Raw genomic sequence first — 288,358 nt, forward strand, 5'->3', positions numbered from 1 at the left:
AAGGATGTCGATCGCCTCCACTCTTGGAGCATCAAAACCGGCTTCTGCTTTTCTCCCAGTAAGATCGTTTGTGTCAATTTTTGGCGTCGTATGGAGTTTCTTCCGCCTTCCCTACATCTAGGCACTGTCGACCTTCCATTCGCGGACGTCGCTAAATTCTTGGGACTTAAGTTTGACAGAAAACTGTGCTGGTCTTCCCACGTTTCCTTTCCTTCGGCTCGATGTCTGTGATCCGTCAACACTCTCCGTGTTCTGAATGGTACCGCCTGGGGACAGTGGCCTTTCTCCTCCTATATCGTGCCTTAGTGCACTCGAAATTGGACTATGGAAGCATAGTTTACTCCTCTGCTCGACTGTCTATTCTTTGGCGTCTCTACTCTGTACCCACCTTGGATTGCGTTTAGCATCTGAAGCTTTTTACACCAGCCCTGTGGAAAGACTTTATGCTGAGACTGCTGAACCTGCACTGTCCAATCGGTGAGCTGTCCTTCTGAGTCCTTATGCTAGCCATGTCTTCCATGCCTACTAATCTAGCCTATGACTTTTTTTTCCGACCCCTCCTTGGATTTAGGGTATGCAGGCCGCCCTTCATCTCTACTACTCTACTACCACCGGCAGTCTGCTTCCATCAATTTCTACTTTCTTTTTTTTCACTTTCCTAAAACTTTGATAACTGGGGTACAGCACCGCCTTGGCCCTGCCCCAGGACCTGCCTGCTCCATGACCTTTGTCAGCTCCGCAAGGATGGTACCCCCTTCTCTCGTTTATCGTCGGGCATTTGCTGTTCCATGTGCACAAATGAAGGATGCCACATTTATTTACACTGACGGCTCAAAAACATCATTTGGTGTTGGGAGTACCTTTATTGTTGGCAACACCCCTAATAGATTTTGGCTTCCCAACCAGTGTTCGGTTTTTACTGCGGAGTTTTACGCTGTTCTCCAGGCTGTCCAATACATCCATCGCCATCAGTGGATACAGTATATTACATGCTCAGATTCGCTCAGCTCTCTCCTCAGTCTCTAAGCTCTTTCCCCTGTCCACCCTCTGGTCCCCCGGATTCAGGACTGCCTCCACTTGCTCCACTTGGGGGGGGTGGGGGTGGGGGGGCGGCGGGCGGCGTGCGGCGTGCGGCATTCCTCAGGATCCCAGGACACCTTTGTATCCGTGGAATCGAGGCGGCCGATATAGCGGCCAAGGCTCCAGTCTCTCTTACTCAGCCTGCTGTTCGCATGGTTCCCTTCGCCGATCTACAGAGTGTTTTATGTCGCCGTGTTGCTCTTTTATGGCACGCACATTGGTCTACATTCCCCAATAATAAATGTCGGAATGTGAAAGCTCTTGCCTGTGCTTGGACCTCTTCCTCCCGAACGCGTCGTCGGGAGGAGGTAATCGTAACTAGACTCCGGATAGGGCATGGTCTTTTTAGCCATCGACATCTTTTAAGTGGTGATCCTCCCCCACTTTGTCCCCACTGCTCTCAACTGCGGACGGTGAGACCTTTTACTTCAGTGTCGCTACTTTACTCCGCTCCGCCCCCGTTTACAGCTGTCGCCTGATATATCTTCCATTTTAGCAGATGACACGCGCTCAGCCGATTGCGTCCTCGAGTTTGTGTCAGTGAGATGACGTCGGTCATTTGAAGCTCTTCCTGGGGAAAACAACCCTTCCCTTCTATAGTGGTTTTCTAAGCTTTCCTTCTGTTTTTTAGTTTCCCCAATTTTGAGTTTTGCTCCCATTGCTGCTGATTTCCAATTTGGTTTTTTACCCTTCCCTAAGCCACACAATGGACGCTAATAACCGTAGCAGTTTTGCGCCCTAAAACTATAACAAAGTTACAATAAATCAGTGCCCTGTGACGCTAAATGACGATTGGTTCATGAAGAAAAGAGAATTTCTTGTAAGAAAGCAAGCTAACAAGTTTCTACCTGGCACGACTTCAGCCTGCCATGGCATCACGCGACCGCGCGCAGCCACGGTGTAATCCTAAACCGTTCAACCTGAGTTGACAGAGGAAGAGTGTCTGTATGTGCATGTTACAAATGGTTGCCTGATGTTTGACTGGAACCAAGGTGTCAATATGTAGCAAGAAGCATTCCAACAGACCAACCTACACAGTATGGGTTCATGAATGTGTTGTGAAGGATGCAGTACACTGAAAGAATTTATTCACTGCAGGTTGAATACGACCTGTTCGGAACATTCGTTTCCCTATTTAAGGTGACACTCGTTTGTTCTTCAAATCCATGGAAGCAAGTAAAATTTAGATCCAGTCTTATATGCAAAGCAGAAAAACAAATCTCCAACATTGTGATGGAAACTGGAAACCGGACAGATCTAGGATTTGCCAATCCGATGTTTCGATTAGAAAACTGCACCAGCGCATGATCTTGCCTTCCTGCTTCTATCCCAGGCCCTAAACACCGACAGTGTCGCTACTACAGACTTCGCTACTTCCAGTAAGTGAGATTGACTTTGTTTTATGCCATATAGTATGACATTGTTCCTGCTGCAATAGATTTCATCCATACTACAGAATAAACACTTTTGTCTCTTTCTCAGTCCCATTCCTTGTCTTCGAAAACCGTAAAAACTGTGTTTACACATTGTAACTAGTGTTAAAGGAAAATAATTCAATAACATCCAATAAGGTCAACACTTTCATTTTAGATAGCACAAGTTCACAATCTTACATTAACGTCGTCTCTCCCCCCACCCCCCCACCCCACACCCCCTTCCCCTGTCACTCCCCTCCCTTCTGGGGGCTAGTGTTTCTTTGTGAATTTGCCTGCCTGGGGCCTCAAGCCATTGTAGGCTGTGCTTACTTCCCAGCTTTCATTTCCTCAACAATCAGCCCTCCCCCCATCCTGGATCCTTAAACCCTCTCAGCTTTTATTTATATTGACTTGGCTATCAACCTGGTTCCCCAAATTCCCTGCGATTTTGTTCCTCTTGCCTACTCTTCCATTTTTTGGATTTTTTGGGCCCTCTTGGGTTTGATCCCCAGGAGCCACTTCTCCATAGAGATTTTTACATCAAAGCACTCTGTATGTTTCAAAATGTCTTTTGGAAAATGTAGTTCACATACCTGAAAATCATTTCACAAACAATGATTGAAGTTAAAGACTCATTCAAATGTATTACATCTCATGAGTTAGAAACTGCATACTATTGTTTTTCATAGAACTCCCTTGATAAGGCTGACTTACTTAACCACAAAACAGCTAATTACTCTACAAGGTTTATTCTGAAAAGTATTCATTGCCAGAATGCAGATGGAAAATGGAAATGAGCGTTTGGCGTCATTGGCCGGGAGGCCCCTCGCGGGGCAGGTCCGGCCGCCATATCGCAGGTCTTATTACAGTCGGCGCCACATTGGGCGACCTGCACGCCGGATGGGGATGAAATGATGATGAACACAACACAACACCCAGTCCCTGAGCGGAGAAAATCTCCGACCCAGCCGGGAATCGAACCCGGGCCCAGAGGACGGCAATCAGTCACGCTGACCACTCAGCTACTGGGGCGGACAGAATGCAGATCATATTCAATACAAACATAGAACACACTGTTGGTTTTAGGCAACTGTGAAATACATTCTGGACTGAGCAGTCAAAATGCATTTACCAAGGCTAACATAAAAATCAATACTGGTACCTGGTTACAATATCATACAGGTCTCCTAAAGGTACAAATAAATCGTAAAAACCTAAGAGAACCTGTCACACTATGCAGTACTATCTGTGCAGCCCTATAACATTGAGTACGCACAGCACAGCGCCACAAAAGAAGGTGCTGACCCACGCGCCTGTGGGGAAAGAGTGGGCAGTGACACACCTCCACAGAGACAGAGTTCAGCACCCCCAGTTGATGCTGAGATTATTAAAGTATGTTATCTGGATGAAAAGACTAATAAGACTCGACAAGTTGCTGCTGATACTTGTGAAGTTAACAAGAGATAAACCTTTTTGAAAGACAAGTGTAACCCCACAGGGGTAGACATTCTCATAGGATACTACAAATTCAGGAATGCCATACAGAATTTAAAAAAAAAAAAAAAAAACTGACAAAGACCAGATACAGCTGGTAATGATATGAAACATTTTCATGTGAAGTCTGTCAATAAGTGCTATTATTTACACTGTCATCCTTCAAACTCTGGACTGTAACCTTAAGTGCAGACCATTGTGTTCCACTTGTGATTTTTGCGTTCAGTTTTTCTTTCTGTTGACCAGGCAATTTAATCAACTTCGATATATGCAAGCATATTCATGCTGTCTCAATGATACAAGCACTACATTCCACTAAAACAACTAAACAGATGGAAACTACTCCAGTGGAAGAGGCATCTGACATTTTCTCGTCAATGAAAAAATGAAATGACAAAGTTGAAATTGCTTCTCAAGGAACATGGTTCAAAGCTAAATTGAAAGTCGTCCTAAGCCACATAGATACATTGGATATGGAAACAGTAGATACCGGTACTGTGGAAAAAGAAATTGACCACTTATCAACCCTGGCTGCAGTAGGGAAGATCGATGTTATGCCACAAAGGAAAAAAGTGAAAGTGCAATGAAAACATAAGCATAATACATGTCCAAAGAGCATTTTTGGAAAACCAACCCTTGCTGAGAAGTCGAACATTGCAGGTACATTGAAGCGACCTGACTGTGAAGTGTTGACGGTGCATGTTGGTTTTGATCACACATAGTGTAAGAATTAATTTTATCTTCCCTTGATTTGTGTTTTTCAGGGTTTATAGGCCTACTGGAGAAGCTTGCCATGTAAAAAATAAAGAAAGAAAATTGATGCATCTATGATCTGCAAAGTCAAGCATTGTTGATAAAGAAATTAATTCAGTGTTTGTTTTGATTCTTTTAACCGGTTGACTATAGTTGACAAAATTTAATTGAAATATCCAGTTGATAATTTCAACATAAATTGGATTATGTGCATAGCTGTTTCTAATGGCTTTGCTGCTTTTGACAGGTAAAGTAGGAGTATTCACCACTCCTCCAGTATGCATGTTTACTAGTCACTTGTGGCAAAAAAAAAACTAACAAAAAGCAAAATTTGTTTGGTAGACACAACTGGAATTTGCCTTTTCAGTTATAATTTTACTTTTTCAGATTGTGGTATTCCCTGAGGAGTTTATTTTGCTGGCTTTCTTGATCTTCATTTTCTATATTTAATGAGTTGACTTACCTATGCTTAGCAACGGATGTTGCACTGCCAGGTCAGGCGTACAGCGTTAAGCATGCTACCCTACTCTGGCTGCCAGCAGCCACACCAAGCTCAGCATGTGGTTCTGCTGTTGCTGGTGGCAGCAGCATGATAGTCATTGTGTTAACCAGGCTCTTAGAAACCTTGAGCATGAAGTAGATGAATCTATAATAGTCTTGGCTAAAAAGATGCAGCTAGAATACTACTTACTGATTGAGGGATTGTCCTTTACATAGTCAAGTATCCTGTGTTAAAATATGTATCTAAAACTGAATTCATGGACAATTTTCTAGTCATTTAATCATTTTGGTTTTGCAAGACACTGAAATAAAAATACTGCATACCCAAGAATCTTCTGGAAATGGTAAGGAATATCAGATAGAAATAAATATTTTTGTTCACTAAGATTAAAGTGTAAAAACGTAATATCTAGTTGTTACCATGCTGCCTACCATGAGGCCACTGCCAGCCACAGCAGAGCCATCTGCTGTGGCCTCCAACAACTTTGTGCCAGTCAATGGGTTAATACACGAGAGGGCAGTGCAAGACTTGGTCCATAGTTATCTTTGGTTGAAGCACTTAAAATTAAATTTCTTGGGGTATGCTGGAACTGTGCTGTTGGTATATTCCCCAGCATGATTTAAAAGGTTTGCATTGAAATGGCACTGAAATAGATACTTAAAAACTGACTAGGAATATATTTCATGAAATCCTCCAAAATCAAACCTGGCAAATTCACTGACACACAAGTATACCCATCTGAATGGCACACCAGGTTATACAAGCATTAGCTGTATGTATAGAATAGGTAATTTACTTAGAAAACTTTTCATACAAATTTTATTAGAAAGCATACCACAGTTAAGGAAAAGATGCAGTGCATAGATGAGATAAACCTGGGTAGGCAAGAACTGGTATGCCTCACAAGGGGAGGCCATGACATTGGGATGATGGATTTACTTCAAACATTGCACACCTTTAGTAGGCCATTAAAACAACATAATGTGCAAGTAGTAAGGTGCACTGCTCTGGCAATTTTGAAAAAGTCACAAGAGAAGTTTCATACTTCTATTATGTAACTGATTTATCTGTGTGTAGGTGCCAGAAATTAGAGTTCATGGTGGTCAAGTGGTTAGAATTCAAGTTTCATTCAGACAAATGTGTATGAGGTGATGGTTCCACTCCTGCTCAACCCTTCATTTTTGTAGTACAAGTGTCAATTTTCTGATATTCAAAAAATTTGCAACTACACTATTCATTCTTGCCACATAGCAACATCTCAACACTAGGCAGGTTAACTGCCAAATGGGGACTTTCTCTGTGTCTGCAGCTCAAAGCGTCGAGGTGCAAAGTAGTTCTGGGTACCTTACCAATGGCATGTATAAGGGATTTCACAAATTGTGACAGGCGTACATTTTCGGGAAAATTCTGTGTGTTTCTTTATTTACTTGTTGACAGTTATAATTCTGTTTGTTCTAATAACTAAATTCAGTTAAAAATAGTAAGTAGTCAAATAACATGAAATTCACCAAAACTTCATGAAATTACATGTAATTTTTTAAAAATTACATTACTTCTCAAACATCATATAAATTAAATTATATGACCAGTGATGAGAAAAATATAGATAATTTGTTTCAATGGAAGTCGAACTCTTACTTTATACACCAATGTCTTAAGAAGCTTGAACGCTAACCACTCGACCACCATCAACTCCAATATCCAGCTCCTTTGCACAGATAAATCCATTACATAATAGATGCATAAAACTTCTCTTGTGATTTTGTTGGAACTGCCAGAGTAGTGCACCTTACCACTTACACATTATGTTGCTTTTAATACCTTACTAAATGTGTAAAGTTTGAAGTAAATGCACGATCCCAATGTCGTGGCCTTCCATTGTCAGATATATGGACAATGAACTGTAGTATCATATTGACATATTTGATGCAGTTTCTTGTGATCCCAACATGTCTGAGATGCAAAGTTCCGGGAGAAGACAGATTACAGTGAACCTGTAATGTGTATGGTGTACTTTTTGTTGCACTATTGGGATCATAAGGTCATCCGGATTTCAAAATTAAGGTTCCTGGAAATGAAACTCATAGCAGCTTTAATATTTCAAGGTGAACATACTTCAAAAAGAAGACGAATTAGGACTTTCAGATAAATTGCAAAAATTTTCTTGTTCACACGTTCACTGCACTTGACACTGTTAGTGGCTCGTGTTGACCCCTATAAGTGTCGGCTAAAGTGAACATGAAGATTTTAAAGCAACAAAGTAGTTGTTGACACTCTGATGTTAATGGATAACAGTAGGAACCATAGCAAAGAAGTAACGCAAATGGCTTAAAACAGGAATTAAACAAATCTACATAGCTTTGAACAGTCATTACACACACTTCTTAGTAACTGCTTATTGGTGTGCTATAACTAATAGAGCAACCTTTTGTTTCCCTGTCCTTGATCTGGGATACATGTTGCATCTTACTCACTTTGCTAGATCAGCTCTAGGTTTACAAGATCCACATTTCAGAATTCTCATAATTGATGATCTTACCGCCTGTGGAAAGTGTGGGTTATAGCTGTCCAGATATGGTTTGATCAACTGCCATATTTGGGACTTGAAGCAAAAATGTGACTGTTCAATTTTCTGTCAGTGGTAATTATATCCCTAATGAATTTACCACAGAAATATTCTTGATGGTATAGAACAGTGAGAGACTATCTTTTGGAACACCTGCCGGCAGAGAAAATTGTGCACCTTGCATTCAGTGCATCAATTTCTTAGTAGGTATTATCACAGTACTCTCTTATCTCAGGCTTGTTTGTTCCCATGCTCAATGCAACAGCATTAAGCCTTGAAGACACTAAACTAACAGCCTTCTTAGGTTTTGGGAGGAAAGATATAATCAAGTAATATCGTCAAAAACAAACAAGTTTTGCATTTAGCAGTCAGGAACTCTTTGGAATCTCTGTTTTTTTACATGTGGCCTTTTTGTGTCCTCTTGCCAGTTTGACAAGTACATCTGCTTTGCTTAATGAGGATATTTATGGCTCTAAACAAAGAAAAGAAAAACAGATAGTGGCAATGCAGCCTGCAAACTTAGTCAAAACACAGGTTGGAGTTAAATCTGCAAATATGATCTACCAGTCCAAAAAAACCATTTCAAAATTATCCACCAAAACTAGGAAATAAGCACAATGATTTTGACATCATAGTATGTGTTAATACACCAGATGTTTCAATGTAATAACTGAAACACTGGTATCCCAAAGAAGACTCTTACTGTGCACTCATTAACAAAAAATCTCTGCTCATCTTTCAGTAGGGAGATCAAGCCTTGTGGTGGTGTTTCAGTATTTGCAAAAAGTGGTAATGATAGATGTAAGTTCTTTAAGTGTTGAAGGTGTCGCTGAAATTTCTGTGATAAACAATAGAGGGAAAAGGAAACACATAATTGTGGGTAATGGATTTTAACCCCATAAGACAGATTATGAAATTGAGTTGTGGATTGGAATTGATATTGCCATCAAAGAGAACTATAAAATTCTTGGGAATAACAATACTGGGATTTGCACGTTCGCTCTCTGGCAAACAAACTGGCTTAAAATATATTTGCAGTAAATATGCAGAGCAAATACTGAAACAATACCCATGAACTACAGTCTGCTTATCATGTGTCGATGTATTCTACTCTAAACTATGGAATAGAAGTATGGGGTGCCACAACACAAGCAAACCTCCATAATCTTTAAAGTTACAGAGGAAGGCTGTAGGAATAACTTGTGGTGCAAAACCAAGAGATTCATGCTGTGATCTATTCCCTAAAGTTGGGATATTAATTGTTATAAATATGTACACTGATCAGCTGGAACATTATGACCACCTACCTAATGACCAGTATGTCCACCTTTGGCATGGATAACATCAGCAACACATCACGGCATGGAAGCAGTGATGCCTTGGTAGGTCGCTGGAGGGAGTTGGCACCACACCTGCACACTCAAGTCACCTAATTCTCGTAAATTTCGGGGAAAGGGGCAATGAGCTCCGACACCACATTCAATCACATCCCAGATGCATTCCATCAGGAGATATGGCTAGTTATGGGGCCTGCACATCAATGTTCCTTGAACCATTCCATCACATTCCTGGTCTTCTGGCAGGTCATATTATATTGTTGAAAACTGCCAGTGCCATCAGGAAATATGACATCATGAAGGGGTGTACATGTGCAATCAGTGTATGATACTCCTTGTCTATCATGGGCCTTGCTTGAGCTACACTGGACCCATGGATGCCCAGGACATTGGCCAGAACATAATGGAGCTACCACCAGCTTGCCTGCATCCTGCAGTACAGGTATAAAGGAGTTGTTCCTCTGGAAGACGACTGATTTGCACCCTCCCATTGGCATGATGGAGGTATTGGCATTCATCAGACCGTGCAACGCTCTGCCAATGTCCAGTGCCGATGGCCATATGCCCACTTCAGTCTCAGTTGCCAATGTTGTGGTGTCAACATTGGCATGTTCACAGGTTGTTGGCTGCAGAGGCCCATTGCTAGGAATGTTCAGAGCACTGTGGGTTTGCTGCTGGGCAGAATACAAGAGTGTGCAAAGTCTGATGTTTATTCTGCCACAGTTTGCTGCCAGTCCTGTTTTACCAGTCTGCCCAGCCTACAATGTCATTACATCTGTAATGAGGGGTGACTGTCCAAACCCACAATGTCTGGACTTGGTTTCACATCCAAATAAAAGAGCATCATTAATACATGTGGTATGAGCAATGAATGATGGGATGGGATTGGAAGGGAAGCAAAGGAGGCCAAGAGGGACATGGTGCAAGGAATATAAAATAATCTCAGCTTATGTATATGAAAGCCAGCAATCCCTAGCATTGGCCAACTTAAAATATGGAAGAACTGTAAGCCTATCAGATGTTGCAGAAACACATAATAAGATGAAAGTGAAATTTCTTCACAGTGCATAAACATGTTATTACATTATTGCAGCTGTATATACAGGGTGTTACAAAAAGGTACAGTCAAACTTTCAGGAAACATTCCTCACACACAAATAAAGAAAACATGTTATGTGGACATGTGTCCGGAAACGCTTAATTTCCATGTTAGAGCTCATTTTAGTTTCGTCAGTATGTACTGTACTTCCTCGATTTCATACAGGACACTCTACCTCTGCTGCTAGAACACGTGGCTTTACAAGTACAACACATGTGGTTCATGCACAATGGAGCTCCTCCACATTTCAGTCGAAGTGTTCGTACGCTTCTCAACAACAGATTCGGTGACCGATGGATTGGTAGAGGCGGACCAATTCCATGGCCTCCACGCTCTCCTGACCTCAACCCTCTTGACTTTCATTTATGGGGGCATTTGAAAGCTCTTGTCTACGCAACCCCAGAACCAAATGTAGAGACTCTTCGTGCTCGTATTGTGGATGGCTGTGATACAATACGCCATTCTCCAGGGCTGCATCAGGGATTCCGTGCGACGGAGGGTGGATGCATGTATCCTCACTAACGGAGGACATTTTGAACATTTCCTGTAACAAAGTGTTTGAAGTCACACTGGTACATTCTGTTGCTGTGTGTTTCCATTCCATGATTAATGTGATTTGAAGAGAAGTAATAAAATGAGCTCTAACATGGAAAGTAAGCGTTTCCGGACACATGTCCACATAACATATTTTCTTTCTTTGTGTGCGAGGAATGTTTCCTGAAAGTTTGGTCATACCTTTTTGTAACACCCTGTATATGAGCATGTAATGCATTCAATATAATGTTGTTTACAATCCATGAATAAGTCAGGATAGGAAAAAAGGTGGGTGCATATGCATCGAAATGGGAGGATTGTGGGGGAGCAAGGGCACTTGGAAAAATTTATCTTATTGACTTACAATGCCACTGCACTAACAAAGTCACAATACAATAAAATATCTCAATTTACAAACATAAAAAAAGCAATGAAGAGCAGCAATAATGTTCGCCAGGCCCTAGAAGAGATCATGTATTTCAATATTAAACATACGAAAATGACATGCTTTTTCATATCTAATAATAAATCATCTGTTCGAACAGTTAAACACAAATCGCTTACCCTGGATAAAAACCTCTTGAGTTTATTTTTACAATGAGTACTTGGAGGATATACAAATGAGGGGAGGGGAACAAGGAACAAAAAGATGCAGTTGATTGTGTATGATTAAACAACTTAAGTGGCGGCAGTGGAGTTCGGGCGACTTGGAATACACCAGGATGTCATCACGGTACGCGAAGCAAAATGGCAAGCCTCGCAAGACGCCGTCCAGGAACCGCTGCCAAGTCTGGGCAGCATTCCGAAGACCGAAAGTCATAAACAGGCTTTCGAAAAGCCCAAAGGGCGTTACGATGGCTGTTTTTTCGATGTCTTCGGGCACCACCGGAATTTGGGTGTACGCCTTTGCGCAGTCAATCTTGCCGAACACCGCGCAGCCCGCCAAGGCGTAGCTGAAGTCTTGAAGGTGTGGGACTGGGTATCGGTTCGGCACCGTTCGCGAATTAAGGGCGCGATAGTCCCCACACGGGCGCCACGAATTGTCTTTTTTGGGCGCTAAATGCAACGCCGATGACCATGGGCTGCTCGATGGTCGCACGATGCCATGCCGCAGCATGGCCTCGAACTCTGCCTTTGCTGCTGCGAGTCTGTCTGCTGCGAGTCTGTCTGGCGCGAGTCGACGTGGGCAACACGATGTGGGGGGTCCGGGTGTGGTTATTATGTGGTGCACCGTCGAATGTTTGATGTCTCTCGGTGCACCGGCTGGGCGGCTGAGGTCGGGGAATTGTTCAAGAATGTCAGCGTACGGTCCGGGGCACTTCACGGGTTTAACGCTGTAGTATGCAGCCTGCCGGCGCTGTCCCGCTATCTTTAAATTCGTTGTGGCGTCGATGAGCTGGCCGTATGCGATGTCAGCTAGCAGCCCGTAGTGGCCGAGAAAGTCTGCGCCCAGGATCAGCTCATTGACGTCGGCCACGGTAAAAGTCCATGAGAACGTGCGCCGTAGGCCTAGATCTATATTGCGGCTGTGTGTGCCGTAAGTTTTAATAGTGGAATTGTTCGCCGCTGTAAGACAGAGTGCCTCGGCCCGCCTGCGGTCTCGTAACATAGAACGGGGGAATATCGAGAGATCCGAACCCGTGTCGACGAGGTACCTCACGCCTGCCCCCCCCCCGTTCCGCAACAAACAGACGCTTTGATATCATATTGCAGCCGGGTGCGCCTAGGTCCAGTCGCAGCTGGCGTTTGGGTGCGAGCAAGGAGCGCAGCACCTGGTTGCTTCGTTGCCGAAGCGGGCGTGGTACCAGCAGTAGCCGCTTTGTGCATGCTGTGACGTCGGCGGGGTACCGTTGGAGCGGCTGTTGCTGCGTTGCCGGCTACGCGAGTCGCGCCACCTGTCGCCCGGTCTGCTGCCACTGCAGCGCGTGCTGCCCTCTTGCTGCGAGCGCGCCAACCGGTCGACTTGCGTCGAGAGAGCTGCCACCTGTGCGGTCAAGTTTTGCACTAGCTGGTGCAGTTTGGCATCCGATGCGGGTGCGGGAGGCACTTGCCGCCACGGAGGTGGGGGGACGGAGTCGTAAGCTGCCGCAGCCGCGGTGCTAGGCGCCATTGTCAGTGCGTCGTGCACCCTGTCGGCCAAGTTAGCGACAGCGTCCAGCTGCATCTCCGTCTGTGCAGCTATCACTGCCTGCACCTGAGCTGGGAGGCTGCGCACCCAGATAGTGCATAACAGCAAATCTGGCACCATATTGGACTGCGCGAGGCTCCGCAAGTGGCGCAGGAACTGCGAGGGCCTCCGATCGCCGCATTCCTCTTGCCGCAGCAGTTGGTATACTCGCTGTTCCTCTGACGACAAAATCCGCCGGATCAGCTCTTCCTTGAGCCGTTTGTAGCTTGACTGTGTCAGCGGGGCGGTGATTATATCCCGCACTTCGGCCGCATAGTTCTGGTCCAGCTGGCTCACTATGCGCCCAAATTTCGCCAGGTCGCAGGTCACGTAGTTGCTCATAAATACCGCCTCAACCTGGCTGAAGCACATTACAGGGTCGCGCGGCCAAAAGCGAGGCAGCCTGATCAATGCCCGTCCAGCGCTTGTCGGCGTTCCGGCGTCAGTGTGACGGGGATCTGCACGCCAACATTGTCCTGAGCTGTCTGTGGCCGCGCGGCGTCCGCGCGTGTAGTCCGTACCTGTAGCTCACTCTCTAGCCTCATGTTGCGTGCGAGCAGTTCTTTGACGGTCTTTTGCAACTCCTCTAGTGTCGTCATCTTAGTTCAGAGTCGAATCCTCATACAAGAGGAAAGTACACAGTGAAAATAATACGACAAGGGAAACACACGAAAAAAAATAACACTAAGCAGTCCGCGATCAAAACATACGCGCACAAAAACAATACAAAAACAATACAAAAAAACTAGTTAAAAAAAAATTTTTACTACAGAGCACTGTTCCTCGCGGGCGTATATGCACAAGCCTACTCGCGGTTCCACGTCTCTCGTACTGACGAACGTTCGTCACCATGTGTTTTTTTACACTCAGATCACGTCGGGGTCACCAGTGAAGCGGGAACGTGTTGTATCTCCACTTACAGTCGCTCATGTGCAGTGAACCGGCTTTATCGCCGCGCCCACGCACTATGCTCAAGGGAGAGGCTTTGTGGCAATAAACAACTAGAGCGGTTTCGGGACAGGACACATTTATTTTTCCTACCGTTACAATAAATGACGAATAACATTCTTCGCTAATGTCCGTCTATACAGGTGCGTTGCACTGGCGGCACGGCTCGATCACCGATCCCGGAGGGTGTACACTCCAGTGACGAGCCGTGGCGCGACCGAGTGGACCCAGCAGGACAAAAGGCCGCGTCACAGAATGTTCTGCTCCTGGCGCGACCGGAGGCGCCGTAACGTCCGCGAAGGAGCGGAACACACTATAACGGCGACTGCGCTTAAGACCGCGCGTACGCATTTACGGCGGAGTCACGTTGACTCGACGCACGTGGTCCGCGGCGGAAGAACTGGGAGACGTGTTTCTCGTCGCGTCGACTAGCTCGCACTGGCCGCCTGCTTTGTTCCCGTGCAGTCCGGTGTGCGATGCACCGTTGCCGAAATTCTGCGTAACGGTACAGCTGCCCCTACTTGTGTCGGCAGTGCCGTAGTTCAGCCCTTCGTGGGTTGGATGGTGCTGCCGCCACAATGTCATCGTGGACCCTATTGCTATCTTCAATACCTCTAGCCGCCATTTTGTGGTGATTTGGAGCTGCTCCCACTATCATGCTGACTTCCTCCATCGAAAACAAGCAGAGAAAGCTCAGGTGATACCCTTGATTGTGAGTGCTACAGTGCTGCCTTTACTATGAGGGAGCTAGGTCATGCTCTCACTTCATCCTGATCCTCCACCCCAGGGCCAGACACTATTCACGTTCAGATGTTGCAGCACATTTCTCTTGCAGGCAAGCACTTTCTGCTTAATATGTACAACCGCATCTGGGCAGAGGGCACAGATTTCGAGCGCGCCTTTCTGTAGTTGATCATCTTATCACTTGGTCCACCCATGTCCTGACTGGTTTTCTGCAGAAACCCCAGACTTTGGCCGTGTTTTTTGGTTTGGAGTGAGCCTATAGCACCTGCTGGAGGATTGGTATTCTCCATACTCTCTACACTTGGGGCATCCATGGCTTTCTTCTCTGTTTCCTTCAGGAACTTTTAAATGACCGAGTTTTCAAGGGACATGTGGGGTCTGCATTGTTGGACCGCTTCATCCAGGAAAATGGTGTGCCTCAGGGTTTCATCCTGAGCATCATCCTCTTTGCTATCACCATTAACCCTATAATGGCATGTCTCCCACCGTGCATCTCTGGCTCCCTTTTTTTTTTTTTTTTTTAAGATTTTGTCATCTATTGCAGTTCTCCATGGACTTGTCTCATTGAATGGCGTCTTCAGCTTTCTCCTGATTGCCTTTACTCATGGAGCATCAATAATGACTTTCATTTTTGAACTTAAAAAACTGTTTGTATGAATTTCTGGCGGCGCAGTTGCTTTCTTCCATTGTCTTTACACCTTGGGGTCCATTGCTCTTCTGTTCATTGACACTACGAAATTCCTGGGGCTCATGCTTGTTAGGAAACTTTGTTGGTCCTTCCACACGTCTTACCTGGCAGCCCACTGTACATGGTCCCTTAATGTCCTACATGTCCTCAATGGTACTTCCTGGGAAGCAGATCGTACCACCCTACTCCATTTGTACCGGTTCCTCGTCCGTTCGAAACTAGACTATGGGTGTTTCGTTTATGTATCTGTACGTCTGTCCCTCTTATGCTGTCTCAATACTATCCACCATTGTGGCATCCGTTTGGTCACTGGCACCTTTTACACTAGCCCGGTTGAGAGTCTGTATGCAGAAGCTGCCGAACTACCGCTGTCCTACCTCTGTGACTTTCTCCTCAGCAGATATGTGTGCTGTTTGTCTGCCATGCGTGACCACCCATCCTATGCCTCCTTCTTGGATGACTCTTTTGATTGCCAGTATGGGGCGCGTCCCTCTTCTCAGTTATCTCCTGGAGTTCACTTTCAGTTCTTGCTCTGGCAGCTTAACTTCACACTACCTGCAACTTTCCTGGTGGATGTGAACCCTTCACCACCTTGACTTTGTGTGGCGGCTTGCATTCACCTTGGCCTTCATTCACTTCCTAATGAGACTACTCCAGCTTCGCTCTATCACCTTCTGTTTCATGACTTCTGCATGGAATCTGGCAACAGCACCTTTGTGTACATTGATGGCTCTCAGACTGACCGTGTGGTCGGGTGTGCCTTACCACTGCCACCATTTTTTGGTGTTGGCTTCTGGAATACTGTTCAGTATTTACAGCAGAGCTCTTCAACCTCTATCAGGCCATGCAGTACATCTGGTGACACAGGCTTTTCAATTGTGTCATTTGCTCAGACACTCTCAGTGCCTTTCAAAACCTCTGAGGGCTGTCACCGTCCATCCCTTAGTGAAACGGGTCCAGGATAGCTGTCACCTGCTCGCTCTTGATGGAGCCACTGTGATGTTTATGCGGGTTCCTGGTCATGTCAGTCTTACAGGAAATGTGGCCGCTGACACTGCTGATGAGGCTGCAGTCTTTGTACCTCAGCCTGCTAGTTCTTATATTCCCTCTGATGATCTCTGTGTTGCCACCTGTCAACAGGTGGTGTCACTTTGGCATCACCCTGGCACTCCCTTCATGGGCACCAGCTCCAGGTTATTAAGCCTCTCACAGTGGCTTGTACGAACTTCTCTCACTGCGAGGAGATCATTTTAACTAGGTCGTGTATTTGGCACTGTCTCTTTATCCATAGCCGTTTGTTCAGTGGTGCTCCCCCACCACTTTGTGCACATTGCATCCAACTTTTGACTGTCCACCACTTCCTGATGGAATGGCCTTATCTCTAACCGTTTATGTTCCTGTTTGTGTTTGCCATCTGAATTATCATCCATTCTAGTAAACAATGCGTGGGATGTCAACCGTGTTTTATTTTTTATCTGTTGTAGCAATATGGTGAAGGCCATTTAATTTTTAGTGCTGGACCTCCATTTCGCCTGGGCATATTTTGTAGACCTTTCTCCACATTCCTGTTTTCAGCTATTTCCTCTTTCATCAACTGGGATTGACATGTAGTCATTTTTAACTCCTCTCTTTGTCTTCATGTTCTACAGTTTTGACATGGGCGTGTATGACCCTAGTTGTTTTTGTGCCCTAAAACAAAAAAAGCCCTTACATGTCTGTTCCACTTCATATTGATTTGCAACATTATGCCAAGATATTTAAAGAGTGTGACAGTAAAGCTGTATTTCAAACATTACACAACTGTTTCTCCAACTCACCTACATTCCACACATTTTTCTATATTAGAGCTAGCTGCCAGTCATCACACCAGCTAGAAACATTATCCAAGTCATCTTGTATCCAGTCAACAAAGACTCAACAAACAACTGCAGATGGCTGCTCACCATGTCTTCCTGATCATTTATCCCATGACACTTCCCTGGTTCACTCCTGACAATACCCCTGACTCTGATGAACACTCACCATTGTGGACAATGTACTGGGTTCTATTACTTAAGAAGTCTCCGAACCACTCGCATATATGGGTACCTACTCTGTGTGAAATTCACCATCTGATATGAGTGATGGTGCTGCAAGCCGTGCTGCACAGCAGCAAAAAATGTAACCTATGGATGCAGAGAGTCACCTTAGGATCCAACATCTCCATGATATCATCATCTACACCCACACCTAAATCAATGCTCCAAAAGCCACTGCACAGTGCCTGACAGAGAGTACCGTATTTACTCGAATCTAAGCCGCACTCGAATCTAAGCCGCACCTGAAAAATGAGAACGAAATAAAGGAAAAAAAAAAATTTCCCGAATCTAAGCCGCACGTGAAATTTGAGATTCTAAATTCGAGGGGAGAGAAAAGTTTTAGGCCGTACCTCCAAATGGAAACAAAGGTGGTCCATTGTAACACGAGACACAATTTAGGTCGAATAAATCACGATACAGCTACAGTAGTTTAGTTCGAGTCGTAAGCTTAGCACTTAAGCTTTACCAGGTAGCCATTGCTATACGTCAGGTGCTCCATCCGTATTTATACAGGTACCGTTCCTTTTTCACGTGCTTCGTCTGGTTTGAATCGATTGCTTATTTTGCTTTGACCTGATAAGTACCGTTCTCTTTGTTATAGGAGTTTGCGTCACTCTAAGCTGAAAATGCATTACTGTACTGTGTCGTGCATTGTTTGTCGCATTCTGATAGTGCGTGTTTACGGCCTGTCGCCCCTCGCGGCATGGTTCGCTTTTGTGCGCGCTACCGCCGCTTACAATAAAATAAAAGAGAGGAATTGTCTCTCACCGAAACAACAGCAAGAGACTGCTATTTGTTGTTACTTACACTGCTGCTTTCTTTGATAATGATCAACAAGAACCAAATAATAGACGCCGTATGATTGAATTTGTTTCGAACGAGACTTTAGCGAAAATTTTTCTCCGTTTGAAAATATTTGCAGACGCCTCGTTAGTACATCACATTCTGCACAGATGTTAGTCATCCTAGATTCGTGTTTCATTTATGACTGTATCAATATTCAGCATAAGAATAATACGAATATAAACATTACATAATATGTATATTCTTCCACGTTTGCTGTTGTCTCACTCTAGTTTCGTAGCTTATTACGCAGACAGGATTTAAATGAGATAGCAGCAAACACGAAAGAATACGCGGCATAATGTTTACATTCTTCTACCTTCTCTTTTAATTTATTTACTGACAGATAGGTTTTGACGCCAGTATTTATCTTTGTGCCTGCAAAGCATGCCTGTCTAGTGCTACAAGCTACATATATTAGATGGCAGAAGTTAGTTGTGGCGGCACCTACCAACATTTTTCAGAACTTCTGCATACTTTGCACTCGATTCTAAGCCGCACGCGGTTTTTTGGATTACAAAAACCGGAAAAAAAGTGCGGCTTAGATTCGAGTAAATACGGTACTCTGTACCACTACTTGTCATTTCCTTTCCTGTTCCACTTGCAAGTAGAGTGAGGGGAAAATGAGTGTCCATTTGCCTCCATATGAGCCCTAATCTCTTGTATCTTATCTTCAAGGTCCTTACTCGCAACATATGTTGGCGGCAGTAGAATCGTTCAACAGTCAGCTTCAAATGCTGGTTCTATAAATTTTCTCAATGGTGTAATTTAACCAATCAGGTGCCATCCGCTGGGCATGAAAATATCTCACCAGTTTCGTGACTGTCAGACATAGCCCTTGTTGATAGTGATGGAGGCTGTTATCAGAAGCTTGGGATTTTATACAAATTTGACATGGCAAGTTAACGGAACTTTTTATCAATGTGAATAAAATTATTGTGTAAAACTGATAGCTGAGCATCTTACAGAAATCTCTTTAGGGTCCTTGGGAATCTTACACGTCAATATGTTTACTCCCTAATAGTATTTGTTGTTAATAATAGGTGTAATTTTACTATGTTCACTGTAATGAACTTGAAAAATACTGGAAGTAAGAATAATGTCCATGTAGATGATGCATCCCTGCCTAGGGTTCAAAATGGAATTTTGCATTCTGATACAAAAGTCTTTGACAGGTTGCTGGTACACATCAGGCAGAAAAATGGAAATCCCAGAAAAAAGGAAAATATTATATTATTAGCCTCTCCTTCTATAATTAATTATAATTAAGCATTATGTTTGGACTGAAGGATGCATCTGTTGGTTAACACTAAGGTTCACATTAAACAGAATTTTAACATTACTGTCATATGTAATGCTGACAGTGCTCTCTGTGAAATTATGAAATGCTTTGGATGAAGTATGTGAGAAAAACAGCAGTTGAATAAAAAGCTATTTCTAGCTTTCAGAACTATTAGTTCCTTCCCCTGAGAAGATGGATATGTTTTGGAAGATTTGGAATGAGAGGAAGGTCATTTAGACCACTTGTGTGACCAATTCATGAGTACTGCTCAAGTGTTTGAAATCCCCTCCAGGTCAGACTATACAAACACATTGAAGCAATTCAGAGGCACACAAAGGGGCGGGGGGGGAGACAATGTATATTTTGCATAAGGACCATGAAGATATGAGAAATTAGGAATCTTATGGAGGCATATAGATAACCTTCTTCCTCTCACTATATTTGTGAGTCAAAGAGGAAAGGAAATAATTCATAGTGGTACAAGGTACTCTCTGCCAAGCAACATTTGGTTGGGGGTGGAGATCTCTTCTGAATGCACATTGCAAGGAATCCCATGTTCATGTCTGGAGAGTTTGGTGGCCAGCAGAAGTGTTTAAACCCACTCTGTAGCAATTCTGGATGTGCAGGGTATCACATTGTCTTGCTGGAATTGCCCAAGTCCGTTGGAATGCACAATGGACATGAATGGATGCAGGTGATCAGACAGGATGCTTATGTATGTGTCACCTGTCAGTCATATCTAGACGTATCAGGGGTCGGTCCCATATCACTCCAACTGACATACCCCACACCATTGCAGAGTCTCCACCAGCTTGAACACTACCCCGGTGACAGGCAGGGTCCATGGATTCATGAGGTTGTCTCCATACCAGTACACATCCATCCACTCAATACAATTTGAAATGAGGCTCATCTGACTGGGCAACATGTCTGCCCATAATAAACTGTCCAATGTCAGTGTTGACGGGCCTAGGCAAGGCGTAAAGCTTTGTGTCGTTTAGTCATTAAGGGTACATGAGTGGACCTTCAGCTCCAAAAACCCATATCGATGAGGTTTCTTTGAATGGTCTGCACATTGACACTTGTTGATGGCCCAGCATTGAAATCTGCAGCAATTTGCAGAAGGGTTGCACTTCTGTCATTTTGAACAATTCTCTTCAGTCGTCGTTGATCCCATTCATGCACGACCTTTTTATGGCTGCAGCGGTGTCAGTTGGAGATTTGATCTTTTACTGGATTCCTGATATTCATGGTACACTCAGTGAATGGTCACATGGGAAAATCCCAACTTCATTGCTACCTCGGAGGTGCTGTGTCCCATCATTCATGGGCCGACTGTAACACCACTTTCAAACTCGCCCAAATCTTGATAACCTCATAAATTGTTTTAATTTGTTTTTAAATGCTGGTTTGCTATCTGTCAGACATTTACTGTAATTTGATAATGACAAAAGATTTCTGTGGCTGTGCCAAAGTCAGATGTAACCGGGGATTGTGAAGATCATCCTTTCTTCTAGTGTTTTAGCTATGCACTTTGCTATTATTTTTAAGTTGGGATGGGTCATTAATAACAAATTTCATAACTGAATATACATATTTAATAGGCACTGTGAATATCCTGAGTTCCTTAAATAAATGTCTGCAACTGATCTTGGTTGGGCTCCAGCTACTATCCTGATTACATGCTTTTATGCAATGAATACTTTTTCTTGTAATGATGAATTACATGCCATATACCAGGATTAATCCCGAATCTGCTATAGGTGAACATTCTTGGGTGTTTCATTGAAAGAATTTTATTTGAATTTGTATATGGTGTATTATACTTCAGGCTAAAATGCATAAAAAAAAATTAAGTTGTGGCAATCAATACAGCTAAAATTATTCTTCTTGTAGAAATAGTTGAAATTACTAAATATCTGGCAAACTTAAAATTCATATTATTATAAATTTATTTCTGGATTCATTTATAAAATAATGTTATAACTTGGTGATCATTCTTCTTTTGTCAAGAAAGTCACTTTGTAAACTCTTTGGAATAATGTGAGTACCGCAGAATGTAGGTAGTAGTGGACATGCCTCTGATGCAAGTGCACACGTTTTTTTTTTTTTTTTTACAACAATGCCACTGATGGTTGTATGAAAATGGAGATTGTGAAGTCAGTGTGATATAGAAGAATGGGATAAAATAAAAGAAAATTATAGCAACAGATAGTACTTCATCAGTTATTTAGTCATCTGGAACCCAGTGAGTCAAAATTTCAGCTGCATGAATGTATCCCTAGACGCAAGAATTGGGGCAAACAACAAGAAGAGAAAATGAAGATAAGTAAAAAGTTTTTCTTTTGTATATCTTACGTTTCTTGAAGCTTTCGAAAATAATGAAGAGACTAAAAGAAATTTAATAGAGATGTGTGGGAGAGTGAGATTACACAGTGAATGAAAATAGGCATAGTAGGCTAGTTTACAGATATGTTCACCACCAAAATTTACAATAACCTTAATTGCATAAGTACCTGAACCTAACCATTTCAGCAGATCATCAATGTTTTTCTTCCAGCTCAATTTCTAGTCAACACACACATCCAGAAATTTTGAATATTCAACCTCAGCAACAGACTTCTGTTCAAAGTCTATATTTACTGTACAGAATTTTATACATTGTGTTTTCTCAAAATTTAGTGAGTCTATTTGTGGGGAACCACTAAATAATTTTCTGAAAGACATTTCCTCAACTAATACTTGTTTGTTGGGTGTGATTACTATACTTGTATCATCAGCAACAAGGACTAGCTTTCCATCTTCATGAATATAGAGCAGAAAGTCATTAATATACACTGGTGACCAAAATTAAAGCAACAAATGGAAATTTTGCAAGGTTGTGTTTATTTTGCCACAAAATAGAATAAACAGGTGATAGTAAAGTAGAAATAGTGTAAAGAATATAGAGCATAAACAACTGCAACATGCATAACAGTAGAAACACATGCTCTCCCAGGCATGCTCTATAGGTTTCAGATTGGGAGAGCGAGAAGGGCATGCCATGTGTGCAATATCTTCTTTTTACAAGAAAACATCAACCAGCCGTGCTGTATGTGGTTGAGCATTATCGTTCATTGATACAAAATCTAGGCTCAAAACAACTCTCAACAACAAGCATGAGGTCCCAAGATCTCATTACGATACCTGACAGCAGTTACACCTTGGCTATTCACCTGTAAAATTTCATGGAGGGGTGTTTGAATGGTCAATATAATCTCTGCCCAAACCATTAGAGATCCCCTCAATATCAGTCCATTTCAACAATATTTGGATACTGAAATCGTGTTCTATGTTTTCTCAAGATGTGAATCTGTCAAGAATCACTCTCTGGCCAAATCAGGACTCATTCATGAAAAGAACATTGGCACACTGTTTTACCGTCCATGTGACATGTTGACTATTCCACTCTAGATGTTTCCTTCTGTGAAGACACATCAGTGATACACACACAGCAAATCTCTGACAATAAAGGCCACTCTACTGAAGACTTCTGTATACTGTTTGCCTTGATAAAAGATGTCCATTAGATTTTGAGATATCAGATGCCAGTTGCCATGCAGTACTACGGCTGTACCGTCATGCCCTTACAGCCAAATAACGATCCTCTTTTTCTGATGTCACACTTAGTGGCCCTGCCCTGGTCTTTGGGATACAGTTTGTCACTATGAACAGTTACCACATCCAAGAAGCAACAGAATGATTTACATTAAGCCATTGGGCCACATCAGTTTGCAACTCCCCAGCTTCAATTCTTCCTATGGCCCTCTATCACAAAGAGTGTGGTACGGATCTTCTCTGTGCCATACTGCACCATCTGTGACTGTATACACAATGATTGTGGATGTCAACTGGCAAACACTGCCCCGTTGGCAGATGCCATCATTGGTTTGGTTGTACATTGACCAGAATACCATCTTTCATACAGAACACAATTGTACAGACACATGTCAATAGTTTGTTTGATTATATCATGACTTAGGCAAAGCGTGGACAAATATCAGTTTTTTCTTTAATTTTGGACAACAGTGTACATTAAGAACAATAAGGGACTGTGGGACACCATTCTTGATACCTCCCCAGTTAGAGGACTCTGCTAATTTTTGCAGACTATCTGTACCGTTAATTTCAACCTCCTGTATTTTTCCAGTTAAATATGAGTTAAACCATTTGTGCACTGTCCCACTCATACCACAATACTTAAGCTTATCTAGAAGAAATTCATATTCCCACAGTGAAAAGCCTTTGAGAGATCACAAAATATCCCAATGGGCGATGTTCAGTTATTCAGAGCATTTAATATTTGATCAGTGAAAGCATGTACAGCATTTTCTGTCGAAAAACCTTTCTGAAAACTAAATTGACATTTTGTTTAGTACTTCATTTTTACAAATATGTGAAGCTAATCTTGAATACATTACTTCTTCAAGAATTTTGGATAAAGCTGTCAGAAGCAAGATTAGGCAGTAGTTGTTAGCATCAGACCTATCCCCCTTTTTGCAGACTGTCTGTACTGTTAATTTCAACCTCCTGTATTTTTCCAGTTAAATATGAATTAAACCATTTGTGCACTGTCCCACTCATACCACAATACTTAAGCTTATCTAGAAGAAATTCACATTCCCACAGTGAAAAGCCTTTGAGAGATCACAAAATATCCCAACGGGTGATGTTCAGTTATTCAGAGCATTTTATATTTGATCAGTGAAAGCATGTACAGCATTTTCTGTCGAAAAACCTTTCTGAAAACTAAATTGACATTTTGTTTAGTACTTCATTTTTACAAATATGTGAAGCTAATCTTGAATACATTACTTCTTCAAGAATTTTGGATAAAGCTGTCAGAAGCAAGATTAGGCAGTAGTTGTTAGCATCAGACCTATCCCCCTTTTTGATGCAATGGTTTAACAATAGCATATTCCAGTCTATGTGGAAAAATGCCCTGTTTCAGTGAGATACTACATATGTGGCTGAAAATCCTACTTATCTGTTGGGAATAAGCTGTTGGTATTCTGTTGGGAATGCCATCAACTCCTTGTGAGCTTTTACTTTTGATTGAATTTATTACTTTCCTGATATCAGTACGAGAGATGGTTTGAATTTCAATTTTGTCAAATTTCAATTTTGTCAAATTGCATAGGTATTGCCTCTTCCATATACAACCTTGCATTTTATAAAGAATATCTGGGTCCTATTTTCTCTACAGCACTTAAAAATGATTATTAAAAACAAGTTCTGCTTCTGACTTCACTTTTCATTGAGTTTGACAGAAAAACATTCTTCCTGTGCTCTCAGTTGCCCTTTTTCCCTTTTAACAATATTCCTGATTGTTTTAATTTTATTAGCAGATGTGCTAATCTCAAACATAATGCACATACTTCTGGATTTTTAATAACTTCTCTTGATACAGTGCAGTAGCTTTGACAGTTTATGGATCATTACTCCTCCTAGCTATAAGATACATTTCCCTTTTTTTTTTTTACAAGATATTTTTATCCCTTTAGTAAGCCATGGCTTTTTAGATGTTTTATTACAATTATGTTTCACTGTTTTCACATATACTAAGAAAGGTATCATGAGCAAGGCTAAATCGTGCATTACTTTATGGGGCTATGTCATATACTGTAATTAGCTGTGCATCATGATCAGACAGACCACTCTTAACAGGAAAAGTTTTTATTTGATTAAATTTATCTTGGTACATACAAGCATTATTTATCAGTGTGCTACTTTCCTGTAACACCAAAGCAGGAAGTGAACAACTGACCAAACTGAAAGAACCAAGCAATACTTTAACATCAAGCTTTCTATCAGACTCTTTCAGAAAATATACATTGAAATACCCACAAACAATAATTTGCTTCCCTCTGTCTGTCACATAAGACAACAAAGAATCCAATCATTCAAAAATAGCTGAAAATTTGCCAATGGGGACCCATACAAAGCTACAATTATAAAAGTACCATTATTTCAATTAATCTCACATGTATGTTGCTCTACACAAATTGTTTTAGTTTCTAAATTTTTCACACTATGATAAATTTTAACATATATGGCAACTCCTCCTCTCCTCCTCTCTTCATAGTGTCTCTACTTATGTGTGCTGAAAGCTTATATCCACCTACATTTACGTTTTGCATATCTTGGACGTGAATGTTTATTTCCCCGACCTAATATACATTCCATCCCAAAGATATTTGCTCCATTTCGCAGTCAGCCAATGACGACTGAGGTTACACTCAGAAAATGAAAACATTGTGATACAAGTGGCATATTTTGTAGATTATTTTGGTTCATGTGGTTTAAATGTGGATCAAATGTGTAGTGTTGTGCAGTGTTTGGGGGAAGATTTTTATCCAGTCATAGCTTACGGAAACACATGCGCATTTGCCATGGCAACAGCAAGGCAGAGAAAAAACAATGTCAGATTTGTGACAGATGTCAAAATACATGAAAACACACAGGTGTACAAAAGGACAGATAAGAAAAGTATTCAATATAACATGATATACTGTAGTGTTGTGCGTGTGTCTACAACAGCAATGTATTAATTTCTTTCAGAATATGCTTACCATGTGGCCCATTCCTTTGTTAATGCTGTTTTGGCTCCTTTGCTTCATGAAGATGCTTACCACATATCCACGTCAGACTATCACATAAATCCATATTTTACTTAGATCACATTCAGACTCATGAACAGATTGCCACATATCAGCCTAACTTAGATTACAGGGTGGGTGCACTACAGATAATTTGTCACCTCAGTCAGTGTTCTGTGGGATATTTTTGGGCACTATGATCACACACTAGCCAAATTTTCTAGAATAAAAGAAAGGTAAGGACAGTATTTATAGATAATAGTAATTAACTGTTTGTTCCTTGCATGTGGCTCATTTCATTGCTTACAATCTTTGGTGTTGTAAATTTTTTCCCCTTCTGTGAGTCAGTGTGATATTGACAGTGCACCTGCCCCCCCCCCTCCCCCCACAAGAAAAGGGGGGGGGGAGGGACCCACACACTTGATTCAGGAATAGTGTTAAGTTGAGGAATGAAACTCATGTTCTCATTATGGTGTAAAGTTTTTGCCTAGTTAGGAGATTCAATTACATTGATTTTAGTTCAGTATTAAATGTGTTTTTTAATAAAGGCAATTTTACAGAATTGTTAAGCGACCATCATAATTGATATTCATATATTTAGAGTTTCAAGCAGAACTCTGTAAATTACAAAAGGCAGTACAGGTCTCTTGCCATCACCATGATGGCAATGCATGCTCAGCAATGTGCCCCCATGTTGCCCACAAGTTTGGCACATAGTCTTCCAGTAGGGCTTTCCATTTACCAGCACAGTTGACAATTACAGGATGGTTGTTGGTGCATGTGGATGTACTGGCAGTATATCTCCCCAACACACCCTCCCATGCTAGATGGGAATTAAGGCAGGGGAATAGACAGGCCAGCCCATTTTCCAAATATCTTCTCTTTCCCAGATGCCTTGCACCTGCACTGTTCAATGCAGCCATGAATTGTCATCTATAAAAATTGAGTCAGGGCCAAATGCAGTCTTGAAAAGACAAACATCTGGGAGGAGTAGTTTCCCAATGATACTGACCTGTAAATGTACCGTTCAAAGATTTGGAGGCAGCACACACATGCAATATTATGGCTCTCCACACCATAACATCTAGACAACCAAAATGATCTTGTTTGACAATGTTCCTGGGTGCATTATGTGTGGCCTCATGGTGGGATCACTAATGCACCCCTACAACATTGCCTGATATTATCATTTTGGTGATCTAGTTGTCAGGATTTAGGGAGGCACAATTTTGCAAGGGCATACTGCCTTCAAATCTTTGAACACAGGACACTCATCAGTCAACATCAATGTGACACTATTCTCCTTCCCAATGTTTGGCATTCAACCATGACTTCATTTTTATGGATGATTATGCGTGACCACATTGAACAGCACAGGTAGAGCAGCTCTTGGAACGCAAGGATATTTGGGGACTGGACTGATCTGCTCGTTTTCCAGACTTAAGTCCCAATGAGGATGTTGGAACACACATTGCAGCATGGCTATATGCACTAATGGCTCTCCAGCTGATGTCAGCCACACTGGTGGAGGAATGGGACACCACAAGAACTCCTTACCAACTTCATGACCAACACGGGAGTATGTTGCCATCCTTAGTGATCTCACACTCCATTAATAAACACGTCCTGCCATTTGTAATATCCAGGGGACCATCATAAATCATGATGACTTAAAGGTAATTATTGTCTTTAAATGAAAGCGTCATTTCTGTTTGTCATAATGTATTTCTTTCAGTTACCTTCTGTACTATATTCAAGTATTAATTTCTATGTATAGTTTCACTGAACAATGTTACTTGGCAGTGACACATCATGCAAAAGTTACTTTTGTCCTTATATTTTTCAAGCCATTGTATTATGGATATACAGGCCTGTGAATGCTTCTGGGACCCTGTTGTTGTTTACTGTGGTATGAAACTAACACATGTTGTACAATCTGTTGCATGTACAACATGATCACCATCGTGAGATACTGAAGAATGTAGAGAGCCATGTGTCTATTGCCATCTCCATGCTGTCAGCAATGTATTGCTCTCTGACCCACTGCTGTTATCAACCTGCTGTAGTTGTCAATCTGAAGATGTCCTCGAGACATTGTATTATTAATCAAGTGCAAGGGAGACACCATATGTCTTCTTGTTGCCAGTTTTCTAAAGATGACATTTTCCCAACAACCTGTGGACAGATGCCTGTGTGAAGCAGTGTCAAAGTTTGTCTCTCTGTCTAACAGAAGCCAACTCAAAAGAAATTCCTGGCATTCTCCAAGAAAAACAGCTTGCATCAAAATTTGTATTAATTTGAAATATGTAGTATATCTATTATGTACTGTATAGCCCAGTGCTGAGATGCTACTATTTGAAACACAGTTACCAAGTCACTTCAGTATGAACGCTTAATTACTGCTATGAAAAAAGAACTGTAAATTATTTTTTGTAGTAATTGCCCCCAGCATCCAATTATTGGTGATTAGGCTTGTTAGAAATATCGTTAATATTAAAAAGATCATGTTTTACATTATAATAATGCAATTGGTACAAGTAAGGCTGTGTCTCACGTAGATATAATGTACTAATTGTAGTTATGAAAAATTGAAATGAAAAAATATGTGTTGATCCTTTTGGACAGTCTACATTCCATCAGTGTTCTTGTCAAAATTGTGTATTGTAATATAATTGTTTATATAATTTTTGGTAAAATAAATGTGATATCTTGTAAAGAGGGTGTAAATCAATTTTTGTTGTTTGATAAAGAAGTTTTCAAGCTGCTGGTCAACTGTTCTGCTCATACTAAATAAACATTCCACACTTCTTACTTCATTCTGACATAGAGAAATAATTATCCTACAGATAACATTGAGAATAATGTTCCACTGATAACATGTATCCAATGAAAACATTTTGCAACAAAGAATGGCTCATTTGTAATAGAACAGCGAATGGTGCTTATCAGTCATTATATGCTTTCAGTATATTGAAATATAAATCTAATAAAGCCATCAAGCCCTAATAAAGCATTAGTGATACCTTATGATTGTTGCTAAAAGTATTAGGTTTCACTATAGAATGAGTTTGTGAAAGATGCATACACGCACTTGAAAAGTCCAACTACTGTTCTTAATGGTATTGAGTACACAATACGTTTTACATATTCCTACAGTAAAACGTTATAGGTGAGTTCAGGAAAAATGCATGTGAGGAGTTGGGGTCTACTTCTGTTTACTCACCACCTGAAAGCAATACAATATTTGAAAAAGGACTGTAACTTATTGGTGCAACTAACCCAGTAACCCTCCTCACTGGTGACTCCGAGTTGTAACGTCTTCCGTTTTTGCCGTTTTTGCCGTTTTGTCGTTTTACTGTTTCTGCAACCTCCGCGTCAGTTATTTTCATGTGTATTACATCAACACAGCATTCGAACAATGACTTTGGCCCAGTGCCTAACACCGGATTTTGTGATCGACATGCATCATGTTGCAGGCGATGTACACCAGCCAGGCTGCAACACGATGCCTCTCACTCAATGATTCCGGCAATTTCGCTGGACGTTTTCGAGCCTGCAACAATATGTGAGGTTAGGAGTGCGCATGACTCCAGCTATCAAACACCTTTGTTCCCACCACATGTACCCTCCCTCATTGACTGTGTGGTTACCTCTTACTGATCTCCGTGCAGTTCGGGACCAATGCTGATTTCTGCAAATGCTTCGTTGGACAACCTACTACCACCAGGACAATGATTTACCAGACCACAATTGATGCAGCACCACGCGGATACCTGCCATGTGGCCGGAACTGCTTCATTCACAGGTCTACCTCCTCAGCATCCGACCATGCCCGCGTCTGCCTCAGTTCAGCATCAGTACATGCCTTCCTACTTCGATACCTCGGCCTGCAACAGGAACAATAACTTGTTATCTGTGCCTGACCTCCACCTCCATCCCACTGCTATGACTCAGTGTTTTGTGCCATGACATTCACCTTGTCCGCACACCGTTTTGAGTGGAGTGACTATGAAAAGTGAACATTCACACATTCTGTCCCATGTTTGACATCATTTCCCACACAGTGCTTCTGGACAGCCCGCACCTCCGCAGCCTCGCTCAGCTACTGTTCTCGGCATATCTCGGTGCCTCATCTGCGTCAGTCTTCCGCGACTCATCAATCTGAACACACCCACAACGTGTTGAGCTTCTGCAACCGCAATCAACACATTACGGTGTCTCACCCGCATCGGCCTTCCGCATCATGACGGATCGTGCTCAACCACGACGTGTCACATTCACACTGCCACCCAAACAGCCGTCGTTGCCACATCCCCTGGAGGCACATTCTCTTGGAATACTACAGCTCGATTCAGGCAGTGCCCCAATGAACTCAACTCAACCTGTTCTTCCAAACATTCTACAATGCTTACTGATGCTGCCGCCGTTTAATCCCGACAGAGCAACAACCTGGTTCAAAATTGTGGTCGAAGTGATCGACCATTACAAACTCGATGAGTCAACCAGGTTTCTGTGCCTCATCATCCACCAGCCGACCAGGAGGACTTGATTGCTAACCTGGTCGACACCCCGGACACATCTACCTGGTACACTCTAGCCAAAAAGACAGTTCTACGCTGGCTTGCACTCTCAACTGAGGCAGCAATATGTCAAGTGCTCCACGTCGAGCAACTAGGCAATGACAAACCTTCCCAGCTCTGGAGATGGTTACGTGCCCTGGTCAGCACCGATCTACTCTCTGACACAGCTCTCCTCACCATCTGGTCAGATAAACTATCTCCTCACATCCGCTTTGATCTGGGTCAAATGTCTCCTGAACCTGTCAAGCAAAGAATGACAATTGCTGACAAGCTACACGATGCATCAGTGCTCTATTTCGCCAGCCACTGCCTACCTGACAAGTCTCAGGTTCAGGCTCATCGCCCTGCGTCCGGACGCAGCTGGGGCCATACTGTGCCGACCGTTCCACTCGCTCCAAGAAGCAGTAAACAAGCAACTGGGACGTCACCGGCTCTGCCCATGGGCATGCCCCCTTCTGCAACTGAACCTGCTGCGGCCACCGCCACTGGCAACGAACCTTCCGCAGGAAATGCAACTGCACTACCCATACTGTTACTTCCACACACGGTTTGGTGAGGCAGCACGGAACTGCAGACCACCCTGCTTCTTACCAAACGCCAATCGCAGGTAGGTCCGGGTGCCGCCTCCTGCGCACAACATGACAGGCACCCTCCAGTGCTCCATTCTGTCTGGGAATGACCAGATAATTGCGGACGACTTTACGTTAAAGACATTTCTTTGGGATACCTTTTCCTAGTGGACACAGGCACCAATGTTTCGCTGCTGCCTACGTCCTTAGCGTCTTCGATTATCCGCCCTCATCATACTTCACTGCAAGCCGTGAATTCAACTAAACTGCAATGCTCAGGTTCAACTTCCCACATCATGTCACTCTCCGCAAACTGAAAACTCGAGTGGACTTTTTTAGTGTGCGAAATTGACGAACCTATACTAGGCATTGACTTCTTGCGACACCACAAACTTTCACTGGACCTAATGCGAAACACCGTCTTTCAGCATCTGTCCAAGACTCACTTCCCCTGTGCTCCATCGAGCAACCCCCTCCCCTGTGACACATCGGTCCGGGCTCATCTCATCTCATCCGTACATGCTCGTCTCTATCGACGACGTTACAAGAAACCACACACAAGTGCCTTGTCGAGCTTGAACACGTCGCTCACCTACACAAGGAAAACTTCGAGCTCTCCCTCGGGCTCCACAAAACACAGCTCCAGCTCTCTCATGCAGGAAAGGAATTACCGACACTACAGCAAGGACAAAGCAAGGTCAGTGAGTGCGCCGAATCTGCTTGCAATCCCAGCAATCGAGCCCCCATGTATTTACCTTCCACTACCCCTCGCAACTGTGCTATCAAGACTGCCATAACATGTACTGACAGTTCTGCAGAGCCAAACCCTCCTAAAACGGCAGCATTTGACACACAGCTGGACACAAGTGCGCATGCGTGAAAAGCATCACATGTTCCCGATCTGATGGCTCCTACCTCGCCCCTCGCAGACAGCACCTCAAACTATGCAACTTACGCTCCTGCGCGCCGCCGTGCGACCGCCACTGACAACACAAACAGTACACTCGCACCAAGCGTTTCGCCCGCAACCGTGCTGCCACAGGCCGCGCCCTCAGACAATGGACCCACTAACGGCTCACGAGCCCTACCGAGCTCATCCGACCATGGTGCCACTGCTTAGGGCCGGCGGTCATCTTGTCGCATTGACTCCTGGAACACTTTGCAGCCAGCTCCCGTCGGATCCGCTGAGTGGCTCCGAACATCACGACCACATCTCGCCTGCTCCGCCCGCCACACATTGTAAACAAACCGCCTCCCGTGCCGCCAGCAACATTTCCGTCGTCACCAACGGCACGGTTCACAAGCTTCGCCTCACGCCAGGTCCCCCGATCTCCAGTAAAGCATGTTGACTTTGTCCCGAGCGCCTCTTCTAGCTTAAAAATCAGATTTATGAACTACTAAGCTCCGGCGTCATTGAACCCTCTGCAAGTAGCTGGTCTACACCCATACATATGACACCCAAGGAAGACGGGTCCTGGAGCATGTGCAGAGACTACCCTCAAAAATCTTCTTGCTGAGGCCTGCACCATCGCGGCTCCTCATCCCAAAGCGCAGCTTTTCAGCACCACAGACACGAGCGATACTGCCAATGGCGCTGTCCTTAGCCAGACAATCAATGGCCAAACTTCGCCTCTGCAGTTCTTATCGCACAAGCTCACCAATTCACAATGGAAATATTCTGCATTTGACAGGGAGTTGCTCGCGGACTACGAAGCGATTAAGCATTTTAAGGCTGTCGTTGAGGGACGCCCTTTCTATGTTTTAACGGACCACCAGCTGACCCGACTCCTCACCGCTTCAGATACATGGACTTTGTATCTCAGTTCACCACCGGTGTCAGACACATAGAGTGTGCTGACAATATAGTTGCTGATTTTCTTTCATGAGTCGATGACGTCCATTCGCTGTTAGACCTCTCTGAACTGCCTAACCTCCAACCCGCACCACCTTCCCTGGCATTTCTGGTGAGATCTGGTGCGATGACAGTATGGGCACGTTATGCCCCCTCATCCCAACCATGCTCTGTCGAGCTGTCTTCAACGCATTGCATAATTTAGCCCACCCCGGTGTTCACGCGTCCGCCCACCTCGTAGCGGAGTGCTTTGTGTGGAGAAATGTCAACAAGGACCGCCAGCAGTGGGCACGCTCCTGCCTCGCTTGCCAACGCTGAAAAGTACACAAACACATTTCACCCCCCCCCTCCCCCCCTTGGCGCCTTTTCAATCCCTCCTGGGCGTTTCCAGCATATTCACATTGACATTGTCGGCCCTCTCTCCCCCTCTAACGGCTTTCGTTATGTTCTCTCGTCTATCAACCGAACAACTCGCTGGATTGAGGCTGTCCCCCTCCCCAATATTACGGCAGAAACTGTTGCTTCAGCTTTCATCGAGTCATGGTTATCGCATTTCGGATGTCCAGATATCATCACGACTGACCAGGGCAGACAATTTGAGTCAGCCCTGTTCAACGGGATTTGTAACATTTGCGGCATCCAGTGCATCCGTACCACAGCATATCACATGCAAAGTAACGGTCTAGTCAAGCACTGGCACTGCACTTTCAAGTCGACTCTTTGATGCCACGACGCTCTATGGAGGAGGCCCTTCCCCTTGTGCTACTTGGCATTTGTGTGATCTATAAGGAAGACCTCAAAGGCACAATAGCCGAGTTCGTATACAGTCAGAACGTTTTTCTCCCTGGTGAACTTGTGAGCCCCTCCGCTTCTCTCCCTCAGGCTGACTTACCTTCCTTCGTGGACCACGTCAGACGCCACTTCAACAACTTCCATATCCCTCTGCCCACCAGCCATTCCCGCCCTAAGGTTCACATCCCTAAATCTCTGGACAATTATGAGTACGCCATGCTCTGAGATGACACTGTCCGTGCTCCCCTCCAACCTCCATATACCGGCCCCTACCGAGTTCTCCAGCGCTCAGCCAACACCTATGACATCCAGATGAAAGATTCAGCTGTTATGTTACAGTCTCTCTCAACAGACTTAAGCCTGCTCATGTCGAGCCTTCTTCTACCCCCCTTCAGGCCACGACCACGCCACTCACTGTCGTGGCTCACGACGCTCCGACCACTCCCTCCACGACAGACTTACACACTCGATCGAGTGACTTCCAGCTCCAATCGTCGAGCTCTCCTCTGACCTCGCCCTCTACTCCGGTCTCACACACTCCATCGAGTGACTACATGCTCCCCACGTTGAGCTTACCTACGATCACATCCTCGCCACTGGGCACTTCGCCGGCCCTTTGACCTCCCCACTGTCGCCTGCCTCACCCTGTCGAGGTTAATCACGCCCCCTCCTCCCCCCCCCCCCCCCCCCCCGTCTTGAACGAGCCCTTGCTCGAGGTGTTTGTGCCTGTCCCCCTGGACATAATCCATGACATCTCAATAATACTGCACGATTATACACTGTTCGTCGTGTGTTTCCCTTCATCCCGTGCTCATGACACAACCTCTGCCATTCCCTACCACCTGGTGAAATTTGTTCCCCTCCCGCCCGACGTCGATCTGGACATGCTTCGTGTGTTCGCCACGCCCACCGGAGACATCGTCGTCGTCGCTCCGTTCCACCCACAAACCGCCAACCGCCAGCCTACCTGTTGACGCATGACCGGTACGCCCAGTACGACGCCTGGTTCGCTTCAACGACTTCCAGGTTCGGTGGCCAAACCTTCCTTCATGACATCTACCCACACAGCTCCCCGACGATGCTGTTGAGCTGACCATGGTCCAGCTCCTGCGGACCACCCCTGCCGATGCCATAGTCACCCTCCCCCCCCCCCCCCTGGCCTCTCAGGATTACTTCGTACTACAGTGGGGGGGGGGGGGGGCTATGTGGAGCCGAAGAAATCGACACCAACATTGTTATGAACCGAGCGAGGTGGCGCAGTGATTAGACACTGGACTCGCATTCGGGAGGACGACGGTTCAATCCCGCGTCCGGCCATCCTGATTTAGGTTTTCCGTGATTTCCCTAAATAGCTCCAGGCAAATGCCGGGATGGTTCCTTTCAAAGGGCACGGCCGACTTCCTTCCCTTTCCTTCCCTAATCCGATGTGACCGATGACCTCGCTGTCTGGTCTCCTTCCCCGAAACAACCAACCAACCATTGTTATGCATTTGTCTTTGGACTCTAAGCATTATCTTTGGCTTTTCCGCCATGTTGAAGTCAGTTCTTTGTGATCCTTATATGTGTTAAGGTTAATAAATGAACTATTGCTAAATGGGTGTGATTATTGGTGCAACCAACCTGGTAACCCTCCTCAAGATGAATACAACTCTGTACAATCTTGTAAAAGAAACTAGATATGGAAGAAATTTTCCAATGCCTTATTCTCCTGGAACAATAATTCACCTTGCTATCACTCTCACTCTGTGTGTGCGTGGTTTATTTTTTAATTATTTTATTATTATTATTATTTTATTCTTGCTGTGCATATGGAGGCACCAAGCAGTATATCAATATTCCACTGTTCAGTCCTGAATATATAGAAAATCACTTTTCTGACTTTTGTGATTACGATAAATGTGTAAATAATTCCTTTAGTGGGCTACATGAGTTGTATCCCTTTGTTCATCTAATGCCCTTCTGTAGCTTCCATATGGCAGGTTCACTCCTGAGAACAAAATACTTACATTTGCATACTTTGCATCTCTGGAGTCACTCTTCACATTATCATGTGAAGGCCTTCTTGCACATGTTTTCATAGATTGATCTTTGACATGAAGTGAGGACATCTATGCAATTACTAAGGGTCATTCACATACTTTGCAATTTCAGATTTATTTTGTGAGCAATAGCATACAATGTTTGTCTTATTCTAGAATAGACTGACAAGCTTTTCTTGTGCTAAGATAATTTTGTGAAACTGGACATTATTCTGAAACTTCCTGGCAGATTAAAACTGTGTGCCCGACCGAGACTCGAACTCGGGACCTTTGCCTTTCGCCGGCAAGTGCTCTACCAACTGAGCTACCGAAGCACGACTCACGCCCGGTACTCACAGCTTTACTTCTGCCAGTACCTCATCTCCTACCTTCCAAACTTTACAGAAGCTCTCCTGCAAACCTTGCAGAACTAGCACTCCTGAAAGAAAGGATATTGCGGAGACATGGCTTAGCCTCAGCCTGGGGGATGTTTCCAGAATGAGCAATATCCTTTCTTTCAGGAGTGCTAGTTCTGCAAGGTTCACAGGAGAGCTTCTGTAAAGTTTGGAAGCTAGGAGACGAGGTACTGGCAGAAGTAAAGCTGTGAGTACCGGGCGTGAGTCGTGCTTCGGTAGCCCAGTTGGTAGAGCACTTGCCCGCGAAAGGCAAAGGTCCTGAGTTCGAGTCTCGGTCGGGCACACAGTTTTAATCTGCCAGGAAGTTTCATATCAGCGCACACTCCGCTGCAAAGTGAAAATCTCATTCTGGAAACATCCCCCAGGCTGTGGCTAAGCCATGTCTCCGCAATATCCTTTCTTTCAGGAGTGCTAGTTCTGCAAGGTTCGCAGGAGAGCTTCTGTAAAGTTTGGAAGCTAGGAGATGAGGTACTGGCAGAAGTAAAGCTGTGAGTACCGGGCGTGAGTCGTGCTTCGGTAGCTCAGTTGGTAGAGCACTTGCCCGCGAAAGGCAAAGGTCCCGAGTTCGAGTCTCGGTCGGGCACACAGTTTTAATCTGCCAGGAAGTTTCATATCAGCGCACACTCCGCTGCAGAGTGAAAATCTCATTCTGGACATTATTCTGACACATCTGTCCATTCTGACAATTCACTTCTGGCACTTTTCATGTACAGTGCCTGCATTACTCATCAGTTTGTTATTTGCATCTTAAGGGATTTCACTTAGCCGAATACTGCTACAAAATTTGAAAAAATACTTATTTGTAATTGTTTCCCAGTATAAGGGAAAAACTTACAATGCCTTCTTAGACATTTGTGATGTGAAGGGTACAGTAATTTCTAGCCAAAAATTTATAGCCTATATGCTTTTTCAGATGGAAGATAACATCTGAGAATCTCAACATCGATTTCTTTGCCAACCATGTGTAGGGCAAAAATCATGACATCAAGTTTACATGAGAAAACATTACAATATTTCTTTTGCAATTAGACCCACATAATGAGGACAGATTATGTCTGCATAAGTTACCACCAGCTAATATTCCCACAACACATAAATAATACAAAACTGCACATTGCAATCTATAAAAACTTCCATTTAAGTGGCAGCATACTTTCAAAAGAACAATATGACCATACTAAACATCAACTATGGCAGGACTTCATTCTTTATTGTCTAAAGCAGTATGCATGACATTTTGTAGCACATAGGTTCTAGATGAGATTTACACATGCACACCTCGATTGATCACAAAGCTATCTGTTTTGTGTGCCAAGAGCAGGGACAGGATCAGAGGCTGCAAGAAGGCAGCTTAAAAGTTGGCAGGATCTTCAGCCACTAAAAAACTGTGTCATCAATTTCTGACTTTCGTATACTGTGTCACCTGTGATTAGCTAGCTTTCCATTTCAATTGACAAAATGACTGAACATTACATGATATTTTTAGTGGAGCCACATGGGATCAACCAAAAGTAACGGCAAAGGACTGATAGCCTATGATTCCCTGAAATCTTGCACATGCATACATCTTCTGATGCACATAAATCTTCATCAGATTAGATTCCATGGGGATTTTTGTTCTGCATATGAATCTACCATCAAGTGGTGCTTCACTTTCAACAGAAAATACTTTGACCTCAAGTATTTGAAAGCAGTCATCATCCCTGTGTCTCCTCTACTGGCACTTCCAGCTAAGACGTCCTTATTCGTCCACCCACATATGATGGTTGTTAGTTCTGAGCCTGTTATCTGAATGTGCACCAGTTACTAACTACAAGAACCTGACAACAAAAACTGAAGACAGGCAATTACTCATCTGTGGGTAACTGAATTTGTAGTGCACAGGTAAACACAAAAAAGATCTGACGTCTTAAGTTTTTGAGCTATAGATATTTTGTAGTATGTAGGTTCTAGATGAGATTTACAGATGCACATCTACATTGAAACATTAAGCTATCAGTTTTGTGTGCCAAGAGCAAGAACAGGATCACAGGCTGCAAGAAGGCACCACAGAAACATTGACCGAAGTTGTCTGTGCCACAAGTACTGTACAGTTAATTTTTCTTTTCCTTTGCTTATATCAAACCTCAAAGTAGATGATTCATTAAAAACTGTAATCCACACACTTCAGAAGATTCAGTCTGTTCTAAACAAGATAACATGTCATAGCACAAATAAAGTTATCTGAAGCAGAAAGGCACAGACCGTGGAACAGTGGTTACAGACCCACTGACCATATACTTTGTGACCTTAATTAATACAGTCACTGCTTAGTGACTGCCACCTTTGCTTAATTACAACTTGCAGCGGGGCAGGGTTATGGTCTCTGTGCAGGCTGCAAATTAAAATTCACCTGCCTCAGAATGGCGTCTGCTCGATGTCCCTTCACTCGGCAACGTAGATACTTACAAGATGATGTAAAAGCACCGCTGATGAAAAACACCATCTAATATCTACAATTACTGAGGCCATGCAACTCTAGTAATGAAAGAAAGATCTGCAGAAAAACTGTCATTCAATTTTATCGCACAGTAAGAAAATGGATTAGCTTCTGGAAAATAATGTCCAAAGTTTCCACACAATATATATATATATATATTTTTTTTTTTTTTTTTTTTTTTTTTTTTTTTTTTTTTTTTTTTTTTTTTTTAGCCAAAGAGATGGTACTATTCACTCCACATTTAAACTATTGGCTATTTTTTTCCAGTTCACAATTCATACACACATTTTGTACACACAGTAGCCAGAAATCTGTCCAGACCCAACCCAAATTAAACAACGTTTTCACAGTCATTAATTTCACTACTAATTTGAATTATTACATTCGGCCCTTCTTGTGGATTTCTAAAAAAGAAATTGCTCACCAAAAATGCTCTGTGGTTGAATACTGAAACATGCCACATGGATACTATGAAGGCCAAATTTTCACACGCGAATATCTTTCCAACAAAACAATTACAAAACTTCGAAACTTCACAAAACTGTCCATAAATGTAACTGCTATTACAGCCACGCAATCTGGATGCGAGAAGCCAAATATTTCTTCATTTTACACATTATTTTGACTTGTACTAATAACATGACTGTCCATGTTCAAAGGTAGTGAGCAACTCCCCTTCTTGCAGCCTCACTGCCAGTATAACTATCAGGTAAAGAGTGGGAACTGTCTCAATTCTGATTGGCTGATTATACTCGCTGCCAATCAGAATGCTCACTCATGATCATACTCGTGCCAAAACTGGCCTGCACCAATCCCTATACACATATGCATTTGTGTCAATCTGACATGAAAATATTAAAGTAATGTTTAATAAACAAAAACAAAAAGACAATAATTCTGGAAATATTCTTTAGATACAGATTTTACTCCAGCTGACTTTCTGGCTGCTCTGTTACAATAGCAATCACACCTAGACATATGTCATCAGCAAAGTGGGTAAATTCCCTAGGATCAATTTCCCATGACAGGCTCATGTAACTCTTGCAGGTTACTTAAGACGGTATACCATGCAACATTTAAATCTGATGAATGTCCTGCATACACACTCTCATTTACTTTCATTTATTCCCACAACAATATTAGACACAAATATTAATTTTGTCTGATTTTTATATTACGAAAACCAAAAATAATTAAAGTTATAATGTGAAAATCACAATTAATTAATTCTGCGTACCAAGAGTTCTGTTTATGTTTTCAATTATACCAAAAGATAAACTATTATATTTCCTAACTGAATTTAGTTACCTAAGTGTCGGTTGTTGACTTTTTAGCAACTTTTTTGATCTCCGAAACTATGATGGTTACGATGTTGAAATTTTTATACAATCTTCTCCTAATTAACAAAAGGTAGTGTACCAATTTTAAAAATAATTGAATAATATTTAATATAATTTATTTAGGTTCTTATAGGTGATGAATGTATGCATCCAGTAAGAGACCTTGAATATCTTTCCCATGGCAGGCAGTGACAGATGCTCGTGTGTCTCTCGACTAGATCCAGCCCCTGAAGCTACATGCAGCAAGCTATCATAAAACAAAAGTTTGCTCGGAACAACTTACGACGCTACAAACTCCAGGACAGGTTTAGGCCTACAGCCGCAAAACTCACTAATCTAAACTCTTACAGTACTCAACTGTTAGCCCTTAAGACACTTCTTCTTTTGCACACTATAGCCAAGGTTCGAGGTTCTGTTGTTGATTAGATTTATAAAACAGCCAGAGGAATGCACAAGACTGAAGTGCAACAACTGGACATACCAATGATAGCTACTGCTACTGAGAAGTCCCACAAGTTTAGCAAGGAAACATGAGTAACTCCATTATTGCCCACAGTGCTACGTCAAATCTTTACTACGTTATGTGGAAGAATCCATCACATCTTTGTTTCATAAAAATATTGAAATTTATGATGAAAAGTGTTTTGATCAGTTTTCAGATTTAAAAAAGAAATCATGGCTACATATGATGGAAAATCTGGACCAAGCCAAAAGAAATGGTGCAAGTATGTTGAGTTGTCTAGTAAGGAAGAACAGTTTAGTGAATTAATTAAAATTGTGCATTTTCTTTTCTTTGGCATGCCAGCCCATAACACTTGCATTGTGAGTCTGCTCTAAATACAACCACAGTGGACAAAGGAGAGAAATAGGCTGACAATTCAATGTGTACAATTTTATTTGTGTCAACAAAAAGAACTTTAAACAAGATTCAGTCCAGTGAAAAATTCACAAGGGATATGGGATCTAAAGTAAAACAGATATGCATAATGTGTAGGCTGTAACAGTTTTATTTTGTTTACTTCATCTAAAAAAAACCATACCTGTGCTATGCTACAGATAAGAGGTATGGTAGTCCTACTTTTTAAAAAACAATCTTTTTAGAATGGCTATACATGATATAACACCAGCAATCTTTGCCTTATTCTACCCTTTTGTTGAGATCCAGAATAGAACTGTCCTAAAAGCATGGTGATCAATCCTGTTGCAGGTGCCCTCATTTTGGAGTTTCAGGCTATGGTAACCCTATCAGAGTTAAATAAAAGTACTCAAGTGTTGCAGATGCCATGCCTCCAATGAAGACTGCAGCTTTCTACTGGAGCAATGTTAGCTGCTTATTTATTTGTTTCAGAGATTTGTATATCTCCTTTCAGTAATGAATAGGCAGCACACATGTTCAAATAATAATTTAATATTTATGCTTTCACTTATTTTCTCTTTTTTTAGTTGTACTTTTCTCTTTTATTTTTTTAAAATTTTTTATATATTTTTTCTTCTAATCACTTCTTGTAAGGAAAGAATAAAAAAGATCATATGTGTTCATGAACAATGGTTAATTGAAGGTCACTTGGATTTGTATGTACCACCTGGCTTTGATTTAGTCACATCCTACTGTAGAAAAACACAACAGCATGGTGAAGCTTCGTTATATATAAGTAATTACCTAGATCTGCAATATAGTGACCTTAACATTGCTGTTTACTGTATAGAAAAAGTGCTTGAAGCAGCTGTAATGCTACTTGCAACACTAAAGTTCATAATAGTATACCATACTCTGACAGTGAATTTTTTTACACAGATCTTAGGAAAAGTGGTCTTTCACTTTGAAAAATTAAGTTAATACTGAATATTACTTTTTGGAGATACAAACACTGATACAAGGCTAAAGAAAGCAAAACAGTTTTATCTACAAAATATGTTACATTCGTATGATCTATATTGCATCACTAACAATCCAACATGGCAGTATACCCTGCCTTGAAAAATATCTGTACGAGTTAGGATTGTTCAATACTTCCTTCCATTTGGACAATGGAGTTATATGGTTACAATTAAAAATTAATAAGCCTATATCTGACTGCCTCAAAGCAGTACATATTAGGCTACTGTATGGTCAAAATATTGACGGCTACAGGATACAGTTACAGATTATCTGAGTGGTCAGCACAGCTGAATGCTGTGCATAGGGGCCTGGGTTTGATTTCCGGCTGTGTAGAAGGTTTTATCTGCTCAGGGACTGGGTGTTGTGTCATCATCATCATCATCATCGTCATCATCATCATCATCCCCATCGGCATGCAAGTCACCAAAGTGGCATCAAATAAAAAGACTTGTACCAGGCGACCGGTCTACTCGATATGAGGACCTAGCCCCACGACATTTCATTTCCTGGCTTACTATGTTGAATATGAACATTGTGATGCTGACAAAACTAGTTACATTGAGTTAAAGAGTAAATACAGATCAGAATGCAAGTTAGCAAAGTGGAAAGCAAACAATTACAATAGTATGTCCCACAACTGTAAAGCTGCTTGGAATGTTGTAAAAACTGAACTGGGGAGAAGCAAGAATTATAAAAATGATGGCCATAATGTTAATGTCACACCATATGAATTCAATGATTATTTTGTGAATGCTTGTGACGTAAGTTCCTCTACTGCAGCTGAGTCATGTCTAAAAATGAGTGGTCACACACACACACACACACACACACACACACACACACACACACACACACACACACACACACACACACACAAACCCTCATGTCCAAGTAATTACCGACCAGTTTTTTACTACCCATTCTATTGGATCTAGCAGAGCACTGCATGCAACTCCAAATCCATAAGCATCTATCTGCCAACGACATTCTTAGTGAATCTAAATATGGATTCAGGACCTGGCTAAACTGTGAAAGCAGAGGAAAATATAATTTCTTTCACTTTGTCTGCATTCAGATCCAAACTTTGTCAGTGCCACACTGTAGACCTGAGTAAAGCTTTTCACTGTCAGCCACACATTTCTATTAAGGGAGGTGTAACTGAAAATAAACATTTATTTAAAAAATCATTACAGATATATTTATTAATGTACAAATCTAAAATTTTACATGTGTAAAGCAAAAGAGCTGTGTTTTTAACAGAGAAATATAATAAAATATGCAGGATTAATATTTTGCCAAAAATTTGAATTTTTAATTTTATTGTATTTTTTTATAAAAAGCCGTAACTCAAATTCTAATCACACAATCTGAAAATTTTATTGTAGTGTCCTGAGAAGATAAGACCACTGAACTACAGTTATTAATTTATGGTACACATTGTATCATTAACAGAGTTTTTAATTTTGCACATCCAAAATAAACTTTTTTTTTCTACATACAATCATCTAAAAATCAGAATGTAATTGCAGTATCTCATATATTTTGTTCCAGGGAGACAGCAACACATTGCGAACAGTTCCTGAAAATTTTGTAGCATTAGCACGTATACCTTTTAAGAAAAGGCTTCTAATAATGTAAAAAATTTAAAAAACAGAAAATGAGGTTCACAGATTTTCTTCTCATACTTCTAAATGTAATAAGCTTACCTCAATTTTAATCCATAGTGATACTCCTCATCCTCAAGGTCTCTCCTCTCCTCTTCAAATCTGCCTGGCCTGTATTTGCAGTTAAGACACTCATCTGTTAGCATTCTTGACCATTCTCTCGTCGACGGTGTAAAATGCTTCTGTTGTAAACAAACCATGACCTATATCAACTCTCTTCAGCACTTCAACTCTACCATTATTTCCATTATTGTAACAAAACTGCACCATAGACAGCTATTTTGAGTCCACAGAAGTTCCTTTCTTGACCATCTAATCCTAATTAATTACTGAGGCTTTCATTTGCATTTTGTGTCTTTCCATAAAGACACTTCCTTAATAAATCAGGGTTTGCAAGAAACCTTAATGTGAGCTTAATTCCACTCATAACAGGTTCTGGTAATGAGTTTTTATGTAATACGTCTCATTTCTGTTGTTGAACTTACACAGATTGTGCATTGGTGTTTGGTCAGTGGATAGTTTGTGGAAAAAAATTGCTCACACAGCACGCTTCACTCCCTCTAAATTGTGTGTTTTTCCTGATAGCTCTCCCATGAAATAACTGAAGAGAATCGATTTCTTTCAGAGTAAGCCTGCCTTTTCCTCCTTAGTGGTTTTCCATCCTCAAGTACTTCGCCTTTCTTCCCTTTCAACAAGCAACAAAGCCTACCACCAAGCCTCTTTTTGGATGTGGCCAACACATCCCAACTTTTCTATTGTTGTATTGCACAGATTTTTATCTGTTACAGTGCTGAAAGAAGAGTTCCCATCACCAAGGTATTTAGTATATCTAACACCTTACTGGTCCTCAGATCTAAAGAACCTTCTCACACCTGCAGCAGCCTCCATGCCCCCATTTGAACCACTATAATTCTTAGAGCATGCTATTGCATACTTTTCTTGCCAGTTTCTCACTGTCTTCATTGTTCGACATTTTTCTTGTTGTACACTGGTGGCAGTAAGTTTATGAGTTGGTTGTGTTTCCAGATGTCGTCTAGTTGTGTTTGATGGTGCCCTCTGGCAGTGTGTGTGTATGTGCTGAGTATAATGTGTTGTATTGGGTTCTTTAGAGCTTTGACGAGTGAAGTCATTGGCAGTGTTTGTAGTTTGGACATAAAGACTGGAAGTTTTTTCAGTGAGTTATCAATTTTTTTGTTTATGTGTATGCTGTTTACTTTAGGTGTTATTGGTGTGCTGTTTGTGGTGCGATAAGACGTTTAATTTAATGTGTGGCTTTTGTTGTTATGAATGGATATGACGACCAAATATAACAATGCTGTGTAGCAGTCACAGATGGCGGAGGATGTGTTGTCCTTTATTAAATTTCTCCAGTTATTTGGACTGCTTGCTGAGGTTGTGAAGTGAAGTATTTACCACGAGAACATAAGGTTGACCAGAGTTCTGTCATCTCGGACCAGGGACGGGTACATGTGGCGGTGTCAACATGATAACGTCTAGTGCTCCAGTAGACATGGTAACTGGTTTGAGAAATCAAGGTTGACCATGAGAGAGATTATTTTGCTGACATACCATTTCTGTTAGAGGACCATGATTAGTTTTTGTGTGCATGAGACTGGAGTGAGTGAAAGAATGGTGTTAGATTGGTTTCCTTTTTGTAGGGAAGTGTGTTCTGAATATGTCAAGTATAGCAGGAAGTTGGTTGGATCAGGGGTGGCGGTTGAGATCAATGAGTTACAGTTTGGAAGGAGGAAGTATGGCAGGGATGGTTGTTGGGTTGGTTTGTGAATATGGGGAGCTGTTATGTTGGTTGGTTGGTTGGTTTGGGGAAGGAGACCAGACAGCGAGGTCATCGGTCTCATCGGATTAGGGAAGGACGGGGAAGGAAGTCAGCCGTGCCCTTTGAAAGGAACCATCCCGGCATTTGCCTAGAGCGATGTAGGGAAATCACGGAAAACCTAAATCAGGATGGCCGGATGCGGGATTGAACCGTCGTCCTCCCGAATGCGAGTCCAGTGTAGCTGTTATGTCAGGGGGTGGACTGTGTTTTCAGGGTTTTGGAGGGCTGAACTAAGAGGGAATTGGTGGTGTTGATTGAAGAATATATTGAGGAGGGAAGTACTGTGGTTTCAGATGCTTTTGGTCTTATAGGGGTTTGGGGAAGAGGCGTTTTGACCATTTAGTTCTGCATATTAGTATAGAGTTTAAAAATTCTGAAACTGGTTCATGTATTAAAATGATAGGAGGTTTTGTAAGGGGGCAGGGGAGGGTAGGTTAAATCAGTCATATGGAGTGGGAAGAGACATTCTTATTACTTGAAATCTCATTTAGATGAGTATTGCTGGTGGAAGAGTGTCACTGGGGATTATTGTATTTTCTGTGTTTTTTTGAGGTCTGTGGGTAAGGTGTACATGCCAATGGTGTTAGTTGAGGGAGTTAGGTATGTGCAGGTGGGGAGGGGACAGGTTGTGGATAATGGTTGTGGATTTAGGTGGGTGGGTTTTGGGTGGGCACGGTAGGGATTGTTTTATGATTATGTTGTAGAGGACCTATCTTGTCGCAGTTGTTGTGGATTTGTATGGTGTGACTAAGTTTTGTTTATTTTGTGGTTTTTATTTGTTGGCGGTTTTTTGTTTTGTGGAGGGTGGGGTGACATGGATGGTTTGTGACTAATTTGTAGGTGGTATGTTGTGGGTGGTTTGGGAGATTTTTTTGTTTGAGTCTTTCCTGTTTTTTGTGTGTGTGCGCGTGTGTGTGTGTGTGTGCGCGTGTGTGTGTGTGTGTGTGGAGGGGGGGGGGGGGGGTTTGGGGTGGCCAATCCAGTTCGCAGCTCTGGAATTTGTTGGTGGTAAGAAATTTTTTTGGGTCTATTCTTTTCGAATTTTCATGTTTTGTTTGTTTATAGTATATTGATGGTGTTTAATTTATGTACGGAGGTTTGATTTTTGGGTGTTTGGGGTGTTGTGGTTTTGGTTTTATCTTTTGTAGTTGTACGTGTTGGTTATTGGTATGGATAGTTGCGGTTAGGCTATGTAGGTGAGGGGAAAGGTAAGATTCTATTTTTCATAGTCAGTGGTGTTGGTGTTTTGGTATCGACACATATGGTTGACCTATACAGGTCAAGGGAAATGCCCAATTCCAAATTTTGTAGCTGAAGGTGTAGTTAGTGTTTTGATATCATTAGCTGTGGTTGATCTATGTAGGTCAAGGGAAGTGTTCGATTCCAATTTTTGCACCATAGGATGGTGGGGTTTCGGGATCCGCTGGATAGGTCAGGAATCCACTACACGCAGCAGGCAGCTACATGGGTAGCAGGGGTTGTGTGGTGTGGACTGGGCGGTTTTTTAGGTTAGATGGCCTCGGGCAAGTACAGAAAGGGCAACAGCCTCAAAGGGTGCGTGGCAAAGTCAGGCAATCGGTATTGTAATTGTAAACTGTCGAAGCTGCATTGGTAAAGTACCGGAACTTCAAGCGCTGATAGAAAGCACCGAAGCTGAAATCGTTATAGGTACAGAAAGCTGGCTGAAGCCAGAGATAAATTCTGCCGAAATTTTTACAAAGGCACAGATCTGTGATAGGGACAGAGCATCGAGTGACATTATACTGAGTGCACTATCCGAAAATTACCTCGAGCAATTAAACAGAGAACCGACTCGTGGAGATAACATCTTGGACCTACTGATAACAAACAGACCCGAACTTTTCGACTCTGTATGTACAGAACAGGGAATCCGTGATCATAAGGCCGCTGCAGCATCCCTGAATATGGAAGTAAATAGGAATATAAAAAAAAGGGACGAAGGTTTATCTGTTTAGCAAGAGTAAAAGAAGGCAGATTTCAGACTACCTAACAGATCAAAACGAAAATTTCTGTTTGTGTTGAGTGTTTATGGAAAAAGTTCAAGGCAACCGTAAAATGCGTTTTAGACAGGTACGTGCCGAGTAAAACTGTGAGGGACGGGAAAAACCCACCGTAGTTCAACAACAAAGTTAGGAAACAACTACGAAAGCAAAGAGAGCTTCACCGCAAGTTTAAACGCAGCCAAAACCTCTCAGACAAACAGAAGCTAAACGATGTCAAAGTTAGCGTTCACTGAATTCGAAAGTAAAATTCTACATACCGACTTGACAGAAAATCCTAGGAAGTTCTGGTCTTACGTTAAATCAGTAAGTGGCTCGAAACAGCATGTCCAGACACTCTGGGATGATGATGGCATTGAAACAGAGGATGACACGCCTAAAGCTGAAATATTAAACACCTTTTTCCAAAGCTGTTTCACAGAAGAAGACCGCACTGCAGTTCCTTCTCTAAATCCTCGCGAAAACGAAAAAATGGCTGACATCGAAATAAGTGTCCAAGGAATAGAAAAGCAGCTGGGATCACTCAACAGAGGAAAGTCCACTGGACCTGACGGGATGCGAATTCGATTCTACACAGAGTACGCGGAAGAACTTGCCCTCCCTTGTAACAGCCGTGTACCGCAAGTCTCTAGAGGAACGGAAGGTTCCAAATGATTGGAAAAGAGCACAGGTAGTCTCAGTCTTCAAGAAGGGTCGTCGAGCAGATGCGCAAAACTATAGACCTATATCTCTGACGTCGTTGTAGAGTTTTAGAACATGTTTTTTGCTCGCGTATCATTAAACCCAGAATCTAATCTGTAGGAATCAACATGGATTCCGGAAGCAGCGATCGTGTGAGACCCAACTCGCTTTATCGTTCATGAGATCCAGAAAATATTAGATACAGGCTCCCAGGTATATGCTATTTTCCTTGACTTCCGAAAGGCGTTCGATACAGTTCTACACTGTCGCCTGATAAACAAAGTAAGAGCCTACAGAATATCAGACCAGCTGTGTGGCTGGATTGAAGAGTTTTTAGCAAACAGAACACAGCATGTTGTTCTCAATGGAGAGACGTCTACAGACGTTTAAGTAACATCTGGCGTGCCAGAGGGGAGTGTTATGGGACCATTGATTTCACAATATATATAAATGACCTAGTAGATAGTGTCGGAAGTTCCATGCGGCTTTTCGCGGATGATGCTGTAGTATACAGAGAAGTTGCAGCATTAGAAAATTGTAGCGAAATGCAGGAAGATCTGAAGCAGATAGGCGCTTGGTGCAGGGAGTGGCAACTGACCCTTAACATACACAAATGTAACGTATTGCGAATACATAGAAAGTAGGATCCTCTATTGTATGATTATATGATAGCGGAACAAACACTGGTAGCAGTTACTTCTGTAAAATATCTGGGAGTATGGATGCGGAACGATTTGAGGTGGAATTATCATATAAAATTAATTGTTGGTAAGGCGGGTACCAGGTTGAGATTCATTGGGAGAGTCCTTAGAAAATGTAGTCCATCAACAAAGGAGGTGTCTTACAAAACACTCGTTCAGACTATACTTGAGTATTGCTCATCAGTAGGGATCTGTACCAGGTCGGGTTGATGGAGGAGATAGAGAAGATCCAAAGAAGAGCGGCGCGTTTCGTCACAGGGTTATTTGGTAAGCGTGATAGCGTTATGGAGATGTTTAGCAAACTCCAGTGGCAGACTCTGCAAGAGAGGCGCTCTGCATCGCGGTGTAACTTGCTGTCCAGGTTTCGAGAGGGTGCGTTTCTGGATGAGGTATTAAATATATTGATTCCCCCTACTTATACCTCCCGAGGAGATCACGAATGTAAAATTAGAGAGGTTCAAGCACACACTGAGGCTTTCCAGCAGTCATTCTTCCCGTGAACCATATGCGACTGGAACTGGGAAGGGAGGTAAGCACAGTGGCACGTAAAGTGCCCTCCGCCACACACAGTTGGGTGGCTTGCGGAGTACAAATGTAGATGTTTTTGTGTTGTTTTCTGGTATCAACAGTTGCGATTGAGCCATAGGTCAAGGGAAGTGCCCGATTCCTATGGATTTTGTTGGTGTAGTGACCTGTAACTTGTTTTTGTTCATCATTTTGTATGTTTTGGGATCGTGTTGTGTTTTTTTTAATTGTTATATTTAACCTGTCCACGCCTGTGGTTGTTCTCTTAGTTTCATTTTATTTTTGGAGTGAGATGTTATTGTCTTATTTATATGTATTTTCGTCTTTGTTGCCATGTGTATGTAATGACGTTATAGGTGCCATTTTGGAGGCGCTGAGAATAGCTATTTCCACCATATTGATGACATCATGGGTCAAAGCAGTCGGGTGGAATCGGACACTTCTGTAATGCCAAGGTTTCAGTACAAGTTAAGCAAAAACCACATGCTACACTGCAAACAACCACTCTGTGTCCAAGGCTTTAACGACTTCCACAATACAAATCCAAATTATGTCTGCATACACAAAATATAACATTCTATGGCCAATCTTGGTTTTGTGGGGGTATCAATATTTATTTCGTATTTCACTGGAACACAGTGTTTACGCTGCCACAGACTTCATATTCACAGATTCAATGAATTCCATTTTACAATATTAACGAACATGAAATACTAAATTTCAAGGTGAATCATGGCTTGTAGGGATAAAAGAAGGTAACATAAGGTTTCACAGTTTGCTAAACTGGAACGATTTGTGGCTTTTGCAACTCCCAACCGTTTCACGGCGATTATTTCTTCCATTTCTCCAATCATTTACTGCCACTCAAACAAATGTTTTGTAAATGTCAGAAGTTAATTTCCCATCGATACGCGCCAAACGGATTCATTGGCTAATGGTAACTTGGTTCTCGTTGGTTGACTGGACTTTCGAGACTTAACTTTGGAATGGAACATATTTTTTGTCGAGGAAATAAGCGCTCATTATTCAGACAGGCATAGTTTCTAAATACACTTCTGGAAATGGAAAAAAGAACACATTGACACCGGTGTGTCAGACCCACCATACTTGCTCCGGACACTGCGAGAGGGCTGCACAAGCAATGATCACACGCACGGCACAGCGGACACACCAGTAACCGCGGTGTTGGCCATCGAATGGCGCTAGCTGCGCAGCATTTGTGCACCGCCGCCGTCAGTGTCAGCCAGTTTGCCGTGGCATACGGAGCTCCATCGCAGTCTTTAACACTGGTAGCATGCCGCGACAGCGTGGACGTCAACCGTATGTGCAGTTGACGGACTTTGAGCGAGGGCGTATAGTGGGCATGTGGGAGGCCGGGTGGACGTACCGCCGAATTGCTCAACACGTGGGGCGTGAGGTCTCCACAGTACATCGATGTTGTCGCCAGTGGTCGGCGGAAGGTGCACGCGCCCGTCGACCTGGGACCGGACCGCAGCGACGCACGGATGCACGCCAAGACCGTAGGATCCTACGCAGTGCCGTAGGGGACCGCACCGCCACTTCCCAGCAAATTAGGGACACTGTTGCTCCTGGGGTATCGGCGAGGACCATTCGCAACCGTCTCCATGAAGCTGGGCTACGGTCCCGCACACCGTTAGGCCGTCTTCCGCTCACGCCCCAACATCGTGCAGCCCGCCTCCAGTGGTGTCGCGACAGGCGTGAATGGAGGGACGAATGGAGACGTGTCGTCTTCAGCGATGAGAGTCGCTTCTGCCTTGGTGCCAATGATGGTCGTATGCGTGTTTGACGCCGTGCAGGTGAGCGCCACAATCAGGACTGCATACGACCGAGGCACACAGGGCCAACACCCGGCATCATGGTGTGGGGAGCGATCTCCTACACTGGCCGTACACCACTGGTGATCGTCGAGGGGACACTGAATAGTGCACGGTACATCCAAACCGTCATCGAACCCATCGTTCTACCATTCCTAGACCGGCAAGGGAACTTGCTGTTCCAACAGGACAATGCACGTCCACATGTATCCCGTGCCACCCAACGTGCTCTAGAAGGTGTAAGTCAACTATCCTGGCCAGCAAGATCTCCGGATCTGTCCCCCATTGAGCATGTTTGGGACTGGATGAAGTGTCGTCTCACGCGGTCTGCACGTCCAGCACGAACGCTGGTCCAACTGAGGCGCCAGGTGGAAATGGCATGGCAAGCCGTTCCACAGGACATCTCTACGATCGTCTCCATGAGAGAATAGCAGCCTGCATTGCTGCGAAAGGTGGATATACACTGTACTAGTTCCGACATTGTGCATGCTCTGTTGCCTGTGCCCATGTGCCTGTGGTTCTGTCAGTGTGATCATGTGATGTATCTGACCCCTGGAATGTGTCAATTAAGTTTCTCCTTCCTGGGACAATGAATTCACGGTGTTCTTATTTCAATTTCCAGGAGTGTATTATAAGCACACAAGAAACTCATCTACTTTCGTTTTTTAATCCTTTGATAATTTGATGTAATACACTAAAAATAAAATATATTGATTGAAACTATCCTAGAACTTCGTGATTTATTTCAAATGTTTTGTTCCATATTTAACTGTACCTGATACACAGTGATAATGCATAACAGATTTACAATTTCGAGATCTGAGTACTGCCTAGATCTGTTACTAATTCCTTATTCAGCTCTGTTTATCAGACTGCCACATACAAATGAACTGGATTTTCAGAAACTACCTATAGGAAGATGTGATTGGCATATTTGTTTACAGAACGACGATGTTCCAAATTTAAGCGTATTATCAAGAGCACTTATTTGGGCTAGAGTACTACTTTGGATCCCCCTCCCCAGACACATTGATTGGAGTAACAAGCTTATCTGTAGCGTAGTCTCACATCTACATTAGGCTGAAAGGTGATAGTTTAGATGAACTCAGCGAATGTAAAATAAATGTTCTGGTAACAGACAGACTTTTAGCATAGCCTAATATTTACGTTTTCACCATATTTAAATGCACTTTGCTCATTAATGCATGCCCGAAAAGATATATCAGACAATGAACAAGCATCCGACTTGTGTTTTGATGGATATTATGTACATATATCGTACAAATAGTAAAAATGGAAGGGGCGTTTCACTACGTAATATTTACCCATATTTGGTCCATTTTTCCTCCTTTGCTACTGCTGCTATGGATGCAAAGAGAAATTCGTACTTAAGAAATTTAAACGTCTGTGTGGTAGTTATATTAGTAAGGAGTACTTTATATTCTGAAAAACATAGAGACACAGTGTGCTGAATGCGTAATGTTATGTGCTATGCTATAAATTACTTTGTCATTTAACTAGTAAGTCGTCACCAGGCGGTGCTGTCAGGCTTTCAACCTTTCTAATGACGTCTTGAAGCAATTCTTTGGGGGTCGAGGAGACGCACGGCAGCATGGCCCCCACAATTGTCCTAACACAATTTGTTGACTGTCACATAACTAGCCAATTCCACTGCAAGCATTCCAACAGGACACATTTGTTTGACTGTGTCTGTTGTTAAAGTTTTTCGTAACCATTCTGGGATGTACCATCTCAGACTGAAGAGCCATCATATAACCAAGCGTTTTAATGACAATTAGAGGCAGATGACATCATACAAGACACTAGTCTCTCACTCCTTCTCTGGAAATAATTATTATGACACACTAACTATTCGTGAGAAACCTCTTCACCAAGCAAATTCTTTTATCGCTGAGCACAGCCTGGGCCCCTACTACTTGCCACCGGTTGGAGTTTTGCAGTTGCTGTACCAACTGGCTCGTACAATTAGAGCTGCCTAACTGGTGCCACCTGTAGTCAGCAGAAATTCACCCAGCTCACTGCTACATATGACAGTCATGCAATGGCATCATGACTCACATCTCCTTTGCCGCTTCGACACAGGTCAACCAAGATATTTTTGTATTTTCAAGAGAGCATAGAGCAAATTTTTGTAAGCCACCATAACTCTGATATGATACAAATACATTTGAAATTGAAGTAATATAAACACTACCCTCTCTTACTCTCTAAGGCCCCATTAATAGCATCCACCATCCAAATTACACTCCTGGAAATTGAAATAAGAACACCGTGAATTCATTGTCCCAGGAAGGGGAAACTTTATTGACACATTCCTGGGGTCAGATACATCACATGATCACACTGACAGAACCACAGGCACATAAACACAGGCAACAGAGCATGCACAATGTCGGCACTAGTACAGTGTATATCCACCTTTCGCAGCAATGCAGGCTGCTATTCTCTCATGGAGACGATCGTAGAGATGCTGGATGTAGTCCTGTGGAACGGCTTGCCATGCCATTTCCACCTGGCGCCTCAGTTGGACCAGCGTTCGTGCTGGACGTGCAGACCGCGTGAGACGACGCTTCATCCAGTCCCAAACATGCTCAATGGGGGACAGATCTGGAGATCTTGCTGGCCGGGGTAGTTGACTTACACCTTCTAGAGCACGTTGGGTGGCACGGGATACATGCGGACGTGCATTGTCCTGTTGGAACAGCAAGTTCCCTTGCCGGTCTAGGAATGGTAGAACGATGGGTTCGATGACGGTTTGGATGTACCGTGCACTATTCAGTGTCCCCTCGACGATCACCAGTGGTGTACGGCCAGTGTAGGAGATCGCTCCCCACACCATGATGCCGGGTGTTGGCCCTGTGTGCCTCGGTCGTATGCAGTCCTGATTGTGGCGCTCACCTGCACGGCGCCAAACACGCATACGACCATCATTGGCACCAAGGCAGAAGCGACTCTCATCGCTGAAGACGACACGTCTCCATTCGTCCCTCCATTCACGCCTGTCGCGACACCATTGGAGGCGGGCTGCACGATGTTGGGGCGTGAGCGGAAGACGGCCTAACGGTGTGCGGGACCGTAGCCCAGCATCATGGAGACGGTTGCGAATGGTCCTCGCCGATACCCCAGGAGCAACAGTGTCCCTAATTTGCTGGGAAGTGGCGGTGCGGTCCCCTACGGCACTGCGTAGGATCCTACGGTCTTGGCGTGCATCCGTGCGTCGCTGCGGTCCGGTCCCAAGTCGACGGGCACGTGCACCTTCCGCCGACCACTGGCGACAACATCGATGTACTGTGGAGACCTCACGCCCCACGTGTTGACCAATTCGGCGGTACGTCCACCCGGCCTCCCGCATGCCCACTATACGCCCTCGCTCAAAGTCCGTCAACTGCACATACGGTTCACGTCCACGCTGTCGCGGCATGCTACCAGTGTTAAAGACTGCGATGGAGCTCCGTGTGCCACGGCAAACTGGCTGACACTGACGGCGGCGGTGCACAAATGCTGCGCAGCTAGCGCCATTCGACGGCCAACACCGCGGTTCCTGGTGTGTCCGCTGTGCCGTGCGTGTGATCATTGCTTGTACAGCCCTCTCGCAGTGTCCGGAGCAAGTATGGTGGGTCTGACACACCGGTGTCAATGTGTTCTTTTTTCCATTTCCAGGAGTGTATATATACTTTGTAAAAGTACATATACTTTATAAAAGTTAATTCACCACTCCTGCAGAATGGGTAACATTTGTGCTGGAGTGCCACCCATTTGAAGGAAATTAGGGACCTAGTTTTTCAAAATCTTTATTGCTTGGCATGGCTGAATAGGAAGTTCGCTGCTGTGAGAAACTTCCAGCAGCCAATTCACCAGACCAGAATGTGATGCTTGGCTCAGCTGACTTCCCACAGTAAAGATAGCTTGCCAAGGGGCGCCTTGCTGCAGCACTGGTCGTAAACCACGACCAATGAGGGCGCTGGACAGGGTCACATGGACGCTCGGATGTAACTGAGGGTCATGGCAAAAATGCAGCTCTCGCTCGGCCCCTGGCTACTAATCTGCCAACAGGTCCTGTACTCCCAAGATTTGCTCGCAACTTTTTCTGTGAATGCTTCCCTCAGGTGTATGACACCTTCACAGTGCTCCATATGTATTCCCCTTTACTGAAATAAACCAGTTATCATTTCAATTTAGGTGCAATTGTTTCAATTACAAACAACTATTCTTGATGCCCACACCTATGCTTGTTGAGCCAGTCCATTGACACTAGAAACCTTGCACATAGAAGAAATATTACTTTCTTGTTCGAAAATTTTCGCCACATATTACCTGATTTTGTCATTCTGTTTTGTTTATCTTTGCCCATTGTTTGCCTTCATCTGATGATTGATTTCAGACATTTGTCAGCTGGACTCCTGATATGACATACAGGGGAGTTTTCTGATGGAATCCTACTAAGACCAATTTGATGCCAGAGGCACCGTGTGTTATGTCCATCAGGAATACTTTCATGACAGTAATGTGCCAAAATACGCTGGTGCCTCAGTAATTAATGTCTGGAATGGATTGTATGTGACGAATAAACCATATGTGGCAATATGAATCCCTAGCTCCGATTTGTTTGCCTCTTAAAGGCAATTCACACTGGCAATCACGATGAAACATTCCAAAGTGCGTTTCAGAAGCAGAGATTCAGACAGGCTGTCAACGTAACGACACTTCACGCCAGGACAAAGTTTCTTAGGAAGAAAGTTTTGACAGCGCCATCGCTTCCAAAAATTAGAAGTTAATGTATTTTAACCATCCTCACGCACGTTTTAGTAGTGGATTTTGTGCTTCTGTTTCTTCTTTGTCTCTTATTGTTGTGTTTTATTTTAGTCGCAAATTGAGAATGTTCCATGACGACTTGTACATTTTTGCTATTGAAGGTTCTTCCTCAAAGGAGGCCAGATATTTGAAAGCGAAAAGTTATTTAGGTTTTACAATCACATACTAGTGCTGCTTCCCTCATTGTGTACAAATAATAATATAAGTTGATGAACCAGTTTGCATCAACTAACATTTTAAGTGAAATAATCTGCTCTAATGAAGGAAAAAAGTACATTTGTGTATGCCGTTATCAGTTACATAATAATAGTCCTCATAATGTATAAGGTAAAGAGGAGGACCTACTTATTCCTCTATAAATATTGTTTCACATGTTTGCATGTATATTTTTTCGCTAACAAATAAATGTCATGTGTTTTAATGGTGTTTCACTTTTCAGCACATTCCCACACAAAACTGATCAAGAACACACATTGTGAACTTTGCTTTGGCCATGAATTAACTGTATTGTTAGTTCTTCAGTTCCGGTACTATACTCCAACTTTTTGTATCACAGATGATAGCTCATGACCTCAATTTCACTGTTCGATACTGGGCGAAGCAAACTGACGTGATGTAACAACGTGAATGTACCTTTACTTGACATTGCCGTGATCTGACATGACGATTCAGCCTGTCTAGATGCCTTCTCTAAGCGTAGTTGTGTGCTTTTTCTTTGTTACTATAAACCTATGTGAAGTAAGTACTTCAAATTAGAATTTATAGTTATTAAAGGAGCACAAACCACTGTGAAAGTGGAATACAAGTGAGAGTGGCCACATATGTTAAGAAGAAATACAAATATAAAAGTATTGACACCCAGAGGTTTTACAGTAACTGCCATTTTGAAACTTGTGCTGAAGAAGAAGACATTCGTGGGATTCATAGTAATAGTAATTATATACTTATCTCCAGTTAGTAATTTTAAGTTATTTAGGCAACAAGTAGATGTATTGTTAAAGTTGTTAAACTTTAAACAGTGTGAGGTAATATTCAGTGACTATTTTAACTTAAATGTTTAAGGTAAACTTGTTCAATAGCTATACTTAAGTTCATTTCAATTACATACAATTTACAACAAGAGTTATGGAAATCCAGACTGATGTTATTGATAACATTTTTACAAACACATTGACGTTTCTAAACCATTGTGTATATGCTACCAGTTAAACTGAAAGACTAACTGCTGAAAAAGGAATTGAGGACTTAAGGAGTTATTTATGCAATTCAGAATGAAAAGATGGACACAAAACACTTACATTGTTCGTTCGCTGGTGCAATGCAACAGCAACATGATCACAACGCGAAATTTGGGCTACAGTTGGATGAGAGATGCATTGCATGTCCTTCGTCCACTGATGCAACACTTTTCCGGCGTGCGACCATCTTAAAAGTGCTGATTTTTATCAGTCCTCTCCACAATTGCATGCTAGGTAGTTCGTAATGTTCTTATTGTGGATTGGTACTTGAGGAACCTTCAAAGAAAGTGGAAATTCTCGATTCATCCATTCAGTCGCGATAATCAGACACATTAACCTTTTGTATTGGTATGAGAACTCTAATAGGACGAAGTAAAAGTAATTTACAGGATGTCGAATACGCTGTTTGAGGAGCTGTCTGATTAGATTAGATTAGATTAGATTTACTTTCATTCCAATTGATCCGTAGTGAGGAGGTCCTCCAGGATGTGGAACATGTCAGAAAAACAACAATACATGACAAATATTTAAACTAAAACAAATAAGCTAATGTACCATTCCACAGGTCCCAAGTGGAATGATCGTCATTTTTTAATGAACACTACGAGTCATTTTACAAATACTATTGCACTGAATTTAAAATAAAAAAGTTTTTTATTTATTTATAAGGTAAGAAACATGTAATACAACTACTGTAATACTTATTTACAATGAACACATTACTGCACTGAAATGGTGCAGAAGTTAGATTATACTTATACACACACACACACACACACACACACACACACACACACAAATTTTCAGTGAACACATTACTGCACTGAAATTGTGCAGAAGATATGTTGTACTTATATACAAATCAGTTGGTTTTCCTCAGAAATTCATCAATGGAGTAGAAGGAGTTGGCCACCAATAAATCCTTTAGGCTTCTCTTAAACTGAATTTCATTGGTTGTTAAGCTTTTTATGGCTGCTGGCAAGTTATTGAAAATGTGTGTTCCTGAATAATGCACACCTTTTTGTACAAGACTAAGTGACTTTAAATCCTTGTGAAGATTATTCTTATTTCTAGTATTGATTCCATGAATTGAGCTATTGGTTTGAAAAAGTGATATATTTTTAATGACAAATTTCATTAAGGAATAAATATATTGGGAAGCTGTAGTTAGTATCCCTAGTTCCCTAAACAGGCTTCTGCAGGATGTTCTTGAGTTCACACCACATATAATTCTTACTGCACGTTTTTGTGCCCGGAAAACTTTAGCTTGGCTTGATGAATTACCCCAGAAAATAATCCCATATGACATTATGGAATGAAAGTAAGCATAGTATGCCAGCTTTTTCATTTTTATATCCCCTATGTCTGACAAAATTCGCATTGCAAACAGAGATTTGTTAAGACGCTTCAGCAGTTCTGTGGTGTGCTCCTCCCAGTTGAATTTATTATCAAGCTGTAATCCCAAGAATTTAACACCGTCCACTTCTTCTATCTTCTTGTCATCATATGTTAGACATATACTCTTGGGACACCCCTTACAAGTTCTGAACTGCATGTAGTGTGTTTTTTCAAAGTTTAGTGACAAAGAATTGGCTAGGAACCAGTGATTAATGTCTACAAATATTTTATTGGCTGATCTTTCTAAGACTACACTTGATTTGCTATTTATTGCAATGTTTGTATCGTCAGCAAACAAAACAAACTTGGCATCTGGTAATGTTACTGATGAAAGGTCATTGATATACACAAGAAAAAGTAAGGGCCCCAAAATGGAACCTTGTGGGACCCCACATGTAATTAGTTCCCAGTTGGATGATGCCTGATAGCTTGATACATGTCTCTTTCCTAATAACACCCTTTGTTTCCTGCCAGAGATATAAGATTTGAACCATTTTGCAGCATTTCCTGTTACACTATAATATTCTAGTTTACTTAAAAGGATATTGTGATTTACACAGTCAAATGCCTTTGACAGATCACAAAATATACCAGTTGCCTGCAATTTTTTGTCTAATGAATTAAGTACATTTTCACTGTAAGTGTAGATAGCCTTCTCAATATCAGAACCTTTTAGAAATCCAAACTGTGACTTTGACAGTATGTTATTTGAGATAAGATGGTTATAAAGACGACTGTACATTACTTTTTCGAAAATTTTTGAGAATGCTGGCAACAGTGAAATTGGACGGAAATTTGACGCTATTTCTTTATCTCCCTTCTTAAACAGTGGCTTAACTTCAGCATATTTCAGCCATTCGGGAAATATTCCACTGATAAACGACTGGTTACACAGATAGCTTAATATGTTACTTAGCTCAGAATCACATTCTTTAATTAACTTTGTTGATATTTCATCATACCCACTAGATGTTTTTGATTTTAAAGATTTTATGATGGACATTATTTCTGTTGGGGTAGTGAGGGTCAAATTCATATTATGGAAGTTACTTGAAATGTCTGGTCTAAGGTAATCCATAGCAGCATCTACCGAACCTGACAACCCCATCTTTTCAGTAACAGTTATAAAATGTTTGTTAAAAAGTTCTGCAACACTATACACATCTGTCACCAATGCATCATTTACTCTTAATGCTATTTGTTCCTCTTCATGTCTGGTTCTACCGGTCTCCTCCTTCACTATATCCCATATTGTCTTTATTTTGTTATCTGATATGACTATCTTTTCCTTGTAATATATTTGCTTTGACATCCGTATTACAGTCTTTAATATTTTGCAGTATTTCTTATAATGTGCTATAGCATCAACATTGGAAATGTTTCGGATTGACAGATACAGTTTTCTTTTTGTTTTACAAGATACCCCTATTCCTCGAGTAATCCATGGCTTCTTTGTAGACTTTGCTCTAACCTTGGTAAGTTTTGGGGGAAAGCAGTGTTCAAATAAGGTAAGCACTTTATTAGCAAAAATGTTATATTTTTCATTCATGCCATGAGCACTGTAAACATCAGTCCAGTGAATGTCTCTGAGGAGTGTCCTAAAATAATCAATTTTTGGCTTACTGATTACCCTCTTGAGCTCAGATTCAACAAATTTTATATCTTGTTCAGTATTAACATTTAACAGAAGGAACTGCATGTCATGGTCTGAGAGGCCATTGACTATTGGTTTTGTAATATAATTTTGTTCATTTGACTTTTCTATAAAGATATTATCAATGGCTGTTTGTGAGCAAGTGGCTATCCTAGTGGGGAACTTTACTGTGGGAATTAAGTTGAATGATAATGTTACTAACTCAAATAAGTTCTTATTCGGAGAGTCTTTAAGGAAATCTACATTGAAATCACCAGCAACCACTATTTCTTTGTTTTTGGTTATTAAATGGGCCAGTACAGCTTCAAGGTGGTTTACAAACAGATTAAAGTTACCTGCAGGTGCTCGATATACACTTAATATTATGAAAGATTTTTTGTGAAATTCTAATTCTGTTGCACATGCTTCCATATGCTGTTCTAGGCAAAATTTATGAATGTCTATGTTCTTAAATTTATGACAGTTCCTGATGAATGTGGCAACTCCTCCTTTCTCCATTTCTGATCTACAATAGTGAGATGCTAACCTAAACCCTGTAACACTTAAAAGTTCTATACCAGTGGTCACATGATGTTCAGAGAGGCAGATTATGTCAGCTGGGTTTGAAGACTCTAATTCATCTATGCAGATAGTTAATTCATTAATTTTATTTCTCAGTCCTCGAATATTTTGATGCAATAAAGATAGCTGACATTTCACATTGACTGACTTAAAATTGGATGGAGTTAAAATATCTGCTGACAGTTGAAAATTCTTAACCAATGGCTGTTTATGTTGATGTAATAAGCTGGAATTATGTTTTTTGATTTCTTTCTCAAACTGAAGGTTTGTCTCAGTTCTAACCTCTCTTAAAATTTGTTTTCTTTCTGTCCTCCCTACCCTAAAAAAGGGTCTTTTCTGAATCCTATAACCACTGGTATTTTACCACTCATGACAGTGCCTCCCCCCTTTAACTTTCCTGCTATTTCCCCAGCCAATTTACCCTTCCCCTTCCTGTTGAGGTGAAGGCCATGCCTAGTATAATCCCACCTACTGACAGAATCAACATGAACCACACCAATGTGTGACCCCGCACCCGACATGAGCAGCCGTTCCAGCTCCAAATTAACTCTCTTGACAGAAGAGTTCAAATGAGGTCGGTCATGGCGCCCAAGAACAGATACAAACTCAACACTGGTATGCCTCGATGCTGATGCAATCTTCGCCAGGTCACACTCTATGCTGTACCCAGGATCTCTGTCAATACTGTTACCTGCCCCACCCACTATAACCACGGTGTCTTCCTTAGTGAAATCTTTGCAAAGTGATCCTAAATCCTCTGTCACCTGCTCCAGACCAGCACTAGGTTTAAAAAAATTGGTGACCTGGTATTCTGATCCTAGTTCATCCTGCAAGAGTTGGCCAACACCTCTTCCATGGGAACTACCTAACAACAACACTTTCTTTCTCTTTACTGATTTCCCTACATTCTTACTTTTCAATTTGCTGCTGAAAGTTTGTTGTGCCCTGTCTACACCTGTAACTGCTTGAGGCTCACCAGCTTCTAACTGAAGCAACAGGTCAAATCTATTTTCCACATTCACCATAAAGCTGTCAGACAAAGTTCTAGGCCTGTTCCTCCTGTTGCCTGTTGCCACTTCCCACCTCTCTTTACCCTTCTCCCTCCTTAACCTGTCAAGATCTCCCCTGGCCTTGTCTAACTCAGCCTGAAGGGCAGCAATTTTCCCCTCCTGTTCCAGTATCTTCCTATCTCTACTACAAATCCTACAAAACCACTGATGAGTCTCATTTACTTCCCCTATTCCCACGCCACTACAGTCACCCACATGGAAAAAACTACAGCACCCATCACACCAAATCTTTATGTATTCAGTTAAAGAAAGTACACAAACTGGAGGACAACTGCCTCAGTTGAAAAAAAGACTGCCACATACTTTGAGGTAAGATGCATTTTATTAATCATTATGATGTATAAAAGAAATTTATAGTGAAGCAAATCCATATACTTATAACTCTAAATTCAATAAAAAAGGTGTTGTTCTACTGTACTTAAAAAATAACATAAAGAAATGAAAGATACCAATGTGAGTTGTTAGAATTAAACAGTTTGGCTGCCAGCATCAAATTTCCAGCAATTGACTGATGGTTGCTCGGACTCCTGAGATGTACATGGTTCATGGAATGTGTCACCCAGAATTGAGGTTACACGTTTGTGAGTTTTATGCTAAAAAGGTGTTTCATATGGTCATCTGTGGGCATGGAGAAGATGATTGTGATGAGATGGGGTCTAGAATATCATCTATTAATGGTAATACTTCGCTTCTGAACCGAAGAACTTGTTCATCTGTCATCTTTTTCCACATCTGTCAGTGGACTCAGTAAAATGTGTTTTCTCTGTCATTCTCTTGTGACATTACTCTACTGATTACATTAGATTAGATTAGATTAGATTTATTTCATTGCAATTGATCTGTAGTGAGGAGGTCCTCCAGGATGTGGAACATGTCAGAAAAACAATAATACATGACAAATATTTACAACTGAAAAAAATAAGCTAATGTCCCAAGTGGAATGATCGTCATTTTTTTTAAAATGAACACTATATGAAAGAATCATTTTACAATCTCTACTGCACTGAATTTAAAATAAAAATGTTTTTATTTATTTATAAGGTAATAAACATCTAATAACAAGTATAGTACTGACTTACAATGAATGCATTACTGCACTGAAATGGTGCAGAAGTTAGATCGATATATATATATATATATATATATATATATATATATATATATATATATATATATATATATATAAATCAGTTGGTTCTACTGAGAAATTCATCAATGGAGTAGAAGGAGTTGGCCACCAATAAATCTTTTAGGCTTCTCTTAAACTGAATTTCATTGGCTGTTAAGCTTTTTATGGTTGCTAGCAAGTTATTGAAGTGTGTTCCTGGATAGTGGACACCTTTTTGTACAAGAGTAAGTGACTTTCAATCCTTGTGAAGATTATTCTTATTTCTAGTATTGATTCTATGAATTGGGCTGTTGGTTTGAAAAAGTGATTTTTAATGACAAATTTCATTAAGGAATAAATATACTGGTAAACAGTAGTTAGTATCCCTAGTTCGGTAAACAGGCTTCTGTAGGATGTTCTTGCATTCACACCACATATAACTCTTACTGCACGTTTTTGTGCCCAGAAAACTTTAGCTTGACTTAATAAATTACCCCAAAAAATAATCCCATGTGACATTATGGAATGAAAGTAAGCATAGTATGCCAACTTTTTCATTTTTACATCCCCTACATCTGACACAATTCCCATTGCAAATAGAGATTTGTTAAGACGCTTCAGCAGTTCTGTGGTGTGCTCCTCCCAGCTGAATTTATTATCAAGCTGTAATCCCAAGAATTTAACACTGTCCACTTCTTCTATTTGCTTGTCATTGTATGTTAGTCATATACTCGTAGGACACCCCTTAAAAGTTCCGAACTGCGTGTAGTGCGTTTTTTGAAAGTTAAGTGACAAAGAATTGCCTAGGAACCAGGGATTAATGTCCATAAATATTTTTTAGCTGATCTTTCCAAGACTACACTTGATTTGCTATTTATTGCAATGTTTGTAACATCGGCAAACAAAACAAACTTGGCATCTGGTAATGTTACTGATGAAAGATCAGTGATATACACAAGAAAAAGTAAGGGCCCTAAAATGGAACCTTGCGGAACCCCACATGTAATTTAGTTCCCAGCTGGATGATGCTTGAAACCTTAATACATCTCTCTTTCCTAAGAGCACCCTTTGTTTCCTGCGTGAGATACAAGATCTGGGTCATTTTACAGCATTTCCTGTTACACCATAATATTCTAATTTACTTAAAAGGATATTGTAATTTACATAGTCAAATGCCTTTGACAAATTACAAAATATACCAGTTGCCTGCAATTTTTTGTCTAATGAATTAAGTACATTTTCACTGTAAGTGTAAATAGCCTTCTCAATATCAGAATCCTTTAGAAATCTGAACTGTGACTTTGGCAGTATGTTATTTGAGATAAGATGGTTATAAAGCAGATTGTACATTACTTTTTCTAAAATTTTTGAGAATGCTGGCAGAAGTGAAATTGAACGGAAATTTGATGCTGTTTCTTAATCTCCCTTCTTAAACAGTGGCTTAACTTCAGCATATTTCAACCATTCTGGAAATATTCCACTGATAAACGACTGGTTACACAGATAGCTCAATATGTTACTTAACTCAGAATCACACTCTTTAATTAACTTTGTTGATATTTCATCATACCCACTAAATGTTTTTGATTTTAAAGATTTTATAATGGACATTACTTCTGCTGGGGTAGTTGGAAGTTGCTTCCAATGTCTGGTCTGAGGTATTCCATAGCAGCATCTACAGAACCTGACAACCCCATATTTTCAGTAACAGTTATAACATGTTTGTTAAAAGTTCTGCAACACTATACACATCTGTCACCAACGTATCATTTACTCTTAATGCTATTTGTCCCTCTTCATGTCTGGTTCTATCAATCTCCTCTTTCACTATATACCATATTGTCTTTATTTTGTTATCTGATATGACTATTTTTTCCTTGTAATATATTTACTTTGATGTCCGTATTGCGGTCTTTAATATTTTGCAGTATTTCTTGTAATGTGCTGTGGCATCAATATCAGAACTGTTTCGGATTGACAGATACAGTTTTCTTTTTGTTTTATAAGATACCTCTATTCCTTGAGTAATCCATGGCTTCCTTGTAGACTTTGTTCTAACCTTGGTTAGTTTTCGGGCAAAACAGTGTTCAAATAAGGTAAGCACTTTATTATCAAACGTGTTATATTTTTCATTCATGCTATGAGTGCTCTATATATCACTCCAGTGAATGTCTCTGAGGAGTGTCCTAAAATAATCAATTTTTACTTATTGATTACCCTCTTGAGCTCAGGTTTAACAGATTTTATATCCTGTTCAGTAATAACATTTAACAGAAGGAACTGCATGTCATGGTCTGAGAGGCCATTGACTATTGGTTTTGTAATATAATTTTTTTCATTGGACTTTTCTATAAAGATATTACCAATGGCTGTTTCTGAGCAATTGGCTGCCCTAGTGGGAAACTTTACAGTGGGAATTAAGTTGAATGATAGTGTTACTAACTCAAATAAGTTCTTATTGGGAGAGTCTTTAAGGAAATCTACATTGAAGTCACCAGCAACCACTATTTCTTTGCTTTTGGTTGTTAAATGGGCCAGTACAACGTCAAGGTGGTTTATGAACAGATTAAAGTTACCTGCATGTGCTCGATATACGCTTAATATTATGAAGGATTTTTTGTGAAATTCTGCTTCTGTTGCACATGCTTCCATATGCTGTTCTAGGCAAAATTTATGAATGTCTAAGTTCTTAAATTTATGACAGTTCCTGATGAGTGTGGCAACTCCTCCTTTCTCCATTTCTGCTCTACAAAAAATGAGACGCTAACCTAAACCCTGTAAGTTCTATAGCAGTGCTCACATGATGTTCAGAGAGGCAGATTATATCAGCTGGGTTTGTGGACTGTAATTCATCTATGCAGATAATTAACTCCTTAATTTTATTTCTCAGTCCTCCAATATTTTGATACAATATAGATAGCTGACATTTCACATTGACTGAGTTAAAATTGGGCCTATTAAAACTTAGTCATCTACAGATATTAATGACTCGCCTTTTACTTTCTTCACAGTGTGTTTGGTCTTCATTTCAAGAAATCCATATGTGGGCTTGGACTTAATGCTGAGTTGCGATGGCTGGGATCGAGTTGTAGTATCTGGCAAAGCATGTTCATCTGATAACTCATCATCAGTTTCTTCTTCATAATCACTGACACATGCTCTTGTGAGAGCATTGCTTTCCTGCTCAGGTATTGGAGGCAAATTTCCTGCAATATTTGCTAGTGAAGGTTTGAAGATTGGAACTATAATCTGAAGCTCCTTTTGCAAGTAATATGGATTCTTTCGTTTGCTTCCACTAAGACTTGATATCAGACTCCTTTAAAATACTATTCTCATATTTTTCCATCTTTCCTTACAGAAGGCAACTACAATACAAAGAAAACTACGTTACCAAAAAATTTCCTTCCTCCATTTTGTTAGTACCTACATTCACCAAAGCTGTGTTAAATTTCAGATGTCTATCACAAATGGTATTCGAGAAAAATGTGCATAATTTTTTTCAATAAATTTAATTTAATATAATATGATTATTTTAAATAATAAGTCAGGACCCTGTAAATATTTAGCTATATTCCTTTAAGTATAGTCTTTTCGGTGGCAAAATTTAAGTTGTTTACATTTCATAATAGGGAAAGAAAAAATAATAAATTTTAGTAGTGTAATTTTGCCTACACCTCCCTTTATAACAGATACTTGGAAAGTGGAGAGCAGTCGCTAATCATTTTATTTCCCTCATGGGAATTGTACCATCAGAAGAAAAGTGAAAGAATACTGCAAAGCTATTTGGAAAATGCTGCGGAAGAAATACATGCCAACCCCAGGAAAAAAACATTGGAAATAAATACCATAGCGCTTTCAATCTCTTTGGAACCTATCAAAATGCAAAGACACAATATATTGAAACCATACACTGCTGGAACAAAAAAAAAAAAAACATTAATAGACCTGGAAAGACGACGTTGATTTTGATCGTACTGATAATGGTTTGAACTTCATCTGTCAAAAAATAGCATAGTGACATGCTCACAGCCAAAGGGATCATTGTGATGCAAGCATGTGAAGCAAGCACGGATCCATGCACTGAGACGCACTCGTGCTTTCTGCGCTCAGATGAGCAAGTTTGAAAGGGGTCAAATTGTGGCCTTCCGAGTGGCAGGATAGTCCTTTCGGAGAACTGCTGCACAAATTTGGTGTACTGTGTCAGTCGTGTAACAATGCTGGTGTCAGTGGTCATGTGATCGCTCTCACAACCATAGACAAGGTTCTGGATATCCACGCAGCACAGATGCCCACCAGGATTGTCGTATTGTACAGGCAGCAGTGGCAGATCATGCAACTACCACAGAGCAGATAAGATGACTTGTGAGGCCCAGATTTATCAACACTAACTGTTGTGAACCAATTATTAGAAGTGGGACTAAGGACATGCACACTTCTAGATATCTTCCACTCACGCCACAGCATCCATGTGCACGGCTCAACTGGTGCCGTCAGAGGAACACTTGAAAGTAGGAATGGTGTGCGTGGTCTTCAGTGATGAAAGCAGATTCTGCTAGGATTCAAGTGATGGTCCTTTGCTAGTACAGTATAGATCTGGTGAGTGCTGTCTCATTGAGCGCATTTACTTTACCTTGGCAGTGGAAGTATTGTGTGAACAATAAGTAAATCAAAATAAAGATAAATATCATTTTTGCAAGCAGATAATAGATTAGTTGTTGCTCTAATAAAAATAGTTCACAGTAAATTTTAAAAAAAATCAGATGATACTAAACAATACTGCACCTAGGGGCAATGAACACTACTGCACATTTTCAAAAATTTCATATGTATAGTGATACTACTGAAACAAAAAACAATTTACTTATGACTTGCATCAACGTCTCTTCCCACATCTTCCCATTCCATTTCCACGGCCATTTTCTTCGAATACTCTGAGAAACCATGATTATGTAGATGTGGATGCCTCTCCACTGCTTCTGCCAGCTTGGCCCAAACTGCTTTGTCCCAGTCTGACATGACTAATGACTATGAAAGAACACCCACTTTCGGGATAGTCACATCAGAGTCGCGACACTGCCAGAGCAGTTGCAGCGGAAGAAGTTGCGTGGGAGACACATGCAGGTTCTGTTGCACATGCCTCTCAGTTGCGAGAGTGGACAAGGTACAATACAGTACAACAGGTCAGACTCACAAACGGCTGCCATCCGACACCTGACATTTTGTAGCAGTTGCATTGCACCAGTGGACGAATGGGCTTAGTGTCAATGAAAAAATGTAATTTATTCTGCAACAGAGCCTACAGTTCCCAAGACAGGCGACTCAGAAAATTTACCAAATTTCAATTCCATTTTTAAATAAAAGTTTTACAAGTTTTAGTGGATGTACAGAGATCAACTGACATTGCTCTAAAACACAGCAGTTCAATTTCCATAGCAGATTTTCATGACTCAGTGATACTTGAAACACTGGTTGCAGTTGCATAGTAAATCGCTCTTGTATGGTGAGCTCCAAGCAAGTAATCAACTGCAGGCAAAAGCACCAGTGACGCATTGCTCGAGTGTGGGGTCATTTTGTGACCATCCAGATTGCTATTTTAAAGAGTCTCAGTTAACGTTTCATTTGATAAAAGGAAGAAGAAGAAGAAGAAGAAGAAGATGATGATGATGATGATGATGATGATGATGGAGATGATGATGATGATGAAGAAGAAGTGACACGATGTCATCAGATGTGTTGAGCACTTTTTCCCATTTTTTCTGCTTCCAAAAATATTTAAAGCTTTGTTTTTAATTTCTTATAATAATTTTAAACTAGTTGTGAAAATGAATTGTTAAGAACATTTCAATAGTTATATTCCATGGATACAACAAGTATTGTTCTCTGGGATGTGGAAAGAATCCGTAAATGTGCATTTAATTTAAGTGAAATACAGTGAAATGACATTACCTTACTGTATTATAATGCTCCAAATTTAATAGTTTCTGTGAAGAAATTTTTCAGTGGGGTGGAAGGAGTTTCCCAATATAACATTCTTGAATTCAGTCTTAAATTCCATTACATTATCTGTATGCTTTTAGTATCCTATGGCATGTTGTTGTATACATGTACACCCATTTACCTGACTCCTTTCTGTACTAATGTTAATCTCTTGAGGTCTTTGTAGAGGTTGTCTTTAATCCTAGTGCAATATTCATTATTTTCGTACTGTACTGTCAAAAGTAAAATATTGATAATGCACAAGGACATTGATGAAAATATATATTGTGAAATAGTTGTCAAAATACCAGTTTTTTTAAGGAGATCTCTGCAGGGTGTTTTTCATTTGTCATCAGATACTTGTCTTATAACAGGATTTATGAATTAAAGCTTTGATCTAATTGTAATACCCCAAATTTAACGGTTTTTGTTCTTTGTATTTCATTTTTTGTGGAAACTTCTTTTTAATACTCATGGAGTCATGAGAGAAGTGCTAAACTATATATACTGATACTTTCAAAATTCAATGGTACTGTTTTGCCTTGAACCATCTACTGACATATAAAAATACTTCATTAGCTATCTTTTTAACAAAAGGAGTGCTAATATTTTTTCATTCATGCTCTTGTATCGTACGCAAGAAGAACAAAATTTGCATCTTCTGAAACTGCAAGTGGAAGATCATTTATGTATACTAGTAACAATGGAGAACCTAAAATCTAACCTTGCAGTACACATTTCTGTTTCCTTCAAGTTCTCAATGCCTATAGATATGTGACTGACATGGTCCTGATGCAAGTTTCTTTCTATCATTTGGGTAAAATAAAAACCATGAATCTGTTGTGCCTACTTCTCCATAAAATTGCAGATTTTGCATTGTGATATATATATATATATATATATATATATATATATATATATATATATATATATATATATTCTTTAACTCAGTCTTAAATTCCATTACATTAGCTGTATGCATTTAGAATCCTCTGGCATGTTGTTGATGGTTCACACAATCAAAAGCTCTCATCAAGTAACAGAATAGTCCTGATGGTAGTAATTCGTGGTTTATTGAGCCTATTAAATAATCTTTCAAGATAAATACAGCCTGTTCGTTACACTGTCCTTTTTTGAAATCGAAACTGTTTCATGTAATAAGTGTATAGAAAAGTTCTTGTACATTATCTTCTTGAATTTTTTTGAAAATATTGGTAGTAATGAAATGGATCAGTAATTGTTTACTAACAATTTGTCTCCTTCTTTGTGAAGTGGCTTGACAACAGCACGTTTAGGTGTCTCTGGAAAAATACTACTATGAAAAGATTCATTGCACAAGTAACTCAGTATGTGACTAAGTTCAGCTGAGCAACACTTCATTATTTTACTACTGATTTCATCATAACTGCTTGAAAATTTGTTTTTATGACAACTGATGACACTGAAAATCCTGTTGGAGATGTTGGATGTCATTGCATTTTGTCAAACATCTTTTGGAAAGCTTTTCTTAGGATCTTTAGAGCATCTGCAAAAAGAAGTGTTCAAACACAAATTATTATTAGTAGTGACAGAAAAAAGTTATTAAAAGTTTTTATAATTTTAAGACTATTTTTGATCATTTCATCATCTAGCTTTAAAGAAATATCATTTTCTTGATTTGTTTCCCCTGTACAATATTTTACTGTGTTCCAAATAGTTACCTTGTTGCTGTAGGAGCTCATTTTTCTTGAAAGTACATATATGATCGTGCTGTAATGACTTGACCTAGAATTTTGCTATGGAACCTCTAATGTGGTTTAACCCTGTCATCATCTGTGTCCCTTGATGCCAAGTAGACTCTATTCTAGTTATACACAGTATTGCTATCCTATATTTGCAATTGTGGGTGTTGGTGCGTTTGATGCGCCGGTTAATTTCTTGGGAAACCATTTTTCAAAGTAACTTACGACTATGTTAGAGAATACATTATATTTTCATTTTCACAAGAGGTTTTATGCACATCTTTCCAGGTGTTATTTCGCAAAATTTCTTGCATACTTCAGTTTCTTTTTCATTTGATACCGTTGTAATTTTCCAATAATTTTTATGTATGTCATGCACACTGAAGCTGAACATCAACATTTGATAGTGAGAGCAGCAGAACATCCATCTAGCTGAAGTTACAGGAGCGCTTACACGGTAGTGGGAGACTGTGAATGAGGCCGACAAGTTAAACGGCCTATCTGATTGTCATGTTAGTTTTCATGACAGAGATCGAGGAGGGTGTCTCCAATAGAGCAATTGATTGGTTGGTGTCACTAGTAGGCTATGCCAGTTCGTCGGTGGACGGTTACATATGCAAGTTTTCGTTGCCTGGAAAAAAGCGGCTTGGTGTCAATTGAAATGTCTATCGTGGATTTGAAGATCTTTGACAACGTGTGCGGTTTTCAAATTTAGTCTGCGAAATTGTTGCCGGTTTGAAGGGTTGTATGTTGGCGTGATTGAAGAAATATTCTACAACTTTGGGAAAAATGGCTTGGCAATTCGTAGGTGAAGCAGCGGTAAGAGTGCTTAACATTTTTAATGTACAGATTTTAGTGAGCACTTACTGAGTTCTGTTTCATGTATTAACAGCGATTATTGAGGATTGTTGTCCAGTCAAAGCAAGTTTTTATTTTTTTGCAATATTATGTATAAAATGACAGTGCTTAATGGTTTGGAGAACTCTTACCTAATACCTCCAGTAGGTTTGTTTGCGAGTAGATATTGTATTATTTTATTGAATTTACCTCTTACCCCTGTCTGTAATGCATGGCGTGCTAGCTACTTTAGGATTTCCGGTGGCAGCAAGTGTTGTGAAGTAAGACAGTTAATAACCTTGGCCATTGTTTAACTGCAGTCTAGGCGTCAATATTGTGTGTTAAAAGGATGTGTGAGTGTGTGTCTTGGCAGCGCTTCTTTAAGCAGCCCAAGTATAGGACACTGTCGTTCAAACTCGGTTTGCAGGCAGCGACGGACAACACTATAAATGCTGAAAAAAATCTGGACCCGATCACAGGGACACTGACAAGGAATAGTATTTGTAGTGATTCACAAACATTAGTGCTTGCTGTGGGAAATCTTACATGTAGTCACTTATAACGGCCTATCTTAGTGTGTACAAAAATGATACATTTGATTATTCTTGCGACGTTTCCGTGATACATAGTTTTGCCAAAGCAGTGTGCATCTGTATCCCAAATTGTAGTAAGACACGATTGGGGGTATCCGCCACATTTCATAACTTATTTAATGCATGGTTCATGCCATATGATGGTCTTAGTTGATCATAGTAGGCCGTAGCAATTTGAGAGTTGGCACATCTAAGCTTGGTGTTGGTCGGCACAGCCAGTGTTCTGGAGTTTTTGATTTTTGTTCTGTTGTCTGGTATACCTCCATGGTTTTTCATATCTGTAATTGAAACTTCTTCAAATAATTTTGTTTGAATTTTAATTTAGGTACATTTCTAAATAGTATATTCATTTTGTTTTGAACTTTAGAAGCTGCAACTTGGGGCACTACAAAAAGTTAGGATCATAATGGGCAATGAATCGTGTGATCTGGATTCAGCCGCTTCTGCCCTTGCGTATGCCTACCTCCAAAACTGTATGGCAAACAGAAATCCTAATATTGGTACGGTAATACCAATCCTAAATATTCCTCAGGAAGATTTTATCCTGAAGACAGAAGTTTGTTATTATCTTAAAAAGTGTGGTGTTCCACTCGGAAACCTGTTTTTCAGGTAAGTTGGAAAACTTATGTTCATAATTATTTTATGCTATATACAACACAAAGATATTGAATATTGTTACAAATCCTGTAAATTGTGGACCAACTACGAAGTGTGAGGTTACCGAGAGCTGCAGGTTTCAGATTGATTTAGTGATCATAGTTGGCCTTACATTTGGGAAATTGTTAGAAAAAGGAAAAGTACTGAATATTGATACCACCAGTCTGCTGTGACCCATAAAGTCGTTGAAGTTCCAAACATCAGCTACTAATTGAAATCCAGTGTGCATGAAATACTCGCGAATTGTAGTTATGCCAGTGACATCACAGCCAAACTCCCACTGTTCAAACTAATGTAGACTTTGGTTTATTTTACATATCAGTGTCACCACAACCTACATTTCTAAAAATATAGAAGCAAAAGAAACACTTCCACTGTTTGAACACTGTTCATGTATAATGTAACAGGTCAAATCTGATATCCTTATTGGGAGGTTCAGCCCACTCAGTGGGAAAGACTGGCTCTGTTAACTGAATGAGTGTTACACTTTAACCCTCTAAAAACTGCCATAAAACTCTAGGTGCACAGTAGAAAACTGGTTTGAGGAAAAATATTGATATGATACTTCAGGATCATCACATACATGCAGTGTTGGGCAGAACCCTGGGTTCAACAGATAATGAGAACGTGCAGAAATAACTGAAGAATTTGGTGTCACATTCAGTGAAACTTAGACAAGTGGGGAAGAAAAAGTTGAGCATAAATGAAATGATTACCCAGCAAAGCAAACTGAAGAGATGGCTATGATGATAACACAGCCGTACTCTTTTAGAAGGAGAGGTGGGAGATAGTAACAGCATGAACTACGGTATTCTTAAGAGTGGAGAGCTATCAAGCGGTTTTTTTTACTCTGAAAGCTAGCAAGCTTTATTTCTTTTTGTGTGTCCCACGTTGACGACTAAACACTTCTGCTTTTCACCTGAGTGGTTTCCTTTACTCCTAAAGAATGTATGCAGGACTAATATGTCACTGCAAGACATTGGTTGTACTCTCTGGTAGACCCTTAGAGCATAGCATGCTACTGACATTATTTTTTGCCGGTATCTGTGCAAGTTTATTCCGTGTTGGTTGAAGATCAAGTCGTCCCTAAAATCTTGTTTTTTTTTTTTTTACACAGTCTACAGAGTATTTCACAATTCCTATTACAGGCTTGTTGGAGTTGTAGGGGTGATTGTGGTCTATTAAATTTTGTTACGAACCCATCTCTAAGTATGTACCATTTGGCTGTAAGATAAATTGAAAATTGGATCACTTTCTAACTGCCCACATCAGGGTATGCAGATAGTGGAGACAATGAAGTTTGACCTGTGTACGCTACAAGAGCCCATGGCATGGGTGATGTTTAGAGTACTTGATGTCGGGTTCTCTTCTGTGTGATAAAGGACACCCTCTTCAATATTTTGAGTGCAGGAGATCTGTGGAGCAACAGTCAACCCTAACAGTAGCGAACATAACAGATTTTCAGAGCTGTTGTATATAATTTATTTTGCGAGAACTGTGTCTACAGCTTGAGTGCAGCGTGGGGAGGAGTGGGCAGAATGCTCAATGATATCCAAATGCGATCCAATGCTGTAGTGTCTTGAGTAGCAGTTCTTTTTTCAGTGTTGTGTAGTAGCATTCTTCAGAGGTCAGACAAACAATAGTTGGACAAATTGCTATCTGATTTGATGCTGGTAGGAAACTCATTTGTGCAGTTCGATTTATTCAGTGTAAGGAAAGGCCCAAGTATTCTGGTGAAACAGAGATAATTGTTTGGATAATTTAATATATTGCATGAGAATTTATGATCAGATCCTGATAAATTCACTGAATGCATGAAAATATCTGTCTCTGTGTTTGATTGCTAATTTCCATGGAACTGTGTCACTAAAGGAAAAAGTTACCTTCAGATAAATGAAATCAAGAATGTTTTATTTTAAGTGGAAAATAGTATTACATAATTTAAATAAGTTTGACTTACCAATACTGTACAAAACTTTTATGTTTTACATTCAGAGAAGAGGCTTTTGTTGTCCTGCAGTTTTGTGGGTTGGGCCAAACCTGTTGTTAGCTTTATTATCTGGCAATAATGAATAGAGGGATAATGATTGTTTATTTACAGTTTTCCCTGCCAGTGTAGTATGTGGTTTAAGACTAATGCTGATCTTTGTAATGTCATATTAACATTGTTTGTCAAGGCAGTAAAAAATATTTAGAGGTATCTGAAACCAGTTTTCAAAAGTGCACTTGGCATGAGGTCTGCAATACAGATAGTGCTGGTTGTGAATTGGTTGAGAATGCAGTTTGTAATTCTGCAACAGTAACATAATGTTTAGTTACCAGATCCATTAGATGTCCAAATCAGAATGAAGGTAAGAGGAATTAAAGATAAATATTGTTTCTTCCATAAATGTTGTTATCCAATTATAAGTATCAGAATACAAGCAAATGCATATTAATTAAAACTGGCTTACGCTCTCAGACAAGAAGTGAAGTACCCAGAAGGCACAGTAGGATGTCAGTGTGATTTTATACACCAGACAATAGACAAGTATACAAGTGCAGTTATCTGTGACAGGCAGAATGGCTACCGCAGAGTGCATTAGTGTTTATTGAACCTGACAAGGAATATAAGGTGAAAGAGCAGCATTAGATGTGAAGAATAGGGTTGTACCACGTACTTGTGTGGCAGCATTGTCAGGTGAAAGAGCAGCATTTGATCGTATTGATCACTGTAAAGAACAGGATTGTGCCATGTGGTCATGTGCGGCAGCATTGTAAGCACCAGACAGAACTGGGAAGGAGCATCATTGTGGGTCTCTATTTGGGCAGTTGGTCATATTTTGTAATATCCGAATGCCTCAGATTGACAGCACAGTCATCATAAAGGTTCTGGTTGACCACACCCGACCGCAATGGAGGATTGCCATATTGTGCACCAAGCACACTGTAACCACTTCACATCTGTGCCTCCCATTCGACAAGAAATAATGGACTCCCTGCAACATCCTGTGTCATACTGCATAGCCCAACTCTGTAGTAGTGCCATGATCAGGAAGCATGGACAGCTGATGAGTGGTGTCGCATTGTGTTCAACATTGTGCACTACCCCAGATATATCGAGTGAGGTGGCGCAGTGGCTAGCACACTGGACTCGCATTCGGGAGGACGACGGCTCAATCCCTCTTCCGGCCATCCTGATTTAGGTTTTCCATGATTTCCCAGACCGATGACCTCGCTGTCTGGTCTCCTCCCCCAAAACAACCCAACTACCCCAGATAATAATCATCAGTGAGCATGTTGGCGACCTAGTGAGAGGTCCCATTCTTCCGGTGTTTTGGGTAGGCACAGTGGTGTCACTGCTGGCATTGTGGTGCGGGGAGCCATCTGGTATGACTTAAGGTCTCAGCAGGTTGTGATTGATGGGACACTCATGGCACAGTGGTGTCAGACTTCTGTGTTTCCATATATAATCTCTCACGTGACAGTATCGTAGTGCCGTTTTTCAAGAGGACAGTGCTTGTCTATGCATGGCCTGTGCCATTGCTCATTCATAAGAGGCACATGTCACTATGAACTGTCTGTGTGATGTTGAGGTACTCTCATGACCAGATATGTCCTTAGATCTGTCGCTGATGGAACATGTGTGGGACCAGCTCAGATGTTAACTCCGTCTCAGGGTGAGTATACTAGTTCCAACAATATTGTGGGTCAGCTTGCCTCAGAAGAGGATACAGTGGTTTCAACACCCTTCCCAGTCAAATCTGTGCATTCATCCTGGCCAAAGGGGGTGAGATGTAACACTAAATGGGTTCGTACTGTCAAATTCTTCCTAAATTTTACTGTTTTGTAATCAATGAAATAACATCACATACCGTCTCAACCCCTGAAGTTTAGTTTCCTCCTCCTCTCCTGGGTGCTTCACTTTCTTGTCAGGCAGTGTATTTAAAATTTAACAAGCAGCACTACTTAAATGCAGTGGTTTGAGAGGTTATAACTGTAAACTTAGAAATGTTTTCTAAAGGTAATCTGTGCATAGGCTACGAAGAAAATTTTCACACATGCTGTTTAATCAAACTATCAGTTGGCTGTTAACTTCTTACTGCCATAAGATTTAAAGCATATGTGCTTCAGAAATATTTTCTGTGTGAATGAAGGTAGAAACTTCCAGTAAATATTAACTTGTGCATGGAAACTAAAAGTCTACCTCTGTGCCACTTTAAAGCTGGCAGTTCGTATGATTGCTTGTAGGGATGTCTCTGCTACAACTAGTTTGTTTGTTCATTACCCTATGTGCATTATGTAAGATAACAATAACACAGCAACAAAAGTCCATCTGCATTCTTGATTTTGATAGGTGAAATTCAGTAACAAGTGTGTGCTGTGATTTATGTCAAGAATATGGCATTGCACCTCCTATAGCTCAAGGCATTTGTCCATGACACAAGCAGATTCAGATGCTGGTTATTAATGCAAGAGGAGAACTATTGGTTTCCCATGTATGCTTATTTTCAATAAAATGCGCACTCACTCACACTCTGTACAGAGTGTTAAGTTTTCTGTGATGCAGATGCCATGGCATGTGGACAGATTAGATTAATACTTGTTCCATAGATCATGAATACGACACTTTGTAATGATGTAGTATGTGTCAGTTTAACAAAAGGTTTCTGTATGTGCCATAATTCAAGGTTTTCTTCATTGCAATTTTTATTTATTTTTTTAGTTGTAAGATTTCGAATTTATATCTAACAATCCATTTGCTGAGTAGGAAGAGTTATCATTGAGAAGATATTTTAATTTGTTTTTAAATAGTGGTTGGCGATCTATCAGACTTTTGATGCCATCTGGTAGGCTAGGTGACCAAACATTTTTGTGGCTATAATTCACCCCTTTCTGTGCCGAAGTTAGATTTAACCCAAAGTAGAGAAGATCATCCTTTCTCCTAGTGTGGAAGCTATGCACATTGCTATTGCTTTTGAATTAGGTTTGGTTGTTAATAACAAATATCATAACTATGAGAGAGAGAGGTGTGTGTGGGGGGGGGGGGGGGGGTTTGCGAAGCTACTGTGAGTATTCTTAATTCTTCAAATAAATGTCTACAAGATGATCTTGGCTGGGTTTCAACTATTATTCTGATTACATGCTTTTATGTAATGAATACTTCTTTCCTTAACCCATAGTATGATGTCATACAAAAGCAGTGAATGGAAACAAGCATATTAAGCTAATTTACGTACATGTTCATTGCCAAAATTTGCTTTGATGCTAGTAGTATAAGTAACTGAACGCACATGTTGCTACAGATCATCAATGTGTTTCTTCCAGTTCAGTCTGTCATCAATCCACACACCCGAAAATTTGGAATATTCTACCTTAGAGCTACAGACTTTTGTTCAAAATCTACATTTGTTAATGGTATTATGCCGTTTACTGAACAGAACTGAACAGAACTGTATATACTTTTTAAATTTTATGAGACTCCATTTGCAGAGAACCACGTAAAAAATTTCTGAAAGATATTATTTAAAATTTTGTCAGCTAGTTCTTGTTTGTTGGATGTGATTAATATACCTGTATCACTAGCAAAAAGTATTAGCTTTGCATCTTCTTGAATAGAGTGGTAAGTCATTAATATATATTAGGAACAATAAGGGGCCCAAGACTGAACCTTATGGAACCCCATTCTTGACATCTCCCCAGTTTGAGAAATCTGCTGATTTTTGCACATCATGTGGACAGTTTATTTCAACCTTCTGTACTCTTCCAGTTATATGTGAATTGCATCCTGGATTTTCCATTGTTAAATATGAGTTAAATCATTTGTGCATTGCCCCACTCGTACCACAATACTTAAGCTTATCTAGAAGAATTCCATGATTTACACAATCAAAAGACTTTGAGAGATCACAGAAAATCCAAATTGGTGATGTTCAGTTATTCAGAGCATTTAATATTTGATGAGTGAAAGCATATATAGCGTTTTCTGTTGAAAAGCCTTTCTGAAAACCAAATTGGCATTTTGTTAGTACTTTATTTTTACAAATATGTGAAGGTACTCTTGAATACATTACTTTCCAAGAATTTTCGACAAAGCTGTCAGAAGTGAGATTGGGCGGTAGTTGTTGGCATAAGACCTATCCCCCTTTTTATGCAATGGTTTAACAATAGAATGTTTCAGTCTATCAGGAAAAATGCTCGGTTTTGGTGAACTATTGCATATGTGGCTGAGGATCCTTCTTTCCTGTTGGGAACAAGCTTTTAGTACTTTGTTGGAGATGCCATCAGTTCTACATGACCTTTCACTTTTGAGTGAGTTCATTATTTTCCTCACTTCAGTTGGAGAGCTGGTAGAATTTCAATTTTATCAAATTGCATAGGTCGTGCCTATTCCATATATAGCTTTGCCTTTTCTAATGGACATCTGTATCCTGTTTTCTCCACAGCATTTAAAAAATGAATATTAAAAATATTTTCAGCCTCTGACCTTTTGTTAATAATTTTTTCATTCGCTTTGATGATAATGTAGTCTTCCTGTTCTGCTGATTGCTCTGTTTTCCTTTCAACAATATTCCTAATTGTTTTAATTTTATTATCAGAGTTGCTAATCTGAGACATAATACACATGCTTCTGGACTTTTTAATAACTTTCCTTAATATAGTACTGTAGTTTTTGTAATATTTGACTGTTTCTGGGTCATTACTCTTTCTTGCTATTAGATACATTTCCCTTTCCCAGTTAAGATATTTTTCTCTCTTTAGTAAGCCATGGGTTTTACATGGTTTCTTACAATTATATTTCACTGTTTTCTTGGGGAAAATACTTAGAAATGTGTCATGAAATAAGTTATACTTTTAATTAGCATCAGGTTCCCAATACACCTCATTCCAGTCTTAACTGCTGCAAGCTTTCCCTTGTGGCGACCATTGACCAAGTCGCGTGTAATATCTTTGTTTTGGCGAACTCTTCACGGCAGTCTGTGGCCATGTGCGAAAGAGAACACAGATGGACAGAGAATCAAGAATGAGTAGTAAGATAGTGCTTATTAAATGTAGTATAGTGTGCATCATTGGATTCGGCAATCCTACAATGCTAAACCTATACTGGTGACCCCGAATTTTGTTCGCGAGTGTTACAACGAACTCTCGTACCATCGAGCGGTACACAATGGATCGCTTACTGCCCACTACACCGCACACATGCCAACTGAATTTTCCAGTGGACGCTTCGGCATGGTTTTCCAATTATCCACCTTGTGTTCGCAATAGTTCGATGCAGTTCCCGAACACACCGACTAGCTGTACTCAAAAGGACAGTGCTTCCACATTCCCACATCCAAGTGTGCTGGCATCAGGTGTGAACAATAACTTTTCGTTACCCTACATGAGTCAGCAGTCGTATGGCAGTGTTCTGTTTTACACGCACAAAACTTTGAATGTGAAATTTTTACGTTGAATGTGAACTTTCCACATGTTCAGAGTGCTTAACAATAGCTGACAAAATGTGCTCAAACCCCAGTGGCTATGTTTACGGGTTTCCCAAGTGCCAACGTGAACTTTCCACCTAAATCAGTGGTGGTACAAATCAAGCTGGATGCTCTAGACAGGAAATTTCATGTTTATTCCGGAACTCCAGATCCCCGTCGCAGCTCTGGCGTCATCTCTGTGCCATGATAGACACACATCACATGCCAGACTTTACACTTTGGTCCATCTGGTTGCTCAAACTTCCTCCGGAAGTTCAAATTAAACTTCTCCATGTAACTTCAGCCCCACTAGACGCCAAACTAAAGATCAGAGACAAGGTTTACAACATTCTGCCTGCCCTGCATGCCCCCCCTCCCCCCCTTTCTCAGGCGGCCCTCAGGCCTCAGGGGTTGGCACACCTGAGCGACAGCTTCCATCATGCAGTACAGAGTGAGCATGACTCGCTCCGCGCATGCGCATGTACCCAACGCCACCTGGCAGCCGCCGCCATAACTCCTCTCCTACCAGCACTACTGCAACACCGCAGAGGAACCTACAAACAAGACCCCCTCCACTGCTGCTTCGACCTCAGCCAGCGCGACTTCCATTCCCGCTTTGGTGACGCGGCTAAGAAATGTCATTCTCCATGCGCTTTCCCAAACTAATAATGTGACCCAATTCAGGCGCTACGGACCGTGTTGCATTGCACAGACGCCTATCACTTAATACTTCATCATCTCATGCGCCAGGACTCTTATACGTGAAAGACACAGTGTCTTGCATTTCATTTCTAGTGGACACGGGGGCCGAGGTTAGTGTGATACCTTTGTCTGCAGGTTTTAAATTTGAGCATCAGCCTTGCCCCCCTCCCCCGCTTCGAGCCCCAATAAGTCCCTGATCCAATCTCATGGAATAACTAATTTAAGCCTTAAACTGCAGGACATTAATACCCCGTTACTGTGGACTTTCGTTATCGCGGAGGTGGATGAACCCGTACTCAGGGTAGATTTTCTCTTAGCCCACGCACTGTCATCCAACCTGCAATGAGATACACTAACCTTTAACTCGATAGACTGTATCACCGGTTCAGGTATCTCTTCCCTCTCATCCGAGAGCGACACTCTGTTGTGTGAGCTAGCTGAAACTGCTGTTGCAGTGCTCTCTCTTAGATCACACAACAATGAACTTCAGGACAGCAGTGAAGTCCTCCACTTATGCATCGCCGCCGTGCAAGCCAAGCTCACGGATGCTCGTAAACAGATTGCCCAGCTGTCGCACACAGCCACACTCTCAACCCCCGCACTGCTTCCTCGCACCTGCTGCCGACGCCGCGTGACATTTCTACTGCCAGACATAAGCTGTTTCCACAACACTACCAAGTACCCCACCGAGCTCTACGACAAGGTCTACCAGTGGATCACTGCCACTGCTGCTGACCTGCCGGCCTGGGACACACAAGCTTGTCCATTACAGGTTAGTCATAGTGCATCGGGTGCATGTCTATCATCACCATCCATGTTAGTGATCAACAGTGGTACTGTCCACAGAATCAATACCACAGGAGGCCCACCGGTACGTGCAAAGGCTAGGCGTTTAAATCCGGAGAAACTTAAACGCGACAAAGCTGTTATTCAGGAACTTTTAGATAGTAAGACTATTCGCCCTTCTAATAGTTGGTCGTCATCCATTCATTTGGTGCCCAAGAAAGATGACACTTTCCGCCTCTGTGGTGCCTGTCGGGTGCTTAACACCAGAAGAATTCTAGATAATTATCCCGCCCCAAATATTCAAGACTTTGCTTCCCAACTGCACAGGGCATAAATTTTCAGTGTAATTGACTGTCACAAGGCGTACCACAAACTGCCAATGGCACCAGAGGACGTTGAAAAAACCGCTATCACCACCTCATTTGGGTTGTTAGTGTATTTGTTTATGCCGTTCAGCCTTAAAAATGCTGCATAGACGTGGCATTGGTTCATCGACTCGTTGGTTGGAAAACTGGACTTTGCATATGCCTACCTGGACGACTTGTTAGTTTTTTCTTTCACCCTCGAGGAACATGAACTCCATTTAAATACAGTGTTCCAGCTATTAAAAGGAAACAGTGTCACAGTGAACAATGCTAAGTCACAACTCCGCCTCACTAGTGTCACTTTTCTGGGCCACTGGGTTTATACTGATGGTATCTGCCCCCTACCCGAACGGGTCGAGGCCATTAGTATGGTGCCTTTGCCCAAAGATATACAGGGCCTCTGCCGCTTCCTTGGAACAGTAAATTACTACTGCAGACACAGCCCCCACTCTGGTGACATACAAGCCCCACTGACGGATGCTCTCGCATAAAAAAAACACTTTAGGGTCTCGGACAGTCATGTGAACTCCAGATATGCGTCACGCATTCGATAACGTAAAGTCAGCCTTAAAGATAGCTGTTACGCTCTTTCACCCCATTCCTGGTGCTCCCATCTCACTTACATCAGATGCGAGTGATACAGCAGTGGGGGTGGTACTTAAGCAATCCATGGGTTCTGTTGTACAGCTGCTCAGATTTTTCTCCCACAAACTGTCCGCTTCCCAACGTAAATGGCCGACCTTTGACCAGTAACTGTTTGCCATTTATGCTGATATCAAATACACTCCTGGAAATTGAAATAAGAACACCGTGAATTCATTGTCCCAGGAAGGGGAAACTTTATTGACACATTCCTGGGGTCAGATACATCACATGATCACACTGACAGAACCACAGGCACATAGACACAGGCAACAGAGCATGCACAATGTCGGCACTAGTACAGTGAATATCCACCTTTCGCAGCAATGCAGGCTGCTATTCTCCCATGGAGACGATCGTAGAGATGCTGGATGTAGTCCTTTGGAACGGCTTGCCATGCCATTTCCACCTGGCGCCTCAGTTGGACCAGCGTTCGTGCTGGACGTGCAGACCGCGTGAGACGACGCTTCATCCAGTCCCAAACATGCTCAATGGGGGACAGATCCGGAGATCTTGCTGGCCAGGATAGTTGACTTACACCTTCTAGAGCACGTTGGGTGGCACGGGATACATGCGGACGTGCATTGTCCTGTTGGAACAGCAAGTTCCCTTGCCGGTCTAGGAATGGTAGAACGATGGGTTCGATGACGGTTTGGATGTACCGTGCACTATTCAGTGTCCCCTCGACGATCACCAGTGGTGTACGGCCAGTGTAGGAGATCGCTCCCCACACCATGATGCCGGGTGTTGGCCCTGTGTGCCTCGGTCGTATGCAGTCCTGATTGTGGCGCTCACCTGCACGGCGTCAAACACGCATTCGACCATCATTGGCACCAAGGCAGAAGCGACTCTCATCGCTGAAGACGACACGTCTCCATTCGTCCCTCCATTCACGCCTGTCGCGACACCACTGGAGGCGGGCTGCACGATGTTGGGGCGTGAGCGGAAGACGGCCTAACGGTGTGCGGGACCGTAGCCCAGCTTCATGGAGACGGTTGCGAATGGTCCTCGCCGATACCCCAGGAGCAACAGTGTCCCTAATTTGCTGGGAAGTGGCGGTGCGATCCCCTACGGCACTGCGTAGGATCCTACGGTCTTGGCGTGCATCCGTGCGCCGCTGCGGTCCGGTGCCAGGTCGACGGGCACGTGCACCTTCCGCCGACCACTGGCGACAACATCGATGTACTGTGGAGACCTCACGCCCCACGTGTTGAGCAATTCGGCGGTACTTCCACCCGGCCTCCCGCATGCCCACTATACGCCCTCGCTCAAAGTCCGTCAACTGCACATACGGTTCACGTCCACGCTGTCGCGGCATGCTACCAGTGTTAAAGACTGCGATGGAGCTCCGTATGCCACGGCAAACTGGCTGACACTGACGGCGGCGGTGCACAAATGCTGCGCAGCTAGCGCCATTCGACGGCCAACCCCGCGGTTCCTGGTGTGTCCGCTGTGCCGTGCGTGTGATCATTGCTTGTACAGCCCTCTCGCAGTGTCCGGAGCAAGTATGGTGGGTCTGACACACCGGTGTCAATGTGTTCTTTTTTCCATTTCCAGGAGTGTATTTTCAAGACGATATCGAAGGTCGCCATCCTGTGGTATTTACCGACCACAAGCCATTGGTATATGCTTTCCGTAACCCAGACAAGGACTCATCCCCGAGACGTTTTCGGCATATGGACCTCATATGGACCGATTTTCCTCGCGTGTCGGTTTTATCTTCACGACTGGACCTCAGTGAACTCCCTAAATTGTAGACAGAGGACACTGACTCGATGCATTGCGCTCCGATGTTAAAACAGCACTCAAACTAGCTGGTGCGACATTTCAACAGGACGCATATGTCCGGTGATTTCCGCACCTCTCCGCTGGGACATTTTTAATAGTATCCATGACTTGGCACACCCTGGCATTTGCGCCACCACATGTCTGGTATCTGAACATTTTGTTTGGCCAGGGGTCGCAGTTTGGCACGAGCTAATGTGATGACTATCGACCAAGTCGCGTGTAATACCTTTGTTTTGGTGAGCTCTTTGCGGCAGTCTGTGGCCGCGCGCGAAAGAGTACACATCAAGAATGTATATAACTGTATATGTGTGCTTTTGAGTAATAAAATACTGCTTATTACACGTGGTATAGTGTGCATCATTGGATTCAGCAATCCTACAACACTAAACCCATACCCGAAGAGTTTCAATTTTTAAATTGTTAATTGAACACACATTTTGGAAGACTGTTTTACGTTACTATGTCAACTACTATAACTAGCTGTGCATCATGATCCGAAAGACAATTTTTAACAGGCTAATTTTATTTAATTAAATTTATGTTTGGTCTGTGAAAATATATATCAGTGTCCTGCTTTCGTATACTTCAAGAGTGCAAGAAGCAATAACTGATGTCTGGTTGAAGGAACTGGATAATACTTCAAGATCATTCTTCTCATCAAACTCTTTCAGAAGATCTACATTGAAATCCCCACAAATAATAATTTGCTTCCCTCTGTCTGACCAATACTAGTCCACCATTAAGTGCATTATTGATCACCTGAAGTGAAGTGTGTGTGTGTGTGTGTGTGTGTGTGTGTGTGTGTGTGTGTGTGTGTGTGTTAACATGATGTGTGGTCAACTCATCGTACACCTAAACCAATGTAACAAAGTGACTGGCAGTGAGTTGTTTAAGAGGCAGCTACTTCTGCAACAACCAACCAGAAAACATTCTTTGTCCTGTCATGTGTTTCTTGTTGTCATATTACTATGTGATGTGGTTGGCACATGTGGCCACTTACGTAATGGTTATGACAAGTTTTCATTATGTGTTTCGTGTCTCTATCGAACTAATTTTGTGACAGAATGTCTGATCCCCCTGCGGGTATGGGGGTTAGAATAGGCCCGAGGTATTCCTGCCTATCGTACGAGGCAACTAAAAGGAGTTTCACACATTTCGGCCTTTATGTGATCGTCCCCTGTAGGGTTTGACCTCCATTCTTCAAAATTTTCCCAAAGAGTGAGCCAATTGGGGAAGGGTGCTTTACAGGGTGCATCATGTCCATCATGCATTGAGATCTTTAGCCCACTTTGTCATTGTTGCATTGCAGTCGTGCCCATTCTCCATCTCTTGGGCGAGGACACCTTCCTGGGTGCGTTTTCCACCATACACTATGCAGTGTCGCTTTCTGCATCAGTGATGACCATGGACTTCTTTGCACCTGATATCCAGCATGGTAGGCAGTCTGTTGTGGTGGAGCCACCATGTACCCTATTGGTTGTAGCCCCCTGACCACACAGGGATCACTCTGCTGATGACTGCACTGTTAACTCCCCACATATGCCTAGGGGGTAGATGTCCATCCCCCTGGGGTATCGGGACTCCCAGCAGTGGCCATCCTGCCAGGTGGCCTTTGCTGCGGCTGGGTGGCACCTGTGGGGAGGGCCCCTGGTCGGAGTGAGTGGCATCAGGGTGGATGACGTGATGAAGCGTAGTACATCATCTCTTGCTGAAAAACCAACAGTCTCTAAGTGATCACGAGCTCAATTCAATGCACAGAAGTATGACCCCAAATAATTCCCCTCCAGGCCTCACTATTGGAGGAACCTCAGTCTAAGGATGGCAGCGATCTTATTCGCCACGGTACCTTGTATGTTCGAGAGCTGATTGGTCATCTTTCATGACGATGAAGCCTCAGTTTTTTGTTGAGCATTTAGAGGACAATTTTGGGGAGGTGGAGGGATTGTCCAAAATGAGGTCTGGGTCAGTCTTGATCAAAACGGCATCCTCTGCCCAGTCACGGACGTTACTCGCTTGTGACAAGCTGGGGGATGTTTCTGTAACCATCACACCCCATAAGAGCTTAAAAATGGTCAAGGGTATCATATTTCACAGGGACCTTGTTTTGCAGTCTGACGATGAGCTGCGCACCAATATAGAGCGGCGAGGTGTACATTTCTTCTTGCGTTTCCACCGGGGTCCGAAGGATAATCAGGTTGCCACCGGTGCCTTCATCTTGGCATTTGAGGGTGATACATTGCCCGAGAAGGTCAAGGTGATGGTCTACCACTGTAATGTAAAGCCCTATATCCCTCCCCCGATGCGGTGGTTTAAGAGTTGCATATGTCTTACCACTGTGCTTCAAGCATCATGTGCCGAGATTGTGGGCACCCATCATATCCCAATACTCCATGTGCACCGCCTCCCATCTGTGTCAACGGCGGAGAGCACCTTTCGCCTTGCTCGCCTGACTGCAGGATTATCGAGAAAGAAAGGAAAATCATGGGGTACAAGACCCTGGACAGACTGACCTAAACTGAGGCTAATAGAAAATTTGTGAATGCCTGCATCCTGTGCATATGACATCGTCTTACGCCACCGCTAAAACAGTTCCGGCACCATCAGCTCCGCCAACCCAGGTCACCTCTCAGAGCGAGATTGGGGGGTCAACGGCATTTCCCTCCCTGTTGCCCCACTGACAAACAGAAATTACACGAAATGAAAGCAGCTGTCAGAAGGATAAAGAGAGATTCTTTTAACGAAATTGAAAGCAATATTTTATCTGCAGATTCTAAAAATAAGGTCGTACGTAAAATCTATGAATGAATGCTACAAATAATTCAATACCTTCTCTTGCTGACAGTACGGTTAATTTAACTGATGATAAACAGAAGGCCGAAGTACTAAACCAAGCTTTCAAAAACTCGTTTACGGTAGAGGACTGCAGCACCATTCCCCCTTCCAATTACGGAACAAACGAAATAGTGGCTGAAATAGTGTTTAGTGTATCTGGGATTGTAAAACAGTTAAGATCCTTAGATGCCAGGAAGGCATCTAGCCCAGAGGGTATCCCTTTATGATTTTATGTCGACTATGCTACAAATATAGCACCATTCTTATCCATCATCTATCAGGGATCATTGTAACAGCGGAAAGTTCCACAGGATTGGAAGAAGGCCCAGGTCATAGCGATCTATAAAAAGGGTAGACAATTGTACAATTGTATGCACATACTTACTGGCCAATTTTACTGACATCGATTTGTTGTCGAATCCTGGAACATATTTTGTATTCAGACATAATGACCTTCCTAGACTCTGAGAATCTCATCTGCAGAAACCAGCACGGTTTTAGGAAACAGCGGTCATGCAAGACACAGCTGGCCCTCTTTGTGCATGATATACAACAGGCTATAGATACCGGCTCCCAGGTTGATGCCATATTTCTCGACTTTCGAAAGCTGTTCGACTCAGTTCTGCACTGTCGCTTGCTACAAAAAGTGCGTGCTTATGGTCTATCTGATGACATATGTGGTTGGATAGAAAGTTTTCTAACACGGGAAATAGTATGTCGTTCTGAATGGGGTGACTTCAACAGAAACAAGAGTAACTTCAGGTGTGCACCAGGGCAGCATAATAGGTCCTCTGCTTTTCACTATTTACATAAACAACCTGGTTGATAGTATTGACAGCTGCCCTAGACTTTTTGCCTATAATGCTGTAGTCTATAGGAAAGTAGTATCACACGAAAGTTGTGAACAAATCAATGAAGATTTGCAGAAAATAAATGCGTGGTGTAATGACTGACAGTTATCTCTCAATATTAGTAAGTGTAACCTACTGCGTATAACAAGGCGAAAATCCCCACTAATGTACAAGTACAAAATAAATGCCCAGTCTTTGGAAGCGGTAACGACCATCAAGTGCCTGGGTGTAACTGTTTGAAATGATCTCAAATGGAATGATCAGATTGCACAAGTAACAGGTAAGGTGAACTCTAGATTGCAGTTTATTGGTAGAAACCTGAAGCGACGCCGTCCTTTAACAAAGGAAATAGCTTACAATACATTAGCTCATCCAGTCTTGGAGTATTGTTTGTCTGTATGGTACCGTTACCAATTGGGTCTGATTCAAGAGATTGAGAAGGTCCAAAGAATAGCGGTAAGATTTGTGGCTGGTATATTTAGCTATTGCGAATGCGTTACAAATCTCGTAGAAAAAATTTGAAGTGGGACACACTTGCAGATAGACGGCGCGCTAAACAGAAGGGGCTGCTCACTAAATTCCTAAATCCGATCTTCACGGAGGATGTGGAGCGTATATTATTACCACCAACTTTCAAACCACGCAATGATCACCATTCAAAGATAAGGGAAATAAGAGCTCGTACTGAGGAGTTCAGATAGTCATTTTTCCCTCGCGCGATCCCTGAGTGGAACAGAGAGGGGGAATACGACTTTGGTGGGAACTGTGCCCTCCGCCACACACCGCTTGGTGGCTAGCGGAGTATATATGTAGATGTAAATCTACTTTGGGAGCAACCCCTCTCTCCCCCCCCCCCCCCCCAACCATCAGCGTCATCTTTCCCCACTTCTAAGCCGGAGAAGCGTAAGTCTTCTTCGCTTTCTCTCCCTAGGAAGGGGTCCCTTGAGTCACTCCCTTCCCAGGTTTCTTCTAGTGGGAAAGATGACACACATCAGTGGCTGAAGAGCCCAAAAGGAGCTGGTTGTAGGGCTTCAAGCTCATCCTGTGTCTCGGAGACTGAACCAGTGAAGTCCTTCCAGCCAGAGAGACTCAAGAAGCAGCGAGAGAAATCCAAAAATAAAACCCCCAAGACCAAGGAAATTGCGGTGGCACCCACACCACCGCTACCTACAAGCTCTGCGGCTGAGGATGGGGTGGAGATTTTGGCGTCCGCTGAGGACCTAGATCTCACCAGACCCTCAGACGCAATGGATATAGACTGCTCAGGCAATAAATCGGTGGCAGCAGGTGACTCTGAGGCGTACACTGCCTCATTGAATGTTCCATGCCTTCCCAGTCTCATGATGTCGTCTTCCAGTGGAATTGCGGCAGTTTTTCCCACTGCCTGGCTGAGCTACGGCAACTTTTAAGCTATACACCTGCTATCTGCATTGCTCTCCAGGAAACCTGTTTCCCAGCAATGCGGACCCCTGCACTCCACCACTCCACAGCTATAAGGGATATTACAGGAACCGTAATGACTATAATTGAGTGTCAGGTGGAGTTTGCGTTTATGTCCTAAACTCGGTTTGTAGTGAACATGTGCCCCTTCAAACCCCTCTTAAAGCTGTGGCTGTCAGAAAAAGGATGACACAGGAAATAACTGTCTGCAATGTATATATTCCTCCAGATGGTGCAGTACCCCTGAATGTATTAGCTACACTGATTGATCAACTCCCTAAACCTTTCCTACTTCTGCGAGATTTTAATGCCCATAACCCCTTGTGGGGTGGTACCATGCTTACTGGGTGAGGCAGAGAGATTGAAACTTTACTGTCGGAATTCGACCTCTGCCTCTTAAATACTGCGGCCGCCACACATTTCAGTGTGGCTCATGGTAGTTACTCGGCCATTGATTTATCAATTTGCAGCTCAGGACTTCTCCCATCTATCTACTGGAGGGCACATGATGATCTGTGTGGTAGTGACCACTTCCCCATCTTCCTGTCACTGACCTGGCGTCAGGCACATGGATGCATGCCCAGATGGGCTTTGAACAAGGCGGACAGGGGAACTTTCACCTCTGCTGTCACCGCTGAATCTCCCCCATACGGTAACATACATGTGATGGTTGAGCAGGTGACTAGTACAATTGTTTCTGTGGCAGAAAACGCGATCCCTCTCTCTTTAGGGTGCCCGAGGCGTAAGGCAGTACCTTTGTGGTCGCCGGAAGTTGCTGAAGGAATTAAGGTGCGTCGGCGAGCTCTACAGTGGCATAAGCAGCACCCTTCCCTGGAGCACCTCATAGCCTTTAAACAGCTCCGTGCCCGTGTTCGCTACCTTATCAAAGAATGGAAGGAGGAGTGTTGGGAGGGATACTTCTCCACCATTGGGTGCCCCACATCACCTTCCCAAGTCTGGCAAAAGTTCAAATGTCTTTTCAGGTACCGGGCCCCAATAGCTGTCCCCGGTGTTACCATAAATGGATAGTTATGTACCTACGCAACGTGATTGCCGAGCACTCTGTTCGAGCTTCTGCGTCAGAGAATTACACGCCAGCTTTTCTCACACTCAAATGGCGTCTGGAAGGGAACGTCCTCTCATTCACTATATGCTGCAGTGAATCCTATAACGCCCCAGTTACAGAGTGGGAGCCCCTCAGTGCCATTGCACATTGCCCCGACACAGCTCCGGGGCCTCATCGCATCCACAGCCAGATAGATAAACATCTCTCATCTGACTACAAGCGACATCTTCTCGTCATCTTCAACCTGATCTGGTGCGATGGTATCTTTCGATCGCAATGGTGGGAGGGCACCATCATTCCGGTGCTCAAACCCGGTTAAAGCCCGCTTGATGTGGATACCTATCAGCCCATCAGCCTCACCAACATTCTTTTTAAGCTGCTGGAACGTGTGGTATGTCGGCGGTTGGGTTGGGTCCTTGAGTAACATGGCTTGCTGTCTCCATGTCAGGGCAGCTTCTGCCAGGGTTGCTCTACCACTGATAATCTCGTGTCCATCGAGTCTACCATCCGAACAGCCTTTTTCAGACAGCAACATCTGATCAATTCCTAGGTCTGGTTTTCGATGCTAGATTGACTTGTCTCCCTCATTTTTGTCAGCTTAAGCAGAAGTGGTGGCAGCACCTCAATGCCCTCCGTTGCCTGAGCAACACCAATTGGGGTGCAGATCACTGTATGCTGCTGCAGCTCTACCGAGCCCTTGTCCAATCCCGAATTGACTATGGGAGTGTGGTTATGGTTTGGCAGCGCCTTCAGCGTTGCATTTACTCGACCCTGTGCACCGCTGTGGGGTTTGATTAGCGACAGGAGCTTCTAGGATGAGTCTGGTGACCAGCGTACTGGTGGAGGCTGGTGTCATCTCCACTTCAGATTGGACGTGCACAACTGCTCGGCAGTTACGCAGCACATATTCATATTGCCCCTGAGCATCCGAATTACTGTCTCCTTTTCCTGCCCGCGGCAGTCCATCTCCCACATCGGTGGACCAGATTTGGGCTAACGATTGCAGTTTGCGTGCGGTCCCTTCTCTCCGAAGTGGAGTCCTTCCCTTTACCACCTCTTCTTCTGGCCCGTTGACATATGCCTCCATGGTGTAGGCCTCGGTCGCAGCTTCGTCTGGAACTTTTGCATGGCCCTAAGGATTCCGTTAACACCGCCGCTCTCCGCTGTCACTTCCTCTCGGTTCTTTGCGTGTTCCGGGGCTCTGAAGTGGTTTACACCAACAGTTCGATGGCTGATGGTCACATAGGCTTCGCATATGTTCAAGGAGGACATATTGAGCAGCACTCCTTGCTAGTTGGCAGCAGATTTTTCACTGCAGAGCTGGTGGCCATATCTCGTGCTCTGGAGTACATCCGCTCATGCCCTGGTGAGTCATTTCTTCTGTGTACTGACTCATTGAGCAGTGTACAAGCTATTGAGCAGTGCTACTCTCGTCACCCTCTGGTAGCATCTATTCAGAAGTCCGTGTATGCTCTGGAACAGTTCCGCCATTCCATGGTGTTTGTGTGGACCCTAGGACTCGTCGGTATCCCCGGCAACGAACTTGCCGACAGGCTGACCAAACAGGCAACGCGGAAACTGCTTCTGGAGATAAGCATCTTCGAAGCTGAACTGCGTTCTATCTTACACCGCAGGGTCTTCCGGCTTCCGGAGATGGAATGGCATAACAGTACGCACAACAAACTTCGTGTCATTAAGGAGACTATGAATGTGTGGATGTCTTCCATGCAGGCCTCTTGCAGGGAATCAGTTGTCCTCTGCTGGCTCCGCATTGGCCATACGTGGCTAAGGCTGGTATTACACTATCAAATTTCTTTGTCAAAGATTTGATCAAAGATGTGGTCAAATATTCCGTCAAATATATTTGACAAAGATCTTTGACATAGCACTAGAAGGGGTATTACACTGTCATCAAATTTTTCGTCGAAGTTCAAGATGGCTGACAACAACTTGTTATTAACCGCAGCAGTTGCATGTACCGCAATTGAATTGTGTGCATATGTGGAAAAGAAGTGGGGAAAAAGGAACCATACATACAAGGTTGACAGTCTTAAATTCCTGGGATTACAACTTGATAATAAATTCAGTTGGGAGGAGCACACCACAGAACTGCATCTGTATTTGCAATTCCATTTTTAGCAGACATAGGCAACATAAAAATGAAAAGGCTTGCATACTTTGCCTACATTCATTCCATAATGTCATATGGTATATTATTTTGGGGTAAATCTTAAGGTCAAACAAAAGTTGTCAGAGTCCAAAAGCGTGCAATACGTATTATTTGTGGAGTAAATTCACGGACGTCCTGCAGAAACCTCTTCAAAGAACTGGGTATACTAACTACTGCCTCTCAGTATATTTACTCTGTAATGAAATTTGTCCTAAATAATATATCTCTTTTCCAGCAAACAACTCAGTTCATACATACAATACCAGGAACAAAAATGATCTGCACAAGGAATTAAAAGCACTTACTTTAGTGCAGAAAGGGGTCCACTACTCAGGAACACTCATTTTCAATAATTTGCCAGGAAACACAAAAAATTTAGTTACAAATAAAGATCAGTTTAAAAGGAGCCTGAAAGACTTACTAGTGGCCAACTCCATTGACGAAATTTTTAATAGAAAAATGATGTATTTATTCATACTATTAGTATTGTTATTTCAGCTTAAAAAAAATTGTCATGTTCCACATCCACGAGGATCTCCTCAGTATGGATCTATGGAACAAAAAACTAATCTGATCTGGGTGAAGCCGTGGGTTTTACGACGACACGATAAAAGCATTCAACAAAACTTGTTACATGAGCTTACAGTGGATGATGTCAAGTCGTACGTCAATTACTTAAGAATGGATGAGCATACATTTCTGTATGTGCTCAGTGAAGTGTATCCTCATATCACAAAGCACAATATTCACTTAAAAACTGCTACATCTTCAGAAAACAGGCTCACTGTAACACTCCGATTCCTTGCTACAGGAGAGGGTTATGTTCGGTTCGGTTCGGTCAGGTCTCCAATCTTCTTAATCTATTTCTGTATTTAGGGTGCTTCACGCTGTAAAGTGCCTCATCAGCTTCATACAGCTCTATTAATTTTGTAGTTGTCGGCACATACCAATTGTATTTACCGGCAATGTTTATAAAAACACTACAGACGACAGAACGCTGCAGCGATGCTAGCGCTCCATGTGGTAACATGTCACATTGCAGTGAACAGAAGACAAGCGATTTCTTTGATCAAATCTACAGCGAGGCCCTAGATTTGATCAAATATTGGACAACATTTGACAAAGTTCTTATTACACCATCAAATATCTTTGACAAAGAAATTTGATAGTGTAATACCGGCCTAATGGATGGTTACCTTCTCCGTCGCGAGGACCCACCTCAGTGTCGCTGTGGCTCTCAAATGACAGTTGTCCACCTCTTGCTGGACTGCCCACTTTTAGCTGCTCGGTCGCCGACTTTTAACTTTCCCATCACCCTGCCTTCGGTGTTGGGCGACAATGCCTCCACAGCAGCTTTAGTTTTACGTTTTATCCATGAGAGTGGGTTTTATACTTCGATGTAAATTTTAACGCATGTCCTTTGTCCGTTTGTGTCCTCAACCGTAGTGCTTCTAGGGTGGCGGTTTTAATGTGTTGCAGAGTGGCTGGCTTTCCCTTTTTATTCTCGTGGTCGGCCAGGCACTGTAATCTGCTTTCATGTTTTACTCTCTTCTGTTTCTAGTGTCTCTGTTGCTTTCTTGTCCTCTTTGGTTCCTTTTAGTGTTCGTTGCCTTCCCTTCATTCTTGTGGCTTTTCCTTTCTCTCCATTTTGTGTTATATGTTTCGTCCGTATTATTCTCACACTTGTGGGATTGTTTTATTAGGAACAAGGGACTGATGACATTGTAGTTTGGTCCCTTTTCCTGCCTTTAAACCAACCAACCAACCAACCAACCAACCAACTAACAGAATATCTGAAGACAGTCACAGTGAAAGTGTGCAGAAAAATGTGGTTGCTGAATGTAGAATTCAGCATTTTTTCACTTTGTGTAAACAGATATGCAGGAATATTTTGATAGGGACCATGGGGTATTTTTTTTTTTTTACTCTTTGCAAGGCAAAATTATTCAGTGGTAACAATTTTTTGTTAGTAATTGTGAAGTACCACAGTTTAAGGGACATGTGGACACAGTTATTGAATGAAGTGGCGTTGCATGGCACTCTCAGTTTATAAGAGATATTATGAGGGCACCATTTGGAAACAATGTGGCTGGATGGAATGTAGATTAATGCTGATAATTGTTTCAGAAAAGACTGGATAGACTATAGTTTTTGTAGAGTTACTGCTGTTTACATGGTAAATGGTGCAAAAATTCTCTCCTACACCTTGACTGTCTCCTCATTTATTAGCCAAGGAAAACAAATAATTATGAAGTGAATCATGAGCTTTAATTGGTTCATGTGACAATGTAAATATAACACGCCCTTTGTAATTGGCATTGATAACGTCCTATATCACACTGTTGTTGGAGATGGAATTCAAACTGTGGCAATGAAAAAAGGCAACAGTGTTGTCTAGTCAGTTCATCTCTGTGTGGATGTTCAGGGTTTGTACAGTTTCCACCATACAAAAAAGACAAGTTAAAAGAAATTGTTGACCTTGTGGCATTCTGTAATAAAAGTATAGATGTTCATTTCAGCTCGTCTGATCTATGATTAATATTTCAGAAAATAGCTATTCTGAGTGCAGCAAGTCAGGCAGTGGAATGGAAAGGCATTGGACTCATACTTAAAGGATGGTTCCAATTAACGTCCAGCCATCCAGATTCAGATTTTCCATGATATCCCTAAATCACTTCAGATGAATGAGCGTGGAAGCTATAAGTGATTTTTCCTTACATAAACAGTGTTTTAATTTGCTGATGCCATTGATGTCTTGTTGTAGAAGGTGCACTGCTGTATTCACAACATAAACCATGCCACACAGTTGTAACTGAATTGCACATGTTGAAGTAGAGAACACTAAAAGCCTTTTCTTGCTGTGTTGTCACTATCTCGACTTGATGACATTGTGTAATAAATGAACAAATCGGTGAGGTTGTTGTACCAAGGATACGACTACAAGCCACCATGTGAATTGCAAACTTGCAATTGACACTGAGGTAAGCTTTTAGTTTCTGTGCACAAGTTAAAATTTCCCCAAAATTTCTATCTTCATGCATGTAGAAAATAGTATTGTGAAAACAAATCTTTCTGAGACACCTGTGCTTTAAACCATATGCCAAAGCAACATGTCCGCTACCAGCCGCTATTTTAAGTTGCTTATGTGAAAATTTTCATTGGAGAATATGCTTCAGTCACCTATCAAAACATTTCTACATTTACATTTATATTCTGTACCATTACTGCATTTAAGTGGTACAGGTCGAGCAGTATGTATGGCAACAGATATAAATGATAAACAAAATTTCAGACTTCATTTTAATTAATTTGTGTTGGTGTGTATTCAGCTGCTTGTTTGTCGATAATGACACTTTCATGGAAAATGTGCAGCAGTAGATTTGGGCATCTTTGGAAGGATTCAGTGACAATCATATTAGAGTATCCTAAATTGAACTGTCAGTTCATAATTAGCAATACAACCTGTAAATGTTAAGATATTTTTGAATTTTCAGAAAAGTTTCTTGATGTGTACAGACATGTTTAATACAATGATTGGCAAAAGATCGTTTAACAGAATTCATGCCTTCATTTAATATTATTAGCAAGACTTCAATGTATGCAGGAGGTCTGATTAGCTGGCGTGTTAACTACTCAGATATGGTAAGGAATTGGTATTATTCTGAGCTTGTAGTCATGAAAGCTTTTTCTGCAGGTATTTATCATTTGAAAAGGAATTTATTACTATAGGAACTTAAAACCTATGGGCATGCAGCATTCTCTTTGACAGCATTTGTATCTAATGTATGTAATTATGAGTAATGTGCAAATAACTGCTGTAACTTTTGAATCTTCTAATCCTCTCAACTGTCCTTTTACAGAGACACAATTAACTTCGATTTACTAATGTCATCTAGTGAATTGGGGATTGTGCTGGTTGACCACCATGCCCTCTCTGATAAGGACACTTCTCTTAAGCCGTATGTGATTGAGGTTATTGATCACAGACCTCTTGATCCGGATTGGCAGTGGGAGAATGTAGAAAAGACCATGGAGACTGTCGGTTCATGTGCAACACTGGTAGCTGAGTTACTGATCACTCAAAATGAATTTCCAGTGCCAGAAGAAGTTCTGATGTTACTATATGGTAACTAAATCTGTAACTTTTTAAATATTAATTTTACTGTAACCGTAAAGCATATCCTCCACCTCTTCTCACAGTCAGTTGTCACTTTCCCTGAATTATTTGGTTGTACTATAGCTGTGCATGTTTTAATATCTTAAATTAGAAATTGGGTTTAGTAATAAGATGCTTCTGGTACTTCACTCTACGTGTGATTCAACAGTATGTTTTCAATGTTAAAATTGTATTGGAGTCATTCCATGTCAAGTCACCCAGGCCTTGACACCAACCATGTCAGATTTTGATGAAACTTGGTACAATTACTTCTTTTATCATCCTGAAAGCACTTGTAAAATTTTTTTGCTCTATCTCGCACAGTTTTTTTAATAAATTTTTAAAGTTTCTAGATTTGGCGTTGTTTCAGCAGTCGGAAATCGTAACTTAAACGTGTCCTCACAACTAAAAAAATTTGTATATTAAAGAATACTCAAGATATCAGTATGAAATTTTGGAATAAGTTTGTGTATCATATCGAAATGTTTAAAAAATTACCATAAAGATATATTAAAATCTTCCAAATGAAATGACCTGATAGAAAGCTCAAATTTGCTTTAAAATACTCTTAATTGTGTAGGCTATTAGATAAAAGAAAAATTATGTTGGCTTTTTAACCTGTTTAATAGTTATCTAATTTTTAAAATAATATTAATTATATTTTAAAAATAAAAAGTGCCAAGTGACTTAGACACCGAAAATAAGTTTTTGTCTTCTTGGAGTAACAATGTACACTTGGAGTTTGTTTTGTTACTCCTGTGTTTTGAAGTAAAAAATTATTACAGTGTTAAATAGTGCTTGGATAGTATTTTATTAAGTTTATTCGAACTTTCAGTAAGTACTGTTACTTAGTTTACAGAGATTCTTTTCCAATATCCTATAAAAGTAACCAGAACAGTAATCAGACCAAAAGTGAAATCAGTATGTCAGATATTCAAACCTGTAGCGTAGGGTTATTTAAAAAATCTGACTGTTTCCAAACAACCTACACACCTTCAAAAAAGTTACAACCGGTATCTGAATTGAGTGAGGAAGAAAAAGATTTGATCCACTTACGATCTGGAATTAATCTGTGTGAATTTAAGAATATATGTTCACACAACAGCTACTACTTTTTAAATGTTTTTGAAAAGTATCAAACAACATGTGTAGACCCACTAAAAAAATACAAAAAGCCTATCAAAAAATTGTTGAGAAGTGTAGGCTTTTATCTTTCTAAACAATTACTGACAAAAAATATTAGCATAAAACCTGGACAAAAGCTTTGTTCAACATGCCATAACTTTTGTGAGGAAAAATTAAGAGTTGAAGTCAATGAAAGTGAAACAGATGATGAAGTCATGGTTGAATTAGAATCATAGGAATCCAGAAATGAATCCCTCGTACAAACAAACATTGCTCTTGATAGTTTAGGTTTAACACCGATAAAGCTTCATGGCTTGTCAGAACAAAGTGAAGGGTCTTATTTTAAAAGGAAGGTTAGCAGTATTGAAAAGACTGCAAAAAAAGGCGGTTTCAAAAGCATTAAAATATGATGCACCAAGTTCTGATGATGACGAAGAAGATACAAGTGTGGTTGAGAAAGCAAAGGATTTTGATGTAATGATTTCTCTTATGAAAGAGAAGATTTCATCTGTTGGGAGGTCTAGAAAAATCCAGATTCTGACCTTGGCTCCAGGTTCTTGGAGTCGAAATAAAGTGATGAAAGAATTTAATGTGAGTGAGTACATGGTGCGACAAGCTAGAAAGCTAAAATCTGAAAAGGGTATTTTGGAAACTCCTGGTCCAAAAAAAGGTAAAACACTTTCTGAAAATACAGTAAGACTTGTAACAGATTTTTATGAAAAGGATGAAAGTTCCAGAGTGCTACCTGGAACAAAAGACAAAGTAAGTGTTCAAAAAATTGTGTACATGCAAAAAAGACTCATTTTGTGTAACTTGAGAGAACTCTATTATTCTTTCAAATGGGAGAATCCTGAGGTAGAAGTAGGATTTTCAAAATTTTGTTTCTCGAGACCTAAATGGTGTATCCTTGCCGGTGCTGCAGGCACACACATTGTATGTGTATGCAGTATCCACCAGAATGTTAAACTATTACTGGATGCTGTGAAAATTGAAGAATCTTATAAAGACCTAATTAAGATGCTTGTGTGCAACACGAAAAACCAAAACTGCATGCTACATCATTGCGACAGCTGTCCTGCAAATACTGCACTAACTGAGTACTTAAGTGAAAAACTAAGTGAAGAAGAAGAAATTGTAATAAGTCAGTGGGTTAACACAGACAGGGCAGAAATGATCAAACAGTCTATCAGTGTTGAAGACTACATTTCTTTATTGGTAAGGTCATTGGAAAAGCTCACCCCGCACTCGTTTATAGCAAAATCCCAATCAGCAGCCTTTAAAAGATTGAAAGAAGACCCACCACCCAAAACAGCAATTATTGTGATGGATTTCAGTGAAAATTATTCCTTTGTTATACAAAATGAGATCGAAAGTTACCACTGGAATAGAGGTGGTTGTACTCTACACCCAACAATGTTTTTGTTTCCAACCACTGTTTTATTAGTGATGACCAAGAACATGATACTGGTTTTGTTAACTTTGTACAAAAAGGAAATTACAAAGTGGCTGTCATTACATCATACTGATATTGACTCAGTTCACTACTTTACAGATGGTTGTGCTGGGCAGTACAAAAATAGAAACAGTTTTAAAAATTTGACTGAACACTTGAGAGACTTTAATTTGAAGGCCCAACACTCTTTTTTTTGCAACAAGTCATGGGAAGTCAATTTGTGATGGCCTAGGAGGAACTATTAAAAGAATTTTAAGGAAAGCCAGTCTACAGCTTTCAGACGAAGAACAAATAATAACAGCAATCGATGTGTACAAGTTTTGTGAAAAAAATATTTAAAACATTCATTTTCACTTTATTGACAAAAAAGAAGCTGATTTGCTACAGTTAAAACTAGAAAAACGTTTTTCAGCAACCCGAACCATTCCTGGAACAAGAAGTTTTCATAACTTCAAACCACTTCCAACAAACAACCTTGAAATTAGAAGGACTACAGATAATGTAAAACCCTCCTTAGTCTTTTCTTTCCATTCTTCTTCTGATTGGGTTTGTGTTGAACCATCCATAAATAGCTATGTGGCTGCAAATTGTGATGGTAACTGGTACTTTGGACTGGTAAAAACAATATTCAATGATGAAGAAGATGCAGAAATTCTATTTCTACATCCTTCAGGACCAGCTGCATCATTTTATTGGCCTGAAAGAGAAGATTCTTGCATAGTGCCTTTGGAGCACATAGTCTGTGTAGTAGACGCACCTCAATCAAGTGGCACTGGAGGAATGTATTACTTCAAAAAAGACCGTATCAAAAGAACTGCAAGCTCATGGATGAAGTGGAAAAACAGTTTGAATCAGCATTAATGTTTATTAAAAAGACAAAATTGCTCAAAAAATTCAGTGTTTCAAGCAATCAGTTGGGTTATACATAAGTGTCGTAAGTACACTATCTTTGTACATAATTCTAATGTAATCTACTATAATTAATAAACATGTTAAAATCCATCATTATTTTTGTTTTATCAAGTAGTCTATATGTTTAAGAGTAAATTAAAACAAATTTGAGCATTCCATCAGGTCTGAGACTCTAGATATTGCAATTCTTATAAAACGAAACATCCGTTAAAAAAAAATTACATATATTTTTTTTCATAGAAAATATTAATATATTTTAATAGTATCATTTTTATCTTCAAATATGTATAATAAATAAACTTGCTGCAAAAATTCATGATGTTATCAAAAAGAGTTTTTAAGATAAGCAATTTTAAAGTTTTGAATACAAATTAAATTTACTATTTCCAAAGGTTCGGAAAACACAAAACATAAAAACTTTAAAAATTTATAAAAAAAAAAAAACTGTAAGAGATACAGCAAAAAAAATTGTGTGCAGGTGTTGTCAGGATGGTATTAGAACCATTTGAGCCAAATTTCATTAAAATCTAAGGAGGTGGGTGTAAAATTTATTTTTTACTGGGTGATTTGATATGGAATGACCCAGTGCAAAATGCGGCTAAATGTATGAGGGCATGGTGAAAACTAATGCCTACGAATCCTTTATGTGAAAACTTTTAAAGCTTTCTGAATAAAACAAACATTATTAATATTCTACATCACTATTCAAGTAAAGTTTTGGAAACAGATGAAAATCAGGTGGACCAAACTGGGACTCCTGGGGCATTGGGACTCCCGGCAATGTCCATCCTGCCAGGTGGCCTTTGGCGGTTGCGTGGCCCCCGTGGGGAGGCCCCCTGGTCGGAGTGGGTGGCATCAGGGTGGATGGCACGCGATGAAGTGTAGTCCATCATCTCTTGCTGGTGGTGAAACACCAGCAGCCTCTAAGCGTTCAGAAGCTCAATTCAACGCACAGAAGTATGACCTCGAATCATTCCCCTCCATGGCCACACCATGGGAGGAATGTCAGGCTAAGGATGGCAGCGGATCTTATTCATCCCGGTACCTTGTATGTTTGAGAGCTGTTGGGGAATCTTTCATGATGATGAAGCCTCATTTTTTGTTGAGCATTTAGAGGACAAGCTTGGGGAGGTGGAGGGATTGTCCAAAATGAGATCTGGGTCAGTCTTGATCAAAACAGCATCCTCTGCTCAGTCACGGGCATTACTCGTTTGTAACAAGTTGGGGAAGTTTCTGTTACCATCACGCCACATAAGAGTTTAAATAAGGTCCAGTGTATTATATTTCATAGGGACCTTCTTTTGCAGTCTGACTATGAGCTGCACCCCAATTTAGAGCGGCGAGGTGTAAATTTCATCTGCTGTGTCCCACGGGGTCCGATGGATAATCAGGTTGCCACCGGTACCTTCATCTTGGCCTTTGAGGGTGATACATTGCCCGAGAAGGTCAAGGTGATGGTCTACCAGTGTGATGTAAAGCCCTATATCCCTCCCCCGATGCGGTGCTTCACATGTCGAGATTATGGACAACCATCACATCCATATACTCCATGTGCTCCGCCTCCTATCTGTGTCAACTGCGGAGAGCACCATTCACCTTGCTTGCCAGGCAGCAGGATTCTCCAGAAAGAAAGGAAAATCATGGAGTACAAGACCCTGCACTGACTGACCTACACTGAGGCTAGGAGAAAATTTGAATGCCTGCATCCTGTACGTATGTTGTCGTCCTACACCGCCGCTACAACAGTTCTGGCATCATCAGCTCCGCCAACTCCAGTCGCCTCTCAGAACCTTAAGACTGCACCTGCCCTTTTGATGGTGGGGGAGGGGGAGGGGCATTTCCCTCAGTGTTGCTCCCACACCATCTACTTCGGGAGCAACATCCACCCAACCATCTGGGACGTCCGTCCCCACTTCTAAGCAGGAGAAGCATAAGTCTTCTTCGGATTCTCTCGCTAGGAATGGGTCACTTGGGTCACTCCCTTCCCAGGTTTCTGCTAGTGGGGAATATGACACCAACCAGTGGCTGAAGAGCTCAAAAGCAGCTGGTTGTAGGGCTTCATGCTCATCCTCAGTCCTGTAGACTGAGCCAGTGAAGTCCTCTCAGTCAGGGAAACACAAGAAGCAGCGGGAGACATCCAAAAAGAAGACCCCTAAGACAAAGGAAATAGCAGTGGCACCCACACCACCACTACCTATAAGTTCTACGTCTGAAGATGGGCTGGAGATTTTGGCATCTGCTGAGGACCTAGATCTCGCCAGACCCTCAGACACAATGTGTATAGACTTCTCAGGCAATAAGTAAGTGGCAGCAGGTGACTTTGAGGCGTAAACTGCCACAATGAATGTTCCATGCCTTCCCAGTCTCCCAATGATGTCATCCTCAAGTGGAATTGCGGCGGTTTTTTCCACCACCTGGCTGAGCTACAACAACTTTCCACCAGATTTCTGCATTGCCCTTAAGGAAACCTGGTGGCCGGCAATGCGGACCCCTGCCCTCCGTGGCTATAAGGGATATTACAGGAACCATAGTAACTATAATAGTGTGTCAGGTGGAGTTTGCATATATGTCCTGAACTCAGTATACAGTGAACCTGTGCCCCTTCAAACCTCACTTGAAGCTGTGGCTGTCAGGATAAGGACAACATAGGAAATAACTGTCTGCAATGTATATTTTCCTCCAGAAGGTGCAGTATCCCTAAAAGCATTGGCTGCATTCATTGATCAACTCCCTAAACCTTTCCTCGTTTTGGGAGATCTTAACGCTCATAACCCCTCGTTGGGTGGTACAGCTATAACTGGCCGAGGCCGAGATGTCAAAAATTTACTGTCACAACTCAGCCTCTGTGCCTCTTAAATACTGAGGCTGCCACACATTTCAGTGTGGCAGATGACACATATTCGGCCATTGATCTCTTGGTTTGCAGTCCTGGCCTTCTCCCATCTATCCACTGGAGAGCACATGTGGACCTGTGTGGTAGTGACCACTTCCCCATCTTTGTGTCACTGCCCCGGTGTCAGGCCCACGGATGCCTGCCCAAATGGGGTTTAAACAAGGCGGATTGGGAAACTTTCACCTCTGCTGTCACCCTTGAATCTCCCCCACATGGTATCATTGATGTGGTGGTTGAGCAGGTAACAACAACAATCGTTTCTGTGGCGGAAAATGCGATCCGTTGTTCTTTAGGGTGCCCTTGGCGAAAAACAGTTCCTTGGTTGTCGCCGGAAGTTGCTGAGACAATTAGGGAGCGTCGGCAAGTTCTACAGCAGCATAAGTGGCACCATTCTCTGAAGCACCTAGTAGCCTTTAAACAGCTCTGTGCCCGCATCCACCATCTTATCAAACAATGGAAGCAGGCGTGTTGGGAGAGGTACATGTCGACCAGTGGATGCCATATGTCACCTTCGCAAGACTGGGCAAAGGCCAAACGAGTTTTTGGGTACCAGACCCCAACAGGTGTTCCTGGTGTTGACATAAATGGCGTGTTATCTATCGACGCAAACGCGATTGCCAAGCACTTTGCTGATCACTATGCTCGTGCCTCTGTTTTGGAGAATTACCCTCGCACTCTCAAATGGCAGATGGAAGGGAAAGTGATTTCGTTGGCTACACGCCACAGTGAACCCTATAACGCCCCATTTACAGAGTGGGAGCTCCTGAGCACCTTTGCATGTTGCCCCGACACAACTGCTGGGCCGGATTGGATCCACAGTCTCTCACCTGACTACAAACGGCATCTCCTCGTCATCTTCAACCGGATGTGGTGCGATGGTCTCTTTCCATCACAATGGCGTGAGAACACCGTCATTCCGATGCTCAAACCTGGTAAGAACATGCTTGACGTGGATAGCTATTGGCCTATTAGCCTCACCAACGTTCTTTGTAAGCCGCTGGTGTGTCGGCGGTTGAGATGGGTCCTGGAATCGTGTAGCCTCCTGGCCCCATGTCAGGGTGACTTCTGGCAGGGTCGCTCTACCACTGATAATCTGGTATCCCTCGTGTCCGAATGGCATTTTCCAGATGCCAGCACCGGGTTGCTGTCTTTTTTGACTTAGGTGAAGCATATGACATGACCTGGCGACATCGTATCCTTGCCATATTGTAAGAGTGGGGTCTCTGGGGCCCGCTTCCGATTTTTATCCAAAACTTCCTGTCGTTTCATACTTCCTGTGTACGAGTTGATGCCTCCCATAGTTCCCCACATATCCAGGACAATGGCGTCCCACAGGGCTCTGTATTGAGTGTCTATCTGTTTTTAGTTGCCATTAACAGTCCAGCAGCAGCTGTAGGGCCTTCAGTCTCACCATCCCTGTATGCAGACGATTTCTGCATTTCGTACTGCTCCACCAGTACTGGTGTTGGTGAACAGCACCTAAAGGGAGCCATCCAGAAGGCGCAGTCATGGGCTCTAGCCCACGCGTTCTAGTTTTCAGCTGCAAAGTCGTGTGTCATGCACTACTGTCGGTGTCGTACCGTTCATCCGGACCCAGAACTTTACCTTCATGATGGTCCACTCACTGTAGTGGAGACATATTGATTCTTAGGACTGATTTTTGACGCTCGATTGACTTGGCTTCCTCACCTTCGTCAGCTTAAGTGGAAGTGGTAGCAGCACCTCAATGCCCTCTGAGCAACACCAATTGGGGCGCAGGTTGCTCCACTTTGCTGCAGCTCTACAGAGCCCTTGTCCAATCCCGAATTGACTATGGGCGTGTGGTGTATGGTTCGGCAGCACCCTCAGCGTTGCATTTACTTGATGCTGTGCACCACTGCGGGGTTCAACTAGTGACAGGAGCTTTTAGGACGCGTCTAGTGACCAGTGTACTTGTGGAGGCTGGGGTCCCTCCATTGCAGATCAGATGTGCACAAGTGCTCGCCAGTTGTGCTGCACGCATTCGTAGTTCTTCTGAGCATCCGAATTACCGTCTCCTTTTCCCGCTCACAGCAGTCCATCTCCTGCATCGGCGGCCCAGGTCCGGGCCAACGATAACAGTTCGCATGCGGTCTCTTCTCTCCGAACTGGAGTCCTTCCCTTTACCACCTCTACTTGCGGTCCGTTCATGTCCGCCTCCATGGTGTAAGCCTCGGCCGCAGCTTCGTCTTGACCTTTTGCATGGCCCTGTGGCCTCCATTAACCTCACCACTCTTTGGTATCACTTCCTCTCGGTTATTGATGTGTTCTGGGGCTCTGATGTGGTTTACACGGACGGCTCGATGGCTGATGGTCATGTAGGCTTTGCGTATGTTCATGGAGGACATATTGAACAGCAGTCCTTGCCAGATGGCTGCAGTGTTTTCACTGCAGAGCTGGTGGCCATATCTCGTGCTGTTGGGCACATCCGCTCATTCCCTGGTGCATCATTTCTCCTGTATACTGACTCATTGAGCAGCTTACAAGCTATTGACCAGTGCTACCCTCGCCATACTCTGGTAGTGTCCATCCAAGAGTCCATCTATGCCCTGAAATGGTCTTGTTGTTCAGTGGTGTTTGTGTGGACCCCAGAACATGTTGGAATTCCAAGCAACAAACTTGCCAATTGGCTGGCCAAACAGGCAACGCGGAAACTGCTTCTGGAGATAGGCATCTCCAATGGTGACCTGCGTTCTGTCTTACTCTGCAGGATTTTCTGGCTTTGGGAGACGGAATGGCATAACAGTATGCACAACAAACTGTGTGTCATTAAGAAGACTAGGAATTTGTGGAAGCTTCCCTGCTGTCCTCTTACAGGGAATCAGTTGTCCTCTGCTGGCTCCGCATTGGCCATACATGGCTAATGCATGGTTACCTAATCCGTCGCGAGGACCCACCTCTGTGTCGCTGTGGCTCCCAAATGAGTCTTCCACCTCTTGCTGGACTGCTCACTTTTGGCCGGCCTTTGGTGAACTTTCAACTTTCCCAGCTCCCTACCTTTGGTGTTGGGCGACGATGCCTCAGTAGCAGCTTTTGTTTTATGTTTTATCCGTGAGAGTGGGTCTTATACTTCTATATAGGTTTTAGCGCATGTCCTTTGTCCCTCTGTGTCCTCCACCCCAGTGCTTTTAGGGTGGAGTTTTTAATGTGTTGCAGAGTGGCTGGGTTTTCCTTGTTATTCTCATGGTCGGCCAGCCACTGTAATCTGCTTTCTTGTTTTACTCTTCTGTTTCTAGAGTCTCTCTTTTGTTTTCTTGTCCTCTTTTGTTCCTTTTAGTGTTTGTTGCCTTTCCTTCATTCTTGTGGTTTTTCCTTACTTTCCGTTTTGTGTGATATGTCTCATCTGTTGTATTGTCATACTTACGGCATTGTTTTATTAGGAACAAGGGACCTCATAGTTCGTTCCCTTCCCCTCTCTTTTAAACCAACCAAGTAATAATGGCCTGTCAGACCTTGAGGCACAGGTGATGGTGGTGGTGGTGGTGGTGGTGATGATGATGAAAGGAAGCAAGGTATGACAAATTTATTTCTCCAAACATTATCACATCCTTTAATTGTTCCTTCTCATTTAAAACAGTGCTCGGACCTGAGCATTACTAATAAGCAACCGATTTGGATAACTAATCATGTAAGAATGTCATGTAGGGTGAAACAGGAGCTGTATCATAATAGGGACAGTCAGTCTGGTAACAGAATTCTACCACAAATATTTCTACAAAGTGTTGGGGAATGTCAACAGACATACTAAAACAATAAGTTAGACTAATAGAATAAAGAGCTCTCAGAACAAAATTAAAACTGTATATCAAATTGTCAAAGAGGTGTCAGTGCAGAATGTGGATGCTCAATATATTACACCTCTCTCCCACGAGAACTGTTTGTGATCCACCAGAGTTGTGCAATATGTTCAGTAACCACTTTTTGTCAGTAGTTTGCAAGTTAAAATACAATTTTTAGTGTTGTAGATAAATATGTAGAACTCTTGAAAGCTGATGTTCCAAGACACCTAAATCAAACACAGCTAAAGGAAACAAACAAAATGCTTAACAGTTGCGAAACACAGTGCATACAATTTGTGACATGGAACTCTAGTAAACTCCTGTCTGAAGGTGGTCAGACGGTGAAGTTAACCATCTCAAATTCTTGGGACTGAGGATAGCTGGAAGGCTTTTTTGGAAGTATCATGTTCATGATCTTGGGCAGATACTGAATGCTTCTATCTTCACTATAAAAATTATCTCAACTGTCTCTGACCCTGAAATTAAAAGACTTCTTTACTCTACGTGCTTTCATGTTATTGCCTTATGTGGTGTTAAGTTTCGAGGCAGTTCTGTGCACTCCCCAGGAATATTCTTAGCTCAGAAACTGGTAGTGAGACCTGCTGTGTCAGTTTGTGAACTTGATGTAGGCTGTTGCTCAGGTGTTAAGGAACTAAGTCTGCTGTCCAGGGCCGATTCAACAACATTTTTCTTCACAACTGATTTATGATTCCCCACCTTCCCCCTTTTCCCTTGTCCCTCCTACACTTTCATCCATTCAGTTTTCACTGGTAATTATGATATACACTATATTCAATCCGGTGCTTGGGCAACCTTGGTGCCCCACTTAGCTTAACGTGTCAAACAGCTGCTACTAATTGTGATACATGCTGTATAGAAATCTAACAGTTGGGGTGGCCTCGGCACCTCTCTCAGCGTGTTGGTTGGGACTTAAACCGGCACTGCTGTTGTCCCTGTACACACATTCCATAGAGGGATTTGTTGTTGACAGTATTGATTCATTCAGAGGCAGTTGCAAGTCATACAGTGGACACTAGGTAGAAAGACAGTATATACTGCAATAACACTTCCTTAACCATTGTACAAAATGAATGTTGACTACTCAGCATGTTACATTTTCAATAGGTTTCCAACAGAATTGGAAAAATAAAGTTATATACCCAAAGTACTCAAATCCAAGTTGAAAGGTTTCCTTGCAGCACTCTTTCTATCCCGTGTAGTTCTTCTCAGTAATTGAGAACTTTTCTATGTAATGTGTTGTTCTGTTCTCATGTTTTATTAATTCTTCAATTCTTTGTTTGTAAATCTTGTAACCAGGATTCTGTAAATTATGTACTGACTCGTTCCATGATAAAGTGGCTTTGACTTACATGGTCTCACAGACCCAGATAAATTTATTTAAAATTTCCACGTTATGACATGTTGAAAAATGGAGGCATGTAATTAATTTGTTGTGTGCTGTTGCTTGATAATGTCCAAAGGACCTAAATTGACTAATCACTAACAAAACAGTGTATTAAGGAAAACACCATGGCCTCAAGGAGGAAAAGATTGCTGTCAAGAAATTATCATATATTTACTGAGGTGACAGAAGTAGAATGTACATTAAATTTAGATGGGTAAAAAGAATAATTTCTTTTGTTGGCAAACTGTGCAGTGATTCTGTATGAAAGATTATGGTGATGGTAGTAGTCTTCAGGCTACATGGCACAAAGAATGGTAAGTGTGCTGGCTTAGGATAGGTAAAGAGGTATGAATGAGGTGTAATTGACTCTGAGGTAGGCTGCAAAAATCCATGCAGTATTTAAGAACTGCAGCTATAAGTAATGACAGTAGGTGCAAATAGAATAAGTATGTAGGAGAGAATGAGAAACAGCTTAGAAATGGACAGTATGAAATAGTGGGGGACTTGAGTTAAACTAGCCTGCAGACAACACTAACACGCTATTTCTGTCATGTGCCTGTTCATGCTCATCTTGTGCAAGCTCATACATCTGTGCATTCTGCTCTTGCATCTAATTGTGTGTGTTGTCATGATTTCTTATTTCTGTGCTGTTTAGAGTTAGTTGTAATGAAATGGTTATAACAGTTTTGATCACCCTGTATGTGTTGTGGTAGAAAGAGATCACATTTTGAGCCCAGTGAGTAATGTGGCAAGTGTATTAGGCAAGCAGTTCAATGGCCATGATCATAACATAATTAAAACATCCTTTTCAGACATTCGACAGGTGTGTTTCCTGCTCTTCAAGTAGCATTGTTTTGAGTATGAAAAATAATTGTCATTGTAAGTGACAAAGCCAGTTCCTGTGTTTGACAGGACTTAATATGAAATGCCAAAAATGTACAAGACACACTATGCAAAAATTAATATTAACTTGGGTTATTCTTGCCATGTCTGTTACAATACTTAATCTGTATGTATCTTGTTGGCAGGATGAAGGACCTATAGCAGGTTTAGCAATCTTGAGTGGTTCAAATTTAGCGAAACATTGGGCTCCTGGTATCTGGAAGCTGATGGAAAAACCCCTGACCACCATTACTATAACCTTTTTACATGCCTCAGTTGCCTCAACTGCAAACAACTGGGAACATTATACATTTGTTACTAGGATTCCAGAGGAACATGAAACAAAACTCTCATCCTCAAGATGAGTCCCATGCCTTGGTTGTTAATGGATATTGAGGTGCTATACACATTATTATGCAACCAATGAGACGCCTACCACATCTCAGTTACATTTCGTTTGTGTATGAAGGACCATGCTTAGGTGGTTTTGTACTCCCTTAATTGCCTGTGGCAGCATAAATGGCTCCCAACAGCATGAACAGATGAAGCCCCATAGGCTGGCGTGGACTGCTGGTGAATTCTTACATTATAATGCCTTCATCATTATGAAGAGTGAGGGATACATGAAAAAGTATCCCCATTTTATATGCAAATTAATGTGCAGAGAATTACTAAGCCTCAAAAGCAAGTTAAATACGTACTTTACAGTACCATGCTGCTAGAGGCAGTGAAATCAAACAAGTGCCAAAGGTTAGTTAGGTCTTGAAAGTCATTAAAATACTGATAAAATGCACAGTTCCATTGGATAAAGTACGTCACTTCAAGCCATTGTGTGATATACTCCAGCAGAAATGGAAAGATGAAAAGTAGAGCCGAAAGTAAAAAAAAAAAAAAAAATAAATAAATAAATAAAAAATAAAAAAACCACTTATAAAATAAGCAAATACTGAACTGGAAGAATGTGCCTCTGCTTTGAAGCATTTAATTTGTTAAATGAAACTGTATGGTTCCGGAGACCTTTCAGAGTCTCAAAGTTCTATGATGAATTTAGAATGAAATTTTCACTCTGCAACTGAGTGTGTGCTGATATGAAACTTCCTGGCAGGTTAAAACTCTGTGCCAGACCAAGATTCAAACTCGGAACCTTTGCCTTTTGCAGGCAAGTGCTCTACCACTGAGCTACCCGAGCACGACTCATGACCTGTCCACACACTTGCCCCCAAAAGGCAAAGGTTCCGAGTTTTAATCTGCCAGGAATTTCCATCTATGATGTATATATTTGGATTGAGGAAGGAGTGCTCTTGCCTGAACACATTGACCAGGTTAATTCAATAGTTTGCTTATCATTTCAGAACTAAATTAAGATTTTTTTAGAGATCTTAATGTTCCAGATTTCTCTGTTTTAAATATTTAGTAGTAACCAAGCAGTTAACAAACAGTGCAAATTCTAACAGCTTTTTTTCTGGCTCTCAGATTTGAAAAATTGTCCAATTCTCCAAATGATTTCAGGAACAAATTTCAAGTGTAACTTCAAAAATATTGTAATTGTAGAGTTATCTGTGCTGTTATTTTTAAAGGTCTTCAACTGTGCTTTAATTTGATATGCAACACAATGCTACTGTAAGATTAATTTTGCAGAAATTTTGATTTTTCAAGAATCCAAAAAAATCTAATTTTTGCTTATATGTTTCTGAAGTATTTAGCTTTGATAAAATTTAAAAATGAGAAAGAATGGGTTGAAACAGACTACTCATTCTTAAATTTAGTTCTGCAACACACTATTTTTTCTTATCAATTCATGTAGTATGGAATTGTCAACAGTTTACAAATATGAAATTTTTCCTGTAGCTTTTAGTCTACTGTCACATGACCGTTTTTCTTCTGAAGTGTTTCCAGATATTATTTCATGTATCATATACTCTGTTTTGTGTTGCAGTAATTCTTTTGGGTACTTACTGGCAACACTATATTAGTCACAACTGAAGCTGCCTTTGAATGTAATTGGCCTGATATTCTGTTGATAGTTCACGTTTGGTGTGCAGAGTGAGGCAAACTAGTTTTCTGATTATACAAAATAGCTTGCAAGAAGCGTAATTTCTCATCACCTATGATTCTGCTGCAAATAAATCATTTTTGCTTAAAGATGGAAAACAGTTCTGCCACTGGGCCATAAGCCAAGCCACGCAGCTTTCATTAATTGTGTACTAAAATTAAGATAATTTGAACTAAAACGTCTTTGTGTTTCTTGCCTTCATTTCTGATGGATTAAAACACAATGCAGTGGTATTCAATCTAATACAATTAGACTAACAAGAAACAGAGAGAGAAATGAGTATTTTATGACAAGTCGCAGTCAGCATTGTCTATGAACTGAGGAAAGTGGATGAGATATTTAATACAATAACGAAAATCCAAGACAAAAAGTTTATCTTAAAGAGATACACTGGCAGCAAATCAGACAAGGTAAAGTGTGTCTTCCATAGGAAAGGAATTGAAATTGCTTATAGAACAACCAATAACTTGAGAACTAAGCTTTAGCATACTCTTCGAAAGTAAACCATACATTTGAAAAATCCATAGTATACAAACTATCATGCCAGGACTGTGACAAAAGCATAAGCCAGACTGACGGACTGTTCAATATGTTTTTAATAGCATTATTATGGCAATAACAAAATGGCACTGCGTTACACACACTAGAGGAGGAACATCACATTGGCACTGTTAAAAAAAAGAATCCCTAAATTTGAAATACGTTAAACAAGAGAAGAACAGACTCTTCTGCTGCTGCCCCATGGGCACAGGCTCTTTCAACCCACTAGACTGTTCTTAATTTCATATCTCAAGAACTTTTCTCCATCTTGAAACTTAAACAACTGTTTGTGAACACACATGTGAAATAAGTGTTTCTGAGGTTATTCCAAAATATACATTTGTTGGATTTTAGTAAAATCAAGCAAATGTTAGTGTTACCATGTTACATTTCAAATCAAGCACGGAGGACATAGAAAGCAGATGAGCACAGCCAAGGGGTGCATTCCTAACCAAAAGAAGCCTACTAGTATCAAATATTGGCTGTCATTTGGGAAGAAATTTCTGAGAATCGGCACCCTACAGGCCGCTGCAATGATCTAAATCTGAGTCATTCACATAAGAGGCCAATAAAACTGGCCGCCTCTCAGAATTCAAAGTCCAGCTGTGTGCATAATCTGGCAACACTGTATGATGAGGAAGTGTCTGGAGGAAGTGTTGCTTTCTGCACCAGCTGTTATAATACTATATCTGCTCATGGTCTAGGGGTACATTTTGCACAGTGGAGATGGAAACTTGTGAGTTAGTCCTTTCATTCTGTTGTTTTTTAACCGCATTTTGGCTGTCTGCTAAAGCTGTCAGTCTGATGAAACCTCTGAGATAATTTGATTCACTCCCCAATTCATCAGTGATAGCAAAATGTTACGCAAAAGAGCATGTGGCTATTGCAGAGTAAGAACAGTTAATGATAGTGTTTCATCGAACACCCACCACTAGCTACTTTACATCAGCTGCCTTCTGACCAGGTGAATACTGTGTGCCTAGGGCAGGGGCGGGCAGGAATCCTGCACATGTGCGGTGCACTTGCACGCGTGCAGTTAACAGGTGTTCCGCGTGCACACGGGCAAGCTGGCCACCCGCTTATCTTGCCTCCCCACCATACCTTCTGTCCACTCCTTCCTCTGTAATGCGTTTTGTTTCCTACCTTGCTTTATTGAATGAAGGAATCAGGTTAGTAGGAGTGCTTGAAAGAAATCATGGTTTGAAAGAGTACCTATTACATATGGTACGTTTTATTTGATTATCACATGTGGAGTTTACAACACGTTTAATATCTGGAACAAAATTTCTACGCACAGACAAATGCAAACAGTTACATAAATTTTCACCACTGATGTTTGCTCTTAACCGAGACTTATTAATTCAGCAAATGGTTTTCCAGCTCTCGCTATATTAAGCGCAATCTTATAACTTGCGCGTACCGCTGGGCTATTATTGTTGTCATCCTGAAAAATTGAAAACAGTGCTCCATAAAATGTTAAATCAGTTAGATGAGAGACATGATGAAAGAAAGTCGCAGATCTCTCGTGACAACAGCAAGTATGACAGATCATCTAGTATCGTCAGATCGCTCTTCTTAAGCTCAGTCAATTTCCCCATCCACTCAGAAATGGTTCAAATGGCATCTACGGTCATCAGTCCCCTAGAACTTAGAACTACTTAAACCTAACTAACCTAAGGACATCACATAACACCCAGTCATCACGAGGCAGAGAAAATCCCTGACCCCACCGGGAATCGAACCCGGGCGCGGGAAGCGAGAACACTACCGCATGACCACGAGCTGCGGACTCCGCTCAGAATCCGACAGTGAATTGTGCTCGTCCTTGTGAAATTTATTGTAATGGCCTTCAATACTAAACTTCCGCTGACCAGCGAGAATACTGCCACATATTAAAAATTTCGAATTTTCAAGTTTTTGCACAAAGAAAAAATGATTTTCCCATTCCTTTTTAAAAGATAGCAAATCTTCACTTCTCCGTTTCCTTGATTCAGCCTGCACTTTCCGGTTCTTGAAGTACAACGTTCACTACGCAGTGGTCGCTTCCCACCAACGTCCGCAGCTTCGCCTGGCACTACACTGCCGCAACCTGTCAGCTGTCGCCACTGCCCCATTCAACGATTGCATGCGAGCAGCACACGTGCAGCGCTGTGTGCTCATGAGCCGCATGCAACGTTTGCCTGCCCCTGGCCTAGAGTGTGTTTCTGTCCTCCAACTGAGAAGCATAAAGTTGTTTTCTTTTGTTTGAATTTCAATATGAAATAACTGAGATGAACGGCGTGAACACTGCATGGCTTGTGGTGTTTTAAATTATTGACTGAAACACTGCCATGTTTCCACACCCGAGAAATTTCAGGTAACCAGTAATTATTTGAATGTATATCCTTCAATGTTTATTGATATATTAAAGAAGTATATGTTTTCTGTTTGTTAAATCTTGAGCACACGAGTTCATGACAGTGCTGCACAATGGTCATCTATGGACATGGTGTGCAGCAATGCAGGTCACTGCAAGGAATCAGCCAATGGCTAGCACCTGAGAGAAGTCTGAAGCCGCATTGTCAACAATCTCGAACATTATTATATTGAAATGAATTAATGGTTTCAAATAAACTACGTTCACTTTTGTACCGGTTCTTGAAGAGTCCATATGAAATCTATACTGAGACTAAATGTTGTTGTGAAGCTACTGCATCTCTCTCTGAAAATACTAATGTAAATAAATCTTGAAGAGAAAAGAAGTAAGTGGATGAAAAATATTTTAAATTTGACTTAGAGGTTAACAAAAAGTTCGTGGAATGTATGGCTAGATTAAAAGAGCCCACTGGTCTTTGGAAAAGAAAAACACAAATTATGGTGATATTCAGACAACAAATAATATGAAAAATTGCTGCAGAAATTTTATCTTTGCCAAAGGTGACAATTGTCTTGGTCAATGCAGACATGATAGTTTTTAACTGTCACAATCTTTTGAAGTCACAAATTTTAAAGGTCGCTAAAATATTGCAGTTCTCTTCTAATAGGTAAAGAACCAGCATTGAGTGTTGTGATAAAAAGTTAGTTAGTAAAAAAAAAAAAAAAAAAAAAAAAAGACAAATAAAGCCTTATCCTTTACAACTGAAAGAAATATAACAATGCAATTTTGTAGCAATGCAGCAAGTTACATAGCATGTGTACCTTATTATGAGTGTGTTCATCAGTTGGGATCCCTTAAGGGGCTCTCCACTCTTTGGTGAGTTCATGCTTGGCTACCACAGGACCCCAGCCTTTGCAGCACCTCTTTCCTTTCCATGCTGCATGTCTGTTCTTCTGTTGTCCTTTTTTGCTTCCCTTGTGGAACGTGACTGGAATATTTTTGAGAATGTGTTCCAAGGTTTTAATAGCCTGACATCAGAACAGCCCTTTTTTGTTCTTTCTTTCTTTCTTTGTTCTCCGTTTCCTGTCCTTCCTCCGCTTTGGCATTTGGGGTTCCTCAGTTTCTTCTTCCTCTTTGTTTACTCCTGAAGGCTGGCCCATGCATTTGACGCATATCAGCTGATTGGATAATGCGTAATTCCTAGCCGCAGGTCGACAGGTATGGTTAGCATGCACCCATTGGTACAGGCCAGGACCATGGAGGGGTGATTGCCTGAATTGTTACCTTCCCAATTACCAGTTGGTCCCTCTGTAAGGAGTTCGGGAGGTGTGAACAATCACCTAATGCGGGTGAGCCCCCTTCTGAGAGGTAGCCCCCCAGTTGGAAGGAGCACGCCATTGGAGATGCTGGCAATCGTGGGGGATTTTCTTGCAATAAGCTAATCATCGTCGCAGTCTACGTCTACTAAACATAAACGGAATGAGTCTGCACCTCGGTTCCTCATATCACATACTGAAGGTGGTCAGGCTTTTGCTATGGTTAATCCATTTGTTATTCAGAAAGGTGCTGATGCAGTTGCAGGCTCTGTGAGATCCTGCTCTTGTTTGTGTAATGGAACTTTGCTTTTGGAGACCAATTGTAATTTTCAAGTCGAACAACTGCTTGCAGCTTGGCTCCTCCATGACTATCCTGTTCATGTCAAAGCCCATCGAATGCTGAATTCTTCACGTGGCGTTCTTTACACTCAGCTGTTCAATGATCTGACAGAGGAAGAAATCTAAGCTTACCTCACTGATGAGGGTGTCACTGCAGTCCCCAAAGGTTGATGCAATCTTAGCAAGTACACACTCTTTTTCTCACATTTGATTGAATAGTACTTCCATCAGAGGTCAAAGCAGGCTATGAAGTCATCACGGTCCGACTGTACATTCAATACCCAATGCGTTGCTACCAGTGTCAATGTTACACACACACGCGTATGTCCTGTCAAAACATGGCCAAATGTGTAAGTTGTGGTAGGGATGCCCAAGAGGGCAATTAACTGTTGCCTTGTCCCCGTTGTATCAGTTGCCATGGTGACCATGCAGTCTCACCTGAGAATGTCCCTTGTATCTTGATGAGCGGACCATCCAGGAGATCTGGGTAAAGGAAAAAATACCTTATCCTGTCGCTCGAAAGTTGTTGGCTAGTTGAAAGCCCTGCATTTTACCATCTGGCACTTACAGTACTATTCTTGCTACTCCTTACTCCACAAAGGGCATGCCCACACAAACATGCAACTTCATATTCAGCATTGCAGTTGTAAAATTGCTCAGTATCATAGTAGCATACCCACTGCCTTCTCCTCCAGCTGCACAAGAAGTCACCAAATCTTCGCTCTCAGCAGCGAAATCACCTGATTCACAACCAGCAGGCCAGCGAAGACAAAAGGAACAATCCCACGAAGGCTTTCTACTTCCCTTTGCCCAACAAACATCTTGAGTCTTTATCTGCCAACTGCAAAGGCTCCAAGGAATTGAACAAAGATAGTCTTCCCATTACCCAACTTGGAGATCATCTTCAACTGTGACGCTGTGTGCTAACCTCGTGTGGCTGACCTCCATTTCACCAGGGGACACCACTTACTATTTTTCTTCCCTGGAATCTGCAGGCTGACCCAGAGAGAGTGCCGACACCTCTCTAGATCTCATGGAACAGGATCCTCCAGCCTCTGTGCCCTGTAGCAGTGAGTCTTTGAAGACTGGCACTCAGCAGCCGCCGAGGTGACAACCCTTAATTTATTCCCTCTTCCACTTTCCCTGTCTTAACTCTCCTCCAATGGAACATTTGCGGCATTAGATCCAACAAGGAGGTATTATGGCTGCTCTTGGAATCACAGAATATGCTTATTTTCTGCCTCCAAAAAACAAAATTGCATCCTTGCGAATGCTTTGAACTGTTGCATTTCCTTCCAGTCGCGTAGTTTATATACCCCCCCCCCCCCCCCCCCCCACACACACACACACACACACTCCTGTTCCCTAAGGGAGGGGAAAAAGAATAGCAGAAGAATAGGCATTCAGCATGGAAAGGAAAGAGGTGCCTGGCACGAACTCACCAAAGAGTGGTGGGCCCTCCTAGGGGATCACAACTGGTGAATCTTTGGGGACTTGGGCTGCTCATATGGGATGACATTCATAGTCAAACCATCTCGGTGAACACACAGCTGCAAACTGTTCCAGTCTGCGTTTTCCTTCCTCGCTTTACCTTTTCTCTTTGTAATGTCTACATCCCTCCATCATTTGGTGTCACCAAGGTAGACTTCCTCTAGCTTATTGGTCAACTCCCTCACCCTTTTTGTGACTCAGTGACTTCAGTGCACACTATCCTATTTGGGTCTTTCAGAAAGGTGCCCTCTTGGCTGACCTTCACAATCAACTCAACCTCATTTGCCTTAACACTGGAGCACTGTGGTCCATTCTCTCAGACACTTGATAGTGTGACCAATCCCCATGTGCTATCTGTTTGCTGACTCAACCTCAACTACGTGTAAACTCTATTGGTAGCTTTCTAAGGCCGACTGGGGGCTTTACACCTGCCTTGCGATCTTCAATGAAAAACATTTCCCCATTTGTGATGACTAGATAGAATATTTTACAAACGTTATCCTTATTTCTGCAGAACATTCCATATCTCACACTTCATCTTTACCGGGCCGTGTCCCATGCCCTTGGTGGCCTGAGGCGTGCCGTGATACGATCTGTGGGTGGAGATGTGCTCTCCATGTTTTTCACAGTCACCTAATGATGGTGAACTGTATTTGTTACAGTTGCGTGCACAGTGTCGTCACATTCTTTGGTTCGGCAAGAATGCTAGCTGGATTTCATTTACTAGTTCTTTTAACAGTTTCACTCCCTCTTCTGTCATGAAGGGCAACCCCCGACAGCTTTCTTGAACCAAGGTCCATTCCCCAATTTCTGGCCTGACCTTAGCAGATGATGCCATTCGGGGCCCTCTTTCTACCTCCAACACCTTAGGCAACTATTTTGTGGAGATTTCGAGCTCCACCCACTATCACCCCACCTTCCTCCATCAAAAATGAGTGGAGGCAGCTTGGGTGATACCCGTCTCCTATCAGAATTGTGAATGCTAGAATGCCACCTTTATTAAGAGGGAGCAAGATCATGCTCTCTCTTCATCCAGATCTTCCATCCCTGGGCCGTATGATGTCCACATTCAGATGTTGCTGCACCTTTCTCTTGCAGGCAAGCACTTTCTCTTCCATACGTACAATCACATTTGAGCAGATGCCATGTTTCCCAGACACTGGTGTGAAGCCACTGTCATACCCATACCTAAGCCTGGTAAGGACAAACACCTTCCTTCTAGCTACTGCCCCATTTCTTTTATCAGATGTGTTTGCAACATGGTGGAACACAATTCATGGCCGGCTGGTATGGTGGCTCAAATCTTGCAATCTAGTAACTATTGCACAATGTGGATTTCGAGTGTGCTGTTCTGCAGTTAATCATCTGTTCACTTTGTCAACTTCATGAATGGTTTTCTGTGGAAATATCAAACTGTGGCCATGTTTTTTGATTTGCGGAAGCCTCTGACACCTTCTGGAATACAGGTATTCTCTGTACACTCCACACATGGGACTTCTGTGGCCGCCTGCCCTGTGTCCTTCAGAAATTTTTAAAAGACCGAGATTTCAAGGTATGTGAGGGTTCTGCCTTGTTGGACACCTTTATTCAGGAAAACAAGGTACCTCAGGGCTCCGTCCTGAGTGTTGTCTTCTTTGCTATAGCCATTAACTCTGTTATGGGCTGTCTCCCACTGGGCATAGCTGGCTCCCTTTTCTTTGATGACTGCCATCTATTGCAGTTCTCCACAGCTTTGTCTCCTTTAGCGGTGTCTTCAACGATGTCTCACTCATCTTTGCTCATGGAGCATTGACAGTGGCTTTCGCTTTTCCACTGACAAAACCGTTTGTATGAATTTCTGGCAGTGCAGTGGGTTTCTTCTACTGTCTTTTCATCTTGGGCCTTTTGCTCTTCTGTTTGCTGAAAGTACGAAATTCCTGGGGCTCACACTTGATTGAAAACTTCCTTGGTTCTCCCATGTGTCTTTCATGGCTGTCCACTGTACCTAGTCTATCAATGTTCTGCATGTCCTAAGTGGTACATCCTGGGGAACGGATTGGACCACTCTCCTCCGTTTTTACCAATGTCCGTTCAATGACTATGGGTGTTTTATTATGCATTATGTATCTGCATGTCCATCCATCTTATGCTGTCTTAATACAGTCCACGATACTGGAATCAGTTTGGCTGCACGCAACTTTTTCAATAGCCCAGTTCAGAGTCTCTGTGCAGAAGCTGCTGAACTACTGCTGTCATACCGGCGTGATGATCTCCTCAGACCATTTGTCTGCCATGCCCAGCCCCCATCCTATGCCACCTCCTTCGATAACTAACTTGACTGCCAGTATGGGGTGCATGCTTCTTCTCTGTTACCTCCTGGAGTTCACTTTCGGCTGTTGCTCGCTTAACTTCACACTGCCTGCAATGTTCCCAATGGGTGTGAACCCTCCTCCACTTTGGCATCATGTGGCTGTCTGTGTTCACCTTGGACTTCATTCGCTTCTTAAGGAAACTACTCCGGATTCAATCTATCGCTGTAAGTTTCTCGACCTTCACATGGAACTTAGTGGTAGTACCTTGGTGTACACTGGTGGCTCGAAGACAGATGGTGGTGTCAGGTGTGCCTCTGTCATTGGCACCGACAATTTTTGGTATCGGCTTCTGGAACACTGCTCAATATTTTCTGCCGAGCTCTTCACCCTTGGTCAGCCCACACAGTACATCCAGTGACACTAGCTTTTTAATTGTCATATGCTCTGATTCTTTCTGTGCCCTTCAAAGCCTGTGTGTGCTGTACACAGGCAATCCCTTAGTGCGACAGATCCAAGAAAGCTTCCACTTGCTTGCTCTTGAGGGAGCCGGTGTGGGTTCCTGGTCATGTCGGTCTGACAGGAAACGAGGCTGCTGATGCTGCTGCCGAGGCTGCAGTCCTTGTACCTCATCGTGCTAGATCTTTCATTCCTTCTGATGGTCACCGTGTTGCTGTCTGTCGGTGGGTGGTTTAACTTTGGCATCACCATTGGTCTTCTCTTCATGGGAACAAGTTTTTGGGGAATGAAATCTCTCCCAGTGATGTGATTGACATCCTGTTGGCCCTCTTGCCACAAGGAGATCAATTTAACTAGGTTGCAAATTGGGCAATGTTGTTTTAGCCATTGTCATTTGTTAGGTGGTGATCTCCCACTGCTATCTGCCTCATTGTCGTCAACCTCTGACAGTTCACCATTTCCTGACTGAATGCCCTTTTTTTAACAGTGTTATAGTGTCTGTTTGCCATCTGAGTTATCGGCCGTTTTAGCGAGCGACTCATGGGGTGCCACTCGTGTTTTACTTTTTATCCATTATAGCAATATGGAGAAGGACATTTAATCTTGAGTTCGGGACATCTGTTGTCTCTACGGCATATTTTGTGGACCATTCTTCAAGAAGTCCTTGGTCTTGGCTCTCTTTCCTTCCCTCAGTTGGGCTTAACATGTAGTCGCTATTAACTTCTTTTTCTTATTAGTGTTCTAAGTTTCTGACATGGGTGCGTACGACCTCAGTTGCTTTTGCGCCCTAAAACAAAACAAAAGAATCAATCAGTTGTGATTTTCTTCTTTGAAATACTAGTATTTGTCTTGCAGTTACAAATTGGGTTTTGCATGCATTGTTTAGTGTTACAAAGTAGTCACAAGTGAAAAAAGGTCTAACATTTGTGGCATATTGTTTGATTCGGGTTTAATAGAGGGTTAAAGGCACGGAGCCAACTTGATATTCTTGTGTTGTGTGTGGGGTGACTGCTAATCAGACAAATCATGTCAGAAAAGGATTTTCTTGTTTCAAAAATAATCATTCTGGCATGAATGATTTTCCACATTCAGGACTTATTGACAGTTGACATGTGCGATGAACTGACCATTTAACCTTTGTGCGACACTGGCTTTGATTAAACAAGGTTGAGAATTCAGGTGTAGTAGTACTGCATGCTCTAGTTCAGTAACGCATAAATCAAAGGGATGATTATTACTGTGTCAGTTCATTCATTGAACACTCCTATGAAATATTGTTACCAGTGAGTTAGTTAAAATTTCATAGATCATTTGACAAGTCCTATTATCAAAATGTTTTGGAATGAGTTGGTTTCCAGGTATACATGATATACGATTAGTTTTAACAATAATTAAGGCGTTGTGTATTAGTCCTATGCATGCCACTGCACTTAAAAATGAGTTTTTTCTTTACAGGCTGTCATTTTTTAAATAGTAATTCATCTGTGGAACAGGATTTGTCCAGGAGAAATGATTTTAGGTCAGATTTAAAACCTGCTGTGTTACCGGTTAGGGTATTGGGCAAATGATGAAAAATTTTGGTTGCTTCATATTGAACTCCTTTCTGAGCTACTGACTGCTTTAATAACGAGTGATAAAGACAATTTTTTTCCTCCTATGTATATCACAATTCTTTTCAGATTGTGATGGATTATTGTTGATGAATTTTGTTAACAAAAATATGTATTGTGACCGTGCAGTTTCAATGCCCAATTCCTTGAAGACGACCACGGGTCAGCACCATGTATTATACATACCTAGTTAATAAATTCAGTGCCACAATTGCATAAATAAAATTTTGTGTTAAAAAAATTAGAAGTATCTCATCAGAAGGAGAAAAGGGCACTATGCAGTGTACAGTCTTACAAATGTGTTGCCCTTATTCTGTGGGGTAATGGAAGTACTGAGAAGGCTTATGATAGAGAGGTTTGCTTAAGATTTCCTTATTGATTTTTTTTTTTTTTTTTGGCTGCGTATAGCTCTGTCACATAATAGGTAAAAAGCTGGCCTGCAATGTGGCGTGAAGAGAGTTGGAATCCTCACTTTACAGCGTGGCCAGTTACATGAGAGCTATTGGTGGGCTGCAGCATTCCTGTGTCTGTTAATGCTGCAGTGGTGGCTAGGGCAGTTAACTTGCAATAGAAAAGACTAGCTTGGTTGAAATTGCTGTGTGGAATGATCCCCCCTGTACTGAAAACCATAAATTGACTACCCTACATCATGCCTTTAAGTGAAAATCATCACGCGAATTGAACAGGATAATTCTGTGCTTTCCAGGAAGTAACTCAACAGTCACACCATTGCCCAACATATTCTGTGTTGTTGCAAAGTTCCACTTATACTACTATTGGGAGAATGTTTCCAAAGTGAGTGTGTTCTGTGAGTAAGCTCAGAAGTGAGCAAAGCTTGCATACCACAGACACAGCTGCCCAGAGCTCAAATACCAAAAGCATATTCCAGGGAGTATGTTTCCTGAAGGACAGTTTTTGGCACTATCACCAAAACAAAGGGACAAAGCATTGGTGAATATCCACAGAGAGACTTGGTAAGCTGTGAATACTAAAAATTGCTCAACAATTTTGGAATCGGATCAACAATGCACAAACACAACACAGACCTGTTATATACCAGTAAATTGTAGCAAAATGCCCTCTGATTGACTTTTTCTGCTAGCAACTTTTGCGGTAGACTGTCACTTCATTGTAGGGGTGATAAACAAGCCTACCTCGGCGTTGTTCGAGCACTTTTCCTCACCTCACACCCACTTTGTATGTCTGCTAAATTATGACACTGTAGGCAGATTTATACCTACTTTACGGGCTTCTTGTTGTCAGCTTTTCTGACTTGGTATTCTGATGTTGCTCTGAAGATTATTAAATAAGGTAAATACAAATATTCTATGTGGTCAACATCTGATGTTCCATTTCTTCCAGCTCCTCCAGCCAATAGGTAATTAAAATAAGCTGCAAAAAAGTGCCTCTGAACTAATAACAATGTAATAATACTCAGTGAAGTTTGGTGAACTAATTCAGTCATCTGATGATTTTGAAAAGCTTCTTTTTGATGTACACAGCACTGAGGTACAAACTCATAGTTTTCTTAAGATGTCATTAGTTAGTTCTGTTGTGGCTGTTTCCCATTACAGTAAAGGAGGAGTAAAAACATTTGACTTTAAATATGCTTTTCCAATGAGATTTGAATCTCTGGTTATGGTTGCAATAACAAACAGCTAGTGAGGCATCGAAAACATAAATATTCTTTCATTGCTGTGCTGTAGTAGTGGCTAAGGCAAAAAGAGGCAGATTTCTCACTAATAAAAGAGGAAAGAAATTGTAATTTACGCATAAAGCCAACTTCTTGCAGTTGGAAAAATTAAATTGTTCAACTCACTGTCGCATTTTACGCAAGAATTGTTCAGAATATTTCGTCAAAATTCCAAGTATCTGGTGAACTTAGTAGCATAATCTAACATCAGTCCTGGAAGTCATTTTCTGGATGGCACTTCATATGCATATTTCTTTTTGAGACAATACAGGTAATATGCAGATATTTTTCTTGTCCTTTTTTTTTTTAACAGTACGTTAATGATATCCTTTCCTTAGTCATTTGTGATGGTGCCAGTCCATGTAAAATACCAGGTGTAGAAGTATGTAACCAGAATTTGGTTGCAATAATTACATGTCTGTTTCTTGAAGCTGATAAGCACTATTTTATTCAAAATAATCTCCATTGCTATTTATGTATTTATCCGGCAGGCTATCAATGCCACGCCAAAAAACAGTTCTTCTTTTGAAGCAAACCAGTTAGTGAGCCATTTTCGTACATTTTCATACAAATTGAAGCGTTGTTCAGAGAGCGTGTCACAGTGATGCAAGTAGGCGGTAATTGCATGGAGCCAAGTCTGGAGAATAAGCCGCATGACCTAGTATTTCCAAACTGAACACCTCGATCATTTACCTGGCCCTTTTTGCTGTGTGTGATGGGGTGTTATCATGGAGCAATATGACTTTGTGTTGCCTTTTTCCATAATCCGGTCATTTTCATGTAATTTTAGATTTAAATTGATCGTTTGCTGTTGGTAGCGATTAGTGTTAAGTTTCACCAGGTTTCAACAGCTCGTAATAGATGACATCCTTCTGATCCCACCAAATGCAGAGCATTGTCTTCTTTAAAGCAATATGGTCTTGCAGTGGATGTCCATGATTTATGACACTTAGGATTTTCAAAATATATCCATTTTTCACCACCTGTCACTGTTTGATGGAGAAACAACTTTCACTAGTGGTCTTTTGATTTGGTAGCTGTCTTTCATTGAGTTCATGCGGAACCCATGTTCCCCCTTTCTGCACCTTTGCCCTAGCATTCAACCACAGAGAAATTGCTCTCTGTGCCACATTCAATTGTTCTGTGAGTTCCTGTTGAGTTTGAGTATTATCTTCATCCAATAAGGCCTGCAATTTGTTGTGTTAGAACTTTTTCAGTGGTTTCCCGTGCTTGTCATTTCTCACGTCAAAATCACCACTTTTGAGTTTTTTGAACCACTTGAAACACTGTGTTTTCCCAAGAGCATGTTCGCCAAAAGCTTTGACAAGCATTTGATGCAATTCTGCAGCAGTTTTCTTCAAATGCTAACAGAAAACCAATGCTGTCCACAATTCGTAGTTTGTAGGCACAAAACTCTACATGTTTATGGGTTTGAAACAGATACTGATGTACGAAACATGAGTTACTATGTGTCGACATTCGTAGAAAGCCATAACAGGAAGCAGATGGTGCTGCAGATGCAGTCTCGTGGGCCGTACACTGACAGCGAGCACCATCTATAGGAAAATTCTGGTTTCATACTTCTACACCTGGTACATGTCAATCTGAGTGCAGCACCTGTTTTTCAATTAACTAATGCAATATTGTAGAGCTTGTGTTAAGAAGAATGTTGAAGTGTTCCTTTGGACATACATGCATGTCCAAAGGAGCATTGCATAGTTTTTCTTAACAACACAGGCACTGTAATATCATATTTAGCCACCGATACCGAGCAGTGACTTCGAGTTAAAATGTCCTCCTCTTTACTAGAATTACATAATCTGTTTGAGTACAGGTTGTGATGCAGGAATGACAACAGTGGAAGTTTGAGTCGGGCCGTGAGCCATGCATGTGTAGCCAAAATGGTTAGGGCAACTGCTCTCGTAAAGTGGGAAATCCAGGTTAGAATCCTGGTCCGGCACAAATTTTCAGTGTCATCGTTCCCTTATACAGCTGATGGTTGTTCATATTTGCAGCTGCAAATACATTTCATGTATTTAATAACTAATGGCTCAAATGGCTCTGAGCACTATGCGACTCAACTTCTGAGGTCATCAGTCGCCTAGAACTTAGAACTAATTAAACCTAACTAACCTAAGGACATCACACACATCCATGCCCGAGGCAGGATTCAAACCTGCGACCGTAGCGGTCACGCGTAAAGTGGGAAATCCAGGTTCGAGTCCTGGTCCGGTGTTATTTACAGTTATGACTTATTGCACGAATAATCACAGCTATGATCTTTAAGTAGGTGTTTATCTGAACTAAAGAATAATCACTTGTTTCGCAGCTACACAGGACAAATATAACTTCTTTCTCTACCAGTACTCCATTGTAAAGGTGCTGTGGGAGTTTTATTTGTGGTTTCTTAGAAATTAATACACAGCAGTTTGTGCCCTTACAGAGGTGATAACATGAATTACTAATTATTCATGTGTCAGCCTTTAACAATTGTAGAATGTATCATTACAGTCAAATCTTTACTTTCCAGAAAGTCGAATAATAATGGTAATAGACTAAGTCAGGGCTTAACAACTGGCCGGTTTTGAGCGCGAGTACTCGCGTCTGCTCAGGCACATGCTCACGAGCAGGTGCATGGTCGCAGAGTAGGGAGGGAGGGGAAATGCGCACGCATGTTTAAATAGGGCTGCAGCATGCCTATTGAATTCGCGCCGACTGTGTAACGTTTAAAGCACTACGATCAGCTCTAACAGTCATTGTGCTGGTTAAGAATCATGTCAAATCGCCGTTGTGTAACCCCAGTCATGCTTTCGCAGTTCAACCCCCATTGGGAGGAATTGTATCTGTTCACAGAAAAAGATGGTGTTGCAAAATGTTTTGTATGTCACAAAACGCTGAATTCATTCAGGAAATTTAATTTGCAGTGACATTATATGTCGTATCACGCGTAAGACTACGGAAGTGGAAAATGTGATGGACCAGATCGTGCACAGGAAGTTATTAAACTTAAAAGGAAACTACCCGAAGAAGATCTGGACGACGAAGAAAAATCAAATGAGGCAGCTCTCAGAGTGAGTTACAAAATTGCTTTGCTTTTAGCAAAATCCCTGCGCCCCTTCACTGTTGGCGATTTAATAAAAGAATGTTTGATAGTTGCAGCGGAACATATGCGTCCATCTCGTGGGACAGGTGGTGCCAGGGGATGAAATCAGACTGCATCCGACGAGTAACATAGGACGGCCACCCATTGATCACTTAGTTGAGAACCTGCCGCAAGACAGGGTTGTGACGGGTAGCTGCAGCAATGTGAGCATTCATAAGAGGCAGACTGTCCCGCACATCCCGGCGGGCAGAATCAATGTGAAAGCAGAGGACCTCCTGTTGGTCAAAGGCAGGATCGGGGCCTGCTGGGAGATGTGACAAAGCATCCGCATTAGCATGGTGGGTGGTGGGCATATACCAGACGGTGTAAGCATAATTATGTAAAAACAATGCCCGGCGCTGGAGACATTGAGGCGTTCACTTTGGAAGGTGAGAGTGGGGTCCGAAAAGTGTAACCAAGGGTTTACGGTCCCTCAGGAGGGTGAACTTTGCCCCAAAAAGATAGGTGTGAAATTTTTAGACAGCGAACACGATCGCCAGAGCCTCCTTTTCAATCTGGGAGTAGTTCCGTTGTACTGTGGTCAACGTCTTAGAGGCATAAGCAATGGGCTGTTCGGAGCATTCGGCATCCCGGTGCGCAAGGACGGCCCCAATGCCGTATGCCGGTGCATCAGCCGCCACAACCAAGAGGTGGTCCGGAGAAAAGGGAGTAAGGCAAGGGGCAGACTTCAGCATCGCCTTTAAATGGAGAAAAGTGTGGTCACAGACAGGAGTCCAATCAAAAGGTACCCCTTTGCGATGCAAGTGATTGAGGGTTTGAGCAACGGAGGCAGCCTGGGCAAGAACTTTAAGTAATAAGTAACATTGCCCAAAAACACCTGGAGTTCAGATAAGTCCTTGGGACGAGGAAGGGCCTCAATAGCCGCGACATTACGGCCCCGAACGGTCTCGGGGTTGAAGTGACAAAAAGTGTGGCAAGAACCGTGGAGCGGCCCGCGAACAACAACACAATGGGAGAGGATGGACACAACCAACGAAGGACAGAACGAACAACAACAAGATCGAAACAACGGAATCACAAGAAAACCTAACCACGACATCCACTTGTACACAGAACAAGAAATACTCTTATCGGGGGCGTCGCTGTTGGCCACTAGAACCAAGTGTTCCACTGTGGCGCCCTCACACTAAATGCGGGCCAGGAGGCGCGTGCCGCCACAGCTTACGGTGCGATGGTGCAGAGACCTCTAGGGGTCTTCGACGTCCATGACGTCTGGCGGGGATTCAAATTCCGTGGCGCGTGGTACCAGATCCACAGTGTCAAGTGTTTGCCGAGAATATCAAATTTCAGGCATTACTTCTCACCACAGACATTGGAATGGCTGACGCTCTTCACTTAACATCTGAGAGCAGCAACATTTGTGTAGAGTTGTCAGTGCTAACAGACAATAGATTTCAGCGGTGTAGCGTGCTGTTTGTGGTGAAATAATGACTTAATAAAGTTTTGTAATCAATCGCTCGCTGTGTATTTTTAGAGTTTTTTGTGCGTTGAAGTCGTTTAGTAAATTTCGTGCTTTAGTTTTCAACTGACGTTCATTATTGTTTCTAGTGAAATATTTCAGTAAAATTTTCATTCAGTGTTTTAACTTCGCTTAGTGTTACAGTGGCCGTTTGAATTTTTTGGTTTTAGCTAATAATTTTGTGATGTTTTGTTGGTATTGGTATTAGCTATGGTGTAGTAGTATTAATACAAGTAGTTGCTTTCTTAGTAGGCAGAGAATTTTGAGACCATCATTGTTAGTTCTTAAATAGTTCTACTGGTGTAACTGAACTTTGGTAACGTAGACACATAGTTTTTTTCAGTAAGTGTAAAATCTTACCATGAGTGAGAAGTATGGGCTCTGTCCTAGGTTTGTGAGTAGTGGGTTACGGTGTGGGATTTGTTCAAAGTATTTTCATTGGGGGAATGCAGTGGGGAAGCCAGTGGTCATTTTAGTGAGATCCTCTCCTGGTAATGCAGAATCTGTAGTAGAAATAAGTTGATAGAGGAGCAGGAGCATAAGATCTGTGCCCTTCAGGTGCAGTTACAGTGCCCAAAGGAGGAACTAGATAGGTTGAGGAGGGTGAAGGGTGGTGGGGAATGGGAACTGGCAGTTGGCAAGAAGGCAGCTAGGAAGAGGAGGTATTCAGACAGTTTTACTTTGCACACATGCGATAGATATGACCAGCTGTTCAGTGGAGAGGAGCCTCGTGTAGATGTAGGGAACTTGCAGCAGTCCTCAGCAATTCGGAGGCCTAGGTTAGTTGCAAAGTCTAGCAGAAAGAAGGTTCTGCTGCTAGGTAGTTCCCATGATGGAGGTGTGGGCCAGCAGTTGCAGGAAGTGTTGGGGAATGAGTACCAGGTCACCAGCATCGTGAAGCCTAGTGCAGGTTTGACTCACGTGACTGAAAACATAGGGGAGTTGCGTAAGAATTTTACGAAGGAGGATCAAGTAGTGATAGTGGGTGGAGCAGGGAACAGTCTTGATAGGGACGGGGAATATGATGTAGGTGATGACTTGGTTAAGATAGCTACTCAAACTGGTGGCACTAATGTGCATTTCGTGCAGCTGTTTCAGCGTCATGATCATCCTCACTTTAATGCGGCTGTTAGGCGTGTTAATGTGAGGCTGGGGAGGGCACTGATGGCAACTGTTTCAGCGTCATGATTGGCCTCACCTTAATGCGGCTGTTAGGGGTGTTAATGTGGGTCTGGGGAGGGCACTGAAGGCAGTAGGCATGGGTCACATCTCAGTGGTGCCAGTTGGGTCTAGCAGTAGATTGGATTTCACTAGGCATGGCCTGCACCTCAATAGGTATGGGAAGGGGAGGCTGGCTAAGCTTACAGGTGACAGTGTAGTGGGTGGTGGTGGTGGTGGTGGTGGTGGTGGTGGTGGTGGTGGTGTCACTCATGGAAAAATTCCTGTAGTAGTTGGTGTTAGAGCTGCACCTTTTTTAGATTGAAGTCAGCTGATAGGTATACCTGCTTAAAGGAAGTCCCTCTAACTAAGGGCTCACCTTCTGAGGATGTCATGTTCCCACGCAGAGAAGGAATTAGCATATTTCATCAAAATATAAGAGGTATTAGAGATAAAGTTAGTGAACTGCTAATAGATGTTGACTCTGAAATTATAGGTATATCAGAGCACCACTTCAATAATTTGACAATTCAGAGGCTTCCTTTACCAGGCTACAGATTAGCTGGCTGTTTCTCATGTAGTTCCTTGCAGGGTGGGGGAATAACTCTGTACGTAAAAAACAGTATTCCATTTGAGTCCATAGATGCATCATGACACTGCACTGAACAGATACTTGAATGTTGTGCAGCATTAGTTGAATTTAGTGAAACTAAATTTCTAATTGATGTTGTTTATAGGTCCCCTAACTCCGACTTCAGAGCATTTTTGCTCAAGCTGGAGGGAGAGGATTCTTGATTCACTTTGTAGGAAGTACCAGAAACCAGTTATATGTGGTGAATTCAATATTAATTTTGTATATGATTGTGCAAGAAAAAGAGATTTTGGTAGATCTCCTAGATGATCTGATGCAAACTGTGTTTTTTTCCAACTAGGGTACAGGGGAACAGTAGCACAGCCATAGACAATATTTTTATTCATTCTTCATTACTAGATGGGCATTCTGTTAGTAAAAGTGTGACTGGCCTTTCAGACCATGATGCGCAAATTTTAAAACTAAAAGGCTTTTGTACTCAAACCATATTTAATTACAAACTACGTAGGAAAGTTAATTCAAGAGCAATAGAGAGTTTTTTAAAACTTGTCGAGGAACAAGAGTGGCAGGATGTTTATAGTGCCGATAAAATAGATGATAAATATAATGCTTTCCTTAAGACATTTCTCATGCTCTTTGAGAGTTGCTTTCCATTAGAACATTCTAAACAGGGTACTAGCAGTAATGGGCAGCCCGCGTGGCTGACTAGTGGGATAAGGATATCATGTAGAACAAAGCGGGAATTATTTCAAAATGTTAGAAGTAGTCACAATCAAGCTACAGTAGCCCATTACAAACAGGATTGTTAGGTGCTTAAAAATGTTATAAGGAAAGCAAAAAGTATGTGGTATGCAAATAGAATAGCTAATTCACAGGATAAAATTCAAACCATATGGTCAGTTGTGAAGGAAGTGTCTGGTCAGCAGCACAAGGTCGACAATATAAAGTCAGTTCACTCTGTTTGACTCAATGCCCAGGCGTATCAAAGCCGTTATTACGGCCAGAGGTGGTTGTTCTGAGTACTGATTTCTCAGGATCTATGCACCCAAATTGCGTAAAAATGTAATCACATGTCAGTTTTAGTATAATATATTTGTCCAATGAATACCCGCTTATCATCTGCATTTCTTCTTGGTGCAGCAATTTTAATGGCCAGTAGTGTATTTAACACTGCTACGTCTCCTTGGCCACAAATGCCTTCTACTGGGTTTCCCTATGATGTAGGTTCTTGTCTGTCTCACTCGCACACAACAGCGCTTAGGCCCCCAACAGACAATAGACATGTGGGAGTTTCCCCATCTTGTGGTGAATCTGTTACTGATAAATCAGATATATGTACAGTATTTAACAGTCATTTTCTGAGCAGTGCTGGTGAATTAAATAAAAATTTAGTTTCTACAACTTTCCTGGCAAATGACTTTCCAAGATTGATTTCTGAAATACTTCTCTGTGATACAGACAAGGGGAAGATTGAGTCAATAATTAAAAACAGTGAAGACTAAGGACTCTCATGGCTATGATGGAGTGTCTACCAGAATATTAAAGTACTGTGCTGCACATGTTAGCCCAGTATTTAGCCATATTTGTAATTTTTCCATTAGGAATGGTCAGTTTCCTGAGCGATTAAAGTACTCAAAAGTAAAGCCGCTTTATAAAAAGGGAGAAAGGGATAATGTAGATTAGTTTAGACCTATTTCTATGCCATCAGTGTTTGCAAAAGTTATTGAAAAGGCTATGTATGTAAGGATAATAGATCATTTTATATCACATGATTCACTATCAAATGTGCAGTTTGGCTTTAGAAGTCGTTTAACAACTGAGAATGCTATATTCCCTTTTCTCTGTTACGTAATCAATGGGCTAAACAAAAAGTTTCGAACGCTTGGCGTATTTTTTGACTTAACTAAGGCATTTGATTTGTTGATCACAAATTATTGCTCCAGAAGTTGGACCATTACAGAATACGGGGAGTAGCTGACAGTTGGTTCACCTCTTACTTTAGCAACAGGTAGCAAAAGGTCATTATTCACAATGTTGATAACGGCTGGGATGTGAGGTCTGAGTGGGGTACTGGCATGTAGGTGTGCCCCAGGGATCAGTGTTGGGACCACTCCTGTTCCTTATTTATATAAATGATATGCCCTCTAGTATTACGGGTAACCCTAAAATATTTCTGTTTGCAGATGACACTAGCTTGGTAGTAAAAGATGTTGTGTGCAACATTGGCTCAGTTTCAAATAGTGCAGTACATGACCTCAGTTCATGGCTTGTAGAAAATAAACTAACGTTAAATCACAGTAAGACTCAGTTTTTACAGTTTATAACACACAATTCAACAAAACCTGACATTTAAATTTCACAGAATGGGCATATGATTAGTGAAACTGAACAGTTCAAATTTCTAGGTGTTCAGATTGATAGCAAGCTGTCGTGGAAATCCCGTGTTCAGGATCTTGTTCAGAGACTCAATACTGCGAGTTTTTCTTTGCTTATTTTCGTTCACTTATGTCTTATGGTATTATATTGTGGGGTAACTCTTCCCATTCTCCAAGGATATTTTTGGCTCAGAAATGGGTGGTTCGGGCAATAAGTGGTGTGACTTCACGAACCTCTTGTCGACCTATGTTCACGAGTTTGGGTATTTTGACATTGGCCTCTCAATATGTATATTCCTTATTGTTGTTTCTTGTTACCAATATTAGTTTATTCCCAAGAATAACCAGCTTTCACGTGGTTAACACTCGGCAGAAATCAAACCTGCATTTGGATTGGACTTCCTTAACTCTTGTGCAAAAAGGTGTGCAGTACACTACCGCATCCATTTTCAATAAGCTACCGCTCGAATTCAAAAGTCTTAGCAGTAATCCACGCGCTTTCAAATTGAAAATGAACAGTTTCCTCATGGGTCACTACTTCTATTCTGTCGAGGAATTCCTTTAAAAATTAAGCTGATTCTTATTGTATTGCTGATAACATTTACTTGACTTATGGACTGACTTTTTTCAGATTCATGAACATTTATTTTTATCTGTAATTACTTTTATGTTGTAATTTCATGTAGTGACACGTTCCATGACCTTGGAGATTTGCTCCTCAATTTGGTCCTACGGAACTTGACGTATAAATAATAATAATAATAATAATAATAATAATAATAATAATAATAAAAAACAAGCAACACTGTGTGGAATAACCACAGAAATCAATGTGGGACATACGACGTATGTATCCATTAGGACAGTATCACAGAACTTCGTGTTAAGGGGCTATGGCAGCAGATGACCAGTGCAAGTGCCTTTGCTACCAGCACTATTTCGCTGCAGCACCTTTCCTGGACTTGTGTTCATATTGGCAAGGCCGTAAACGACTGGAAAACTGAGGCCTAGTCAGATGAGTCCTGGTTTCAATTGGTAAGAGCCGATGATAGGATTGATGTGCGTTGCAGACCCTACGAAGCTGTTGTGACTTGACGAGCATTGCGCACTCATTTACATATATGGCAGAAAGAGTCAGCCTACAGGAATCGTGAAATGAACCCTGTCGTCCAGGACCATGTGCCACAAAGGGAGCAGATTCACCACAAGATGGGGAAACTCCCACATGTGTATTGTCTGTTGAGGCCTAAGCGTTGTAGTGTGCGAGTGAGACAGACAAGAACCTACATCATAGGGAAACCCAGTAGAAGGCATTTGTGGCCAAGGAGACGTAGCAGTGTTAAATACACTACTGGCCATTAAAATTGCTGCCCAAGAAGAAATGCAGATGATAAGCGGATATTCATTGGACAAATATATTATACTAAAACTGACATGTGATTACATTTTCACGCAATTTGGGTGCATAGATCCTGAGAAATCAGTAACCAGAACAACCACCTCTGGCCGTAATAACGGCTTTGATATGCCTGGGCATTGAGTCAAACAGAGCTTGGATGGCGTGTACAGGTACAGCTGCCCATGCAGCTTCAACACGATACCACAGTTCATCAGAGCTAGTGATTGGCGTATTGTGACAAGCCAGTTGCTCAGCCACCATTGACCAGACGTTTTCAATTGGTGAGAGATCTGGAGAATGTGCTGGCGAGGGCAGCAATCGAACATTTTCTATATCCAGAAAGGCCCGTACAGGACCTGCATCGTGGTCGTGCATTATCCTGCTGAAATGTAGGGTTTCGCAGGGATTGAATGAAGGGTAGAGCCACGGGTTGTAACATGTTTGAAATGTAATGTCCACTGTTCAAAGTGCTGTCAATGCGAACAAGAGGTGACCGAGACATGTAATCGATAGCACCTCATACCATCACACTGGGTGATAACGCCAGTATGGCAATGACGAATACACGCTTCCAATGTGTGTTCACCGCGATGTCGCCAAATGCGGATGTGACCATCATGATGCTGTAAACAGAACCTGGATTCATCCAAAAAATGACGTTTTGCCATTTGCGCACCCAGGTTCGTCGTTTAGTACACAATCGCAGGCACTCCTGTCTGTGATGCAGCGTCAAAGGTAACCGCAGCCATGGTCTCTGAACTGATAGTCCATGCTGCTGCAAACGTCGTCGAACTGTTCGTGCAGATGGTTGTTGTCTTGCAAACATCCCCATCTGTTGACTCAGAGTTCGAAACTTGGCTGCACGAGCCGTTACAGCCATACGGATAAGATGCATGTCATCTCGACTGCTAGTGATACGAGGCTGTTGATATCCAGCACGGCATTCCGTATTACCCTCCTGAACCCACAGATTCCATATTCTGCTAACAGTTATTGAATCTCGACCAACGCGAGAAGCAATGTCGCAATACGATAAACCGCAATCGCAATAGGCTACAATCCGACTTTTATCAGAGTCGGAAACGTGATGGTATGCATTTATCCTCCTTACATGAGGCATCACAACAACATTTCGCGAGGCAATGCCGGTCAACTGCTGTTTGTGTATGAAAAATCGGTTGGAAACTTTCCTCATGTCAGCACGTTGTAGGTGTCGCCACCTGCGCCAACCTTGCGAGAATGCTCTGAAAAGCTAATCATTTGCATATCATAGCATCTTCTTCCTGTCGGTTAAATTTCATGTCTGTAGCACGTCATCTTCGTGGTGTAGCGATTTTAATGGCCAGTATTGTATGTTGAACTTAAGATTGGCCATAAAGGGAAACATTTATCAAAACTTTTTTAATTCTGTAGTAATTCAGGAAATAAAGCCACAGTAATTTTAATCTACCGTCTTTCATAAATTTTAATGATGAACCCAATAAGACTTGACTATTATTCATCTCTATAATAGTTTAGGATTTACTGTTAAAGTGAAATTAACAAGTTTTGTAACAAAAACTAGAATGCTAGTATCTGAACACTTTGGTCGATCTTAATGATAGACATTTCATATAGAAGCACATCATTAAAATGACAAATGTTGTAAATATCAACTCTTTAACTTTATCTTTCAAAAAGATATAGTAAATTTAAATTCAGTATTTTCAGTTAAGCATCAGATCATCATTTCCTCCACACAAAACACATTGAACGATGACAGCATAAAACCTTACTGAATCATTAGGTAATAGAATATTTGCTGTAAAGTTTAGTGCATAATAGTTACTTTTGTTATTTATTTATTTATTTATTTATTTATCAGAAAGCACATTGGTGCAAGGCTACTGGCCATGACATTTGAAGTTAAGAAGGAAATTGAAATGGTTTTATGTAAAATAATTTTAACGTTTATTATGTAATGGATATTATTGGTACTTTAGTTAGAACGTGAAGGTGGTCTAGCTTTGATTATTTAAATATTTTAAAATGTAAAGTAATGTAGAATAAGCAGTAGCCAATCAGATGGACGGCTTCAGGAAAGGGAACTGTCCTAGTCTGTTCAGCAAGGATATTTGGCGCGCGGGAAACGCAGTCGGGGACGAGCAGAGGAACTGTTTGGCTGGAGACACCAAAGCGTACAGTGCAGATTGAGACGCGAAAGCAGTTAGTCGGTCTTTAGGTAGCTAGGAAGTGATACAACTTAGAACATTTCGTGTTGTGTGGTATCGTGGAACTTAGTCAATGAGTGGTGAGCAGCCGCGTGCCTGGTGTAAACTGTAACTTTTCGTGTAGTTAACAAGGTGGAGTGTTGGACTTTTAATCCAGAATGAGATCGTGAATGATCGAACTGTGTCAGTGGGTATGCACTTGAGTGTAATAGTAATTTTGAATACAACCCCTTTCACTATTAGTTTGCTTTCTGAATAAACATTATCCTAACCAAATCACAACTGTGTGGCCGAGATCACTTATGGGTCGTTAATTTAGTTCCTGATATTATTGTCGCTGTTATTATATGTTATGTTAACTTTGTATTTCACAAACTTGCCATCAGCCAGACAATTTAACCAAAGGGTCACAAGTGTCTAATTTAGGGCATGTAATGCGACACCTCCTGTTCAACCCCTAGATGAGTTTGAGCCAAGACATTTTGACGAAGAGTAACCGCATGTGAGCCCGAACATCCTTGGGGATGTTAGCTTGCTCCATGGACCCAAGTTGTCAACAAGGCACTGTGCAAGCTGGTAGTGGCTCCATAATGGTGTGGGCTGTGTCTACGTGGAATGGACTGGGTCCTGTGACCAACTGGACTGATCATTGACTTTCGGCTACTTGGAGACCATTTGCAGTCATTCACGGACTTCATGATCCCAAACAATGATGGAACTTTAATGGATGACAGTGCGCCTTGTCACAAGGCCACAATTGTTCTGGACGCTTTGAGTGAATTATTTGGCCAGCCAGATTGTCTGACACGAATCCCATCAAACATTTATGGGACAGAATTGAGAGGCCAGGCCATGCACAAAATCCTGCACCAGCAACACTTTCGCAATTATGGATGGCTGTAGAGTCTGCATGGCCCAGTATTTCTTCAGGAGCCTTCCAACAACTTGTGAGTCTATGCCATGTCGAGTTCCTGTACTATGCTGGGCAAAAGGTGGTCAGACTTGATCTTACAAGGGAACTTCCCCATCGCACCCCCCTCAGATTTAGTTATAAGTTGGCACAGTGGATAGGCCTTGAAAAACTGAACACAGATCAATCAAGAAAACAGGAAGAAGTTGTGTGGAACAATGAAAAAAAAGGCAAAATATACAAACTGAGTAGTCCATGTGCAAGACAGTCAACATCAAGGATAGTGTGAGCTCAGGAGCGCCGTGGTCCAGTGCGGAACGAGAGGTCCTTGGTTCAAGTCTTCCCTCGAGTGAAAAGTTAATTTTTTTATTTTTCAGACAATTATCAAAGTTCAGGCACTCAAACATAATCAACTTCGCTCTCCAAAATTCCAGGACATGTTCAGATTTGCTTGGACATATGCAGGATTTGATGTCTACACACGGAAAAATTTGAAAACGTTAAAAACATATGTTTTGTCAGAGCACAGGGAAAACTGTGCAACTGTGAAATTGTTGCATTCATTTGTTGCAGTTTATGTGACAAACTCTTATGTTTTCATCACTTTTTTGGGAGTGATTATCTCATCCACAAGGAAACCTAAATTGGGCAAGGTAGAAGAATCTTTTTACCCATTCGCCAAGTGTACAAGTTAGGTGGGTCGACAACATATTCCTGTCATGTGACACACATGCCGTCACCAGTGTCGTATAGAATATATCAGACGTGTTTTCCTGTGGAGGAATTGGGTGAACTATGACCTTGCAAACAAATGTTTTCGGTTCCCATTGGAGAGGCACGTCCTTTCGTCTACTAATTGCACGGTTTTGCGGTGCGGTCACAAAACACAGACACTAAACTTATTACAGTGAACAAAGACGTCAATGAATGAACGGACAGATCATAACTTTGTGAAAATAAAGAAAGTAAACTTTTCGCTCGAGGGAAGACTTGAACCAAGGACCTCTCGTTCCGCAGCTGCTCATGCTAACCACGGCGCTCCTGAGCTCACACTATCGTTGATGTTGCCTATCTTGTGCATGGACTACTCAGTTTGTATATTTTGCTTATTTTTTTCATAGTTCCACACAACTTCTTCCTGTTTTCTCGATTGATCTGTGTTCAGTTTTTCAAGGCCTATCCACTGTGCCAACTTATAACTAAATCTGAGGGGGGTGCTATGGGGAGGTTCCCTTATTAGTACATATTCCATGACTTTTGTCACCTCAGTGTGTATGGCCCTAAAAAGAAAGGTGAAGGTGCATTGAAAGGGGCCTCATATTCTACTGGTACTCAAATTATAAACCTGACATGTTTTATTTTGTTCTAAAATTGTTTAGTACTCTCTGTGGAAGATGATATTGGTACTGAGGACTAGGAAATGATCATGAGTCAGAAAAATTGAAAGTAAGTAATCTTATTGATTTAGACAATTCTACATCATTCACCTCTACAAAATTCTTTTTATAAAAAAATGAATGAAATAAGGAATCCAATAAAAAGAACGGGCTGTTTTTTTGTCTCTCTAATAATTTGAGGTAGGCGCATGTGAAAAGTGTAATTTTTTGTTTTCTGCCTTATCAAAATTTCTTTCCAAACATACCGATCTGTGACATCTGGTCAGCAGTATAGCTTTTGTCATGACAGTCTACAGAAAATTAATGAACTTGTAAAAAAAAAAAAAATTCCAGTACCGTGAAGTAAACATAAGTTTAGTATCCTAAAAGAGACCTATTATGGCTTTGGCCTCTGACAGTTATAGAAATCTATCATCAGCTTAGGATCCTGTGTTAAGAAACCCTATTAGCTTTGGCAACCTGTGGGAAAGAAACTCACCCGTGGCTCTGTTGCACAGCTATCGGTTATGGCCTCTGTGGTGATGAGGATGCTGGTTTTCTCACTTTAAAAGGAACTAGCAGTACTTAAGCCATCATGGACCATACTAAAACATTTATACAATTTTTGTGTTTATACTAATGTTCCATGTTAACCAATATGATGCTAAGATGAGGTATGCTATACTTTAAATCACAATTAAATTAGCATATCAACAGCATTACGCAATAAAAAGATGTACTAATAAGTATCTATAACCTGAATCCATTCTAAAAAAGGTCAGGAAGGCTGCTGTGAACCTAACCAAGATTTACACAATGTGAAACCTGCAGGCTATTTATACGATGTGTGCTGCAATTGTTATGCAACAATTTTACTACCATGATATCCATAGCCTCAGTAGTGCTTTGTTAAACTGTGAAGTTTAAAACCAGTTTGATTATATAATTATAGCAGAAAAACAGACTGAAATACATCACAGCAAGTGGTGACAAAAGGCACCTTTTTTCCCACGTTGTTTGGAATTTAATTTTTTTTTTTTTAGGTGACTTCAACAGCATTGGTATACTTGGAGAAATGCATGATACACACTGTGCTGTCTTAAAATACATTTATTCACAATCAATTTTGATCATTGATCATCTTCACAGTGGTAAAATAGTGTGACAACTAATTCCAATTAACCAGAAAAGATGCCATATCTGACTTGCAAATATCAGAAGGAGCTGCTTCACACTATAATACCGACTTAAGCAGAAAACATGGAAAACATGAAACCATGTAAGAGCTGTGAGTGCATAGCAGATTGCTCATTGCCTGAGCACTGGTGCTGTACACTTACTGTTGTTACGTAGCTTCACAATTTCAATGTTTACTGCTTGCGTAAGCCGGTATTTTGGCATGAAGTATCTTTTTCTGACATTTGCAAGTCAGCTATAGTGTATTTCCTTGTTAAATGGCATGTATGACGTGTGAAGTTGTCACAATATTTTTCCACTGTGTAGATGATTAATGATCAAAACTGGTTGTGCATAAATATCTTGTAAGACAGCACAGTGTGTACCAAGCATTTCTCCAAGCATTTAGATTTTGTCGCTTCCTAGTCATCAAGACTTTTCATATTGCCTTCCTTGGAGAGTAATAAACAGTTGTATAACATAATAAAATAAACATAATAGATTGGAGTACCAATGGAATATGTGCCCATTTTCAATGGATTTCCATCTTGTCGTCACCTTTTGGTGCCTTATATACTCATATTTCAGAACCAGATATAGTTTTTACATGGTTTGGAAAATGATCTTTCTAAAGAAAATGTTTTATGAGAGTTTGTATAAGACTTTTCATGTAAAAGTGGGTAAAAAATTGCCGTTATTGGATTTCTTAGGAGACTCTTCAACTTTGTCCTCAATTTGAAAACTGTTGGAAAGCAGTAGGAGAATGAAATTTTATATTCTGAGATCTTGTATTGGTAACGTATTACGTGCAAGGGTTCAGGAGTATCCCACGATTATGTCCAGATATATAAAAAGCTAAACTTAACATTTTTTTCCAGTGTTTATTTTTTTAGCCAACTTTTCTTCAAAATAGCCATGTGCAAATTGCTCATGAAATCCTTTTTTATTATTTTGCTTAAGGTAGTGAAAAAAGTTGTACAAGATCGCTCAGTTTTGTTTCTGTCAAGAAAATATTACCGGAGATGTGTCTCAAAGTTGCCGAGAGCTCACTGTTGATAGTTAAGCTATAATCACTAAATCTCTGCAAGTATTAAACTGGTGAAAGTAAAATTTTACCAGGGTTCATCGGGAACATGTGTGATTGATCATATGAAATTACAGCAAAATCCATGATGATCACGGGAACCTCTAGACCACTTGGCATGGAATGACCCAAACTTGGTAATAAAACACCCGGACATATCTATTTGGTATTTCAGCCCTGAGTGGATGTGTCTGTGAGATGCAAGCTGTGCTCACTTCTGAGCTCGCTAAAGGAATACATTAGTTTGGAAACATCCTCTCCTGCGGGTAGGATAATTGAAACATGACAACACTAAATATGTTTGGCAACTGTCTGATCATCGAACTATTCCTTTAGTGTCACAGGATTATCCTCCCAAATCCACTTGATATTTGCTTGCCATTTCCATTAAATAATGGAAATGATTTTCACTTACAATGTAACATTGGGTAATCAATTTATGGTCATACAGCAACTGCAGCTAGCCTCATCTTTTATGTTGCAGTTTAGCTGACCTAGCTGCCATTTAGGGCAAGAAGGGAGAGAAGAATGCATCAGCTCTTTGATAGCTGTGATGTAACATGGTAGTGAAGGCTGTGTTAGCTTTCGGCTCAAATCTAGCTGGAGGCAAGCTTTGTAAGCAAATATTAAGGGAAAAATCTCCATCATAAGCCTTCTCGCTACTTCCAGTACCATGTAGTGTTAGGTTGAAATACTTAACGATATTACATACTTGAAACTACCTTTTTGTCCTTTTGCTGACATAAATTGAGATTTTTTAGGAATACTCAGTTTTGTTTATGAAATTGTGGTGCTGGCTTTATTAACTGGGTTTCGTTATGGACACGACAGCATGTAACTGCAGGTCTTTTCTAATCCAAAGTGCATAATATGTTAGTAATTCATGCATGCTCGTTTTACAGATACTTTGTTTTACTAAAATAGACTCTTGTTGGAAGGTTATTACAGTTATTTGCAATTCATTTGTATTAGTACAGTGCATATTTAAACACCATTTTTCCGTTAGGTTATTGAATGCGTCAGTAAGTGTGAGAGAGAAATTAATCATCAAAAACATGTTCACTAACATCGATTAAATAGTCTGTCACTGCTCAGTGCCTGTAGAAACCTACTTATTTGGAGTCAAAGATGTTGTCACCCCGCATTTTGAAGTGCATTTTCATCTGGAAAGGAATTTTCTTGATGGTTGTTCAATAAGAAACAAAAAAAGTAAATGACTGAACGCAGAAGAATCAGTGTGTGAGGTATGAGTTCCCAAACTAAATCCTGGATAGTTTTGGGTGTGAAATTGTTTTTTGGTCACTTTTCTTACACTGCGATCAAAAAGTGTCTCAGCTATTGGCAAAAAATACCACCTGCGATTGACGCACCCCCAGGAAGGAGTTCACAGTACACAACACCCTTTTTTGTGCCACCAGATGCAAAATATTTGTCTGTTCACATGGCCCTTTTCTCAAGACGATGTCTCTTTTCAGGACTAAGCCCTTAATTTCCTCATAAGAAGTTTATATAAAGGCATCATAACTCACCACCTGTAATGAAATTCCATATGAATGCTCAGTGAGCAAACCGATGGTATTGAAACAACAATGCAGTAATAGTCATTCCTTTGAGTTTAGTTGCTTTGCATTAGAGCGTGCTGTACTCGTACACCCGACTTCTGAATTGTGGCTACGGAATGCGAATGTCACACAAATGTTAAATGGTTACAGTTCATCACGTTTATAATTATTGAGACTTCCTAAATGTGGAAAATCATTTGTGCTACAATGATCGTACTTGAAATGAAGGAATACTTTTCCGATAGCACTCATCTCACACGCAACACACGTTTAAAGCTGCCTCTACTGCCTTCACTCCTCTATTCAACATGAAACCAACAATATTGTGACAAAGCAAGCTGGGATACTTTTACTTCCCCACTTGTTTTGCCATCTGCCTCCTTTAAATTAGTTTTTTCACTTTTAGCTAATTACCATTAACATACGTAAATAGAATCTGCATTTTCATAAAAGAGAAAGGTTGGCCCTCAGTTTTAAAGAATATAACACCAGATCTAATTTTGTGCTTAGTGTCATGTATGTAATTGATTTTCTAATTTATTTTGACTATTCCTAGTTAGTATCTTTCATTATAGCATGAATTCAGTGTTTCATAACTTAAGTTCTATTGTTGACTTACCAACAAAAATAAATTCTGTAGTAATTATAAATGTTTGGAAGACGCAATACTAGTAATCTTAAAGTATCTACTTGGCTCTATTCGAAAACATGTTAGCAAAGCCAGCTCTTAATTAATTCCCAGGTAATTAACAGTTTTGTCAAAATTATTGTTTGCGTAACGATATCTGTTAATTTCGTCATTTAAACAAATAATTCGGCTTAACACTCTCAGTGGAAGAAACTGTTAAAGAACCAATTTTTCAATGTATTCAGTTAATTTAATGAGTTAAGTTTTAATTGTAATTTCTGTAAATTTAACTTCAAACAATGTGTAGTTTCATTACCTATTATTGTGATGATATGTAAGGGCCCGATTTTTGGTCACGAGACAGTCAGTCCATGGTCAAGTTTCAGATGAGGAATTTGCGTTGCTTAGAATGACAACAATGTATCAACTTAACTGTGAAATAAATGATACACCAATAGGCTATGTGTAAAAACAATGACAGTGTCTGCTCCATATGTACCTTTCTACTCTTCAAGAACTGTGAACTTTGTGGTTAGGTTTTTACTGTTCGTAGATATTCAATAGTAAACTATTGTAGCAGCATGTGGAGGTTTGCCTGCAAACTATTAATGAGGCTTATTGAAAGTTAAATAGTAGTGTACTGGCCAAATAACTGTGTATCATTTGGGGGTTGTGAACAGTGAAATTAAAGTAATGTGAAATGCAACTGTGCACCTATCAGCTACATTATTTACAGTAGTGAGTGTCGGAATTACAAACCCCATTTTTAGCCAGCGTAGCAATGCAGGATGTTGACACCGAAGACAGTCAACTAAGAAATAAAGTGGGTGAACCACTACAACATGTCACAAATGTTTTATCTTTCTCCACTTGTGACTCTATTTTAGAATGCTTAAATAATGTTCGTAAGATGCAAAACCCAGTTCATATCTGCAAGACAGGTGCTAGAACTTAAAGTAAGAACACGACAGTTGATAAATACACTCATAGTAACCTACACGTATTGTGTAACTGCATGGCATTCACAGAAATTCAAACTGCAAAGGAAGCAAATTTATGCTTGCCAGTTAGATAATAGAAACACCCCCAAAGGGGCACCACACTGCATTGAGGGACATCACGTGGCTACTGGTGATTGGTTTCTATTGGACAAGGAAACTCCTGAGCATAAAATGTTCTTGGAACAGCCATGAGCTCTTTCGTGGAAGGTTATGCTATTAGTGGTGGAAAGTGAAGCAAATTATATTTGAGCTTCCATCACACTGATACGTTTAACAGACGGCTAAAATGCAGTGAAGGAGAAGAAGAAGAAATGAGTGGACTTGAAGCGGCGACTTTGCATCTCCATTGCACAACGTTTACCATTAGACCACAAGCAGGTACGGCATTATAGCAGCTCAAGTGGAAGGCAGCACTGCCTCCAGACACTTCCTCATTGTATGGCACCATCAGATTGTTCTCATGGCCGGATGTAGAATTCTGAGGGGCAGCCAGTTTTACTGGCCTCTTATGTGAATGACTCAGACTTAGTCTCTGCATCAGATGGCCAATGGTCCACGTTTTATGTCAGTGTATACATCTGGAGCATAGCATTGTATGAAAGTGAATCATGGAGTGTGGGGAAACCAGAAAATAAAAGAATTGAACCATTTGAGACTTCCCTCAAATAAATAAATAAATAAATAAATAAATAAATAAATAAATAAATAAATGTTTAAAGCAAGACTTTTGCAATGGTGCCAGTTTTAGCTTCCTACTGTGAATACTTTTGAAGTTGTGAACTGTTTGTTTTCTTCCACTTTTCTTTGTTGAAATTTGAAAGCAGAGAGAGAATGAAATTTTATAAGTTGTTATTTTACTCGAGGGGTACATACAATAAACAAAAACTAATAAATAATTAATGCTGAGTTGCAGATCTTTGGTTGATTTGATTTGGGCTGACCCTATGGGAAGCCGACTGTGGAAAGTAGGTTTAAATTCTTATAAGTATGACTCGTCATGCTCATCACTGCATACTTGTGTTGACTGCCCTTAAAAATATGCTGTTTGAAATAGGAATGGCCCATTCTCTTTTGATGATAAAACATCTGTAGTCTATGATACAGTTAAATTACACTGAGGCAAAAAGAACCTCAATGGCTGTGCAGCTCCCACTGCTCTCAAGCAACCCATCTCCAAGTCAAACAACCTCAATACAAGCAACAGTGTAAAGCGCCCTCTGCCACTCACTTCTGCGGTTTGCGAAGTATGGCTGTACATGTGGAGAACACTGTAATATAACAATAGTGCTACCACCAGAATGGTCCTGTTGTCTCTGGCATGCCCTTGCAACCTCCTCTTGATCTTAGAACTAAGTTACTGAGTTTAAAGAGGACTCTGTATGGTGGTGCAACTTGGCATTTTTCGTATTATTAAAAAAAAAATCTAGCAACACTGTGGGGTTGAACCCAGACCTGTAGTTCTGTAGGAAAGCACTTACTGGCTGAGCCACTGTGCCACAGTAGATTGGATTGCATTAACTTAACACATTACTTTACCATTGGGGAAGCTTATCATTACTTTTTGTAATACATGTTTAAACTACAAGTATGAAGTTGACAAGTTTCCACTTTCAAAGGAAGAAAAGACAGCATTAGCTTCCAAAATTGCAATGGATATAAAACTGAAGATATAACTGCTGTTTTAATTTGTCTAGTAGAATAGTTATCATAATGTAGGATTATGATGTCATGATTTCATTAAGCTTTAATACAAAAATCTTGGTGGCGGGACCACAAATGGTCAAGTTTTCAAAATTTTCCTACTGAACAGTAGGTGGATCACACATTCAACAGTTCTGTCACAAAACTTCAAAAACTGTATTATGCCTCGGGTTGTCATTTATCACACACATGCTTTTTGCACTGTATTAGTTACTTTTTAAGAAATGCTATTGGATACACAGTAGTTGACCATTTTCTCAATGAATATCTTTCACAGAATACTGAACAAGAAATGGATAATTTTCTGGAGGATGTAGCACAGCTATTATCTCATCAAATTTCAGATTTTCTTTTACACTTTTAGGATACTGTGTCTACACTGACTGACCAAAAGAATCTGAACACCCCTATGTAATATAGAGTTGACTACTAGATGTCACAAGATGGGGTGGGGGTGCTAGCGTAAATGGATGTGGAGAGTATTGTATTGTCAGCAGAATAGCAGTAATAGCAAAATGGATCCAGGTGACCTCAGTGACTTCGAATATGGACCGGTCACTGGGTGTCACTTGAGTAACAAATGCACCACAGACATTTCAATTCTTCTAAAGCTCAAATGAAACAGTATGGTTCCAGAGACTTTTTCAATTCTCAAACACCTATGATGTATATATGAAGACTGAAGTGACAAATGAAAATTTGTGAAACAAATACTAACAAAGAGATAGAGGGGCTGGCTAGTACTTACCTCAGCTAAGTACAGCCGATAGATTCACAAAACAGAACAGAAAATTTACATTCCTAGCTTTCGGAACTTTGTTACTTCATCAGGGAGCAGAGAGGGGAAAAAAGGGAAGAAGGGAAAGTGGATTCAGTTACTCACAACCCAGGTTATGAAGCAACAGGTTGGTTGGTTGGTTTGGGGAAGGAGACCAGACAGCGTGGTCATCGGTCTCATCGGATTAGGGAAGGATTGGGAAGGAAGTCGGCCGTGCCCTTTCAGAGGAACCATCCCGGCATTTGCCTGGAGTGATTTAGGGAAATCATGGCAAACCTAAATCAGGATGGCCGGACGCGGGATTGAGAAGCAACAGGGAAAGGTAAACAGGGAGGGTAGCAAGGATGGAGGCATGGTTGTCAGAGGGAAGCTGGCTACCCTCCCTGTTTACCTTTCCCTGTTGCTTCATAACCTGGGTTGTGAGTAACTGAATCCACTTTCCGTTCTTCCCTTTTTTTCCCCTCTCTCCTCCCTGATGAAGGAACAAAGTTCCGAAAGCTAGGAATGTAAATTTTCTCTTCTGTTTTGTGACTCTATTGGCTGTACTGAGCCGAGGTAAGTACTGGCCAGCCCCTCTATCTCTTTGTTAGTATGTGTTTCACATCTTAATATGAGATTTTCCATTAATCGTTTAAATGAAAATTTGTATCAAGGCTGGGATTCAAACCCAGGTCTTCTGCTCACTAGGCATGTGTGCACTAACCACTATGCCAACCTGGCACAGCTGCTTTGCACAACTGCATGTACTAACCTCCTAAATCCAAATTCCCAATCACAACTCAGCCCACTTGGTATTCCCCCTAAACTTCAACAGCATTGCAGAAGCTCACCGACTGTATTAGAATAGCACCCCAGCACCTCAGCACTGAGGTAATAGAGGTGTGGTAGGGTAGTCTGTGCTGTTACGCAAAGCCACTGTGCCGGGGTGATGTAGTGGTTAGTGCATCTGCCTAATGAGCAGGAGACCCAGGCTCAAGTTGTGTCCTTGGTACAAATTTTCATTCGTTGCTTCAGTCTGCATTTATACACCTTCTAAAGCTGCCTATGTCGACGGTTGGTGATGTGACTGTGAAGTTGAAACGTGAAGGAACAACTACAGCTAAACAAAGGCCGAATGGACCTCATGTACTGATGGACAAAGACCATAAAGCATTGCATGGGATGACTGTAAAAATCCACATGGAATGAGCAGAAGGAATCACTCACGAGTTCGAAAGTGCTACTAGCAGCCCAGTTAGCAAACTCACTGTGCAAATGGAATTAGAAAGAATGGAGTACAGTAATTGAGCAGCTCCTTATGAGCCACACATTTCTGTAGTTAATGCTAAGTGACGCTTCTGGTGGGTAAAGAGCGATGACACTGGACAGTGGATGACTGGAAACAATTGATTTGAAATGATGAATCACTCTTTAACCCATGACAGTCTGGTGGAATGGTTTGCATTTGGCGAATGCGTAGAGAACATTACTGCCATCGTGTATAGTGCCAGCAGTGAAGTGCAGAAGAGGTGGTGTTAACGGTGTGAGGGTATTTGTCGTGGTTAGGATGTGGTCCCTTTATTGAGCTTAAGGAAACACTGAATGCAGGATGATATGAACACATTTATAGTATTGTGTACTATGTAGCATAGGGAAACAGTTTGGAGACGATGATTGGTTGTATGAGCAATGACAGTGCACCCTGTCATAAAGCAGCAACTGTGAGACAATGATTCGTGGATAATATAATTCCTGAAATGGATTAGCGTGCCCAGAGTCGTGACCTGCCATTGCTCCACACCTATACAGAGACCTCATTGAAAGTTTCCCCAGCAGAATTCAAACCATCATAAAGATGAAGGGTGGACACACCCCAAATTAATGTCCTCTAACAGATGTCGGGATACTTTTGATCAGATATTATTTGTTGTTGTTGACACCAGCCAGAAATCTTCAGTAACTGGCTATTTGTTCTCAAGTGCTGTATAATCTTTCTGCAGCAGTTGTTTATTCTGGAGATCTTCATCTGGGTCAACATCTGTGTGCAAATGAGAAAGATACGACTCCAGTTCACTTTTTTCTGGACAGCTATTTCACCTATGAAGCATTCGGCCTTTTGATTCTGTGCCGCATTCTGTGATCGCCATAAAAAAGTTCGTAATTCTTTTGGGCAAAGCTGCTAAGTATGTTCTGGATGACCATACAGTAGCAGAACATTTAGATCTTCGAATTGCTTAGTGTCATTTGATTTTCTTTTGAACTTTCAGCCCATCACTTCGAACAATCACATACAATCTTTCATCCTTAGACAAAGTCATTCTAAAAAAAGAAAAAAAAAAATTAATATAATTTTTCAATTTTCTGCCCATTTTCACCATTTTCTGAGAAAACTCTAAACACTGTAGCTGCCTTTCTGATGGGCAAACTGTTTTATGCCAATTTTAGAATCTAAATGTTTTCAGTGCAGTGTGAAATGCACATATTTTTTTTTTTTTTTTTTTTTTTTTGTAAGTGTGGACCAGAGCTCAATATAGTCAGTGCAACTTTCACACTCTTAATTAACTGAACATGAAGGCTGCAATATTTCATCAAGGTGAAATCCACGTGCTACTCTATTAGTTATCAGTTTCTGTGCATGTCTGACCTTACCCTTTATATAACCCTCAAATCGTGATTGCTGACCCTTTATTTTTTAAGGGGTGAGGCATCAAGATACGTCATACCAGTGCTAAGTGTTTCACACATGCCTACTTGTGCTTTTTCATCAGAAGAAGCCAAATTGGAAGTACTTGGAAACTTACTGATCTGCCCAATCTGACACGTTGTGTAGTTTTTGACTGGGTGAAATGTTTGCCAACATTTCTCAGTTTATTTGCTAAAGTTTTGACCTATCAGGTGGAAACTTTCATGAACATGATCCATTTTAGAGAAAGGCGTGCAGAATGACCCATGTAGAAGCAAATAGTTTGAGAGCAATAGCACTTTATTATCAAGACAAATGCTCATGTAATCTCTGAGCCTCAAATCAGAGTGACTTCTCAAAAATGCCTGCTGTACATCAGAAAATTCACATAATACTCCAAATCTGCCTATGACTTGAGTCAGTTGGTGGAATTAGAACTTCCCAAGCCATCAAAAGTACACTTAGCTTGTCAACTGTTGGGCTCCATTCAAATTGAAATGCAATATAAATTCAAACCTGAAGGAAAAAAAAAAGAAAAATCCTAATATGGTGAAATCAGACTCACAGAATTTCATAATAATCCTCTTGTTCCCTCCTCAGAGCCAACATAACTGTTGATAGGAGAGACTAATGCTATATCTAAATAATTAAAATAGCAATTGAAGGCGTTCTTAGCAGTGCAGCTATGTAGAGAGCAACAACAGAACTTAAATTAGTGAAGAATCAAATGATCTGGAAATAGATAGCAAACTTATTTTCCTTGTACCAATTAACACAATGTGAATTTGAAATTTACTTCCATGCACTTCTGCTAGAGAACTATTCAGGTCCCAATACTTCTTTCCACAGAAATAGCAGGATCTGCACTTAAGAAATAGCTAACAGTCCAGGACAGCAAATTAATGCTGAAATGTGTAGCATACTTTTTTTTATAAAGCAGCACACTCATTATTTGAAAGCAGTTATAACATATATGGCCATAAAAAGTATTTGTATCAACATATCTTGGATAGTTTTGGGGCATATTTGATAACTTATCAAAACAAAATTAAGGTATTTTTTTAGAGAAAAATGTGCTGTTTTTATTGAAAATTGAATGCTGTTCATTAGAGTCGATCTTCAGAGATATAGAGTGTTCAAAAATACTTAAATGGCAAGGAATAATTTTCTGGAGAAGACTTCACACTCACGCCCCCCCTCCCCCACCACCCCTCCCGCTTGGTCCTCCACATGCAGGATGAGGTGTCATTTGCCTTTCTCACAGTTATCACCTTTTTTTAACATTGTCACTTTTTTAAATTTTTGTCATCTTTGTCAAACTTTTTGGTCTTGTAAGAAGAAAATAAGTTATTTACTTTTGTTTCTGTGTTCATGTTCATTCATTTAACTTATGCAATCCTAGAGTGATGAAAATAGAGAAAGTCCAACCCAAGGAGTTTTTGAAATTTGAAATAAATCATTCCATTTTGTGACTCTTTTGTAAATATTTCGTGTAATTGTTATTGGTGTCAACTATCCCTCTATTACAATTGATTTTATTTTTGTTCCAGATTCTAATTTTGCTGTAGTAACAAAAGTGCTGCAGTGTTAGTCTTTTAAGTTCTAAAAATCAACTTTTTGAGATGGGCAAAATGCATATTCTGTAATGGCTGGCTTGAAGGGACAGACAGTTTGAAAAATAAAGTCTCTGCATGGGGGGGGGGGGGGGGCAGTTAGTAAAAGTGAACTATTTTGCAGTGTGTGTTCTTGCTCTATTAATTGTGACAAAATGTTGTCACACAATTTTTAACCACTCAGTTTCAACAAAACATAAGTATAACTTTGGAATTAAATGTGAACACATCAGTTACATTTAGAACTTTGAGATCAGACACAACCTTTAAGTTTGGTTCATGCTCCAACAATACGGATCTTAAGTACTGTGGGTAGGTTGACCACAAAGGAATTGATTTGTACATTGAAGTCAGTGATTTCCAATTAATGGATTCATCAAATGATATTTGTAATGTTTTAAGGTGTTGTTCCCTGATGTTTTTTCCACTTTTGTCTACAAAAATGATGTACCTAATAAGTGATCGACTGGCACCAAATGTTAGAAGAACATACGTTATCTTTACAAGAAGCATACTCATCATAGTATACATTTAGTTTTGATGGAACTACCAATATTTGGATTATGGAGCAGTGAGTTGGTGTTCAATATTATTTTGTGAAGTGTATACCTCTAATAAAGAATTCTGCTACTGCCGAATCTGAATCATACAATGCCATTGTGAATGTTTTAAAAAATTTTCGATGAATGCAGAACATCATTTCATAATGTAATCTGCAGAGCTGTTCAGTAAGTTCACGCAACGTTTTCATAGCCAAAGACCTTTGGTTCACAAGTTGCAGACAGAAATAGAAAACATGATTCAAAGCCATTTAGTTTGTGTTTTGAACATTTCTGCTTTGAGAAAAATTGAGAGTATTTTTGAAGTTCTTCATAATGAACTACTTACATTGGATAATCTGCTTCCTTTTGAACAACTAGTTGTTGGTGGGCAAGTAATGGAAGAACTTAGTAAATGGCAAGAATATGACAAGATGTGCTTTCTGAAGAATGTCCAATAACATTACATCGCAGCATGCAAACATGTGATGAGAAAAATGTGCTTACAAGGGCACCACTGAAAGATTTCAGGTTTTTGGACCTCAAGGAAAGGATAAAGAGCAGAAGTTGCAGTGACATGTTAAAGGTTGCTAAAATGATGCCATTCTGTGTCTGGCTAGACTAATTAGTAGATGAGAGGAAGGTTCTACAGTTAAAATAAAAAGATTACCCAGCTTTAGATAACAAAGATATTGACAATTACTGGCAGCAGTACAACTCAAAAAGTGACTCATCATCCATAGAGTTAAAGTATCCAAATGTTTCTAAACTTTATAATGCTTCTCTTACATTTTACCATGGAAATACAGCCATAGAAGGAAAATATTCCATTTTGAAGCACACATTTGGAGAAGGCAAAATGACTGAGAAATTTTTAAACAGTGTTTTGGCTGTGAGAGATGCTTTGAGGCAGTACCTTCGCTTACTTTTTGTGCCGTTGATTCACATCTAATTTAGGTATGGACAGCAAGCACATGCAAATTGTACTGCTTATAAGGAAGAATATGAAAGAAAAACAAAACTTGAAATTGAACAAAAGCAAAAAAAAGGAACACAACCAAAGGCATCTTGAAGAGTAGACTAAAAAGATGATTAACATGAAAAATTTTATTGACTATGAGACAGCTGCTCTGAAATAAAAAAAAAGAAAAAAAACCACAAACTAAGGTGACATGAGAAGAACTTCTGTTTCAAGCCTCATCTAAACTGAAGAAAACACTTGAAACAAATGATTTAAAGACCACAGAATTTCCTCAGGGTATGCTTGAGAGTACACAAATCATGAAAGTAGGAGACAGAGTGAGAGAAAGAGAACTGGAAGCCATTCAGGAAAATATTTAGAAAAGAAAATATAGTATGATTATTTCATTTTTTTGCTAGGGTTTGTAAGAAATAATAGTCCAAAAATATTTTGTTGATCTTTTTCTATTATTGAAGTCTTAAGTTGTAATTAGTTATAAAGATGTGATGTAGATTTTGTTTGTGAATTAAGGTTATGAACATCAAATTACCAATACCAAACTACTAATGTACTTATATAGATATATGTGTATGAAAGAAAAAATTGCAATTAATAGAGAAATTGGTTATGGTTTTCAATTGGGGATTATCAAAAATGATGTCTGTCTGTCCAGATAATTTGCCATCTTTCTCACCTTTTTTGAGTGCCTCCATGGCTGCTCTCTCTGCTGTTATCTCAAGAACTATCCACTCATGAAAACTAAATTGTACAGATCCCACAGAGAAACGGACAGAGAAAAAACATACAAATGCAGAGCTCTCTATGACAACTACTTCAGGACATAATTCTACGTGAACTTTGCACATTTTTTGTTACAGAATTTCTTGACAGCTTTGAGTGCTCCTTGCTCAGTGAATAGTATATCAAAATCCTTAAACCAGTATACCTTATACTTCCCAAACTATTGAAGTAGTGTCTCTTCATGTGGCTGTAGTGCAACTGTTCTGTGAGTGTCGTCTCAAAAATTAAGAAAACTCTTGTATTCCCTTTGCAAAATGTAAACAGCCTTGACTTAATGGACTCCTAGAGACTTAAGTATATATGGAATTACCTCTGTTAGGTATTGGCATCTACATACAAAATTTGAACAGAATTTTCGGATAGTAAGGTCATTAGGCTACTTAGGATGGAGTGTGTTTAATGGCAGTAACAATTATACAGTATCTTTACTCTGAATAGATTCTAAATTTCCAAATAGTGCAAGTCAAGTATAAATTGACATAATTGAATGCAATAAATTTTTGCAGGGTGGTATTGCTGGTGATCACACTGTAAGAACTCACTGATGCATAGTATGAATAAAGTAGTATGAAATATCAGTTATGTGTTAGGATGTTGAAGGCAATGGGTTGGAGTGGTGAATACATCACAGAGTGCACAGGTCACTGGGTTGGTGAGCTGACAGGACTGGTCTGCAAGACCGCTGTATGTGATGTAGCAGGCTACGCTCAGCATGTTAGCCTAATGGAGCAGACAAGCAACTGAGACAGGCTAGACGAGAGGAACCTGCTCCTTCCATGGCTCTGAGTGACGTCAACCGTCTCAGACAAGAGAACCCACCAGTATGTTAGGGTTGCAATGTAAAATTATCTGTACACTATGTTTTAATGCAATGAATTTTGTTTATTGAAAAAGAGGACAGCCCTCAGATTTGCTGAGGTCCACCTATCAGTTTTATTCAATGAGAGATTTGTTGTGAGTGGTTTAAAATTATGTACATCCAGGAGACATACAACTCTTTTGTGAGCATGTGATTGGTCAATGCAGGATCTACAGCCGTTTCAGTACTATTTCCTTTTCTGTGCAGTAAGTCTAATCTCTTTGTTTTGTATACTCTGCGCAGCAGCTCAGCGAGTGTGGCTGGGTACGGGCATATCAAATCAGGGGTTCCTGAACTATGGGTTGATGAATGCTTCCAGTCTTCTTTCCTAACCTGTGGGGTGATGAATGCCATCTAACCTGTGGGCTGATGAATGCCACCAGTCTTCTGTTGAGACAAAACTGTTGTTAGAGGCCTGCCACTAGGTAACCTGCTACACCTTTGTTCTATAAGGATTATGCACTCAACTGAGGTTTTCCTGGATGAATGGTATGGATCCGTAGCTGGTTGTGGGAAACCCGCGGAACCTCACAGACACAAAAAATTTATAAATAGTATGGGTGGGCCATTAGACATCACCAACACCCAAAAAACTAAAAAGGCCTGACGGATATCATGGAATTTTGTAAGAACAACTGTACTTTCATAATTGTAACGCAGCAACAGTGGTGTCAGACTGTGTGTATTTTGAGAAAGAGAGGTGAGGGTTCTTTCAACGAAGTATCCACCTTTGTCATCAAAACATTGGAAAGCATTGCTGGAACTGTAAAGTCAATCAGACAGCTTGCAGCAGAATACTTTTTGCTGAAACTGTCGTCTCAACAAGCAACCATCCTTCCGTACTCACAGAATTTTGGTCAGTATGTTGTAACAGTAGAAAAGCACCCCACACAACTACAGGAGGGGCATCACAATTTGTAGGCACAGACATGGACACTTCTATAGTGCAAAAAGACTGGAGAACGCTGTGAAGAAAGTGATTGGTGATGGCCAAAGACTGCTACTTTCATCCTAATTTTAAATTTGCTTATCCTTCTGGAGCACATCAAGGCTGGATCTATTTGACTGAAGGTGGGACCTGATGCACACATTCCAGTGTGGAATTATAAACGTCAAGGATTTTATCACACCACAGTAGTATGCACAGTAATGGCAAAGCAACTGCAACAAATGTGGGGAAGAACCCATGAAGCAATGTCATTGTGCTCAATGACAGACACCTGTGTAAATTGCTCAGATAATCCCTCTGCTTGGAGCAGGAATTGGCCAGTGTTTTTAGAAGAAAATAAAAATTCAAGAAGAAAAAGCTTCCAAGAGAATTTTGTATAATGAGGCAAAAAAGAAAAAAAGAATATAAAGCCCTGCAACCTTCTCATTTCGCTTCATACTTTACTACCATCTTTGACAAAAGTTGTAGCAAAAGTCAGTGTTGCCATGCAAACACTAGCAATAAAAATGGGCACAAGTGTGTGTGTGTGTGTGTGTGTGTGTGTGTGTGTGTGTGTGTGTGTGTGTGTGTAATAAATATACTGGCAATAGTGCCAATGTCACTAAGCCTGCAGCCACTGCTAAACAATTTCCTTTCATGAGCCCATCAGAGAGTGGTAGCTTATTATTTATTGACAAAGTTAACTCTTTAATGGGCTTGGATACATAAGCTGAACAAGACTGAAATTGTCGTCCTTCTCACTGTTCGATGTGTCACCAAAAAGGGGAGACAGGATGAAAGAAAAGCTCCTTCTGATTAATTGCTGCTATAAGGGAGAGGAATGTGAATTATTTGAGAACACACGTGAGAGAAATAAACCTTTTAACATACCCTTGTGCCCATAGATACAAGAGGTACATTTCATGCTTTCAGATAATCTTGTGTTTATAGGCTAAATAACCCACAGGAAGGATGCTAGAGATGGGATGAAGGTCAAAGGTTAAGGGGAAGTATTTTTTCGCAATAAAAGCCATTCTGCACCTGTTACTCACCATCTACATTCAAGCATTAGCTGTTCAGTTTTATACACCATCAAGAACAACATTGTGCTCCCTGAATCTGTCACCTCATGAACATTTGAGTAATGAGGCCCTTGAGTACCTCATCCACGAACTTCCTCATACCTTATGCTTGGAGATATCACTTTCACCACATACAGTGGTGCTCTACATACACTTGTGTTGGAGCTGAACTAATGGAGAGGTTCCTGTTGTTGAATGCGGTCTGCCTCCTCAGTCCAGGGAAAGCAACACATTTCAGCACTGCAAGCTTATCATCCACAGCCATTCACCTGTCATTTTGCTATCTTTCACTAGGTGATACTGTCATGTGGGAAGTGTCGGAGGACTTGCACTCAAGTGATAATTTTCCCATTTGCATTCACTTACAAGGTACATCAGCACCTATCGTCAAGCCATTTAATGGATGTTAAACAAAATTAGCTGGGTGCTTTACATCAACCTGGCCGAATTCCAGCATCAGGACATGTGGACAACATGTCATTACAATCATTCACAGGGCTGCTGATGTCTCTCTCCAAGGTCATCTGTTAAATCTTGGAGACCAGAGCAAGGAGAGCTATTTAGCAGTCAGAGACAGGCAGGCTGTGAAGTAAAAGGGTTCTACCATCCCAAGTAATTATCACACTGTAACACCCAGCAAAGAAAGTTTTGCATCAGCCTGTTTCCCAGAACTCCTGAAGATAGACATTGACTGTGGATATTGTATCACAGACACAGTCCCTTTGACTGTTCAGAGGCGTCACTAAATCAGCCCAAAGATGTGAACAACCATGCATGAGCAGCACCTATTAGACGGAAGCGGGTTCAACAGCTGATCAGTTCCAGTCATTCCACCAGAAAGGAGGTACACGGCTCATGTTGTCTGTAGTTCAACGATGCCTAGACAGTCGATACTGCGGTTCGATTGTGTCTGCATTGTTACTTTGTGCCAGGAAAGGCCCTCAAGAAGGGTAGTGTCCAGGGGTCTTGGAGTGAACCAAACTGATGTTGTTCGGACATGGAGAAGATACAGAGAGACAGGAACTATTGATGACATGCCTCGCTCAGGCTGGGCAAGGGCTACTACTGCAGTGGATGACTGCTACCTACGGATCATGGCTTGGAGGAACCCTGACAGCAGTGCCACTATGTTGAATAATGGTTTTCGTGCAGCCACAGGATGTCGTGTTACGACTCAAACTGTGCGCAATAGGCTGTATGATGCGCAACTTCACTCTTGACATCCATGGCGAGGTCCATCTTTGCAACCACGACACCATGCAGTGCAATACAGATAGGCCCAACAACAAGCCAAATTGACCGTTCAGGACTGGCATCATGTTCTCCTCACCAATGAGTGTCGGATGTGCCTTCAAGCAGACAATCGTCGAAGGCGTGTTCAGAGGCAACCTGGTCAGGCTGAACGCCTTAGACACACTGTCCAGTGAGTGCAGCAAGGTGGAGGTCCCCTGTTGTTTTGCGGTGGCATTATGTAGGGGCGAAGTATGCCACTGGTGGTCATAGAAGGCGCGGTAATGGCTGTATGATACGTGAATGTTATCCTCCAACCGATAGTGCAACCATATCGGCAGCATATTGGCAAGGCATTTGTCTTCATGGATGACAATACGCACCCCCATCGTGCACATCTTGTGAATGACTTCCTTCAGGATAATCACATCACTCAACTAGAATGGCCAGCATGTCCTCTGGACATGAACCGTATCGAACATGCCTTGGACAGATTGAAAAGGGCTGTTTATGGACAACGTGACCCACCCACCACTCTGAGAGATCTATGCCGAATTGCTGTTTAGGAGTGGGACAGTCTGGACCAACAGTGCCCAGATGAATGTGTGGATAGTATGCCATGACGAATACAGGCATGTGTCAATTCAAGAGGACTTGCTACTGGGTATTAGAGGTACCAGTGTGTACAGCAATCTGGACCACCACCTCTGAAGGTCTAACTGTATGGTGGCACAACATGCAATGTGTGGTTTTCATGAGCAATAAAAAGGGCAGAAATGATGTTTATGTTGATCTCTATTCCAATTTTCTGTCCAGGTTTTGGAACTCCTGGAGCCGAGGTGATGCAAAACTTTTTTTGATGTGTGTATTTACCAGTTGTATAGGGAACATCAACGTAGTATGACTCTAGAAACCAGAAAATGTCTGTACTCCTCAGTGAGGTTTCCATAGGTACCATTCTACACTCAACAGCCAAATACTTCTCAGAGCATTGGTGCAAAAGTCTTTTCTGCATAGACAGCACTTGATAGGAATATTTTTGATATTAAAAAGCCCTTTGACACATGGTGATGCAATATCAGTCAGCAACTGTATGAATGTGGCTTTTGTATTCCTTTTATAATGAGATCTTTCCTTTTAGGGTGGTATTTCAGGTTCTGAGTTGGCAGCACACCCTCAGACTGACATGATCAGGAGGTGATCTTTTTTCCGAAGGAAGTCGTAATTTATAAATTATGCATTACTTAATTACCATTATTTAAAATCCAGTGGTATGTTGCATACCAAATTAAGTACAAAATGTCCTTTTTTATACCCTACTGCAATCATAAATTTTACGAGGCCTTTAATCATCCAGCAGAAGTTCCTCATCGTGCAACATGCATAAAAGGTCTGGTTGATCCCCCAAGTCTGTGGTCTCTTAATCTCCTTGCCCAACCATCAGCAGAATGAATGAAAGTCATAGAGGAGCAACAAAACTCTTGAGGATTAGAGTGAAGGATCAACTTTAAGAGCTCGGTGTAGCAGACGTGTGTTTTAATATGAGTTGGAGATAGTGTCCTCTCTGCTTAATAGTGATGCCAATGCTGTTTTTAAATTTGATAAAGTACAATAAACCTTGTACACCATATTTTATTTTTAAATGAATATTTTACATATTTTTAGATGAGCTTCATTATTTGTTATTTACTCTGGTGAATTTAAGCAGTGCCATGCTGTTAGCTGCTCAGTAGTTTCCATCTAAGATCAGACTTTCAGATGAATTTACAGTCTTGATGCTGAGCTCTATGCAGTCCTAAAGTCACTGGAGTGGATGAAGTACAATTGATGGTATAACTTTGCTTCAATTCCCTAAGTGCCCTACAGAACAATTCAGTAAGTGTACCCAGCAGACAAAGTGGCCCAAAAGATGCCATACACACTTAAAACACTACAGTGTCAAGGTAAGGAAATACACCCTGCTGGGAACTGGGGCATGTGAGAATCCAGGCAAATGAAGAAGCTGACATGACAGCATGGAATGTGTACAGCAGACATAATGTACTACCCTGAGCTGTCACCCGTAAATTTTGCAGTGCTTGAGCTGTGTATGATTATGAGAGCTGTGTTGTTTCAGGATGGTTTGAACAACAACAATCAGAAGCTCCGTATAGTCCCTCTAATGAAGGGAGAAATAAGAGAGGTGAATGTTGCTATGAGTCATACTGATGTCACTAGAATCTGATAAAAGTTTCTAGCGACAGGATCAGTTAAGGATTGTCACAGATATGGCCACAGAAGAAAAACAATATGTGTGCAGGACTGCATATAACAGCAGACAGAAACCCTCAATATAATGCTACATGTCTGCAGCAGCAGTTCCAAACATCTGCAACACAAATGATATGAAATAGGCTCCATTCGTAGGGATTACTTGCCAGAAGACCCTTGAAGCTGCTCCTCTAAATCAGATTCGGAGAGGGCCTCATGACACGTAGGCACAAAACGACTCTTTGTGGACTAGGTAGTAGTGGGACAAAATGCTATTTTCTGATGAGACCAATATCAGTCTGCACCCTGGCAGTTGAAGTGTGGAGGCAAAAAGGACAACATTTACACACTAACTGTATCATAGACTATCACCATTATCAAGGCAGTTCAGTCCTGTTTTGGGGTGGAATCATGTATGGCTTCAGGACTCCCCCTTGTGCCAATATATGCATGACTGGTGTGAAACATCAGGACAACGTCCTTATGCATATTTTGGCTCTATTTGGTGAACATAAAGGAGCTGTATTAGTGGAGCATAGACTCAGTTTGGTGGGATGGTCTTCACGTTCTCCAGAGCTCAGCTGCATTGAGAATGCATGGGCCAGGCTAAAACAAGCAGTTTGTGATATTCCTGTCTCACCAGAGACCTTACAGAGCCTCATACATACTGTTGTGAAGAAATGGGGTAATATCCCTAATGCTTCTCTGTGCAATTTTTTAAGGAGTATGCCTACCTACATCGAAAAGTGTCTCCAGTTATGAGTGGGGCCAATTGGTTCATAACCCGTGTGTTAAGCAAGGTGACAGCAAGAAGAAACTAGTGTTTGCATTGGAATCTTTCGTAAGGTTTTGTTTCTTCTTTTTTTGTGTTTATCTATTAAAAATATGTTTACTTGCCTTACTTTTCCTTATGACTTTCCCAACAAAATCAGTTTTGTTTCCTATTATGTCCAGTACTGATGATAAAGCAGCAATATGCAACATTTATCTTGACCACTGTAGCTGCAACAGCAAGTACTAATGCAAATGTACCTTTGTCTTAAAGCCTGAGTCTCCTCCAGACAGCAAATAGCTTACAGATACTAGCTCACATTATTTCTCCATTGGGCAGATGAAGGTAAATCAATAAGTGTAGTCTCAGTTATAACACATCCATTGTAACTGAAGGAGAAATGAGAGTTTAAAAAATCTGATAAAATGAATCCAAGGCAGTCTGATCATTCTTTGTTTGTTTTTGTCTGAGTAGGGAAGTTACTGATTATAAATTTTGCCTGATGGGACCAGCCAGCCCCCCCACCCCCAGCTCCAGATGGAACAGGATGACAAAGAAAATTGTTAAAATCAGTACTGGTAAAATAGCACTCATTTTGGAGTGGAACTGATTTGCTTATGGATCAGTGTTGGGGAAATGAAATTTCTGATGGAGGCAAAACCCATGTGTCACAATTCCCAGGAAACATGTCACAGTTGGGTGCAGTGTTTACAGGAAAGATGGCTGAAAGTGAAGTGGATACCTTTATCAATGAGCTGTTTTCCCAATTACTATCTTCAAATACCTGCTGTAACATTATACTGTGTATGCCTAACATGGTATCCTTACTCTCTCCACCCCCCTCCACTACCTGCCACCCCCCACCCCATCCCCTCACCCCTGTCATGAAGCCGTAGATTCATTAATCATATGGCACCGTTCTCCACTTTCATTAAGGAGTCTTGCAGGGGTTGTTGATTAAATCGTCCTTTATATCAAGTTGATACTGACGAAAACAGGTGGCATTAGAAGACATTTCTTTTGGAAGATGGAAAGATGGAGATTAAGGATTTGATAAATGCATTGAGTGTGTGTGTGTGTGTGTGTGTGTGTGTGTGTGTGTGTGTGTGTGTGTGTGTGTGGAGGGGGGGGGGGGGAGGAAGAGAGAGAGAGAGAGAGAGAGAGAGAGAGAGAGAGAGAGAGAGAGGGGGGGGGGGGATGACTAATGGAGAATGGACCACGACAATTAACAGCTTACATCTAGTTTCTGGAATTGTCAGTTTCTGTGAACAGTGAACAGCTTCCCATCAGGGTTCTTTTATGATCTGAAAATGGTTCCTTAGCACTTCCATTTCTGACACATACACCATTCTTTTAGAGCCTTAAGTGCCTACTTCTGGTGCTGGTATGGGATGTAGTGATGTCCTTCTGACAGCTTTTAAATGTTTATCCTAGTTGAGGTGGCTGCCACTAAGTTGGGAGTAGCTAGGTAGAAGATGTTGAGGCTAGGTATCAGAGACTGGCTTTCACTAGCTGTTCTTTAAGCTCTCGAGTATCCCTGTCTATGTCAGTGGTAGCGACATGCTACAGGAAACCTGTCAAGCTTGATTAATTAAGAATTAATGTTGTTGTTTATGGCAAGCTTCGTATTTTACATCTGAAATTTTAATTGTGACTGTGTAAAGTACCCAACAGTAAACTAAACAGCAAAACTTTTAATTGCTAATTTTTACTGCCCACAAGTATGTGGCATGACCAGAGCAGTGTGGTAAGTAGAGCAGCGCTGATAAAACAAACCAATGCTGTTCAGTGCGTGTGATTATAGTGACACTGAGCAGAGCAGAGCAGTGTGGAGCGGAGTGGCACAGAGCAGTGCCGAGCATTAGTGGAAGGTGTTGATAGCAGTTGTTTTCACTTTATGGGGCCTACGAAACAACTGTCATCACAAATGATTCATTTTGGACAATTTATGTGATGAGGTGGCAGCAGAATTACAGACTATAAGTACAGAATACATTTCGTTAATCTCTTATTTCTGTCACTATCTCAAAATGAGAGTGATAATAAAGTTGAAGTAGCAGAGCTCCGAAACGTGTGAAAACAGTGTGTTATTATGTGAGAAAAAGTTTTCAAAACTGTCTCATTTGGACACCTTCATTTGGGGGCCTATAGAAGTTTCGTTCTCTATGATAAATGCCTTGCATAGAAAGCTTGATGATGCTGTATGTTGCTCACTGACACGCAGGGATCAATTTAGATCAATGACAACATTGTGGGAACATGTACAGTTCACAGTATTGTCAGCAAATTGTGGTGAAGCTTCTGCTGGCTTCCAAAATATATTCAACTCAGCACTTACTCCAAAAGCACATTAATTAATCATTGTGGTCTGGAAAAGCATTTGTTGAAATATTCATTCCAGGGATTTAAAAATGATTGACTGTAAGATTTCATAAAATGACACAACTATGGATATTCCTCTTCTCCATTGAATACAAAAAGCAGCACATCTGATGTCTGTGGTGATGAAGAGTCTGGCAGTGTATTAAGCTGCCCTTCCTGCATCAAGCAAAATACTCTAGAAGAATGAAATCTACCACCATTGCCTCCCTTCCAATATCTGACAACATCGATCTTAATGAATTTCGCCTAAGGATGTGCCGCTGCTTGTAGTACGATTGAATGAAAATTTTTATAACTATAAAACATTGTACCAGAATGTTCTGGGCATTTTAGATGAATGAGTTTTCTGTCAACATCACTGACTGCATTTGGAAAGTTCTGTATGTTATATAGCAGTATTTATAACAGTACAGTATTTAGAAAAGGCATTCACATGTGGAGTGGCTGGAGGCAATCGCACAAAGGCTTGGATACTTGACTCCACAATTCTTACAACTTTCGTGCATCCTATTGTGGATGTCAGAGCCATGTAGCCTGATAACACACAGCTGCTCTGTACGCATTTTATTTAAGCAAAGTAATATAGATTGACAAACTGTAGTCCATTGTTTGAGATTTTTTCACATAAAATTTATATTGTCCTCTTGTTCTTGCAAGAATTTTTTTTTGTGGTAATGAGTTCAAACAAAGTCCGAAGGAGTGCTTTCCTTCTTCATATCCTTACCTTTATCTGTCTCTTTGTCACTATTGTTTATACAGGTCACTCTTATTTCTTGTTGCTCACATGTTTCTCGTGCTACTGTATATTTCTATGTGATCATAATCCTGAAGTTGATAAATGTCTGTGACATTCCAATTATAGTTTCCTTTCTCTCTCTCTCTCTCTCTCTCTCTCTCTCTCTCTCTCTCTCTCTCACTACATGTAATGGATCATTCTGAGCCACATCTTTAGCACACACTTAGCCTTGTTTCTCCTCCCCGAAACATCATATTCAATTTTTACTTTTAAATGTATCTCTGGTCTTTTTAAAGTCTCTCTCTCTGAAGAATGTAACCCTAATGTTACTTTTTCATAGTAAATGTTTTTGTTTGATATTTGTTTATAAAATTTGTTTTGGTTTGTTGCAGGCACAATCATCTTAGACACGGCTTGCTTGTCGGATAATCCTAAGAAGTTTACTGCCAAAGATGTGTCAGTTCTGGAAGAGATGGAGAAACGACTCGTGAATAAGCCAGGCCGTGGTACTCTTTACAGCGAGCTACTGTCAGTTCGATGTGATATAACTGAATTGTCAATTTCACAGTTATTGAGGAAAGACTTGAAAGTAGTGTCTAATAATCCCAGTTTCCTCACTCCCCCTGTTGGTTCAGGTTTGTTCTCATCATGGCAGTGTTCTCATTTGCATGTTCTTTTCAAATAATTTTTTTTTACCAGTTTCTGTAAGCAAAGACCAATGATGCACATTATTTTTGATTGCTGTTTTGATTCTGGTGGAAAGAATACTCATGGAGTCAAAAGTAAACAATATTCATGTCTTGATATTAGCACACGACTCTGTTTGTGCTATGTCCCCCCCTTCCCTCCCCCCCCCCACCTCCGGGCACCCGCAGATCTTCTGTGGGTATGTGTGTGACATGCACAGGGCCCTGAGCTATTGCACCATCTCTTCCCTCCTCAGCTGCATTCCTTTCTCCATATCCACTACTTCCCATCCTGGCCCCCCTCTCTCTTTGCCCCTCCCCCCCCCCCCCTTTTCTCCCTCGGTGTTTTCCTTTGATGACGACCCAGCTGTTCCTCTACGGACTTGTCTCATGTTTCCACTCTCCCTTTTTTTCTGGCTTTTTCTGGTCCTCTTGGCATTTGACCTCCATTTATAAAATTTTCCCATACTGTGAGCTATTTGGGGAAGAACTCCGTCACTAGTGTGTCTGGCATGAGTTCCTTTGTCCCTCTTCCTTCCGTGCCATAGCCCCTCCCCACCTCCTGCTAGGCCACCAACATGTTAGCTGGTTTGCATGGTGAGGCTCTTATGAACTCATCTGGCTGAGCCCCCTGACAACACAGGGATCTTACCTCCGGTACCTGAGCTGTCACTGCCTCTTGTATGCTTAGGAGTGGTTGCTCTCTCTCTCTCTCTCTCTCTCTCTCTCTCTCTCTCTCTCTCTCTCTCTCTCTTTTGCTGCAGCTGGGTGGTGCACACAGGATGAGTCTGTGGTCTGTGATCGCAGTGGGTCGCACCAGAGCAGACACTCTGAACATTAAGTGTGCTAAGCTCCATACTTCTGGCCCCTCTTTCGAGGCCCTCTTCTCAGATGGTAATGGTTCTCTCTCTGCTCCTACTTTTGCTTCCTTGGCTTTGACTGCCTGGCCACCCCTGGGAGAAGGGCCAGTCCCGCCAGCTTGGTGTGAAGCCCTTCCTCCATTATTTGGCTTGTTTGAGGACAGAAGGGAGACTTTTGCAGATACCAAACTGCTTTTTTGTAGAACACATTGAAGATAAGTTTGATGAGGTGACTCACTTAGTAAGATGTGATCTTCTGATTAAAACCTCTTCTGCCAGTCAATGGGCTTCCTTTTTTGCCTGTGAGCACTTAGGAGACATGTTGGTGAACATTACTCCTCACCAGTCCTTAAATATGATCTAGAGCATTAGTTTCCACAGTGACCTCCTTCAGTTTGATGAGGAATAGGAACTAATCTGGCATGGCACAGTGGGTCCAGAGATATCCTAAGGACAATCGGATTAATAAATTAATACCAACCCATTCATCCTGGCTTTTGAGGGGATATGCTTCCAGAAAAAGCCAGAGTTATGGTTTACCATTGCAACATGAAGCCCTATATCCCACCTTCATGTGCTGTTTCCAGTTTTCTGTTTTGGTCACTCATCTTTGTAATGTGAGGCAACTCCTAGTTGTGATGACTGCGGCTGACCTCTATGTGTGCAGTCCTTTGCACTCCACAACCCAAGAGCGTGAATTGTTCTGGCCCCCATTCTCCTCGCTTGCCAGATTGATTCATCTATAAAAAGGAAAGGAAGATTCAAGAATTCAATACTTCTGACCTTCTATCCTACTCTGAGCCCCAACAGAAATTGGACTGTCTCCACACGATGTCTTTAATGCCTGTCTTTGCATCTGTTGTCTGCTTTCCACTTCCTCCATCCTCCCCTCCTTCCTTTCCTCCCCTCCTTCCTTTCCTCCCCTCCTTCCTTTCCTCCCCTCCTTCCTTTCCTCCCCTCCTTCCTTTCCTCCCCTCCTTCCTTTCCTCCCCTCCTTCCTTTCCTCCCCTCCTTCCTTTCCTCCCCTCCTTCCTTTCCTCCCCTCCTTCCTTTCCTCCCCTCCTTCCTTTCCTCCCCTCCTTCCTTTCCTCCCCTCCTCCCTTTCCTCCCCTCCTCCCTTTCCTCCCCTCCTTCCTTTCCTCCCCTCCTCCCTTTCCTCCCCTCCTTCCTTTCCTCCCCTCCTCCCTTTCCTCCCCTCCTTCCTTTCCTCCCCTCCTCCCTTTCCTCCTCCCTCCCTCCCTCCCCCTCCCCCCTCCCTCCCTGCCTCCTCCCCCTCCTCCTCCCCCTTCTCCCTTTCCTCCTCCCTTCCTCCCTCCCCCTCCCCCCTCCCTCCCTGCCTCCTCCCCCTCCTCCTCCCCCTCCCCTCCTCCCCCCTCCCCCTCCTCCATCCTCCCTCCCACCCCCTCCTCCCCTCCCCCTCCTCCCCTCCCCCTCCTCCCCTCCCCCTCCCCCCTCCTCCCCCTCCTCCTCCCTCCGCCCTCCTCCCTCCCACCCCCCTCCCACCCCTCCCCCTCCTCCCTCCCACCTCTCCCCCTCCTCCCTCCCACCCCCCTCCCCTCCTCCCTCCCACCCCCTCCCCCTCCTCCTCCCCCTCCCCCCTCCCCCCTACCCCCTCCCTCTTCCCTACCCCCTACCCCCTACCCCCTCCCTATTCCCTGTTAAAATGCTAGTATTATGGTTAATATTGGAATAATTATTAAAAAATTGTGATGTGTGTGTGTGTGCACGCGCCCCCCCCCCCCCCCACACACACACACACACACAGTGGGGGGGAGGGGGGAGAGAGACATGGTTTGTAAGTAGCTTGCCATATTTAGCAATCTACAGCTTGTATATAAGTGACTGAGAACCATAAGGGCATAAAGCATACCATCATCAAGCCTTCATTTAAGTGAATATCAGAGAAACCAGTGAGACAGCTTTTTTTTAATGTTCATATATATGATGTGGGCCTACAGCACAGATAAACCTGACTCACCATAATATCAACAGATGTAAGAAGCTTAAATAAATGCTACTGTCTGACAGTTGACGATGTGCTTTAAGCCGTTATGGTTCTCAGTGTTTCATATGTTTAGTTTTTGTTTACTGTGTTAAAGAACCCCATTGCATTTTTCCCATGTCTGTCTTTCTCCCAGATGGTTTTTATTGGTTCAAGATTTGGATCCTTACCACAGTAAATTTTTTATTCACCTGTTTCACATATGATCGCAAAATTTTGTTGTATGTTACTTCTAACTCTATCAGTTGAACCTATGTGAAAAATTGGGCCACAATTCTGATAGTATGCAGTTATGTTGCTCTGAAAGTACAATTTTTAAACATGCCCACACACCTGTTGTCTGTTGTTCTTGCCCACGGCAATCACCTAATACTTAAGAGTGAAGAATTTCCACAAGATCCGTTCAAAAACTTCTGGAACATTCATAATTTCATGCCAATGGTGTGTTGGAGAGGAATTCGGTTGGCATCCCTGCACATACCTGAGTTTAATGTGTAACTGCTGGAAGTTTCATTGTTGTATGTCTGTTAGTTATTGTTTAGTGCTGTATTGAGTAGAATGTTGTGTCGCACAGTTTCCAAATTTCGAGATGGCAGAGTCAGAGGAGCAATGCGTCCGCATTAAACTTTGATTGAAACTCAAGAAAGCCTTTACAGACACACACCAAATGATGCAGGAAGCCTACAGTGATGAGTGATTAAGCCGTACTCAGTGTTACAAATGGTTCACATGGTTCAAAAATGGCCGGACAAAGTTAAAGATGACCCTTGTTCAGAACGGCCTTTGACAGCTACTCACGGCGCTCACATCAGGAATGTCAATGAAGTTGTGCATGCCAGTTGAAGACTGAGTGTCTGAGAGAGTGCAGAAGAATGTAACATTTCAGTTGGACCATGTCATGAAATTCTGACACAGCATCTTTGAATGCATTGTGTTGCTGCCAAATTCGTCTCATGGCTTATGAGTCCAGAAAGAACATGGCTTTGCAATGTGTGAAGAGCTTTTGGATTGTGCAAATGAGAACAAGATGTTCCTTAAGAGAATCATAACTGGTGATGAGACATGGGTCTACGGTTATGATGTTGAGACCAATCTTCACATTGAGTTGGGGAAAGGTTCTCCAAGACTGAAAGAAGCTAGTCAGGCCAGGCCAGGCCAGGCCAGGCCAGGCCAAATGTCAAAGCCTTGCTGATAGTTTACTTTGACTTTTAAGGAGAAGTTCATCGTGAATTCGTGCCACAGGGACAAACTGTTGATCGATGGTCCTGTTGGGATGTGTTGTGATGCCAGCGAGAAAATATGAGAAGGAAAGCGCCTGAAATGTGATGAAACAATTCATGGCTGTTGTATCACACTAATACACCCAAACATTGATTCCTGTTGGTGTGCGACTATTGCACAAAAATCAAAATAACTGTGTTGCCTCATCCTCCGTACTCTCTAGTCCTGGTCCCATCGGACTTTTTTTTATTTTCAAAGTTGAAAACCTGTTGAAAGGATGAAGATTTGTTATGATAGCCGACATAAAAGAAAATTTGCAGATAACGCTTCAAACGATTTAGCAAGAGGCATATCAAGACTGCTTCCAGAAGTGAAAATGGCATTGGGAGTGGCGTATCAATTGTGGAGGAGAGTATCTTGAAGAAGTCCATGCCCTAGTAAGTAAAAGGCAAGTGTAGAAAAATTTTGTGTACAAAGTTCTGTAATTTTTTGAACAGACCTCTTACATAGAAGTGAGTAAGAGGTTGTCTTCATAATGTTATGGCAACAAGTGACAGTGTGTCACCTCGAGGACTGATATGGAATGATGGGTCTAGTTGCAACATTTAAACATCAAAGAATGAGAGCTCCTGAAAGTCATGACTGGTGACATTTCATGCGGCTATTCAACAAACTTTTATACAAGGTAAACAAAAGTGTATGGGGCTTGCTTTGTGCTATTATTTAGCCCTTTCTTGCAGAAATCGTAGACAACTTCATGAATGAAAATGTGCTAGACGTAGAGTGAAATAGTGGCCTGGTGTTTGTTGCTTATTTATGAGAGACTGACAATGACAGTAATGAGGCTGCCCACTTACCATAGTAATATTTGTTGAACAGCTTCATTGGTGCAATGGGACACGGGTGTAACAAGTGAGAGATGATGAATCCTGCTTCGAAAATGTAGCATCGTAGGATACCACATTGCCCCTCTCTGTAATAGAATAGTACATGAAATGAGCTGTCGCCTTTTGGAAAAGTGAAAAGAAGAGAAATCTGTATTTCAGGACTGTCAAGATTAACCTTAGATTATGAAAACAAAAAACAGGAAATGTACATTTGGAGTAAATAAATTGAAAACTAGGGTATGCATCAACAAAAGCTTCCCAAGGTCAATTCAATCTGTCAAGATAAAGTTAATAACTCATTCAGAAAAAAAGATGATTATCCACAATGTTAATATACAGCAGTGGGGCATTCAAGCCACAATGAAGGTGGGACGAAAAAGGTTTAAGGCATCTGCTAGTTGAATGTATGCTTTCAAGAAGAAACATGGTATTGTCACGAAAAATAATGCACGTTACTAAAACTAAGAAAACTGGTGATGAGACAGCAATACTTAATGCATGTGAAGAATTTGTTGCTGACACCAGAGCTCAGGCAGAATGTTTGCACTATAGATCAGAATGAGTTTAATTTGAAATTATGGCTGGTCGATCTCTTGCCAAAAAATGGACGAAAGATGTTTACATGATTGTACAGTTTATCAGTAACACAGTGCACAGCTGCACAATATTGCCAGTAGTGTATGCAGATACACACTTGCTGTCACCTCTGTTTGTCCCTTTAAAAGAGACAACTGGGACATTTGGGCCAGGAATCAAACACAGTGTATTTCATGCGGACAGTGTTGTAGCAGTCACCTCATATTCTAAACAAGTCGACAAGGAATATTTAAAGACGTGGTGACAGAAGATGTTTTTTAAAGCTGTACAAGATTATAGCAGAACAATTCTAACTGTGGGCTTATTTTCCATCCACAAAAGCTTGTCAGTGCATGAAGAGCGTGGAGCAGAAGACACAGCAATATCACCAGGTGGCACATGGTATTGTCCACCACTGGATGTATTTGGCTTCCATATATTCAATAGTTTTGTCCTCAGGTTTACCAACTCGGCATGACTTCTTGGTGTCGATTTGAAGTTTGGCCAGTGTAACAACATCCTTCAGATGCAGTTTCATCTTAACAGGCAGTTACGAGCACCACTATTTTGGCCAGTCTTCCAGTATCCCTGGTATCAAAGTGGCTACACCTGTGTCCGGCCAGATCACTTTTAACATCCAGTGAAATGCTATTTTGGCATTGGTACAGTGACATCGTGTCAGTGTGTGCGGTTTCTGACTTGTAGCTGGTGCCATAAATCTCTTTGCTCTGAACATTTTTTTGTTGCAGTCCACAAATGCACTGTAAATCATTGAAATTAATGTGTCATTAAAGTAGTAGTGTAGTGCTGTTTCATTATTAATGTCACTGTTGTGTATTATTTTCTTTGGATTGCAAAGCTGACACTGTTAAGGTGAAGTACATTTGTAGCAGTTGCACTATTCTCGAACGAGGCTGGGATGATTAAATTGTAAAATAAAGATTATAAACCTTGTTTCATAGTAACTGTTTAGTTCCTGAATGAGATTTTCACCCTGCAGTGGAGTGGGCGATGATATGAAATTTCCTGGCAGATTAAAACTGTGTACCGGACCGAGACTCAAACTGGGGACCTTTGACTTGCACAGTCCTGAGTTCAAGTCTCGGTCCGGCACACAGTTTTAATCTGCCAGGAAGTTTTAATTGTATAGTTGCTTAGGTTTGTTCATACTGATGTTGAATGACATACTCATATTACTTACTTCCTATCCATTGGGCAGACATGATCCCTCTCCTCCCTCCTCATCCCTTGCCATCAACATCCCGTAAGTAGGAGGGTTCTGGTTGTCACTCTGCTGTAAAGTACTAGGTGCTTGGGCATTAGGCAGCTGAAGGGGTAGAGTAAGTGACACACAAGCAATGCAAGCACATATTTAAAAACTGTACTTTGAGGTGGTCACAACTACTTACTACCAGAATTATACCGAGCGAGGTGGCGCAGTGGTTAGCACACTGGACTCGCATTCGGGAGGACGACGGTTCAATCCCGTCTCCAGCCATCCTGATTTAGGTTTTCCGTGATTTCCCTAAATCGCTTCAGGCAAATGCCGGGATGGTTCCTTTGAAAGGCCACGGCCGATTTCCTTCCCAATCCTTCCCTAACCCGAGCATGAGCTCTGTCTCTAATGACCTCGTTGTTGACGGGACGTTAAACACTAACCACCACCACTTACTACCAGAATTATGATCCAAATTTTCACATGGGGTCGATAGCTGGGGCTGATATATTGCAAATGTGCCTTTTTCTACTTAAAATACAACGTCGAGTTGGTGATGTTTCCTTGTAAGAATTAATTGTGAAAGAAAATGATTTTCTCAGCTTCTCTTCTTTTAGATGCACGATGCATGAACCATGCCTTTCATGGATGGTATATCATTTTTTTCCAGTTCTTTTAACTGGTGTCAATACTCATGTCTGATCTTTGACAAATAGCCGGTCCTAACCTTGGTTTTCTAGAAAGAACAAAAAAATGCAAAGTAGCATGTTTCACATCCTTGAATGAAACAAAAATAGGAGGAACATAATAAACACACAAAGGATGTCATTATTATATTTATGCAAAAAAAATTGTATTAGGGACTTGAAATTCAGTGGAATTATATAATGTAAAAGAGGCATTTAGACTGAAAAATACATTGAGGACTAGTATAATGAAAGCTTAGAAACATGCATTGAATGTAGTTGTCAAGAAGTATCACAGTATCAAAAAATTATGACAGTTCATACTTACAGGGTCAGTAGGTAATGGGGAATATTGATACATCTTGTTACAAAAAAGACTAAAAGAAAGTCACTACCAGTGCTGTGTATTACTTCACAAGATTGATACATTTGTGGGTTGGATAGGTGAGCCTGGTGTGGCACAGGCAGAAGAAATTGGGTATGGCACACAATGAAGTGGAGGAGTGGACTGAAAGAGGCAGAGGGTCAAGACAAATCCCATCTGTGTAAGTCAAAGAAACTGGTATTAATGGTAGAGGGGAGGATCCAGATGTTATGGGTTGTAATGCATCCTCTATCTTTGGGTGAAGAAACAATTGCAAGGCAGGTACGAGTATTTTAAAAATTACGACGAGGTAATTTTCGAGGTGGAACATTTTTTTAACAGTGAAAATGCAGACTTTTACAACAAGAATATTTGTCATATTATCCATAATTGGGAATGATGTGTTACAGATGCTGCACTTGTATTCGGGGGAACAGTGGTTTAAATCCCCATCAACTAATCGAAATTTAAGTTCTCTACAAGTTTCTTAAATTGCTCAAGGCAGATGCCAAGATGGGTACTTTGAAGAGAGACAGCCCATTTCCTTTCTCATCTGAACTCATACTACACCAGTAATGGCCTTGTCACTGACTGGAAGTTAAACACCATTCTTGCTTCCTTTTTGTTTTTCATGGTTTCTTAACTCATTTAAGACAAATGCTGTGATCTTTTGAAAAGAATATACTTGATCTACTTCCGCTTCGTTGTCAGATCTGAGCTAGGTGCTCAATTTCTAATGACCTGTCAACTACGCTGTGGGTGTGACATGCAATTTTCCTTGCTCAGAATTCATCTTCTCTTTGCAGTTCATACCTCACTTGGCAATTAATTCCACCGTTGCCTACATTGGGTTCAACAAGCCATATCGTCCTATAAGCCTCTCTCAGAAGAGACAGCAATGCATTCATGGATGTGGACGTGAATGTGGATGTAATTTCCAGTGTGGTATGTCACTGCCCAGAAATGATCACACAGAATGTGCTTGACAACATGATGTGCGGTTGCAGTGGTCTGTAGTGACAACGGTCAATTACATCCAGTGCTCCAAACATACAGTTTTTGCTTCCTAATAAAGATGTGCATGAAATAGCTGCATTTACTGCAGAGAGTGCACTATTTTGAAACTACCTGGTAGATTAAAACTGTGTGCTGAACTGGAACTTGCATTCGGAACTTAGCATTTTGTAGGCAGTTCTCTTGTTGGCTGAGCTACTCAGGCATAATGGATGTCCTATCCTTAAAGTGTCAGAGTGATTTCTGCAAGTAGGAGAGAGGTACTGGCAGAAGTGAAGCTTAGGACTTGGATACTTCAATTGGTGAAAGCATTCCATGCAGAAGACAAGGTTCTGAGCTAGCATGCTGGTCTGGCAACCAGTTTTAAACTGACAGGTTGTTGTTTTGTCTTCATTCAGAATTCTCAAAGATGTGCAGAGAAAATCCCAAATTGAGAGGTGAACAAACAGTTTTGAAGACTATTAAATAGTTAATTTTATGCTCACTGGGAATCGAACTTCAGTTCTGAAATTGCACACAACGATATCGAATACATTATTTGTGCATGTATCACAGTTATCATCAAAGTCTTATTTCTGACTTGTATGTCCCCATAATCTTCAAGTTCAGCACTAATAACGTAGATGTTGGGGAGACCAAACCCTAAGAATGTCTCCCAAAGAAGTACCATCCATCATAAAATCCTAAAGATTTTAAGTATTCCAGTGGGTATGATAACATATCAACAAAGTTAATCAACGAGTGCTCATGCGAGTTGAGTTCTATCTTAAGTTATTTGTATAATCAATCTCTTATAAGCGGAACATTTCTGGACTGCCTAAAATATGCTTAAGTTAAGCTTCTTTACAAGAAGGTGGATAAAGAGATACCATCAAATTATCAATCAGTTTCACTTTTTTTGGCTTTCTCAAAATTATTTGACAAGGTTGTGTTTAAGCATCTTCTCAAGCATCTGACTGCAAATAATATATTGTCCAAGTCACAGTTTGGATTTCTTAAGGGTTCTGATATAGAGGAAGCTATTTACACTTAACAGTAAGAATGTACTTAATTCATTAGATAATAAATTAGAGGCTACTGGCATTTTCTGTGACCTGTCAAAAGCCTTTGACTGTGTGAACCACAGCACTCTCTTACGTAAATTAGAATATTATGGTGTCACCACCAATGCTGCGAAATGGTTTGAGTCTTATCTATCTAACAGGAAACAAAGGGTGTCGTTGCAAAATACCTGTGCAGTAAGCAGTCAGCAGTCAGTCTTCATCTGACCGGGAATTAATTACATGTGGTGTTCCTCAAGGTTCCACCTTGGGTCCATTGATTTTTCTTGTGTATGTTAATGACCTCTTATCTGTTCCATTGCCGGATGCTAAGTTTGTTTTGTTTGATACAGACATTGCAATAAGTAGCAAGTCAAGTACACATTTAGAAATAGCTGCTAATCAAATTTTCATTGACATGAATAAGTGGTTTAAAGCTAATTCACTGTCATTAAACTATGAGAAGACCCACTATGTGCAGTTCAGAACCAGAGGTTGACAGTGTCAAATTTCTGGGATTACAACTCAGTAATAAATTCAGTTGGGAAGGGCATACCACAGAATTGCTTAAGCTCCTAAACAAGTCTGTTTTTGCCGCGAGAATGATGTTAGATGTAGGAGAAATAAATATAAAAAAAACTTGCATACTTTGCTTACTTTCATTCTATTATGTCATATGGGATCATATTCTGGAGCAACTCATCAAACTAAGCAAAAGTTTTTAGGGTGCAAAAGCTTATGATAATAATCATTTGTGGTGTTAATTCAAGAACGTCTTGGAGAAACGTGTTCAAGGAACTTTGTATTCTAACCACTGCTTTTCAGCATATTTATTCCTTAATGAAATTTATTGCAAGTAATACATCTCTATTTCCAACCATTCGCTCAATACATAGTATCAATACTAGGAATAAGAACAATCTACATAAAGACTTAAAATCACTTACCTTGGTCCAAAAAGGGGTCCAGTATTCAGGAACACACATTTTCAATAAATTGCCAGCAACCATTAAAAACTTGGTTTCAGACAAAGCACGGTGTAAACAGAGTTTGAAAGACTTTTTGATAGACAACTCCTCCTACTCCATAGATGAATATCTTAACAGAGACTGTTAAGCCAGCTTAGTAAATATATCGGTTAGATTTCAGTTTTGGCAACACTTGGTCACAACAGTCAAGATTAGATATTTTGTGTATGATAAATTTATTAATAGTGCATAACAGTGTTTCATTCTGACAGCGTGTTAGTTGTGTAAATATTAGCTGCTCCAGTTTACTGCATTGTATTAACCAATTTTGACTATCTCCTGACAAATGATCAGGGTAGTAAGTATTACATTCAAATGTCTTATGTTTTTATTTTATACTTTCTGACATGTTCCACACCCACAAGAATCATCTCATTTTTTGGGTCTATGGAATGTAAACTGAATCTAATCTAATCTAATCTAATCTAATCTAAAAGTAACAAACAAGTTCAAGTTGAACTTAATAAGTTTTTGTTTGTCCGTGATTAGTTGATACACTCACTGTCACTGAATGAGTAAAACACCTGAAGATGTTTATTTTCGTACTTTTACAAGTAGAGATATGATAGCAATTGTAAGCACCAGCATAATGTTTCTTGACTTTTTTTACAACAAATTCCACCAGAAATAATACATTTAACATTTTTAATATGTCTGTGCACAAAACATAGTACTTTCATAACATGCAATTTCAAATTAAAAAGCCAACAATATGACTCTTCAAGTTTAGAAAGAATTTAATTCAGTTCTGTACCAGCACTTGTTAGTGAAAGTAGGATCATATTACGTGTGAAATGAAATTCGTGATTTGATCGAGGATGTCTTAAAAAGGAGGATGCCACACATTATGTGAGATTGAGAGTCATTGACAGTTGTTGAAGTAACTTCGAACATGTCCCAGGGAAGTGCTGCTCATGCTATGTGTTAATGACCTCACAGACAATATTAATAGTAACCTAAAACTGTTTGCAAATGATGTCATCATCTGTAATGAAGTACTTTGATTAAAATGTTGCACAAATATTTAGCCAGATCGTAAGATTTCAAAGTGATGCTAAGATTGACAACTTGCTTTAAATGTTTGGAAATATAAAACTGTCCACTTCACAAAATGCAAAAACATAGGATTCTATGACTACAGTAACAGTGACAAACAATTGGAATTAATCAGTTCGTACCTTGAGGTAACTATTTGTGCAGATATGAAATCAAATAATTACATTGGTCCAATTATGAGTAAAGCAGATGGCAGACTTTGATTCATTGATATGATATGGGGAAGTGGAATCAGCTTGCAAATGAAATCGCTTGAAAAACACTCGAGAGATCTATCTTAAAACATTGTTCTAACATGTGGGGTTGATACCAAATAGGTATATATATATATATATATATATATATATATATATATATATATATATATATATATATATATATATATATATATATATATATATATATATATATATATATATATATATGTCTTTAAATATGTCTGCTTGTGTCTGTATATGTGTGGATGGATATGTGTGTGTGTGTGTGTGCGAGTGTATACCCGTCCTTTTTTCCCCTTAAGGTAAGTCTTTCCGCTCCCGGGATTGGAATGACTCCTTACCCTCTCCCTTAAAACCCACTTCCTTTCGTCTTTCCCTCTCCTTCCCTCTTTCCTGATGAGGCAACAGTTTGTTGCGAAAGCTTGAATTTTGTGTGTATGTTTGTGTGTCTATCGACGTGCCAGCGCTTTCGTTTGGTAAGTCACATTTATGTAAGAAAGCTGTGTATTACAACATGGTGTCATGCCTGTGATGCAAAAAGTGATGTAGCATCACAGTAGTTCATGTTTTGCAACATGTTGCTCATATATGAGCAGAGTTGTGTGGTGTTCAAACAGAGTATTGTTCCCAAACATGAAATGCATCTCCACTTCCACATCCGATGTTAGAATTGCCTTAATGCTACTGGGCAATTACTGCTATTTACAATAGAGATTAATTATGTAACAATACGGAAAGTCACGTGGTTTTTTATTGGTACAAGCGAGAGTAATTTCCCCTGGAGTGTAGTGGCTCTAGTATGAGTATGAACTGGATGAAATGCAAGAGAGCAAAAGTTGCACACCAGATGAAATGTAAACATCTTATGCAAGCAGGTCATACAATAAACTTCATGCCCAACAATGGCCTGTAAATTTTCAAATCTGTCTTCATAGTGGAAGAAGGCTGTGTGGCGGGCAAAGAAGGTGGAGAGACGAGCTTAAAACTCCCCCAGGGGACTCGCGTCCTTTCATGAGTATGTGTGCGGCAAGCACGGGGCCCCGAGTTATTGCAGCCTTCCTTCTTTCCCAGGTTGCATATCCTTTCCCTTCCCCTCCTTTCCTGTCCTTGCTCCTTCGCCTCCGCCCTCTCCTCTCCCACTCTTGGCATCCTTGTTTATGTTGGCCCCGCTATCCTCCTGGTTATGTTAGCTTTGCGATTTGGTTTTGTTGAGTAATTGCCTCATTCTTTTGGCATTCTCTGGTCCCCCCCTTGGGTTTGACCTCCATTACTAAATTTCTGTTCCATAGTGTGAGCCATTTGGGGAATAGCACCTTACCAGTTGTCTCCGGAGTGTGCCCCCCTAGTTCCTTCCATCTTTCCCGTCACGTTGTTGTCTGATGCTAGGGTACATAGCCAGCTTGGTAGCCAGCCGATGTGCTGGGGTCGCTATGTACCCTATTGGTTGAGTCCCCTGAAAACACAGGGATCACACTTCTAATACCTGAGCTGTGACCACCTCATGTAAGCCTAGGAGTGGTTGCTTGTCATCCTGGAGCATCGGAACTCCTGCCAAACGGCCCTTGCTGCGGCTGGGTGATGCCTGTGGGGAGAGCCCCTGATCGGAGTGGGTGGTATCAGGGTGAACGTTATGCAAATGAAATACCTACAGGTCGTCCAGAACTCTGACCATTCTTCTATGACCATCTCTTTGAAAGGAAATGATTCTTTTAGTGCTGCTTCTTTTGCCCTTCGGCCTTCCCTTCCATGGCTACCCCCTTGGAGGAGGGTCAGGCTTGTCGGCTTGGGGTGAAACCTTTCCCCCCGCTTTGTGGTTTGCACCAGGACTGATAGGGATACTTTCATCAATACCAAACCTTTATTTTTTGTGAAACACATCGAACACAAGTTTGGCGAAGTGGACACTCTGAGCAAGATGCGGTCGGGTTCATAGTTGATCAAAACTGCTTCAGCTGCCCAGTATGTGGCCCTTCATGTCTGTGACCATCTTGGCACAATTCCTGTGTCCATTACCCCCCACCAGTCTCTCAATATGGTTCAAAGTGTGATTTTTTTCATAGGGACCTCATCTTTCAAACTGATGAAGAACTTAGGGACAATGTAGGATGGCAGGGTGTTCACTTTGTTCTGCGTGTTCGAAGGGCCCGAAGGACATTTGCATTGATACTGGTGCCTTTATCCTGGCCTTTGAAGGGGATACCCTCCTCGAGAAGGTCAAGATTATGGTTTATCAATGTGACGTGAAGCCGTACATCCCACCACCTTCAGATGTTTTTAAGTGCTTGCCTTTTGGACACACGTCTTCCCACTGTTCACAGACCCCTCTGTGTGGTGACTGTGGACGTCCACTCCATGAGGGGAGTTCCTGTGTTCCCCCTCTTGTGTGTGTTAATTGTCATGGCAATCATTCTCCATGTTCACCGGATTGCCCGACTTATAAGAAGGAAAAGAAGATATAGGAGTATAAGTCCCTTGATTGTCTAACCTACACTGAGGCTTGTAAGAAGTATGCACATATACATCCTGTGTCAATGATGTCTAGCTATGCTTTAGTTACATCTTCCCCCCTTCCTCCCCCTTCCTTACCCTAGTCCCGAACCCCTCTCCTCCCCCCCCCCCTCCACAATGGTTCCCACACCCTCCCCTCCGAGCGCCACTCCCCCTCCCCAGCCGGAGAAGTGTCACACTTCTTCGGCATCTGCTGGTCAAGAGCACCCATCCTGGGACCCCCCTTCCCGGCACCTTCCAGGTCAAAGGTCTGCTGCCACACGACCACGAGAACCACGGTCTGTGGGCCCCCAGATGGCCCGCTCTATTTCTTTTACAGATCTTGCTGCAGCTGGCTCCTTTTTGCAGGACAGCCCTCCTTGATCTCAAACAGAAAAGAAGAAAAATCGAAAAAACCTAAGTCCCTGGACAAGGAGCCTCTGGTGTCGCCAGTGGTCCCGTCCCCACCTTCGCAACCTGGCTCTGACCTGCTGTACATGGATGTAGCCCCCTCCTTGTCGGTGACCGATGGGTGGTGACTCGCCGTCATGACCGGCCTGTTCACCCCCCATTTGAATCATCATTCTGTGGTTATCCAATGGAATTGTAATGGATATTACTGTCACCTTCCAGAGTTGATATCCCTTAGTTTGTTTTACTCTGCAGCTTGTGTGTTTCTACAGGAATCTCATTTTACTGATGAGTACTCTCCGACCCTTCGTGGGTTCCATGCTTTCTATCGAAATTGGGTCGGCCCCCTGCGGACCTCTGGTGGCGTTTGTACGTTGGTCCGTACAGACGTTGCTAGCACGTGGATTCCTCTTCAAACTAGATTGGAAGCGGTTGCTGTTAGGGTCAACCTGGACTCTGGGGTCACAGTTTGCAATTTTTATCTCCCTCCTGACAGGACTCTTACGCCTGCTGCCTTAACTGCCCTTCTTCAGCAACTTCCTCCTCCCTTCCTCCTCCTCTGGGATTTTAATGCTCATCATCCCTTGTGAGGCAGTGCATTTCCATCTAGTCAGGGTCTTCTCATAAACCAATTTCTTGCTTTCTTAATGATGGCTCCCCTACCCATTTCAGTGCTGGCCATGGTACCTTTTCTGCCTTTGATCTTTCCCTTTCTTCTCCCTCCCTCCTCCCTTCCTTACACTGGTCATCACACGACGACCTTTGCAATAGTGACCACTTCCTGTTGATTCTCTCGCTCCCTGATGGACAGGTTACCTTGTTGGTCTTTCCAACATGCCGATTGGCTTCTATATACCGTGCAGGTAGTTTTTTCTCCCCCCCTGTCAGGTTGTATTGATGACGTCCTATGCGATGTGTCTGATGCGATTGTACGCAACTGCTAGCCTTGCTACTCCATGCTCATCTGAATCGTTCCACCTCTGGCAGGTCCTGTGGTGGAGTACGGTCATTGCCATTGCCATCTGTGATCGCCGTTGAGCTTTGCTACACCTTAAGAGGCACCCTTCCGCTGCCAATCTTATTACCTTTAAACGCCTTTGCGCCAAAGCCTGTTACTTAATCAAACGGAAGAAACACGTATGTTGGGAACACTTTGTTTCTTCCCTCGGTTCTACTGTCCCTATGTCACATTGTCACGTATATAGGCTACACTTTGCTCTCTCCAAGGTTTCCATTGGTATTCTACCCTCTCGGGCCTTGCCCTCCCGGATGGCCTTTGCACGGACCCATTGATTCTTGCTGAACATCTTGCGACCAATTGTGCAACAGCATCAGCATCATCCTCCTATCCGGCTGCTTTCATTCACCAGAAACAGCAGGCCGAAGCTTCTGCCTTGTGTTTTACCCCTTGTGAGTCAGAATCTTACAACGAACTTTGTACTGAATGGGAACTTCTTGCCGCTCTTTCTTCTTCTCATGATACTGCTCCTGGCCCAGACTCCATTCATAATCAGTTGCTTCAACATCTCAGTGCTCCATAACGACATCTTCTCCCAGTGCTTAACTGTATTTCGCTCCAGGGTGACTTCCCTTCTCAATGGAGGAATAGCATCGTGGTTCCCGTCCTAAAGCCTGGTAAGAAAGCTATCGGCGAATTAGTCTGACAAACGTTGTTTGCAAGTTACTTGAATGGATGGTAGCCCGTCGGCTCAGTTGGGTTCTCGAATCTCGGGATCTATTATCCCCTTACCAGTGTGGCTTCTGAGAGGGACGGTCTCTGAATGATCATTTACTTTGCTTGGAATCCGCAGTTCGGCAGGCTTTTTCCCAGTGCCGCCATTTGCTAGCAGTATTTTTAAACCTTCGCAATGCCTGTAACATGGCTTGGCGCCATCATATCTTTCTTACACTTCAACAGTGGGTTCTTCAGGGCCCATTCCTGATTTTTATCCGCCAGTTCCTGTTCCATCGGTCGATCAGCATTCAGGTTGGTACAGTTTTCAGTTCTCCACAGACCCAGGAGAATGGCATCCCACATGGTTCCATATTGAGTGTACTTCTTTTCCTCATTGCTATAGGTGGACTTGTGGCCTCCGTCGGTCCTTTGGTCACCCCTTCTCTGTATGTGGATGATTTCTACATTTGGGTTAGTTCCTCTTTGATGGCCTCTGTGGAGCGGCAGCTCCAGGGTGCTGCTATATGGCGTGCCTCTGCATGGACCTTCTCACGTGGGTTTCAGTTCTCTCCTTTAAAATCGCGGCAGATGTTACTTTCTGCATAGTCCATGTACAGTACAGACCAGCTTGCCCAAGTGTCACGTGCTACTTTCTATACATCTTGCACTTATTGCCTATCATGATTCCCTGTAATTATTTGTTTAACAGCAGAGGTCAAGAAATTCACACCCAGTGCAGTCTCATAAATGAATTGCGATTAGAGGATCACAATAAAGTTTCTTTCTGAAGCTGCTTAAGTAAGCACCACTCCCATCTTACAAACAAAGCTTGCAGTCTTTACTCCAGTTGGCATATATGTGCAAAAATTGAGTATATCCTGTAGAACCATGCCACTCCCCCCGGTTGTGAGAGTGGTCTGGTGATGTACTATATGAGAACCTGAGGGCAAGAATGCTTGAAATTGAGGTTCCAGCTGACCATGACTGATTGCTAAAAGGGAGGTTCACCTTATTGTGCTCCAAACATATTGTACCCACTTCACATTTGCATTTGCCATCTGAGAAACGGTAATTTACTCCCTACAACACATTGTGTCTTCCTGCACCATTATTCAGAGGTTAACTGCAACTGGGCTAGGAGATTACCATCCCTTACCATCCCATACATAGGCTGCCATTAACAAGATATCATAGACAGCTGCATTTGTAGGTGGTGCCGTGTCAGGAAACATGGACTGCTGATGAACGATGTTGCATTGTCTTCAGCAATGTGTCACAGTTCCGCACTGCCACGGGTGACCATTGTGAGAAAGTATGGAGGCAACCTGGGGAGAGATCCCATTCTTTCAGTGTTTTGGAAGGGCACAGCTGTTCTACTCCTGGTGTCATGGTGTGGGAAATCATGTGGTATGACTTCAGGTCCTATTTGACAGTGATTTTTGAGGGTACTCTCCCCAATGGTACATCATGGACATCCTGCGTCCTTTTTTGATAACCTCATAGTGCTATTTTTGAATAGGACAAGCTTGTCCACACGTGGCGTATATCTCTCTTGAGCTGTCAGCATGAGGTTGAGATACCCTTGTGGTCAGAATGATCTCCAGATCTGTCCCTGATAGAAAGTGTGGGACCAGCTCAGGCATCAGCTTCATCCCAGTGCCAGTACCCAGGATACTGTGGACCAGTTACAACCGTTGTGGGCCAGCTTGGCTCGGCAATGGATATGATGACTTTATGACACCCTTCCCAACTGAATCGGTGCATGCACCAAGGCCAGAGGAGGTTGCAGTGTTATACCAATAGCCCAGTTATTTGTAAATTTGTCTTGACTTTGTAATCACTGAGTAATGTCGTATACCTCTCAACCTGTGAATTTTCATTTCATTTCTTCCTTCCCTTCTTGGTGCTTCCTTTCTTATAGGTAGTTTATTTTGATTGATTGTAGGTGTCAGAGAGAGGTTTACAGGGTAGCTATGAAGAGTACGGTTCTGAGAGTTATTTCCCCTTGACTTAACAGGTGATGCTGTGCATATGGCCAAGAAATAATCAGTTTATGCTGTGTGTGTACTCCATTAGATGGGTAATGCACCACTCATATACTATGATTCTTAGGCTGATAAAACCAGGTAGCCAAGTTTGAATTCAGGAATGAAACTAGTCCAAGACATGAATGCATTTTCCATCATTTCTGTCAAATATGTGTTGTTATTTTACAATTTTTTTTATCATGTTAGTCTTTTTATTGTAATATTGCCAATTAAAGTTATTTCATAATAATATTTTGACTAAGTCCATGTAAATGCATTGTTTGGTTGATATAGACTTATTTTCAGGACTTTTTGAGCATGTCAGATGCAGAAGAAGAAGTAGAGAGATTTGCTGAGAGTCACCAGTATAAAGCTGTTGTGATTTTAGGAGTATCCAAATTAGGCACTGAATTGAAGAGAGAGATTGCTATTGTTGCGCAAGAAAGAAGTTTGCTTAAAGTGGTATGCATTTAAAGATATATCTTTATACTGTCAGATCTACTAGTGTGGATTTTGTTTCAGAATGCTGGAGCTGTTTTGTGTTATATGTTTCATATTCAGTGTTTGATAATGCTTTCATTTGAGGTATAAAACTTAACTATTGAACAAGTATGAGGTCTAAGAGAAAGTGAGTTTATTTCTTCACTTCATGTTTCAACAGTAGTGTAAGTTGCAAGCATTCTCATCAAGTGAGGTGGTGTAGTTGTAAGATATTGAGATCATATTCTAGAGGATGACTTTTCAAAGCCCTGTCAGTGCATCCAGATGTAAGTTTTCAGTGATTTCCTTAAGGTGACTTCAGGATTAGTTCCTCTGAAAGGCCATGGGAGATGATTTACTTCCCCAATCCAAGCTTGTGGTCCATTTCTATCTCATTGTCACTGAGGTGTTAAAACCTAATTATCTTCCTTTCATTCAAAAGCATTCCTTCCTATCAGAAGCAGCCTACATAGCAACATAATACAGTATTTTATGTTGTGGGAACAAATGTAATGATGTCAAAAAAACCGCTTCAAATGATCCACAAAACTACTGTTGACATCCATTTGTTGTAGAATCTGAAAACATATTCTCTTCCATCCAAACATACATTAATTCTGAAAACATTGGACATGTGAAACCTAACTCGGACTTTTCACATATGGCCTGAAAGCCATGGATGATGGCACTCATGTATATGCCATATTTTTTGGCTTTGAAAAAGTATTTGACTTGATACCACACCAACCCTTATTAACAAAAGAACAGTCATATTTGCTATGAAATAAAGTCAGTGAGCGGACTTAGGATTTCTCAATAGGAAGCACATAGCATGGCTGTAGCTGATGTAGAATTAACTACAGTATAAGGGTGTCTCAGGGAAGTGTGTTCAGACCATTACTGCTCAGTTGTTATAGATCATACATCATATTAATGTGGATGTGGAACTATGGCTGATCAATAACTCATAGAAAAAGGATACCAATCTTCGTGGGGGAAAAAAAAAAAAAAATTTGGCAGCCAATTTTGATGCTTCATTGGTGTCATCTTGAGGCCTATATATGAAAAATGAATGGAGACATCCAAACATTGGTGCAGATAGAATAGGCACCATATTAAACTGGATACCGTGTGCGTCTATTTATTTGACATGTGCAGCCCAGTTGTTGTCGTGTGTCTGGAGTATACATGTAAGTGAATGGAAGTCCACGGTTTCCAGTTCAGTTTAGCATACCTCTTCTATGTGCGCCAGTGTTTAAATGTCTCCATTTGTTTTTCATATAACGGCCTGAAGATGATGACAATGAAGCGTTAAAACTGATTGCTTAAATACAGTGGAGTCTTGATAGTTCGAGGTGAACGGGACCGGAACCACCTCGAACTATCGAAAACTCGGACTATTGAAATTTAAATGGGAAAAAGAAATATTATGGTATTGTAAGTAATACAGGTCAAAATATGAACTTTTATTTTAATAAAGTATTTACACATGCGTTTGCATTGGCAGAATAACAATAATTATTTATTTAGACAGGTAATAGTGAAGTGTCTTTTGTTTAGCAAAGCTGCAACGTTTCCTCGCGGCAATGTCACACCACCGTCTCAGGAGCAGTAGGTCAATTGGTGTCACCTCAGGCTGCCTCGAGAGCAGCGTAGCAATCGGTGTGACTCATCATCGGTGCAGCCTCTGCCTCGTCATCCTCGTCACTCTCACACTGTGATAGAATGCTAACCATGTCAATCATAGAAGAGTTTGTTACTTTCAGTTGTTCATCCAAATTTAATCACTCGCCTACTTCCACCTCTTCTGCCTCGTCACACCCTGGCAATCTTCTGATTAAATTACACAATGGTTGATCGTCCCCATCTGCTAAATCTTCAGTTTCTGTGTCTGGCATACTTTCCTGTAGAATTTTCCTCCATAACTTAGAAATTGTGTCTGACTTTGTTTTGCTCCAAGATTCGCTAATCCAGTTCATTTTTTTTTTTTTTTTTTTTTTTTTTTTTTTTTTTTTTTTTTTTTACAGATCGCCCTGATCCATGGGCTGAATGAGTCACGTAACGTTTGGTGGGAATAACAAGGCACGGATACCGTCGCACTGCAGTTCTCCTGCACTTGGATGTGAGGACGCATTATCCATGAGCAAAATTGCTTTGCATGGCAGTCCCCTTTCTTTTAAAAAAATTCTTGCAGTCAGGTACAAATGAGTTAAAAATCAGTTCTTGATGATTTCCTGATTCATCCAGGCATTATTCTGATGTGTATAGACAACTGGAAGAGCTGAGATGGATACATTCTTGAATGCTCTTGGCTTGGCAGACCTTCCAATCACAACTAGTTTTAGTTTGTGGTTTCCAGTTGTATTTGAAGCTGCCATAACTGTGAGCCACTCTTTGCTTTTTTTGTGCCCAGGAGCACTTTTTTCTTCACAAGAAGCAGGTGTTCTCGCTGGTAACATTTTAAAATTTAGCCCAGTTTCGTCACAGTTATATATTTGTTCATTAGACAAATTTTAGTCAATTATGATTTTTTTAAACTCGATGATAATTTTTGAAACAGCCTGAGCATCACCAGAGAGTTTTTCTCCACATATGTCTAGTTGACGCACTCCATACCTCTTCTTCCACTTGTCGAGCGAGCCCACACTAGCGGCGAAATTGTCATCTCCTTCCTGCAGCTGGTTTCTGAAAAACAAAGCTTTTTCTTGCAAGACTGGGCCAGAAATCGGAGCACCCTTCTGTCTCTGTTGGGTAAACCACATGAACAATGCCTCACTTGTTTTTTCGAAGTCTGACTTCTTTATACTTCTTCGACTGAGAGATTCGTGTGAGCATTTCTGTGAAAAAAACTGTTCCTAATAATTTAAGTCTGTTTCTTCGCCAGTCACCAGCAGTAACTTCACCGACACCATATTCGAGAGCAAGTTTTTTTTTATTGTTTCAGCTTTGTCAAGTCATCTTAGTGCTTCTAATTTTAGATGCAAAGGCACAAATTTCCTCTTTTTTGTTAAATCACTCATCTTTGTAAGGTGTACAACAGAACACACAGTCAACAAACAAAATGACACAACACTGTACAGTACAGGTACTGGGAACTACAGCAACGTATGAACTCCCCAGGTTTGATCGGTAGCAGCCAGCAGCAGTCGGGGTATTTCGTGCCAGACTGACAACAGATGTTCTTGCAACAGGGCAGTGAGCTAATCATTGGTGTTGATTGCATTGTTGTCTGCTTTGTCACTGAGCTGTACTCTCCCTATCTATCTTTTGCAATGATGTTTTCATTATTTATCATGTCAGTAAAAAAAAAGAAATTAGATCGTTGCAACCTTTTTTTTTTTAAAAAGAGGCTCGGATTATTGGACACTCAAACTATCGAGACTCTACTGGGGGGGGAAAAAAAAAAAAAAATTAGGAGGTATTACAACTGTGGGTATCCTCCTCCTACGAGACTTACTGTTCATGTTATATGTTAATGACTTGATTGGCAATCTTAAATAGTAAACTCTGACTTTTTACAGATGATAGTTCTCAAATGAAGTAATATCCAAGTAACTTGGAGTCACAGTTGGAATCAGTCAATTTATACAAATGTCTGGATCCAACACTGCATGGGGATATGAAATGGAATGTTCACATGAGTTCAGTATTAGGTAAAGCAGGTGACAAACTTAAATCCATTGGTAAGAGACTGGAAAAGAAGACTTAGTTTACAAAAGTGATTGCATACAAAGCATTTTTGCAATCTCCACTAGAATATTGCTCAAGTGTGTAGAGTCATACCAGATAGGACTAACAGAATATAGACAAAAAATTGCAGCAAGAAGAGTCACAGGTTTGTTTGACTCATGACAGAATGCCGTGGAAATGCTAGAAAACCTGAACTGGCATATGCTTGAAGATAGACATAACTGTACTGCAAAAACCTATTTAACGAAGTTTCAAGAATCCATTTTAGATGAGGAATCTAGAAATATAACACACTGGTGTGCAAAACTTAAGGATGAAAGTAACTCCCATGATGTGTCAGGCAAAGTAACATAATTCAATGAAATTTTTAACAGAAATGACACTTTCATTCAAAGACAATAATTGCACTGAAGTTATTGTGATCCTCAATGATCCCCTGGATGTTACAAAAGGCTAGACGTGGTTCTTAGTAGGGTGTGAGGTCACAAGAGACGACAATGGGTACTTTGCATTTTTTAAACGTAGTGCAGGTCCACGTCAGGTGATACAGGATTTAGGTTTCCTCTGTAATGACTTTGCCAAGAAAGATACTGTGGTTATTGTGGGTGGGCCAGCAACAGTATTGGCAGAGATGCTGGGTACAGTATAAAGTGAGTATTAAGTGTGATCTAATAAAGATTGCATCAGCATCAATACATCATTTGAATACTTCTGTCAGGAGAGTTAACTGGGAGTTGGAACAGCTGCTTGGGTCAGGTGGAAGGTCACTTGTTGGTGTTGCTTCTCTTGGTAGGTGAGATTATACAGGGTGGAATAGTAAAAAGTAGCCGTTGTCCTCTTTGAATGTGAATGCAATATTCCGGCTTCTGAAAGAAGGTAAACAGCTACACTGCTGGACAGTTTTATGCAATAATGATCGTTAACATTCTTCTGTCAGCATTCAGTTTATTTCATTAGTGAAGGTAGACATTTCTCTTTGCAGTCTGCCAGATGACTTTCCCGACTAAAGAAAGAATTGAAATTGTGGAAGCATATGTGAAAACAGGTTCGATTAAGGAAACTTCGGAAATTTTTGGGGTCAAATATCTGGATAGAGAACTACCAGCAAAGATAGCAATGCAGAGTCTGTAAAAAGTCAGCATATCTATGGATCTCTGCAAAATATAAAACGACAAAGAATTGCCTCAGTTTGCACACCAGAAGTTACTCGCCGAAGAATTATTCAGAGCCCAAAGTAGTCTACATATAAATTGGCCCAACAGGCGTATGTAAGTAGGAGGAGTTGCCAGCAGATATTGAAAAGTGTTAATTTGAAGCCATATCATGTGATGATTGTACAGCAATTACAGAAGAATAGCAGTCAGAAACATGTAGATTACTGAACATGGCTTTTGAATAGCACCAGTGATGGTTTGTTCGAACCTTCCCATTGCATCATAAATGATGAAGGATGCTTTCATCTTTCTAGTCACGTTAATTCACAGAATGCGAGGTACTGGACAATGGAGAACCCTAACACTGTATGTCAGCAACCACTCCATGATGAAAAAAAAAAAACTGGCATTTGGTGTGGTGTAACAGGAACGCGTGTCATTGGCCTGATATTTTTTTGACACTAACCTCACCATAGTTACATATATGGAAAGTTTTGAGACTTTTGTGTTCAACTCACTGAATGTGAAAGATAATACTGCTTCTTCCATCAAGACGGGCAACACGCCACATGTCTAAGGTATCCGTGGAATGAGTCCACGATGTCTTCACTGAGGAACGAACTGTCGGCAAACATTTTTGGTCACCACGTTCGCCATGTCTAACAATGTATGATTTTTTTTCCTGTGGAGTCACTTGATGAGGAAGGTGTATGAAACATCCACACAAAATACAGGAACTGAAAGACAACATCCACCGTGAAGTTGCTGCCATCAGTATCCGAACTTTATGCTGGATGTATCTGAATATGCTTGGACATGCATGGCTGTATATTGATGTTGCAGGATGTCACTTTCAATATCTTCTGTAAATGTATTTTTCTCTACATTTTTCATTGTAAATAAATGGTAGGTCCATTTCAGCTGTTTGTTTGTGTAATTTCACTGCATTTCCTTTACACTTATGTGGGCTACTTATATCTGTGCCATCCTGTATTGGCATGACCTACATCTCAACAGGAAAGGGAAGGGTTAACTGGCTGGGCTAACAGCAGAAAGTTAAAGGGGGGAAGCATTGCTATGAGTGGGAAAATATCAGTGATCACAGATATAGAGCAGAAATTTTTTAAATGATAATTAGGACAGAAAGAAGTCAAGTTCTAAGGCAGGACAGGACTGTGAAATGAACCTTTAGTTTGAGAAAGTGACCCAACAGCATAATTTTGGCACATTGGGTCAGCAAACACAGCAGTTGGTTAAAATTTTTTGCTGATCAGCAGAAATTTTATTTCCACCCAGTTTTATCTCAGTCAGTGTGAAATACCAACTACCTTTACTGCATCAAAATATTTGAGGGCCAAGTAGTAAAATTAATTAACTGCTTATCTGCATTGATGAATTAGTGTCATCCAACTCAGTTAACGTAATAAGCCTCTCTGAATATCATGTGACCACTGGTGTAGATGTGTTAAGTGTTGCAGGATTTAGGTTAGCTTCTCTTTTTTGTAGGGCAGAAATGAAGATGGAGGAGTTGCCACATTCCTCATGAATTGTCATAAATTTAATAACATAGACAGTCATAAAATTTGCATAGAGCAACATATGGAAGTATGTGTAACAGAACTAGAATTTCATAATAAATCATTCCTAGTAGTAAGTGTATACTGAGTACCAGCAGGTAAATTCAATCTGTTCATAAATCACTTTGAAGGTGTATTGGCATATTTAACAATAAAAAAGAAATAATTAGTGGCTGCTAATGATTTTAATGCAGATTTTCTTGAAAACTCTTCCTGAAAGAATTTAGTGCAGTTGTAGCATTATCATTCAACTTAATTCATACTGTTAGCTTTCCAATTAGAATAGCTAAGGACTCAAAGATGGCCATTGATAATATCTTTATAGAAATGTGTAATGAACAAAGTTATATTATAAAACCAATAATAAGTAGCCTCTTAGACCATGACAAGCAGGTCCTTTCGCTAAAAATAAATAGTGACCAGGGTATAAAATCTTCAAGAGGGTAGTCAGTAAGCCAAAAATTGATTGTTTTAGGAAACTCCTCAAGGACATGAATTGGAATGGTGCGTACAATGCTCATAGCATGAATGAGAAAGGCAACACTTTTCTTAATAATGTCCTTAACATCTTTGAAAACTGCAGAACTAATGCAGATTAGATCAGTCTAAAAAAATTACTCAAGGAATAAAGGTATCCTATACGACAAAAAGGAAACTACATATGTCAGAAATAGCTCTGATGTAAATGCTATATTTTATCATTACAGAACACACAGCAAAATATTGAAGGTGGTAATACGGACATCAAAGCAAATGCATTATCAGAAAAGGATAGTCACATCAGATAACAAAATATCGCCAAAATGGGATATAGTGAAGAAAGAGACTGGTAGAACCAGAAATGGAAAAGAGCACATAACATTAAGAGTAAATGACACATGAGTAACACATGTGTGCAGTGTTGCCGAACTTTTCAATAGGCACTTCATAACTGTTACTGAAAAGATGGGGTTGTTAGGTTCAGTAGATTATGCCATGGAATATCTCAGAACAGTCACTACACACAAACACAGTAATATGAGTTTGGCCCTCGCAACACTGGTAGAAGTAATGTCCACCATAAAAGCCTTGAAATAAAAAAATTCTAGTGGCTATGATAAAATATCAATGAAGTTGATTAAACAGTGTGCCTCTTTGTGACATTTTAAGTTGTTTGTGTAACCAATCTTTTATCAGTAGACCATTTTTCCGTAGAACATTTCCTAAATGGTTGAAGGAAGTATGCTGAAGTTAAGCCTTTTATAAGAAAGGAGATAAAGAAATACCATCAAACCTTCACCCAGTTTCACTTTTACCTGCATTCTCAAAAAGTGTGGGAAAGATAACATACAGTCATCATCTTAGCCATTTGATCACAAATAAAATATTATCCAAGTCACAGTTTAAATTTCTAAAGGATTCTGATATTGAGAAGGCTATCTACATGTACAGTGAGAATGTACTTAATTCATTAGACAATAAATTACAGGCTACTGGTATATTTTACGATCTGTCAAAGGCATTTGACTGTGTAAATCACAATATCCTTTTAAGGCCAGATTCTCATTCAAATGAGCAAAAAACAGGCAAAGTTTGGAAATTTTTTGAGACTATGAAAAGGCATACAAAGGATCTATTTGGGGATTATGATTGAGCATACTTTGAACTTTCATTTTAGATTTTCAATTTAAAAGCAAATGGTGTGCCTGTAGCTATGATTTGATCAAGGGCCTGCAAGTTTGAAGTACACAGACTGCGTGCAGTGCACCTCCTCAGAAGTTATCTGAAATAAAAAATGAATAACATCAGTTGATACTGTATTACATTTATGGGAGCTTATACCTGAACACAATGAAATAACCTTAAATTTAATGATATGGTGCTAACTTAGTTTGATTTTTGTGTGTTTTTCACTATTTATAGTTTTACAAAATATAGTTAATATTAAAAAATTTCATACATTGTAGGTATCTGCTCCCAAGAAAACTGTTTATTTTTTGGGGGTTAAAGGTAGAAGTCAATTGGTTGAACCATTTTTATTTTATACTGCATGCAATATTGAAAAATCATTTCTCAAGCAAAACCTGTTTAAGGTTTAGGGAATACTTTTATACGTATTATTAGTTCAATTTGCATAAAAACAACATGTTGTTATATATTTTTGATGTCACTGAACATTAATATGAACTTAGATTTTCAAGATTCAAAACAGCTAATCCAATATGGCAGACCAAACATTATGTTTTGACCAATTTTGACAAAAATAAGTGTTTTCATTACTTATGTTTAGTCTGCATTTCCAGAACCATAGATCAACCCTTCCTCTAACTCTTAACTGTTCCTGGAGAGCAAGTCCCTAGTTCTTCTTGGCAAGAAAGGCTGATCTGGCTGAGCTGGATATGCTGCGGGTGGCAACCTGCTCACGTTATATGTCAGCTTTTTTGTTGAATATGTTTGCATGCATACTGCAGTGTAAATCGTTCTGTGAATGTGCGTTATGGCACAACAAGTTTTCTACCTGATCCAGGTGTCTCCTGCTGAGAGCATCCTACAGCGACTGTGACACTACTTCAAACAATGGGCTGCAGAAATTTTTGTAATGCACATATTCAAAAACTCTTTCCTCCTAATATTCTAGACACACACTATATGATCAAAAGTATCCAGACACCTGGCTGAAAATGACTTACAATTTCGTGGTGCCCTCCATTGGAAATGCTGGAATTCAATATAGTGTTAGCCCTCCCTTAGCCTTGATGACCGCTTCCACTCTCACAGGCATGCATTCAATCAGGTGTTGGAAGGTTTCTGGGGGAATGGCAGCCCATTCTTCATGGAGTCCTGCACTGAGAGAGGTATCGATGTCAGTTGGTCAGGCTTGGCATGAAGTCGGCATTCCGAAACATCCCAAAGGTGTTCTAGGATTCAGGTCAGGGCTCTGCAGGCCAATCCGTTACAGGGATGTTATTGTCGTGTAACCACTCTGCCACAGGCCGTGCATTATAAACAGGTGCTCGATTGCGTTGAAAGATGCAGTTGCCATCCCCGAATTACTCTTCAACAGTGGGAAGCAAGAAGGTGCTTAAAACATCAATGTAGGCCTGTGCTGTGATAGTGCCACACAAAGCAACAAAGGGTGCAAGCCCCCTCCACAAAAAACATGACCACACCATAACACCACGTGCTCCAAATTTTACTGTTGGCACTACAAACACTGGGAGATGACGTTCACTGAGCATTCGCCATACCCACACCCTGCCATCGGATCGCCACATTGTGTACCGTGAATCGTCAGTCTGTCTGCCTATTACACATTATGACCCTCTTCAACTGTCGGTGTTCTCTTGTCAGTCAACAGATGAGGTCGGCCTGTATGCTTTTGTGCTGTGGTGTGTCCCTTAACGTTTCCACTTCACTATCACATCAGAAACAGTGGACCTAAGGATGTTTAGGAGTGTGGAAATCTCACGTACAGACATATGATATGGAGTACCTGGCAGTAGGTGGCAGCACAATGCACCTAATAAGAAAAACATATGTTTTTAGTGGTGTCCAGACACTTTTGATCTCATAGTGTATATACCTTTAAAAAATGCAATAAAAATCGAATTTTCAACCATTTTGAAGAGAATCTGGACTTAAGCAAATTAGAACATTACAGTGTAACAGGAAATAGTGCAGGACGGTTGAAATCGTATATCTCCAACAGAAAATAAAGGGTGTCAGAGGAAAGAGACATGTATTAAGCTATCAGGTACCATCTAGCTGGGAACCAATAACATGTGGTGTGCCCCAAGGTTCCATCTATTAGGGCCCTTACATTTTCATGTGTATACCAATGACCTTTCGTTAGTAACATTACCAGATGCTAAGTTTGTTTTGTTTGCAGATGATAAAAACATTGCCATTAATACTAAATGAAGTATAGCCATAGAAGGATTCGTTTGAGCAGTTGCGAGTGGGCTCATGCTCATGCGCAGTTGAGTCGCATGCGAGTAATATCTTTTTCAGTATTAGACAATGACATTCCAATTTTTCATGTAGCAAAACATTTAACGTACTTTGATGAAGTAATAGATCAATTTGCAGAAAGGAAAGCACACCATGTAAAGCTGTAGCAAGATAAGAGAGAAAAAAATGCTAAGACCTAAGAATTGAAGAAATGTGTACTGTCTTGCTTGTCTCTTGTCTTTATGTTTCCTATATTTAATTTTGTGTCACACAAAAAGCAAATTATTAGTTAATAGGCAATAAAGAGTGCAAATTTTCTGGATAGTTCCTATCCTCCTGGTTACAAATAATCCCATCCAGTATTAATGAGAGAGAAGGAGGGGGGGGGGGGGGGGGGCAGGATGTGAAATTGGCTGACTGCCAACTGCGAGCAGGAGAGCCACCACAGGACATTTTAATTTCCACTGTCGTGAATATAGTTTGATTGCATCCATTACAATATATACAGATTTGAATTCCACACAGTGAAATACACGTGCGATAGAAGAATGCTGTATGAAGAGGCGTGGCACTGTACTTTGGCAGACTTAAGTCCAAATTACATGTCTTACATTTCCTCGAACATATAAGTTTTATGTATCAGACATCTTCAGGAAGATGTGTGCTACAAATTGAACATTTTTTTAAAAGTCGATTTTTTAAATTTCTGTCGTCCTATCTCAAACACTTGGGGGAGGGGGGGGGGGGGGGGTCGGAAATGTCATAGATCCGGGCCAGATATGCAGAGCAGTCTGAGCTGTAGTCAGGAGGTGCGTAGTCTCCATGTGACCCGTGTTTACACTTAGTGATTTTGCTGTTTCCTCTTCATTTACTGCTGTCACGTCAAATTAAAACAAAACGAATGTCTGTGGCCAGGAGCTATCAAGTGAATTAAAATACATCCACATAATTACAGAGAGCTAAAATGTTATTAGTTTCAGATCTTATTTTATTTCCACCTTTCTGACAGTCAAGCATTAATCACCTTGTAGAACACTGAAGTTGTTTTTGTTGGCTTGCAAAAGACGTTTGGCTTTTATTGATCTTCTCTGCTGAGGCAGTCAATTTATTTGAAATGAAGTGTTTAATTCTTCGCTATTGGCTAGTTTCTACTGTTCATTGCATTTCAAGTGCACATTTTCATCTTTTAGAACATATAGCATCATGCCATAATATAGAACCAAACATGAGATAATACCGTACTGGTACTCCAAGAAAATTTACATCCCGATAACCACACTGAAAAGCTTAATATGAGATTGAGGCTTACTTCATTGAGAATCTGGACACACGAATGTGCTATAGACGCCGAATTATGCATTTTAGTATGGTTCACGAAATTCTGATGCTCTTGGAGTACCCTCTGATGTCTTCCAGAATGAGATTTTCACTCTGCAGCGGAGTGTGTGCTGATATGAAACTTCCTGGCAGATTAAAACTGTGTGCCCGACCGAGACTCGAACTTGGGACCTTTGCCTTTCGCGGGCAAGTGCTCTACCATCTGAGCTACCGAAGCACGACTCACGCCCGGTACTCACAGCTTTACTTCTGCCAGTATCTCGTCTCCTACCTTCCAAACTTTACAGAAGCTCTCCTGCTGGTAGAGCACTTGCCCGCGAAAGGCAAAGGTCCCAAGTTCGAGTCTCGGTCGGGCACACTGTTTTAATCTGCCAGGAAGTTTCTCTGATGTCTTGTTTCTATTATGACATAATGTAAGATCTTTTAATGTTTTACACATGTGAACATACAGGCTTTCTTACATCATTGTAGCTGCGCAAGCGTGGTGACACCTGTTATCTGACACTCTGGCAACTACTGAAATGAACCTATTTCTAACAGGTCGTGGGAAAATATTGCGAATGGTGGTTTGAAAAGCATTAAGCGTAGTTTACACAACGACTTTGGGTTGCGCCACTTGTTGTATGGAATGAGTTGCATGCAAATGGTTTCATATGTGATTGTAGACATGGCAAAGCCAGCATACACTTCAGTTTCATCATTTTGTGAGTTCCTGAGTCGTGTCTGAAATAAAAGTTTCGGCAGCTACATGTTGCATGAGTTGTGATGGAGTTAAAGCTTGTTGCGTGGAATCGCTGCATAAGAAAAAAATAAGAAACGTATTTTGATTCATGACTGGATGAAGAAAAGATGGCAGCTCGGTTGCTCAGCAACCTTGCTAAAATAATTTATAATGGAAGACCGAAGAAGTTCCTTTAATAATCTTAGAATGTCACCAGAACTGTTCATGTTTCTTCTAAATAGAGTTACTTATGCGATAAGGAAAATATACTGTGATGCATGAAGCTCTGTTGCCAGAACTGAAACTACATATCACATTGTGTGCATTACAATTGAGAACATTTGGCACACTAAGAAGGTGCATTTTTAGTTGGTGATGACGCTCTTTCATTAACACCAATAATTAATAACATTAACACCAATAATTAATAACATTAACATCAATAATTATTAACACCAATACTTACTAACATTAACACTAATAATTATTAATATTAACAGCAATAATTATTCAAAGCAGGCTGCATTAAGAAGAGAATGGTTTGCAAACTACTGTCATGAAGATAATCTGTACAGTGGCAATACTTCAACATTCAAACATACGTGAATGAGGAATACTGCTACGATGTTTTAAATATATGAATATTGAATAAAGAATTCAACTTCTTGATTTGTGTACCCTTCCCTCCCGTCAGCAATATTCCTTAAAAAAGTGTCGGCCAGCTCAAATGATGGGATTTTAGTCTTGTAGACTAGAGCATTCCCACAGCCAGAATTGTACTTTGTTGCATTTTTCTTAATTCAGTTGTATATCTGCTCCTAATTCAGTAAATTTTTCCCTGCAGCTCGGATATTGTCAAGCCATCTATGTTCTGACTGCACATGACAGTCTCGGGAGCAGCAGTATGTTGCTTATTTTTGTAATCCACATCACTGAAATCCCACAAACACCTATGCAAAGCATAGATATTCAAAAAGAAAATGTTATTCTCCATTCCACACTTCATATTTCAGTTTGTCCACACACTATGAACACACACAACGTCAAAACGCTTGCAACTATTGTCACTAAAGTTGGAACATGCCGAAAGTGTTTAGTTTCACCGAGTTGGACAAACACGCATGTACAGTGGCTGGTAGCACAGTTGCCTGCAGCCTTGTGTTGTCGTGTAAACTAGGCTTTACTTTCAAAGTCATTTTCCTTTTATGCAAGATGAACTACGTACGATGAATTTCATAAATCACAGTGTGTTTGACTCATTTAAAAATCGAGTCTTTGAGGGTGAGCCATTTAGAAGAATTTCGAGCCCAGAAGATCAGAGATTTATGTCGTTATTAAACATTTTACTGGCATGTTTGTGTGATGTATCTTAAAGTGTAACACACGCAAAAAAGATCAACATTATATGTGGAAGCTTAGCTTCTCTTGCAGCTTATTAATCTGTAGGTAGTGGAGAGCGGGCATGGTAATTACAACGATTTATAATCACTTGCACTTCCATCACTTACTATGAATACTTTAATTCTCGCAGCATATACGCAATGCGTGAAACATGGAGCGCCTACTACAGAGAACTGATGAGGCAAATACACAGTTGTTCTTGCTGTGGTATGGTAGTAATATTATTGGGGGGTGAGCCAGTGGTTCTACATCCTCACATATCTTGGAGATCAATATTACATGTGAACGAGTTGCTTTCCTTGTAGCAAAAATATGTATATTAATTTAAACCATTAACTTTTCCTATTTGTGTGTTTGCACTACGTAACAGTGATGTTGCTATTGGCTGACTACATCACGTGTCCTATACTGTGAATATCCGCCGCCATCGGCTGGCAAGATAATGTGACATGAGCTGTAATTGGCTTACAAAAGTGCATCACAATCTCAATTTCAATGCCTCGGAAAGTAACACGCAGTGTTTGGTGGACTTCGCATTTATACTTTCGTAATACGAAAATATGCAGCGTACATGTTGCTGCAGATCAAAGATCTTTCCAAAAATTCCCCCCCCCCCCCCCCCCCCCCCCTCCCTACTTTCATTTTCTAAAGTGCTGAGAAGTTCTATGCCGATGTATAAAAACTGTAGCCATGCAAAGGACTGATAACTTTTACAGTTCTGAGGGAAAGTAGACTGTCAGTTAACACAGAAAAAGTGTATTTTCACCCAAGAGAAAATGTGTTTTTAACCGGGAAATCTGGGAAAAGTTCAGAAATTTTTATTCCTCGTCCGTGTACACATCCTGTTATAACAACATTGATTGGTTAGTGTACCATGTTCAGAGATTCAGAGGTCAATATGCCGCTGCAATATTATGCCTTCCCACACCACAACACCTCAACCACCAAAACAGCCATGTTCAGCAATGCTGTAGGTACCCTCATATGGCAAGAGATGGCAATGTGTAATGCACCCAGGAACATTGCATATTTATTTCAGTTACTATGTGTGGTATGCTCTAGCAGTTGTGTATGGTCCAAGTTTCAATGAGCTATGTTACTTGGCAGTGACACATCATGTGAAAGTTACTTTCATTCTTAAGTTTTGCACACCAGTGTACAAGCCTCCACTTGTACCCTCTGTGGGCACTTGACAGTGATATGCGAAGTATGGATGTAATTTCAGGTGCTAAGGTACTTTAGAGATGTTGTTTATTTACTTATTCAGGTACTGAGTTGAACAAAATATAAATATTCAATGTTGTTGTTGTTGAAAATTGTTTGGTTGACAGAGTAGTTACGTGTGGGCATGAAGGGAAGTGTGTAGGGTACTGTTACTTCTGTTAATAGAGTCTTAATTCTCCAAATTTACGTATACAATTGTTTCACAATATTATAACATGCTGTTGAAACTTTTTAGTTTCCAGCTGTGAAAATGAGGCTTTGTGTGTAGAAGGTCTTGTAATACCCGTGTCTTGTAAATTTTTTGACAGTTTCATCTGAGAGTAAATGATAGCAACTAAAATTGGTTAAAAAAAGGAAAGTGCATTATATGAAATTGCTTTTCGTGGAAGGAAACAGCAAATCATTATAGTGAAAACTACAGAGGACAAAATTTACAGGAAAGTGGAAATAGAATTCTTTAACTATTCAGTTGTTTTGGCTATATGCCAGAAGCAACTGTTGAGGCGTTCCAAAAAAAGTAGCTATTGACATTAAAATAATACTGAAATAGTGGTATTATTTGTTACCAGCTGGCTATATGCAAGTCTGAATGAAACCTCTAGTTTTTTTTTACACAAGACACACAGAATATGCTTCATAATGGAAATGGTAAAGAAATTTTCTGCAAATAAATATATTTCTGTAGACGAACCTTGGTATACTCTCAGTATGTTAAATAGTGTCAGAATTTCATGACTTCAAATAGAATTTTAGCTATCTCTTTCTTATTCTAAACAATTTAGGAATATAGGAGATGACTCACCTAAAGGCAAAAGTGGCTGCATCATCAACAGATACATACACAAAAGGTACAGAGCTTTACTTTGCTAGCTTTCGCAATGGGATTCCTTTCTCAAGCTGTTGGAGAAAAACACACACACACACACACACACACACACACACACACACACTCCTATCTCCCTCCATTGTGCTTATTCGACTGCCTCATGGTCCCTGGTGAGTGTAGTGGGTTGAGGTTGGGGTGCAGTGTAGGGTGGGGTGAGAGACGGAGAGAGGCGGGAGGCATGGAGGGGTTGGGACGAAGTGCCTAGTCACTTGTGGGACAGTGTAGAGCAGTCCGTGAGCTAATTGGGGGGGGGGGGGGGGGGGGGGGGTGCAGGTGGAGGGGACATGTGGCAGACGGCTGAGCACTTAATTTCACAGACTAGGACATGAGATGGCAGCACACAACTAGCTGACGTGTATTGAGTGGGGTGATGGGAAAGGGGCATTGTGTGTGTGTGCATCCCCCCCCCCTCTTCCACACACACACACACACACACACACACACACACACACACACACCATTTGGTGGGGGGTGGGGGACAGAGAGCTTAGGTTTAGGCCAGGGACATTACAGGAGTGAAGGACGTGCTGTAAGGATAGTTCCCATCTGTGCAGCTCAGAAAATCTGCTGGTGGTGGGGAGCATCCAGATGGCACGGGTTGTGAAGCAGCCATGGAAATCTCACGTGTCGTGCTGTGCTACATGTTGTGGACTGGGTGGTCCACCTTGTTTTTGGCAACTGTTTGACATTTGACGTTCATTCCAGTTGACAGCTGGTTGATTGTCATACCAATGTAAAACACTGTGCAGTGGTTGCAGTGGAGCTGGTATATAACATAGCTGCTTTCTCAGGTGTGCTGGGGTAGGTCCTCACATCCATCCGAAGAACAAACCACAAAGAAATGTCCCCTTGTCATCCAATACTATCCAGGACTGGAAGGACTGAACCATGTCCTTCGTCAGGGCTTTGATTGACTATCATGCTCTGAAATGAGGAACATCCTACCCAAGTTACTTCCATCCCATCCCAAAGAGGTGTTACATCTCAACATCCTAGTCCATCACAATGCCACTCCCACTCCCAATCCCCTTTCACAGGGATCGTACCCTTGTGGAAGATCCAGATGCAAGACCTGTCCGATCCACCTACTCCAGTCCAGTCACGGGTTTATCCTACCCCATCAGAGGTCGGACCACCTCTGAAAGCAGCCATGTTGTATACTAGCTCAGCTGCAACGACTGAACAGTGTTTTACATTGGTCTGACAACCAACCAGCTGTCAACCAGAATGAACGGCCAATGTCAAACTGTTGCCAAAAACAAGGTGGACCACTCAGTTGCATAACATGCAGCAGAGCAGAAGAAGTGAAATTTCAATGGCTGCTTCACAACCCATGCCATCTGGACCCTCCCCAGCACCACCAGCTTTTCTGAGCTGCATAGATGGGAGCTATCTTTACAGCACATCCTTTGCTCCTGTAACCTCCCTGGCCTAAACCTAAGGTAACTAGCTGTCTCCCCACCTCCCACCCAAATTTTGTGTGTGTGTGTGTGTGTGTGTGTGTGTGTGTGTGTGTGTGTGTCACAACACCCCTTTCCCATTACCCCCCTGCCCTAGTCTGTAAAATTGGGTGCTCAGTCGTCTGCCATATGCCGCCACTACCTGCACTCCTAGCTAACTCATGGATGAATCTCCACTCTCCCACGAGCAACTAGACGCTCCCCCCAATCCCTCCCTGCCTCTCGCATCTCTCCATTCTTCACCCCACCCCCACCCCACACTGCAACCCCACCTAACTCATGTACATTCACCATGGGCCAGGAAAGAGTAGGCAGTTGAATGAGCACAATGTATGGAGACAGGCGCGTGTGTGTGTGTGTGTGTGTGTGTGTGTGTGTGTGTGTGTGTGTGTGTGTGTGTGTGTGCGTGTGTGTGCGTGTGTGTGTGTGTGTGTGCGCGCGCGTGTGTGTGTGTGTGTGTGTGTGTGTGTGTGTGTGTGTGTGTGTGTGTGTGTGCGTGCGTGTGCGCGCGCGTATTTGTGTGTGTGTGTGTGCGCGCGTGCATGCACGTGTTTCTCCTACAGCTTGAGAAAGGAAGCTAGCATAGTAAAGCTCTACACCTTTTGTCGACGATGCAGCACTTCTGCCTTTAGGTGAGTCATCTCATTTGTTCCTAAATAATTAGTTATTCTCCACCAGAACTTTCTGTACATTATTATTGTAAACAATACTTTTATTGACTATTGATTTGGGTTGTACCATTATTAGACAAGTGGTTTTATTAATACTTTGGGGCAGTGGTTTTTTTTACACAGTCTGTTTTGCCTGTAGTTGTTTGTAAACGGTACCTGTTGTAGAATGAGCTTCCACAAGACTTTACTGGAGTTGCAATAGAGAAAGACAGGTGACAATGACCTGCAGAAATAGATGACTGATATATCTTAGCAGACACTAAACTGATGCTTCAGAACTTCAGAAGGAAACATTAGTGCCATTGGAGAAAACATTAAGTGTGTGAAGATAATCAGTAGGTCATCTTACAGAATTAAGACATTATTGGTAAAGTTACTTGGAAATAATTGGAGTTAAGATTATTGCTTTTCAATCCATGTTTTTAAATCTTATTTTTTATTTTATGTGCATGTAATACTTCCTCAGGATATATAGATAAATTAAGGGAAAAAGCAACCACTCACCTCTCTCTCTCTCTCTCTCTCTCTCTCTCTCTCTCTCTCTCTCTCTCTCTCTCTCACACACACACACACACACACACACTCACTCTCCTGTAGCCATGGCAAGTCCAAATAGTCTTGTTGTGGCAATGGGTGTGTACATTTGGGTGTCTTGGTAATATGTAGGAATGTGTGTACTTTAGTTAGAAAAAGAGCTAGTGCTCAAAAGTTGGTAAACTGAATAGTCTTGCCATGGCCACAGGAGTGTGTGTTTGTGCCCCATGTATGGATTTGCTTAATTTGAGTGGTTGCATTTCCCTTGTTTTACATATTGCTTCATTCAGGAATTTCCATTGTTTTCATACATTGCCCCGGAAACAGATTTCTATGTTCTTTTCAGCTCATACATCAAAATGTCATAATATTTTGGTTGTGTCACTGGCTGTGGTAGTCTAGAGGAAATAGCATAGACACTGGCCCTGGAGGTCCTGGGTTCAGTCCCAGATAGGAGCAGGGATTTTTCCTCGTTCAAGTCCATCCAGGATGGCTCTAGGTCCACTCAAGCTACGTTCAAATGAGTACCAGGGATCTTTCCCAGAATTTAAAGGTGGTTGATGCGATGATCCCACCAACCTCTTGCTCCTAGTGCTGTTGTGCATTTAGGCCAATAATCTGGTCACAGGCATTCAGCACAGACTTTCACCTTGGTTCAGTCTGTATCTTTCTGTTAAGAAAGATGTGGCATTTGTACTGGCACTTCGTCTTATGTCACTGGAGGTGGAGAAAAAGCAAAAGTTTGTAAAACATATCATTCATACATTGAAGTGTATGAATATCAAATTAGGATCCGTCTGTTTCATTTGAATGATGGTAGTAGTTTTGGGTTATGTAGGACGCTTGTGTGATTTTCTTTGGCCCATTCTTGCAGTGCTGCGTCAATCTTATGATTTTGTGTTCCTGTGTGATATCATCAGTTATTATATTGTGTGATATCATCAGTTACTATTTTGTGTGATATTTTAGCAGGTAGCTTGATGCTGAAATCAGCACCTTGTGGATTGTGTGTGCATTTGTTTAATGGCCTTTGACTTCCATAATTAGAACTTCAAACTCTTCCACCTAAGTGACAGCTTGTGATAGGATCTGTATACTATGTTGAACAACATTGGTAATTTTGTATTTGTGGTGGTGTCTGATAACAATTTGCATTTTGATTATTCTTATTCTGCTTGTGTAGATCTTGTAGCAGATGCTCATTTGATGGTGACAGGAGTTCTATATTCCCTGAAATAACAGCCAACTTTGCTCCTGCAAAGAACACAGACAGTGATTTTAGTGTGAAATGTTTAGGAGGCATTCTAGCTGTTTGCCCAGAAAATTAGTGATTTTTGCATTGATCAAGTTTCTCTAGTGAGTTATGAACTTGCAGGAGGAATGTTTCTTGTTCCCCTTGAATAAGCGAAGCTACTCCACAGGGCAAGTGGCTTTCATTTTCATTTGGTGTGGTAGAGGACTTTGTTTCCAAAATTAATGTTTATTTACATAATGCAAATTGTAGTTATCAGATTATTGTGATGCTCCGACCATCACATATGGTATAGTATTTTCATGTTTATGATGATGCATGTCAACTTTTGTGTTGAGTATATTAATGATGGTAGGTCAAATAATGTTTTATAAGCTAATTTGTTTTGTTTCCTAAATTTTTTATCAGCTGACAGATAGCCTGACAAAATCTAAGACTCCCAATCTTCAGCTTCAACCCATAAAAAAATTTTCTGACAGTGGAAAGGTAGTACTTTTTCGGCAGCTGAATAAAGATGCTTCACGGAAACAGATAATACCTTTGGTGAAACAGGCAGTCATAAATTATGAAAGAACACACAGTCCAGGTTGTAGTTCTACCAGAAGCTAAGAGGTGAGTCCTAAGTCAAATAGTGTGTGCTCTTTGTTGTAGTAGGTAAAGACTTCCAGGTCTACACTTGACTAGATGATTCCTAATAAGGTATCATTTTTAAATACATGAAACACCAAGACATCTGAATATTTTCACGTAGTGTAATCATTGTGGGGTAACATGCAGTTACATTGTGCAGCCAATCTACAAGGAGTTTCATGATAATCCTAACAAATTTTGAGGGACAATTGGCCACAAACTGAGGATCGTTTTTGGTGAAGGAACATACTGTTTTTACTCCATCATTAATCAGTGTGATGCTTTTGTCATGGTACACAATACACAGTATGCAGCTGGTAGTTATTTTTCTGCTGTTTAGCCCTCTGTGTGCTTTATCATTTGTTGTTTACATGTAAAGGTACAGATTAAACATGGATTGTGAATTGTTTAAGCCCAGTGGTATGATTAAGTATTACAGTGAAGCGAGAGGTAATAGAAGTCACACTTACTGTGCCTATGAACATTAGTTTCTTAACTGGAGGCATTCATTTTATATATCTTTGCTGCACTTTATCAATCTCTCCAAGAAAGTCTTCATCCTCATGTTGTCAATAGAAGGGATGCTGTGAGAACACCAGGTTTAGAAGATGCGATGATAGTTTTAGTAATGCGCCTTCAACCAGCACACTTGCTGTGGCATGTTCAGTGGATATTGCTAGAGTACAGCATATATGTGTGTACCTTCAGAAGCTTCAGGCACTAGGACCACTCAATTTCAATAATCAAATGGAGTTTGTGCAGTGGTTCCTTCATCAAAATGCTAATGATGCTTTCTTTCACACACACGAGTGTTATTTACAGATGGTGGGCCTACTTCCCACAAGCTCATTGTTTTAACAGTAAGAACAGACTGGAAGAGCCCACATGTGATTGTTATTGGGTCTGTTTCTATGAACATTTTGGATGGAATTGTTGGTAATCATATCGTAAAAACTGTACTTCTTTCCGCACAATACAGTGGAGCGCCTGACCATCAGTTTTTGCATGTCAGGTGTATGGTGTACATTATTCCAATTGCCACCATAGCTGAACAGATTGCAAGAATCATCAACATGTTCCACAGCGTGAAAGAGAATTCTGCCATTCTTCATGCATGATGGAAATGGATGGTAATTTCTACGAAGCTAATCATGTCATGAAGCTCAAAATTGACTGTTTGAACATCTGCTGTTAACTTATGCACATAACTGATGAAAAAAGGGAATGAAAAAGACTGTATTGCTTAACAATAAATGATAGCCTGTGTGAGATCCATCACTCCTTGAATTTTGTTGATGCCACCCTAATACATCCTGTAGTTAGAAAGGGTCATAAGAATATATGTGCTGCTGAGTTTTTCAAGCATTTCGACTACTGAATTATGGTCAGATGCTATCACAACAGCAACAGCATATTCTTTATTTAAAATACTGTATATATGAGTGCAAAGTTTAATTACTGATATTTACAATGTTTATTAGGATCATAATTTCAGTAAAACTTGCAGATGATATATGAATTGCTTTAATGGAGATTAATTGCTGTAGAAATAAGTAAGCAAGATTTCTAAAATTATAATTATTGTGGTTGCAGTCTATATTCGTTGATATGTGGGGTGGGAAGGAAACGAACCTCCCGAACAGAAGCATCATTTTGTTAACCCTCCGTTGCTCACACAGATGACACTCGTCGTCCACATGACTTTCCCGCTCAATTTGTCTGACAGGGCTGGATAGAGTTCGCACCATTTTCAGTACCTTTCTGTTAACTCCCCGGCTGTTAGCTCCATTCATTGTGTATGAAACATCATTATAGTCTGGAGGACACTGGTCATCAGCGTGAGCTCTGCTGCCAGAATGTGAATCAAAGTAATTCTATATTACTTTATTGCTTTCCTAGATTCAGTCGATCTTTCATGTGCGTAAATTTAGGAGTATGGAAAGTGATTGCAGTTATCTCTCGTGTTACCTAGTATTCCCTTTATTTTTAGACTGTGCAAGAAATGACAAAGGCAAAAACACCTCGGACAGAGTTTAGTAGAGATCCTAATGTATGGCTGGAATGGTTCAATGAGCTGAGTTAAGAAGATGCTCTCAGTGATAGCATTGACTCAGAGACTGAGGATTGTGTTCATGAAAGCGGTCATGATTCAGGAACAGAACAAAAAGTGTCAGAAAATGATAAATATGAGTCACAGGAAGTAGTAACTCAAGAGGATGCATTTTCTTAGGGAAAGATGGAATAACTAAATGGAGGAAAAATAAATATCCCACGAATGTTAGAAGTAGATCTTGTAATATTATTACCACTTGCCTGGACCAAAAAATCAAGCTCATATAAAAAAGACAGAAATAGAAATTCTGAATTTGTTCTTGGATGAAAACATAATAAGCATCATCACAACATGCTCTAATATATACATCAATGAAGTTCGTGGTAACCTCTCTAGGGAAAAGGATGCTAAAGAAACAGATGTGATAGCATTCAGAGCTTTCATTGCTTCGTTATATCTGTGTGGACCTTTGAGATGTTCTAGGAAGAGTATATCAAAACTAAAAGGGAAACGAACTTGAATCATGTTATTTATGCACGAGTGGAAACCGATTCAGGTTTCTGTTGCGGTTTGATAATATCCATAATAGAGGTGTTCGCAGAGATGTTGACAAGTTGGCTGCTATCAGAGAAGTGCTTGAACTATTCATGAACAATTGCCAAAATTATTTTTCACCTAGTGAATATCCTACTGTTGACGAAAGTATGGGTTAAAAGTGCCTGCTTTGGTTGATGACTGGTCAAACCACCAACTTCATCCTATATTTGTAAAAATATGGAAAGCAGTAGGAGAATAAAATTTTACCTTCTAAGACTTTGTGTTGGTAAGTTACTGCAATCAAAGTTTCAAGTTCATCACACATTTAATTCCAGAAATACAAAACAAAAATAAACATCCCTCCCCTGCACCCCAATCAAGAAGCTATTTTTTCGACCAAGTTTGCTACAAAAGTGGGGGTAGATCTTCCAGATCAGCTTTGTCAGAAGAACAATGTGTCATGTAATACAAGAAGGTGGCCTGTGGTACTGTTACACAATATTTTGAACATTGCAGCCATAAATACTTTATGCATATATAAATACCACTGCATGGCTTCAAATCAGGTTGTAAAAAGGGTTGATTTTATAGAAAAAATCAGCTGGGAACTAACAAAGCCTCAAATAGAGCGATGTTCCCTTATTGAAAGCCTTCCATGTGAAGTTCGGAGGAGGGCTAAATTACTGTTATGCACTCAAGAAATTGTGGAACAGCCAGAAAAATCAACTGGATCATGTGGAAGGAGTTACATATGTGGAAGAGCATGAAATAAAACAGCTCGTAGATGGTGCACTACATGCAACAACTGGACATGTGTAGATCACCTGAAAGACATATGTGTAAATTGTGTTGTCAAATAATGTGTTCCTAATTTCAGTGTTGTTTGCACTTTGTCACAAAATTACCATTTGTATATGCTTAGTAGTTAGGTCATTGTTTTGAAATAAACATTTTCCTGTTCTTTTGTTGAGTAGTTGCATTGTTACACACACCTAAATGATCAGACGTTAGAATATATTATACTGTGTATGAATATTACTGGTATTATATTTAGATTTAGTAAAAAAATCATATAATCAGTCATAAAGACTGTTCAAAGTATACAAATAGACCGCTTGCTTTGTGTATGACACCTGTCATCTGCACGAGTGATCATGTAACAAATTTTTGTGTGATTAACAGGTTTAATTGAGGTACATAACATGGAAATAAAGATCTTGTTAGCTGAAAAATTGTCCGTGCAAGCACAAAGATAATTTGTGAAATGGGTCATTCTGTGTCCAGCAATCTAGAGGTTCCTGCAAGACCGTAGTGGATGTTGATAAAATTGTGTTTGAACATTCACACATTTCAGATAAACATTGGTGAAGTTTTATGATCATCAGTTCAATACTTGCAGTGTCATTTGTGTTGACCCCACAGCGCAGCTTTGAACAGTGTATCTAAGAGTTTACAGCAACTTTGAGTCATAATATCTCTGGTAATATTCTCATGACAAAAAGAAAAATTAGATCATCTTGTACAACTTTTTGGACTCTCTTAAGTGAAATAATAAAAAAAGATTTCATTAGTAATTTTGATATGGATAATTTGTAGCAAACTTGGTCAAGAAAATAGCTTCTTGATTGAGGTGCAGGGGAGGGATGTTTATTTTTGTTTTGTATTTCTGGAAGTAAGTGCATCATGAACTTGAAACTTTAATTGCAGTAACTTACCAACACAAAGTCTTAGAATGTAAAATTGTATTCTCCTACTGCCTTCCATATTTCTACAAATATAGGATGTAGTTGGTGGTTTCTGTAAGAATGATCACAAGTCCTGATGAGTAAGAAGTGAGTTTGAGTCAGAAGTACTTAAAAAAAAAGGTCCCCTCTTTTTTCGTGACCCATTGTGACATATTTCAACCAGTTTTTCTGCTGTAATTTATTTGCGTGAAACATGTAATTATATGCATAGCAGTTGGTAGTACAATAGATACAACAGTATATAATCTAAATTTATTTTATAATAGATGTTAAAGTATACAGTCCAAATTACTTTACGTAATAATAAATTAGATTTTAGTTTCTTTGGTAGGCTATAGTAGCACTGCTCAAGGATCCATGATTTTAGATGTTTTTTGAATTTTTCACCAGTTAACAGTTTAAATTCCATAGGCAGTGAATTAAAATATTTTGTTCATTTAATATATGGACTGTTTGCAGGTTTGTTTGTTTTTTGTGTGTGTGTGTGTGTGTGTGTGTGTGTGTGTGTGTGTGTGTGTGTGTGTGCGTGTTTTTACAAATTTCTGCATTACAACATGCATATTTCTTATCTTCTACAGTTACTATTATTGTTTCAAACATATACGAGGGATAGATAGTCATAATTTTAAAATCTTGACACAATCCCTTGCATGATGTTCTAGCACCTTCTTTGCATAATATTTTCAGAGCTCTTTTCTGCAGTTGAAATACTCATTCTACACGTGTTTTATAATCTGCCACCCTATAATGCAAGACTGTATGCAAGAAAGCGATACATTAATCAAAATACGTTATCCTCATTGTTTGGGTGTTGACATAGTGGAGCTATTCTTCTCAAAACATATTAGCTAGATCTTAGTCTTGCACGCACATTGCCAATTTGTTGTGTCCATAGTAGTTTGCTATCCATGCATATACCTAAGAATTTACACTCACTGCAGATTTTCCCAGCTAACTTGAGAATCAGTACAATTTTGCAAATCACCAACACTGAAGGAAATTATACTTGTTTTTTGTAAGTTGTCTTTTAGGTTGTCATTTTCGAACTTTGCCTTTGCCATATCTATAAAAATTTTTGCCTCTATACGTAGATTAACTAGCATTTCCCCGACAAATCCCTGAAGTGTCATCTGCATATGTTGTAATGAAGGTATCATTTTTAAATGTATTTGGAGGATGACATAGCAAATAGAAAGAAATTGACCGATTATCGACCCCTGAGGCACACTGAATTTAATATTCCTAACCATTGATGTGCAACTTTTTAATGTTTCTCCATTATTGTGTGTGACTGCAGCATACTGTCTTCTGTTTTTTAAATAGGATGTAATAAGATGCAGAAGTTTTCCACTGATGCCATCTCTGGCATGAGTACCTCATGAACAATCCTATCAAAAGCCTATGATAGATGTAGGAAAACTCCAGCTAGATGCATGCCCTCATCAGTTTTGTCAAGAACTTCCAGGATAGATTGTAGTGTTGCTGTCTTGGTGCTATGACCAGTCCTAAAACCATGCTGAAAATCTCCTAGGAGTTTGTGCATATTATAATCCTCTATCATATATTTCAGAATTTGTTTTCAATGAACTAACAAAAATGGAAGTTAAAGAGAGTGGTCTGCAATTTTCTACTAATTGTTTATCACTTTTTTTGTAGATAGGTTTAACAGTTGCCTATTTCAGCATATTGAGGAACACAGGTGTATGAAAGGATATACAAGATTATGTTGGCATTGTTTAAGTACAAATGGAGAAATTTCATCCCAGACAGCAAATTTTTTGCTTTTACATTCTTTAATGAGCTGCAAAATATCCTTGAGTTCAACTTCAGGGAGTTGACCAGGTTCACACTTGACCTTAACATGATTTCCAACATGTACTTTATGTGCAGCATAAAAGTCAGTTTCTACAATATCTATGAAATACTCATTAAAAATGTTACTTATTATATCCTGAGGATTGTTGACAATATTTTTATTAGAAATGTGTGTGTTGATGTTACTTTTTAGTTAACTACAGAATCAAGCTAGTTATAAGCTTCAAAATGTAACTGTGTGCTATTAAGGCGCTGGAGATCAGAGCAGTAAAATTATTGCAGTATAGCTACAACACTCCAAACTGACTTCAAGTGTTACCCAATTGCTGTATTGTATAAATTTTGGTAAGGTTCATAGCAGTCTGCCTGATATATATATATATATATATATTTTTTTTGTTACTAGGAATTTTGAATGTGTCTTTTTTTAGTTTGCAATGCTACTAATATGCTAATTTCAGTCTAGTTTTAAAAAAAAAGCATTTTTGTGTTCGCGTAGTCTGTGGTTTATGTGGAATGTAAGTGTAGTGATGAAAAATTGTTTAAGTGTATTGATATGACCCCCAGTGGCTTAGCCATTGCTGATTTCTTTTAAAGTAAGGAGATTGGTATCCCCATCATCGTAAGGGCTGCACCTAGCTGTGCAAGAGCAATCATGGGTAGCTTTCTTTACTACAGGATTCAAAGTCTTGTATGGGCTTGTTTCCACAGGGTTCCAAGCCTAATGATTGTTTCTTTTTTAAGGTCCAAGGCCAAAGCTAGTAGTAGTCTCTTTTAGGCTCATAGGCTTATGTACACTCCAAGCTACTAGCATCTTTCTGGGTTTCATTAATTTGCTGTTACATATCACAAGGTAAACTATTCTGCTGACCAGATGTTGTCACTGATGATGAGATGAAATAACTGCAATAAATTTATGTTCCGAAACCCGGTACTTGTCACTCCTTGAGGGTGTATAAAATGAATTTTCGGCCATGGCGGTGCATAAAGCTCAGTGGAATTTTCACAGATGTTTCCACTCCATCACCCTTTTCCATAAATGCATGCACTACACTGCCCTGGCTAGCAGTCCTGTGTTAATATACCTTCTTCAGTACTGTCACTACTTGTAGCCAGAAAAGATGATGCTTCATTTGAAACTCTGCTGATCTGAATTGTTGTTTCGTCATTCGACAAAAAATGTTTCTCTCTAGCTCCCACTACAGTATGCCCCTATTTAAACATTTCTTCTTGTGATGCTTTATTTTGTTCAATTCATTCTTTGCTGATGAAAGCAAATTTAATGCCATTAATGTTCTCAGTGCAGAAGCTGTTAACTAGCCGTTGCAAATTTCCTCTCACTGCTAATTGCTTTGTTATACATCCAATCATATCACATAGTGACTTTCCATGACTTGCAGTTAAAAATTGTTTTCTGGCAACATTTAAAAGTCTCTCTTATGATAGCACAAATTGAGAAAATGTTTGATTGGATGCTGGAACTGTCACTGAAATAATAGTCGTAGGATATTTGAGCAAACTGTGTTTTTACATATTTTATCAGCTCCTTGATAAAAACAAGTACAGTAATTATGCGCTGTAGCGCACAGTCACTGACAATGCAATAACTCCGATTTCACCTTCTGATTTTGGCACAGTTAGATGACAGATGGATGGGCAGTTGCATAGCTGTTTTCCCCATGGAAACTTCACACTGCATCATGATTGATAAATGAACATCAGTAAATTCATCCACTGCCATTTGCTTCGTGTCCAGTGTGTCCTGATCAGTATGGTTCCATTGCTTGTACACAATAATTTTTTGCAGATCATGGTATATGAAATAGCTGGCAAGAGCGGGTGCTTCAGATTCTGGTCCAGGACACTTTTCATAGGGATCTAGCATGTATTGTTTGGATTCCGGACTGTAAACAGCCTTGCTGAGAGGCTTCTTATATTTTTCAATTATTACTGCTCCATTAAGCGTAAGATTAAATTCTGGTGAACTACAGAAACACAGTCAGTGTGCATTCCAGTTAATACAACAGTTACACGTCATTCTGGTCCAAGTTCACAAAATTTTGAGAACCTTAGTTCTGACCCCTTTTGATTCCTGTAGCACACGTACATTTGCTGTAAATTGCAAAGCAAGAATTTTTTCTGCATGTATGTCTCTCTGCATGAAAGTCTAACTGACGTACTGCCTTTTTTCTCCAAGGCGTACGCTACTATTTCATCACCTTCAGTGCGACTTGCACTCTGCCAGCAACTGCAGGTGGTAATTGTTTTCCTTGGCAGTTTTCAGAAAGTGCTAGAATTGCCTTCTTTGCCTTAAGCTTTTGAGCACACTTTAACATTCTTTCTAATACCCTAAAATGTGTTGCTGTGACTCTGATTGTGCAGCTTATAGGTGATAAATGTAAAATTTTCGTGTGTTCTTTATGATTGGATTCCTGCATCTTGGCTTTCTGTTCAGTCAGCAAATCGAAGATCAAGAATTGCTCATAGCTCTTAAGGTGTGTGTTGACTTTGTTATTTCGAATGATCATTCTTGTCATTTCCTTGATTATTGACCATCTCTTCTGAAACGACCTGTATAAAACTGGTGAAAGTAAAATCGAACCAACGTTCATTGGTAATATGTGCAAATGGTCACTTAATTTCATCAAAATCCGTCATGCTAATGAGGTATTTTTTCTGAATGGAATCGTCCAAATATGAGTTACAGAAATTTATACCATTGTAATTATGTGTTGTCCACTGTAGTTCTCACAGTAACAAAAGTTGTTACTCTAAAGCACTATATGATATTACTTTATATAATAATAAAGGTGTTGAATGAAAGATTTCTGAATGGCTGCTGTAAATCTTTTAACACTACTGTCACTGTCCCAGCATTACTTATTGTTCAGCAGTGAGGTTTTTCTTCGGCTCTTGTGATGATATCCCTGGGATGGAAAGTGAATTATTTTGGCCTTTCCATATGAATAATATCCATTGTTATTCCTCATTACGTGTAGGCAATGTGAAATTTCTTCCAAAGAGGACGTTATATGTTATTGCCATCAAAATCATGGGAGTTGATGACAATCAACAGGTGATACTAAACCTAAAGAACTGAGATTAACAATTCTGTACTTTTCATGTTGTCATTGGACACACACACACACACACACACACACACACACACACACACACACACACACACACACACACAATCCAACGGAATTGTAAAGGCTACTGTCGCGACCTTGCTGCATTGAAAAACGCTCTCACTTCATTAAATGGTTACCATTTCGCTTTAGGAAGCCTAATCCCCAACAAATATTTTCTAGTTTTATGTTATTATCAAGCCTGCAATGAGAACCACATTGGCACTAAAATAACTTCTGGCAGATTATGTACGATGGTCTTTGAGACCATCTTTAGTGAACAAATATAACTTAATACTACAGGGGTGGTGTACATATGAAGAAATATAGAATACCCGTTTTCAAAGTCTGTATGCTGCAGAGCACTCTCTCAATCTGAAAGAGAGGAGATTTCATATCCAAGTTACTAGATTGTTTGAATACCTATAACTCTTTATACAGCAGCTCTGAGACGACTAACTGTGGTAATTTAATGGAAAAAGTGTTGTTAAATCTTGGCTTTTATATACTAAATATTGACTCCCCACTCATTTTAGTACAACACAAGAATCATTTTCAGCCATCAACACTATGGTCTGTGGCCTTAGTTTTTACCCTTTTATTCAATGGAAGTTTTCCAGTGACCTCTGTGATAGTGATAACTACCTAATCATTTTATGCCAATCATACCAATATTCAGCTTGACAGCCCTTCCCCCCTCATACATTGGATTCTTGAAGAATGCTGTGTGTTACACTTTTACGACTTACATAATGTTTGAAACATCCCCTCATGGGATCATTGAAGAGAACCTGAGACACACAACCACCAAGATCTTACACTCAGCAGCACAAACCACACAACTTACCTCAAGATCTGCCCTTCAGAAGCCAGCCCCATGATGGACACAGGAGATCACTGTGGCCATTGAAAGCCATAGAAGGGCACTTCACTAACATAAGCACCATCTTTTGAAAGACACTCTTATCATCATTAAAGGTCCCTGAGCTACAGCCCATTACCTCATAAAAGACAAAAATAGGAATGCTGGAAAAGATACTAATCTGCTACCATAATTTTTACCTCTCTCTCGTAGACCTAGACCAAGTAATTCTATATTTGTGGTCAGCAAAAAGTGGCTGATATCCCAAGCTTCTGTCAGGATGGTGTAATGAAATCTGACTACTGGCGTGGCTGGCCATCTGGTGATACAATTTGCCAAACTTCAGTGACTGACAACTACATTCCCCACCCCCTCACTTTCCTTCTACACAACACGTGTTACCTGGAACCCTATAACCCTTGTTTTTCTGAATGGTAATGCTTCAGAGCACTGAAAATGTGCTAAATACAGCTCTGTGCTCGGATTGAATACATAATCAAATCTAACACCATGTAACTATATAATTCAAGTGCCACTCCCTCACTATGTTTAATGAATCTGGCTTGAGGGTGGCATTGAACAGACAATGGAGTATTAGTCAAAACCAATGAGTTTGAGTTATCAGTCTTCAGAGTGGTTTGATGTGGTCCACCACAGATTCCTTTCCTCTGCTACTTCATCATCTCAGTATAGCACTTGACCCAATGTCCTCAATTATTTGTTGGATGTATTTCAATATTTGTCTTCCTCTACAGTTTTCACCCTCTAAAACTCCCTGTGGCACCATGGAGGTTGTTCCCAGATGTCTTAACACATTTCCTATCATCTTGTCCCTTCTTCTTGTCAGTGTTTTCCACATGTTCCTTTCTTTGCTGATTCTGTGATGAACATTCTCATTCCATATCTTGTCAGTTGACCTAATTTTCAACATTCTTGTGTAGCACCTCATGTTAAATGCTTCAGTTCCCTTCTGTTCCAGTTTTACCACTGTCCATGATTCACTACCATTCAGTGCTTTGCTCCAAACATACATTCTCTGAAATTCCTTCCTCAAATTAAGGACTATGTATGATACCACTAGACTTTTCTTGGCCAGTGAGTTACGGACTATAAAAGTCAACAACTGGGTTGCAGTCTGCCTTTCTACGCTCTCGGCATGAATCCACAATTCTCTGCCATCCCCATATTGATTATGCCAGTCTGACCCGTGGATACAGCCTGCAAGAAGCTGTGGTAGGCTATATCCTGTTAGAATGCTTGAGTTTCTCTGCTACACAGTGAGTTTCACAACTGGATGAGTCATTTCCTGAAATCCTATATTGTAATATCCAGGTGGTAAATCAAGTTTTAAATTTTTCCATGAGAGTGAATTTTCTAATTTCATCTGAAGCCTTCATTGTTAATGTCCTGCTGGCTGCCTCGTGGAGTTGGGGGTTAGCATATTTTCGTGGCAGTGTATCTTTCCTCGCCTTGCCATTGCTGTCCGGTAAGGTGTGTAGTTCGACAGCCGCCTTGATTGTGGTTTGGATATTTGTTTCTTTTGGACTACCTTGGTCATAGTGGGTCCTTCTGCTGCTGGATGTTCTAAACACCAGATTCTGAAGACGCAGTGCTGTCTGTCGGTTCCGCCTTGCCTGGGTTATTCCAACGTTGTGTTGGTTATAAGATGCTAGGTAGATGTTGCAAGAGTGTTGGCCTGTGCTTAAACTGTCATTAGTTTGATTTGCCATCTGGTTAAGTGAATACAACTCTTGGCTGCCTGTCTCATCATCTACGAAGTTGAGCGACTTTCCCAGGTTGTTCCTTGGAGCACTGTCTGAGGACCACTCCTCTCTTGAATTGGTCAGATTGTGATGATTTTCTTTTGAGTTATTACTGTTGGGGCCTTCAGGCGACAAAAATGATTGTCCTCTCTTATAACATTTTAGTATTTATTGGAGAAGTTAACTCGTTCTTAAGAATTTGCTATCTAGGCCCTCAGCCATCTAATTGTTTTTGAGTTATTACTATTGGGGCCTTCAGCTGACAAATAACTTGAATTTCTGGTCAATATGGCCTTCAGCCATGAGTGCAACTTGCTTAAGAAATTTTTATTTGACATTGTGTTTTTAACAGTCAAATTTGATCATTGTTCCTTATTGTCAACCTTATTTGCAATTGTTTTCAAATAAAGTGTACATGATTTGAAAAAAAGACACTGAGCAACCAACGGTAATTGAGTATGGCCCCATCCACACTAAATCCTGTCTTTCCCTAAGTACCACGTTTCAAACTTTGTGCAAACTGCACTTTATCCTTTCAACCAAATAAAAGACAAGAGTTGCTTATGCAGCAGATGGATGCTATGACACATTTGTATACAACAGTGCCATTTATTGAGTGGATTACTATTTCTGCAGATTTATATCTGTCTTCAGGAACATCAAGACAAATTTGGACAAAAATAAAACACCTGCTTGCTTGTAAAAATAATGTAATCTGTAATGTAACATCATACACTGGCTTGATTTTTCTTTCTTTTGACAATCACTTGTATGACAAATACAATTATGCACTACAAGTTATTCAGAAAATTACTGATTTGAGATGTGTTTGGCATGATTTACGTGCTTAAAATCTGCATATGTGCACTTTGGACTGCACATTACTTTCTCATGTCATGGCTGCTTCTGCTTGTTCTTAGATTGTGCGGTGGGCAGGAAGGCCTCAACAAACCACCGTTGCAAGTCATTATTTGTGCAGCAGGAATGAGTTGCTTTAACACTTTTTTTTTTTTTTTTTAATACTTGCAGTGAACCTTAGCAGTTAAAATGTTGACGCTGCATTTCTTTCTGTGTATGCATCCTGTGTGAAAAATTTCAGGGTAGGTTTCGACACGTCAGATTGGCCATTCCTTTGTAATTTTACATGTAATTTTAATAAAATATTCTGAACAAGTCTTGTGTAATAAGTGACAGTGAGTTAGAACATTTAATTTTTCCAACTGCAACTTATTTTATAACTAAACTAGAATTTCTTTTGCTTTGTGAGAAGTTTACCTCTTTTTGTCTTAGCCACCATTACAGCAATGAAAGAATGACTGCATTATCAATAACTCCATAACTGTATGCTACTGCAGCTGTAACCATAGACTGGAATTTCACTGCGGAAGTGTATTTAAAGTGAGATGTTTTTATTCCTGTACTGTATCTGGAAATGACCACAATAAAATTAAGTAAAGGAATCGTTAGAAACCCTCGAGTTCATACTTCATTTCTGTGTTAATCAAAGCAGAAGCTTTTAATAATCATCATATAACTGGAGTAGTTTGCCAAACTTCACTAATTATTACTACATTATTATTTATTAGTTCACAGGTACTTTTCTGCTATTTATTTTCACTACTTTTGAATGGAGGAGCTGGAAGAATTGAAATGTCAGACGTTCACCACACAGATTACTTATGTTTACATTAAGAATTCATATTCAGAGAATCAACAAAATTTTCTGTCACAAGAGCTGACAACAAGAAGCCTGTAATGTAGGTATAAGTCTGCATCCAGTATTATAAGTTATGAGATATCCACAGTGGGGGGAGGGAGTGACTATAAAACGTGGTGTGATAGAATGTAAGACTTGTTAATTGCCTCTGTAATGAGATGATGTGGTGTTGTTGTGGTCTTCAGTCCTGAGACTGGTTTGATGCAGCTATCCATTCTACTCTATCCTGTGCAAGCTCCTTCATCTCCCAGTACCTACTGCAACCTACACCCTTCTGAATCTGTTTAGTGTATTCATCTCTTGATCTCCCTCTACGATTTTTACCCTTCACGCTGCCCTCCAATGCTAAATTTGTGATCCCTTGATGCCTCAGAATATGTCCTACCAACCGATCCCTTCTTCTAGTCAAGTTGTGCCACAAACTTCTCTTCTCTCCAATCCTATTCAGTACCTCCTCATTAGTTATATGATCTACCCATCTAATCTTCAGCATTCTTCTGTAGCACCACATTTCAAAAGCTTCTATTCTCTTCTTGTCCAAACTATTTATCGTCCACGTTTCACTTCCATACATAGCTACACTCCATACAAATAGTTTCAGAAACGACTTCCTGACACTTAAATCTATATTTGATGTTAACAAATTTCTCTTCCTCAGAAATGCTTTCCTTGCCATTGCCAGTCTACATTTGATATCCTTTCTACTTCGACCATCATCAGTTATTTTGCTCCCCAAATAGCAAAACTCCTTTACTACTTTAAGTGTCTCATTTCCTAATCTAATTCCCTCAGCATCACCCGACTTAATTCGACTACATTCTGTTATCCTCGTTTTGCTTTTGTTGATGTTCATCTTATATCGTCCTTTCAAGACCCTGTCCATTCCGTTCAACTGCTCTTCCAAGTCCTTTGCTGTCTCTGACAGAATTACAATGTCATCGGTAAACCTCAAAGTTTTTATTTCTTCTCCATGGATTTTAATACCTACTCCAAATTTTTCTTTTGTTTCCTTCACTGCTTGCTCAATATGAGATGATAGTATGCAGTAAAGGGAATTAGGTTGCTGGCAGGAAGATACAAGTTGAGGCCACTTTGCTCCGACTAACTGGCATATAATGTATCTGTGTTTTGTGTAGGGTCCAGGGAGGTTGATGTTATTCACACACTTTTGCGCATTTCTTACACAGGTAGAAATTAACTGTGGGGTGTAGTACAGCTAACAATGATCACGGATAAAATGAAATAGTGGTAGTTTCATGTCATGAATAAGCAGTGTATGAATTTTGTCAACAAATCCTAGGATCAACTGCCCACCTGTGCCATTGCATTACATCTCAGTAATTCTCATATTGTGGTAGCGTGGAGGTTCATCCATATGAAACCATCAGGGACTAAATTAATAAACTTCTGTGCCAACTATGAGGCTCAGCATAGAAAATCAGCACCACTCACAGCTCGGAACCTATTGTTAATTGGGGGTTTTCTCTGTCTTAAGTGTACTGCAAGCTGAAAAGCTCTTCAGCACAGGCTCTTTTTGCTTTTATTGACAAAACTTCAGCAGTGATTGTATCGTAAACTTTAAGAGTAGATGATACTTGTTGTCCTTTTAGTATTTGTGGACAGAGTGGCAGTTTTTCTTGAGGAAAACTTGTTTTATAAATTGCTGTCAGTGTTTGTGTTCCTTGTTACACCTTCTGATGAAAACTGATTCCACCCTAATGTCAGCAGAAGCTGGAATTGAACTTACACAGCACACATTTGCTGAATCCGTTAAGTTGGTCTTTGCATATAGTATACTTGCACAATAAACTTCCTTGATTTGGAACTTGGTTATTCGTAGCTTACAAAGTCACTCTGTTGATGTTCATGTTTTCCTGTCTGTGATATATTGTCTTGTCATTTGTATTTCTCTATTTGGGGTTAGCCTGGTGACACTGTTCTTAAGAATGTCTTCTAAGTCTATAATGATCAAAAGATGAATGCTGCAGCTGTTCACTTGCTGTGAGGTAACATGTTCATGCTGTAAAGTGAAAGCTGCCTTAGCTGTTGGTTCCAGTCTCAATGGAGGTCAGACTTTCACCTACTCCGTGACAGAGCTACAAGCAGCCAGATTGAAAATCAATAAGGATATCTTGAGAAAACTTATTTGTGGGAGTCTTCTCACTACTTCCAGTACACCGTAGTGTAAGGGTGAAAAACATAAAATACTGCACACTCGATAAAACCTTTTCCTGCTTCCGCTGCCACAATTTTTGGTTTTTGTGAATACTGGGTTTCCTTATGTATCCACTCCAACTGTCTCATTTCCATACTCTTGAGTAAGATACAGGACTTTATGAAAATACAGACTATTTCAAAGTCCAGAGTGCGTAATGTCTTGGTAATTAGTGCTGATTGAGGCATGATTGTGCTACAGGTACTTTATGTTTTATTAAAATAAGCATTTGTTGTAAGCTTACTGTGATAACCTGTAATTAATTCACATTAGTGCGCTGCAGATTTTAATACAGGGTGTATACGACCCGGGACAACCGGGAGATCCGGGAAAAACCTGGGAATTTTTTCATCTGGGAAAAAAATGGGAAAATCTGAGAATTTTTTAGAATTCCGGGAATTATTTTTATTGTTTTAGTTTTCAGTTAAATTTTTGTAACTTTGACTGGTAAGAACCAATACACTAGCAAAGGATATTACTGTATCTCACTACTGGCATTATGCAAGAATAAAGAACATGAGATCATACAGTACTGGTACTCCAAGAAAATTTATATCCGTATCTGGACATACGAATCTGTACCTTAAGCCAAATTATGCATTTCAGTATGGTTCACAAAATTCTGATGCTCATGGAGTATCCTGTAATATCTTGTTTCTTTTATGGCATAATGTAAGATCTTTTGATGTTTTACGCATGTGGGCTTCCCATGTCATCGTAGCTGTGCAAGTGTGGCAGTGCCTGTTATGTGGCGCTCTCTGGCAGCTGCTGAAACGAACCATTTTTAACAAGCCGCAGGAAAATATTGTGAATGGTTGTTTGAAAAGTGTTACTTTCAAAGTAAATTTCTTTTTATGCAAGATGAACTAAGTGCGAGAATGTATGATGAATTTCTTAAATCGCAGAGCATTTGACTCTTGTCTAAAAATCAACTCTTCGAGGACGACCATTTACAAGAACTTCGAACCCAGAAGATGAGACATTTTATGTCATTGTTAAAGAGTTTACTGGCACATTTGTGTGATGTATCTTAAAGTGTAATACACGCAAAAAGGATCAACATTATATGTGAAAGCTTTTCTTTTCTTGTAGCAACACTATTTATATTAATTTAAACCATTAACTTCTCCTGTTTTTGTATTCGCACTACTTAACAATAATGTTGCTATTGACTGACTACAACACTTGTTCTATGCTCTGAATACTCGCTGTCATCGGCTGGTGAGATCACGTGACATGAACTATTACTGGCATACAAAAGCGCGTCGTGCTATCGATTTCAATGCTTCGGAAAGTATCATGCAGTGTTTGTTGGGGTTAGAATTTATAAGTTTGTAATACGAGAATATGCAGTGTACCTATTGCTGCACATCAGACATCTTTCCAAAACGTGTTTTTTTTCCCCGAGTTTTGTTTTCTAAAGTGTCATGAAATTCTATGCCGGTGTACGAGGTGCATTCAAGTTCTAAGGCCTCCGATTTTTTTTCTAATTAACTACTCACCTGAAATCGATGAAACTGGCGTTACTTCTCGACGTAATCGCCCTGCAGACGTACACATTTTTCACAACGCTGACGCCATGATTCCATGGCAGCAGCGAAGGCTTCTTTAGGAGTCTGTTTTGACCACTGGAAAATCGCTGAGGCAATAGCAGCACGGCTGGTAAATGTGCGGCCATGGAGAGCGTCTTTCATTGTTGGAAAAAGCCAAAAGTCACTAGGAGCCAGGTCAGGTGAGTAGGGAGCATGAGGAATCTCTTCAAAGTTGTTGTCATGAAGAAACTGTTGCGTAACGTTAGCTCGATGTACGGGTGCGTTGCCTTGGTGAAACAGCACATGCACAGCCCTTCCCGGACGTTTTTGTTGCAGTGCAGGAAGGAATTTGTTCTTCAAAACATTTTCGTGGGATGCATCTGTTACCGTTGTGCCCTTTGGAACGCAATGGGTAAGGATTACGCCCTCGCTGTCCCAGAACATGGACGCCATCATTTTTTCAGCACTGGCGGTTACCCGAAATTTTTTTGGTGGGGGTGAATCTGTGTGCTTCCATTGAGCTGACTGGCGCTTTGTTTCTGGATTGAAAAATGGCATCCACGTCTCATCCATTGTCACAACCGACGAAAAGAAAGTCCCATTCATGCTGTCGTTGTGCGTCAACATTGCTTGGCAACATGCCACATGGGCAGCAATGTGGTCGTCCGTCAGCATTCGTGGCACCCACCTGGATGACACTTTTAGAATTTTCAGATCATCATGCAGGATTGTGTGCACAGAACCCACAGAAATGCCAACTCTGGAGGCGATCTGTTCAACAGTCATTCGGCGATCCCCCAAAACAATTCTCTCCAGTTTCTCAATCATGTCGTCAGACCGGCTTGTGCGAGCCCGAGGTTGTTTCGGTTTGTTGTCACACAATGTTCTGCCTTCATTAAACTGTCGCACCCACGAACGCACTTTCGACACATCCATAACTCCATCACCACATGTCTCCTTCAACTGTTGATGAATTTCAGTTGGTTACACACCACGCAAATCCAGAAAACGAATGATTGCACGCTGTTCAAGTAAGGAAAACGTCGCCATTTTAAGTATTTAAAACAGTTCTCATTCTCGCCGCTGGCGGTAAAATTCCATCTGCCATACGGTGCTGCCATCTCTGGGACGTATTGACAATGAACGCGGCCTCATTTTAAAACAATGCGCATGTTTCTATCTCTTTCCAGTCCGGAGAAAAAAAAATCGGAGGCCTGAGAACTTGAATGCACCTCGTATAAAACAGTAACATAACCATTCAAAGGACTGGTAAGTTTATAGTTATGAGGAAAAGTACACTGTCACTTAAAACAGAAAAAGTGTATTTTCACCTGGGAGAAAGTGTATTTTTAACAGAGTAATTCGGGAAAAATCCAGGAATTTTTTTTCCTTGTCCACATACACACTCTGTAATAGCATTTTTCTGTTAGGTTATTATACATGACGGTAAATGTGAGATAGAAATTAATCATCAGCAATGTATTCTCTCACATTATCTAATAGAGTCTGAAAGTGGTTGGATAGTTCTTGTAGAAGCATACTGATTCAGAGTTAGAGGTTACCAAGCCAGATCTGAACTGCAGTTTTACCCAGAAAGGAATTTTCTTGATGGTTGTTCAATAGGGAATGGGAAAAGTAAACATTTAGAGTATTGAAGATCAGACGAATAAGTGCATGATTAACAACTTCCCAAATAAACTTCTTGATAGTTCTTTCGGGGATGCCAGCAGAGTACCTTATCGTGTAGTAGCAACACTTGGTGTAAGAAGAAGATGTTACCTGTAATGGAAACACCCCTCGGGATGAGTTCATACTGCATAACATACTTTTATTACCACTGGATGCCAAATATTATCTGTTCACACCGCGCTTAGCTCAAGGAGATGTACTTTCTTAGGGGTCAGCCATTAATTTCTTCTTCAGAAGTTGACATAAAGGTATCATAATTTCTGAACCTTGCCGTCTAAATGCAAATGTTGCATGAATGTTAAATTTTGCTGTTCATCAAATATGACAATTAACAAGAATTCCTGAATGTTGAAAATAATACATGCTAGAATAATCTTTCTTGAAACAAGAAAATCCTTTTCTAATGCAATTTCTCTGATAGGACTAGCCTCCACACGATACAAATATTTTGAGTTGCCTCCACTGCCTTCACCCCTCTACTGATACCAAAATGAACAGTATGTCACAAACATTGGACTTTTTCCAGTTGCTATTCTATTTTGAGAAGTGGAAGCAGCCTTGCCTGTGGCTATCGAGTGTGCAGTCGTCTGCAAGTTGTGACTCGCATCAGCACCAGTGATACGTGTCACATGGGTTCTGAGACCATCCTCAGTTCATACAGGCAGTTGGTGGAGGTGCTAGCATTGCACGTGGGGTGCAAGCAGGGCTCACAATTTGCAGCATTGTTCCCAGAGTTAATCGGGGTCTTTTGATTTGGAGCCAAGTGGGGGTTGTCAACCAAAGGCTTTGTCGACTCTTTGACGGTTCTGGCAGCAGATTTTTAGACCTACTTTATTGTGTGGGGATTTGTAGGACTCCTTTGATACGTCAGGGGTGCGCTACACAAAGGAGGCAGCAACTCTGGTAGCAGAATACTTTTGGAGTGCACATGAGGGTTTCTTAGGCTAGACGGTAGTTTGAGGTGCTGTGAGGAACACTCACCAGTGAATTCACAGCCAGGGAAGTCAGACGGCGTTCAAAATAAGTATTTGTTATAAAGCTCCCGAATTTACTGCCCTCTAAGAAAATTCTTGTGCTCAAATTATTCTTGGGACCGAGAGCTGGCTGAAACCTGAGGTGGAAAGCTCTGAGATATGTAGCGAGTCTTGGAACTTATATTGGAAAGGCAGATTAGAGGCCATAGGAGGGGGAGTGTTCATTGAAGTTGACAAAAATATTGTCTCTGTTGAGGTGGAAGTGGAGTGTGACAGTGAAGTTACCTGGCCATTTAAAACAGGTGTAGGTGAAACCAAGTTAATTGCTGGACGATTTTATCGGCCACCTGATTCCTCTGTGAAAGTTCTAGAGTCATTCAAAGAATGTCTATGGTCAATAGTGCGTAAATACCCAGATCATTCAATACTAGTTGGAGGCGACTTTAACCTACCGAGTATAGAGTGGGATGTCTATGGATTCATTGCAGGTGCTACAGAGAGAAAGTCATGCTAAACAGTTTTGAACACATTTTCTGAAAACTGTCTTCAGCAGCTAGCTCGGCAGTCCACACACAATGGAAATGCCTTAGATCTTGTAGTTACAAATAGGCCTGGCCATTTTGACAGTGTCAGTATAGAAATGGAGATTAGCGATCATATCATTATAGCAACTGTGATTACAAAAGCTAATAAACCAGTCAAGAAAGCTAGGAGAGTGTTTCTGCTAGATAGAGCAGATAAGCAGTTGTTAGCAACATCTCACTTAAACAGTGAATTGACATCACTTAGTTCCAGTAAGATGGATGTAGAGGAATTATGGGCAAAGATTAAGCAGATTGTAGGTTGTGGTCTGAAGAGTTATTTCCGTAGTAAGTGGGTAAATGATGGAAAAGGTCCACCATGGTTTAATAACGAAATTCAGAAGATGCTGAGGAAGTGGTTCAAAAGAGAATGCACAAATGACAACAAGTGAAGGTTAGTAGAGATTCTTGTATCTGTGAAAAGATCTATGCACAAAGCATACAACAGTTACCACCGCCGCACCTTAGCAAAAAATCTGGCAGAGAACCCGAGAAAATTCTGCTCCTATGTAAAACCATTTAGTGGGTCTAAGGCTTCCTTTCAGTCCCTTGTTGACCAGTCTGGTGTGGCAGTCGAGGATAGCAAAATGAGAGCCAAAGTTTTAAACTCCAGGTTCAATAAATTGTTCACACAGGAGACTCATGCAAACATACTTTCATTTGACCATTAGACAGACTTCCATATGGATGATGTAGAAATCAGCATCCCTGTTGTAAAGAAACAACTGAAAGATTTGAAAGCAAGTAAATCACCAGGTCCATCTACCATCTACATCTACATCCATACTCCGCAAGCCACCTGGAATCCCAGTTTGGTTTTACAAAGATTGCTGTACGGCACTGTCCCCTTACCTAGCCTGCATTCATCATGAATGTGTTGCCCAGCACAAGGTCCCAAGTGACTGGAAAAAAGCTCAAGTGACTCCAGTATGTAAGAAGGGTAAAAGAACGGACCTGCAAAATTACAGATCAATATTCTTAACTTGGGTTTGCTGCAGAATCCTTGAACATATTCTCGCTTCAAATATATTAAACTTTCTTGAAACTGAGAAACTTATGTCTTCGAATCAGCATGATTTTAAAAAGCGTCACTTGTGCAAAACTCAGCTTGCCTTTTTCATATGATATACTGTGAACTAAGGATGACGGGCAACAGGCAGAGTCCATACTTCTAAATTTTCAGAAAGCATTTGATACGGTGCCCCAATGCAGGCTGTTAATGAAGGTACAAGCATATGGAATAAGTTCACATATATATGAGTGGCTCAAAAACTTCTTAAGTAATAGAACCTAGTATTCTGTCCTCGAAGTGAGTGTTCATCAGAGACAAATCTATCTTCAGGAGTGCCCCAGGGAAATGTGATAGGACCGGGGAAGTGTGATAGGACCGCTGTTGTTCTCTATATACATAAATGATTTGGCAGACAGGGTGGGCAGCAATCCGTGATTGTGCGCTGATGATACTGCAGTGTATGGTAAGGTGTCGAAGTTAAGTGACTAGGAAGATACAAGACAATTGAGACAAAATTTCTAGTTGGGTGTAATGAATGGCAGCTAGCCTTAAATGTGGATAAATGTAAATTAATGTGGATGAGTAGGAGGAACAAACCTGTAATGTTCAGAGAAAGTGTTACTAGTGTCATGCTTGACACAGGCAACTCATTTAAATATATGGACATAATGTTGCTAAGCGATATTAGATAGAATGAGCATGTGAGAACTGTGGTAAAGAAGGCAAATGCTTGACTTCGGTGTGTTGCGAGATTTTTAGGAAAGAGTGATTCACCTGTAAAGAAGACCACATATAGGACACTGGTGCAACCTATTCTGGAGTACTGCTCAAGTATTTGTGATGTGTACCAGGTCAGATGGAAGGAAGGCATCAAACCAATTCAGAGGCAGGCTGCTAGATTTGCTACCAGTAGGTTCAAACAATGTGTAAGTGTTACAGAGATGTTTCAGGAACTCAAATGGGAATCCCTGGAGGGCAGGGGACATCCTTTTCAAGAAACACATGTGAGAAACTTCAGAGAACTGACATTTGAAGCTGACTACTGAATGATTCTACTGCTGCTAGTATACATTGTGCATAAGGACCACAAAGATAAGATATGAGAAATTAGGGCCCATATGGAGGCATATAGACAGTCGTTTTTCCCTCGCTCTATTTCAGTGAAATAGGAAAGGTAATGATTAGCAGTGGTACAGAGTACCCTGTACGGTGGCTTGTGGATTACAGATGTAGATGTATGTAAAAATGATCCTACAGAGACATCCATGCTGTTGAAGGATTGAAATGAGGTTGATGGTACAGGTAACATGACCCACAGGACTCATCTCCTTGAAAAAATACAGCCCTATGATAAACAAAGCCATCAACCTGCACTACACAGTCACCTTTGCAGAATGAATCACTGCCAGTTCATGTGCATGCAGATTTTAGTCCATATTCCGCAAGTCAGTGTATTGACATGTCCTTGAAGAGGGAAGTGGCTTCGTCTGTCCACAGAATGTTCTGTTCCATGGCTATTCACTGACCACTTCTGTGTGAGCAAGAAATTCTAGAGTGAACGTTTGTTTTGTTGACATGTGAGCAGGTAGCAACTCCTGAACATGAGTGATTTTTTATGGATAGGAATGCTGGATATTTCGTAAGATTTTATGCTCCGTGCTTAGAGGCATGGCCAACATCCGCACAATTCCCCATGCACTGCACGTTTGCACTCCACCGCTGGACCCCTTTGACAGTGCTGTGGCCACGTCTTTGACAGATGTCAGATCAACTGCTTTCCTCCCTATGCCACATTGCACTTCAGGAAAACCTGTCTTTTCAAATTTTGTAATCATTTTCTCCAGACCCATAGCAGACACTGGACCAGTGCCTTTTTATTTCATACACTTGAGTTTCTGGAACTTCTCTCAGGCTACTGGCATGCACTCACCATTCTTGTAAAAGAGCTTTATCAGCATCGCACTATCACACCATTCTAAGGAGTGGTTTACTTCCTTCAGCATTTTGAAATAGGCATTTAACTATGGACACCCAGTGCAATAAAAATAAACAAAAAAAATGCATACCAATGCCAGAGCAGGAATGTGTCACAATCACCTGGTTGGATGGCAGCTGATATCAGGCAGCCAGTGGTCGGTGGCCACTGTGGGGTGAGGAAGCTTTTGAGCATAAACTGTTCTGATCTTGGCATAGCCACAAGCTCTTTTGCGGAAATGTTTTAAGAAGGTTTTGCTAATGCTGGTGGGTTAGAAAATGTAGCAAATTAACTTTGACGTTTCATCAGACTGATACCTAAAGCAGACAGCCAAAATGTGATTTAAAAAATAAAGGAAGGAATGGACTCAAACTTACGACTTAATGTCTACATTTTGCTATGTTTACCAGTAGATCACTAGCAGATACAGCACTGCAACAGCTCGAGTGGAAGACAACACTTCCTCCAGAAACTTCCATTCCTACAGTTTTGCCAGATTGTGAAATGGATGGATTTAGAATTCTGAGGGGCAGCTAGTTTTATTGGCAGATTAAGTTAATGACTCGGACTTAATGTCTGCAGCATCTGGTGGTGGCCAGGTTGTATATCTGTGACTTTACGTTGCCAGTGCACATAAAGCTACTATCAGAGCATAGATACAAAATTGAACTGTTTCATTCTGTAGTGCCACATAAAAATACTTTCATTTATCTCTTGCAGCCAAAATTATTACATCCTGCCCAGCATTAAATCGCCACACAGCATAATACTCTGAGCTACTAGTCGAAAGTTACATTGTTTGCTGTGTGCACCACTTTTGATCTTTTTTGGAGATTTCAGGATTTCATTAGGGAGATGATAGTTAGTAGAGGAATGATTATTTCCTTTTGTATTAAAATATGAGAAAAAATCCAACATACTCTGTTATGCAGTAAATATCAACTAGAAACGTACACAATTTATAGGAAATTGTTGTATTTTATTCCTCATTGAATTTATTATTGTTTTATCACTTTTAAGTGTACTCATTAGAATTGCTACCTCATTGTTCTCCACTGTCATTCCTCAATATGCTCTCCAAACCTTGCAGACATTGCTCAATAGGAACCAATAGAGAATTTGCACTTAAGTTGCCATTTCTCAGTATGAAACTATCTGGTAGGTAACACATGGGGTGAAAGAAACCCATCAGAATGAATTCTTAACAATTCTAACCAGACACTGTACAGCCAGCCAGATGTATTCAAATACTGCAACACAGTATTTAAGAATAGGGGGAGTGGAGCTGGGAAATCATATTAGCAATGTTATTTTCCGAGCCACTGATCACCTATGCATCAATTCCACTATCCTTATGCCACTCATGGTATTAACCTGTTATCTGCCATGATGAAGAATGCAGTTTCAGTGTCCAGGGAAGCAAGATGGTCTGGGAAGGTTTAAATGCTGAACAGTTGCTGAGAGAATTCCATCGATTCCCTCCCCACAAAAGCTCACTACATAGTGCAATGAGATTGGAATTTACATTCAGACTACCTAAAAAACTAAAGCAAATTATGTAATTAGATTTAAATTAGTTTCATCCAAAGGTAGCTACATTAAAGAAACTCCATGTTGTTATTAGATGTCGTTTTTTAAATTATTTATATCCAGCAAATGCTGTAATAAAGATTGTTTCTAGTTATGTATTTTATGGCATCTCTAATGAAGCAGTTGATTCACTTGTAAGAAAATTTTGTGTGTGGATATATAAATATCTTTCAGCATACTTCTAATGATGGAAAGTATTTTATTTAGAAAACATAGTACAGCTATTGGCAATTGTGACTTGTAGTACTTAAGCAGACTAACTACTTTAACTGGATATATATCAAGACATAACCATATCACACAACATAGGAGATTTCTACAAGTTGCATGTTGTGCATTGAAAATATGCAGTAAAGATAACATTAAGATGTACTAACATGCTGAGTTCTAGGTGCCACGAAAAACCTAGGGAATTGCATTACCAAATATGGCAGCCAAGAGTGTGTAATGCTCACACATTGTGCCATATTTCTATGTAGTCTTTTAGATGACACTAATTTAACTTGACCAATGCTCTGTAAGGCATCTTTCAGTTCAGTTTGGCATCCTCTTCTTGCTGAGTGTCTAATATGTGTTGTACCACTTCCAGGATACCATATTTTAGCTGTGTCTTATTTTTGACAGTTTGTAAGTATCAGATTGCATGGAAACTGGCCATAAATTTTCGTTGTAGATCTTCTTGAAAGATATTAAAAAAGTTTTGACATTAAACACTAGCAATTTTTCTTAACAAAAATATTGTCACGTTTCTTGTTCCCAATTGCTTGTATCCTCTGACAGTGTTTTGTGATTTCAGGTGTATACAGTCTACAGATATGAGATAGGAGTGTCATGTTTGGTGCTAAAACTCTGTTTAAACAATCGGGACTTGAGGAAAAAGAAATTGGATGGCTGCAGTGAAGTATTTCTCTGTTGTTCAATGGTGCATGGATTGTTCTCCATTCCAGTGTGTCTGTTTTAAAAAAAAGTGAAGAACTTGGATTTCAGTGGTGGAGAACAAAGTGAAATGTAATAAGTGTTCCTGTAATGCAGCTTCTTTGCATTATTTTAAACTGAAACTATCCATGTTTATTCTCTCTCTCTCTCTCTCTCTCTCTCTCTCTCTCTCCCTCTCCCCTCCCCCCCCCTCCCTCCCTCCCTCCCTCCCTCCCTCCCTCTCTCCCTCTCCCCCCTCCCTCCCTCCCTCCCTCCCTCTCTCCCTCTCCCCCCTCCCTCCCTCCCTCCCTCCCTCCCTCCCTCCCTCTCTCTCCCTCTCCCCCCTCCCTCTCCCCCCCCCCCCCCCCCCTCTCTCTCTCTCTCTCTCTCTCTCTCTCTCTCTCTCTCTCTCTCTCTCTCTCTCTCTCTCTCTCTCTCTTTCTCTCTCTCCCCCCCCCTCTCTCTCTCTCCCCTCTCTCCCCCCCCCCTTCCCTCCCTCTCCCTCCTCTATTTTTATATTCTTGCTTGTGCAAGTTATTGAAATTGTCAATGTTGTGTGTTTTAATATTAAGTGGGAATGTGCACAGCTTAATGGACGGACAAAAAAGTCAAATTAGACTCTCCATTATTAAAAAGATTTATATAAGCCATATGTTTTCTTAAATGTATGACTGTACCCATGTGAACTGAATTTTACATTACCTGATTAGATAAATCTATGGAAATGTTTATTATATTTGTTTTATTGACTTTTTTATTTACTCATTCATCCAGGGATAATCTCATACTGATGAAGAATTTATCATCACCATACAATAAAAATAAATAGGTCAAAGATACATGCACATAAGATATGTATGTATGTTTTCACAAGGATAGGGCAGATGGTTGGGTGTCTCATTGCTTAAGGGACCATCAAGCATTTGCTTGAAATTATTTTGAAAAATCATGGAAAACCTAAGTCAGGCTGGCTGGACAGAGCAAACTCCATCCTCCTGAATATGGCATCAATATCCTAACAACTGCACTGTTCCTTTAGGGTGGTTACTGTTGTGCAATGTTCTTTTGATTATGCACAATTTGCACAAGATAACGTGTAATTTAAAACATAGTTTGACACTCGCTGCAAACACTACTTAAACCTGCTGGTAACTCTAAGACTTAGACCATCATACTATGCCCTTTGTACTCTCGTCAATATTCAAAAAACTATTATTACTCTTTTGACTGGTTTGATGTGGACCGCTACAAATTCCTCTTTCATGCCCACCTCTTCATCTCAGAGTAGCACTGGTACGCAGCATTCTCAATTACTTGTTGGGTTTACTGATATCTGTTTTTCCCTGAAGTTACATGTTTTGTCAGAGTTCAGGGTTAATACTAGACGTTTGTCTCTTATTTGTGTTGCTTGAAATTTACTCCTTCTCCATCCCCTATCACACATACCTCAAATGACATGATATTCGTGCGTTGTAAAATGTTGCCACGTCAAGATCTTGAGTTCTGCCTGATCATTGGGATGAAATCTCAGGAATAGCCAAAAGATTTCAGAAATTGTGGGATACTTGGAAATTTGGACTGTTCATTGACTCATAAAGATGTGTTGAAGCGTTTTGGTCCAAATCATTTTGAAATTCTGCTTCGGATAAATTTCACATACACAGTGATCGTAACAGAATAACATACAAAATTGTTAAGGCTTTCGTGGCCACTTGTTGACAAACTGCCTATTGGCTTCTGTCTCTGGTTCTTCGGCCGACGTTCATCTAATGATTTTTCTGACGTTTCGCCAGCACGAGTGGCTGGCATTGTCAAAGCTTCACCCTCCATTGCCGGTTTGAACCGGCAATGGAGGGTGAAGCTTTGACATGCCGTGCTCCAGATGCACATTCCAGAAATATCTTCCTGAAATTAAGGCCAATGTTTGATATTAGTATACTTCTTTTGGTCAGGAATGCCCTCTTCACCTGTACTAATCTGCTTCCTTTGTTGTCCTTCCTTCAGCCAATATGTGTTATTTTGCTTTCGAGGTATCAGTGTTCCTTCTTCTCCCTGCGGGTCCGGGGGCTAGAATAGGCCCGAGATATCCCTGCCTGTCGTAAGAGGTGACTAAAAGGAGTCTCACACTTTTGAGCCCTATAAGTTCAGGTCCCATTTTATGGTTTGACTTGCCACTTTCCAAATTCTACAGAAGGGGAAGGACCCTTACACGGTGCATGAGTTATCCATAGTGCCCTTAGATTCGATCTCCTGAACCTCTTGTCATAGCTTTGCATCTCCACCTGCAATTCAACTATTTGGGCGAGGACACTTTCCGGTGTATGTCATCTTCATCCATTGTCTCCTGACCTTGTTCACTCCCATGACTATTGGATTTCTCTGCACCATATATCCAGCACGGTAGCCAGTCCGTTGTGGTGGGACCGTCATGTACCCATTTGGTGGTAGCCCCCTGACAACACAGGGATCACACTGCAAATGCCTGAGCTGCTGTAAACTCTCCACCTATGCCAAGGAGTAGATGCCTGTCTTCAGGACATCCGGCAATAGCCATTGTGCCAGGTGGCCTTTGGTGTGGCAGGGTGGCGCCTGTAGGGAGAGCCCCTGACTGGAGTGGGTGGCATCAGGGCGGATGATCCGCAATGAAGCGGACTAAGTCATCTCCTGCTGGTGACCTTACGGCACCAGCAGTGTCTAAGAAGGGCAATATCGAGTACAATGCTGAAAGATATGACCCTAAATTGTTTTCCTCCCTCGCTACACCATGGGAGGAACAAAGGGCTACAGAAAGGAGAGTGCCATATTCACCTTGGCAGTTGTTAGCATCCCACTTAGTAAATGAATCGACTTCATTTACTTCTGGTACGATGGACATGGAAGAATTATGGGCAAATTTTAAACACATTGTAAATCACGCATTGGAGAAGTATGTGCTGAAAAAGTGGGTTACGGACGGAAAAGACCCACCATGGTTTAACAGCGAAATTTGGAGAATGCTCAGGAAGCAAAGGCAGTTGCACTTGCGGTACAAGAAAGACCGGGAGAATGAGGAAGGCAAAAGTTAGTAGAGATTTGTGCTGCTGTAAAAAGAGTGATGCGCGATGCATTCAACCACTACCACCGTCATACCTTAGCAAAAGATCTTGCTGAAAACCCAAGGAAATTCTGGTCTTACGTAAAATCGGTAAGCGTGTCGAAGGCTTCCATCCAGTCACTCACTGATCAGTCTGGCCTGGCAACGGAAGAGAGCAAAACGAAAGCTGAAATTTTAAATTTAGCATTTGAGAAATCTTTCACGCAGGAGGATCGTACAAACATACCGCCGTTTGAGTCTCGTACAGATTCCCGTATGGAGGACATAGTGATAGACATCCCTGGGGTTGTGAAGCAGCTGAATGGGTTGAAAATAAATAAATCGCCAGGTCCTGATGGGATTCCAATTCGGTTTTACAGAGAGTACTCTACTGCATTGGCTCCTTACTTAGCTTGCATTTATTGCGAATCTCTTGCCCAACGTAAAGTCCCGAGCGACTGGAAAAAAGCGCAGGTGACACCTGGATATAAGAAGGGTAGAAGGACGGATCCTTAAAAATTACAGACCAATATCCTTAACATCGGTTTGTTGCAGGATTCTCGAACATGTTCTCAGTTCGAATATAATGAATTTCCTTGAGACAGAGAAGTTGCTGTCCATCCATCAGCACGGCTTTAGAAAGCATCGCTCCTGTGAAACGCAACTCAGCCTTTTTTCACATGATATCTTGCGAACCATGGATGAATGGTATCAGACGGATGCCATATTCCTGGACTTTTGGAAAGCGATTGACTTGGTGCCCCACTGCAGACTCCTAACTAAGGTACATGCATAAGGGATTGGTTCCCAAGTATGTGAGTGGCTCGAAGACTTCTTAAGTAATAGAACCCAGTACGTTGTCCTTGATGGTGAGTGTTCATCGGAGGTGAGGGTATCATCTGGAGTGCCCCAGGGAAGTGGGGTAGGTCCACTGTTGTTTTCTATCTACATAAACGATCTTTTGGATAGGGTGGTTTGCAATGTGCGGCTGTTTGCTGATGATGCTGTGGTGTACGGGAAGGTGTCATCGTTGAGTGACTGTAGGAGGATACAAGATGACTTGGACAGGATTTGTGATTGGTGTAAAGAATGGCAGCTAACTCTAAATATAGATAAATGTAAATTAATACAGATGAATAGGAAAAAGAATCCCGTAATGTTTGTATACTCCATTAGTAGTGTAGCACTTGACACAGTCACGTCAATTAAATATTTGGGCGTAACTTTGCAGAGTGATATGAAGTGGGACAAGCATGTAATGGCAGTTGTGGGGAAGGCGGATAGTTGTCTTCGGTTCATTGGTAGAATTTTGGGAAGATGTGGTTCATCTGTAAAGGAGACCGCTTATAAAACACTAATACGACCTATTCTTGAGTACTGCTCCAGCGTTTGGGATCCCTATCAGGTCAGATTGAGGGAGGACATAGAAGCAATTCAGAGGCGGGCTGCTAGATTTGTTACTGGTAGGTTTGATCATCACATGAGTGTTACGGAAATGCTTCAGGAACTTGGGTGAGAGTCTCTAGAGGAAAGGAGGCGTTCTTTTCGTGAATCGCTACTGAGGAAATTTAGAGAACCAGCATTTGAGGCTGACTGCAGTACAATTTTACTGCCGCCATCTTACATTTCACGGAAAGACCACAAAGATAAGATAAGAGAGATTAGGGCTCGTACAGAGGCATATAGGCAGTCATTTTTCCCTCGTTCTGTTTGGGAGTGGAACAGGGACAGAAGATGCTAGTTGTGGTACGAGGTACCCTCTGCCACGCACTGTATGGTAGATTGCGGAGTATGTATGTAGATGTAGTCTGTTGTGGAATGGACGGGGACTCCTTTCCACTGATGAAGCCTCAGTTTCTTGTTGAACATCTTGAGGATAAGTTTGGGGAAGTGACAGTGCTGTCCAAATTGAGAAGCAGTGCAGTCTTGATTCAGACAGCATCCCCAGCCCAATCCCGGGCATTACTCACCTGTGGCCAGCTGGGTGATATTTCTGTTTACATCACTCCTCATAAAAGCCTCAAAATGGTCCAGGGGATTATTTTCCATTGCAACCTCCTACTGCAGTCTGATGATGAGCTCCACGCCAATCTAGAATGGCGGGGTGTTCATTTCGTCCAGCGCATTTACAGGGTACCCAAAGACAACAGGGTTGCTACCGGTGCCATCATCTTGTCCTTTGAGGGTGATTCATTGCCTGAAAATGTCGAGGTGATGGTTTACCACTGTGATGTTAAACCATACGTCCCTCCCCCTATGTGGTGCTGCTGGAAATTCGGGCACATGTCTTCCCACTGCACTTCCAACGCCACATGTCGAGACTGCATCCAGATACTCCCTGTGCTCCTCCTCCCACTTGTATAAACAGTGGAGAGCAGCACTCCCCCTGCTCGCCAGACTGCACAGTACTCCAAAAGGAGCGGAAAATCATGGAGTACAAGACCCTGGACCGGTTGACTTACCAAGAGGCTAAACGTAAATTGAGCGATTATACCCCGTTCAGTTGATGTCCTCATACGCTGCAGCTACATTAACATCGCCATCACAAGTACCAGTCGTACCCCACACTGTGCCGTGATTAGGGGTCCCTCTGGACCTCCAGAATACATCCACCCCCTTGGTAGTAGGGGGAAAATCTCCTTCTGTTGTTCCCAAAGTACCTTCTTCGGGAGCAAGTCCCCCCCCCCCTCCCCCCCCCACCTCCCAGACGCAGGGGACATCGGCACCCTCCCCCCAGCCAGAGAAGCAAAGGCCTCCTCTGGCTCCTCTCATGTGGAAGGGATCCCTTGGGACACACTCTCCCAAGGTCTCCACTAATGCCACAGTGGACACTCACCAGTGGCTAAAGGAGCCAAAAGCTGCTGGATGAAGAGCTTCACGGTCTTACTCCGTGCCTGAAGCTACTTCGGATAAGTCCTCCCAGCACGCCCCTAAAGAGAAGCGAGAGGGCAAGCAAACAAAGAAGTATGCTAGGAAAAAGGACCCTCCGGTGGCCCCAACACCACAACTCCCAACCAATTCTGCACCTGTGGATGCGGTGGAGATCTCAGCATCCCCTGAGGAACTGGATCTCACTGATGCCTCATCCACAATAGGAATGGATACAAATACTCAATCGGTGGCAGCAGGTGACCCTCAGCTGTAACCTGCCTCCTTGCTGCATGCTTCATGCCTTCCCAGCCTCACGATAACATCATCCTCCAGTGGAATTGCTGTACTTTTTTCAACCACCTGGCTGAGCCATGGCAACTGTTAAGTATTACACCTGCTTTCTGCATTGCCCTCCAGGAAACCTGGTTCCCAGCAATGCAGACCTTTGCCTTTTGCAGCTATAGGGGATATTACAAGAACCGTAGCGACTATAATAGAGTATCAGGTGGAGTTTGTGTCTATGTCCTGAACTCAGTATGCAGTGAACCTGTGCCACTTCAAACCCCTCTTGAAGCTGTGGCTGTCAGGATAAGGACGACGCAAGAAATAACTGTCTGCAGTGTATATCTGCCTCCAGATGGTGCAGTACACCTGAACGTATTGACTGCACTGATTCATCAACTGCCTAAACCTTTCTACTTTAGGGAGATTTTAATGCCCATAACCCTTTGTGGGGTGGCACTGTGCTTAGTGGCCGAGGTAGAGATGTCGAAACTCTCCTGTCTCAACTCGACCTCTGCCTCTTAAATACTGGGGCCCACACACGTCAGTGTGGCCCACTTACTCAGCCGTTGATTTATCCCTCTGCAGCCCAGGACTTCTCCCATCTGCCCTCTGGAGAGCCCACATTGACTTGTGTGGTAGTGACCACTTTCCCATCTTCCTGTCACACCCCCAATGCCATTCCCCTGGACGTCCACTGAGATGGGCTTTAAACAAGGCAGACTGGGAAGCTTTCACCTATGCTGTCACCGTTGAATCTCCCCCACATGGTACCATTGATGTGGTAGTTGAACAGGTCACTAGAATGATCGTTCTGCAGCAGAAAACACGATCCCTTGTTTTTTAGGGTGCCACCAGTGAAAGTCAGTACGTTGGTGGTCGCCAGAAATTGCTGAGGCCATTAAAGAGCATCGGCGAGCTCTACACTGACATAAGCGGCACCCTTCCCTAGAGCAACTAATAGCTTTTAAATGGCTCTGTACCTGCATTTCCCAGCTTATAAAAAGATGGAAACAGGCATGTTGGGAGAGGTAAGTGTCGACCATTGGGTGCCATACGTCACCTTCCCAAGTCTGGACAAAGATCAGACGTGTTTGTGGGTACCAGACCCTGACAGGTGTTATTGGCATTAACATCAATGGTGTGTTATCTATTGATGCAAGCAAAATTGCCGAGCACTTTGCTCGAGCCTCTGCATCAGAGAATTATCCCGCAGCATTTTGCACCCTCAAACAACGGATGGAAAGGAAAGCCCTCCCGTTCACTGAATGTCACAGTGAACCGTACAATGCTCCATTTACAGAGTGGGAGCTCCTCAGCATCCTTGTACATTGCCCCGACACAGCTCCTGGGCCAGTCAGTCAGATGATCAAACCTCTCTCGTCCGACTACAAGCAACATCTGCTCGTCATTTTCAACTGGATCTGGTGCGATGGCATCTTTCCATTGCAGTGGCAGGAGAGCACCATCATTCCAGTGCTTAAACCTAGTAAAAACCCACTTGATGTGGATAGCTATCGGCCCACCAGCCTCACCAACATTGTTTGTAAGTTGTTACACTGTACGATAAGTCAGCGGTTTTGTTGGGTGCTGGAGTCACATGGCCTACTGGCTCCATTTGAGGGCAGTTTCCGCCAGGGTCGCTCTACCATTGATAATGTAGTTTCTCTCAAGTCTACCATCCAAACAGCCTTTTCCAGATGCCAAAACCTGGTTGCCGTCTTTTTTTATTTACAAAAAGCTTACGACATGACCTGGCGACATACTTTTGCCACATTATATGACTGGGGTCTCCGGGCCCAGCTCCCGATTTTTATCCAGAATTTCCTAACGCTCTGTACTTTCCATGTCCAAGTGGGTGCCTCCCATAGTTCCCCCATATCCAGGAGAATGGGGTCCCGCAGGGTTCTGTATTGAGTGTATCTCTGTTTTCAGTGACCATTAACGGTCTAGCAGCAGCTGTCGGGCCATCAGTCTCTCCTTCTCTGTATGCAGATGACTTCTGCATTTCGTACTGCTCCTCCAGTACAGGTGTTGCCAAGCGGCGCCTACAGGGAGCCATCCACAAGGCGCAGTCATGGGCTCTAGCCCACAGCTTCCTGTTTTCAGCTGCGAAGTCATGTGTCGTACACTTCTGTCGGTGTCGTACCATTCATCCGAACCCAGAACTTCATGTTAATGACAATCCACTCACGGTAGTGGAGACATCGATTCTTAGTACTGGTTTCGACACCTGATTGATGTGGCTTCCTCATCTTTGTCAGCTGAAGCAGAAGTGCTGGCAGCACCTCAATGCGCTCTGCTACTTGAGCAACACCAACTGGGGTGCAGATCACTCTACGCTGCTGCAGCTCTACAGAGCCCTTGTTCAGTGCTGCCGTGACTATGGGAGTCTGGTTTATGGTTCGGCAGCCCCTCAGCATTGCGTTTACTCAAGCCAGTGCACCACTGTGATGTTCGACTAGCAACAGGAGTCCAGTGACCAGTGTTCTGGTGGAGGCCGGAGTTCCTCCACTGAAGTTTAGGCGTGCACAACTGCTCACCAGTTACGCTGCACCCATTTGTAGTTCTCCTGATCATCTGAGTTACTGTCTCCTTTTCCCATCCACCGCAGTTCATCTTCGACATCGGAGGCCCAGGTCAGGGCTTACGATTGCAGTTCGCGTCCGATCTCTTCTGTCTGAAGAGGTCGAATCACGTGCACCTCCATGGTGTACACCTAGACCGAAGCTTCGCCTGGACCTTTCACATGGTCCTAAGGACTCAGTTATCCCCACAGCTCTATGCTGTCACTTCCTCTCCATTCTTGACATGTACCAGGACCATCAACAGGTTTACACTGATAGCTCGATGGCTGATGGTCACGTATGTTCATGGAGGACATATTGAACAGCACTCCTTACCAGATGGGTGCAGTGTTTTCACTGCCGAGCTGGCGGCCATTTCTCGTGCTCTTGAGTGCATCTGCTCATGCCCTGGTGAGTCTTTTCTCCTCTGTACTTGAGCAGCCTACAAGCTATTGACCAGTGCTACCCCCACCATCCTTTGATAATGACTATCCAGGAGCCCATCTGTGCCCTGGAACGGTCCAGTCATTTCATGGTGTTTGATTCCGTGGTGTTTGTGTGGACCCCAGGCCACGTCGGAATCCCAGGAAATGAACTTCCAGACAGGCTGGCCAAACAGGCTACACGGAAACCTCTCCTGGAGATTGGCATCCCTGTAACCGACCTGTGATCATTATTACTCCACAAGATTTTTCAGCTTTGGGAGACGGAATGACATAATCTCAGTATACACAACAAACTGCATGCCCTTAAGGAGACTACAAATGTGTGGAAGACCTCCATGCAGGCCTCTCGCAGGGACTCTGTGGTTCTCTGCCAGCTCTGCATTGGCCATACGTGACTAACACATGGCTATCTCCTCTGTCACGAGGACCCACCTTGGTGTCTCTGTGGCTCACATATTACCGTCGTCCACATCTTGCTGGACTGCCTACTTTTAGCTGCTCTGTGGCCGACTTTTAACCTTCCCAGCACCCTTCCTTCGGTGTTGGGCGACAATGCCTTAACAGCAGATTTAGTTTTACATTTTATTCATGAGGGAGCTTTTAATTGTACCATGTAAGGGTGGGCATTTAGCCTTCTCTCTGAGGTCGCCACCATCCCTCCATTTTAACTCTGTCGCACTTTCTTTGCATTTGTTTGTCTTGGCGGTCATCTTTTCCCCACATGTGTTCATCTCACCTTGTTTTTTTGGGATGGACATTTTAATGTCTTGCAGAGTGGCTGGCTCATCCTGTTTTATTATTGTGATCAGCCAGTCCAGACCATCTTCTCTATGGTTTTAATACCTTTTTCTACTTTTCCTTGTGGTGTATGTTTTTCTCATTTTTTGTTCATTCCATTCGTTTTCTTTTTAGGTGTGGTGTTGGGTGTTTTTGTACCTTGAGCCTTGCTTCTGTCAGGAAAAAGGGACTGATGACCATGAAGTTTGGTCCCTCTATACCCCGAACAAACCAACCAACCCACCAACCAATTCTTTCCCATTGTCTACTTCATGGTCCCCATTTTTGATGTTAAGTTTATCGCTAATCTTATTTCTGTGATTCCTCATTACTTTAGTCTTTGTTCAGTTTACTCTTTTCCATAGTATGTGCTCATTAGACTGTTCTCTGTATTCAACAGGTCCTCCAATCCTTCCTATTCTTCACTGAGTATAGCAATGTCTTCAGTGATTCTAGTCATTGGTGTCATTTCACCCTGAATTTTAGTTGTTCCCTGAGCCTTTCTTTTATTTCAGTGATTGCTTATTTGATGTATGGCTTGAACAGTAGATGGTGGAGATGGAAGACTACAGCCCTGTCTTATATCCTTTGTAAATCAAGCACTTCATTGTTGACCCTCCATTCTTATTGTTCTCTCTTGGTTCTCGAATGTATTGTATATTGTCCATTTTTAACTGTAGTGGGCATGTATTTTCCTGAGAATTTCAAACATGTTGCCAGATTTTACACAGTCTAATTTTCTGGGTCGACAAATCCTATGGACATGTCTTGATTTTTCTTAAGTCCAGCTTCCATTAGCAAGTGCAGTGTCAAAACTAGCTCTGATGCCTTTACTTTTCCTAAAGCAAAACCGATCTTCAGCTAACAGATTGCCAGCTGACAGTTCTCGCACCTATCTGCCTGGTGTTATCTGTGTGATTGTGTGGATCGTATTTTTCCAAAAGCTTGATGGTGCATCTCCAGACTCATAGATTTTACAAACCAATTTGAATAGTCATTTGGTCGCCACTTCCCCCCAATGAATTTAGAAATTCTGAAGGAGTATTAGCTATGCCTACCACCTTGTTCGATTTCTTTGCACTGTAATGAGCTGCCACCCACCACAAATCAGCAGGGCAGCAAGTTACACATTCACATTTTTATGAGTTTAATTCTTAAACTGCTTTCATGTTTTTGTATTTCAGAAGTTGGAATATCATGTTTCTGTAACTGTAAAGTGTAGATTCACACAACCTGTAGCACAGTTGTCGTTTCTTCTGAACAGCCAGGTACACAGCTCAGTAAGGCGTCAGGCTCTGGTGATTACACATCAGAAGGTAATAACTTACATATTTAACTTTTTCTGTTTGCTTTTCTAGTTAATTCTTACATTAGTAGTAGTAGGATGGCTAGGATGTGTACATGCTATGTGCAGACACAGGAGAAGCTGGCAGCAGTTTGTGAACATCTGAAGATACTTTTGGCCGAGGTTAGCTGTCTTCAGATTGCTGCCTTGGGGTGTATCAGTGGCAGAAAATGTAGCACATTGCATGGGAAAGCTCAGGCATTGCTTGTTTTGCCTAAGGCCTCCACTGCTGCCTTAGCACCTTGTTGTTTAGACAACGCAGAAGGTTCGCTTTCACTACCCGGTGAGTAACAAGTGGTAATGCATTTGCATTGCTTGAGGTGGAGACTCAGTGTGAAGGCTTGCCAGCTGGCCCTGCCAGTTAACCCTGTGAGTATGCAGTGGGTCACTTTTGCAGCAGAGTCCAAGCAGGCACTCCAAGAGGGGTTTTCTAGTTATCAGGAACTCCAATGTAGGGTGCATTATAGAGCTCCTTAGGGAAATAGTGTCCAGGGCTGGAAAGAAATCTAGTGTGGGCTCAGTGAGTCTGGTGGGGAGGGGGGGGGGGGGTCATCCCCGTTGTGGAGGAGGCCTTTCCTGTGCCTATTGAGCGTGCAGGTTGTTGTCCTCTACAAGTTGGGGCCCACACTGGCACCAATGATGCCTGTTGCTTTGGTTCTGAGGCCATTCTCAGTTCTTGGTGGGGGTGGTGGTGAAGACTGCTGACTTTGTTTGCAGGGTTCAACCAAAGCTCACAGTTTGCATTGTCATTCCCAGAACTGATAAGGATCCTTTAGTTTGTAGCCAAGTGGAGAGTCTCAGGTAAAGGCTCCATTTATTCTTTGATCGTCTTGGCTGCAGATTTCTGGACATGCGTTGTGAGGTGGAGAATTGTAGGCCAGGCTGTAGTTTGAGATACCTTGGTGAACAATCGCCAATTCGATACACAGAGAGCAAAATCAGACTATGTAGAAAGTGAAGACGCAGTGGCCAGAAAAATTTTAAACATTAAATTGTCGAAGTATTTATAACAAAGTTACTGAGTTTAGTGCCCCCCACCCCCAGAAAAGTAGTAGTGCTCAAATTATTCTCATAACCAAGAGCTCGCTGAATCCCAAAGTAGAAAGCTCTGAAGTATTTAGTGAGGCATGGAGCGTATATCGAAAAGACAGATTAGGTGCCATAGGACAGGGAGTGTTCATTGCAGCTGACAAAATATTATGTCTATCGAGGTTGAAATTGAGTCCGATTGTGAATTTGTGTGGACACATGTAACACAAGTAAATTATCAGATGTTTTTACTGGCTGCCCAATTCTGAGGTGACAGTTTTAGAATGATTCAATGAGATTCTACACCAAGTAGTTCAGAAATACCCAGGTCACACTATACACGGCATGTTTAGAAATTAAGTGTACTAGATTTTTGTATTGTTTAGAAAAATTGTATTTGAAAAAAAAATACAGGATACTATTGATACACTTTTTGACTATTATTCAACTAATTGCCATAAGACTCAGTGTATGTGGTGAGCTGTTACACGGGCTTCTTTATGGCCTTCTCAAAGAACTTTCCCACCAGCTGCTTCCCCACTTCAGAACCTCTTTCTGCACCTGCTCGTCAGTTGAAAATTTAATTTCACTTGTGTGTCTTCAGAGAGGTGAAAAGACGATAGTTTGAAGGTGCCAAATCGGGAATATGAGGTGTGGTTCAAAACATACCAACCAAAGGAGTCCAAGAGAGCCTTGGTGCCTATGGCTGTGTGAGGGCAGGCATTGTCATGCAACAAGCACACTCCTCTTGTCATCATTCACCTCCATTTGTTTTTGAATTCTCCTTCTGAGGTGTTTTTTTTTTTTTTTATAGGATCTCACAATACCACCTGCATTGACAGTCGTCCCATGAGGCATAAATTCAATCAAAATTATGCCTTTTTAGTTTCAAAACAATGAGGCCATGATTTTTTCCCCAAAATTGTGGCTTTGATTTTTTTGGCAGGTGGAGGATTGGTGTGACACCACTTTGACTGTCCTTTTCTCTCAGATGTGTAATGAGCCACCAAAGTTTCATCTCCAATCACAATAGAGCTAGAAAATCCTCACCTTCCAGTTCAGATCCGTCAAAAAAATTGCCATTGCTATTGACCTGATTTTTCTTGTGCTGCTCTGTCAGTCGTTTTGGGACCCACCCGGTATCTCAGCATCTCTGCGCGTATCTTGTGTAAGAGAGTTCTGGAGAGTTATGGAAACATCGCAGAAATTTCATTCACTGTCAATCAGCGATCTTCGTGAACAGTTTCCTCAATTTTTTTCCCTGTTCATCAGCCAAAATGGAAGGTCTCTCACTCCCCTGTTTGTCATGAACATTTCTTTTGTCTCCTACGCCACTTAAACACATTCATTCTGTTTGTAACACCTTTGCCGTAAACCAGTTTGAATCATGAAAGAAATTTGGTAGGTGTTATTCCTTCCGCGAGCAGGGAGCTGATCATGGCACATAACTCATACTTGGTGGATGTCTTACCGACATCTTTCATGCTGTAGGACAGTACAACATGAGTTTGCATAATACCGTGTTCCTGCAGTGCTCACTCTGGTCAGGGGATCTTCCTCTACCGCTTGTTGCTAACCCTCAAAAAACAAAACACTACAGCCTACTATGGTCACAGTGCATTTACTTTGAATGTAGACTGGTATGTTTATGAATCCACTGCAAGTGGTATTGACAAGCGGTCTTGTGAAGTACTTTTGAACACTTTTTCAAAAAACTGTCTTGAACAGCTAGTTTTGCAACCCACATGCAATGGAAATATTTTAGATCTCATAGCTTCACATAGGCACGACCTTACCAGTGGTGTCGATATACACACACAGTGATAAGTAATCATTATGTTATTATAGTAATGATGGTTACTAAAGCTAATAAGCTCATCAAGAATGCTAGAAAAGTATTTTTACTAGAAAGTGCAGATGAGTAGCTGTTAGCATCTCACTGAGACACTGAATGGACTGTGTTTAGTTTCAGTATGATGCAAGCTGAGGAATTATAGGCAAAATTTGAATGGACTGTAAATCAGATGTTTTAAATTTAACATTTAAGAAAATCTTTCATGCAGGCGGATTGTACAAACACTGTCTTTTGCTCATTGCAGTAATAGGCATCCCAGTATAGCAGCAGTTGAAAGCAAACAATTTGCCAAGTCTGCACGGAATCCCATTTCCATTTTACAAAGAGTTATCTATGGCATTGGCCCCTTACTTAGCTTGCATTTTTCTTGAATCTCTCACATAGCGCTAAGTCCCATGTGACTGTAAAAACATGCAGGTGACTCCTGTATATAAGAAAGGTAGAAGAATGTGCCCCAAGAATTACAGTCGAATATCTGTAACATTGGTTTGCTCTAGAATTCTCGAATGTATTGTAAGTTTGAACTTCATAAATTTCCTTGACATGGAAAACCTGTCTACAGATAAACATGGATTTAGAAAGCATCCCTCTTGCGAAACTCGACTTATCCTTCCCTCGCATGATATCTTGCAAACCATGGATGAAGGGCAATAGGCAGATTCCACATTCCTAGATTTCCAGAAAGCATTTGACATGGTGCCCTCACTGCAGAGTGTTAATGAAGGTACGAGCAAATAGTTTGCCACATAAGTGACTGGCTGGATGACTTCACAAGTAATAGAGCCCAATATGTTGTCTTCGATGGTGAGTGTTCATCAGAAACGAGGGTATCGCCATTAGCGCCCAAGGGAAGTGTGATAAGGCACTCTTATTCTCTAAGAGTATAAAATGATCTGACTGACAGAGTGAGTAGAATTCTGTGGCTGTTTGTTGGTGGTGCTGTGGTGTAAGGGAAGGTGTTGACATTTGAGTAACTGTAGGATGATACATGATGACATAGACAAAAGTTCTAGTTGGTGTGATGAGTGGCACCTTGCTCTAAATGTAGTAAAATGTAAGTTAATTCATATGAGTAGGAAATAAAATCCTGTACTGTTTGAATACAGCATTAGCAGTGTGCTGCTTGACATGGTCACATTGATTAAATATCTAGGCCTAATGTTCAAATGCAAAATAAAATTGAACGACAATGGTAGTAGGGAAGATGAATGGTTGACTTTGATTTATTGGGAGAATTAAGAAAAATTAGGCTTTGTATGGAAGTATATAGACAGTTGGTGTTCCCAAACTCTATTTACAATTGGGAGATGAAAGGAAATGATTCACAGTGCTACAGTGTACCCTCCACCATGCACCATATGGTGCTTGTGAAGTATGTATGTAAATATAGATCTCCTATGTGTTCCATAACAATTCACATTTCTTCTTCCACATCGTCAGACAGTTCTTCCCTCTCATATCATAGAACCCTTCAATTTCTTCTTTCCACCTACTCTCTCCCTCTCTTCCCCCCCCTCTCTCCCTCCCTCCCTCTCTCCCTCCCTCCCTCCCTCCCTCCCTCCCCCCCCCTCCCCCTCCCTCCCCTCTTTCTCACCCACTCACTCTCACACATGTAACAGTGGAAAGTGGAATTCCTCTTGCGCTCTTAATGCTGACACCTTTGCTTGAAATATCACTAACGGTTGTTTTGATTTTTATATATGATTTGTATTTTTACTTCAGCCATCTTGCCTTGACTTCCCTGCTCATCCCATTTAGTTCAGCTCTAAATGAGTGACATATTGCTGTACCCCATTTCTTTTTCTGTACATTTTTGTACTTCTTTCTTTTGTTGATCAACTGAGGTATGTCTTCTGTTATCCAATGTTCATTTGCAGTTACCTCCCTTGTACCTATAATTCTCTGTCTAACGTCTCTGTTATACAAATTTCTATCATCACTGGTTATGCCATATTTACTTTTAGATTTTCAAGTAATTGTGACAGAGTGCCGGGAATAAAATTCTCTTTCCTTGGTATGTATTCAATTAATATGTATTGTTGAAGTGCAAGTGCTCACCTTGTCAAGCGCTTGTATGTTGATTACGTTTCATTAAATTGATAATGCTTTGTGGTCTGTGCACATCGTGATATGTTTTCCAAGCAGTAAGAGGTTGTTATGGAAGGGTGTGTGTTGGCGGTTCCCTGCTGGAGGTGAGTGGAGGTCTCGATGATGTAGGGAACTAATCTGTTGCCAAATCTCTCTATTAACACTCATACATGCAAGGTAGATCAGTGCATCTTCAGTGAACGACTGTAGGTGGCGGGCAGTGACGAGGTAGATAGCAGGCTAGTCTAGAGAGACTAAATGTTGCTGTAACGCTGGGAAACATCTGAAGCAGAGGCTGATGACCTGGGTCTGGCCGTTGTTAATGCAGCAGTCAATCAAATTACCGAAGCTTCCAGAAGACTGTTCCACTCCCAGGTCATTGCCGCACAGTATCAGCAGGGGCGGTGTCTGGAGGACAAACCGTGGCTATAACCTGGTTTCTGTCCTGGCCTGCTTTCCGTGCTGCCAGAGTTCTAAGCTGCAATATTTCCTCCCTCCTTAGATTAATACAGTACACTGACTTACTGCTAAAGAGTCTGGTCACAACAGAGACACAGATTTCTCCATAATCATTTTGTACTTTACATTCTACTATATGAAACACTTTCATAACTTTTCTCCTTTGTTTGTCCTCCTTCCCTTTTTATGTTGCATTATGTTCACTGGGTAGCGTTGTGATGCTCAGATACCATGTTCTGCTTATTTTTCCGCTATTTCATAACTTCACTCACTCTGTGATTGAGTACTTATTCACTGGTGCCAACACAACTACCCGAAACTTGCCAGGTATTATGATTTGTCCATAATTATCATGATTTCTAGACTAAAATTATGGTCTCATGGGATCCCCTACTAAAATTACATAACTCACTGTTTGATTTATTTTAGTAGTTTGATAACACAATGTTTTTTGTTGCATAATTTTGTGAACAATTATTGTTTCAGAAGTAATGCAATACCCCTTTATCATGTGTTTAGCCCAGACTATATACTATACACAAAGATCCCTCGCTGTGGGTGTGTCAACTTGTAGTTATGTTGTGATTTGGCACACTGATGTTGACACTGTGAGGTCACTGTCGAGTATAATGCAATTGAGTAGCATTTAAATTAACTCTCACACCCTTTTTTAGTCTCTTTTGGGCATAGATAAATGCATGTAAAGTTTAATGTAACTTTCTGTTACAGTCTGCCGGTGTGTGTGTGTGTGTTTTTATTTCTTTTTTATTTATTATTTATTAGGTACCTTTCTCGTGTCTTCACAAGTCTTTTGAGCACATGATTAACAGCTGCAACCTCAGTCCCCAAACGACCAGCAAACGTACTCATTGCTGTACTCTGTGTTTGCAGAGCATTACACTTTTTGTCCTCTACAAAGTGTATTCAGTTGTTTGTGTGTAAATAATGATAGTTTCAAGTCATTATTTTTTTCTTTAATAACATTTTCGGTTGTGTTATGTGGTTAGTCCTACTGCTGTATGAGGAAATTAGTTTTACTGAAACACAGGTAAAATATATGGTGCGTATTTATTATACAATAATTATTCAATAATTAAAAATGAAGAGATTTTTATTTAGTTAGGTTGGAGTATACAAAGGAATTCCCATGCATCATACTATCCCGAAAGTGTATTCATCATTATTTTGCAGTGCTTGCTCAAGCAATATTGTTATTTCACACAGGGGTAGAGATGGCTATTGGCGTTGTATAAGTAGACAGCTTTACATAAACAATGAAAAATTTCGCCATAGTAAGTCATTCATAAAAATGTTTTCTAACCTCTGCGAACAATGAAAACTGTGTAAATCTGAGTTACTCTTTGTCGCATTTCTGATAGAACATAGCCTACCACTAGCACGTAACGATCACCTTCCTTTCGTAAAATGTTTTCAGATTCAATAACAGCAAAGAAATATGCTGTGCCAGAATGAAAACTGGTGCAATACTGCAATGTTTAGCTGCATCAACACAATGTGAAATTGCGGGTGTCCCCAGAAATAGCCCATTTGCTTTGACAGTTGATGGTAGTACCGATATGAATTACAGTGTCTTATTTCATTGCAGAAATTAGCAAAATAAGCACAGTGATATTATCAGTAAAAAGGGACTCCAGTGAACATAGGTAAAGGTATTTTTAATTTGTTATATACAGAATTAAGGGAGAACAACATTCCGTGGAAGAACTGCATTGCTTCTCTTGTGACTATGCTTCTACAATGACTGGCTATGTCAAAGGAGTCATATATTTTATTACTGTGTGTCCAGGGCTGTGTATGTCATATGATACGCTTAGCAGCACAGAAGGGAGTGAATTCTATCCAAAACTTTGATATTGAAAAGTTTGTAATTGACAGATGCTACTATCTACAAAAAAGTTCTAAAAGGCAGGCAGATTTTAAACTATGTCAGTTACTGGGCCTCACAAGATCTTGAAGTTCATGTCCATCAGCTGGTTCTCTCTTCTTGATGTTGTTCACCATGTCAGTGAACAGTGGGAAATTTGAAAAAGAAATATTTAGTGATAGCAGTTAGAATGAAAAAAAAGCTGATTTTCAAAGATCCTGTCACCAAATTCTATCTACTTTTTTTTAGTATTCTGCTTCCAGCTTTTGTTTGTGTAAATGTGAATTGCATCATGAACAAATAGTTATTCATAAGCTTCCCAGAAAATTGAATGATATTTTTAAGGACTTAGTTGTGAGATTCATAAAACCTACTGCAGTTCTCATTTCTGGCTCTTGACTAATATGCTTAAAATTTGAAAAATGGAAAAAAAAAATGAAATGAGGTTTCATGATAATGATATCTCCTTGCACAATATCAGCTCGCAGGAATGGGATCATTAATACAAGTATAGCAAGATAGCAAACACATTATTCTGGATATATGTTACATTTTCATACAATACAAAACTTGTTTAATAGAATCATTGCTATAACTACAGATTTACGATTTTCTTGATTGTACTCCGTATAATATGTGAGCATACTCTAACTTGGGCATATGTTACAATTTTGCATAATGCAAAACTCACATCAATACATTACAGTTCTTCTCTCTGCATGTCACATAATATGTTAGTATACATTATTTTGGATAAAGGTCACCTTTTCACATAACACAAAACTTGCTTTGATGGAATTGTCAACGTACTATAGAATTACAATTTTGATGATTACATGACAGATGAGTACACATTGTTTTGGATGTAGGTTACCTTTCCACATAACACAACACTGACATTGATGAAATCATTATTATACTATAGGATTTTAAATTTTCATGTTTGTGTGCCATATAGGGAGTATGGTCTATGTACCTCTTTTCCTTCTATCTTTTGTCAGCACACAATGTGGGCAACTCTAACATGGATGTGTCAACTCCCGACTTTCCGGTAGATCACGGCGTCTGACTTCTTTCTCTCCACAACAGTTTGTCGGGAAGGGGAGTAGATCAGACTGCTGTAGCATCATACTCGAATAACTACTCCTCCACACCATACTGGTCAGATTGGGGGGTGTTTGTATAACTTTCTACATCTTTAGGAATGTTACTAGTCACTACTGAATTAGTTACACGTACTCCAGTACAACATCTGTCTCCTACTACAAAAATCCATTTGCGAAATATCTCCTGTAGCATTTACAGTAATACGTAAACAACAGGTCACAATTCTAAAACAAAATATTACTGGACCAGTGTTTGTATTTCTTCTATTTTATGTCCTGTGGCCTTGAGGTCATCTAAATGTCTTAACTACCTGCTCTATGCTTCTATTAGGCAACAATCTGTGTCTATATTTAGCTTATGAACTGTGTCTATTTTACTTTGTGTTGGTGTGTACCATATAGTCAGAGTGCAATGTAATCTGTGCACTACATCCCTTACATTTACTTAAAAATTTCATCCTTCTCGTGCCTTGCACAATGAAGTCAGTGGAAGGTAGGTCGTTACACAGTGTAGTCAACCCTTTGTCCTTAGGGATGATCTACAACCATTCGTTGTTTTGTATCTCCATCCAGATACTTTCGTTCAATGCGATGTATTCAAGATTGCAATTTTTGGGACTTTCTTATATGGGTTTGCAGCATGCAAGCTTTGCATCATTTGTGATCATACATGGACGTCAGTATGAAATTCTGTTTGCACATTTGATGTCTCCAGGTGACTGTTTTACGTAGGAATTGGTCAGTGGACAGTGGCACGTACTATCACTTTGCTTCATCTGTGATCAAGAATTTCTTTTTTATTGCTATATAAGTGAATAATCGCTTTGACTTACCAAATTCAGCTGGCAGGGGCCAAACCGTATACAGGGTATACGTATTACTATTAACTAAGATACATTTAACACACAGCTTAATGTAGTACCTGCTAAAAATACATCTAAATCTGTCATACAAAGTAGCTCATACCCTCGACGAGTGCAATAGGAAATTTATCTTTCAAATCCTCCTCAATGAGCTCAAGATACCTCTATGGGATTGATCAAGTGTGGTTCCGATAGACCATTCTGCGCATCCAATATGACAGAAATCAACAAGTCATATTCACATTTTAATTCATTGAATTGGCTGAGAGTTGCACTAGTTGATCTGGTATGGTTGTTAGAATCATACCATGTTGCAACTCCTTACTTGTACTGTTTTCGTATTCCTCCACATGAGCGTTCAGTTTTCTAATCCCTTCAGCAATAATCTGCTCATTCTTGGTCACTTTATTTATTGTTTGATTGGCCCCTTGTTGGTGGTGCTCTTACTATGGTGACTTGCACTTTAGACCGTCACAACAGTTCCCTCCGTTGCTCTTCTAACACGTCTACTTTTGCCTTGAAGAAGGAAGTGTACAAAACAATATTTTGCTAGTCTTGGCAGTAAAATTCAGTATTTGTGGTTTTGCCCTTGTCTGCTCATGCCTAGCCAGCTGCCTAATTAATTCTTTTGCTTCTGTAATTTTCCCTACAAGCCATTTTATAGTCTGCAGAGCATTTCTGCACTCGCCTGTGCTTACCTTGACCTGACGCAACATGGTAATGCAGTGTGTTACTGCTCTGTTGGCCATATGTTGCGTTTGCTCAAACCTTAATTTGAAACTGCTAAAAATTCTCCAAACTCTTAGAGTATAGACTGACTATACTAACGTTATTCTACTATATCGCTGGTGTACATTGGAACTGTTGCATTTATACATTCTGATATGGCGTTCCTCGTTCTGCGGGGCAAGCCATCAACGTGCTTCCAGTATGAAACTCCATGGCAGATTAAAGCTGTGTGCCGGACCGAGACTCAAACTCGAGATCTTTGCCTTTTGTGAGCAAGTGCTCTACCAACTGAGCAACCCAAGCACGACTCACGCCCCATCCTCACAGCTTCACTTTCACCCGTACCTTGTCTCTTACATTCCAAACCTCACAGAGCTCTTTTGCGAAACTTGTAGAACTAGCACTCCTGAAAGAAAGTTCTCTAGAGCACTTGCCCACGAAAGGCAAAGGTTCCGAGTTTGAGTCTCGGTCTGGCACACAGTTTCAATCTGCCAGGAAGTTTCATATCAGCGCACACTCCGCTGCAGAGTGAAAATTTCATTCTCTTTCCAATATGGGTGGTCACCCACTATGCCTGTCCCCCTGACATTTGCAATAGAAAGAACTCTCAGACTACTGATTGTATTCATTCAATTGTTGCTAGTTAAAAGTTGATCATTCTTCTACACAACACTTTGTTTAACTTACTCCAATCCAGTGTCGAGTATTCCCCTGTCATCTCTGCTGTTATTTCTCGTAGTTCAGAATAAATCTTTTAATCGATTCACATGTACCTTTGTACATTTTTTTTCCATAATCGAACAATCACATTTGGTTCCTTCACATCGACAAGATATCTTGTTCTTGCCACTGCTATCCAATTTCTTAGAGCATCCTCTCTGTGTGCTTTCATCATACAGCAACATACGGTCATGCTTCCTGAAAGCTTTGGGGTTCTGAGTTTTATCATGATGTAACTTATTTCTTTACTTGTGCTCTTGTGTTGCTGCGAGGATCCTGATACAGCATCTGCAGCTTTTGCCGGACTTCAGTCACATAATGGTTGTAATCGTAAACTACATTCACTGACTTTTTTTGTAGCCAACCAGGTGGGTTACATTTTCTACCAAAATGTAACTTAAATGGGGCATACCCTGTGGTACTGAGAGGTGTCGTGTTGTACGTGAACATTGTGTGTTAAACCCATTGGTCTCAGTCAGTTCGATAAAGGTTAATATAATGCCACAACATCTCTCGTAAGGTAGGATGGGTGCAATCCAGTGCACCATTAGATTGTGGGTTGTAGCTCGTGGTCTGAATCTTTTCTGTCCTTAATATTTTGTATACTCTCTTCATGGAATCACAAAACTTTTGCCCATTTCACTCACTAGAGACATAGGAATCCCAAATTTCAGAATTACATTCTCGACTAGTTTTCTCTAAACTGTGTCAGTGTCTGGTCAGTCAATTGGTTCAGTCACAACAAGCTTTCTTAATGAGTCCCGACATATCAGACTATAGCGATTTTTGGCATGTATTGTTGGTAGCGAGTCCACAATGTCAACAGCGCATCTTTTGAACTCAAATTCTGGGATAGGGGTCAGTTTCAACTGTTGCTACGTCTTTGCCTGTGTTATATTGTTTTTCTGGCAGCTCTCCTAAGTCTCAATGAACTTCTCTATGTAGGCCTTCATTCCGGACCAAGTGTAATATTGTTTCAACTGCTCATAGGATCTCCCCATCCCCTGATGTCCGCTTATTGGGGATATGTGCATCTGGGTCAACACACCCAATTTGTCTTCTGGACGTATTACATTCTCCACCAGACTTATTACATTGTTCACACTTGGTAGGGGTTTGTCCATCTGCATGTCTTCGACTGATGATTCTGCTGTGTCAGCGATCTCCGCTGTCTCTGTGCCAGCTGCCTGTGTGCATGCCTCCAAGGCTATGGCCTCGGCCGTCTTATAATCACAGCCACCTGATTCCTTGGCAGGTTCCTCTGCACATTGTTCTGGCTCTGTATGGACATCATTTGAACTGCTAATACGAGACAAGGCATCGGCTACTCAATTTTGTTTGTCTTCTTTGTAGATTATTTTATAGTCATACTGCACCAGTTTTAATTGGAGCATCATCAACCTTCAAGACGGATCAGAAATGCTGCTTAACTACACCAGTGGTTTGTGATCCGTGATTATCTATTAGACACATGTGTCCAGAAATATTTGACAGCCCACACCATTGCTGATAGTTCACATTCTATCGTACTATAATTCTGTTCGGCTTTGTTACAGATCCTGAAGATGTACGCTGTTGGTATGCCCTTCCATATCTGTCCTTGGCTTAGATATGCACCAAGAGCATGATTGCTTACATGAGTGGCAATGAAAAATTCTTTATTGAAATTAGGATACTGCAGTGCAGGAGGACTGATCAGTTTTTGCTTCAGCTACTGGAAGGCTTCCTCCTGTGGTCTACTTCACTCATACAGAACACTTTTTGTTTCATAAGTCATGTAGTGGCTTTGCAATTTAACTGAAACTACTCACGAGCCATCGATAATGCTCCTAAGAACGATTTTAATTGTAAAGTGGTCTTTGGCTGTGGGTGTCTCTCTATTGTCTCCACCTTTGCAGAACTGAGGTGATTACTACGTGTCATCAGGAACATGACTTCTGTTCATAAAATCTCGCATTTGTCTACTTGCAGCTTCAAGTTCCCTCTTAGCATCCGATCGAATGCTTCTTATAGGCACACTTTGTGCTCTTCTGACGAGACACCTGCTGAAACGATATCGTCCAGATATACACTGATCAGCCAGAACATTATGAACACCAATCTACTAACAATACAACCCCATCTTGGTGATAGCAGTGTTACATGGTGAGGAATGACTGCTAGTTGGACACATGCACGGTGCATGTCGTATCAGTGAGTTTGTTGTCCATGTGTAGAACAGAGACGGCACATGATCTATTTGAGTTTGAGTGAGGGCAGACTGTGACGGTCTGAGGCTCGGCAGAAGCATTTCGGAAGCTGCATGACTTGGCTGTTTGAAGAGTGCTGTGGTGAGTGTCTTCAACATGTGGCAAAACGAAGGTGAAACCACATCCAGACTTCATGGGGCTGGGTGGCCACCCCTCATTAGAGACATCGCATGTTGTAGGCTGGGCAGACTGGTAAAACAGGACAGGCAGAAAACAGTGGCGGAACTAACATCTTTAATGCTGGGCAGAGGACCATGCCTGTGTCGATGTTAACACCGCATCATTGGCAACTATGACTGAAATGGGCATGCAACCATTGGCACTTGTGTTGGCGCAGAGGCAGAGCTTTGCTTGGTCTAATGAATCCCAGTACCTTTTTCATCATGCCGATGGGAGGGTGCAAATCTGTCGTCTTCCAGGGTAGCTCCTTGACACCTGTACTACGGGGCGGAGACAAGCTGGGGAAGGAGATAAGCTGGTTCAAATGGCTCTGAGCACTATTGGACTTAACTTCTGAGGTCATTAGTCCCCTAGAACTTAGAACTACTTAAACCTAGCTAACCTAAGGACATCACACACATCCATGTCCGAAGCAGGATTCGTACTTGCAACCATAGCAGTCGCGCGGTTCCAGACTGTAGCGCCTAGAACCGCTCGGCCACCCTGGCGGCCAGGCAAGCTGGCGGCAGATCCATTATGCGCTGTGGAACATTCACATGGGCATCCATGGATCCAATGGAGCTTCTGCAAAGCACCACGATGGTCAAGGAATATCGTACACTGGTTGCAGACCACGTACACCCCTTCATGACAATCCTGTTTCCTGATGGCAGTGACACTTTTCAACAAGATAATGTGTCATGTCACAAGGCCAGGGGTGTCATGGAGTGGTTCGAGGAACACGTTGGCGAGTTCCACATGATGTGCTGGCCCCCCAACTCGCCATATCTGACCCTAATCGAACACATCTTGGATGTGATTTAATGTGGTGTCAGAGCTCATAGCCTCCCCCCCCCCCCCCCCGGAATTTACAGGATTTAGGTGACTTATGTGTGCAGATGTGGTGCCAACTCCCTCCAATGCTCTACTAAGACCTCATTGGTTCCATGTCATGACGTGTCGCCACTGTTTGTGTCAAAGGTGGACATACTGGCTATTAAGAAGGTGGTCCATGGTGTTCTGACTGATCAGTGTATAAATATTTTGTCCACCTGCAACCCCAATCAGCACAGTTTCATTAAACGCTGAAAAGTGAATGGAGCAGTTGTAAGGCTCACTACCATTTTGTTATACACTACTGGCCATTAAAATTGCTACACCAAGAAGAAATGCAGATGATAAACGGGTATTCATTGGACACATATATTATACTAGAACTGACATGTGATTACGTTTTCACGCAATTTGGGTGCATAGATCCTGAGAAATCAGTACCCAGAATAACCACCTCTGGCCGTAATAACGGCTTTGATATGCCTGATGCTTGGATGGCGTGTACAGGTACAGCTGCCCATGCAGCTTCAACACGATACCACAGTTCATCAAAGGTAGTGACTGGCTTATTGTGACGAGCCAGTTGCTCGGCCACCATTGACCAGACGTTTTCAGTTGGTGAGAGATCTCGAGAATGTGCTGGCCTGGGCAGCAGTCGAACATTTTGTGTATCCAGAAAGCCCCTACAGGACCTGCAACATGCGGTCGTGCATTATCCTGCTGAAATGTAAGGTTTTGCAGGGATCGAATGAAGGGTAGAGCCACGGGTCGTAACACATCTGAAATGTAACGTCCACTGTTCAAAGTGCCGTCAATGCGATCAAGAGGTGACCGAGACGTGTAACCAATGTGTGGGGCAGCGGGTGGAATAATTGTTAAATGTTCCTATTATTTATTTATTGCTGTTGTTTGCCGTTCTCAACACTGGCTCTCTAACTACAATATTGGCAACCAGAAAGTGATTGGCAAAACGTGAAGCTTGTAGTTAGAATTGCTAGTGCCCACTTCATCTTAGAAATACATTTATAGCTACAGCTTATAGCTCTGAGGAATTAGGAGATTGTCTGGGATTCATAATCAAAAACCATTCTCTCTAAAATGTTCACTATATTCTGAAAGTCACAGACCAAAAAGAATCCACACAATCCAACTACCAGAGCAGCTCAGAGTCTAATGTGCTGATGCAACTATAACTGTTCAAATTAAATTTTTAAGTGAATGCTCGCCATAATTTGATGATATTGTTCATCAAACGCCAGGCTAAATAATGGTAGAATGTCTGTCCAGCGGCGGCACGTGAAAATACGACATACGCAAACTGAAGATAGATCATTAAAGTCATCCCAGAATTAACACTTCACTCGAAAACGATTTCATCGTTACGCGTATCCCGAGTAACTTATTACGGCATCCGAGGCTGTTCATAGCACTGATACCGACGCGGCTCCCGGCACAAGTGGTGCGCTAATCATCGTCTGGAGAGAACTGGGGCCTTCCTTTTTCTCGCGCAGCATTCTTACATATACGGCTAAGGGAACGCCTGATCAAATCTGCTCTCCCGACTAGCCGCTGGGCTAGTAATGCACCACTTTAAGTTATTGAATAAATCATTGCTTCCTTTGCTGATGGCCGATGAAGCTTTCAATTTAATTGTGCAATCAGCACACAAGTAAGTAATCATAATAAAAGTCTGACGTGGCTAAGTCAAATATTTTGGGCGAGAGAATTAATTTAATTACACTACACGCAGTAGACGAGCTCTGAACTTGCTCTTTGGAGATACGCTATAGCCATAGTTTTATGCTTATTCTGTTGAAACTTCTCACATTTTTATGATTATAGCGGATCTCCTTCTACTTAAATTTAAACATCCTAGCTTAATTTATTCGCCTACTTAATCTATCTTGCTTCCTTAATTTCTAAGACAAAAACCAGAAACTCATGAATTTCAACTAAAATTTTAATTTGTGAGATCCAGAATACTGTTTCTACTAAATTATTATGCAAAAGGAATCTAAATATAAAGTTTTAAGTTTCTAGCTCTTATCTGTTGCGCCAATTATTTTTACAGAAAAACATCCAAATTTTGAAAATGGTTAAAGTTATTGAACTGATATCCAACACATATTGATTTTGTATTACTCCTGACATGCTAGAAACGTTACAGGTTATTTACTTCATTTTAAAGTATTGCGCAATATTTATGACGTCAGAGCTAGTTACAGCGGACTGGCTGGTACACAATGGAAAGACTGATGTGAATTTTATAAGGCATGAGTAGGCTGCTTCCCTACAAATGGCACCCCATGTCATCACGCCGGGTGATACACCAGTATGGCAATGACGAATACACGCTTCCAATGTGCGTTCACCGCGATGTCGCCCACACGGAAGCGACCATCATGAAGCTGTAAACAGAACTTGGATTCATCCGAAAAAATGACGTTTTGCCATTCGTGCACCCAGGGTCGTCGTTGAGTACACCATCGCAGGCGCTCCTGTCTGTGATGCAGCGTCAAGGGTAACTGCAGCCATGGTCTCCGAGCTGATAGTCCATGCTTCTGCAAACGTTGTCGAACTGTTCGTGCAGATGGTTGTCGTCTTGGAAACGTCCCCATCTGTTGACTAAGGGATCGAGACGTGGCTGCACGATCCGTTACATCCATGCAGATAAGATGCCTGTCATCTCGACTGCTAGTGATACGAGGCCGTTGGGATCCAGCACGGCGTTCCGTATTACCCTCCTGAACCCACCGATTCCATATTCTGCTAACAGTCATTGGATCTCGACCGACGCGAGCAGCAATGTCGCGATAAGATAAACCGAAATCGCGATATGCTACAATCCGACCTTTATCAAAGTCGGAAACGTGATGGTACGCATTTCTCCTCTTTACACGAGGCATCACAACAACGTTTGACCAGGTAACGCTGGTCAACTGCTGTTTGTGTATGAGAAATCGGTTGGAAACTTTCCTCATGTCAGCACGTTGCAGGTGTCGCCACCGGTACCAACCGTGTGTGAATGCTCTGAAAAGCTAATCATTTGCAAATCACAGCATCTTCTTCCTGTCGGTTAAATTTTGCGTCTGTAGCACGTCATCTTCGTGGTGTAGCAATTTTAATGGCCAGCAGTATATTTTTAGAGTCCATTGGTGTGCTTGAAGCCTAATTTCACGGTCCTTCCTGTCTGTCATTACCTGAACTTTTATCATGGCCCTACATGGAGAAGTACTTAGCGTGCCCCAAATTGTCCAATATCCTATTGACCCTGTTTATGTTTTATCTTATTGACCATATTTAACGATTTATCTTTTCAATTTTCTATAGTCTGCTACTACCCGCCATTTTTGCCTTCCACTGGCATCCAATTTATTTGGAATCATAAATATTGGGAAATTCCAGGGGCTGGTACGTGGTGAAATTATACCGTCAGATAACATACCCTCTACTTCAGTCTGTAATGCTTTCTGCTGTGCCTATGGTATTTGGTATTGTCTCTGGTTTATGATTTGGCCTTTGGCTTCTGGTGTCAATGGAATTTGATGCTTTATCAATGTGGTATGACTGAGCACGTCTCCTGGTAAATGGAACACATCGTTATATGCAGAGCAGAGCTCCTAAAGCGTTGATTCCTCTTCACGATTCACGTGATTTGTCCGCATACTCTCTTCCAATAAGCTCTGGTGCGAATTTGTCATCCTTCTCTTCTCAGTCAGAACATGTCGGGGGAGGGGGTGGGGGTGTGAAGGACAGGAGTCCCTCCGCATGTACTTCAGAGTTAGGGAACATAATTTCAGGGTCCCTAGTGTTCAGTCTACTGGTAATCCATATTCCTTCTCGAATGGTCACGATGAATTCCGGTATATATAACCCGGGTCTAACCTCCTGTTTGGGAATCAACACTTCCGTTCCTAGTAAGCATGTCACACGCACATTTAAAAAACGTTCTTCCCGTGGGCTGATCACCATCTCCACACTGCAATCGCCGGTCTGTGGGACGTCTCCGACTGTTTTGCATTTTGCCAATTATCCCTTCTTGGCTCTGAGCCTGCTCGTTCTTTGAGTGGTTCCACACCTTGACCTGAGACCACTGTGGTCTATGCATTGCCATACTTCGTTATGCAAGTGTCAGTAGCTCGTTCTATATCTCATTTTCCATTACTTCTAACGGTAAGTACAGCAATTTGCGTGTCTTCCCGTGCTTCCAGAAATTCAAACCACTCACTGTGTACACCCAACCCTCTGTGTGCGTAATCTAAAATAAGCTATTATCCTTGAGAAATTGTCTGCCTGACAATCCGTTAAATAACAAGTCAATGCAGGCATCTATTTCTCTGAATTTTGTAACCCGTTTCCATCCGTTCTAGCACCTGCCCTTCCAACGATATTTTATACTGTGTTATGCTACCCTGATCTATGTAGAGTGGCCTGGCGAGACGTGACTCTAATGTGTATAGTGACAATAGCCCTGCCTTTAGACTAGACACACGTCGCCCCAGTACTAATATAAATTGTTAAATTTCAACCTGAGATGTTTAACTCTGTAAATTGTAATAGGAACTGTGCACCAACTACACATCCGAGTAATACAAAAGTACACGGGTTACATGCCCCTATTACATTGTACACACACTGTCAATACTACACGTGTCAAGTGTTGCATTGTGTTGAAGTGGTGAATGGTCAACACACTTTAGATTGGTACTTCTCGTAATAGTAATTACGATCTGATTAAATCTTGTGCAAACTGCACGTTATCTGAAACATAAATACATTCGTCCAATGAGCCATAACATAGGTTGCTATTGACAACGACAGTTCAACACTCTCAGCAAAATTGTGTATGTTATGATCCGTAACTTGCGCCGACTACGACGTTATTATTCATAATTTCAACGATTAAAACCTCTTAATGACAGCAAACAACTTTGTTACCAGAGAAAACTACAGTTGTCGCTGATTATATACGTTATTCACGCCAACGATCGGTATTGTTTACTACTCGAAAATCTTTCACTCACTACCATAAAGCAAAATCACCTAAAAACGCGTAATAAATATTTACCATGACCAACGTTTCATTTACTCACGGTAAGTCTCAATTTCGTACACCCTTCTTCAGTTAAATTTAATTAACCGTTTGTTATTACCATAATTTCGAACGTAGCAACCAAAGTTAAATTTCAGTGCAAAGCAGCGATATAGCTATAGCTATTTCTGTGATATTATTAACTCTCTTACGATGTGTTAACGTTATTTTTATGGTCCCTTTTCCTTATTTTTTTTTTCTTTAAATCCTCGAAATAACAGTTAAGTGAATGAAGATGTTAATACCTTTGCCTTTTCTTAAATGAAATCTAGTTAAATCCTATTTCTCCAATTACGGATTTTAAATCTCAATAAAAACTCAAAATAGTTTCTCACATACAACTTTGATGTAAACGAGTGACATTAAAAAAATCAAAACCTTACACAAGTCGGGCTAGGACAGACGAAACCAAAAATACAAACAAAAATCCTAAGTGGCACCACCACTTTTGTACTTACTTTAATACAGTGCTCAAGGTTCATCCACTTCAGATGTTGGCCTTCGCGTTCCCTCTAACAGTCCATAAATTAAATTTGTCACTCGTCACCCTACCAAGGAATGGAATTGAATATCGTCGAATAGTATTAACTGATTCCACTAGGGTACAAAGTCTATCTTCAAAGATTAGGGTCGCAAAATTTATGGGCAAAAATAACTGTGTCCTCTTTTACATGAGTCGTGCACATTCTTGTTCCTGGCTTTATAAAACGCCAATTGAGACTTAAACTCAGTGGTACACAAAATCAAGATTATTACGCCACTAACCCTGTAGTGCGAATTTAAAATATACACCAACATAAATGGCTCAACACTCAACTACCTTAGGGTGGACGTCCAAACCCACAGAAACACTGCAACCGCTCTATTATCTTACAGCATGCTTGAATACAACATCCATCAACTTAAACCACAACGACTTCTAGAGTCTTGTGCACACCAGGAATACCACGGATCGCACTCCAATGACTAACACCTTCAAACATCAACTTCTCCAAATATGGGACACAGTTTCAAAGAAATTAGAGTGTAACTTTACAACAGGACGCCAGCCCATTACTTCCTACACAACGTAATCCCAAATGAACTTTATCCACGCTATTGCAGCGTCAATTAACCAATCCCTCCAGGAGTAAAAATTAGTTTCGACGATCCTCCAGATCCATTAAATATTTTTACCTTCTTTTTTGATGACAGCTTGTTAACAATTATATCAAGTGAAACAGCCGGCCGAAGTGGCCGTGCGGTTAAAGGCCGCAAGACCGCTACGGTCGCAGGTTCGAATCCTGCCTCGGGCATGGATGTTTGTGATGTCCTTAGGTTAGTTAGGTTTAACTAGTTCTAAGTTCTAGGGGACTAATGACCTCAGCAGTAGAGTCCCATAGTGCTCAGAGCCATTTGAACCATTTTTAAACCTCCGCTGTTAAGTCTCATAGTGCTCAGAGCCATTTTTTTGAAGTGAAACAAACAAATATGCTGAACAATTTAAAAGTTCATAGGCAAACAAATTGTAACAACGACCTCGTGTGCACAAGTGGCTACCTAAAAATAATGGAGAGCTCTATTCGTTGTTTGTATTTGTTATTTCTCCAAGGAATTGTGCAAAAGCCCGAATTCGAAATGTATTATTCGTGAAAAGAAGTTGCTGAAACTCCAATTTTCCGAGAAATTAAGTCTGAAAGTAGATTTAGTCTTCTCCTGAAGTTCCTTCATTTCAATGACAATACTGTGTATTCGCAAGACTGTGGAATTCCTTCCAAACTGTTCAAACTGAAATCTGTCACTGACCATTTAAAGAAAAATTTGAAGAGGCTTATATTCCAGAACAAAAACTGTCAATTGATGAATCCCTCCTACTGTGGAAAGAGCGGCTTTCTATGAAGCATTATATTCCATTGAAACGTGCTCGTTTTGGAATTAAGTCATTTTGTCTATGCGAAGCAAAAAGTGGCTGTTTGTGTCGCTTTATCATTTACACAGGAAAAGAGACAGTGTTTGAGTCACAATATAATGAATATCCTTTAGCGTCGAAAGTTGTTTTGTCTTTACCCAAAGGGTATTTTGACAGGGGATATACGGTTTTTACTGGCCGATTCTATTCAAGTCACCAGCTGTTAGATTTTCTTTTATCTAAAAGCACTGACTGTACTGGAACAGTTATGGTGAACAGAAAAGAAATGCCAGCGACTTTGAGGGAAGGAAAACTCGAGAAGGGTGAAGAGAAGACCTTTTATAGAGGAAAGTTGATGGCGATGCGATGGCGAGATAAAAAAGATTTGTGCACTCTATCAGGTATCTATAGTGACGAACTGAAACAAACTGAGAGGAGGAGAACAGTAAAAAGAAAGTCTGAAGTTATACTGAAACACAATGACAGAATGGGTGGCGTTGATTTGGCTGACTAGCACATGACAAATTATACTGTCACAAGAAACCAGCTGCGAAAATATTATATGAAGCACTTTCGCTATTTCATGGACGTGACAGCTCTCAATTCCTACCTTATATATAAGAAACTTTGTGGAAAACTGGGACGACTCTATTTTCAAAGTCGTCTAGTCGAAAGTTTACTGGAGAAATACAGTGCACACGTTGCTTCGTCCTCTCAGCACAGAAGGATTGGACGCCCCTGCCAAGTTTCAGCCCCAACACGTTTGGTAGGCCGGCACTTTCCTAAACACGTTCCAGCTACTGAAAACAAGAAGGCGCCGACACGAGAATGCCGAGTGTGTTGCAGCAAACTGGATGACAACGGGAAAAAAATAAGAAGAGAAACGCGTGTGTATTGTGAAGAGTGCGATGTTGGATTGTGTGCAATACCTTGCTTTGAGCTACACCATACAAAGAGTAATTTCTAATAAATATTCTTCAAGAATCCGTATTTCCTTTAGCCCTACCACTAAAACCCTTCCTCAGAATAGAAAAATGAATAATAAGTAATTTTTATTTCAGCAGCAGCGTTACTAATGTGAAAACCTTCGAATTGTTAGCTGTTGAGTTATTAGATAATCACTTGCCCTCACAACAATCGCACATAAGCGTGTCAAATACATGCCGCTACAACAAGCGCTAAAAGCGCAGAATTACACGCGCGTGAACAGTTTTGCGCCAAAACTCCCCGCCTGAGCAGTGCTGCAGCGGCTGACAATTGCCCGCCAATGGGCGCTTTTCGCCTCAACAAACAGCACGGTTGAGGGGTAAAAGGGTAACCACGCATGCTCAGGTGTGGGTGGAGTTTCCTGCTTTGTGTATGGTATGTTTTCACCACACGCCTGCGCTAGATGCCCTATATCGCAGTTGAAACATTTCGATACTGTCTTTCATCCTTCTTGTTAACAAGAAATGACAATAAGTTGGAACTTAAGTAGTGGCAACTATTTATTCACAGCCGATACGAAAGATTTACATGTTTGTATTACATGTTTGTACCTGTTACTATCCTTCAAAGTAGTCACTACCGTTGTGTAGAACCCGTTGCCAGCGATGTGGAAGACGTAGTATACCGTTAGCAGAAGCTGTTCTGTCGATGGTGCAAATGGAGCGGTCTACTCACTTTCAAATGTCTGGAACAATTCTTAAGCGAATGCCACGAAGTGATTCCTTCATCTTCGGAATCAAATCAAAGTCACAAGGACTTAAGTACAGGGAATATGGTGGATGGTGCAGTACTTCCCAGTCCCATCGACCGAACAGAGCATCGACAGCTTGCGCTGTATGCGCCCGCGCATTGTCGTGCAAAGTTATGGTTGGGTTGCGCAGAATGTGTCGCCGCTTCTTTAGCAAAGCTGGTCGTTTTTGGAGCATCACCTGCATTCCATAATGGTCAAGCTTCTTGAGCAATATTTTGTGATCAACGCAATCAAACGCCTTAGTTAAATAAAAGAACATGCATAGTGCTCGAAACCTTTTGTTTAACCTCACAGAAAAGAGAATATAGCGTTTTCGGTTGTTAAACGACTTCTAAAGCCGGACTGTACATTTGATAGCAAATCGTGTGATATAAAATGATCAATTATCTTTACATACACAGCCTTTTCAATAACTTTACCAAACACTAATGGCATAGAAATAGGCCTAAAATTCTCTACATTATCTCTTTCTCCCTTTTTATAAAGCGGCTTTACAAGTGAGTACTTTAATCGTTTAGGAAATTGACCATTCCTAAAGAACAAATTACAAATATGGCTAAATACAGGGCTAACATGTGCAGCACACTACTTTAATATTCTGCTAGGCAGTCCATCATAGCCATGAGAGTCCTTAATCTTCAGCGATTTAATTGTTGACTCAATCTCACCCTTGTCTGTATCACAGAGGAATATTTCAGACATCAATCTCGGAAAGGCATTTGCCAAGAAAGTTATATGATTCCCTATAGAAACTAAATTTTTGTTTAATTCATCAGCAATGCTCAGAAAATGATGTTAAATACTGTACACATATCTGATTTAGCTGTAACAGAAATATTTTTACTGTGATCTAACTTTATCTCGTTGTCCTTGTGCTGCTGACCAGACACTTCATTCACAAGTGACTATGGTTTTAATTTTATCCTGCGAATTAGCTATTCTAGTTGCATACCACATACTCTTTGCCTTCCTAATAACATTTTTAAGCACCTTACTGTACTGTTTGTAACGGGCTACTGTAGCTTGATTGTGACTACTTCTAACATTTTGATATTATTCCCACTTTATTCTACATGATATCCTGATCGCACTAGTCAGCCACCCAGGCGGCCTATTTCTGCTAGTAACCCGTTTAGAACGTTCTAATGGAAAGCAACTCTCTAAGAGCATGAGAAATGTGTCAAGGAAATCATTATATTTATCATCTGTGTTATCGGCACTATAAACATCCTGCCACTCTTGTTCCTTGACAAGGTTTAAAAACACTCTCTCTTGTTGTTGGATTAACTTTCCTACATATTTTGTAATTAAATATGACATTTGTTTGAGTAAAAAAGCCTTTTAGTGTTAAAAATTTGTGCATCATGGTCTGGAAGGCCGTTCACCCTTTTACTAACAGAATGCCCATCTAGTAATGAAGAATGAATAAAAATATTTCTATGGCTGTGCTGCGAATTTAGGAGATCTACCAACATCCTTTTTCTTGCACCATCATATACAAAATTTATATTGAAGTCACCACATATAACAAATTTCCGGTACTTCCTACAAAGTGAATCAGGAACCCTCTCTAGCTTGAGCAGAAATGCTCTGAAGTCGGAGTTAGGGGACCTATAAACAACAATAATTAGAAGTTTAGTTTCACTAAATTCAACTAACGCTGCACAACATTCGAATATCTGTTCAGTGCAGTGTCGTGATACGTCTATGGACTCAAATGGAATACCGTTTTTTATGTACAGAGCTACTCCCTCCATCCTGCAAGGAACTCCTTGAGAAACAGCCAGCTAATCTGTAGCCTGGTAAAGGAAGCCTCTGAATTGTCAAATTATTTAATTGGTGCTCTGATATACCAATAATTTCAGAGTCAACATCTATTAGCAGTTCACTAACTTTATCTCTAATACCTCTTATATTTTGATGATACATGCTAATTCCTTCTCTACTTGAAAACATGATGTCCTCTGAAGGTGAGCCCTTAGAGGGACTTCCTTTAAGCGGGTATACCTATCAACTGACGTCAATCTAAAAAAGATGTAACTCTAACACCAACTACTACAGGAATTTTTCCATGAGTAATCCCACCACCACCACCACCACCACCCACTACACTGTCACCTATTAGCTTTGCCAGCCTCCCCTTCCCATACCTATTGAAGTGCAGGCCATGCCTAGTGAAACCCGATCTAGTGATAGACCCAATTGGCACCACTGTAATACCTATAACCACAGCAGAATCTACAAGCCTGCTTACCATCTGAGGATTTCTTTGGCACAATGATAGTCGATGCTGTCCAGGGACTGGTGTTTTCATCTATAATTCTGTCCTGCAGCTGATGATCAATAGCTTTCCCCATCACTGGTTATAGGTGGTGGGGACCCAATATGGTTTCTTACACACAGGAAGTTATCCAGGCAGGTTTAGATCAGCATTTTCCACCAATAATCTTTCACTGTCCATTCAGATGTGACACCTTTCCCCTCTCCTTTAGACTGTCATGGCTTCATGTATGTTACATAGAAATCCCTGTTCAACTCAAATTCCTCTAACACTTCTGAGTTAGGTGTCTGTCCACCTTCAGAACCAGAATTGCGGAAGGTTCCAACTCTTTGGTTTGCTTCCTTCCATCTATATGCTAAATTCATCTGCCCCTTATCACGATTGGCGATAGGCAGGACTCTTTAGTTTTATCATGCCAAAAGTCTCATGACATTATTTAATGCTGGGGAATGGATTTTATAAAAGTGCAGTGGCTGTCGGGCAAGGCTTGTAGTTCTATTCTAAGAATGCATGAGAACTGCTCAGTCCACGCACAACTGTGAAAGCGACAAGGTAGACTGCAAGGCATTCAGAGGCTTTCTTCCAGCTTACGCGTGTCAAGGATCTACCTGAGAGGGCTTATCGAACTCCCCTGTCAATAAGGCTAAGATGGGGTTCTTGGAATGTCTGGGTCATGTGGTGAGTCTGATTGGCCCACGTCTGGAGATATTCTGTGGTGGTAATTTATTAAGCATGGCAGTTTTCACTCTACTGGCGGAAAACAGTAGCATTTTTCCTGATTGGCGGTTGTGACTGGAATGGCGAAAACAGCAGAGTCAGGAGCAGGAACACTCTTGGTTTAGATGTGGAAGGTGAAATGTCACTGGTATTAGAAGTCGAGGGCTCCGAGTTCAGCCGGTGGATGGGACTTCATGGTGTCAGATTCCTGACGAGCGAGATTCTGGTTTTTTTTTCAGGCGACCTCACACGAACGACTTCCTGCCACGTAGACTGGTGAGAAATTACATCAGCACTGGCGATAGGTGGACGTTGATGTTTGAAAAGGGGACATACTCTTAGTATCGTTTTCATTTATTATTCAGTCAATCACTGGAGTAACCAAACAATTTGGTGGGTTGCATTCGTATTAGTCATCGAATGTGCAGCTAGGATATGGTAGTGCTCCCCCCAGTCGCTTCATACCGTTATTGCGAGTGCATTTTCTTACAGTCGTGTCATTGAGTCTTATGATACGTCATTGCTTCTAATATAATAAAACAGTTTAATTTTATTTGCATTTCATTTGAAGTAGCTTGTAGTTTCCTTCAATTAATTATTATTATTATTATTATTTGTCGGTTCAATAAAAATTATCATTCAGTAGGATTTTGTAGCAATTCTCCACCTTAGGATTTCATGTTAGGGTCAGTTCTGAGACATTGATTCCATTGGAAAATTAAAATTTAACATCTCGTCTTGAGGGGTGTGTGACGAGTCTGGATAGTTCCATCATTCCAGTGCGGTTTCACATTCACACACCACTGGGTTTTACATTTGTCTACACTGACAGGCACTATCTGGTTTCCGTCGATTTCCTGCAGAAAAGATAAACTACGTCATTGCAACACTGTGCCTGATGCTCTTCTTCATTCGCTGGCAAGGGCTCTACTATGCGCAAATTATTAACAATTAGATCGGCTCCTACGTCCGTCCACAGCAGCTTTCCTATACCTCGCGGTATTGTATCCCACAAATTGAATCTAAGAGATGATGTACGCACTTTAATAGGCTCTTCCAACATCTCGGGTGTTCCTTGCGACAGTCCAATTCTTTCAGCAGTAAAGCCGAGACGGAACGATGTCCCGTCTTCCTCACTATGCACTGTTATAGATCGACTTTGGTTGGTGTTTATCTAGGAAATCTAGTCTAAGAATGACATTGTAGCTTATGTCTACGTCAGGGAGAATTTCCACACATACCTGGAAGTTTGTTCATCCCATTCGGAAATCCAACAATGCCGAACCGACTGAGTGAATATTATTACCACCCACTTCGCTTTGCCCACAACATAGTGGGTTCAGATTCACGGTACCAAGTACATTCTGAGTAACCATGGACACATGTTATCCTGGATCCAACAAAAACTTACACAATCTTGCATTTGCATAGCAGGATAGACGAAAGTCTGCCACTGATATCGTGCAGGGTTGCCACATGATCAAACTTACTGGGAGCGTTGTGGAGTGGTCACAACAGCTCCTGTTCCATTTAACGGAGGTGCGCGAGTGTTACCCTGATTTCATATTTCACATGTCTCCAGACATTTGTGAAAGGAGTGCCCACCTGTTTGCAACTTTGACACTGTTTTTTTACTACAAAACTGTTGGATGTGGCCTGGAGAGCCACAGCGACAATATATGACCTTCGTATTAAAAACTCCTCGCTTCTAGCTCGGTCTAAGTCAATTTCAGACAAAGCTGCCACAGTTGCTACTGCTTCACTCAAGCTTTTCGGAAATTCTGTGCGCACTTTTCGCAACATCTCAGTTGGCAGACTGTTGTTCTGCTCTCTGCAGAATAGCCTTATTGGCACGATAATCGTTGGTCACTTTATAGGTATTATTATTTAATTTCCTGACATGGTCTACAAAATTTTGCACTATGCCATTACGCTTGTTCAGAATAATACCTAAAAGTAGTCTTTCTTCTGTAACGATCTACTAACCCTTTCTGAAATTCAGCGAAATACTGTGTCCCACAGCTTCTCATTGCACTTTACATACGTTCTAGTATCATGTATTAATTTTAAATGAGCCACACTCAACAACTGTCCGCTACTATAATTCCATAACTTCACTGGTGCACGTCAACTATTCCCCAGATGTGCACGAAAATGAAGCCACCAGTGAGGCAGTGGATGGAGACGTGCTAGAAGTTGACCGTTCGTATCTTTCAACCTTGAAACGGTCTATTTCCTTATGCAGAGCCTTATTATCTACTCAACATTAGCTACCTCATACAAAAAATGCTGAATCACCGACTGAGTTGTTACTTATTCACCAACAAACATTTTCGCAAATTTCTACCACCGTAGTCATACAATACACCAAAACAGAAAAGAAATTAAAGGAAAAAACAAAACCTAACAGGCCCAAACAAAACTCAAGGTCGGCGCTTTAAAACTTACACTGATTGCCACTGCTGCTGCATCTTCTTCGTTTCTACCCTCCGTTGTTCCACTAGAACAGCGTCCAAAAGTTGTACCTAAACCAAGTGTATTGGGTTGTGGTTGTTATGGGAAGGTGTGGGCCCGCATCTCGTGGTCGTGCGGTAGCGTTCTCGCTTCCCACGCACGGGTTCCCGGGTTCGATTCCCGGCGGGGTCAGGGATTTTCTCTGCCTCGTGATGGCTGGGTGTTGTGTGCTGTCCTTAGGTTAGTTAGGTTTAAGTAGTTCTAAGTTCTAGGGGACTGATGACCATCGATGTTAAGTCCCATAGTGCTCAGAGCCATTTGAAAGTGTGGATGAGCAGTTCCCCGCTGGAGATGGGTGAAGGTGCTGACGATTTAGGCAGCCAATCTGTTGCCAAAGCTCTTTATTAACACTCGTACATGCAATGTAGATCAGTGCATCTGCAGTGGATAGACAGCAAGTGGCAACAATCCAGGTGACAGTCAGGGCCAGGCAGGCGAACGTAACAGGACTACCAGGCTGAGGAACTCATAACTGCAGGCTGGAGAGCAATGGCTGGCGGTGGCTGGGACCATGGAGACGACGGCAGGTGCTGGCGGCCCTGAGCTGAGATAGTCTGATGGTGGATGCTGCTTCACAGCCCAGAGAAGCCAAATGTACCAGTGTGATAAGTACTGCGATGACTGGCATGGGATCTATGTCATAGTAGGTCCAGCTGGTTATGACGACAATGAACAGAACCTAGGGGTATTGATACCATGGCCCAAAGCTGAGTTTGTGGAAGAGCCATGTTTCTTTGTCGTCAGAAACCTTTCGGAGCGGAGTCTGGCTGTGGTTAATGCGGCAATTTGTCAAACAGCCGAAGTGTTCTCAAAGCTGTTCCATTCATGGGTCATTCGCACGGTGGTATGGGAGTGTCAGGCTCTGCTGAATTGCAATATTGTCAGGGGTGATGTCTGCGGAGAGACTGTGACTGCAACCTTGTTTCGGTTCTGGGCTGGTTTCCATGCCGCTATGGTTCTAAGTTGCTACAAAGCAGATAGTCTAAACTTAACAAACGATTGCCAACACTTCTCCTGCAGTAACGCTCACTACGACCATCGACCTCGTACACTTAATAAAATAGATGTGAACTGATCCCTTGATTTGATTTTAACAGGAGAGCTAAAACAGCTTAGGTCTGACCCGCTACTGCCCTCACCGAAACTAGGTATATTTTGTGGTATCGCTCCCTGTGTATCTAGTAAAGCCAACCAGTGCCCTAAAATAGTGCAAGGAGTCCCTCTACCAGTTTTTTGTTAGACACAATTTCTTCAGGTCTAGTTGTCCCGAAGATTCTGTATCTTTTACTCTCTAATGCCATGCATTCAAAGATTAGGTGTGATGCAGTTTGTTCACCCTCATCACAGATCCTACATTTAGGGTCCTCTTCCATTGTGTGTAAGTGTTTTTTGAAGTTCCCATGGCCAGTCATGGGAACTGATCCCTTGATTTGATTTGATTTTAACAGGAGAGCTAAAACAGCTTAGGTCTGACCCCTCCACTGCCCGCACTGAAACTATGTTTATTGTGTGGTATCGCTCCCTGTCTATCTAGTAAAGCCAACCAGTGCCCTAAAATAGTGCAAGGAGTCCCTCTACCAGTTTTTTGTTAGACACAATTTCTTCAGGTCTAGTTGTCCTGAAGATTCTGTATCTTTTACTCCCCAATGCCATGCATTCAAAGATTAGATGTGATGCAGTTTCTTCACCCTCGTCACAGATCCTACATTTAGGGTCCTCTTCCATTATACCCATTGTGTGTAGGTGTTTTTTGAAGTTCCCATGGCCGGTCATCAGTCCAGTCATGAGTTTGATCTCTTTCCTGTTCAATCCCAGGATTACAGATATTCTTTTAAAACACGGCTTGGGCATCATTACCTTACCATGTTTTTGTTTATGGACCTTGGTCCAATATCCAATGTGCTGTTTCCTAAGCCAGTTCTGTAGTTCTAATTTGATCATAGTCTTAGTGATTGTCAAGACAGGTTCTGGCCCAATAAATGGAGTTATTGCCCCCATGCTAGCCAATCTATCGGCTTGTTCATTGCCACAGATCCCTGAGTGGCCAGGGACCCACACTAGGAACACCCTATTGCTCCCCCCTAGCTCCACCAGAGCCCTGTGGCAATCTGCAACAATCTTAGATCTTGTTGCAGGAGCTGCCAATGATTTCAGGGTTGCCTGGCTGTCTGAATAGATGTAGATGCTATGGTCATTGTAGCACCTACTCATATTCTCCTCCACACATGCCCTGATTGCAGTAATTTCGGCTTAGAATACAGAGGCCAGTTTCCCTAGAGAGATACTGCTCTCCAGTTTTCGCTGAACCCTGTTCAACCCTGCCCCAACGCCTTGATCTGTTTTTGACCCATCGGTGAACCAAACGATGTCCCCCGTACGGTGTCGAACTGTTTTCTCCCACTGCTCTCTACTTCCAATTATTACGTTTGTAGGGCTTGTCGAAGCAGTTGGGAGTTATTATATAGTCGGCAGGCATTTCCCCAGCCATACCTATACTTATTTCACTCACTACGTTAGTGTGTAGGCCCCAGTTTTTGCCACAAGCCCTCCTAGTACTCTCTAAAGTGCTTTTTGCCTTGGAGCAGATACTCTTAATATGAGGGATCCAAGTTAGCTTCTCATCCAAGGTTACCCCTAGATATTTCACTGCCCCCTTCACAGGTAGAGTTTCATCGAAGAGCTTTAGATTCCAACTTGCATGCTGAATATGTCTCTTCGTAAATGGCACCACAACAGTCTTCTTAGGATTAAATCTCAGATCCTGTTTAATGCACCGTTTTTGAACAATGTCCAACCCTCCTTGTGCCATAATCCTGACTTTGTCAGTGAATTTGCCAAGTATTACTACGACAAGGTCATCTGCATATCCTTGGCAGAAGCATTGTCTGGAATTTAGTTCCTCAATGAGTTCGTTCACCACTAGATTCCACAATAGAGGAGACAAAACTCCTCCTTGTGGGCAGCCTCTAGTGGTCTTAATTACCATCTTTTCATTCATCTTGGTAGCCTCTACCTTCATTCCACTAAGCATGGCTTTGGTCCGCCTACATATAGTGGTCCCCAGGTCATGCACCTTTGCTGCCCTTACCATGGAATCGAAGGTCGTGTTACTAAAGGCCGCCTCGATATCCAGGAACATGCAGAGGGCTATTTCTTGGAAGTGAAGTGTTTTTTCCACCTTCCCAACAAGTTGGTGGAGAGCTGTCTCACATGATTTGCCTGGTTGGTATGTGTGTTAGTTCAGGTGTAGAGGGACCCTACTTAGCCTCCTCTCCCCAACGTATACATTAACCAGTTTTTCCAATGTTTTTAGAATGAAGGAGGACAGACTGATAGGTCTCATATCCTTGGCCTTGGTATGTTCAATTCTCCCTGGCTTTGGAATGAAGACAACCTTCACTGCCCTCCAAACATTGAGAATGATTCCTACTGCTAAGCTAACCCTGAATAGCCAGCATAGGACTCTTATAAGCTTTCCTCCTGCCTCTTGCATGAGAGCTGGAAAAATTCCATCTGGGCCAGGTGACTTGAACGGTTGGAATGTTCCCACTGCCCACTGGATTTTGTTGAAGTTCACACAGTCCTTGGCCGATTCCTAGTCCTCTCTTCGAGTGCCTGAGAACCATTGTCTCTCTGGGGTCACATACTGGTCTGTGTTATCCGGCAGAGCATATTGAGGAAAGTCAGTTTTGAGGAGCAATTCCAGCGTCTCATGTGCTGTCTTTGTATATTCCCCATCCTCCATCCTCAACGTACCTCCTAGATTAGTTGGTACTCTAGTGAGAATCTTGTGAAGTTTGGCTTGTGCAGCCGTGCCTTCCATTTCCTCACAGAATGCCTTCCAGGATGCCTCCTTTGCTTGTCTTATTGCAGAATTGTAACTGACAAGGGCCTCACGATATTTAGCCCATTGTCCTTTACGTCTCGCAATATTAAACAGTCTCCATACCTGTTTTCTTTGCGTCTCCAATTTGTTATCCCACCAAGGAACACTTCTATTTGTGCACTTCCTGGCGATTGTGCAGTTGTCCTGATATGCGGTCACTATGGCAGAGGTAACAGCCTCCTCAAATTCTACTGGCTTCCTTATCGTGGTTTTAATTTCCGATAAGCCTAAGTCAAGGTCCCTCCTATATGTCTCCCAGTCTGTTTTCCTGGGATTTCTGTAAGTCACGATCTGTCTGATTCCCATTTCAACCTTGAATTTAATATACATGTGGTCCAATGAGGATGGCTCCAACACCACATGCCATTGTTTGACATAGCTACCCATCGTCATGGAACCAAATGTTATGTCAATTACTTCTTCCCTTCTGCTATTCCTGAATGTAGGTTCATTGCCCCTGTTCAGGACCTCTAAGTTGTTAGCTAACAAGGGGAGGCAGCCAATTGTGAAATTCAGATTCGATTCATACTGCGCATAATAAAAGCTCATGGCCAGAGGTGTAATGTGGCAAAGCACCAAGATGCACTTCTTAGCCGTTGTCGAGAAAATCGACAGTTAAAAGAAACCGTTGCGGTGAAATACTCTCTACGATTAATTATTATCTACAGCGTCGTGGCGCAGCGGTAAGCGCTCGGGTTCGTAATCCGAAGGTCGCCGGATCGAATCTCGCGCCATGCAATTTTTTTATTAGTTTTTTGTAATTCAAATATATATATATATATATATATATATATATATATATATATATATATATATATATAAACTATTAACGAATTGCTTATGCATGTTGGTGAAGGCGGATCGCTCTCCACTTGTACCGCCTCCATTTTTCCGTTTTTTTTGACAGGGTGTACCAAAGCTCTCCCGTCCGCACTGATTTTGATTTTCGACGATGTTATAAGTTGCGGTAGGGACCGCATCTACCTTCTTTCGAAGTTAGCAGGCAACTACGCTATTATGCGGTGGCTCGTTTTGGCCCATTCAACATCTGTCCTTCAAGTGTAACGAGCGAGTAACGGAGTTTATATTTCATACCTGCCACAGCAAATTTGTGTTCGTGGGGTCTCTATTCTAATTCGAACGTTTGACTTACGCTATACGTATTTGTTTCGGAATATCGTTTCTACGTCTTCCGTTAACTATACGTGGTTAACATTATGAAGACAATTAATAACATTTGTGAAATAGAACTTTGTTTGCGGAAAACATAATGATGTTCGAAGTCGCCAGTTTTTCCACGACAAACGACTTTCAACAACTTATTATATGCATAATTGTTGCAACTGATTGCCGGGAATTATATATATATATATATATATATATACACATTAGAATTACAAAAAACAAACACAAAAAAATTCTGCATGGCGCGAGATTCGATCCGGGACCTTCGGACTACGAACCCGAGCGCTTACCGCTGAGCCACGACGCCGCAGAAAATTATTAATAGTACAGAGTATTTCACCGCAACGGTTCCTTTTAACGGTCGATTTTCTCCACAACGGCTGAGAAGTGCATCTCGGTGCTTTGCCACATTACACCTCTGGCCATGAGCTTTTATTATGCGCAGTATGAATCGAATCTGAATTTCACAATTGGCGGCCTTCCCTTGTAAGAGGAATTCAAGAAGGTACTCATCTTTACTGTTGGTGTCCTGCTGCCCCACACTATGTAGTGGGTATTGGTGTCGCACCCCACCAGCAGTTGGTCGCCTTTCCGATGGCAAGTCTCTACCAGTCTCCTCACCTCCAAGGGAGGGGAGAACTGTCTTTGTAAGGAAGGTATGCTGAGGACAAAATAATTTCCCTCGTGATACCTTCCTCACATTGCTGCATTTTGATGGCCACTAAGTCCCAGAAATCCATCATTGGCATGAAAGAAATGCCATTTCTAACATAGATGCATGTTCTTGAGTTTCTTAGATCCCTAGCATAGATCAGCTTACCTCCAGTGCCTCCGAAGCCCGATACACCCCCTTTGTATAAATAGGGTTCTTGCATCAGGGCCACGTCCACTTACTGTCTCCCCAGGCAGCGGATCAGGGTAGCAGAGGCCCCTTTACTGTGCTGCAGATTAATCTGCAGCACCTCCAGGCTCCGTCTTACTGCCATCTTTGAGATCTTTGAGAACCCCGACGGCACAGATTAGGGTTTTATATGATTGGCTTCCTGACACTTTCATTTGTAAACACTGTTGTGTTCTGCCTACTCGTCGCATATGGACTGACTACGAAACCTGCTTTCCCGGATCGCTACACAACAATTGAAGCAAATTGTATTAATGAATTTTTATTACAGTAAGATAAATGACAATACTTAACTTTAAGAATTTACATTGCCGGCCGAAGTGGCCGTGCGGTTAAAGGCGCTGCAGTCTGGAACCGCAAGACCGCTACGGTCGCAGGTTCGAATCCTGCCTCGGGCATGGATGTTTGTGGTGTCCTTAGGTTAGTTAGGTTTAACTAGTTCTAAGTTCTAGGGGACTAATGACCTCAGCAGTTGAGTCCCATAGTGCTCAGAGCCATTTGAACCATTTTTGAATTTACATTGGTGTATCGCAAGCAATGTGTGACAAACAAAATAAGATCTCTTCAGTACACACAACTCCTAATACAAGTAAAACAATATTGTTCCTAAGTGGCTGCTGGAGACCTCGTAGAACGGCTATTTTTCAACTGGGACGTAGCCAGGCGGATATTGGCTGACGTCTTCACAGCCCTCTCTGCTCTACCGTTGCTGACCGTCGTTCCGGCACTTGACTTTTACGCTGGAACAAATACATGTTTCGTTAACCCGTGCTGGGCGAAATAAACCCTGGTGGTACCACAATATCTCTCTGAACTCTTCCTTTGAATGCTAGGCACGTTTTTTTTAAATTAATTAGTTTTGTTTGAATATCTGCAGCAGTCTCTTCATCTCATTTCACATCTTGATAACTTCGCCTATTCTGAACCAAAATTTCCTACACTGATGGGAGGTGCTCGGCTTCCATCAATTTCTTACACATAATATGAACTACATCATATGAAAGATTATGCCTGATCCAAACCTTCATTTTATGTAGAGAGTTCAATCAGACACAAAGAATTAATTGGCAGATCGCCTCTTACATTCATCTAGAACAGTTATCTTGTACCTTCTGGTATCATATATTGCTAGTTGAGTCTAAGAGGTCATGTTCACAGTTTAATTGGCTTACTCAACATCTCACACATGCCTTGCAACACTTCGGCTCTTTCAGCAGTAAAACTGAGATGGAAAGATGTTCCATCCACCAGCACTATGCGCTGTTGTTAATCGTCATTGATGCATTGTTTAATCAGGAAGTCTAGCCCAAGTATGACAGCGCAGTCTATGCCCATGCCGGGGAGAACTTGCACACATACCTGGAAGTTGTCCTCCCCCCCCCCCCCTCCCCAATTAAAAGCCCAAAGATGCTGAACCAAGAAAGTTAACACTATTACCACCCACACTACTTGGCCTACACAAGTGGTGGGTTCGAATTTATTGCATCAGATGTATTCCTGCTTGCCAGGAATTTCTGTGATCCTGTACCCAATAAAACGTGAACAACCTTCTTTTTACAAAGCTTCTTCACAAATGTCTGCCATTGATTTCGCGTAGGAGTGTCTTGTGGTAACACTCACTGGGAATGCTGCAGGGTGGTCACACAACCTCCTCTCAAGTTTTATGCAGGGGTGCGAATTTTATCCTGGGTCCACCTTTCTCGAACCTTTGGACATATTTGATTACAGTGTCTCCCCCTGCTTACATCTTTCGTTCTGTGGTTTCCTACAAAACTGCTGAATGTGACCCAAAGAGGCACATCAGTAACATATGAGCTCTTTATTAAAAACCACTCATTTTTCCCTTGGCCTAGTCTCTGAGTCAGTTCCAAGTAAAGCTGCCACAGTTGCTACTTTATCATCCAAGGTTTCTGAGCACTCCATGTGGACTTTTCATGTTATTTCAGCCAGTAGGCACAGCAAAAACGCATCAAGTGCCCATTATTCCGCTAACTGCAAAATAGCCCTGTTGGCACTTTCATAATCACTCAGCTTGCACATATTAACATTGATTTTCCTGATTTGGTCCACAAAGCTTTCTACTGATTCCCCTTGTTTTTGGATTACTCCATTACGCAGTCCTCGACAATACCTAGATTTCCAAGATTTATTTTTTCTTCTGTAAGAGCCACTAACCCTTCCTGTTAAGTCTACACCTACATTCACATCTACATTTATACTCCGCAAGCCACCCAACGGTGTGTGGCGGAGGGCACTTTACGTGCCACTGTCATTACCTCCCTTTTCTGTTCCAGTCGCGTATGGTTCGTGGGAAGAACGACTGTCTGAAAGCCTCCGTGCGCGCTCGAATCTCTCTAATTTTACATTCGTGATCTCCTCGGGAGGTATAAGTAGGGGGAAGCAATATATTCGATACCTCATCCAGAAACGCACCCTCTCGAAACCTGGCGAGCAAGATACACCGCGATACAGAGCGCCTCTCTTGCAGAGTCTGCCACTTGAGTTTGCTAAACATTTCCGTAACGCTATCACGATTACCAAATAACCCTGTGACGAAACGCGCCGCTCTTCTTTGGATCTTCTCTATCTCCTCTGTCAACCCGATCTGGTATGGATCCCGCACTGATGAGCAATACTCAAGTATAGGTCGAACGAGTGTTTTGTAAGCCACCTCCTTTGTTGATGGACTACATTTTCTACGGACTCTCCCAATGAATCACAACCTGGTACGCGCCTTACCAACAACTAATTTTATATGATCATTCCACTTCAAATCGTTCCGTACGTATACTCCCAGATATTTTACAGAAGTAACTGCTACGAGTGTTTGTTCCGCTATCATATAATCATACAATAAAGGAGCCTTCTTTCTATGTATTCAGAGTAGATTCTGGGTTTCCAAAAACGACATGATACGCGAGCAAAAAACATGTTCTAAAATTCTACAACAGATCGACGTCAGAGATATTGGTCTATAGTTTTGCGCATCTGCTCGACGACCCTTCTTGAAGACTGGGACTACCTGTGCTCTTTTCTAATCATTTGGAACCTTCCGTTCCTCTAGAGACTTGCGGTACACGGCTGTTAGAAGGGGGCAAGTTCTTCCGCGTACTCTGTGTAGAATCGAATTGGTATCCCGTCAGATCCAGTGGACTTTCCTCTGTTGAGTGATTCCAGTTGCTTTTCTATTCCTTGGACACTTATTTCGATGTCAGCCATTTTTTCGTTTGTGCGAGGCTTTAGAGAAGGAACTGCAGTGTGGTCTTCCTCTGTGAAACAGCTTTGGAAAAAGGTGTTTAGTATTTCAGCTTTACGCGTGTCATCCTCTGTTTCAGTGCCATCATCATCCCGGAGTGTCTGGATATGCTGTTTCGAGCCACTTACTGATTTAACGTAAGACCAGAACTTGCTAGGATTTTCTGTCAAGTCGGTACATAGAATTTTACTTTCGAATTCACTGAACGCTTCACGCATAGCCCTCCTTACGCTAACTTTGACATCGTTTAGCTTCTGTTTGTCTGAGAGGTTTTGGCTGCGTTTAAACTTGGAGTGAAGCTCTCTTTGCTTTCGCAGTAGTTTCCTAACTTGGTTGTTGAACCACGGTGGGTTTTTCCCGTCCCTCACAGTTTTACTCGGCACGTACCTGTCTAAAACGCATTTTACAATTGCCTTGATCTTTTTCCATAAACACTCAACATTGTCAGTGTCGGAACAGAAATTTTCGTTTTGATCTGTTAGGTAATCTGAAATCTGCCTTCTATTACTCTTGCTAAACAGATAAACATTCCTCCCTTTTTTATATTCCTATTAACTTCCATATTTAGGGATGCTGCAACGGCCTTATGATCACTGATTCCCTGTTCTGCACATACAGAGTCGAAAAGTTTGGGTCTGTTTGTTATCAGTAGGTCCAAGATGTTATCTCCACGAGTCGGTTCTCTGTTTAATTGCTCGAGGTAATTTTCGGATAGTGCACTCAGTATAATGTCACTCGATGCTCTGTCCCTACCACCCGTCCTAAACATCTGGGTGTCCCAGTCTATATCTGGTAAATTGAAATCTCCACTTAAGACTATAACATGCTGAGAAAATTTATGTGAAATGTATTCCAAATTTTCTCTCAGTTGTTCTGCCACTAATGCTGCTGAGTCGGGAGGTCGGTAAAAAGAGCCAACTATTAACCTAGCTCGGTTGTTGAGTGTAACCTCCACCCATAATAATTCACAGGAACTACCCACTTCTACTTCACTACAGGATAAACTACTACTAACAGCGACAAACACGCCACCACCGTTTGTATGCAATCTATCCTTTCTAAACACCATCTGCGCCTTTGTAAAAATTTCGGCAGAATTTATCTCTGGCTTCAGCCAGCTTTCTGTACCTATAACGATTTCAGCTTAGGTGCTTTCTATCAGCGCTTGAAGTTCCGGTACTTTACCAATGCAGCTTCGACAGTTTACAATTACAATACCGATTGCTGCTTGGTCCCCGCATGTTCTAACTTTGCCCCGCACCCTTTGAGGCTGTTGCCCTTTCTGTACTTGCCCGAGGCCATCTAACCTAAAAAAACCGCCCAGTCCACGCCACACAACCCCTGCTACCCGTGTAGCCGCTTGCTGCATGTAGTGGACTCCTGACCTATCCAGCGGAACCCGAAACCCCACCACCCTATGGCGCAAGTCGAGGAATCTGCAGCCCACACGGTCGCAGAACCGTCTCAGCCTCTGATTCAGACCCTCCACTCGGCTCTGTACCAAAGGTCTGCAGTCAGTCCTGTCGACGATGCTGCTTCTTTCATCCCGCTAACGAGACTGGCAGTCTTCACCAAATCAGATTGCCGCCGGAAGCCAGAGAGGATTTCCTCCGATCCATAGCGACACACATCATTGGTGCCGACATGAGCGACCACCTGCAGATGGGTGCACCCTGTACCCTTCATGGCATCCGGAAGGACCCTTTCCACATCTAGAATGACTCCCCCCGGTATGCACACGGAGTGCACATTGGTTTTCTTCCCCTCTCTTGCTGCCATATCCCTAAGGGGCCCCATTACGCGCCTGACGTTGGAGCTCCCAACTACCAGTAAGCCCACCCTCTGCGACCGCCCGGATCTTGCAGACTGAGGGGCAACCTCTGGAACAGGAAAAAAAAAAAAAAGGTTCAAATGGCTCTGAGCACTATGGGACTCAACTGCTGAGGTCATTAGTCCCCTAGAACTTAGAACTAGTTAAACCTAACTAACCTAAGGACATCACAAACATCCATGCCCGAGGCAGGATTCGAACCTGCGACTGTAGTGGTCTTGCGGTTCCAGACTGCAGCGCCTTTAACCGCACGGCCACTTCGGCCGGCTGGAACAGGACAAGCAGCCATGTCCGGCCGAAGATCAGTATCAGCCTGAGACAGAGCCTGAAACCTGTTCGTCAGACAAACTGGAGAGGCCTTCCGTTCAGCCCTCCGGAATGTCTTTCGCCCCCCTGCCACACCTGGAGCGACCTCCCACTCTACCACAGGTGAGGGATCAACCTCATTGTGGGCAGTATCCCGGGCAGCCACAGTCGTAGTCCGATCGGGGGATGTGTGGGACGAGCTGGCCATCCCCAACAATCCTCACAGTTATGCCCATTGGCAACAGCCTCAAGCTGTGTGACCAAAGCCAACACTCCCTGAAGCTGGGAGCGAAGGGGTGCCAACTCAGCCTGCATCCGAACACAGCAGTTGCAGTCCCTATCCATGCTAAAAACTGTTGTGCAAGGAACGTCTGAACTAATCTACAGAGAGCACAAACAATTCGACACAAAATTTAAATGGTTATTAAAATACAAGATTGCCTAGTATATGCAGTAATGCTGCTACTTGCGCACTGCTGTCGCACTGCTCGGCGGCGGAAGGAGACTACGCGATTTTACACTATTCAGGTACTAAAACGCGATGCTACACTCTCAAATACTATAATACGCCCGAAATTTATGAATTAAACAATGCAAGTACCAAAAACATGCAAAGAAATTAAGAATTAAACTATGTAACAAATAAGTAAGCTAGGAGTATACGACTTGCTGCTGGCAGCTGCTTATCCAACGGCGGCAGGGAGCACACTGGCTGTGACCAACCGACACTGGCCGTTCAAAACAAAAACAGAAGACAGACGACTACGCGATTTTACACTATTCAGGTGCTGAAACGCGATGCTACAACTCTAAAATACTATAATACGCCCGAAATTTATGAATTAAACAATGCAAGTACCAAAAACACGCAAAGAAATTAAGAATTAAACTACGTAACAAATAAGTGAGCTAGGAGTATACGACTTGCTGCTGGCAGCTGCTTATCCAACGGCGGCAGGGAGTCCATGAAGGACTGAGCATCCTGTAAATTCCAATTGCTAATTATGTACATTCTAACATCTCCTACTAATTTTAATCTAGCAACACTTAATAACTGCTCACTATTCCAGTTCCATAGAGGAACCAAAGGTAGAAAACTAACATTTCTCGAAGTTCTGACCATTAATGAACGCCAATCAAAGAATCCTGATCTAGTCCTTAGTGACCAAACACAGTTCCATTACTCACCCTCACTAAAGTATCAGCAGCCAGTTAATATTTCTCTCAACATTAGATAATATGTTGTTATAACTTTTCCACGGGCAAATTCAATAGATTTCTTTCTCCCTCTGCTCCCTCCCCCCCTTTTTTCGGCTTGTTTATTACATTCACCAGTTGCCCATATAACACAGTAGTCTGTGCCATTACTCATGTGTACAACTTATTTGGCTTACACATTCATATACTTTTAATCTTTGTATATACTCTAATATAAGATATACTTTTTCAGAGGCTATCTGGGTATAACAGTATGTTTGTGTTTTTGTATCGATATTGTCATAAAATGTCACATATCTTCAAAAAACAATCTTTGTACAGCTGCAGTTGTTATGGACTATATGTTCAATATTAAGTTATCTGCCAATGGCCTAGGAAGCCTAAAGCTGGTTCATAAGTAACTATTAAATAAATATTATTGTGAAAAATTAGTACAGTGTAATCAAGTTTTTAAAATGACAGACATTTTACGTACTACTACGACGTCAAGTGTGCAAAATACCTACACATAAAGGAAAAGAAAGAACACAACCAGACAGAAGGAAAAAGCTTGATCGGAACTTACTTGTATTCTTGAACTGACTGCCACAGCAAGTGAATCACTATCACTGCTGACCTCCATTTGTCAATAATTCCAGTCTCCAACAGTTCTCACATCAAATGTAATAAGAGTCTATAGGAAGGTGTGGGTAAGCAGCACTCGGTGCAGACGCTATAGGACGCCAGTTTGTTGCAAGAGCTGTTTGTTTGCAATTATAAATAAATGTAGAGAAGTGTGTCTGCAGCAGGGAGATAGCAGGCGACAGGCGTCAACCTTGAAACTAGGCGCGCCAACACAAGAGTTTCTCCAGGAAGGGAACGGTAGCGTTCAGCTCTCATTTACAATTAATAAAATGTTCCGGACCATTATACCGTGGTCGAAGCGATTTCCCTTTAAAACCCGACGTTTCTTCCAGATCTGCAGAGGACATTTTCAAGAGGAGGTCGTAGCTTTGTAGACTGTCCGATTCACACCCTGGCTCGCTACTGACAACAACAAAATTCCGCTTACGGGCGTGACGTAACATGTTTTGATTATTCGAGCGCAATTGGGCGTTGTCGACCGCCGTCGTCCTCTGTCACTATCATTCCATGGTGGAAGACTAGTACACATCTTCCTCAGCACCGGAATCCAGATTTCATTCAGTTTCACGCACTCCTCCTTCCCCAGTCTCTACGGCCCCTCTGTATAGCCTTTCGTGGTGTCCGCTTGTGGCTTCCAGTACTTGAGTCCTAACAAAGTGAATGTGGTGGTCTCCTGGCTGTAAACATGTTCCGCAACATCTGATCTGTCAATTTCCCCGTCTTCTGCAGTTTCCCTTGTGCTCTTCCGAGTCGTTTTTTGACAGTTCTTTTTGTAGTACCTACGCACACCTCTCCATAACTACACGAAATCCCATAAATTCTAGCTTTTTCCAGCGGTTGGCGAGCATTCTTGGCCGATTTTAGGTGTTCTTGTATCTTCCGACTGGGTGTGTAAATTACCGCGATATCCAGCTTTTTAAAGATTTTTCACATGCAGTCAGTCACGTCTTTAATGAATGGCAGGAAAACTTTCGATTTCACCGGTGCTTGAACATCACTATGGTTTCTACGCGGTGGTCTTAACTCTTTTTTCCACCTCAGCAAACGAATAACCATTCTTGAGCAAAGCATTGGTCAGATGTTTTAATTCTGCGTCAAGCAGCTGTGGTTTTCAGATTCTCCTTGCTCTATCCGCCAACGTTTTTATGATGCCTCGTTTCTGTTGTGAGTGTTGGTTATAATCCTAGTGTAGGTAACGGTTTATGTGCGTGGGTTTTCGGTAAACTGCGTGGCACAAGCTACCATCTTCTTCCTTGAAAACTAGCACAATAAGGAAATTTAACCTTCCGCCTGCCTCCTACTCCTTTGTAAACTGTATCTTCGGATTGATCCCGTTCAGACGTTTGCGAAAACGATCCAGTTCCTCCCTCCCATGCCGCCACAAACAAACGTGTCATCCGCTTAATGGAACCAAATATTCGGTTTTACCAATGCCTGCTCCTCGAAATTTTCCGTAAAGAAGTTCGGTACAACCGAGCTTAAGGGGCTCCCCATAGCGACACTATCCATCTGTTCATAGAACTCTTCGTTCCATTTGAAATAAGTGTTTGTGCGCCAATATTTAAACAGTTCTGTAACATCGGGAGGAAAAATACGATTCAACTGTTGCAACACTTAATTGAGTGGAACCATAGTGAATGGCGACATGACATCGAAACTAACCAATATATCCTCCGGCTGGACCACTATGCCGTTTAATTTACTGATAAAATGTGCAGAATTCTTAATGTACGATTTCGATCGGCCCACAAACGGTCGTAATAATGTTGTCAAGAACTTGGCAATCGAATAAGTGGGCGAGCCAATAGCATTCACTATAGACCTTAGAGGAACACATTCTTTGTGCACCTTCGGCAATCCATGAAGCCTTGGTGCTAGCGCAACTGAATTGAACAGACTCTTCTGAACTCTGATCTATAGAGGAATTCTTTATCAACCGCGTAACAGTTCTAAAGTCTTTGTCAGTGGGGTCTTCACTTAGTTTCCTATATGTTTGCAGATCTAATAAGTCGTTAATCTTACTATAATATTCGGTCACATTCAAAACAACCGATGCATTTTCTTTGTCAGCGGGAATAATGATAACATTATCGTCCTCATTCAGGCGTTTTACGTTGGTTAGCCATACGGTCTGAGGCGCCTTGCCGTGATTTGCGCGGCTCCCCTCGTTGGAGGTGAGTCCTACGTCGGGCGTGGCTGTGCGTGTTGTCCTTAGCGTAAGCTGGTTTAAGGTAGATTAAGTAGTGTGTAAGCCTAGAGACCGATGACCTCAGCAGTTTGGTCCCATAGAAACTTACCACAAATTCCCAATTTTCCAGGCTTTTAACGCATTCATGTCACCAACAGTTAGATTACTTTTTGGAGGCTTTGCGCGAGACAATACTCTTACAGCTTCTAATGGATTTCAGCTGTAACCTTGTCCACACTACGAATGCCTGCTTCTACACTGGCTATTATTTCTTCCATTGGCACAACTCGCGGGCTAATGGTAAAATTTCCACGCCGGCAAACACAGATCTCCCACCGTCAGATAACGAACGTCCGGATAAATTGATAACCGTGCGGGAGGCGTGTAAACGGTGGATCCTCTTATTAGGTTGGAAGTTATCAAATTTCTTCTTCTGTATATTAGACGTTATCAACATACACTTCCTAATAGTATCGTGCAACACTGTGAAATCTATCCCAGTCACCGCTACACAATTTATTGCTGATAATAATATGGTGAGACATTAACTTACAGTCTGTGCTTGCCAGGTCCCGGCGGGTCTGTTGAATACGCTCTCGTAGTAAAGCCTTTTTCGTCCGTTTGAAAATCCACTGCGCCTTGGCCGAGCTGCATAGTCGCTTAATCTTCAAAACCTTCGGAATAACACTGACCGCTCTGCAACAGACAGAAATGTGAGGGAGCACTAATGCTTGACTCTCTTCATCTGGAGGCCTTCCATGCGTCGCACATTTCTTGACATCTTCTCCCCGTAGAGGCGTCTAATAGTAAAATGTAAACTTTCACGGCCGGGATTGTCACAATTAATAAAATATTCCGGGCTGTTAGGCCTTGGTCGAAGGGATTTCACATTAAAACCCGACGTTTCGTCCTCATCTGCGGAGGACATTTTCAAGGGGGGTCGTAGCTTTGTTGAATGATTCACACACTGGTGCTATTTTTATTAATTGTGACAGTTCCGGCCGTGAAAGTTTAAATTTTACAATCAGCGTTCAGCTCTGTTACTTCTGCATAGTGCATTGTGGCGAATGGCTGCTGATTGTTCAGGCCCAGTGATTGTGGTGGCGGCTGCATCATAAGTATGGCGACAGTTGTCACCGGCTGAGTGTTACCGTGTAGCTCAGCTATCCCAATGATAACAGGTTGGCTCTGGAGGTTTAAACAAAGCGTCTGGAACTGACCATGTGGAAGAAGTTATGCTGGCGCGTTTCTGTGTCTTGCTGAGGTTTCCCAAATGGGAGTCGGTGTTCCATGCCCACAAGTTGCAACATACTTGGAGATCGGCATGGGAGTGGCCGGCTTATGTTGAGTTATTGTGTTGGCAAGTCACTGAATGTGACAATATGTGGTAGCTGCGACCTATTTATGACTATGGCCCCTGCCTTCGCTAGTGCCGCTACAATAGCAATACAAACATGAATGTGTCCTTCCTTGGACTGAAAGCAAAGCGTAAGTAAATAATAAATAAAATACATAGATAAGTAAACTATAAAATACCGAGAAAAAGATAAAATTTAAAATGATTATATGGCTAATTTTAAAAGTACACATTTCTTAGATGTATCATTTAAGTTTCATCCTTGGAGCACTCCTTAAAACATAACTATCGGCACATGTCTCCCTCATCAATTCTTTTCGATGTATCTATACAATTTTCATCACCTGTTCTCCTCACGGACAACACGTGGTTACTCAGCAGCTCAGTCTCTCTGTCTCAAACGAAAATCGTAACAAAAGCTGCCCTCACCTTTTTACCATCTTTATATGCCTCTAATTTCATAGGCACATCAACTTTCTTTCTTTCCAGTTCTTGTGGGACCAACGATTTATGCATATTTGCATATGAAACCGAATTGTCAACATTATACTCTGCTTCCTCTTTACTTATCCATTAACTATGATGATCATCTATGAACATATGTGTTTTCACTTCTTTGTTCAAGCTACACATTTATTTTCATCACCCAACACGTCATCTTTAAGCTCATTACATTCATCCATATCCATTGTCAACAAAGCCAGTTAATGCTTCTACCAAATCCATGGGCATGTATATTAATTCAGATAGTAGATACTCAGATAGACGCCTCTTTAAAGTTGATATTTAAGTTATGTTACCCAGTGGTTTGTCCCACTGTACTCGCTTACGGCCGCGCGCGATTAGCCGAGCGGTCTTAGGCGCTGCAGTCATGGACTGTACACACACATACACACACACACACACACACACACACACACACACACACACACTCGCTTACGCAACTTGTTTTTCAAAAGTCCCACATGCCGTCTCTTTCTGTTTGGTATCCAGTGCCATTTAAAAATTCGTTCTGCAGACATATTTGTTTAGCTTGCCTCCAGTACTTTCCCAACAACATTCCTTCAATAATAGCAAGGTCTATAAACTCATTTTAGCTTTTGTTGTGCCAAGTTTACGCAGCGCCATCCAAATCATATTTCAGTTATTAAATTGTTGCACTATCACTCGTATCTGCTACAAATCATCTTTGCAAGCAGCCAGAAAGTCAGCTACATGGTATCTATTTTTACCTGAAAATGTATGTATATTCGCTACTTGGCCGCAGCCGCTGTGGCCGAGCGCTTCTAGGCGCTTCAGTCTGGAAACGCGCGACCCCTACGGTCGCAGGTTCGAATCCTGCCTCGGGCATGGATGTGTGTGATATCCTTATGTTAGTTAGGTTTAAGTAGTTCTAAGTTCTGGGGACTGATGACCTCAGATGTTAAGTCCCATAGTGCTCAGAGCCATTTGAACCATTTGTGAGCTACTTGTCCCATGTTGTATTATATTGTATGTTAACCGGTGACCTAGAAACGACGGAGAGGCTCCGTCCCCGCCGCAACCGCAGCCACGACGACTACCGCAGTCCACTTCACCCCTCCGCCGCCCCACACCGAACTCAGGGTTATTGTGCGGTTCGGCCCCCAGTGGACCCCCCAGGGAACGTCTCACACCAGACGAGTGTAACTCCTATGTTTGCGTGGTAGAGTACTGGTGGTGTACGCGTACGTGAAGAACTTGCTTTCGCAGCAATCGCCGACATAGTGTAACTGAGGCAGAATAAGGGGAACCAGCCCCCATTCGCTGAGGCAGATGGAAAACTGCCTAAAAACCATCCACAGACTGGCCGGTTCACCGGACCTCCACACAAATCCGCCGGGCGGATTCGTGCTGGGGAGCAGGCGCTCCTTCCCACCCGGAAAGCCGTGCGTTAGGCCGCACGGCCAACCGGGCGGTCCTGGCCCATATTACAGTCCATCCTTATACCAGCCTACCCAGATGCCATCCAGTCCTTCACCTCCTGTGTCTGCTTTCAAAGTCTCATATTATTTGAATTAAATTCATGATGGCAAACGTTAGTTTTCTCACCAAACATACTGAGAAGCGATTTTAGTTCCTCTCCTTGTTCTGAACATATCGAATTCTGTATTTCAACACATCCCACCAAGTTCATTTCCACCTCTTCAACTTTCTTCATGAATTTAGTTTGTACTTTGGAAAGCTATTTTTATTCTGTTCAAACCTCAAATCAAGTTCCTCTACTGTGATGTTAATGCAACTTAGATCACCTTAAGCCCATTTATA

General features: G+C 41.4%; 1 protein-coding gene across 1 annotated transcript; it reads left to right on the forward strand.

Moving 5' to 3' along the window:
* Positions 1 to 71,580: 71,580 nt before the first annotated feature.
* On the forward strand, positions 71,581 to 229,959 carry LOC124555481 (exopolyphosphatase PRUNE1-like). The gene is made up of 7 exons (XM_047129405.1): positions 71,581 to 71,735; positions 72,714 to 72,955; positions 96,951 to 97,216; positions 163,638 to 163,880; positions 183,006 to 183,161; positions 203,426 to 203,629; positions 229,635 to 229,959. Exons 1-5 carry the CDS (start codon positions 71,706 to 71,708, stop codon positions 183,053 to 183,055), a joined length of 831 nt encoding a protein of 276 aa, XP_046985361.1. The 5' UTR covers positions 71,581 to 71,705; the 3' UTR covers positions 183,056 to 183,161; positions 203,426 to 203,629; positions 229,635 to 229,959.
* The last annotated feature ends 58,399 nt before the right edge of the window (positions 229,960 to 288,358 follow it).

This window comes from Schistocerca americana, chromosome X (genome assembly GCF_021461395.2).
Source record: "Schistocerca americana isolate TAMUIC-IGC-003095 chromosome X, iqSchAmer2.1, whole genome shotgun sequence".
In the NCBI taxonomy this organism is placed as follows: Eukaryota; Metazoa; Arthropoda; class Insecta; order Orthoptera; family Acrididae; genus Schistocerca; species Schistocerca americana.

Coding starts and splice junctions, on each gene's coding strand:
- LOC124555481 (XM_047129405.1), top strand. CDS start 71,706: ATGGCTTGGCAATTCGTAGGTGAAGCAGCG. Junction 72,956..96,950: donor CTCGGAAACCTGTTTTTCAG/GTAAGTTGGAAA, acceptor GTCCTTTTACAG/AGACACAATTAACTTCGATT. Junction 97,217..163,637: donor AGTTCTGATGTTACTATATG/GTAACTAAATCT, acceptor GGTTTGTTGCAG/GCACAATCATCTTAGACACG.